Below are 288,358 nucleotides of genomic sequence, written 5' to 3' on the forward strand. Positions count from 1 at the left end.
TGGATTACAGTAAAGTCCTGCTGTTTGCAGGGGTTACGTTCCTGCAATATCTCGCAAATGGCGAAGTCGTGAAGGGGGAACATGTTTTTGAATGGGATTCAATTAGATCTGTTCCAGGCATGTGAGTGCAGTTCTGGACTCACCAGCAAAAATGTGGTGCAGTATCTGTATAGGACAGACGGGGGAGCCTCTGAGCATAGTATCATCGCTCTTGGCAGGAGATTATCAAAGCATGGATTCCTTGAATTCTTTCTGAAGGGTTAGTTAAGAATTATAGGGATGGGAATACTAGGGGATAGTTTTATAAAACAGATAGGCATAGAGTTATTTTAGATGCTGGTGAAGATTTGAAATTGAATAGAGCCGTTATTGTAGTTCTGGATGCTCTGTCATGGCTGCCGTGTCCCCGGGAAAAGAAGAGAGAGGGAGGAGAAATGGTGGATAAGTGAGCATTGCTCACGCGATGCTGTCTACAAAGTAAAAAGCGCGGGTAAGTGAATTTGCGAACCAGGAAGCCGCAAACAGCAGGAGTTCACTGTAGCTCACACTCCAGTTTTGCTTGCCTTCTGCCAGCAAGGAAAGTCAGCACCCCCGTCCCCACCACCTCCTCCCGTGGCCTGACTGACATCAGGAACCACCCGTGGTGAACAACAGATGTTAAGCCCCCATATCCTACTAACTCTAACTGAATGCCAACAATTTTTAAACTAAGAAACTGAGGTGAAGCTTTGAGGCCCAAAGTGCAGGATACCAGCAAAGCTGCACACAGTGAAAACGGGACAAGGGAAGGCGGGAAACAGGAAGCAAGGATTAGGTGAAGACAAGCTTAGGTCAAAAGCCTGACAATGATGGAAGGAACAAAGAACTGGGGAGTGAAGAAATTCCATAGTTTTGAGGTTCCAGGAAAGAATCAGTTGGAGAAAAATCCCATGAGTGTGAGATGCCTGTACTGTAATATTTTTGCACTTCTCTGTGTAACATAATGCAGCATAAAAGACAGAATCATTTAGTCTGAGAGGAGGTGGTTTGCACAAGCCATGGGAATTTAAAGTAAATACGAATAAACTTGAAGGGTTTTTTGTTCTCTCTCACCTCCATGGCAAGGAAAAAGCAACTTCATAAGAACCACTGGAAAAAATGCATGAAATATTTATGGAAAGAAAATGGACTTCCCCCCGATGCATGTTTCTCGTTGTACCTGCAGTATCTCAGAGTTACCACTGGGTGTCAAAATTTGTTTTACTTTAGACTTGGTTCTGTTATCAATTCGACAGAGGAGGATTCAGCTTGCTGTATAAGACATATTCAACCTATGTTGGACTATCATAATGGTCTCTTTATATTTGATTGTTCTTTTAAAGTTGTAAATCCACCCGACACATTTTTGGTTATTTTATTTCCTCAAATGATTTGTTAAAGAAGGAGACTGCTGTTATCCTGGAAAATACTGGGGCCAGATTTTCATCGTGGAGGCAGAAATCAGGGGTTGAAAATTTCCACACGCCGTGATTCTGTTTCCTTGCCGACGGTGTCAGCTGACAGAATTTATCTTCAGGGGTGGGAGGCAGGGACAGGCCGGAGTTGGGCCTGTCACCTCCCGCGCCAGGATTGAGGCGCAAATGGCAGCACAAATGGAGGCGTAAGCGGAGGCGGGTCTAACCTGTCTCGGATCTGATAAAAGAGCTGCCTCTGTCACCATCTTTGCTCTGAAAGAAATACAAGAAGTACTGAAGTTTTCTTTAGCACTGGAAATGCTGGCTGACTTTGAACTGTAGTATTGTCATTGGTGATGCCCCTGTGAAATTTGGCCCAGCATGAAAGAACCCGCAGTAAGTTCCCAACGTCTTGCATGTTCCCTTGACCTCTTGCTTTGCTGCTTGAGAACGCCAGGGTTTGAGGATCTGATGTCCCAGTCTGCCTCTGCACTCCACTGCAGGAGCTGCACACTCTCGACTGAACATGCAGCAGGTCACAGCACAGGGCTACAACAAGTATGCACAGCAGCCCAGCTCAGGGACTGCTCCCCAAACTCAATCCTCAACTATACTTCCCCCTACACCACTCCTATCCCTGCAACCTCAACAAAGGAGACCAACCACTGAGCACTTCCAGATACTCTTAGTCTCATTTCATCCCTAGGCATGTGTGCCGCTGAATGAGCCGTGGCCACATAGTCCATTGCTGCACAGTATCAGCACACACTTTCATTCGCATAGCCACATGAGGCCACCATGCTTCAAAGCAGCTAACCCTTCACTAGTAACTGGACCACAAATCGCCAGCCCCTCTCCATAATGTAAGGATGCCGAGCTAATGATGCACCACATATATGGAAAACACAAATACTGACTCATGTTCTTAACCTACTCCAATTCCAGAATGTCACAGATTTCCAGCAGCCAAGAGAGCCAGGACTTAACAGCTCCAAGATTCACCGACCATGCCCTGGATCTACTAGTGCAGGCGGTCCATAAAGGGAGAGACATCCTCTACCCAGCAGGCTAAAAAATGTCCCTGATCCTCACCAAGACTGCCTGGGTGCAAAGGGTGGAGGAGGTCAGTGCCTTAGGGGAGCACCAGCACACATGGGTGCAATGTCACAACAGCCTCTCTGCTTCTTCCTTGAACAGAGGCCCGAATGATCCACATCCATCACCAGTCTCCTCTGCCTGGCTGAACTTGTTCTCTCACTGAACAATTTCTCCTTTAACTTGTCTCTCTTTCTCCAAATAAAAGATGTGGCTATGGGTACCTGGACAGGCCCCAGTTATGCCTGTCTTTTGTGGAGTATGTGGAAAATTTTTTGTTGCAGTTCTACTCTGGCCCCCTCCCACAACTCTGGTGGGCAGCCAACTAGAGATCCCACAGAGGTCAGCCGCAGAGCCAAGAAATGAACCTGAGGTGAAGAAGTTGATTGACATGGTCACATTCAGTGTTACCTGCAGGGCAGGATGGATGGTTCTAGGGGAAAAATCATCAATAAGGAGGGAACAGATGTTGGTCACTGTCTCCCTGGACAGTCAACCTGCACCTCCACCTGCACTGTACATCTCCAGGTAGGTGAGCCTGTTGTGGTAGACCCGATGTTCATGGTATTAACAAGTCCTTCTCCTCCTTGTCCTTGATTTCCTAAGGTTTGGCCTCTTGTTGCCTGGGGACCCTCCCTTATGGCACACAATGATGCCTTACAGGGGTGAGAGAGCTGCACCCAATTTCAGTGGCACAATTCCTTTTTCCAGGTGGAGTTTCTGGGAGCCTGGCTGAATGGCCCTATGCCCCGTCGATGACAGATTTTGAGCATGAGACAAAACCTGCCCCCTCCCTTGTGCAACTCCAGCAACTCTGCTTGGCTTTTCCAGCTCACTTTACAGCAAAGGGCTGCGATGGTGTAGTGGTACTGTCGCTGGACTAGTCATCCAGATACCCAGGGTAATGCTCTGGAGACCCAGGTTTGAATCCTGCAGATGGTGGAACTCGAATTCAATAAAAATCAGGAATTAGTAAGTCTAATAATGACCATGGAAACAGTCTCGATTTCTCAGTAATGTCCTTTAGGGAAGGAAATCTGTCATCCTTACCTGGTCTGGCCTACATGTGACTCCAGATCCACAGCAATGTGGTTGACTTTTAAATGGCCTAGTAAGCTACTCAATTGTAACAAATCTCTGCAAAGATACAAAAAAGGAATGAAACCGGACGACCTTGGCACCGGAAATGACAATGGCAATCTCAGCCCTGTTGACCCTGCAAAGTCCTCCTTACTAACAGCTGAGGGCTAGTGCTAAAATTGGGAGAGCTGCCTCACAGACTAGTCAAGCAAAGCCTGACAGAGTCATCCTCAAAGAATCATATCTTACAGATAATGTCCCAGACACCACCATCCCCATCCTGTCCCACTGGCAGGACAGGCCCAGCAGCAGAGGTGGGGGCACGGTGCTATACATTCAGCAAGACGTTGTCTTAGGAGTCCTCAACATCGACTCTGGACCCCATGAAGTCTCATGGCATCAGGTCAAACATGGGCAAGGAAACATCCTGATGATTACCACATACTGCCCTCCCTCAGCTGATGAATCTGTGCTCTTCCATTTTGAACACTACCTGGAGGATGCACTGAGGGTGGCAAGGATGCAGAATGTACTCTGGGGGGAGGGGAACTTCAACGTCCATCACCAAGAGAAGCTTGGTAGCACCACTACTGACTGAGCAGGCCAAGTCCTAAATGACATAACTGCTAGACTGGGTCTGTGGCAGGTGGTGAGGAAACCAACAAGAGGGAAAAACATACTTGACCTCATCCCCACCAACCTGCCTGCCGCAGATGCATCTGTCCAAGACAGTATTGGTAGGAGTGACCACCACACAGTCCTTGTGGAGACAAAGTTCCGCCTTCACATTGAGGATACCCTCCGTCGTGTTGTGTGGCACTACCACCGTGCTAAATGGGATAGATTTCAAACAAATCCAGCAACTCAAGACTGGACATCCATGAGGCGCTGTGGGCCATCAGCAACAGCAGAATTGTACTCGAACACAATCTGAAACCTCATGGCCAGGCATATCCCCCATTCTACCATTACCATCCAACCAGGGGATCAATCCTGGTTCATTGAAGAGTGCAGGAGGGCATGCCAGGAGCAGCACCTTAAAATAAGGTGTCAACGTGGGGAAACTATAACACAGGACTACTTGCGTGCCAAACAGCAAAAGCAGCAAGTGATAGACAGGGCTAAGCAACCCCACAACCAATGGATCAGATCTGAGCTCTGCAGTCCTGCCACATCCAGTTGTGAATGGTGGTGAACAATTAAACAACTCACTGGAGGTGGGGACTCCAGAACTATCCCCATCCTCAATGATGGAGGAGCCCAGCACATCAGTGCAAAAGATAAGGCTGAAGCATTTGCTACAATTTTCAGCCAGAAGTGCCGAGTGAATGATACATCTCGGCCTCCTCTAGCGGTCCGCTGCATCACAGATGCCAGTCTTCAGCCAATTCGATTCTCTCCAAGCCATTAAAGATGCACGATCACCCTCTAATGTGACAGAGCTGAAGTCATTCCTAGGGACGAAAAATTATTCCAGCCATTTCTTACCTAATCTGCCCACTGTGCTTGCACACTCCACCTGTGGCTGAAGAAGAACAACCGCTGGTCATGGGCTTCACAGCAAGAAAAAGCCTTTACAGCAGTGAAGAAACGACTTCATCCATCATGCTTGGTGGTACATTATGACCCAGATAAAGAGCTAGTGCTGATGTGTGTTGCTTCTCCCTATGGCATAGGAGCCGTACTGTCACATCAAATGGAGGATGGGTTAGAAAGGCCCATCGGCTACATTTCAAGAACACTCTCACAGGCTGAGAAGGGTTACTCCCAGCTGGAGAAAGAAGGGCTGTCGGTTGTGTTTGGTGTCAAGAAGTTTCACCAATAGCTGCACGGGTGACATTTTGCAATTTTCTGACTATAAGGCACTAACAGGCTTGTTCAGCGAAGACAAAGCTATTCTGCCTATAGCTTCATCAAGAATCCAGAATTGGCCCTGGCGCTATCAGTTAGTATATAGAATGTATGAGTATACATTCATGTATTGCCCTGGCTCGCATATAGCCAATGCAGATGCACTTAGTCATCTTCTGTTATCGGGCAGCCCTGCTAACATAACTCTTCCACCAGAGTTAGTGTTGTTGTTAAATTTCTTGGATTCATCACCTGTATGTGCTAAACAGATCACGAATTGGACAAGCAGAGATCCAGAACTGTCAAAAGTTAAAGACTTCATTTTATAAGGCTGGCCAAGTATCCAAGTGTGTCTGATGACCTGTGTCCCTTTTACTCCAGAAGCACTGAACTGAGTTGTCAGGACAGAATTTTGCTGTGGGGTTCCAGAGTCATGGTCCCTTCCCAGGGCAGAGAGTCACTCTTGGTAGAGCGCCATAGTGCACACCCAGGCACGTCAAGGATAATGATGTTGGCATGTAGTTATGTCTGGTGGCCAGGAATAGATAGTGACATTGAGAACATGGTTAAACATTGTTCCCTTTGCCAGCAACACCAGAAGCTACCTGTTTCAGCTCCTCTTCACCCATGGGAATGGCCTGGCTGTCCTTGGCTCAGACTGCATATTGACTATGTGGGATTGTTTCTGGGCCCTATGCTCCTGTTATTCATCAATGCACATTCAAAGTGGCTTGATGTCTACGAGGTAAGGATGCCAACTTCCGCTGCAACTATTGAGAAGCTGTGTCAGTCCTTTAGTATACAGGGTTTGCCTGAAATTATTATCTCGGACAATGGAACAACTTTCACCAGCATAGAATTTCAGAAGTTCACAGACTTGAATGGCATCTGGTGCATCAAGACTGCTCACTGGTATCCTTCGTCAAATTGCCTCGCTGGAAGAGCTGTCCAGACCTTTAAAACCAGGGTGAAGAAGTTGTCTGGAGGTACTTTGGAGTCTCATCTTTCTATATTCCTCCTGAGTTACTGCACAACACCACAAACTACTACAGGCTCCATGCCATCAGAGCTGCTGATGAAGTACCACTTACGCACGTCTGGATTTGGTGTTTGGGAAGGTGAGATGGAAACAAACCGCCCAGAAACTGAACCACAACCTACACAGCAGTGCTCGTACATTCAAAGTAGATGACCTGTGTACGTGCGTAACTTTGGAAGTTCACCATACTGGACTCCAGGAGCCATCATTTCAGTAGCTGGTCCATTGTCATTCTGAATTCAAGTTGAAAATAGAGTAGTGTGCAAACATGTGGATCACATTTGAGCAAGAGAAACATCTCAACGAATGCAAGATCAACCTGTGATTGATGTTTCACTGCCAACCTCTGAAGTGTGTGGTCGCCCTACAGTTGCTATTCCTGACATATCCAATGAGCTGTTGAAGTTAACAAGGGAAGTTAAAGACAAGAGATATTACAAATGTTTTGTTAGTTTTCAGACATTTTGTTGGAACTTAAGGGGGAGGAAATGTAGTAATTAGATGAGTTGTCCCTCCCTCCTGTCAATCAACCATAGGTCAACGCTAAGGGAGGTGCTTTCGATAGAGAGATGGTGATAAGCATGTAAGCATCGTAACATGTCCTCAATAAAAGTTACGTTTATCTGCACTAAACCCCCTCCTCCCTCAAGCTATTACAAGCCCCATGTTGGGACACAAAATCGGGCCCCAGATCTCTGTCTTCAGAATACAAAGCAATGTTAGGTGACAGACAAAGCTACTAATTAGAGTTAAGATATAGATCAGCCATGATCTACCTGAAAGACAGAACAAGAGCGAGAAGCTGAATGGCCTTGTCCTGTTCTGATGATCCTATCCATTTATGCAAATTCTCTCTTTGGCAGTGCCTCAAACAAAGCAACATAAATTTAATTAATCTCTGACACTTGCCATAATTCTCTAATTTAAAATAAACAGTCACACCCTTGTTTTTTAATCTTTAGACAATTCACAATGAGAGACAGAATAAATCTGAAGTGGCAAAGGATTATTTCTGTCCTGCTTAGAAATAGATTTTTAAGGGTTTGTTATAGCCAGTTAGTTGAGACTGGACTGCAAAATATAACTTGACTTTAAAATTTACATTGTAAATCTATTATAGATGTATAATGTTCCAAGACATAAAAATATATTTCTTGCAAGCAGACCTTCATGCAGTAGTGTTGACTGTACCAATTGGGTCTAATAATGTAGCAAGCTTATATATTTTTGGTATTTGTAGAATTCAGGAGGCAGGACATGATCTGATTCCTGAGCAGAACTAAGTCATGAGTTCTGAGATCGCCACCAATATTTAGCCTCATACTTGGATGTCACCAGTGGATGAATAAGTCATGTTTGATGCAAAGTCAGAGCTTAAAACTACCAGACATTCCAACAGATCCCTTGAGAGCTTACACTGATGTGGAAAACTTGCTTATTGGGAGCAAAGATCCACAAATGTATGAAAGGATGCACAGTTCCTTTGTCAAAGATCTTAATGCAAGGTGCAGACAGCAGTATAACTTGGGTCAGCTGACTATTTCCCACTGCAAGAATCTGTTGCAAAGCTACCCTTAGTAGCAATTTTGTATAAACTTAGCTTAGACTGTAGATGCATATTTGCTGTGCTCTCCTCAGGACACTCCTCATGACACTGCACTGTTGGAAGAAATTAGAGGGTGGGTACATGACTCACCATTTTAATGAGGTTGTGTAATGAAAGGAGAATAATCAATTAGATTTTTATCATTTAATCGTATTGCATGGCAACTTGAAAAGGAACTCAAACGTCAATACTTTGCTGATCTTTTCCAACCTGGCTACACCCAGAACATTTTGCAACTTGTGCAACTTTCTCTAGCTTCTTTCCCATTTCTCAACATGCCCTCTCCGTGCTCATGTTTCCCAAGAGTTCTCCCTCTCTTGAACCTGATTCAACCACACTGCTGGGCCGCCTGTTAGATGATATTGTTAATGGTTCGCTCTTCACTGCTACTGCCTCCCCCTTTCAAATCTGTCATCATCACCTCCCTCCTCAAAAAATGCACCCTTGACCCTCTGTTCTTTCAAACTACCACCCCATCTCCAACCTCTCTTTCCTCCCCAAACTCCGTGAATGTGTTGCCCCTTCGCAACATTTGACCATATCATCCCCCTCTGATGTATCTCCTCCACTGTCCAGCTGAATGGAATTTGCATGTCAAATTCCATTCTTATCCAACAAAAAAATGCTCAAATCACTCAGAAAGTCAGGTGGCAGCTGTGGAGAGAGAAACAGAGTTAACTTTCGGTCGATGGCCTTTCATCAGAAATGGGAAAATTACAATTGAAGACAGGTGAGATTAATTGACAAAAGAGTTAGCATTGCAAAGCCAAAGGGAGTGGTAATGGGACAAGTTCACCATTCTGCTGTTCACACCTCCTCTAGATACTCCTTTTGTTTCTTTACTTGTCATACTTGAATATCGCGACTCCAAAAAAAAATGCAGGATCTGCTCCGGCTGCAGTCGATGGGGGTCGATGTCAAGGAGGATCTCCAAGAGGTGAAGCGCCAGCAAGCCTCGCACTTTGCCTCGGAGGCCTCCAAGATCAACTTCCGTTCCAGAGTCCGCTCCGTGGAGCAGGATGAGACATGCTCACGTTTCTTCTTCCAAAAGGTTCACAGAGAGAGCTCTGTGATCAGCAGCCTGAAGGAAGAAGACGGCTCAGTAAAGTCATCGCAGTCCGACATTTTGAGGATCAGCAAATCCTTTTATGCCGGATTGTATGACGTGAAGCCCACGGACAGCACGGCCTCCCAGTCCTTCCTGTCCTCTATCACGGAGGTCTTAGACAACAGTACACGGGAGAGCCTGGACAAACCGCTAACTCCTGACGAACTGACTAAGGCCCTTGAGTCCTTCGAGAAGAGTAAAACTCCCGGAAGCGACGGCTTGCCGGTGGAGTTGTATTCGGCTCTGTGGGACTTGATCGGCCCAGACCTGCTAGAAGTGTACAAGAGTATGCTCCTGGCCGGCAGTATGTCAGAATCCATGAGGAAAGGCATCATCACCCTCATCTACAAGCACAAGGGGGGAAGGGAGGAAATTAGAAATTGGCGACCCATTTCACTGTTGAATGTGGACTATAAGATTCTGTCCAAGGTCATCGCCAACCGGGTCAAATCCGCTCTGGAATTGGTGATTCACCCTGACCAGACCTGCACTGTGCCAGGCAGGAAGATCTCTGACAGCCTCGCGCTGCTCAGGGATACGATTGCCTATGTACAGGACAGGGGTGTGGATACCTGCCTCATCAGCTTGGATCAGGAGAAGGCCTTTGACAGAATATCGCACACCTACATGGTGGATGTGCTCTCCAAAATGGGGTTTGGGGAGGGAATTCGAAATTGGATCCAACTGCTCTACACTAACATCAGTAGCGCAGTCTCAATCAATGGGTGTGAAACAGATAGCTTTCCGATTAAATCTGGAGTCAGGCAGGGCTGTCCTCTCTCGCCTGTTCTTTTCGTGTGTTGCATAGAACCCTTTGCCGAGTCCATCAGGAAGGATCCGGGCATAAGAGGAGTGACGATCCCAGGCAGTGGAGGCACCCAGGTAAAAGCCTCCCTGTACATGGATGATGTCGCCGTCTTCTGCTCGGATCCGCTGTCGGTCCGCAGACTGATCCACATCTGCGACCAGTTCGAACTGGCCTCGGGAGCCAAGGTAAATCGTGGGAAGAGCGAGGCCATGTTCTTTGGGAACTGGGCTGACCGATCCTTTGTCCCCTTCACTGTCAGGGCTGACGGCCTGAAGGTGCTGGGGATATGGTTCGGAGGGACCAGGGCATGCGTTAGGAACTGGAAGGAGCGAGTGTCTATGGTGAAAAGGAAACTGGGCATGTGGGAGCGACGCTCCCTCTCCATTGCGGGCAAGAACCTGGTCATCAGGTGTGAGGCACTCTCACTGTTGCTGTACGTGGCGCAGGTCTGGCCCATTCCACACTCCTGCGTGGTGGCGATCACTCGAGCCATCTTCCGCTTTATCTGGAGGTCAAAAATGGATCGTGTCCGCAGGGACGCGATGTACAAGGCTCTAGATAAAGGGGGAAAAAACGTGCCCAACATCGCCCTCATACTGATGGCCACCTTTGTGTGTGGCTGCATCAAGCGGTGCGTAGACCCTCAGTACGCAAACACCAAGTGGCACTACGTGCTGAGGTTCTACCTGTCCCCGGTGTTGCGAAGGATGGGTCTGGCCACGCTGCCGCGGAACGCTCCAAGTAGTTGGACCGTGCCTTACCACCTGTCCCTCGTGGAAAAATTTATGCAGAAAAACACCTTTGACCACAAGTCCATCAGGCAGTGGTCAGCACGTAACGTCTTAGAGGCCCTGGGGGAAAAGGAGAGGGTGGACCCTGTGGGATGGTTCCCCGAGCAGACTGTCACAGTCATTTGGCAGAATGCCTCATCGCCAGAACTTTCCAACAAGCACCAAGACGTGGCTTGGCTGGTGGTGAGAAAGACCCTCCCCGTCAGATCCTTCCTACACGTCAGGAGTCTCACCCCCTCTGCACGTTGCCCTCGAGGTGGCTGTGGTGGGGAAGAGACCGTTGTTCACCTCCTTGTGGATTGTGCCTTTGCAAAGAAGGTCTGGAGAGAGATGCAGTGGTTGCTGTCGAGGTTCATCCCGAGCAGTTCTGTGACACAGGACTCTGTGCTCTACGGGCTGTTCCCAGGGACACACACCGAGACAAACATCAACTGCAGCTGGAGGATCATCAACTCGGTGAAAGACGCGCTTTGGTCTGCCCGAAACTTGTTGGTCTTCCAGCACAAAGAGTTGTCCCCGACCGAGTGTTGCGGACTGGCACAATCCAAAGTCCAGGACTACGTGCTGAGCGATGTACTAAAGCTTGGGGCAGCTGCCGCAAAGGCGCAATGGGGAAGGGTCGCTGTCTAAGACCTTTCTGCCACAGTGCACCGAGGGGCTGGGAACTGTTTAAAACCCCCTCGGGCTGTACAGCTCAAAATGAAAGGCTGTAAATGATTGTAATATTGTTTGTACTGATGCACCTGGTGATACATTTTGTAAAAGTTGAACCGGATTGTACCCTTGTAATGGTGTTTTTGAAATGGTTTGGAATGTGGTTGAAGATATTTTATGAATAAAGTATATTTTTGCAAAAAAAAAAGAAAAAGTTGTTCTCCCAGGCTTGGGGCAGCCACCACAAAGGCACAATGGGGAAGTGTCGCTGCCTAAGACCTTTCTGCCACAGTGCACCGAGGGACTGGGAACTGTTTAAATCCCCTCGGGCTGTACAGCTCAAAATGAATGTAATATTTATTGTATGTATGAATGGATTTCGTGATACGTGTTGTAAAAGTTTGAACCTGTTTGTATTTTTGCGTTGGTGATTTTGAAATGTTTTGGAATGTTGTTTGAAGATATTTTGTGAATAAAGTATATTTTTGCAAAAAAAAAGGTCGTCGATCTGAAGTGCATAACTCAGTTTCTTTGTTCACAGATGCTGCCTGACCTGATGAGTATTTCCAGCATTTTCTGTTTTTCTTTTAGATATTCAGCATCTCACAGTATTTCGCTTTTGTTTTCCAGTTGTAACCAGACAATTTGCTGTCATAGTTTTTCTTCCTACACCCACACTGTTACCTCTGGAGACCCTCAAAGATTTATTCTTGACCCCTTCTACTTCGCATCTACATGCTGACCCTCGCTGACAGCATCCAAAAGCACAACACCAGATATCACATATATGCTGACAACACCAGCTGTACCTCACCACCAACTCTCCAACACCTCCAATTTTTTTATGCTCCTTGTCCAAAATCCACAGTGGGATGAGCAGTAATTTCCTCCAACTGAATATTGAGAAGATCAAAGTCATTGTCTTCGGTCCCTACCACAAACTCTGTTCCCTAGCCACTGTTTCCATCCCTTGCCCTGGCCACTGTCTGAGGTTGAACCAGACTATTCACAACCCTGATATTTTATTGGCGTCCATGATCTGAGCTCCTGACGCCATATTGTCTCCATCACCATTGACTATTTGAATGCTGCCTTGTTCAGCCTCCCACCTTCCACACTCGTAAATTTAAGATCCAAAGCTCTGTTGTGTCTATCCTGACTTGCACCAAGTCCTGTAGCTTGCTGAACTACATTGGTTCCCAGTCCAGCAATGTGTTGATTTAAAAGATGCTATTCTTGTTTACAAATTCCTTCATGGCCTTACCCCTCCCTATCTCAATACAGCCTTACAACTGTCAAAGAATTTTGCATTTCTCCAGTTCTGGTCTCCTTTGTATCTCCAATTTCCTTCGCTTTTCCGTTATTACCTTGACACAAGCTGCCTAGGCCCTAAGCTCTGGAGTTACCTCCCTAAACCTCTCTTCCTCCTTGAAGATACCCCTTAAAATCTACCTCTTTGACAAAGCTGTTTTAATATCTGTTATATAGCTTGGTGTTAAATTATGTCTGTTAACACTTCTGTGGAGCACCTTGAGGTGATTTGCTTCATTAAAGTCACTATATAAATGTAAGTTGTTGTTGTGCTGGGAAGTATAACTTGCAATGTGACAGTCATCGCTATAGCACTTACATCTTATTCCACATGAACAGAGCAAAGCTGCCTGTGAATGGTTGCTTGCTATCATGGGTGGTCTGGTAGAGCTGCCTTTGAGGCTGAAAGAGAAGCAGCAGCAGTAATGAAGAGCAAAGGGCAAGAGTAGCTGCAACTAGAGGGAGGAGAAGAAGGAGCACTGTACAGGAAGTCAAACCCATTTCTCCTTCATGTACCTTTACATGAACCTTTAGGACGAGCAATGCATGGGACACCTTCATTTCACCGAGGAGTTTGTTATTCAGCTGTGTCACCACATCTGGGCATGGGCTTCCCTCACATCACCCATATGATTAAACCCACCACGCAGGGGAGTAACACACAGCTCCCTCAATGGTCAAGAAGCTTGACACCGTCCAGGACAAAGCAGCCCGCTTGATTGGCATCACATCCACAAACATTCACTCCCTTCACCACTGAAGCACAGTAGCAGCAGTGTGTACCATCTACAAGACGCACCGCAGGAATTCACCATGGTTCCTTTGACAGCACCTTCCAAACCCACAACCAGTACCATCTAGAATGACAAGGGCAGCAGATAGATGGGAACACCACCGCCTGGAAGTTCCCCTCCAAGTCACTGACCATCCTGACTTGGAAATATATCGCCGTTCCTTCACTGTCAATAGGTCAAAATCCTGGAACTCCCTAGTAGCACTGTGGGTGTACCTACACCACATGCAGCGGCTCAAGAAGTCAGCTCACCACCACCTTCTCAAGGGCAATTAGGGATGGGCAATAAATGCTGGCCCAGCCAGCGAAGCCCACATCCTATGAATGAATAAAAAAAACAGTTGAGGATCTATGGCAGGAAGATTGGCAGGAGAAAACATCCACCAGAAATCACTCTCTCATCGTAAACACCATCTTTAAACCATTTCAGGACTGGCCAAGACTCCTGTGCAGCCACCCAACATCATCCAATTTATGGAGATACGAGTGCAAATCCCACCACATGGAGAATTTAATTAATCAAATGCATCTGGAATAAAATGCTAGTCTTAATAATGGCGACCATGAAATTACCTGATTGTGTAAAAACCCATTTTGGTTCACTAATGTTGCTACAATTATGAGTTTATAACGTTGATATACTTTGGGACCATGTCTTTAATTTAAGGTTAGAAAAAATGAAGGGGGTCATATGATCTGTTCTGAAGTCCACTGGAAGAATGCTGGAGTGGTTTGATTGTTTGAAATTAAAGGGGGCCCAGATTGTTTTACTGGGATGAAGGTGAAAGATGTTTACACTTGGAGATGCAGCAGCCCATGTGCTAACAGTGGATAGACTGTGAGTCTCCTAAGTCCCAGAAAAATGTTAGAAATGTCAAGTAGTAAAAGGATATATTTTATACTAATTTAATTACAGGATGGGATAGAATCGGGATCTAAGCAGCACCTGCATCTGGAAATAAGGCCCATTTGACTCACATTGCCATGGTGATGGGCTTTGCAATGGGAAGGGTACAGAGGATATCGGGTTACAGGCTTTCCTAAAATATCACTGAATATCACAGACAGGATAGTCTGCCAGGGTCAAGGAGGGAGGAAGCAGCTAGAGGCTGGAAGTCACTATGGTTCACCGTGCTGGAATGCAAGTGGAAATAACTCGCCCTCAAAATGAAAAAGGCCAAATTCGTGAGGAGTTAAAATGCAGCTGGAAGATTCGCCTAACTTGCACTCTCACCATGAAGGACAGTTCTGGGATTGGAAGTGTTACCCTTTCAGCTATTAACTGGAAGTTCAATTTTTTTTTTAAGTTATTGGTCTCTATGGAGATCATAACAATGCCCTTTGGGGAAGAGAATCTGCTGTTCTTACCTGGTCTGGCCTACGTGTGACTCCAGGTTGACTCTTAACTGCCCTCTGAAATGGCCTAGCAAAGCATTCAGTTGTATCAAACTGCTACAGAAAAGTCAAATAAGATACACTGTGGGTGTAACTACACCACAAAGACTGCAGTAGTTCAAGAATGTGACTCATCACCACCTTCTCAAGGGCAATTAAGGATGGGCAATAAATGCAAGCAACACCCAGATTCAATGTGTGAGTAAAAACAAAAGATGGATTTGCAGCCAAGCTGTTTGTGCATGGTTTGTTTGTCTCCTGCACAGTACATTCCAAATTGCTACGCACTGTCTAGTATGCAGTTTAGAAGGAATGTTGCTCCTGATCAACCTGACATCTCTATCAGTCAATAGGAATTCCCTCAACATATAGCCATTTTGTAACTATATAGGCAACTCACCCTGCACGCTTTTGCCCATTATCCCAGGAGTAGTCACGACTCATTTGTCTAGCATCAATCCTCTGTGTCGCCTTTATTACAGCTGGGCCACAAAGTTTACCCACTGGCTAGTGAATGCTAGACATGTCTCGTAACCCCTGTCAGGAACTGGGGCTCAGCTGCAGAGCTGGCCTCGAGTCAGAGCCATGCAACCAGCAAAAACATTTTCTAATAAACATTTAGCATGCTCCAACAATGTTATCACTGCCTGGACCATTCCAGAGGAGGTTTGCAGTATACTCCTGAGCAGCTTTTCAGATTTGTGGTCATCTGCTGCATGCTCCATGACTTTGCCCTCATGAGGGCTTGGTCCTTACCACCACCTGAACAGCAGCAAGAAGTGCAGCAGAAGGAGGAGGAGAGGCATCCACCACCACTGCCCCTAAAAGCCAGAGTTCTGACTGAGCAGCTCATCGAACCATCCTTACCATTCCCAATACACCCAGTCCTACTACCGCCATCCAATTGCCTTGTTTCAGTCTAGCCTTTACTTCACTTCACTACAAATATAAATAACAACACCAAATTCAGAACAAGATACAAATTTATCCAACAAATCAATTCCACCTGTACCTAATAGTTAATAGAAATAATTATGAAATACCCTTCTGCAAACTCTAGTATCTATTTTCTATGCTAATTTACCTTGTCCCATAAAGTATTTTCCCAGCGGTTACAACTTAGGAGATGAAAGGCTGCTAAGCTTCCATTGAGGACACTTCAGTTACCAACATCTTGACATGGGCTGCAGCGGTCTAGCAGAGTAGGCAGGAGATAGGTGTGCTGTCATCCCGACAGAGGACACCAGGGGCAGAATCTTGTTGAAGTGTCGGGGGTCTCGCCTGCCAGCTGGACAGCTGGCAAGAGACCCACGCTGCCTTTTTTCAAGAAGGCCCGCCAAACCACAAGCCAATCAGGTAGTGGCAAGGCCAGTCGTGGACCTTCCCCTGGAATCAAGACCTGGGGGGAAGGAAGTCTCGTCTACCAAAAGCTGCCCGCCAATCAGTGGTTGGCACCTCATGCTCAGCAGCACCATTGGGGAGGCCGTGGCTGTTGCCAGAAGGACAATCACCAGAGTCCCAGCATTGCGGGTTGGGGGGAGGTGGGGGGGGAGGGACGGGGGGGGGGAGGGTGGGCGGAGGGGAGGGTGGGGCGGGGGGTGGGCGGAGGGGAGGGTGGGGCGGGTGGTGGGGTTCTGGGGTGGGGTCCACAGTAAAGGCAGGAAGGTGGCTGTGACCTTTCAGATGTATAGTCCCTCAATCAGGCGCTGAGTGCCTTCGATCAAGGGATTCCCCCCCAACCCTCCCCCCACCGCCACCCAGGAGGCAAGCAGCTAGCCACACAGTTTTAGCTGCATGGCGACAGGCCTGCCTAAAACTGGGTTAATATCAGTGGCGGTGGATTGAGGCCCTTAAGTAGTCATTATCTGGCCACTTGAACAATGGGGAGAGAAGGTGGACCATGAGCCTTCCGGCCCAGAACTTAATTCTGATGGAGACAGGAAGGCAGTGGGGTTCAGGTATGCCACCATCCCACCTAATTAAACACCCTTTCCACCTAGCTCACCACCAGAGAGAGCAGTAGATTCAGCCCGTGGTACCTCTCCCTTGAAGCCAAGGCCACTGTCCTCGGACTGTGTCTCAGCACTCCTGCAGCTCTGTGCAAGCACCAAGTGCAGGAATAATGTTATGTTAGTGTTTACAGTGGCCCACAAAGACAAACAAGAAACTACCTGAGTTTCCAAAGCAGCTGTGAGAGTGAGGGTTTAGTAGCTAAAAAGCACTAAATGGAATTCAATGTCTGTGACATGAGGTGATGCATTTTGTTTAAAAAAAACAGCAGTAATTATACTATGAAGAGGTATGGAATATAAAAACCAGAAGTAATGATGAGCTTAAATAAAACCTCAGCAGTACAGAGTCCAGTCTTGAACTCTACGTGAGAGGGTGTTTACTAAGAAGAATTCTAGGTTTTATGATGAGGTGTATAATATATAAGCCAAGGGTTGATGATGAGTCTATATAAAATCTTAATAATACTTCTGTTTTGGAGGTTTAGGTTGAGACATGAATGTTACCCAGCCCACAAAAATGTATGAGCATCAGCAGTGTTTTCTGCATCTGGCCTTGCTTCCCATACTCAACAGAATATTTTAAACTGTTATATTCTCTAAACTAAACATTATTTGGGCAAAGTGATGCAAACATATTTTTCAGGGAGATTTGGAAAAAGGCTGAAGGGAGGCAGTAGCTTATTTCTAAATTTGGGTTTGGACCCGTTCATCAGTTTTAAACTGTTGTCAATTAACGGAATGTATTACACGACATGAGACATAGCTCATGCATTTGTTTTAATGAGATAGGATCAACTACACAACAGCCAAAGAAAGCATCAGACCATTTCACAAGCAAACACCAATGTTTAATGTTAGTATTGTATTTTGCAAATAGAGAGACAATTCACTTGAAAACAAAAACAAAAATACCTGGAAAAACTCAGCAGGTCTGGCAGCATCTGTGGAGAGGAGCACAGTTAACGTTTCGAGTCCGCATGACTCTTCAACAGAACTAAGGAAAAATAGAAAAGGAGTGAAATATAAGCTGGTTTAAGGGGGGGGGGTTGGGACAAGAAGAGCTGGATAGAGGGCCAGTGATAGGTGGAGATAACCAAAAGATGTCACAGACAAAAGGACAAAGAGGTGTTGAAGGTGGTGATATTATCTAAAGGAATGTGCTAATTAAGGGTAGAAAACAGGACAAGCAAGGTACAGATAGCCCTAGTGAGTGTGGGGTGGGGTGAAGGAATCGAAAAAGGCTAAAAGGTAGAGATAAAACAATGGATGGAAATACATTTAAAAATAATGGAAATAGGTGGGAAAAGAAAAATCTATATAAATTATTGGAAAAAACAAAAAGGAGGGGGGAAAAATCAGAAAGGGGGTGGGGATGGAGGAGAGAGTTCATGATCTAAAATTGTTGAACTCAATATTCAGTCCAGAAGGCTGTAAAGTGCCTAGTCGGAAGATGAGGTGCTGTTCCTCCAGTTTGCGTTGAGCTTCACTGGAACAATGCAGCAAGCCAAGGACGGACATGTGGGCATGAGAGCAGGGTCGTGTGTTGAAATGGCAAGTGACAAGGAGGTCTGGGTAATGCTTGCGGACAGAACGAAGGTGTTCTGCAAAGCGGTCACCCAATCTGCATTTGGTCTTTCCAATGTAGAGGAAACCGCATTGGGAGCAATGAATGCAGTAGAATAAGTTGAGGGAAGTGTAAGTGAAATGCTGCTTCACTTGAAAGGAGTGCTTGGGCCCTTGGACGGTGAGGAGAGGGGAAGTAAAGGGGCAGGTGTTGCATCTTCTGTGGTTGCATGGGAAGGTGCCGTGGGAGGGGGTTGAGGTGAAGGGGGTGATGGAGGAGTGGACCAGGGTGTCCCGGAGGGAACGATCCCTGTGGAATGCCGCTGGGGGGGTGAAGGGAAGATGTATTTGGTGGTGGCATCATGCTGGATTCCCCTTGTCCAGTCCCTTTCCACCTACATCCGTGATTCCTCTGACACCCTACATCATATCAAAAATTTCCAGTTCCCTGGCCCCGACCGCTTCCTCTTCATCATGGACGTCCAATCTCTCTACACCTCCATCCCCCACCGGGATGGTCTGATGGCTCTCCGCTTCTTCCTCGAACAGAGGTCCGAACAATCCCCATCCACCACTACTCTCCTCCGTCTGGCTGAACTTGTTCTCACACTGAACAATTTCTCCTTAAACTCCTTTCACTTCCTCCAAATAAAAGGTGTGGCTATGGGTACCTGCATGGGCCCCAGTTATGCCTGTCTCTTTATGGGGTATGTGGAACATTCCTTGTTCCAGACCTACTCTGGCCTCCTCCCACAACTCTTTCTCCGGTACATCGATGATTGCTTTGGTGCTGCTTCATGCTCTCGTCTTGATCTGGAAAAATTTATTAATTTTGCTTCCAATTTCCACCCCTCCATCATTTTCACATGGTCCATCTCTAACACTTCCCATCCCTTCCTTGACCTCTCTGTCTCAATTTCTGGTGATAGACTGTCCACCAATATCCATTACAAGCCTACCGACTCCCACAGCTACCTCGACTACATCTCCTCACACCCCGCTTCCTGTAAGGACTCCATCCCATTCTCTCAGTTCCTTCGCCTCCGTCGCATCTGTTCTGATGATGCCACTTTCAAAAACAGTTCCTCTGACATGTCGTCCTTCTTCCTTAACCGAGGTTTTCCACCCACGGTGGTTGACAGGGCCCTCAACCGTGTCCAGCCCATCTACCGCGCATCCGCCCTCACACCTTCCTCTCCCTCCCAGAAACATGATAAGTCCCACTTGTCCTCACTTATCACCCCACCAACCTCTGCATTCAAAGGATCATCCTCCGCCATTTCCGCCAACTCCAGCATGATGCCACCACCAAACACGTCTTCCCCTCACCCCCCCGGCAGCATTCCGCAGGGATCGTTCCCTCCAGGACACCCTGGTCCACTCCTCCATCACCCCCTTCACCTCAACCCCCTCCCACGGCACCTTCCCATGCAACCACAGAAGATGCAACACCTGCCCCTTTACTTCCCCTCTCCTCACCGTCCAAGGGCCCAAACACTCCTTTCAAGTGAAGCAGCATTTCACTTGCACTTCCCTCAACTTAGTCTACTGCATTCGTTGCTCCCAATGTGGTTTCCTCTACATTGGAGAGACCAAACGCAGACTGGGTGACTGCTTTGCAGAACACCTTCGTTCTGTCCGCAAGCATTACCTAGACCTCCCTGTCGCTTGCCATTTCAACACTCCACCCTGCTCTCATGCCCACATGTCCGTCCTTGGCTTGCTGCAATGTTCCAGTGAAGCTCAGTGCAAACTGGAGGAACAGCACCTCATCTTCCGACTAGGCACTTTACAGCCTTCTGGACTGAATATTGAGTTCAACAATTTTAGATCATGAACTCTCTCCTCCATCCCCAACCCCTTTCTGATTTTTTCCCCCTCCTTTTTGTTTTTTCCAATAATTTATACAGATTTTTCTTTTCCCACCTATTTCCATTATTTTTAAATGTATTTCCATCCATTGTTTTATCTCTACCTTTTAGCCTTTTTCGGTTCCTTCACCCCATCCCACCCCCACTAGGGCTATCTGTACCCTGCTTGTCCTACTTTCTACCCTTAATTAGCACATTCCTTTAGATAATATCACTACCTTCAACACCTCTTTGTCCTTTTTTCTGTGACATCTTTTGGTTATCTCCACCTATCACTGGCCCTCTATCCAGCTCTTCTTGTCCCAACCTCCCCCAGTAAACCAGCTTATATTTCACCCCTTTTCTATTTTTCATTAGTTCTGTTGAAGAGTCATGCGGACTCGAAACGTTAACTGTGCTCCTCTCCGCAGATGCTGCCAGACCTGCTGAGTTTTTCCAGGTATTTTTGTTTTTGTTTTCGATTTCCAGCATCCACAGTTTTTTGCTTTTACCTTAGACAATTCACTTGTCTGTATATACATAGAGAGATAAGTGAACAACATTTTACAATTAGTGCAAAACAAGTGATTATTGGAGCTCAAATTGTCAAAATAGCAAAGAATGGCATCAATTATGTAAGAGTGAAAAATAAACTTGGTGTTATTTTAAAGCCTTTTGGCACATTTTTCCTACATCCTTGATTATGCTCCATTGCTGTCGGTTGTAGTTTCAAGGTTAATGAAATGAAAACATCTAAATCATGAAAACAATTCTGTATCCAAATGCTATGCTCAAACATGTTTACTTTATGTAGCCTAGAAGTTGTGAGTTCAAATCCCATAATGGCAAGTTGTGAAAATGAGTTTAGTAAATTTAGTAATTTGTGAATTAGCAGCAGAATAATGACCATGAAAGGCACTGGAATGTTGCAACAATCCGACTGGTTCATCAGTGTCCTTCAGGGAAGGTAATCTCCCACCGCTATCTGGTCTGGCCAATACATAACTCCAGTCCCACCCTATGGTTTTTCCGGGCCTCTGAAGTTGTGAACAGGGGCAGGTGGGGGATAGAGGTGCCCGAAAATACTGGCAGTGCACAGCAGGTCAATTTCAAGGTGCTGTTTCTGATGCTGGCAAGGATAACCATTATGGGGAGGTAAGAACAGAAATTCCAATCTCCTCCCAAGGCCAATTAAAACAGTTCAAAAGCTCGTTAGGATCTTCACTCCAACCTCTAAAGTGCCTGGATGGACTGGATGTATCCTGTGAAGAAGAGATGACCATGGGAGCCCCAAACAGAGACATGGGGCTGAATTTTATGGCTAACGCGCGGGTGGTGGAGCCTACACATCAGCGCTTAAAATGTTGCGTGAGCGTCCCGGCATCAGCGCGCAGCATCGCAATATTTAGGTGGACAGACGCGCTATGAAGGGCAACGCGTGCCTGCCATTAATTAAAGGCCTTGTTAAGGTCCTTAACTTGGCAACTGAAGCTGATTTTGAGGAGCCCATGCGAACTTCGGCTCGGCGTGTGGGCCCAACGGGCAGGCGGGTAGGTGATTTTTTAACAAACCTCATCCATGGACGGGATATGTGGGCTCAGAGGGGTTGTTCATGTTTTTTCTGAAGTATTTAATGCAGAAAGTGTTTTAAACTTGCTTGTCTGATTGTTAGCAGTTCAGATCAATTTCCAATAGCTTTCTCTCTACTTTGAAGCTTCAGCTCAGCAGTTTGCAGACAGTAATCTTTCTCGGGCCTGCAGCTTTCTGGAGGCCTCCATTTAACCTGGGTATGGGTTCTGACATCTCCACTGGAGGCAGCTCCTCTGAAGAGGAAGGGAGGGATAGAATAAGAAGGAGGAGGCCAGGAGTGGACAATCAGCCTCCAGGGGAGCCACCTTTGGGAGGCCAGGCACAGGCACAAGGGGCGCAGGGCCAAGAGGTTGTCCAAGGTGGAAGGGGCTGCAGAAGATGCCACTATCCTGCTGCCAGGGTTAACAGGCGACGAAGCAGCTACCTCAATATGACTGAGGTGCAGTGCCGAAGGAGGCTCCATCTGTCAAGGGAGACAGTCAACTATATCTGTCATATGATTGGCCCCGAGGTCCCCCCTAATTGTGTGGGTGAAAACTCCATGTCAGCGGCTCTGAAGGTCACAGTTGCCCTCCACTTCTATGCACCTGGCTCCTTCCAGGGCTCGGTGGCTAATCTTTGCGGTGTCTCCCAATCAGCTGTCCACACTTGTGTCAAGCAGGTTACAGACGCTCTGTTCAGATGGGCATTGACCTTCATCCACTTCCGCTGCGACCAGGCAAGTCAGATACAGCGAGCCAGAGGCTTCGCGGCCATTGCTGGCTTCCCCATATCCAGGGTGCAATAGACTGCGCACACGTGGCCATCAAGGCGCCAGCAGGTGAGCCCGGTGCCTTCGTCAACAGGAAGGGCTTTCACTCCATGAACGTGCAGATAGTGTGTGACCACAAGATGCTGATTCTGCAAGTTTGTGCAAGGTACCCAGGCAGCTTCCACGACGCCTACATCCTCAGACACTCCCAGGTGCTGGCGCTCTTCAGTGCTCCGGCTCGGCTGGATGGTTGGCTGGTGGGTGACAAGGGCTATCCCCTCATGACGCCTCTCCGCCATCCAAGAACAGAAGCTGAGGAGCGGTACAATAGGACCAACGGCACCACAAGGGCTGTGGTAGAGAGAGCCATCGGTCTTCTCAAGATGCGCTTCCGTTGCCTGGACCGCTCAGGGGGGCACTCTAGTTCCCCCCAGATCGCGTCCCTGTGATAGCGGAGGCATGCTGCACTCTGCACAATCTTGCGCTGGAAAGGGGGGGATGCAGTTGATGATGAAGACCTTGATGCAGTGGATGAGACTGCACATGATGAATCCAGCAGTGGCTCAGAGGATGAGGAAGCACAGGGCGATAATGAGGGGCAGCACGCCAACCCGCTACTGCACCAAGGAGGCAGGGACATCCGAGACACTTTAATCCAATGAACCTTCAGCTAGCTCCACACACATCGATCAGCAGGACCAGCATTGCCTGGCGCTTCCACACGCAGCACTTAGGTCCTACATCTTCCACCTCATCAGCTGCAACTAAGGGCTTAGTACAGAAACATCAATGTCCACTCAAACACTCATGAGATGTCTGTGAAACATACAAATGCAGCACAAAGGAAACACCCTCAGCCATGGTCAGAAAAGTGGACTTTATTCCGTCCAAAATAAAACACAAACATCGCTCATACGTATATAAGTATTTTTTCCCTAATCTAGGGCCAACACAAAATCACCAGTGACATACCCATGGAGTGCCTAACGTGCCTTATGCTTTTGTTTGCGGGTGCTACATCTAGGTGCCGCCCCATCGCTCGGAGTGGCTTGTGAGACAGCCTGCTGACTCTGCTGTCCTATTGGCGTTGATGACCTTGGCGGGCGTCCTGTGGCCCGTGGAGCCTGTGATGGCCCCGCCTGGGAGGGGGTGGCCAGTTCCAGAACTGGTACCTCCCCAGTTGTCGCAGCCTCAATGGATGCAACGGTCACTGGCAGAGGGGTGGAGGAGCTGCTGCCCTCATCCGGAGCGCCCTGAGAGGAGCTCGCGGTGACGACAGGCAGCTGCTGCACCGACGTGAGGTCACATTGGACCTCCCTGCTCACCGCAGATGGATGGGTACCGAGCGGCGACACTTGGTGCCCAGAACATCTCCCACATTGGGAATGACCACCTGTGGCCATTAGTGCTGTGAGGTCTTGCAGGTCAGAGCGTAACCCCATCGGAAGATTCTCAATCCGATTGAAGCCCCTCTCCATGAGAGTCACCAATCTCTCAGTGGAGGAAGCCTGAAGCTCTGTCCTGAGGTTCATGCCATCACTGACACTCTGCCTGGACTCCTCCACCGCAGAGACCAAGTGAAGCACACCCTCATGCAACCCTGCCAGATGCTCCCACGCATCCTGCCACTTGTCCTGCAGCTGCTGCGTTGCTGACATCTCCAGAGGCACGTCATCAGTGCCGGACTCAGCATGTGCCTGGTCCCCTGCAGTCCTCCGGCTGCCGGCGCCATCAGCACTCTCTGTCCGTGCCATCTCCCATCCAGCAATTGTGAAGTGCCCTCTCCACTGTGCCCCGGGATACTAGCCGCCGTTATATTCCCCACCGAGGTGTTTGTTGCTGCACTGGTGCCTGGCTGGCTGAAATGATGTGACGCAAGTTGCAGGTCTTGCCCCTCAGGTGTGGAGGGGGTGCTCCGGACATGTTGGGGGTGGCTGTGTGGTGGTGATGCTGAAATTAGCAACAAGGACAGTGCATCAGTTAGTGTTTAGTCAGTAATACCTTTCATCCCTTCCCCCCCAGCCTCATAAGTCGCTCACCCTTCAAGAACCTAAGGAGACGAACATTGGTGGGGTGGTAAATAGCCAAGAGGAGGCCCAAACATTACATGCGCATACAGACAGGCTGGTCAGATGGCCTAAGGAATGCCACATGGAATGTTATGTGGATAAGTGTTTGGTTAAGCACTTGGGCAAGACAAGCAAGGTACGGGAATACATGGGTAATGGTAGGACCGTGGGAAGTCACGACGATTACAGGGACCTTGCTGGGCAGACCCGTTAACAGGAACATAAGGCGTTTAACAAGGCCGAAGCCAGACTTGCCTTCATTAGCCGAGGAATAGAATGTAGGAAAAGGGTGGTCATGTTGCAAGTGCAGAAAACGCTGTCGAGGCCACATCTACACTTCTGCATTCAGTTGTGACCTGTGCTTCATGGGAGGGATGACATTGGAGTGGGGAGAGTGCAGAGGTTCCTAAACTGGATGCATGCTGGCCTGGAGAGTTACGGTGCTGAGGAAACATCGCAAACACTTGCGACATTTGCCGTGGAGCACAGGAGATTGACTGGACACATTATTGAACTTCATACCGTTATGAGGGGCATAGAACGTGTGGACACAAGGCTACATTTCCCCTTGGCACCGAGATGACTAAAATGGTGGCATTTATTTAAGTGCCATGAGGTTGACAGGTGAGGTGCTGAGGATCTTTTGGAAAGAGTAATGTGGGACGCACTGGCTGAAATGGTGGTGGAGGCACAAACTCTCCTAAGATGCAATAAGCCTTTGGAAGTACAGTAGCGATGCCATGGCATGTTAGGCAATGGGGATAGTAGTCACAAATGGGATAAGACGACTTTGGAAGGTGCTAGAGACATGCATTCTCAAAGGGCCGAGGGACCTTTGTGTATGACCCACATGTCTGACTGTATCAGTCTGTGAATGAGCAGTGTTGCTGCATTAACGATTGCAGCAACCATCAGTGCTTTGGATGGTGGGCAGACAGAGTGGATGGGACTGTGGCCCTCAAATACCTGGCAGCTGCACCCCAGCCTCGCCGACACCTGCCAACCTGGCCGCTTGCCTCCTCCCCAGCTCCATGGCCTGCTCCTCATAGATGGTGAGGCGATGCAGCATGGTGTGCCCACCACCAGTCTGCTGCCGCTCCCTCATATTGTTCTCTGTTTTTGCCAGCAGAACAGAGAAGAGCATTTATTGGGGCTGATCACTCATGTACTCTGCACGCGCACGCCGCACCCCAACCACAGTGACCCATCTGAGGCCTCCAGCGGCTCCTGTCCACACTACTGGTGATCAGTCCCCAGAAGATAGTACGGCTGCTCCCAACCCCCTCCCCCAAGGACACCTTGGACACATTTGGCGTCCATCACTTTGAATAACACACGGGTATTAGCACCCATGGCAAGGAGGTGCAACTAGGTGCAGCACTGAGGCCAGCAGATAGCTCTTGACCATGACACCTTGAGGCTCCCCTTCCACCATCTCATCGCCGTCAATACGACATGTGTTGGAGTTCTGAGTATGTGTCTAGCTGCCTCCCCCGCAGGTTGCCCCCAGACTACTCAAATGTGACAAACACCAACATATGCTGCAGGGGGAACCCATCTTCTCCTGAACCACTGAGGCTAATGTAAGCATGGTCACTATCTGTTTGCCCACCCTGCGTGCGCCAAATGCCCAATGCAGTAACGACACTAAGACGTGGGGTGGGGGGGCCTCAAAGGCTAAGGCTACCTGCTGGGTAAAATGGCCAAGGCTGACATGGTACTCACCCTTCCAGAGCGCAACAAATCATTGAAGCGCTTGCGGCACTGTGTCCCGGTGCACCGCACATCGTCATGGGCGCTTACAGCCACCGCCACCTCCTGCCACGCCTGCCTGGTGATATGGGGGGCCCTCCTCCTCCCATCCTCTGGAAACAAAATATCCCGATGGTTGGACATCTCTTGGAGGAGGACAGCAAGGCAGGCATCTGAGAACCGAGGGGCACAGTGCCCCCCCCCCGCTGGCCTATCCTGCAGCCTGCCCCCCTCCCCCTCCTCTGCCCTCAAATCATGTCCTTCCCTATGAGTGGCCATGGTGAACAGCCTAAAGGAGGCTGCCTGGCCGCTCTTTATACAGACTGCCGGTTCCCCATTGGAACCAGCGGTCTGAACACGCCTGCTGCTGATTGGATTTTCCCGATGTACACAGGAGTTGCAAACCCTCTGGGTGGACCTTAATTGGAAAATTGGCAAAATTGGCCAAAATGGCAGCGTGGCCCGTTTCGGCAGTGGCAATCGGCTGCCCACCTGTCGGCGAGTTGGTCAAGCCCGCCCACCCGCCCATCAAGGGCAAAATTCAACCCATAGAGTGGATATGACCAATGCCTCCAACTCAGTAGATCAACCATCAAGCAGGCCATCAGGCTTCTAAAGATGCAATTCCATTGCCTGGACCAATCGGATGTTGCCCTTCAATAGCCTCCTGTAAGTTTCTTGGTCATTGCGTTGATCTGCTATGCTCTCCTTTACATAGCCCTCCAGAGAGGTGTGCACATTGAGGATGGTGAGGCCTGGAAGGTGATAGCTCATTGGAAGAGGAGTAAGAGCTGAAGGTGAGGGAGGAGGAGGAAGAGGAGTTGGCGGGAGATGATGCTGAACAGAGAGATGTCCCTTTGCCCAATTAGGTGGCTTCCTCCTACCACTCTCTAGGAAGAGGTACTCCCTCTCTCCCTCACATTTTGCAGCATTAGTCCCAGATCAGCATCAATGCTCCAGATACCAGGAGTCTGGCTGGCCTGTGACATTGCCTGTAGTATAAGAGTCTGGTATATATAGGGTTAATGCGTGACTGAGTACAGTACTGCCAAAACAGTGATGTAAAAGAGCAAATGACCCACACCCAGGGTCAATTTAGTGTTGGACAGAGTTGTGTGTACCAGCAAGCATGGAGACAGCTCCTAGCTTGTACCCTTCATTGTATATTTGTAAATAGTTCTGAGTCAATAAAGACTTATAGTGTGTATGACTACGAAGATGACTTCTGACCTACCGAACTGTACCGAACACCTTACAACATGGTGGCAGCTTGTGGCGAAACCCAAGACCACACAGAGAATGCAGACAAAATCTAAACTGCTGGGAAGCTGCAAAAATACTCAGCAAAGCAGTCTGGCCTGAAAAGAAGCTCCAGAAGCAGAGGCGCAGAGGAAAAATTATAAGGAAAAGGCTCCAAAAAAAGCCTTGGGAGCTAGAGACAGAAGTTTAAAATTCCTTACTGTAGCAGAAGACTCCATTGAATCTCCTTTGGAAGTTCACCTTCAAATCCCAGAGACCCAGCAGGCATGAGCTAAATCTTTTAAAAATTCAGGCTACAACAAGTACTAATAAATCTTTAAATAATTCAGTCAGAAATGTAGTTTTAAAAAACCCATTGCTAAAACCCAATCCCTGAGTTGGTGCCTGAACATGGTGTCTGAGCTTGCTTCGAAATGGAAAAAATAATTAATCAAAAACTCCAGGAGAATTGCGACTTCTAAACCTAGCTGACAGCAAGCAAAAACCAGGATTTGACGAATTCGTGACTTTAAAATAAAACACTGAGCAAGAGAACTCTTCAGGCAGCTGATCCAGGCAGCCATTGTTGAAATTTTTTTCAAACTGAGCGCGGCATCATTGTAGCAGAGTATGCCAAAACTGGCAGGGGTGGGAAATCCCTTTGGCTCCAATTGAAAGGTGACACCATCTTGAAATTTGGAAAGCTTTTAAAGTAGAACCTACGCTTTAAAAAATTTTACCATGGATCAGAATTCCACACTTGTAAATCAATTTGGACTAATCCAAGGTCCAGATCAATCACATAACCAGGGACTTTGTAGGAAAAGATTTCTAAGATACAGCATCACTTTGGATGTAGACAAAATGTCAGAAATGGAGCAGGTTAACACACTGCTGTACTCAGTAGGGCTGGCTGCAGACAACATTATTGCAAGACAGGGAATCAATGATTTATCTGCTACTTTTGAAGAAGTACTAAAATCATTCAACATTTATTTCAATCTAAGAAGCAATAAAATACTCTAAAGAGCTAAATTTAACAAGTGAGTCCAGGAGCCAGGAGAACCTGTCCATTCATTTAACAATGATCTGTACAGGATGGCAGAAGGTTGCGAAGGTGGAGACTTAAAATTCAAACTCATCAAAGACAGAACACTGGTAGGAGTAGCGACGGTATACTCTCTGACCTCATGAAAGCAAAGGAAGATCTAACCTTGGAAATATAGTTAGGCTGCCAGAACTCAGTGAGCAGCAGAGAACCACATTAAAGGGAGAAAATAAACCATGGTGCAAAGGTCAACCCACTTTTAGCTAGTTAAGCAATAAAGACAAAGGGACACTTCAGCTCAGGGAAAGCAATACCCGAACCAGCCAGCAAAGTGACAATGCCAGCGCTGTGGAGCAAAGTGCCCCCACAGGCGCTATCAATGTCCTGCAATTTCAGCCCAATGCTTTCAGTGCAAGGGGATTGGACAGTACAGCAAACTCTGCAAGACAAAAACTCCAAAATGCATAGAAGGCCCAAAGATCATCCACGAGGTCGGGATTGCAAGCCCAGAAGACACACAGCCATGCCTCTTGGGTGAGGTCAAAGATATTGGTTTCTCATTTTGGAATGCGGACACTTCAGTCAATGGCCATTTAAATAATTTGAAATTAGATACAGGAGCCAGCCTGTCAATCCTGTCGGACAAAGAATCGTGCCTGGTGACCCAGCAGCTGACGCCACCCAGGACACCCCTTTTCAGGGCAAGAGGCTTAAAGCTCACAGTGAAAGGCACTCTGCAGAAGACACTGAGACACAAGAATAAAACAATCCATGAGACCCTCTTTGTGATCCACAGCCAGGACTGTTCATTACTAAGTCGCAAAGCCTGTGTTGAACTTAACCTGTTACAGAAGATTGATGAGGTCAGCCAGCAAAGGCCTGGCTCCAAGTACAAGCATGAGTTCCGAAAACTCTTCACAGGACTGGGTGACTGAAAAACACATGCAGGATCACACTGAGAGAGGATGTAAGTCCATGTGCCTATTCACACCATGTAAGATCCCCCACCCACTCATGAAGCAGGTGCAGCAGCACCTGGATGAGGTGACAAACATGGGAGTCACCTCCCCGGTTACACAGCCAACTGCATGGTGTTCTGGTATGGTCCCAGTCCCAAAACTGAATGGATTCATCTGTATCTGAGTCAACCTGACACAGCTCAATAAAACCATAGCCAGGGAAGTATATCGTATGTCCTCAATGAACGAAAGCCTGACTAAGCTCTGGAAGAACACGGTATTTTCAAAACTGGACACAAACAGCGGCTTTTGGAAACTCCCTCTTGATGAAGAGTCCAGGCTGCTGACAACATTTATGACCCCTTTCGGCAGATTCTACTTCAGCTGCCTGGAATCACATCGGCACCAGAAATATTCCAGCCTACGATGTCAGCTATTTTGGAGGGCCTTCAGGGGGTTATTTGTCACATGGACAATGTATTGGTTCATTGTGCAACAGTGGATGAACATGACAAGACACTCACAGCACCCTTAGAGTGCCTGCGGGAAGCAGAGCTGACTCTGAATAACAAATGTAAATTTTCCAAAACACCAATTCAATTCCTGGGCCACATCGTCAACAGTAAAGGCATCATGGCTGACCCACAAAAACCCATGACTATCAGCAAGTTTCCAACCCCATCCTCAATTCCAGACGTCCAGCTATTCTTGAGGATGGTGAACCAGCTGGCAAATTTTTTACCAAATTTGGCACAGATCACAGAACCCTTGAGGCATCTACTTAAGAAATATCAGGCATGGTTCTGGGACTCACATCAAGAACAAGCATTCACTCACATCAAGGTGATGCTGCTCTCCACTGACATTCTGTCCCACTACGACCCAGCCCTGCCCATCGCCATAGCAGCAGATGCTTCATCCACAGACCTGGGAGTGGTCTTGTCCCAGGAGCAACTGAATGGCAGTCGCTGAACTGTGTACTACACATCCAGAGGGCTGTCGGACATGAAGCCAAGATAAGCCGCCATAGAAAAGGAAGCCCTTACAGTCACGTGGTATGCGAGAAGTTTTCAGATTATATCATTGGCCTCAAGGTTACAACCTAAATGGACCACAAGCTATTAGGTCTCCTTATAGGACAAGAAGGAGCTAGCTAAGATGCCTCCTGGAATCCAGAGGTTTCGCCTGAACGTCATGAGGTTCGTCTACGAGACGATTTACGTCCGAGGTAAAAACCAGATAAAAGGAGACACACTTTCAAGGGCCACAGTGGGCCTCCTGACAAAACAGGATATCAGTCTCATCAAACAACTGGAAGCATGCTCCCAAATGACAAGGAGTCACCTGCCAGCGACCACAAGTAAACTCCAACAGATCCACCAGGAACATATGCACAATCAGGAGTGTGCCCACATCTGCAGATACTGCCAACAAGGGTGGCCTCAGCAGAGACCAAATGGAGGGACCATGAAAACCTGGTTGGAACAACAAAAACACCTTAAGATTGTAGATGACCTTCTGGTCTACAATGAGCAGCTGGTCATCCCAGTCTCCCTGTAGCCAGAGAACATTCAAAAAATACGCCAGGGCCAGCGGGGCATCACCAAGTGCAGAGCATGGGCTCGATCCACTGTCTGGTGGCCAGGCCTTTCCAAGGTGACTAAAGACAACATTGCAAATTGCTAGGTGTGTGTGTTGCACAGGCAGGACCAAAGACAGTCCCTTGTCCCCACACAGTTCCTTACCAGATCATGGGAGAGGCTGGGCATTGACCCATTCATCTTCAACAGCAAATCATTCCTTATTGTGGTGGAGTGTTTCTCCAGGCTACCACAGTGGCAGTAATTAAGGCACTAAAAGAGATGTTCACAGGCCACAGCATCCTGGACAAGACAGTGTCCGAAAGCAGCCCACAATTTTCAAGTGAGTACTTCGTGCACTTCATCACCACATCTGGCTTCCACCACTGCACCGCCTCCCTGTGATACCCACAGACAAATGGGGAGGCTGAAAGAGGGGTCTGTACAGTAAAAGCCCTCTTAAAAAAGAACAAGGACTTGCCCACAGCACTGCTCACATACAAGACCACCCCTTTACAGTGTGGCCTGGCCCCATCCAAACTCCTGATTGGCAGGAAACTCTGCACACAACTTCCATTCCTGCTTAAAAATATTTGTACCAAGGTTGGCAACCAAGCATTACCAGGACATCCAAGCAAGAGAGCAGTCTTACAAGCAGAAGCAAGCATCCACCTACAAGAGAAGGTACCACACCAGACACTTGCCACAATTAAAGAAGGGTGACAAGGTCTGGATTAAAGACCTGGAGAGAGAGAAGGTACCATCACTAGAAAGAACAAGGACCAGCCTCGCTCCTACCTGATTGGCATCACAGAGGGCACATTCAGGAGAAACAGCAGGAAACTCCTACTCATCCCTTGACCGCCCGTCCCATTGTGCAATGGAGAGATATCGAGGAACATTCCCAGATGCTAGAACAACCTCCGAACCTACAGAAAGAACCAGCAGTGACAGAGCCACTCCTCTGGCAGTTGTGCGGACAAGATATGGAAGGGTTATAAGGCCTCCAGGCCACTTAAACCTATGAATTCAAGGGCCAGGATTTTACGACCCTGCCGTGGCATGTCTCCCTCCCGTTTAAATCTCCATTCAGTTTGGTGGGACTGTAATATCCCGCCGGGTGCTGTAAAAGCCTAGCCAAGGGCTTGAAGTAGGGAGATGGGGTAGTGTTAATGCATGATAGTAATAACAATGAAAGACATAAGGTAAGCCATAATTACTTAAAATACATTGGATAAAGACTTGGGGGGAGGTCTAGTATAAGAGTCTGGCACATATAGGGTTAATGTGGAACAAAAACAAAAATTGCTGGAAAAACTCAGCAGGTCTAACAGCATCTGTGAAGAGGAAGACAGAGTTAACGTTTCAAGTCCGTATGACTCTTCATCAGGGTTAATGTGGGACTGAGTGCAGTACCGCAAAAACAATGTAAGAGAGCACATGACCTCCACCTAGGGTCAGTCTAGTGGACAGAGCTATGTGTACCAGCAAGCACGGAGACAGCTCCTAGCTTGTACCCTTCACTCTATATTTGTGAATAGTTCTAAGAGTCACAGTAAATCTACATATGACTACGAAGACTTCTTCAGGCCTACTTTTTTTTATTTGTTCATGGGATGTAGGTGTCACTGACTAGGCCAGCATTTTTTTCCCATCCCTAATTGCCCTTTCTCAGAGGCATTTTGAGAGTCAACCACATTGCTGTGGGTCTGGAGTCATATGTAGGCCAGGCCAGACCAGACCAGGTAAGGACAGCAGATTTCCCTCCCTAAAGGGATTAGTGAACCAGGTGGGTTTTTACGACAATCAACAATGGTTTCATGGTCATCATTAGACTTTTAATTCCAGATTTTTATTGAATCCGAATTTCGCCATCTGCAGTGGTGGGATTTGAACCCAGGTCCCCAAAGCATTACCCTGAGTCTCTGGAATACTGGTCCAGTGACAATACCATCGCCTCCAAACACCAACACCCTACAACACCGCCCTTCCCTCTGGCACAGTGGCACAAATCTCTCGTTCAGAATCTCTCTCTCAGGACAACTAACAGCCTCAGTAGTGGCTGCCAAGGATGTTTAAATCAGTCCCACACTTCATCTAACCCACCTCTATTCCTACCCCCACTGGCTCTAAGTAGACGGGAAACCTGTCTCCATATCAGTTAAGGGCTCACTCCTGTGAAAATCAGATCTTTAATCAGTTTTCCACTCCTGACCCAAAAACAAACCCTATTCCTACCTCCTTAGTGAAAACATGGCCCAATATGGTTAATAACACTGTCAGGGTAACTAGAGATAGGTACTGAATACTGCCTGGCAAGGGCATTTAGTGATGGAGGGCGCTGGAACTCAAGCATGTTATGTCATGTCATAAAGTTTTAGAACTCAGGTGCAAGGCCTCAAATTCCACCACCCCCCTCACCCTCCACCAGTGCTGAATTCCCAATCTCATGTGAGAGAAGGCCAGAAGAGGCACAGTAATTTGCATTATCTCAAGCTGCCATATTGCCCTTCTACATGGCACAGAGCAGATGCACATTGATTGCTGCCCTCTCAGCCAAGGATTGTATGGACCCAGGGAAACACAAAAAAAGGGCACAAAGGCATTTTTAGAGAAAGCTAGTCCTCCACAAAACCACCCCACTGAATCTGACCCCCCCCACTCCCCAATGTCCAATCCCTCCACCACCCCCATGTCCAACACCCCTCATCCCCATCCAACATCCAATCCCCTCTCACCCCTCAAATCCTATCTACTTACCTTAGGCACTTACCTTTTCACTGGCCTGTCAATTTCAATGGCACCTTTAAACTTAACTGCTTTATAGCAGCTAAGTAAAGCCTGAGTCAGAAGGTCGGGCGAGACAGGATCAGAATAAATTTGGTGTAGGTAAGTGGGCACAGAGTGGCAACCCGACGCTAATTGCTACTCCAGGGAAGTTATGGCCCTATGATCACTGTTCCCTAAATTTTCCCTGACTGACACTTGATCCACTTGACTCTGTGTAATATTGAACCCTTCAAACAGTTCCACAAAATAGCAAACTGTACCATCCATTGTCAGATGCATTGCTTTGCAAGTGAAATCATAGGATCATAGAATGGTTAAGGCACAGAAGGAAGCCATTTGGCGTGTTGTCTCTGAAAGAGCAACTCAGCTAATCCCACTCCCCCACCTTTTCAGTTAAATGTAAGTAAATTTCTTTGGTCTGTAATAGTTTGATTTTTCATACCTACCTAGTCACGTTGGATATTTTAGATGGGCTTAAGTTAGCATTGCCTCCTTAAGTAGCGGCAGATTTTATATCTTGCTGCTGCATCAGTTTTCTGCCTTTTTACCAATTAGTTTTCTTCCTCTCCGCTTCCTCTATGTGTTTTCTGGACATTCCCACTTTTAACTGTTCATGATCCATCTAAGGCCATAGCTCATACCACAACCGGAAAAGGCAGAAGAACCACTCCTGCTCACCAGCTTGTTGGGCTCTGACAGTTGTGTATGGATCTTGCAATAGCTGTCAGAGATTGAGGAAGAAAGTAAAATATTTTTGTGTTTAATAATAGGCACTCAGGGCGGATGACAGCATTGAAGAATTCAGCTGCCTCGAGCTGCAGAGGAATGCTCTCTTACAAATGGCAAGACAAATATTTGATGAGCATTGCGACGTTAAGAAAAAGCAAGACAGCTGAGGGTCACACACTTTACTCGCAATCACATTCTAGTAATGCCACTGGAGAAGTCTGGTGCTGAAGTGAAAAGCTTAGCAGCTACCTGCCATTCTGGGGAGTCTCGGGTTTTTCCTTAATGACATAAACTAGCAGAGAGGTAAACATTTAGGTGTGGGAATATCCTCACACAAGGTCAACAAAGATAAAAGAGACCCAAAACCAGAGCTCACAAAGACTGTCCTAACATCTCCTCATCCACATTCCCAAAGCTTGCAGGAGGGAGATCTTAGCCAAATGTCAGACGAGACAGATTCATGAGGAGGCTGTGCAAGTGTATTGAGAAGAACTTTCCAATATCTATTAGCAAAACATTTGCAGCAGGCCATCTATCATACTAACATGTTACAAATTCCTCCTCTGTATCACAGTAGAATATCGCCATTCAAATCGCCACAAACTCAGACGAAGGTCACTTTGTCTACTGGTGCTTAACATGCCATTCTATCATTAGCAAGGATTCCTCCTCCCAAAGTTCCTCAGACAGTTAGTCCATAACTTATAAATAAGAAACTACATAAAGAATTTTGGCGATTCTACCAAACCACACCCTGTCCCGCACCCCCTCATCTCCTTGTCATCAATGATCAGCTAAAAGATTATTGGCCATATATTTCCTCACGTCTCACTCTAGACTCACACCATAACAAGTTCCCATTGGTTTCAAGATTTTACAGTCTGTCTTGCAGATGAACATCTCCCTCCTGTTTACAAGGCCCTGACTTCAAGGATATCTAGTTCAGCAGTGTGACATAGAGTCATCAATTTGTAATTAACACTAAGGGCAAAATCGCCCCAGATGTGCACTAAGTGCGGTAGTGGGTGGGAAAGCGACATTTTACCCATTGGCCATAATGGCGGCTTCTCACGCCGTATCGTTCTAATCGCGCCGCATTAATTATGCTTTCCTGGGAAACAAGCCGTTTCCATGATGGGTGGGCTTTCATTCGCCCACTACACCATCACCTCGCCACCCCATCACACCAGGCGTCACGTTTAAAGTGCAGCTGTGTGCAGACCTCTCAGTGTTTCCAGCCCAGGACTGCTGCATGGAAGACATGGCCCTGAAAGGCAAGAAGACTGCAGCCCCCTGGTTTAATGACGCATTCCTCGAGCACCTTTTGGAGACCATGAAGGCCCACCGTGATGTCTTCTACCCCACTCTGGCTGCAGGATGGGCAGCAACATCACCAATCCAGCTTGAGAGGCTGTGGCAGCAGTGGTCAGTGCCAATGCCCTGCTAAAGAGGATGGCCACCCGGTGCCGAGAAAGGATGAAGGATCTCCTCCTTTCCATCAGGGTAAGTCACTCTTGTCATCACTCTCAATTCACACACTCACAAATCTATCACACACCCACAGGGCCCTCACTCACTGCCAGTTCAAGAACATCACCATCCACTCTCTCATACAAATCTTCATTGTCCTCATCCCATCTGTGGCACCACTCATCACCCACACATGCCAGGCAAATTTATCATCTGGCCTGGCATCCTGTTTACTCTCTCCATCTCTATTCATGCAGGGCAACCTGGCACAGAACAAGAGGGAGAGGTCGCAGACCGGTGGAGGAGTGCCTGAAATCAACGTCCTCACGGACTTTGAAAACAGCCATCCAGCTGGCCGGCGATGATCTGGACTGTTCCTGTGCTGACGGTGAGGTCAGCGCTGCTCTACCAAGTGAGGATCCAGCAGTGCAACATCCATCAGACAACCATGCTGTGAGTGATGTGTCCTCTTTGACAGGCCACTGCCATGCATTCATTACCTCTCCTTGCTTTCACAGGCACATCTGCCAAACAGCCGACAGAGTCCATGACCCAGGGCCTCCAATCAAGCCCTGAAGAAACCTCTGAAGAGGAATCTGAAGGCAACCTCATTGAAAACCCATCAAACTGCTCACCCTCCACCAGCGCAGAGACACAACATCAATGGAATCTAGGTTTAGAATAGCCTCGGGGCCACAATCCAGCGAGCACATCGCACTGTCTGATCCACAGCAGGCAGTGGCAGGGGCTTCCCAGGTCTCTGGCACGTGGAGGACTGTTGGAGGCCAGAAATTTGCTGAGTCTGAGTCAGATGACAAGGCTCTTGGACTCAGTCATACCTCAGTTACTGGAGCTGCAAAGGCAAGCTCAGGAACATCAGGAAGGGATGTCTGCTGCACTCCTCAGATTGCAAGGCACGATAGAGGAGTCCATCTGCCGTCAGGCTGAGATGATAGCACCGGCATGCCAATGCACCGAGGTCAACACTGGTAGGATGGCAGCTTCCATGGACACCTTGGTCCAGGATGTCGCTGCTACACTGCTGTGCGGGCTGAACTCCATCGCTGATGTCATAGTTGGCCTGCAATGGTGTGTACGCGAGAGAGATGCAGGGCAGCTCAATCTCACTCCAGCTTAGCCTTCTCCTCGAGGAGCCAGCCAGGGGACCCTGGGCATCTATAGGTAAAAGGACCAGCAGGTCCCAGGGCCATCCATCCAGGAGACTCCAGGAGAGGCCAGCCCATCCATTTCCCCTCTCCCTGTGACCCCAGCAGCTCCAACTCCACAGGGCGAGGAGGGTGCCACTCCCACACAGCAGGAACCTGAAAACATGCTGGGACCCTCCAGGTCTCGGCCATCCAGAGGATGCCTGCCAAGATCATCACAGACAGGGCATCGCAGTTAGCAGGCTGCCTCCACCTCCGCTGCAGATGCCAGGAGAGCACCAAGAAGTAGCGGCAGGGTTAGGAAGGTTAAGAAGATATAGTTGCACAGCTTGGGCACAGATGTTAATCAATTGTACATAATGCTTACTCTTGTAAATAAACTCTTAAGAATGTCTTCCTGCCTGTGTCTCCTTCTTATGATGAGCAGTGTTTGTGTCACTCTTATGTGAAATCTTGGTTTCTGCACAAGATACAGGCAGGTGTCTCAGTCCAGGGCCTATTCCTTGTGCTTTGTGTAGCCTTCAGACCAAAGTGATGGTCCAGTCTCACACTCACTGGACTCATTACTGATGCCTGCACCTCGATGGTTCTTGTCATTGCTGCCAGGATGTTGTGGGCAGGTGTCACAGAGTTCTGTCATTCTCTCTGTGTGCTCTCAGCACCTTTAAAGTGGGGCTGGCCCCCCATCTCGTCAGCACCTGTGACCAGTGATGCTGTGTTCCTGAAGGGGTCAGGTGCTAAAGGCAGATAAAGGATCAGGGGCTTTTCATGGCTGTGTCTCCATGATATGACCCTGACTACAGAGCGTAAGCGAGCTGCCCTCAGCCAGACAGGTGTCAGATATTCTAAGAGGTTATGTGAAGATCAATGCATGTCATCATCATCCTCCTGGAATCGAGCTACTATTAGGGCCTCCGCTGCATCTCCATGACAAGAGTCTTATTACAGAGTGTATGTGCATGGCCATAAATCAGACTGGAGTCAGATGTTCGCAGATCCAATGTGATGATCTATGGTGTCTCCTCACTGCATGCTGTCATCATCCTCCACAAATCTAGTAGCTATGAGGGCCTTCCAAGTGCACCTGCCTCGCCTGGCCAGTGCGAGGACCTCAATGCCATCATCGTCACCTCCGAGGATCTCCTCAGCCTCATCTCCATCGGCGTCCTCCTCATTGGAGGAGATCTCCAGCTCCTCCATCTCCTCCTCTGCCAGATCCCCTCCACGTTACAGTGCCAGGTTGTAAAGGGTGCAGCAGACGACGACGATGCGTGACACCCTCTGTGGACTATATTGCAGGGTTTCACCAGAGAGGTCCAGGCACTGGAACCTCATTTTCAGCATCCCGATGGTTTGCTCCACCAAGTTGCGAGTTGCAGCATGAGCCTCATTATACCTTCACTCTGCTACACCCTGAGGACGCCGCACGGATGTCATCTGCCATGGCCTCTACGGGTAGCCCTTGTCTCCAAGGAGCCACCCCTACAGCCTCTGTGGAGCCTGGAAGACGTCAGGGATCTGTGCCCGACTGACAATGTAGGAGTCATGCACACTCCCTGGAAACCGTGCGCAGACCTGCAGGATACCTTTGTGGTGGTCACACACCAGTTGTACATTCAGTGAATGGAAGTCTTTGCGGTTGACATAATTGACCATTTGTTGCCGTGGAGATCTGAGCACCATGTGAGCGCAGTCAGTGGCACCCTGCACCTGTGAGAAACCCGAGACCTGGGCAAATCCAATCGCTCTTGCATCCTGGCTTTCCTGGTCCTGGGTGAAATGCATAAAGTTGTGCGCCCTCGCAAAGATGGCGTTCGTGACCTCATGGATGCATTTGTAGGTGTGATATCCTACAGATCACCTGTGGATCCCTGAAAGGATCCACTGGTGTAGAAATTGAGCACTACTGTCACTTTCACAGCCATGGGCACTGGATGCCCTCCATATCCCGGTGGCGCCAAATCCTGCACTAGCTGGCAGATGTGATTGACAGTGGTTCTTGGTCATCTTCAGGAATGAAAGGCGTCATCTATAGATCCTGGGTCTTGCTAAGCGCTGACCAGTGACAGTTCGTGGTTCTTCAGCGGCATGTGTGGGAGCCCCAGCTGCCCCTTCTTCCTGAGGGTGCTGCTCCTCCCTGTGTGCAGCCAGGCGCCTCCGTCACTCTCTTCTTCATCTTCACTTTCTACACCATGAGGCATACAGCTAGTTTGCCAGGCTCCATGCTCCTGATATACTCCTCCTGCAGGATGAAAGAGAGGGATGCGTGGGTTAGCTTGGGTGTCCTAAGAACTCTCTTGGTTAGGTCTGAAGGCCCCTTAATGAATCCCGGAGAGTGCTGGCCACCACTTGCATGGCCAGAGATTAATGCACTGCATGGCTGCCTGAAACCCCACCCACCTCCGCCCCACTCCACCTAACCGATTGGCGGCAGCTTTGCCCGCTGGACTGCATGCTGTGCTCTCAGCTCAGGTGCTGGCATTCTCCTAACCCGTGCTGCAAAACTGCACGTTAGCTTGAACCATGGGAGAGACTGGTCCAAACCAGGATGATGACATTGCAAGGGACTGTGAACGCCTCCACCAGTGACTGCTCCATGGCCAACTTTAGCAAGGAGATTGTACAACGTGTGCAGTCGTCCAACTGTTGTACAGTCCACTAAAACAATCATTATTTTGCAGTCTGCTCCCGTGGGGTGAAAAGCTCTGGAACATTTGGTGCCACTTCCATGCCTCTGCGTTGCTTGAGCGGGCATATAAGCTACAGGCCTGACTCCAAGCATGTCAATGTGGCTGCATCTGAACTGTCTCAGCTGCAGAGGAATAGTCACTTTATACAAGGTGTCTCTAATGCATGGCCATTTCCCTCCCCTCTACCCCGCACGTGCTTGTGCACTACCTTGAGCCACAGGGCAGCGCTTTCCCCCCGCCCCCCCCAAGTCATCTCAAACACAGGACAGCCCTTGTTCCCCCCACCCTAACGTGCCCCAACCTCAAAGTCCAACAGGTGATCCTCGCGAGTGCTGCACAACCTTACTGTGCACTAAACTCCGAGTTCCCCTCAAACTGCAGCCCGCCATGTGCCTGCCTTATATATACTGTTGTGAAACACACCGGCATGTAATCATGCCGACATGCTCGGATGATCCAGCGTGGGGGGATGATTTCAGCTTATAATGATATCCGATGTATTACAAAGACGTTTCTGACGTCTGATGGTGGGAAACACAGCCCACTACTGACGGGCTAAGTGGATGATCGCAAACTGGTTTCACAATGTTGTGAAGCCAATTTTTGGCCTTTTCCACTCACACCACTAAACACACTTGATACTAGGGGGCACGGAATTGTCACCCTAAAGGTGAGGAGACAGGCTAGGATAAATTTCTCCAGATGAGTTGCTGGTGGATGAATGGATTACTAGAGATAATGATCGAGGTAGAGACCATTGCATCTTTTTAAGGGAATAGAAGTTTGAGAAAGGAAGACTTGCATTCATATGCCATCCTTCACAACCTCAGGATATGCCAAATTGCTTTACGTAATGAAAAGAAGTGTAATCACGATTCTAACTTTTCTTTTTATTTGTTCCTTGGACATGTGCGTCGCTGATAAGGTCTGTTTTTATTGCCCATCCCTAATTGCCCTTGCAAAGTTGGTGATGAGCCTAATATAGGAAATGCAGCAGCCAGTTTGTGCATGACAAGCTTCCACAAACAGCAATGCAATAATGATCAGATCACTTTTTAGTGATGATTGTAGTATAAAGGGTTAACGGACAGAATATTCTAATATAAAAGCAAAAAATCTGCGGATGCTGGAAATTCGAAACAAAAACAAAAATACCTGGAAAAACTCAGCAGGTCTGACAGCATCTGCGGAGAGGAACACAGTTAACGTTTCGAGTGTATGACTCTTCACCAGAACTAAGGAAAAATAGAAAAGCGGTGAAATATAAGCTGGTTTAAGGGGGGTGGGACAGGTAGAGCTGGATAGAGGGCCAGTGATAGGTGGAGATGGCCAAAAGATGTCATAGACAAAAGGACAAAGAGGTGTTGACGGTGGTGATATTATCTAAGAAATGTGCTAATGGTGACATCAAGGGTAGAAAGCAGGACGAGCAAGGTACAGATAGCCCTAGTGGGGGTGGGATGGGGGGAAGGGATCAAAATAGGCTAAAAGGTAGAGATAAAACAATGGATGGAAATACAGTTAAAAATAATAGAAATAGGTGGGAAAAGAAAAATATATATAAATTATTGGAAAAAGGGGGATTGGAAAGGGGGTGGGGATGGAGGAGAGAGTTCATGATCTAAAGTTGTTGAACTCAATATTCAATCCGGAAGGCTGTAAAGTGCCTAGTCGGAAGATGAGGTACTGTTCCTCCAGTTTGCGCTGAGCTTCACTGGAACATTGCAGCAGGCCAAAGACGGACATGTGGGCATAAGAGCATTTCCATCCATTGTTTTATCTCTACCTTTTAGCCTATTTCGATCCCTTCCCCCCACCCTACCCCTACTAGGGCTATCTGTACTTTGCTCATCCTGCTTTCTACCCGTAATGTCATCATTAGCACATTTCTTTGCTAATACCACCACCGTCAACACCTCTTTGTCCTTCTGTCAATGACATCTTTTGGCAGTCTCCATCTATCACTGGCCCTCTATCCAGCTCTACCTGTCCCACCCCCCCCTTAAACCAGCTTATATTTCACCTCTTTTCTATTTTTCCTTAGTTCTGGTGAAGAGTCATACGGACTCGAAACGTTAACTGTGTTCCTCTCCGCAGATGTTGTCAGACCTGCTGAGTTTTTCCAGAATATTCTAATATATGGCATAGATGACGATGTGCTATTGACATTAGTTAGTCATGTGCTAGGCTCTTGAGAAAGAAAGAGAGTTTGGACCACCATGCCTAGTAGCAACATGCCTACTCTGTAACCTGTTTAGAAGTAATACTAATAAACAAGTGTTAAGCAGATACCAGAGTATGACTACAGTCTGTCTACTAACCAAGTACATGCCCAGAGGACCATCGCAGGATATGGTGGCAGCAGTGAAGGCAGTCATGTAAGAAATACGGTGTTGTTATCAAAGGAATCACAGAGTGAAGAACATCGACGGAAGAAGGAGGCACACTGGAGTGAGGTAACGATGACCGTACCCCGTCCATTTGACTGCTTTGAAGGCCCACAGAGAGGCCAGCAGTGGGAGTTATGGAGATGCCATTTTCTCCGATATCAAGCAGCATCAGATGTTCACTCTAAAGAGCAGAAGCAGCAACTCAGTTTCTTTCTTTATGATAGAGGTCCTGTAGCAGATGACATTCTCCTAAGGCAGGGAGTGGAGGAGTCCACCATGGACTTTGAGGTTGTACTCAAAACTTTTGACACCTCTTTTAGCCCGAAGCGAAACTTAGCAATTAAATGAGTACGTTTTAACCAGAGGCCACAATAGCCTGGGGAATTGATTGAGTTATTTCTAACTGGCCTATGTTGCCTAGCTAGTTCCTGCGGATATGGGGTGCTAAAGGACAAGCTAATCCGTGATCGCATATTCATGGGCGTCTGGGATAAAAAACTCTCTGACTTTCTGCAAAGATGACATTACTTTGGATCAAGTGGTCCAGTACACGAGGCAGGCTAGGTTTAGAGAATTTAATCGGGCTAGAATTCAGGGCAACTCTGAGGCTTCACATGACTCCGTTGATTGGGTAGGCCCACAGGCAGCAGCACCACTCACAAGAAAGCCTGCCAAACTGGGCAAAAGGGCAGGAAACTCCACATCGGCAGCCATTTTGAGATGCTTGCATAGTGGATCAAAAACCCAGCATAGACTCCAGGGCTGCCCAGCAGGGGGCATGGACTGCTTTGCAGTACAGTAAACTTGGACATTTCAAGCGTTTCTGCAAATCCAACAATTTTAATCAAGTTAGAAGACAAGAGAATATTTATGAAACACATTCCATCCAAGAAATAGAAAATCAAGATAAAGACAAAATTACAGAGTTCCTTGGGGAAGTTGATAGCCTTAGTCCAGTCTATTGGTCAAGGCTTTGATACCACCTTTAAGGTTGCTGCTGTTAATATGCTGGCAGAGGATCTCAACTAGCTTTAGACAATGACCCTTTATTCATCCGACATCAAATTACAAGGTCCAGGCAGCATAGGCCTTCCAATTAAAGGCAGGATTATTGCTTCTCCTCGCTGCAAGGGGTGACATATCATTGATTCTCTCTAAGTTCTCTACAATCAACGCATATCCTTATTGAGCAACGATGTTGGCATACTTCTAGGAGTCCTGGAAAAGCAGATCATGCTGACCATTTGAATGACTCACTATCTTTCATGCAACAATCTTCAACCTTTTATTTGGAACCAGTGGAATTTCAGCCTTCAGAAGCTGAGCAAGTTTATAGAATCAGCAGTAAGTTCCTTTCTTTCACAGAGACACCATCCACCAGACCCTGGGCAGAGATTGAAGTTATGAGTCTCTCAGTTCTTCATGAAGTAAGGTGAGAGGTAATAGATACAGAAGGCACTGCAGCTAATGGTGACCATCCCCGTGAAGACCTGCTGGACTTGAATTGGCTTTTCCTGGAAGAAGCCCTTGCAGCACCGAGTAAACTGTTGGAGGTTGAGGTCCTAGAGGATGATTCGTCTTTATAGTTAATAGATGCATCATATGAAGCCTCTGTTGTTTTAGAATCAGCTATGTTTCTAATGCCTGAGCAGCATTTAGATCGTTGTTCCACTGAACCTACCAAAGTTTTGCCTAGCCTATCTCCTGTTGTCCATGAAAAGTCTTCCACAGAGAATGCCTTACCTGATTCCATGTTAGAGTCAATAGAGGATCACGCTGCCAAAGAACTGGTAGCTTCCTGGGGTGAAAGTCAATTGCTACCAATACTTCAGTCCCGCTGAAAGTGAGTCCCTCCCTGAAGAAGTCATACGGACTTGAAATGTTAACTCTGTATTTCTCTCCACAGATGTTGTCAGACTTGCTGGGTTTTTCCAGCATTTTTTGTTTTTGCCACTGAAAGTCTTCTTCCTTCCAGAGCTGCACGTCAGCAAAAAAGCTGTGGCAGAATCCTTAGCACTTCTGAAGTTGCAGAATCCTGTACAGCAATCTTACGCCCGAGTTAATTGTCTACAGGAAATTTGTCTCATTACAGAAGATGGTGCTGCCTTGTCTCCATGACCTCGGCAATTCTTCCCATTGCCCATAGTTGAACACTTCACATAGAGAGAAGTGTGGCACTCTTACCACTGCCTACAGAAAGTAGACAGTCCTCCTGAAATCTCATTTTGAAATCATCTCTTCATCTTTTCCTGAAAGGCTTACAAAAATTTGGTCAATTTTCCTTCGTTATCTAAATTCATTGAAATTTCAAATCTTCAACAACTTTTCAGTCTCCGATGCTGCAGAGAATGATGCAGCTGTGACAGTCTTCCTTGGAGTTTTTTTATTCATTCGTTCATGAGATGTGGGCATCGCTGACTAGGCCAGCATTTATTGCCCATCCCTAATTGCTCTCGGTCAGAGGGCTTTTTTAAAAAATAGTCAACCACATTGCTGTGGGTCTGGAGTCACATGTAGGCCAAACCAGGTAAGGACAGCAGATTCCCTTCCCTAAAGGATATTAGTGAACCAGAAGGGTTTTTACAACAATTGGCAATGGTTTCATGGTCATCATTAGAATTTTTAATTCCAGGTTTTTATTGAATTCAAATTTCACCATCTGCCATGGTGGGATTTGAACCTGGGTTGCCAGAGCATTGTCCAGTGACAATACCACTATGCCACCACCTCCCCCATTGAAGATCATTCCTCTTTTGAAAATCTTCCCAAGTGTGCTTCGAGGGAGGAATGGGTTCCTCAGTGAGTTCTGAGTTCTTCTCTTCTAGTTCCAGAGTGTCCAAAGGCCAATGCTCTTCAGTCTTCTCTATTGGTCAGCCTTTCATTGAAAAGTCCTCATTTTCCTTGCAGTTCAGTCATCCAGAACCCTGCACTCTGCTCACCAGAAATGTTGCTTAAGTGCTGTCCTATCTGCAGATGATGATGTCCTACCGGATGCAGAAGAAAACACTCATAGGACCAAGATGTCTTCTCTAAGGGCCGAGAATATTGTGCAAGATTGAATCCCTCAGGGCTGCGACTTGGGGAGGGGAAGAGTAGGAGTTGGAGTTGAGTAGAACCTGTAGTTGCAAAAAAGGGAGTTCCAGAAATGCAATGTAGGTTGTTAAGGATATAGTTTCATGTTGAAGTTGAAAATGGAATAATATACTTGGGGTGAGGTATAGTATAAAGAATTAACAAATGGGATATGCTACTGTGTGATGTAGATGATGATGTAATACTGACATCAGTCAGTCATGTGTTAGACTCTCTCTCTCCTCTCTCCCTCTCTCTCTCTTTCTCTCTCTCTCTCTCTCTCAAGAGAGGTTAGAACACCATGCCTCAGAGCAATATGCCCACTCTAACCTGTTCAGAAGTAGTACTAATAAACAAATGTGAAGCAGATACCAGTGTATGACTACAGCCTCTTTACTAACCAAGTACCACACCTAGAGTCCAAGATAGAAGGACTACCTGAAAACAATGATGGCTGAGGGTTAAATGTTGATCAAGGCAGAAATACCCAGCACTTCTTCAAAATAGTGCCACGGGATCTTTTACATTCACCAGCAGATATGGCTTTGGTTTAATGTCTCATCTGAAAGCTGACACCTCCAACAGTGCAGCACTCCCTCAGTACTACAGTAAATTGTCAGTCTAAATTATGTGCTCAAGTCTCTGGAATGGCACCCATGACTTTCTGAGGTGAGGGTGCTACCAACTGAGGCATAGCTGGCATACATAATATTTGAAGCAAAGGAAGGTAATGCCTACGGGGCCGCGAGATTAGTTTTGGTTACTCTCACAAAGAGTCAACAGAGACATTGGACTGTATGGCCTCTTTTTATGCTTTCCACTACTCTGGCTCTAAGTGGGGAACAGTGAGTGTGGCTGTGACTGGTATCAGTGCCTCATCAAAGAAGAATGAGTGGAGATGAGAAGCTGTGAGTGAAGATAAAGAAATTAGGAAAGTCAAGAAAACTACATGAGTAAAACCAAACTGACAATTTTTATTAAGTTCAGGATATTTTAGTATGCAATTATCACACCAAACCCCTTGATCTCATGCTGCATCTGAAAGGGTCTCCAAGATAAGAGCTTCTTACTTTACAGAATAACCATTGTTTAAAGTATGTTATGATCCTAGGTCAGACCCCCAAGTTTTTTGATAAGATCCATTTAGGGACCAATAATGTTTTATTTAAAGTCAACAAAGTTAGAGATTCCAGACACTTGTCCAGTGAATAATGCCACAAAATTCCATGGGTTCTGAACAAACAAAAATAAACTTTACTATATAATGTCAGAAAGATAAAACAATTTATCATTTACAATTTAACAATTCAGATTATAATCTAACATTCAGGGTAAGTATGAGGCACATGTGAATTAACAAGCCAACTGGTCGAACATATTACACTACACAATAAATGGCAGATGCAACCAAGACAGAGTTCATGGATTTCTCAACAACCTACCAAGACACCAGTAACACCGTGAGTCACCCAATCTCACTGACACTCTGTCTCTCTCAAACTTCACCTTTGAAGATCTAACTTTGGAATTCTCTCCGAAAGTCACTCCAACTCAGACGGCATCAATGATGGCCCACCTTGCAGGGTTTCAATCTCATCTCCCGAGATCCTGTTCTGGATTCCTGAATATGCATTCAAACACCAGCTCAGAAACACAACTTCAGCTATATAGCTGTGCTGAGCTGAACATCACTGTTCCAAAGGGATACCTTTGCCCCAACGGCCCACAGCATGGAGTCACCGACCTTCAGCTGTCTTCTTGGATTTTCAGTGCTTCTCCTGAGCCCTTTTAAGTTACCAGACTTGGGCGGCATCAATGACGGTCCACCTCCCAGGGTTTCAATCTCGTCTGCCAAGATTCCGCTCCCCTGGATTCCAGAGTATGCACCAAAGCACCAACTCATAAGCACAACTCAAGATCTTCAGCCGTGCCGAGCAGAATCTTTGGCCCATGCAGCATGAGTCACCAACCTTTCTTCACTTAACGTCTGCTCCCCACAGCCCTTTCCCTACTTGAAGCCTGTTTCTCTGCTTCTCTCTTTTTTAACTGAAATGGGACTTTTCCCTGTCCCGGTCACCTCTCTGGAACTCTTCTTTTAGGACTTCTCTGGTCCCCTCCCCTTTTGGGACCTGACCCTGTCCCATCTCCCTGTTCCCTTCTTGGGACACTAGTCTTCCATAGTGCTCTGCTCCTGGTCACCAGACCCAGGTCTTCATGCCATTTTTCTTCTGGCACAGGTGTGCTGGGCCCAAAGAATATAAAAATGCAGATCTGCGCATGTGCAGCCTGTTCCTGGTCTGCACACGCACAAAAGCTCGGAGACCCATAAGGAGTTGAAGTTCTCGATCTGTGCTCTCAATATTAAGGTAACTGACTTTCATAACACTGTTCCCCTTCGAAGAAAGAAAGCTTGACTACAGTGTAGGTTTCTTTATGATGGCTGTACAATTTCTTCACAAGAAGTATTTACCATCATAAACTTCTAACAAATAACTTGTTACATACTGCACATTTTGTTCCACTATTACTGTATAATAAAGTTACAAAGAGTTAACCAAAGCAAACGCCAGTACATTTGACAAATAGGGTTAGCAGAATTTATACATCATAGAGTTATAACTCAGAATCTCCCTTTTATTTCCTATCCCCATTCCTTAATTTGGCAAAGAATATTTCATTTAGGTCCACAGTCCAATTGTTGTCCTTTTTGTTAGTTGTAGGCATAATTCCACCTTTAAGCTAATTTTCCAAGCTCAAACCTGGTAATTTCTCATCTCGAGATAATCAGGTTAAAATGGCATCTTTGTGCGCCAACAATTTGCTTCTCCTCTGATTGAAATCCCTTTTAGCCATTCCAAGGATGCTACTGAGATGCTTGGTTTGAACTTTGAACATTTCAAGATCTTGCAGTTGCACCTGATCCCATTCCTAATGGGTCTGACGTAATTATTTCCAAGCAACGTCAACCACTCCCTCATTCTGGACTTTTATTTTTCTTTCCAATGCCTTAAGTCTCCCATACAATTCATGAACCATGCCATTCCAATCCTCTCAGGGTTTTAAATGGTCTTTTTTCAAACTGTCCACTTGGCTGGATTACGGCTGCTGTACTCTTGTGTCTCAGCACTGGCAAGCATTTGTAATTCGATGTTAGCTGTCGCTTTACAGTCTCAATCCCTTCCATTGAAAACTTTTTATTTTGCAATTCTGCAGGCACTTCTGTTGCTTCTGTAAAGTTCATTGATGAGCTGGATACATCAGTGTTGTTAAATGGTTCAGTTCTTTGCTCAACTGGATCCCAGTTGGGCAAGGAGTTTTTATTCTCTGGAACAACTTCAGAACTGTGACACCCCATCCCAGGTTGTGGAAAAACCCTCCTGCCCACTATATTATGGCTCAATATAAAGTCTACATTTGTAATAGGTAATTTTTTAACAACTCTAACCACACAAGGCTCCATCATCAGAGCACAATTTAAATTTACTTTATGCAATGGGTAAGGCACACCCTTCCTGTCAACACCCTGTACTAATACATTCTGATTCAGCAAACTTTCTGAAGAAAGGTCCAAATCCTTTGCTAATAATAAGTTTTAGCTGAACCAGTGTTGCTCAAAATATTTTTTCTAGGCTCTGTCTTGGACAAAAGTGGAGTGACTTCCTCTTTTAATATAAACTCCTTGCATTCCTTTTTAGTACAATCTATTCCTACTGTAAAATTGTTAGTAACATTGGGTTTCCCTTTAAGCAATAGATGAAGACTCTTGTTTATATCAGAGCTCAGAGCTGGACTCAATTCCTCAGCTGAACTATTAAACTCTCTTTCACCTCATAACCCAAGCTTTTCTCTAGCCAGTTCATGATGTCTGATTTATTTCTATCTTTGAAACTCTCCTTATCTCTTTCCTCCCTTGCTAACCTCTCTCTCTGGATTTCAAGTTTTTGCATTTCCATTTCTTTCACTCTCTTTTTTTCTCTCTTTTTCCAATTTAAGTTTTTAAAAACTTTTTTCCATTTCAAGCTGCTTCATCTGCAACTGAATTCTAGCTAACTCAACTAAATTGCTATCTGGATTAACTTGTTCTTCTTCCAAGCCCAAATGCTGTGCTATCACTTCAGTCATTTCTGCTTTTGTATCCCCTTCACTTAATTCTTACCCTAACTCTTCTGTTAATGTAACTAACATAGCTCGGTTAACTGTTGCAAATTACAAATGAGCGTGGCATCAAGGAGCCCTAGCAAAACTGGACTCAATAGGAATCAGGGGGAAAATCTCCACTGGTTGGAGTCATACCTAGGACAAAGGTAGATAATTGTGGTTGTTTGAGGACAATCATTTCAGTCCCAGGACATCACTGCAGGAATTCCTCAGGGTAATGTCCTAGGCCCCACCATCTCTGTTGCTTCACCAATGACCTTCCCTACATCATAAGGTCAGAAGTGGGGATGTTCACTGATGATTGGACAATGTTCAGCACCATTCATGGCTCATCAGAAACTGATGCAGTCTGTGACAATTTGCAGCAATATCTGGACAACGTTCAGGCTTGGGCTGATAAGTTGCAAGTAACATTCACGCCGCACAAATGCCACGCAATGGCAATCTCCAGTAAGAGAGAATCCAACCATCTCCCCATGGCATTCAAAGTCATTACCATTGCTGAATCCCCACTATCAACATCTTGGGGGTTACCATTGACCAGAAGCTGAACTGGGCCAGCCATAGAAATACTGTGGCTACAACAGCAGATCAGAGGTTGGGAATTCTGCTGTGAGTAACTCAGCTCCCATCTCCCAAAGCCTGTCCACCGTCTACAAGGACAAGTCAGGAGTTTGATGGAATACTTTCCACTTGCCCGGATGAGTGCAGCTCCAACAAAACTCAAGAAGCTCAACACCATCCAGGACAAAGCAGTCTGCTTGATTGGCATCCCATCCACCACCTTCAACATTCACTCCCTCCACCACTGACACACAGTGGCAGTGGTGTGTACCATCTACACTGCAGCAACTCACCAAGGCTCCTTCAGCAGCACCTTCCAAACCCGTGAGCTCTACTACCTAGAAGGACAAGGACAGATGATACATGGGAACACCACCACCTGCAAGTTCCCCTCCAAGCCACACACCATCCTGACTTGGAACTATATCACCATTCCTTCACTGTCACTGGGTCAAAATCCTGGAACTCCCTCCCTAACAGCACTGTGGGTCTACCTACACCACTTGGACTGCAGCGGCTCAAGAAGCCAGCTCACCACCACCTTCTCAAGGGCAATTTGGGATGGGCAATAAAAATGCTAGCCTTGCCAGGTTCGCCCACATCCCATGAAAAAATTTTTAAAAACCAGGAGATAAATCTTCCCTGTCCAGAAAAGAGGTAGCAATTGGCAAAGCTATTCTACTTTTCAATCAGTATAGTAAAATTCACCATGGGAGTCTTATCAACCTTAACCTCAGTAAGTACCGGCGCTCATAATTGTCTGTGTATCGAAATCTCGCAAGAGCCTCAATTTATGTTAGATCTTAGATCAGACCCCCAGATTGTTTGGTAAGATCCAGTTAGGGACCAATAGAATTTTGTTTAAAGAAGACAAAGTTTGGTTTGCCCAGTGAGTAAAGCCACAAGATTCCATGGGTTTTGAGAAAAAAAAACCAAACTGGACAGGGTCAGAAAGATAAAGCACTTTACAATATCTACCTTATACTCTAACATTCAGGGTAAGTATGAGATACACGTGAATTAAAAATCCAACTGTGGTCAAACACTCCACACTACACAATAAATGGCAGATGCAACCAACTGTGAATTTCTCAACAACTCTTCCAGACATCAGTAACACTGAGTCAACCAATCTCACTGAAACTGTGACCCTCTCACGAGGGATTCTTGTCTTTGAAGATCTTGCCTTTGAATTTTCTCCAAAAGGCACTCCAACGGGATCAACAATGGACCACATTATAATGTTTCAATCTAATATTCGGAGATTCCATTGCCCTGGATTCCCAAATATGCACTCAAGCAACAGCTCAGAAACACAACTTCAGCTCTCCAGCCTCACCGAGCAGAACGCCACTGCTCCAAAGAGACAGCCTGCAGCATGGAGTCATCAACCTTCGGTTGTCTTCTTGGATATTCAGGGCTTCTCCTGAATCTTCTTCAATTACCAGACATGGACGGCATCAACGATGGCCCACCTCTCATGGTTTCAATCTCATTTCCCGAGTTTCCTTCCTCTGGATTCCCGAATATGCACCCGAGCACCAACTCACAAGCATAACTTAAGATCGTCGGCCATGCTGAGCAAAATGCTACTTCTCCAAAGGGGTACCTTTGCCCCAGTGGCCCGCAGCGCGGAGTCAGCAACTTTCAGCTGCCTCCTTCACTTAAGGTCTGCTCCCTGCAGCCCTTTTCCTGTTTGGAGCTGTTTCTCTGCTCCTCTCTTTTTTAACTGAACCTTTTCCTGTCCCTGTCACTTCTCTGGGACTCTTCTTTTGGGACCCTTCCCCATCCCTTCTCCTTTCAGACCCTTTCCTGTCCCCTCTCCCTTCGAGACCCTTCCCTGTTCCCTCTCCTAGTCTCCTGCTTCGGACACTAGTCTGCCATGGCATTCCACTCTTGGTCACTTGATCCGAGTTTCCACAATGTTTATCTTCTGGCATAAGTGCACTGGGCCCAAAGGATGTAAAAATGCCATTCTGTGTATGTGTAACCTGCTCCCAGCCTGCACATGTGCAAAAGCCCTGAGGCCTGTCAGAAGGTGAAGTTCCCGACCTCCACTCTCAACATTAAGATTAGTTTGACTTTCGTAACAAGTATCAAAGATGGCTACCGTAGAGTCTGACTGTAAATGTGAAACTAAAATCGACGAATCCAAAGAAATGGAGTATGCAATACTTAATAATGGTTTATTTTTGTTTATTAGCAACATTTATAAGTAGTGAATAAGCAGTTAACATCTATAAGTGGATAATCTACGTAATCTTGAAAGCTTGCTTACACAATTGATTTCTACGCAAGGGCGACCAAAACGACAAAGCACAGTACAAGAGTCAAAGTAGGTACAAAATCAACTGTAGGGCTGGATTTTCATCCTGAAGGAGGTAGCAGAGGGCATGAAAGGGCTTAAGGGGATGGTGGGGTTGCATACCTTGACATGGGGTGCATGAGGTGGCATGGATAGGGTGTGGTGTGTGTGTGGATCTGAGGGGGTGTGAGGGGTGAACCACAATTCTTTGAAAAGCTAGCCCCACTCCATGAAAATTGAAGAGGATTAGGACATGCCTATCCTCCTAACAGAGCCTACCAGGTCGGGAGTGCAGAGTGCGTGCTCACGATCTGAACTAGCCCACAACCTTAAAAGGCACTCCTGAAGATCGGAAACCCCAGGAATTGGGTACAGAATACCAAAATTGGGACCTGCTTGCCATTTTTAAAGGACTCCCAAGTCATCCCGACTCGGTGAAAATCCGGTCCTAATCCTTAATATTTCCCATTTTTTTTTTGTAAAAATATACTTTATTCATAAAAAATCTTCAATCACATTCAAAACCATTTCAAAAACAACATTACAAGGGTACAATCCAGGTTAAACTTTTACAAATGTATCACCAGGTGCATCAGTACAAACAATATTACAATCATTTACAGCCTTTCATTTTGATCTGTACAGCCCGAGGGGCTCTAAACAGTTCTCAGTCTCTCGGTGCGCTGTGGTAGAAAGGTCTTAGACAGCGACCCTTCCCCATTGCGCCTTTGCGGCAGCTGCCCCAAGCTTTAGTGCGTCCCTCAGCACGTAGTCCTGGACTTTGGATTGTGCCAGTCCGCAACAATCGGTCGGGGACAACTCTTTGTGCTGGAAGACCAACAAGTTTCGGGCAGACCAAAGCGCCTCTTTCACCGAGTTGATGATCCTCCAGCTGCAGTCGATGTTTGTCTCGGTGTGTGTCCCTGGGAACAGCCCGTAGAGCACAGAGTCCTGTGTCACAGAACTGCTCGGGATGAACCTCGACAGCAACCACTGCATCTCTCTCCAGACTTTCTTTGCAAAGGCACAATCCACAAGGAGGTGAACAACGGTCTCTTCCCCGCCACAGCCACCTCGAGGGCAACGTGCAGAGGGGGTGAGACTCCTGGCGTGTAGGAAGGATCTGACGGGGAGGGCCTTTCTCACCACCAGCCAAGCTACGTCTTGGTGCTTGTTGGAAAGTTCTGGCGATGAGGCATTCTGCCAAATGACTTTGACAGTCTGCTCGGGGAACCATCCCACAGGGTCCACCCTCTCCTTTTCCCTCAGGGCCTCTAGGATGTTACGTGCTGACCACTGCCTGATGGACTTGTGGTCAAAGGTGTTTTTCTGCATAAATTTTTCCACCAGGGACAGGTGGTACGGCACGGTCCAACTACTTGGAGCGTTCCGCGGCAGCGTGGCCAGACCCATCCTTCGCAACACCGGGGACAGGTAGAACCTCAGCACGTAGTGACACTTGGTGTTTGCGTACTGAGGGTCTACGCACCGCTTGATGCAGCCACACACAAAGGTGGCCATCAGTATGAGGGCGATGTTGGGCACGTTTTTTCCCCCTTTATCTAGAGGCTTGTACATCGCGTCCCTGCAGACACGATCCATTTTCGACCTCCAGATAAAGCGGAAGATGGCTCGAGTGATCGCCATCGCGCAGGAGTGTGGAATGGGCCAGACCTGCGCCACGTACAGCAACAGCGAGAGTACCTCACACCTGATGACCAGGTTCTTACCCGCAATGGAGAGGGAGCGTCGCTCCCACATGCCCAGTTTCCTTTTCACCATAGCCACTCGCTCCTTCCAGTTTCTAACGCATGCCCCGGTCCCTCCGAACCATATCCCCAGCACCTTCAGGCCGTCAGCCCTGACAGTGAAGGGGACAAAGGATCGGTCAGCCCAGTTCCCATTTGCTAGATCAATGGTGCTGTCATTGTGTAATTATACGTCCAATCTTGTGTTTAAACTTTGTAAGACTCAGCAGTGACTGCACATTTACAGGCAGCTGATTGTATAATCCTGTCACTATCAACATGAGAAGAGTTTTAGAGTTTATTTTTGCTTCAGGCCCGTTGTTACATCAGGCCTGATTTAGACTGAAATGATTGCTTCCTGTCGTTAACAAACAGAAATGTAAATTTAAAAATGGAAACTATAACTTGCTGCTCAGTATGCAGAAGCTAACCCCCAACAGGCCAATCCCACGTGGGGCAGAAGCCTGGGACCTGAAATTCAGCATGGATAGCTCTCACTGACTCAGAAAGTGAAAATCACTCTCAGCTTTTATGCCACAAACTCATTCTAGGCGATTCTAGTCAGACAAACCAATTTGCTGGGCACTTCTCTAAATTGAAAGCTTCATGTGTATAATTTGCAATGCTCCCACATAGATAATTGAGAGGGCCATCACATTTTTCAGAAATTTGGGACTCCCCAAGGTTTTCAGGATTCTTGAAGCACACATTGTGTGGCCTAAATGTTAACCTCCATGATTATGTGAATCCCAAAGGCTTCCATTTCCTATGGCACCATGAGCCATGGGGAGTAGCAGATATCCCTTTTCATCTGGCAGTTCTTTTGAGATGACAGATGAATTCACAACATGCAATATGCCCCCAGCATTGTCTCACAAATTGTGGTACCATATTTTGTGCTTCACAACTTTCCAATCAGGAAAGGACAGATGTTAAATGTCTCCAAGATTGTTAGAGGGCCTGATGATGACAGTTCCATGCTGTAGACACAGTTTGTGAAGAATAGGAAGTAGCTGTGGCAGCAAAGCCTGACAGACATGTTCGGCACATCTTCAAAGATTAATAGACACTGTTATTAGGTAGTCCTGCCTCCTCTCATCAATGGTCTAAATAAAATCATTCCTAATCATAGCTAGAAAGAATGTGCATTTATCTAGGGCCTTTCATAACCTTAGAACATTGCGAAGTGCTTGATTAAATTAAGTAGTTTGAATTCTAGTCAATATTGTAGCGAAGAACATTGGACATCACTTATGTCTCAATCATTTCATGCAGCCCTTGGTGGTCATGGATCTCCGTGTGTTTCTAATGCTCTGTTAACATCCTTTCCTTCACTGCAATTGTTCATGAGGCCATCGTCCATTTACTCAGCAGCCAGGGTATGAAATGTTTTTTGCCTTCACTCAACTATATCAGACACCACCTCTTACTTCTGTATCCTCTGGTTTCCTTGTGCTCTCCTCACGTCTCATCATGTGCCAATTCGCCATTATGCTATCTATAATTTCCTGAGTGGGTATCTCTGAGCTGCTGAGTACAAGGGAGAGGGTTGATAACAAGATGAGTGTGTGATCACCATTGTTTCCAGACTCAGGAGGGGACTACAAGATTTTACTCTTAAGCAATATCCTCTTGTGTTCACTGGCTTGCAACCTATGGAGGGAAGAACTTTGGTCAGGTTTCTTGGAAGGAAAGTGGCAGCTAGTGAAAAGATTGAGGATCAGTTTGATGTTGCCTTGTCATATGATCCATTCAAAAGTTACAGGGTTTTTTTGGATCTTGCAAGGAGTATAATATTAAGAGTCAGAAAGGGCAGTGGAATATATTGTGACCTGTCAATAGATGACGAGAAACATATAACCCGTACCATAGTTGTCCTAGCACTGGCAAGAAAAAATTGAGTAATTCGATTTCCCCTCAACTGAGCATATTTTTTATTAATTTTATTTTGGGAATGTGACATTACAATCAACAATAGAAAATAAAAAGATTACCTTAGAAGTACATCCCACCATCTGGACATCAAAATCATACAAATGTAAATGGTTTCCGACAGGAAGCTCGAGAGAGTAGCGATAATGAAGGACATTAATAATCCTGATAGAGATTGGGATAGTGATAGTCTGAAAAACAATGGTTCACCACTACTTTATTTCCTGTTTCACTCAGGCAACTTTATATTCATGCTGCCACTATCCCTTTTATTCCATGGGTTTCAAACTTTGCTGGCAAGCTTATTATATGGCACTTTATCAAATGCCTTTTGGAAGTCCATGTACACCACATCAACCACATTACCCTCATCAGCCCTGTTTTCTCATCCAAAAACCCCACAAAGTTAGTTAAATATGAATACGAAAACAAAATACTGTGAATGCCGGATCCACTTGACTTCATTCCACAGAACCAGATTAAGCAATGCCTTCTTCCTTGTTGGACTGGAAACATACTGATGAGGATGAGGGTGAGATAAGACAGGCCATAAAGCAGGAACATGCCGTCTTCCTGACTGTTCTCAGTGGCAATGGATGTAACCAAATACCATGGTGACAATCAGAGCCATGATGCAGAGTGCAGTCTCTTCCTGAGGACTCAGGTGATGCAAGCATGTCTGCCCCCACAAGCTCTGTTCTATGGTTATTGGCCACCTTGTTCTGTAAGCGAGCAGAGAGAATGTCTGTATGTGCTGCAATGTGCCTGGGTAACTTGCCTGCCATAGCTGAACATCTGGAGGTATGTGGAAGCAAGAGGTGGGTGTGAGGCTGGTAGTACTGGTACATGTACAAGGGGGAGATGGAATATCTGAATGAGCCCTGATTGCTGGAAATTGCTGATAAGTCAGTGATGGGAACGTGGTACATTGAGCAGTATGAGAGGTTGGTGGTGCAGTTGGTGGTAGATGTCATGTCAAAATGAATTCATTTCCATTAGGGGTCATTGAACGTCTTGTCACACTGCTGCCAGCACCTTGAAATCAGAGTCTGAGAAATAATGTCCCTTGCCAACTGGTCCCTTCCCTTCTGAGGGTGTACCTTGAGGGCCTCCTAGCCCCCTGTGGAAAAAAATTGTCCCTCCTTCTTTCCAATTCCTAGACTAATGCCTTCGGCACTGCATCAGAAAACCTAGGGGCCCTTTCTCTTACCTGCTGCTCCATTTTCTGTGCTTCCCCTTCTATCCAAGTCTTCTTGGATAGAAGGGGAAGCTTCTGAATGTAAACTTCTGAATGCAGCTATCCTTTCAGAGGGACAGACTCCCTTTAAGGGCCACAGCAGGCTAGCTGGAACAAATGCTTGCCATGCACACTGCTGGGACTCCCACTGAGTATGCAGCCAGTCAGCAGTGTGGGTCACAGTGGACAGTGAGCTGAAATCATTGGGGCGAAGAGGTAGCACGAAGTTTGCCTCCACAGGACCAGATGGGGGTGATCATTGTGATCCCTGCACGCAAGTACGGGTCTTGACAAATGTTTACCCCAAGCTCTTTCTTCTTTCTGTTTCTGAATATAGCACAGCAGTGATCAGATAGAAAGTACTGAACATGTCAAAGTCTAGTTCTGTCTCACTTTAGTGCACAGGGAAAATAATCTGATCCCTTAAACCGCACATAAATCCCAGTGAAAGGAATTTACACAGTGCAGGTGTTACCATAAGGACACAGCAAGCCTTGTTCTAGCTGTGGTGTGGGCCCATGCAAAATATGAAACACTCTTCCTGAACAGGGAGTTCGTTTCTTGTGGTACTTGACACTAGTATAACAGTTTATGTCACTGTAACCATGGAGTATGATATTTGTTTATTAATCTGGTGGACTGAGTACAGGGTTAAGAATTTTAGTTTCCAGTCCCAGCTAAAATGTGAACTGATATATTTTAAAATTCGTTTTTACATGCCAACTGAGCTGCTGTGTATTTATTTCCAGTCATTTTATTTAGGATTTTTACATGTGCTTGTGAAATTGGTGGGTTTAACTAAAGAATTGTTTAAGCAATTTTATTGTTAAGTATTTTTATGTAAACATGCTGAAGTCCTGATTTTAATTTTTTTGTTGGTTACTGCTGTAATCTGTCATAAGCGTCTCTCCATTCCACCAGGTCGATGTACTTTCCACAATATTATGCAAAACAACAATGGTTTAAAAAATGTATTAAAATCCTATCTTAACCTATATGTAATTTTGTTTAGTGGTGAGATTAACTAATCCCTTCGGCATTATTTTATTTGTTCTCAGGATGGGCCAAATTTTAAAGAGCTTTACAATCATAGAATATGGCGGGGCTGGTGGTGTTGGCGGTGGTGCTGCGGCGGCAGAGGCAGCGAGGCAGTGATGTAGTGGTATTGTCACTGGGCTAGTAATGCAGAAGCCCAAGATAACGCTCTGGGGCACTGGTTTGAATCCCACCAAGGCAGCTGCTGGGGATAATAGTGACCATGAAAGCATTGTCGATTGTTGTAAAAACACGTCTGGTTCACTAATGCCCTTTCGGGAAGGAAATCTGCTGTCCTTGCCTGTCCTGGCCTATATTTGGCTCCAGACCCACAACTATGTGGTTGACGCTTAAATGCCCTATGAAATGGTGGAGCAAGCCACTCAGTTGTAACAAACTGCTACACAGTCTACAAAAAGGAATGAAAGGATCACCCAGCATCGACCTAATCACCAGAAATGACAATGGTACACCAAGACCTGTCGGCCCTGAAAAGTCTTCCTTATTAACTTCTGGGGGCTTGTGCCAAAATTGGTAGAGTTGTCCCACAGACTATTCGAGCAACAACCTGACGTAGTCTTACTCACAGATTCATACCTTACAGATCACGTACCAGGCACCACCTTCACCATCCTTGGGTATATTTTATCAGGTCTGTCCAGCAGGACAGACCCACCAGGGGTGGCAGCACAATGGCATACAGTTGGGAGGGACTTGACCTGGTAGTCCTCAATATTGACCCTGGACCCCATGAAGTCTTGTGACATCAGGTCAAACATGGGCAAGGAAACATCCAGCTGATTAGCACTGACTTCATCCTCAGCTGATGAATAAGTACTCTTCCATGGTTGTACACCATTTGGAAGAAGCACTGAGGGTGGTAAGAGCACAGAATGAACTCTGAGTGGGGGACTTTAATGTCTAACACCAAAACTCGGTAGCACCACAACTGACTGAGCTGGTCAAGTCCTAAAGGACATAGCTGCTAGACTAGGTATGCAGAAGGTTGTAAGAGAACAACAAGAGGCAAAAATCTACTTGACCTCATCCTCACCAATCTACCTGTCACAGATGCATCTGTCCATGACTATTGGTAGGAGTGACAACCGTGTAGTCCTTGTGGAGATGAAGTCCCATTGAGGACATCCTCCATTGTGCTGTGTGCCACTACCATTGTGCTAAATGAGATAGATTTTGAACAGACCTAGCAACTCAAGATTAGGCAGACTGCCATCAGCAGCAGCAAAATTGCATACAACCACAACCTGTAACCTCATGACCCAGCATATCCCCCACTCTACCATTACCGTCAAGCCAGGGATCAACCCTGGTTCAATGAAGAGTGCAGGAGGGCATGTCAGGAGCAGCACCAAGCATACCTAAAAATGAGGTGTAAACCTGGTGAAGCTACAACACAGGACTACTTGAATGCCAAACAGCAAAAGCAGCATGCAATAGACAGAGCTAAGTGATTCCACAACCAAAAGATCAGATCTAAGCTCTGCAGTCCTGCCACTTCATGTCATGAATGGTGATGGACAATTAAACAACTAACTGGAGGAGGAGGCTCCGCAGATATCCCCATCCTCAATGAGGGGGAGCCCAGCACATCAGTGCAAAAGATAAGTCTGAAGCATTGGCAGCTATCTTCAGCCAGAACTGACAATTAAATGATCCATCTCAGCCTCCTCCTATTGACCCCAGCATGACAGATGCCTGTCTTCAGCTAATTTGAGTCAATCCATGTGATATCAAGAAAAGGCTGAAGGGACTGGATACTGCAAAGGTTTCGGCCCTGACAACGTTCCAGCAATGGTACTGAAGATTTGTGCTCCAGAACTAGCTGCATCCTTAGCCAACAAACTGACATCTACCTGGCAATGCGGAAAACTGCCCAAGTATGTTCTGTCCACAAAAATCAGGACAAATCAGACCCAGACAATTACTACCCCATCAGTCTGCTCTTGATCAACAGCAAAGTGATGGAAGGTGTCGTCGCCAATGCTATCAAGCAGTACTTACTCGGCAATAACTTTCTCACTGATGCTCAGTTTGGGTTCCACCAGGGCCACTCAACAACTATCCTCATTACAACCTTAGTCCAAACATGGAGAAAAGGCTGAACTCCAGAGTGAGGTGAGAGTGACTGACCTTGACATCAAGGCAGCATTTGACAGAGTGTGGTATCAAGGAACCCTAACAAAACTGGAGTCAATGGGAATCAGGGGGAAAACTCTCCGCTGGTGGGAGTCACACCTAACACAAAGGAAGACAGCTGTGGGTGTTGGAGGTCAATCATCTCAGTCTGAGAACATTACTGTTCCACAGTGTCTGAGGCCCAACCATCTTCAGCTGCTTCATCAATGACCTTCCTTCCGTCATAAGGTCAGAAGTGGGGATGTTCACAGAAGATTGTGCAATGTTCAGCGCCATTTTCAACCCCTCAGAAACTGAAGCAGTTGGCTCCCATATGCAGCAAGGCCTGGACAACATTCAGGCTTGGGCTTATAAGTGGTAAATAACATAAGTGCCAGACAATGACCATCTCCAACAAGAGAGAATCCAACTGTCTCCCCTTGACATTCAATGTCATTATCATTGCTAAATCCCCCACTATCAACATCCTGGGAGTTTCCATTGGCCAGAAACTGATTTGACTAGCCATATAAATACTGTGGCTACAAGAGCAGGTCAAAGGCAAGGAATCCTGTGGCAAGAAACTCAGCTCCTGACTCCACAAAGGTTGCCCACCACCTAAAAGGCACAAGTCAGGAGTGTGATGGAATAATCTCCACTTGCCTGGGAGAGTACAGGTCCAACAACATTCAAGAAGCTCGACACCATCCAGGACAAAGCAGCCCATTTGATTAGCACCCGATCCACCATCTTCAACATCCACTATTATTACCACCAACGCACAGTGGCAGCAGTGTGTACAAACTACAAGATGCACTACAGCAACTCACCTTAGCACCTTCCAAACCCACAAACTCTACCATCTAGAAGAATAAGGGCATCTGATGCATGGGAACACCACCACTTGCAAATTCCCCTCCGAGCCACACACCATCCTGACGTGGAACTATATTGCCGTTCCTTAACTTTCCCTTGGTCAAAAGCCTGGAACTCCCTCTCCAACAGCACTATGGGTGTACCTACACCGCATGGACTGCACATGGACTGCAACACCTCACTACCACCTTCTCAAGGGCAATTAGGGATGGGCAATAAAAAGTGCTGGCCTAGCCAATGAGGGCCATGTCCAATGAAAGAATAAAAAATACATATGAAAGCCATTCAGCCCAATGAGTTTGCAGCACCATTTTGAAGAACAATTCAGTTCATCCTCCACTCGCCTGCTCTTTCCCCATATCCCACATTTTTTTCTCTTTCAAGTATTTATCCAATCCTCTTTTGAAAGCAACCATTGAATATATTTCCACCATCCTATTAGGCAGTGCGTGCCAAATCCTGAACATTCATTGCATAAAATAGGATTTCTTCATGTCATCTGTTTCTTTTGCCAGTCACCTTAAATTGACTCTGGTTGCCAACCCTTCAGCTATTGAAGACACTGGTGATGTTTGGCCTTTTATTTTTAACTGCTACTGCAGTAGCAATTGTATGGACAACCATGAGGCAGAGCACGGCTAATATGTTGCCTTTTCTAAAAGGCAGTGAATAATTTTTATCAATAGCTCATTTTAAATTTAATGTTACAACTTATTATGGTGAATTTAAACTCACGAGCTTCCCCTTCTCCTCAAGGAGTCAGCCAGGGGCCATCAGGCACCCATAGGGAGGAGGACCAGCATCTCGACTTCCCGGGGCCATCCGCGCAGGTGACTCTGGGAATGTCCAGCCAATCCGAATCCCCTCTTCCTGTGACCCCATCATCTCCAGCTCCACAGGCTAAGGAGGGTGCATCTGGCCCACAGCAGGGCACCCAAAGCAGGCCGGGGCCCTCCAGGTCTCAGCCCTCCAGATGACACCCGCCAAAGTCATCACAGACAGGGCGTAGCAGTCAGCAGGCTGCTTCCAGCTCTGCTGTGGATGTTGGGGGAGCACCAAGACATAGAGGCAGGGTAAGGAAGGTTAAGAAGTTGCACCACATGGGCACAGATGTTAATCACTTGTTCACTATTGTAAATAAACTCCCAAGAATGTCTCTTTGCCTATGGCTCCTAGTTATGGTGAGCAATGTTTGTGTCACTCAGATGTGAAACCTTTCTGCGCAAGATAAAGGTAGGTGTCTCAGTCCAGGGCCTCTTCCCTGTGCTGTGAGTAATCTTCAGAGTAAAGTGATGGTCCGGCTTCACACTCACTGGACACATCAGAGATGCCTGCATCTTGATGGTCCTTGTCATTGCTGCCAGAGTGCCATGGGCAGGCGTCATATAGTTCCGTCATTCTCTCTGGGTGCTCTCAGCACCTTTAAAGTGGTCTTCAGCATCTGTGTCCGGTGATGGTGTGGCCCTGAAGGGGACAGGAGATGATGGCTAACAAAGGATCAGGTGCTCTTAAGGTTTCACGGCTGTATCTCCGTGATATGACCTTGATCACAGAGCACAAGTGAGCTGCCCTCAACCAGACAGCAGTCAGATATTCTCAGAGGCTATGTGAAGACCTATGGAGTGTCCTCAATGCATGTCATCATCATCCTCCTGGAACCTAGTGACTATTAGGGCTTCCACTGTGTCTCCATGACAGGAGCAGTCTCATAGAGGATATGTGTGCTGCTATCAGGCAGACTGGAGGAAAACGTTCACAGGTGCAAGGTGAGGATGTCAGGACTGTCCTCACCGAATCTTGTCATCATCCTCCACAAATCTTGCAGCTATTAGGTCCTCATGAACGCACCTGCCTCGTCTGGCCAGTGTGATGGCCTCATCACCAGCATCCTTGTCTTTGAGGGGCTCATCACCCTCATCGCCTTTCATGTCCTCCTCATCGGAGGAGATGTGCAGCTCTTGCATCCCCTCCTCAGCCAGGTCCTCCCTTCATTGCAGTGCCAGGTTGTAAAGGACGCAGCAAGGTACGATGATGCGCAGCAGACTCTGGGGACTATTTTGCAGTGCCCCGCCCGACCTGTCGAGGCACCGGAACCTCATTTTCCAAATGCCTGTCGTTTGCTCCAGCAAAATCTGGGTGGCAGCATGAACCCTGTTATACCACCTCTCTGCTGCAGCCTGAGGCCGCCGCATGGGCGTCATCAGCAATGTCCTCTGTGGATAGCCCTTGTCCCCGAGGAGCCAACCTCTGTGGACCCTGGAAGATGTCAGGGATCTGTGACATGCTGAGGATGTAGGAGTCATGGACGCTCCCTGGGAATCGTGCGCAGACCTGTAGGATGCATTTGTGGTTGTCGCAGACCAGCTGAACTTACAGCAAGTAGAAGCCCTTATGGTTGACCTAGTGGACTGCTTCTTGCCATGGAGATCTAAGTGCCACATGAGTGCAGTTGATGGCCAGCTGCACCTATGGCAAACCTGAGATCTGCACAAATCTCAGCGCTCTTGCTTCCTGTCTTGCCTGATCCCGGTCAAAAGACACAAGTTCTGTACCTTCGCAAAGATGGTGTCCATGACCTCCTGGGTAGACTTGTGGGAGGAGGCTTGTGAGATCCCACACAGGTCACCTGTGGAGCTCTGGAAGGAACCACTGACGTAAAAACTGAGCACCATGGTCACTTTCATGGCCACTGGCAGTGGATGCCCTCTATGTACCCGTGGTTGCAACAGCTGGGATATGTGACCAACCAGTTGCCTATTCATGTGAAGTCTTTGGCGATACTGGTTCTCAGTCATCTGCAGGAATGACAAGCACTGTCTAAAGGCCCTGGGTCTAGCGAGGCACCTCGCTGTGGGTCTACAGTTGTGTGTGCAGGAGGTCCTGCCGCACCTTCATCTTGAGGGTGGTGCTCCTCCCATCGGCAAGCCTCTGTTGCCCTCTCCTCCTTTTTCTCTGCTCCTTGCAAACCATTAGGCAGATTGCTAGATCACCAGGCTCCATTATCCTCATGTTCTCCTCCTGCAGGATCAAAGAGAGAGATATGTGGGTTAGCATATGTGTCCTAAGAACCTGTCTTGGTCAAGTCACAAGGCCCCTTCACACATGCCAGAGAGTGCTGGCCACCACTTGGATGGCCAGTGTGTGGTGCACTTCATAGCTGTCCAAAACCCTGCCCGCTTGACCGATTAGCAACAGCTTCGGCCACTGGACTGCATGCTGTGCTCTCAGCTCAGGCGCAGGGATTCTCCTAACCCACACTGCATGGCTGCACTGTTAGTTTGAACCATGAGGGATACTGGTCAATAAAGACATTGCAAGAGTTTCTGAGTGCTTCCACCAGTGACTGCGCCCTGGTCATCTTTCACAGGGAGATTGTACAACTTGCCCAGTCATCCAATTGCTCTGCTGCCCCATAAAACACACATCAATTTGCAGTCTGTGACTAAGGGGGTGAAAAGTTCTGGAGCATTTGGTGGCACTTTCATGCTTATGTGTTGCTCGAGTGTTCAGGAAAGCTTCAGAGGCCCGACTCCAAGCATCTCAATGGAGCTGCTGCTGAATGGTCTCAGCTGCGGAAGAATGTTCACTTTTGACAAGCTTTTCCAAATGCGTGGCCTCCCCCACCCTGGCGTGTGCTTGTGTACGTCCTTCAGTTTGTGCTGTCTTGCACCATCACCTCCTGCCCCACCTGCACTGGAGTCCTTGCCCCAGCACCACACTGAAAGCCAGCCGGGAAAAAGCGGCTTGCCTGTGCACCCCCACCCACACCCCCCTCTCCACCCCACCGAATGCGCGTTGCCACTTCCTTGATGTCCTACGGGCAATCCTCGTGAGCGCTGTGCAAGATTGTGTGCTCTCACCTTCGAGATCCCCTTGAAGTTCAGCTCGCCAGGCGATTGAAAATCATGCTGTCCTGAAGTCACAGCAACGTGGGAGGTAAATTTGACGTGGGGGAATGATACCAGTATGCAGGCACAATGATAAGATGCAAATGCATTAAAATTAAGTCCCTGACGTTAGATGGCGGGAAATGTAGCCTGCCATTGACAGGCAGAGCAGATGATCGAAAACTGGTTTCATGACGGTGTAAAACTGATTTTTGGCCTTCTTGCTCACTCTGCCAAACACGCCCACCACGTGGGAGTGTAAATTTCTGCTCAGAGTCTTTTTAACCAGAACTATTTATTTAATGCATTTTTTTTCTATTCAGACCTCGCCACAAGTTTGGAGCTATTGCTCTCTTCAAGGTCTCTCTCAGTCATGTGATCTGGCATCATTATTACATCAGCATCATGTATGCTTCTGATATTAACAGTTACGATCCCAGCTGACGTTACTACTGGGCACGCCCAATTCCAGTTTGGAACATGGCTGGATAAATCCTGTCTTTTATTTTTTGTTTAGGTACATGGAGAGAAGCTACTGAACAGTCACAAGAGTTAGCTGATGAACTTTTAACAAAAGACTAAAACATTTATTAAACAAGAAAAGATGAACTATATTACAATACTTCTTCACCCACAACTATACCTTTACAGATATATACAGATTTGCAAGGATAACACCAGTTACAAAAGATATCTTATACTCTAATGTTCACAATAAGGACATAGTCCATGCAAACCAATAGGTGACCTGTGGTCAGACACCACACTCTGAAATCAAGTGACAGATGCCACTCCAAACAGATGCTATGGATCACTCATCAACTCCCACAGGCACTTGTCACACTCTGAGCCAACTGGACTCCATCTTTCACACAGGGGTTTCCAATCTCCACTCTCTAAGAACTTGCTTTGGAATCTTCTCCCAAACCAATACTTTCTCTCAGATGCCTTCTTCAAGGGTCCATCTCCAGGGTTTTGAACTCTCCTTCCGATGTTCCTCTCCCCTGGGTAACCACATGCATTCAAGCTTCCTTCCACGCATTCTCCCTCACCAACTCAGCTGTCAACAGTACACCACTGCTTCACTTGCCCATAGCAAAGAGTTACAGACCTTCACCTGTCTCTTTGGACCTTCTGACTTCTCACAAGCCTTTATATTGCTTTGAATCTGCTTCCTGCAGCTTTCTCCCTTTAAGCTTGAAGTTTGGAGCCTTCCTCTGCTCCTAACTCTTAACTTCACTTAACATGACCTTTTCCAGGTTCCTGTCCTTCCTTTGACTAGGTCTGCTTGGGACTTTCTCCTGTTTCTGTCTCACTCCTTGGCTTTGGAACCTGTCCGTTCTTCTGGGAAATCTGCTCTCACCCTGCAGCTCCCTCTCCCTGTGTCCAGTCTCTCTGGAGTCCGGGCTTCAACTTCACCGGGTACTAAATGAAAGCTCCCTGAAGGCAGAGAGCTGCCACAGGATGCTGAAGACATCAAAACAATTCAATAAAGATGTTAAAATCTGGAAAATAATGTCCACACATCAGAATCAGTCACCTGAACATATACATGATGAAAACTCTGCCCATAAATTTTTATTTTTTATATTTAATAACGGAAACCTCATCCCGCCCTTCGATGAGGTTTCATCAAAAATGCAAAGTCCGCCTGGCAGATTTGCCCGTCTGCCAACCATAAGGTTGGAAGGACCATGAAATATCAGCAAAAATTGGAAGCTTAACAACTTTAATTGTCTTCTTAATCGTCAGCGACGAGCGTGAGTGTAAGGAAGTGCACCTATTGACCGAAATATCACACGAGCGCGGGATGATGTCGGGACGCTCGCCCAACGTCACCACACGCAATTTCGCACCCAATCGGGTCGGGCGCGCGCCCACACACCGATCTAAAAATTCTGCCCCAAGTTTCTATTAACTTTCTTTACAAGGATAATAAGGCATTGTAGTTTCTCCTTATGATACACTGGCCTGTCTCAATCCCGTATGATCTTGGTTGTGAAATTTTTTCAATGATTATACCTTTCCTCTGTTGATCTCAGACCCCTGGGCTTCAGCACTGGTAATTGCTATGCTCTGTGTCTGTGATTAAAGTTCAAGCCTGGTTGTGTCTTTGTTCTTCCTCATGCTGTTTTAACCTCTTATGGTTGTTGTGGTAATGGTGGGTTTGAATTTTTGCGTCAGGGATGGAAGCTGTTTTCTCAATTTCCCACCTATTAATAACTCTGGTGATGAGAAAACATTTTGTAATGGTGAGGATCGATAACTCAGAAGAGCTAGATTAAGGTTTACATTTTTCTTTAATAACATCTTAACGGTTTGTACCCCTCTCTCCTTCACTCCATTTACTTGAGGATAACGAGGTAAACTGGTTACATGAATTAAGCCATATTTGTTTGCGAAATTTTGGTAAGTGATTGGTTGGTAAATATTTTGAACCTTTACCTTTCAAAACTTGTGCAATTTATTAGTAACTGTCAGGTTTTGTTGGTAGTATTAAGGTTTACTAGCAGTAGAAAAGCTTATTGGGAGGGCAGGTGATGTGTTGTGACTGCAAAGTGTGGAAGCTCCTGGACACCAGTGTGATCCAGGTCAAACACGTCAACTGTAAGTGTCTGCAGCTTGAGGAGCTTTGGTTCAGAGTCATTGAACTGGAGGCCAAGCTGTGGACACTGCATCAAGGAGGGGGAAAGTTACCTGGTCACTTTATTCCAGGAGGTGGTCACACCCCTCAGGCTAGGCAAAACTTTAGAGTTGGCCAATGGTCAGAGGCAGGAGGGTGTGACTGTGAGTCAGGCAGATAGGGGCAACCAGCATGTTGTGATGGAGGAGCCTCAGCCCATGGCTTTGTCGAAAAGGTACAAGGTGCTTGCTACCTGTGTGGACCAGGAGAAGGACTGCAAGGTGGATGAACAGACTGACCATGGCACCATGGTGAAGGTTGCCTTTCAAGTGGGTGGAGCGAAGAGGAATGTGGTAGTGATAGGAGACAGTATAGCCAGGGGGATAGATACTGTTCACTGCAGCCGTGACAGGGAGCGCTGAAGGTTGTATTGCCTGCCTGGTGGCAGGGCTAAGGACATCTATGTGGCTGATCAGGAACTTGGAGAGGGAGGGGGAGAATCCAATTGTTGTGGTCCATGTGGAAACCAACAACATAGGTAGAACCAGAATGATGCTATGAAGACAGAATTTGAGGATTTAGGGTCCAAATTAAATGCAGAACTTCAAAGATAATCATCTCTAGATTGTCACCTGAGCCAAGTGATGATTGACATAGGGTCAAACAGATTAGAGAATTAAATGTGTGGCTCAAAGAGTGATGTGGGAAGAAGGGATTTTGATTCATGAGGCACTGGCATCATTACACAGAGGAGCGTGAACTATTCCATTGGGAAGGGCTCCACTTGAACCCGGCTCAGACCAGTATCCTGGCCAATCATATAACTAGGTCTGTGGATAGGGCTTTAAACTAACGGAGAGGTGAGAGGGTTCAGATGAAGGGAGATTTAGAAATCCAAAGAAAAAGGTCGAGGTATCAAAACAGTATAGTGATGAGGGTAAAGACAAGCAGAGTGGGACAGGAAGGGACAGAGATTTGAGTATTGCTGAGAAAAGAGACTTGTCGAAGCTTTTCATCTTGCACTTATTGGGACACTTTGCAAAAATACCAATTTAAGGGGAAAACAACAACTTATACTGCATGAGAAGAGAGTGCTGCTTGGTTGCCAAGTGGACTCTGATTGGTAGAGAAGTTTCCATGAAGAATGCACCAATTAATGGTGACTGACACTTAACTTCCAAACATTGTTTGAAATTTAAACCAGGCAGCTTGACCCTGATTAGTCAAGGCATTGCCTTGCAGCAAATAGTTGACACTTATTTTCACTAGTTGGAACAGGTGCAATGTGTGTATGTGTTCATTCTGTCTGCAAATAACAGGGTCCCGTGTATTAATATATGTAGTTTCCAGTACACGCAAATGTGCCACACTGCGAACCCAACTGACAACCTTAAATTGGCAGTCAGTGTAATTTGTAGCACATTGACGATTATTTAGCAAATATTGTCCAATTGCGGAATCATCTCTAATGTTGGACATTGTTTTGAGTTTTGCAAGCACAGGCTCATTGGATATGGTCTGTATCTTGCCCGTTGCGAACAGTGGCTGGGACATGCTGCTTGATACAATCTGCCAGTCCTTAGGATGTATGGCCTACATACTCAGCATCATACTGGCACTGAAAGCCGTATGCCACATTACTCATTGTATGATAGGCAGAATGTCTTTTTGGTTTGACAATAGCATCCTGTTAATGGTTAATACCACTCATGTTGCTACTGCATAGTAGCAGCGTGAAACGGCTAGCTTCACCTGTTGCCCAAATTTTTGAGATACCTTTCCCTTCCAGGGTAATCTGAGGTAGGCTGGACACTTTTCAGGGCCGAAAGTGATGGCCTTAGGCCCATTCATGAGTTTATGTGATATACAGCGTAAGTTGATCTGATCAATGTAGCCATTATCCCACAGGATGCATTTGATACACCCTATTTCAGCATCAAGCTTGCATGGTGGGCAAATAGCTCAGGCCACATTTAAAAGGTTGCCGATAAGGCCAATCTTATAGCGTGTGAAGCTGTAAGAATCCCACAAAATAAGTGGCAACCATTTACTGACTCATTTCCCAAGGCAATACCTTGACCAATCAGGGTCAAGCTGCCTGGTTTAAATTAGCAGTTACCTGTCAGTCACCATCAAATGATCTGTTTGAATGGTGGAGCAGGCTCGATGGGCTGAATGGCCTACTCCTGCTCCTATTTCCAATATCTATGTCCTATACAATGGGAAATAGTGATCATAATACCATTAAATTTCATGTTAAGTTTGAAAGTTTCATATTCCAATCGCAAACAAGAATTTTACCTAAAAACTAAAGACAAATGTATGAGGTGAGAACTGGCTGAGGTTAACTGGGTAAATAGACTGAAAGGTATATGGAGGTAAATGAACACTGGGAAACATTTAAAGAAACAATTCAAAATGTTCAACAAAAGTACATTCCATTGAAAAAAAATCTCAGCAAGAAGGACCCATCCATGGCCTGCCCAGGAAGTTAAGGGTGGCATTAGGTTAAAATAAGTTTACAAAGCTGCAAAAAATGGTAGCAAGCCTGAGAATTAGGAATGTTTTAGAAGCCAGCAAAGGGCCACTAAAAAGTTGGTAAAAAAATGAAAAAAATACAATGAGAGTAAACTAGCCAGAAATATAAAAGCAGATTGTAAGAGCTTTTATCAGTATATAAAAAGGAAGAGAGTAACTAATGTAAACATTGGTCCCTTAGAAGCAGAAACAGAAGAAATTATCATGGAGAATGAGGAAATTATAAAGGCATTGAACAAATATATTTTGTCTGTCTTCACTAAATGGCTAAAAAGAATGAGGAAATTATGGAAATTAACATCAGCAGAGATAAAGTATTGAAAAAACTTAAGGGACTAAAACCTGACCACTCCCTGGGGTCTGATGGCCTAAACCCCAGGGTTCTTATTGCAGAAATAGTGTGTGTGCTAGCTATGATTTTCCAAAATTCCTTAGATTAGGGAACAGTACCAACAGATTGGAAGTTGACAAATGTTATACCGCTTTTCAAGAAAGGAGGGAGAAAGAAAACTGTGAACTACAGGCTGGTTAGCCTAACATCAGTTGTTGGGAAAATGCTGGAATCAATTACTAAGGAAGTCTTAACAGTGCACTTTGAAAATCATAGTATGACTGGAACAAGTCAACACGGTTTTACAAAAGGGAAATCCTGTTTGGCAAATTTATTAGAGTTTTTTGATGTAACTAGCAGGGTAATAAAGGGGAACCAGTGGATGTAGTATGCCTGGATTTCCAAAAGGCATTTGATAAGGTGCAACACAAGAGGATAAAAGGCAAGATAAAGGCTCATGGAGATGGGGTAATATATTAGCATGGATATAAGATTGGTTAACGGATAGAAAACAGAGAGTGGACATAAACAGGGATTTTTCATGTTGGCAGGCAGTGAATAGTGGCATGCCCGAGGATCAGTGCTGGGGCATCAGCTATTTACAATATATATTAATGACTTAGAGGAAGAGATAGAGAGTAATAGATCTAAGTTTTCTGAATGTACAAGGTTAGGTGGAAAGGTAAGCTGTTGGGAGGACACAGAGAGGCTACAAAGAGATGTAGGCAGGTTAAGTGAATGGGCAACAAGATTGTAGGTGGAGTATAATATAGGGAAGTGTGAAGTTATTCACTTTGGTTGGAAGAAATAAAAAGCAGAATATATTTTAAAAGGTATGAAACTTGTAAGTGTAGACGCTCAAAGAGACTTGGGTGTGCTTCTACACGGAACACAGAAAGTTAGCACCCAGGTGCAGCAAGCAATTGGGAAGGCAATGGCATGCTGGCCTTTATTGTAAGGGGATTGGAGTACAGGAATAAAGAAGTCTTGCTACAGTTGTACAGGATTTTGGTGAGACTGCATTTGAAGTACTTTGTGTAGTTTTAGTCTCCACATTTAAGAAAAGATATACTTGCATTGGAAACATTCTGGGGAGGGAAGGTAAGCAGCCAGTGGTCGTGGTACACATTGGTACCAATGACATAGGTAAACTAAGGGATGAGGACCTGCAAGCTCAGTACAGGAAGTTAGGTGATAAATTAAAATGCAGGACCTCAAATGTAGTAATCTCAGGATTACTCCCAGTTCCACGTGCTAGCGAGAGCGAGAATAAGATGATAGACCAAATGAACACGTGGCTGGAGAGATGGTGTAGCCGGGAGGGATTCAGATTCTTGAGGCACAGGAGGAGGCCATTCAGCCCATCTTGTCCATGCCAGCCCGAGGACACCCAGGTGCCCTTTCTAATCCCACCTTCCTGCACCCGGCCCATAGCCCTGCAGTTTACAGCACTTAAGGTGCAGATCCAGGTACTTTTTAAATGAGTTTAGAGTTTCTGCCTCTACCACCAACTTGGGCAGTGAATTCCAGATACCCACTATCCTCTGTGTAAAAAAGTTCTTCCTCATGTCCCCCTCCTAAGCGAAGGCCGGAAAGACTTCAGGTGGAGAATGGAGCGGGTAAACACATGAGATCTTGCACAGTTCAGCTCATTAATTATAAAGCCACGAGGAGCATGTCAAACCTTGTGGTGGGGCAGGCAGGAAGTGGCCCACCGCACCGTCACCTCATAGGCTCCATTGTCCGGGCGCCATATTTGAACGGCACCCAGACAATCATTCACTCTTCCACTCTGCTCCTTGGCTCACTGCCCCCAGTCCTGGCTCAGCTGCACTCCTCCCCTGTGCCCAGCCTTGGCGCAGTGTGTGTAGCAGACAGCTGATATCTCTCAGTGATGGTGTGAAAGGAAGGTTAAAGCAGCAACTACTGACCTGAAAGTCCAGGAAGAAGTCTCCTTTGCTAGATGCACATCACTTATGTACAGTCGTGAAACAGCATGTTCTAAATTCCCACTGCGGGGCACGAACTTTGGAGGGGGGGACATGATTCCAGTTCGTTGGGCTTTTAATGAGCATTTGTGAGATGCAAATGGGGTTGCTGACATAGATCAGTGGGACACTCAGCCTGCCTTTAACCCGCCATGAAACAAGATTCCAAACTCATTTCCCAAATCTTGCCCCCCCATCTACCATGGTTCCCACTGTTCGAAGGAGTAGAAAATTCCACCCTATCTCTCAAAAGCTATCTCAAGGACTTATTGACATCTGCTAAATTTGGTAGGAACTTGCCTACTTGGTTCACCATCCCTAGGAATCCTTGAAGCTCTGTTATGTTCCTGGGTTGCGGAAATTCTCTTGTAACTTTTGTTTTTTGCAGATCAACTGTGATTCCAGTGACTTTCACTATGTGACCTAGAAACTTAATCATGGGTTTGGCAAACTCACGTTTTTCATTCAGTATTAGGCCTGTATCCTTTGCTTAGCTGAGTTAAATCCACGCAGATTCTTATAGAGCTGTTTGGCTTTGGGTGCCTAAACATACCTGAACACTGCTTTGTTGGCATGGTGACCAGTGAGATAACTCCTTGCTGTTGCACCTTTTCTATTTTCATCTTGACTTTGTCCAAAACTGGGTGAGGGACTTTCCTCAGGGTAAAGAAGCAAATTGGTTTAGCATCAGCTCATAGGATGATGCGGTACTTGGTCTTTAATTTTCCCGTCCCTCTAAACAATTTTGGGAATTTGTTTCGGAATGTTGCGCTGTAATTCTCATCAGCAACTTCATCCACCTTACAGATTAATTTCAGTTTTAGGCATGCCTTTCTGCTTATTAGCGAGCATTCTTGGTTTGAATTACATAGAGATGTTCGAGGATTTCTTGATCTTTATATTTCAGCTTCACCACGAGCTGGCCTTTCACATTTGGTGTAGTTCCCCCAGGACCTCATTGAGTTCTTAATGAGAATTCATGAAATGCAAGTGGGACACTTAACCCTTTAACCCGCGATGAACCAAAACAGTGGAACGTGAGATCCACCCGATGGCCTCAGTGGCTGACAGCCAAGCAAAACTAGCCAGTAGCACTTTATTTACCAAATTGGATGCAAACAGTGGATTTTGGCAGTTGCCCCTGGACAAAGAATTCTGAATGCCGACCACATTTATAACACCCTTCGGTTATTATTGTTTCAATAGGTTGCCCTTTGGAATTGCTTCCGCTCCAGAAATTTTCCACAGAATGATATCCAACACTTTAGAAGGCTTGGAAGAAGTAATATGCCATATGGACGATATACTCATACATAGATCCATTGGGGAAGAGCATGATAACAAAAGTATTAGAATATCATTAAGATTGTAACAATTAGGTTAATGCACAAGACTTATAACAATGTAAGACTTAGAAGTAAACTAAAGTACCTCTATATCCATGGGATAAAGACTTGGGGGAAGGTGTAGTAGTAGGGTCTGGTACGTAAAGTGTTAATGTGGGATTGAGTACAGTACTGCCCACACAGTGATGTAAGAAGGCACAGGACCCAGAGCCAGGGTCAATCCAAAGCTGGGTAAAGACCTAAGCTGGAATCAGCTCCATATCTTTACCCTTGACTGTAAATATGTACATAGTTATGAGTTGTGAATAGAGACTTGGTATTAATATACTCTAAACTACAGAGCTTACTTCATGGCGTCTAAAGCAGGATTCTTCAAAGGGGGTGCAATGTAGATTTACCAGAATGATATCAGGGCTGAAAGGGTTGAATTATGAGAACAGGTTGCAGAGACAAGGCTTGATTTCCCTTTTTTTTTGTTCATTGATAGGATGCGGGGGTCGCTGGCTGGGCCACTATTTATTGCCCATCCCTAGTTGCTCTTGAGAAGGTGGTGGTGAGCTGCCTTCTTGAACCGTAGTCCGTGTGGTGTTAGGAAGGGAGTTCCAGGACTTTGACCCAGCGACAGTGAAGGAATGGTGATATATTTCCAAGTCAGGATGTTGAGTGGCTTGGAGGAACTTTCAGGTGGTGGTGTTCCCATCTATCTATGGTCCTTGTCTTTCTAGATGGTAGCGGTCGTGGGTTTGGAAGGTGCTACCTAAGGCGCCTTGGTGAGTTTCTGCAGTGCATCTTATAGATGGCACACACTGCTGCTACTGTTCGTCGATGGTGGAAGGAGTGAGTGTTTGTGGTATTGGTGCCAATCAAGCGGGCTGATTTGTCTTGGATGGTGTCAAGCTTCTGGAATATCGTTGGAGTTGCACTTATCCAGGTAAGTGGAGAATATTCCATCACACTCCTGACTTGTGCCTTGTAGATGGTGGACAGGCTTTGGGAAGTCAGGAGGTGAGTTACTCACTGCAGGGGTCTTAGCCTCTGACCTGCTCTTGTAGCCACAGTATTTATATGGCTAGTCCAGTTCACTTTCTGGTCAATGGTAACCCCCAGGATGTTGATGGTGGGGGATTCAGCAATGGTAATGCCAGTGAATGTCAAGGGGCGATGATTGGATTCTCTCTTGTTGGAGATGGTCATTGCCTGAATGGTGCTGAACATTGTGCAATCATCAGCGAACATCCCCACATCTGACCTTATGAAGGAAGGAAGGTCATTGATGAAGCAGCTGAAGATGTTTGGGCCTAGGACACTACCCTGAGGAACTCCTGCAGTGATGTCCTGAAACTGAGATGATTGGCCTCCAACAACCACAACCATCTTCCATTATGCTCGGGTACGACTGCAACCACTGAAGATCTTTGCCCTGATTCCTATTGACTCCAATTTTGCTAGGGCTCCTTGATGCCATACTCTGTCAAATGCTGCCTTGATGTCAAGGGCAGTCACTCTCACCTCACCTCTAGAGTTCAGCACTTTTGTCCATTTTTAAACCAAGGCTGTAATGAGGTCAAAAGCTGAATGACTCTGGCAGAACCCAAACTGGGCATCAGTGAGCAGTTTATTGCTAGGCAAGTGTCGCTTGATAGCACTGTTGATGACCCCTTCCATTACTTTACTGATGATCGAGAGTAGACTGATGGGACGGTAATTGGCCAGATTGGATTCGTTCTGCTTTTTGTGTACAGTACATGCCTGGACAATTTTCCACATAGCCGGGTAGATGTCAGCCTTGTAGCTTTACTGGAACAGCTTGGCTAGGGCCGCAGCAAGTTCTGGAGCACAAGTCTTCAGTACTATTGCCGGAATATTGTCAGGGCCCATAGTCTTTGCAGTATCCACTGCCTTCAGCCCATTCTTGTTATCACATGGAGTGAATCGAATTGTCTGAAGACTGGGGACTTCTGGAGGAGGTCGAGATAGATATTCCACTGGATGTGGCCAGACTGCAGAGCTTAGCTCTGATCCGATGGTTGTGAGATCCCTTAGCTCTGTCTATCACTTGCTGCTTATGCTGTTTGGCACACAGGTAGTCCTGTGTTGTAGCTTCGCCAGGTTGACATCTCATTTTTAGGTATGCCTAGTGCAGCTCCTGGCATGCTTTCCTGCACTATTCATTGAACCAGGGTTGATCGACTGGCTTTGTGGTAATGGTAGAGTGGCGGCTATGCCAGGCCATGAGGTTACAGATTGTGTTTGAGTACAATTCTGCTGCTGTTGTTGGCCCACAGCTCCTCATGGATGCCCAGTCTTGAGTTGCTAGATCTGTTCGAAATCTATCCCATGCGATAGTGCCAAACAACACGATGGAGGGTATCCTCAATGTGAAAGCAGGACTTCGTCTCCACCAGCACTGTGAGATGGTCACTCCTACCAATACTGTCATGGACAGATGCATCTGCGGCAGGCAGGTTGGTGAGGATGAAGTCCAGTATGTTTTTCCCTCTTTGGTTCCCTCACCACCTGCCGCAGACCCAGTCTAGCAGTTATGCCATTTAGGACTCAGCCAATTCGGTCTGTAGCTGTGCTCCCAAGCCAATCTTGGTGGTGGAGGTGATCTAATTGAGGTGTTTATGATGATTGGATTTGATAGGCTAGTTAGAAGTTATTTTCTCTAATGGGGTGTCAAGAACAAAGGGCTTTAGTGTTAGCTTATAAAAAGGTGATATCAGCACTATTGAATGCAAAGGAAAGAAATCTGGAACACCCTCCCACAAAAGAAGTAGGGGCTAGGTCAATTGAATACTTCAAAACAGTAATTGATAGAATTTTGTTAGGCAAGGGGATTACAACTGCACTGATTTCAAATTGAATGACAGGACAAATTATGTAATTGGCGATGATCACTGGATTACATTGATTCTTAACAGGCACCTTAAATTTTAGGGGAGGTGGTGTTGTAGTGGTATTGTCACTGGACTGGTAATCCAGAGACCCAGGATAATGCTCTGGCAACCTGGTTTTAAATCGCAACATGGCAGATATTTGGAATTAAAATTCTAATGAGGACCATTAAATCATTGTTCACTCATCACCCTGAGGGAAATAAATCTGCTGTCCTCGTCTGGTCTGGTTTACATGTGACTCTAGATCCATAGCAATGTGGTTGACTGAAATGGCCTCACACGCCACTCATTTTTCAAGGGCAATTAGGGATGAGCAATAAATGTTGGCCTAGCCAGTGATGCTCATGTCCTGTGAATGAATTTCTAAAAAGTTAAAATTCTCATCCTCATGCTTAAATCCTATCAGGAGCTCATCTCTCTTTATCTCTGTAATCCCCTGCAGCCCTACAACTTAAACTCTCAGTTTCTCTGACCCTGGTTTCAAATACATTTTCCCCCTCCTTTGCCTCACCACTGGTGGCCATGCCTTCAGCTGTCTAGGGCCCATACTGATTTAGAATCCACTTTTACCAAGTAAATCAGAACAGTTATTATTTGGTGTTGCATATAATTTGTTAACTTTCAGCTAGTAATTGGCCATGAAATTCCTTGCAGCAAGTCCTGCTTCCTTGCCCTAATTTCACCAAAAGTAAGGCAGAAACCTTATTTTACCAGAAAAGTTATGACAATGGAAAAAGACCAGCTAGGAAGCATTTCCTGGCCAGTTGTATCAACTCATTTTTTTATACTGAGAATTTGTTAGCAAATGTACCATCTTGTGCCATGAGATAGTTAACTTCACAAAAACAAGTGATAATCATAAGTATGTAGATAGTATGGAATTGGAATAGGACATTTGGCATACTATTGACCCCTGCACAGACTATGTTCATGAATTCGTTCATGAATTCCATCCAAATTATTCAATCTCTTTACAAGGAAGATCTTTAACTTACTCTGTGATCCTGAAAGCTGGTCAAGCAAAACTCTACAGCCTCAGCACTCTATCATTCAAGAGCAGCCAGTCGCATTCCACAAATCGCATTCTAACAGTCTCAGCAAAGCAGGAAGCATGGCACTCGTGGAGTGTTTGATCATCTCTATTCATACTTATTCATAAAACTTGCAATATGATCCAAAACCAGATGTTTATTCAGTCTTTGTGAAGGAATGAGTCAGCACACCATTAGCTGCCATCCCTGAGACTCTTTTCCACATATTCAATGGGGGACAAGTTCTAATTTATTGCTTTGATGGAGGCTTATTTATCTTAGGTATTTATCTTAAGTATTCCTCTCGATTTCAGCACTCACCGTTCAAGTTTACACCCGCATTATCCATAATTACAGCCTTTTAAAAACCTGAATTGCAGCCCTTTTCAATTGTCTTTTCTCCAATATCAACCCCAGAACTGTGAGACTTTCTTCATAACTCTGAGCCTGCAATCATTCATATCACTCTTCTTTGAAACCTCACCATACAACAGGGTCCTTGTTGAAGGTAGAATAGTCAATATTATTCCAGATGTAGGAGCACCAATGATCTATCCAAAGTCAAGGGAGATTGTTTCAACTTGAGCTACATGAGAGGAATCTAAATGTAAGGCAAGGAAATAAAGGCCTAGAAATTGCCCGAGTGGGCAGCTCATGGCTAGCAACATGAATTTGATTTCTTTTTCCCCTCACACGTCAGGTTATATTATTTTTGCAAAGCAAATTTCTGCAACTGTGAGCTCATAATGGCTCAGTAAGAGCAACGAGTCATCTTGGACTTCATGAACATCAGGTCAAATAGTTTTATCTCCTTAACCAATGAGATGTATTGATAGAGAAAGAAACAGACAAACAACAGAGAAGAAAATAGGATGAATTGGAGTCAAATTAGACACAGAGGGAAAAATAAAGAGAGGGAATAAAAGATTAGATTAAGAGAGAGAGAAAAAGGCAGAACAAATTACATTTTAAATTTTTAACCTCTGGAAACAATTTACTGTCTGCAGGAGTGAAACTCCAAATTTTCAACTCTTCCCTTTTTGGGACTCTTGACTGAGTCTCATAAGTCACATCATTAACAGCACTGAATTCCTGTGGCGAGATTAATTCCTATTTATGGCATAAGTCCAACAATTATTTGACACTCACAGGGAGGTAATGGTGAAATCCTGCCTTTGCAAGGCTAACAGTGGAGTGGTGTGAATCATCCAACAATTTGTGGTAATTCACAACCCACATCCAGGGACAGGAGAGTGAGACTGCGAGTTGGGCAAGTAAGGGGACCCAGAGGGCAGGAGCTACCTCCTCTGCAATTGTCCAATAGGTTTGGGGTTCTCTCAGATTGTTTGGATGAGTGTGGGGGCTGCAGGGTGGATGAGCAAACTGACCATGGCACCACGGTACATGAAACTATTCAAGTGGGTTGGGCAAAAAGGAATGTAGTGGTAGTAGGCGGCAACAGGGAAGTGATGGTGTAGTGGTATTGTCGATGGATTAGTCATCCAGAGACCCAGGTAATACTGTGGGGACGTGGGGTCAAATCCCGCCACAGCAGATTGTGGATTGTCACTAAAAATCTGGAATTAAAAGTCTAATCTAACCCATCTAGTTCACTAATGTCCTAAGGAAATCTGCCATTCTGGCCTACATGTGACTCCAGACCCACAGCAATGTGGTTGACTCTTAACTGCCCTCTGAAAGCAGACCACTCAGTTGTATCAAGCCGCTACAAAGTCTCAAAAAAGGAATGAAACTGGGCTGACCAACCAGCATAGATTTAGGCAGGGGAAACTCAGCCCTGTTGACCCTCCAAAGTCCTCCTTATGAACAGCTGGGGGCTAGTGCCAACATTGGGAGAGCTATCCCATAGACTACAGTCAAACAACAGCCTGACTGTCTTCCTCACGGAATCATATCTTACAGATAATGTCCCAGACACCACCATCACCAGCCCTGGGTATGCCTTGTCCTACAGGTAGAGGTGGCAGCACAGTGGTATACAATCAGGAGGGAGTTGCCCTGGGAATCCTCAACATTGACTCTGGACCCCATGAAGTCTCATGGCATTAGGTCAAACATGGGCAAGGAAACCCCCTGCTGATTACCACGTACTGCCTTCCCTCAGCTGATGAATCAGTGCTCCTCCATGTTGAACACCACTTGGAGGAAGCACTGAGGGTGGCAAAGCATAGAATGTACTCTGGGTGGGGGGACTTCAACGTCCATTACCAAGAGTGGCTCGATAGCACCACTATAGACCAAGCTGGCACAGTCCTAAATGACATAGGGTTAGACTGGGTCTGCAGCAGATGCTGAGGGGATCAACAAGAGGGAAAAACATACTTGACCTCATCCTCACTAACCTGCCTGCCACAGGTACATCTGTGTGCGACAGTATCAGTAGGAGTGACCACCGCACAGTCACTGTGGAGACGAAGTCCTGCATTCACATTGAGGACATCCTCCATCGTGTAGTGTGGCACTATCACCATGCTAAATGGGATAGATTTCAAACAGATCTGGCAACCATGATGCACTGTGGGCCATCAGCAGCAGCAGAATTGTACTCGAACATAATCTGTAACCTCATGGCCCGACATATCCCCCACTCTACCTTACCATCAAGCCAGGGGATCAACTCTGGTTTGATGAAGAGTGCAGGAGGGCATGCTAGGAGCAGCACCAAGCATACCTAAAAATGAGGTGTCAACCTGGTGAAGCTATAAAACAAGACTACTTGCAAGCCAAACAGCAAAGGCAGCAAGTGATAGACAGACCTAAGCAATCCCACAGCCAATGGATCAGATCTAAGTTCTGAAGTCCTGCCACATCCAGTTGTGAATGGTGGTAGACAATTAAACAACTCACTGGAGGAGGATGCTCCCCAAATATCCCCATCCTCAATGATGGGGGGAGCCCAGTGCACCAGTGCAAAAGATAAGGCTGAAGCATTTGCTACAGTCTTCAGCCAGAACTGCCGAATGGATGATCCATCTCAGCCTCCTCTGGAGGTCCCCAGCATTACAGATGCCAGTCTTCAGCTAATCTGATTCATTCAACGTGATGTCAAGAAATGGCTGAAGGCACAGGATACTGCAAAGGCTATGGGCCCTCACAATATTCAGACAATAGTACTGAAGACTTGTGCTCAAGAACTTGCCACGCCCCTAGCCAAGCTGGTCTAGTACAGCGACAACACTGGCATCTACCCGGCTATGTGGAAAATTGCCTAGGTATGTACTGTACACAAAAAGCAGGACAAATCCAACCCGGCCAATTACCGCCCCATCAGTCTACTCTTGATCATCAGTAAATTAATAGAAGGTGTCATCAACAGTGCTTTCATGCGGCACTTGCTTAGCAATAACTTGCTCACTGACGCCTAGCTTGGGTTCCGCCAGGTGCCACTTAACTCCTGACCTCATTACAGCCTTGGTTCAAACATGGACAAGAGCTGAACTCCCAAGGTGAGATGAGAGTGACTGCCCTTGACATCAAGGCAGCATTTGACCGAGTGTGGCATCAAGGAGCCCTCACAAAGCTGGAGTCAATGGGAATCATGGGGAAAACTCTCCACTGGTTGGAGTGATACCTAGCACAAGAGAATTTGGTTGTGGCTGTTGGAAGTCCTCGGCTCAGCCATCTTCAGCGACTTCATCAATGACCTTTCTTCCATCATAAGGTCAGAAGTGGGGATGTTTGCTGATGATTGCACAATGTTCAGCACCATTTGCGATTCCTCAGATACTGAAGCAGTCTATGTCTAAATGCAGCAAGACCTGGACAATATCCAGGTTTGGGCTGATAAGTGGCAAGTAACATTTGCTCCACACAAGTGCCAGGCAGTGACCATCTCCAACAAGAGGGAACCTAACCATCACCCCTTGACATTCAATGGCATTACCATCACCGAATCCCCAATATCAAGACCCTGGGGGTTACCATTGATCAGAAACTGAACTGGACTAGCCATATAAATACTGTGGCTACAAGAACGGAACAGACGCTAGGAATCCTGCGACGAGTAACTCACTTCATGATTCCCCAAGCCTGTCCACCATCTACAAGGCACAAGTCAGGAGTGTGATGGAATACTCCCCACTTGCCTGGATGAGTGCAGCTCCCACAACACTCAAGAAGCTTGACACTGTCCAGGACAAAGCAGCCCTCTTGATTGGCACCACATCCACAAACATTCATTCCCTCCACCACTGAAGCACAGTAGCAGGACTGTGCACCATCCACAAGATGCACTGCAGGAATTCACCAAGGCTCCTTTGACAGCACCTTCCAAACCTACCACCACTACCATCTAGAAGGACAAGGGCAGCAGATAGATGGGAACACGATCTCCTGGAAATTCCCCTCCAGGTCAGTCACCATCCTGACTTGGAAATATATTGCCGTTCCTTCACTGTTGCTGGGTCAAAATCCTGGATCTCCCTTCCTAATAGCACTGTGGGTGTACCTACACCACATGAACTGCAACGGTTCAAGAAGGCAGCTCACAACCACCTTCTCAAGAACAACTAGGGATGGGCAATAAATGCTGGCCCAGCCAGTGAAGCCCACATCCTGTGAATAAATAAAATACAAAGTATAGTAAGGAGGATTGACACTGTTCTCTGTAGCAAAGAGCGAGAGTCCAGATGGTTTTGTTGCCTGCCCGGTGCCAGGGTTCGGGACATCTGCTTAGGGCTGGAGAGGAACTCGCAGTGGAGGAGGAATATCCAGTGATCGTGGTCCATGTAGGTACTAACGACATAGGCAGGATGAGGAAGGAATCTCTGCAAAGTCAGTATGACAAGCTAGGCACCAAATTAAGAAGCAGAACCTCAAAGATAATAATTTTTGGATTATTACCTGAGCCATGTGCAAATTGACATTGAAGAAAAAAGATTAGAGAAATGAATGTGAGGCTCAAAGGCTGGTGTGGGAGAAGTGGGTACCGGTTTGTGAGGCACTGGCACCAGTATTGGGGAAAGTGGGATCTGTACCGTTGGGATGGTCTACACCTGAACCGTGCTGGGGCTGGTGTCCTTAAGAGCCACATAACTAAGGAAATAATGGGTTTTAAACTGAATAGTGGGAACAAGGGATCAAATTTGGGAAGATGTGATAAACCAAATAGTAGAGACAAGGCAAGAGAGAAAGGTATTAATATGGGAAATGATAAACAGACTGTGACAGGAAGGGACAGAGAGTACAATTCTAAGAGTAAATCAGCAGATAAAGCTAGACACTACAAAAATGATAAAAGGACAAAACTAAAGGCTCTGTATCTAAACACACGTAGTGTTCGAAACAAAACAGATGAGCTGATAGCGCAAATAGAAATAAATAAGTACAATTTGATAGTCATACAGAGACATGGCTACAGGATGACATAGATTGGGGCCTGAATATTGAAGAGTACGCGACATTTAGGAAGGGCAGGAAGTTAGGAAAAGGTGGAGGGGTGGCTCTGTTAATTAATGATGGTATTAGCACCTTAGAGAGGGATGACCTGAGTTCAAGAAACCAGGATGTAGAAGCGGTTTGGGTTGAGATGGGGAATGATAAAGTCGAGAAATCACTTGTAGGAGTGGGTATACAGGCCTCCTAATAACTATACAGTAGGACAGAGTATAAAAGAAGAGATAATGGGAACTTGCCAGAAAGGTACAGCAATAATCGTGGGGGATTTTAATCTACATATAGACTGGAAAAATCAAATGGGCAAAGGTAGTGTAGATGAGTTCATAGAATGTTTTTGGGTTAGTTTTTTAGAACAGCACGTCCTGGAGCCAATCAGCGATCAGGCTATACTAGGCCTGATATTGAGCAATGAGATAGGTTTAATTGATAACCTCATAGTGAAGGCACCCCTAGGTAGCAGCGATCATAATATGATTGAATTTTACATTCATTTTGAGGAGGAAACGAGTACAAGATTGATATTTTAAACTTAAATAAGGGCAATTACGAGGGCATGAAAGCAGAGCTAGCTAAAGTGAATTGGCAAACGAGGTTAAGGGATATGTCAATAGAAGTTCAGTGGCAGACATTTAAAGGGATATTTCAGATACACAGCATAGATACATTCCAATGAGAAAGAAAAATTCCAAGGGGAGGGCCCACCATCTGTGGTTAACTAAAAAAGTTAAAGACCGTATCAAACCTAAAGAAAAAGCATATAATTACACAAAGATGGGTGGCAGGTCAGAAGATTGCAAAGATTGAAGAACAGCAAAGAATGACAAAAAGATTAATAAAGTGGGAAAAATTAGAGTATGAGAGAAAGCTATCTAGTAATATAAAGATGGATAGTAAGAGTTTCTATAGATATTTAAATAAGAAAAGAGTTAACAAAGTTAGCATTGGTCCTATTGGCAGTGCATTGGGGAAATTGATAATGGAAAGTAGGGAGATGGCAGATGAATTAAACAGGTATTTCACTTCGATCTTCATTATAGAGGACACAAGTAACATCTTGGAAATTGCTGTAAATCAGGAAATAGAAGGGAGGGAGGAACTCGGGAAAATTACAATCACCAGGGAAGTGGTATTGAGCAAATTGTTGGGGTTGCGGGCTGACAAATCCCCAGGTCCGGATGGACTTCGCCCTAAGGTCTTGAAAGAAGTGGCTAGTGAGGTACTTAATGCATTGGTTTTAATTCCCCAATGTTCCCTAGATTCAGGGAACGTTCCATTAGATTGGAAAATAGCAAATATAACTCCTTTATTCAAAAAGGGAGGGAGGCAGAAAGCAGGAAACTATAGGCCAGTTAGCCTAACATCTGCCATAGGGAAAGTTTTAGAATATGTTATTACAGATGTTACAGCAGGGCAATTGGAAAAATTCAAGGCAATCAGGCAGATTCAACATGGTTTTGTAAAAGGGAAATCATGTTTAACCAATTTAGTGGAGCTCTTTGAAGGAGTCACATGTGCTGTGGATAAAGGGGAACCGATGGATGTACTATACTTATATTTCCAGAAGGCATTTGATAAAGTGCCACATCAAAGGCTATTGCAGAAAATAAAAGCTAATGGTGTAGGGGCTAACATACTGGCATCGATAGAAGATTGGTTTGTTCACAGAAAGCAGAGAGTTGGCATAAATGGGTCTTTTATGTGACAAGTGATGTGCCACAAAGATCAGTGCTAGGGCCTCAAACTTTTACAGTTTATATAAATGACTTGGATGAAGGGACTGAAGGAATGGTGGCTAAATTTGCGGATGACACAAGATAGGTAGGAAAGTAAATTGTGAAGAGGATGTAAGGAGGCTACAAAGTGACATAGATAGGTCAACTGAGTGGGCAAAGATCTGGCTAATGGAGCATAATGTGAGCAGATGTGAAATCATTCATTTTGGCAGGAAGAATAAAAAGGAAGCTTATTATCTACATGTTGAGAGATTGCAGAGCTCTGAGATTCAGAGGGATCTGGGTGCCCTAGTTCATAAATCACAAAAGGTTAATACGCAGGTACAGCAGGTAATTAGGAAAGCTAATAAAATGTTATAATTTATTGTGAGGGGAATTGATTGCAAAAGTAGAGAGGTTATGCTTCAGTTATACAGGGCAATGGTGAGACCACATCTGGATTGTTGTATACAGTACTGGTCTCCTTATACAAAGATGTAAAGGTGTTAGAAGCAGTTCAGAGAAAGTTTACTAGACTAAAACCAGGAATGGGTGCGTTGTCTTATGAGGAATGGCTGGACAGCTTAGGCTTGTATTCACTGGAATTTAGAAGAGTAAGAGGCTACTCAATTGAAACCTTTAAGATCCTGAGGGGTCTTGACAGAGTGGATGTGGAGAGGATGTTTCCTCTTGTGGCAGAGTTTAGAACTAGGGGTCACTGTTGAAAATAAGGGTTCGCTCATGTAAGACGAGACAAGGCAAAATTTTTTCTCTCAGAGGGTTGTGAGTCTTTGGAACTCTCTTCCTCAAAAGGTGGTGGAAGCAGAATCTTTGAATATTTTTAAGGCAGAGCTAGAAAGATTGTTGATTAACAAGGAGGTGAAAGGTTATCGGGGGTAGGCAGGAATGTGGGGTTGAGATTACATTCAGGTCAGCCATGATCTTATTGAAAGGCGGAGCAGGCTTGAGGGGCCGAGTGGCCTACTCCTGCTCCTAATTCATATGTATGATCGTATGCTTGTATGTTCTTCCGCGCCAGAATTTTGGGCCTTCTATATGTTAGCACTGGAGGGTGCTGCAAACTCACCATTGATTTTCCAGCAATTTCTGGGCCAATATCTCCAAGGATACGATGCAAAAGGAATAAGATGTATTCTTGTGTCTCACTAATCATCCATTAATAGGGCTGAGTGATTCAACCGTGGAACAGAATCAGGTCAGAGTTCCTAGGTTTGGACGTAGCCTAGAGCACTTCTAGTCAAAAAGTCCATTTTACCCCATTAATGGCAGGTGGAGGGAATGACAGTCGACCCCACTTTGTTTTAAAGCAAAAGACCTAAGCATAACTCAATCACAAAATTATTTCTTTAAAAAAAGGAATGATCAGAAGTCTCAAAAAATGGCAATGGCAGTTACATCTGCTGTCAATTTGGACGATGGAAGCATCAGTACCATTAGATCATTTGGTATAGGCCAAGTTACCATTTAGATTTATTTGCAAATAGAACCAAAAGCACAAGTATGATACTTCTCAGCACAATCAGTGATTTATATGACATATAAAATGTGTTTGAAGGAATCCTTGATCTTTCCACCTTTTCTTAGCAAACTCTTTGACAAGACACCATCTCTGTTATGTAGGTATTGTTTGCAGAGTTCAAAGCACTTGCCCAATAGTTGTACGACTGATAGAAATCGAAGAATATTAGAAGCTTTCTTAACTATAAAGACATTTTTCTTTTGAGGCTTATAGTATTTCTTTTAAACAAACAAACAATCAAATGGGTTGTGCATTCCGCCTTCCTTGTTTTGTGGCCATCTTCATTTAATGCCTGAGAATATTATTCATTACATTGTCATTGACTTTATCACACCATGACTGATGCCAATTCTAGAGCCCATAGATCAAGAGAGTTCTTGGCTGTGAGTCAAACAGATGACTCTGAGCAGCCATTTCAGATGTTCAATAGATTGTCTAGAGCCCATCGTAAGGCATCACAACTTTGAAATGATGTGTATGCATGATCAAAATATCTCATAGGATACAAATTCTATTTTTGTCACATCAGCATTGCCAACTTGCTATTCACAAAAGGATTTGATATATTAAATTAGTAAGCTTTGCGACAGCACTAAAGAGAGGCTAAAGGAGCCATCCCTTCAATATTATGCTGAGGCTTTCACCTGGAACTTGGGATTTCACTGGGGACTCGCTTTGAGAATCATAAATGTTGGTAGTGCCGTAGAACATAAAAGATGCATGCGTTGTCTTTAGAGATATCCATAAACATCATCCACGAGGCAATTTCAAAAATATTGCTCAATTGTAAAAATTATATTCAGAGATTAATTAAATTTAGCAACTCAAAGCAGGGCAACTGATATATCTCTGCATGGTTTTGAAATCTTTATTTTTTTTCATACATTTTCCTTGCATTTTTGTGGGTACAGAGGAAAGATCCAGGACTAGAACCAAAAAAGGTTGGCAGATGGCACAGTCTATAGTATGATTTGTACAATTTGATAATCTCAGCATTTTTATGAGAGCTTGCCATTCCTGTCACATTGCCAATCTGTTGCTATGCAATTAATGCAATGAAAAATGAATAATTGATTATGCATCAAAATGCAAGAATTCCTGTACAATTCTGAGAGAAAATCAAAGTTGACTTAATGGGACAGAAAAATCTCCCTCCATTTCCCCTTTCTTCTCAAATATCTTGAAGCACTGACAAAGATAACAAACAACTCCAACCATTTATTTTCGGTAATATTCATCAACCAGCTCCTGTTAGTGGCTCTTTGATATAATCATGAACAGCATCGTCATATATTTATGAAGGTGTCAGATTTGACTCTGGACTTTCCTGTTATTTGATCTCACCTTGGGTGGCATTCAGGGCATCTATACCCCTCTATTAAGGAGGCAAAACTATCTTCTATTTATTTGCTATACACTGAAGTCAGCTGGAGGCAGCTATGTGGCCCTCTATGGTTTAAAAATGTCCACCAACCATCACTGTCAAGGATTGAATATCAATAATGCATCATCTCTTGATGATTTCACTACTGAAACCCTTCAAACTTGCCATCATTGTATTCTGATTCAATTTCTCCAGTGTTCTCTATGCTCACTTCCCATCCTCCATAAACTCCAGCTTGTGTAAAATGACTTTGCACACATCCTGACACTCACTGAGTCCCATGTAACCATAAGCCTCATCCTCACTCACTTACATTGGCTCCATGTCCCCAACATATTAAATGTAAAATCTTCAACCTCATCTTTAAATCCTTTCATGGTTTGTTTTCTGCAATCTCCCCAGGTTTATGGGCACCACACCTGAACATTTCTCTGAGTTTGGCCTGATGTGAGTCAGCTTCCCTTTGCCTCACCATTGGTGAAAGAGCTTCTTTTTGTCTGGATACCTGTCAAACTCTCTCCACCTTCCCTTCTTCCTTTAAAGCCATCTCAAAGCCAATTTTATTGGCCAAGTCTTGGGTTATCCCACATAACCTCTCCCTTCTAGGTGCGCTTTCTTTGTGTTTACTTGTGAAAGGTTAAAGCATGTTCTTTGTATCAATAGCGCTCCATCCATCAATGCCAGTAGTTGCTGTAATGAACATAAATTGAGTGGTAAAACCTGGATTGCATTGATAAGCAAGGGTAATGTGAATCATGCGGCTTCAGTTCTTCTGTGTTACATTTGGACAGTGTGGACACAGAGGCGAAGTATGGTCGGATTCCTTATTTCATTTTCATCTTCCAAATCTTGAAGGTAGAAATATATGCAAATATATTTTGCAATTGTTAATATTGCTTGGTACAGTTCTTTGCATTTTAAAGGTAAAGGCATTAAGAACAAATCTATTTGCATCTTATGAATCAAATCATTAGGGCTGTATCTACTTTGCTGTCTTTTTCCCAGGGCAGCATCTGTGCATAAATGTAATGACACCTGGATCAAGTTGAAGACCATCCTTGAGGGGAATGGCAGTGTTTGATTTCTTATAAGGTACAGAGACAAGATAGGTGAAAGAATGTATGAGGAGGAATATGCAACAGATCATGTTTGAAGTATTCCTTCATTTTATTAAACGTGTTGATTATATTAATGTGTTAAACTATTGGCCTGCTGAAAGCCTATTAAAAATGCACTGTTTTTGTTTTCTGTTCTTTGCTTCTGTATGGGTGGAAATTTCCACTCCTGCCAGTGGCAGGAATCGTAGCAGGTGGGGGGCGTACTAAATTTGGCATGATGGGAAAATGTCAGTTTCCTGTCGGTAGGAAATTAGTTTGGAATTTTGTTCTCCGGGCTTTGATGGCGGGTTAAATGTGGCTCAAGGTTCCCGTTGATGTATATCGGGAACCACATATATATTCATTTGCATCTCACGAAAGCTCATTAAAAAGCCAGCTTGCCAGAATTACATTCCCCTTCCAAAATAAGTGCCCCACCAGTGGATTTTAGAATGGCCTGTTTCCCAACTGCACATAAGTGGCGTGCATCTGGCGAGCTTCACTTGATCAACAACTTCAAGGGATGTAGATGCTGCTTTTGCCTACCTATTTCAGGTGCACCAAGGATGGACAGGGGAGGCAGGCTCATGGGGGAAGGGTGGGGAGAGCATCCGGGGAGGGAGGGATTTGTCTGGGGAAGTGGGGTAACCGGGGAAGGGGAGCTGGGCGTCTGGGGAAGGAGGAGAGCGTCTTAGAGGGTGGGGTCCATGGTGTCGATGGCAGGGTCAAGTGGGGAGAACTCAGGGTACTGGCGGTAGGAGGAAACAGTCGCAGTCAGGGAGGGAAGTGGGATGCGGTAGGGTGACAGGTTCGAGGTGAGTGCCTGGTAGGTGAAGGCCTCATTAAGTGGGTCAAGGAGGGGGACAGGACAGGTGGTTTGGATAACGAGAGGCAACTGGATGTCAAAGATGCTCAGTTGTGTTCTCCCCTCTATGCTGAAGGCCGCATTGTAGCAGGTTTGTTCCTGACTCTTGGGTCTCATAACATCAAGATCCCAGCAAGGTGTGGGGCTGCTGTTCATTCTGTGCCATCTGCTATCGGCTGCAGTCAGAGGCAGAGAGGGAGGGAGGTGGAGCCTCCAAGGGGCACAGCTGGTGGATGGCAGCGAACTCCCGACTCCAAACCTCCATTCTCCCGGGTGAATGGCCATGGCTGACAAGGGATCGTGCAGTTGATCTTTGCTGCCAAGGTAATGGTCTCTCTCTATAGAGTCTCGAGGATGGTGGACACAAGCAGAAAGTGTCAGGAGAGGCTTCTTGCGCATGACTCTTATCACCCTGGTCAAAGACCAATGTCTCCATACGCATATAATTTAAATGAGAGGGGTGGGGTGGGGAAGCCATGTCTAGACAGGGGCTGGGTGAACAGCTTAGTACTTACCTGCTGGCTTTCAGGTGGAGGGACACCTACAAAGGGCATGCTCACTAAATGTATCACTTTAATTTGTTCACACATCCACTGAGGCATTGATGATGCACGCTGCAGGCAACCCTGCCTTGGTAATGGCTCTTATCCAGATGAGGGGGTGGAGGGCCTGTTGCAGTTTGGCACAGGGCCAGGAGGAGCAAGGGCCTGAGAAGCAAGAGGCAGCGGGGCCTCGAAAGGTCAAGAGGCTGGCGAACATGGAACATTGCAACAGCGAGCATTGGCCTGACCATAGGTGTATCGTTGGCTGTGCTCGTGTCTAGAGATGAGCAAAAGGCAATGCTGGAGGCACCAGGATGTGGTTGCTCACATCTGTGAGCATCTCCAGTACAAGCTGTGGCCGCAAAGACTCCAGAGGAGTAATGTGGATATCCTGGTCTGCGATGGGTGAACGTCTGTCCAGGTGCTGTTTTAATATAGCACCAGGACCTTCAAACCCATGAGGTAACAGTGAAATGGGCGACTTCCTGCCCACCCCTCCATGAAATTTACTGAGCTCCTCACTGATGCATAATTAAGGAGCTGAAAACGGAAGATTGTGCATGTTCAACCACACCGCTGCCCGGGGGGAATTAAGCACAATTTCCAGCCCGTTGCGCACATTGTCTCCAGAACAGAACATTTTGCCCTATGTTTCTTCTGCTTTGTGCTCCTCATGTCTTGGGGCTGAAACTGTTGTACCTTTCCTTTGTTCAGAAGAAGACATAATTGGATGAAGTTCATTGTGCTCAGAGGTCTAGCCTCACCTAGTGAGGAATCCATTTCAGGAGAGCAGTCTTACCTCAATCAAGACTTATGAACTTCTTTGTTAAGCCAGGCCACCTGACTAAATTATTAAAATTGTCATGGATAGTTCCTCTGATTGAGTTTAACTGGTGAAGGTAACAAATTTGATTTCCAGTCTGTACAGAGTTAACTAATCTCATTGGGGCACAACAGGGGTATGATTACGTCAACATTTCTGGAGGATAAAATTCAGCTAGTATTTCTACTTCTGAGTGTTATTCAATAACCCTTGGCTGACATTGTGCATGTGTGGGCGCTGGGTGAATGCAGGACCAGGCCCAATTGTGTTGTGACTCACTATTGAGTAGCCTGCTGACACTTACTACCTAGAGCCAATCATGAGTGAGCTACCAGATGCAAGCCAGTCAGTGCCTGTAACACAGCAAGGGGTTCATGCTTCCACGTAGCAAGAAGAAAGAATTTGCTTTTATACAGAGCCTTTCATGATCTCAAGACTTCCTGAAATACTTAACAACCAATGAAGCACTCTAGATCTCTAGTAACTGTTGTGTTATAGGAAATACAGCAGCCAAGTTTCTCAATAAGGTCCCACAAAACAGCAATGTGAAAATGAACAGGGTGAAGGCTTTTGAATGAGGAGTAAATATTGGTCAGGATACTGGGGTTAACTCCCCTGCTCTTCTTTACCAGTAAAATGGGATTTTCGTGTTCACCTGAGAGGATAGATGGGGCCTTGGTTTAATATCACATCTGAAAGACAGCACCTTTGACAATGCATCCTACACTAGAGTGTTAGTTCAAGTCCCCACAGGGCTTGAACCTTTGACTTTCTAACTCACAGGCAAGTGCTACAAACTGAGCCAGAGTGGACACTATGGAGTATAAATTATACCTCACCCATTCAACAGTGGCTTGATCAGTTGGAGCTGTGAAGCTGAAGCAGCAGCTGCCAGTTTCTTTTGACTGAGTTATCATAGGCCCCAAGCCCTTATATCACTGGGTGCAAAGAAACAGTAGAAAAACAAGTTTATGAGGACAAATATCTTATTATGAGAAACTCAGTAACAGGGAAATGAATGGGAAGAAATCCATGTAAGGATTAACCTTGCTGTTCCTAAACTTGGCAGAGTGATGGAATGAACTGTTTTCATCCCACACACTGACCTGATTAGTTCCATTCGATTTTTGTTTTCCTGGTGACATTTCTTGTCTTCCCTGTTGCTTCATATTATATGTTACAGACTGTGAGTTCATCAGGAAACCACAAGAATGACGAGTCCACAGTTGTACAATTTTTACGCCACTACTGCCAAGCAATGAGGTTGCAATGCCTTGTTTCACAAATAAATTTGTGATTCACAAATAAAAACTCAACATGTACTGTTTTCATTTAGCACTCAGAGGACTTGTGCCAGGGTTACTATCCTGACTGAAACACTTAAGCTGTGAGTGACTTGCATCCAATGCATGCTTCTGGCACCAACACAATGAGGGCAGTGAGAGTTCTGATGCTGTTTCAAGAACAACATTTTAATAGTTTCCCAGTGTAAATTTTCTTTAAAAGGACTTATTGACTAAATGTGGCTGGCTAAATGTTTTTGTTTAAAGGAAGAATTATGAGGAAGGCAGAAGTCAGTAGTGAGCATGTGCCACCCTTAGGAATCCTTGACATTTTTGAGTAGGCCTGGACCAGAACTGATGCAGTTTATCTCAGGGTAAATGGTTGGTATTGTTGCTCAATGTGTAGCTTATTTGCACACAGGTATTCCTATTCCCGACAGCTTCCTTCTATCAAAGGATTTTTAACATTTTTTTGTTTTAATGTTGGCTTAAACACAGTGATGGATTACTGCTGTGACCTCTGCTACTGCTGCGATTCCACAATTCAGCATTATTTTACATTTTGCACCAACCCTTCTGCATACTTTCCCTTTTGCCACCACTGCACAAATATTGCACCAGAATGGTTATACTTTTGAAGCAAAAAAAGGTTTTGCTTCCAAAAACATTCTGGTGCGCATGAATGACTCCATTGTGGTTTGCTCTCACTGTCAACACCAGAAAGGATAATCTGTTACTGATCCCTGGGCAGCACATTATCCTAAATATGGAGTATATGCCCACTAGATTGTTCTGATTTTAATTTTTTTTATTCGATTGGCAAATTGGCTTCTTTGCATGAATCTTTTAAAAATGTTGTGGGTGATAGAATTGTGTGGGTTGGTGTTTAACGTTGGTTATACAAATGGTGATCCTGATTGCAGAATAGTGGTACAATGGCTCATGCAGTGGTAAGGCATAGATTCTTTCCTGTAATTCACCACACAGTAAGTTCCAGGTCTCAGCAGGACTGACTGGGTAGGTGCTGAGTGTGGGTGAATGGGTAGGTTGTCTTATGAAGAAAGGTTGGACAGGCTAGGCTTGTATCCACTGGAGTTTAGAAGCGCAAGAGATGACTTGATTGAAATATATGAGATCCTGAGGGGTCTTGACAGGGTGGATGTAGAGAGGATGTTTCCTCTTGTGGGAGAATCTAGAACTGGGGGTCACTATTTAAAAATAGTTACTCATTTAAGACAGGGATGAAGAGAAAATTTTTATCTCTCAGAGGTTCATGTGTCTTTGGAACTCTCTTCCGCAAAAGGCGGTGGAAGCCTTTGAATATTTTTAAGTCAGAGCTAGGTAGGTTCTTGATAAGTAAGGGGAGGGTGAAAGGTTATCGGGGTTAGGCAGGAATGTGGAGTTGAGGTTACAATCTGATCAGCCATGATCTTATTGAATGGCAGAGCAGGCTCAAGGGGCCAAGTGGCCTACTCCTGCTCCTAATTCGTATGTCCATATGCATTTTGCCTTAAGCAGCCTACACCACACTTGTGTGTCTTCTAATGGTTAGCTCAAGAGTGATTCAGGTGGGTTAGGCTTTCAGACAATGGGTGAAATCGCCCCAACAATATGGCGAGAAGGCCAAAAACTGGTTTCACGATTTCGTGAAACTAGTTTTCGATCGTCCGCTCCATCCATTAATGTGTTTCCCACTGCTGCTCATTGGGAACCTAATTTCAATACTTTAGCATCTCATTATAAGGCCTGCTCACCGGAATCACCCCCCACCCCACATCAAATTTACTGCCCACATTGGAGTGACTTCAGAACGATGTGCTTCAAAACTGCATGCACCTGGCGACCAGAACTTTGAGGGAAACTTGGAGGTGAGTGCACACAACTTTGTGCAGCACTCACGAGCATTGCCCGTAGGACCTTAAAGAAGAGGTGCTGTGCATTTGGGGGGGGCATAGGTAAGTCACTTTTTCCCAGTTGGATTTCAGTGCGTTGGCGGGGCAAAGGCTCCAGTTCAGGTCAGGCCAGGAGTGTGGGGGAAAGGCAGCATAGACTGAAGGAAGCACACAAGCACATGTTGGGGGGTGAAGGAAGTGGCCACGCACTTGAAAAGCTTGTCAAAAGTGAGCATCATCACACTGTTCAGCTGGATCTCCATTGACATGCTCAGAGTCAGACCTCTGAAGATTTTCCACCCACTCAAGCAATGCAAAAGCATGAAAGTGCCACCAAATGCTCCAGAACATTTCGCCCTATGGTGCAGGCTGCAAATTAATGCACGTTTTAGGGAGCAGCAGAACAATTGGACAACTGGCCAAGTTGTAGAATCCCCCTTGTGAAAGGTGGCCATGGCACAGTCACGGTTGGAGGTGTTCACTGCCTCTTGCAAAGTCTTTATTAAGGTTTGGACCAGTATCCCTCATAGTTCAAGCCTTGCAGTGTGGGTTAGAAGAATGCCTGCGCCTGAGCTGAGAACACAGCATGCAGTCCAACGGCCAAAGCTGCCGCCAATCGGTCGAGTGGCATGTGGCGTAGGTGGGTGGGGTTTCGGACAGCCAATGAGCGCGCTGCATGGTGGCCATCCAAGTGGTGGCCTGCACTCTCCTGCATGTGTGAAGGGGCCTTGTGACTTAACCAGACAAGATTCTTAGGACACATACACTAATCGACGTTTCTCTCTCTTTGATCCTGCAGGAGAACATCAGGATTATGGAGCCTGGTGATTTAGCAGTATGCCTCATGGTTTACAGAGAGCAGAGAAGAGGAAGAGTGCAGCGGAGGCGCCTGGCTCAGCAAAGGGAGGAGCAGCTCCCTCAAGATGAAGGGGCGGCAGGGCCTGCAGTGCACGCAGCTGAAGATCCACAGAGAGCTGTCATTTGTAGGCGCCTCACAAAATCCAGTGTCTATAGACAGTGCTTGTCATTCCCGCAGATGACTGAGAACCAGTGTCGCCGAAGACTGCACATGTTGAGAGATCTGGTCAGTCACATCTGCCACCTGCTGCAGGATTTGGTGCCACGGGTACATGAAGGGCATCCATTGCCAATGGCCGTGAAAGTGACCGCAGTGCTCAATTTTTACGCCAGTGTCTCCCTTCAGGGCTCCATTGGTGACCTGTGTGGGATCTTATAAGCCTCCATGCACTAGTGTATCCAGGAGGTAACGGACGCCATCTTTGCAAAGGCACAGAACTTTGTGCATTTCGCCTGGGATCAGGAAGGCCAGGAAGCAAGAGCAGTGGGATTTTCACAGATCTCTGGTTTTCTGTTCGGGGTGCCATTGACTGCACTGAAATGGCACTTAGATATCCGTGGCAACAAGCAGTCAACTATGTCAACCGCAAGGGCTTCCACTCGCTGAATGTTCAGCTGGTGTGCGACTACCACAAACACATCCTGCAGGTCTGCACACAATTCCAAGGGAGCGTCCATGGCTCCAAAATCCTTAGCAGTTCTCCGATCCCTGACATCTTCCAGGGTCCATAGAGGTTGCAGTGGTTGGCTCTTTGGGGACAAGGACTACCCACAGAGGACGTGGCTGATAATGCTCATCCGGCGGCCTCAGATTGCAGCAGAGCAACGGTATGGCAAGGCTCATGCCGGCCTGGTCTTTGGTGGAACAAACAATGGGCATCTTGAAAATTAGGTTCCTGTGCTTTGACAGGTTTGGTGCTTGCTGCGCGCTCCACAACCTAGTGCTGCAACAGGGCGAGGAGCTGGCTGAGGAGGAGATGGAAGAGTTGCACATCTCCTCTGATGAGGAGAACATTCAATGGGATGAGGGTGAGGAGGTCCTTGAAGGTGAGGACAATGGCGATGAGGCGATGAGGCCATCGCATTGGCCGGATGAGGCAGGCATACTCAGGAGGCCCTCATAGCCGAGAACTTAGAATATATTTGCAATTTTTCCTTAATGATTTGTTTTATAGCTGTACATAGGCAAAGTCCCAAGGTAAGTGGCGTAGCACAGGGATCTAAAAAATGCATAAATGATATAGTTTGCTGTTCCATTTTATTTATCACCAATTACAATTTGTAGGTTCTGTACAGAGCAATAACATTGAATTTCTACATTCAGTACAATCTTATATTTTTACATATAAACTTAAATTTGTGTTACTTTTGACTTTTTTTGTAATTAGCAACATGTTATTTTTTGAAAAATAGGTTCAAATATAATTAGGTTAAAAAGAAATCCCATCTGTGCACAGGTCCCTGCAGCAAGGAACTGCATGTACAGCTGTGACGACTTTTGACCCTGAAGCAGTACAGTAAGGAAAATTTGTAATTCCCTTAAAATGTCTGTGGAATCTGTAGTTGTTTCTAAGAATGTTTGAAAATGACTTTTACAACTTTGCATCAATTGCAAAAGGCTTAATGGTATTTTTGGATAAAATGAAACCTTTGACCTGGAAGTGGTACCAACAGGAAGGAATTGAGACAAGAAGCCATATGGCTGGCAGACACAAAGGAGTGCTGCAGACACAAAGGGGAGCTAGAAACACAAAGGAGAGCACAAGCAGGAGAGCTGATGGTTGAAGATGATCAGCACACAGATACAGATACAAAAACCGGGATTTTCCATGCCCACTGGCGTCAGGTGCGTTCGGTGGTTTGACCAGACAATATGGTGCAATCAGTTTCACAACAGCATGAAACCAGTTTGCGATCATCAGCTCAGCCTGTCGATGGCGGGCCACATTCTCTACCATCAGAAGTTGGGAACCTCATTGTAATACATCTGCATATCATTATTAGGCCAGCCTGTCGGAATCACCCCCCCGCCCACTGGATCGTCCATCCACATCAGCAAGAAAGCACGTTAACATGTTTTACAACAGCACATAAGAGGCGTGCACTTGGTGGGCTGCATTGAGGGGAACTCAGAGGTGAGTACACAGCAATGATGTGGAGTGCGCGCCAGGGTCACCTGTTGGACATCAAGCTTGAGGAGCGTTCGGGGGTGTGTCAAGGGCAGCCCTGCAGTTGAGGGGACTTGTTGCGGGGGGTGGGGGAGGGGGGTGGTGCAAGGGCAGCCCTGGCGTTGAGGCAACTTATGGGGGAGTGCAAGGGCTGCCTTGCAGTTCAGGTGACTTGTACAGGGGAGCAAGGGCAGCCCTGCTGTTGAGGCAACTTGGGGGGCTGGCTGGGGCAGAAAACACTGCCTTGCAGTTGCAATTGCTTTGTAATATATTGCCATTCCTTCACTCCCTCCCTAACAGCACTGTGAGTGTACCTATTTTTTCTATTCATTCATGGGATGTGGGCTTCACTGGCTGGGCCAGCATTTATTGCCCATCCTTAGTTGCCCTTGAGAAGGTGGTGGTGAGCTGCCTTCTTGAACCGCTGCAGTCCGTGTGGTGTAGGTACACCCACAGTGTTTTAGGGAGGGAGTTCCAGGATTTTGACCCAGCGACAGTGAAGGAACAGTGATATATTTCCAAGTCAGGATGGTGAAAGTGACTTGGAGGGGAACTTCCAGGTGGTGTTGTTCCCATGTATCTGCTGCTCTTGTCCTTCTAGATGGTAGTGGTCGTTGGTTTGGAAGGTGCTGTCGAAGGAGCCTTTGCGAATTCCTGCAGTGCATCTTGTAGATGGTCCACACTGCTGCTACTGTGCGTTGGTGTTGGAGGGAGTGAATGTTTGTGGATGTGGTGCCAATCAAGTGGGCTGCTTTGTCCTGGATGGTGTCAAGATTTTTGAGTGTTGTTGGAGCTGCACTCATCCAGGCAAATGGAGAGTATTCCATCACATTCCTGACTTGTGCCTTGTAGGTGGTGGACAGCTTTGGAGAGTCAGGAGATGAGTTTCTTGTTGTCAGATTCCTTGCCTCTGACCTGCTGTTGTAGCCACAGTGTTTATATGGCTAGTCTAGTTCAGTTTCTGGTCAATGGTACCCCCCAGGATGTCGATAGTATGGGATTCAGTGATGGTAATGTCATTGAATGTCAAGGGGCAATGATTAGATTCTCTCTTGTTGGAGATGGTCATTGCCTGGCACTTGTGTGGCATGAATATTACTTGCCACTTTCAGCCCAACCCTGGATATTGTTCAGGTCCTGCTGCATTTGGACAAGGACTCTTCAGTGTCTGAGGAGTCGCGAATGGTGCCGCACATTGTGTAAGCATCAGCGAACATCCCCACTTCTGACCTTATGATGGAAGGAAGGTCCTTGATGAAGCAGCTGAAGATTGTTGGGCCTTGGCCACTACCCTGATGAACTCCTGCAGTGATGCCCTGGAGCTAAGACGACTGACCTACAACAACCACAACCATCTTCCTTTGTGCTAGGTATGACTCCAACCAGTGGAGAGTTTTCCCCCTGATTCCCATTGACTCCAGTTTTGTTAGGGCTCCTTGATGCCACACTCTGTCAAATGCTGCCTTGATGTCAAGGGCACCTCACCTCACCTCACCTAACCTCGGGAGTTTAGCTCTTTTGTCCATGTTTAAACCAAGGCTGCAATGAGGTCAGGAGCTGAGTGGCCCTCTTGGAAGCCAAACTGGGCATCAGTGAACAGCTTATTGTAAGCAAGTGCTGCTTGATAACACTGTTGATGACCCCTTCTATTACTTTACTGATGATGGAGAGTAGACTGATGGGGCGGTAATTGACCATGCTGGATTCGTCCTGCTTTTTGTGTACAGGACATACCTGGGCAATTTTCCACATAGCTGGGGAGATGCCAGTGTTGTAGCTGTATTGGAACAGATTGGCTAGGGGTGCAGCAAGCTCTGGAGCACAAGTCTTCAGTACTATTGCCAGAATATTGTCGGTGCCCATAGCCTTTGCAGTATCCAGTGCTTTCAGTCGTTTCTTGATATCACGTGGAATGAGTTGAGTTAGCTGAAGATTGGCATCTGTGTTACATGGGACTTCTGGAGGAGGCTGAGATGGATCATCCACTCGGCACTTCTGGCTGAAGATTGTAGCAAATGTAGCACTGATGTGCGGTGCTCCCCCAATTGAGGATGGGGATATTTGTAGAGCCTCCTCCTCTAGTGAGTTGTTTAATTGTCCACCACCATTCATGACTGGATGTGGCAGGACTGCAGAGCTTAGATCTGATCCGTTGGCTGTGGGATCACTTAGCTCTGTTTATCACTTGCTGTCATGCTGTTTGGCAGCCAAGTAGTCCTGTGTTGTATCCTCACTAGGTTGACACCTCATTTTTCGGTATGTCTGGTGCTGCTCCTGGCATGCCCTCCTGAACTCTTCAGTGAACCAGGATTGATCCCCTGGCTTGATGTTAATGGCAGAGTGCGGGATATGCTGGGCCTTGAGGTTACAGATTGTGTTCAAGTACAATTCTGCTGCTTTGCCGGCACTGTCGAGGCCTTCCATGCACAGTGGGCACCACGGGAACTGGGGTGCTTTATTGACCCCTTTAATCACATTTTGGTTCAATGTTTGTAAGTTTCCTTTAAATTTTACCTTTTGTTTTATGCAGTTTCCCTTTAAGGGGCTGCCTGTTAATTTGTCCCTTGGTTTGTTAATTTAGTTTATTTGATTGTGACCCGAAAGATTTACAGTTCTGCTGCTGCTCTTGGCCCATAGCACCTCATGGATGCCCAGTTTTGAGTTGCTAGATCTGTTTGAAATCTATCCCATTTAGCACGGTGGTAGTGTCACACAACACGATGGAGGGTATCCTCAATGTGACGATGGGACTTCATCTGCACAATGACTCTGCGGTGGTCACGCCTACCAACACTGTCATGGACAGAAGCATCTGCGGCAGGCAGGTTGGTGAAGATAAGGTCAAGTATGTTTTCCCCTCTTGTTGGTTCCCTCGCCACCTGCCGCTGACCCAATCTAGCACCTATATCCTTTAGAACTCTGTCAGCTCGGTTTGTAGTGGGTCCTACCGAGCCACTCTTGGTGATGGACATTGAAGCCCCCCACCCAGAGTACATTCTGTGCCCTTGCCATCCTCATTGCTTCTCCCAAGTGGTGTTCAACATGGAGGAGCACTGATTCATCAGCTGAGGGAGGGTGGCATGTGGTAATCAGCAGGATGTTTCTTTTCCCATGTTTGACCTGATCCCATGAGACTTCAGATTTGATGTTGAGGATTCCCAAGGCAACTCCCTCCCGACAGTATACCACTGTGCTGCTACCTCTGCTGGGTCCATCCTGGCGGTGGGACAGGACATACCCACGATGGTGATGGTGATATCTGGGGCATTATCTGTAAGATATGATTGCATGAGGATGATTATGTCAGGCTGTGGCTTGACTAGTTGTATGCCTGAAGGCCTACAGAGAATGAAGACAACAGAGGAGAGAGTGACTGAGGTCTTGGCAGTGCAGAGGCAGGAGCAGCAACCTCAGGAAGAAGGGACGGCAGACGAGACTGCGCATGTCTAGGGTACTGGTCAGTCACATCTGCCTGCTACTGCAGGATTCTGCACCATGGGGACATGGGGGAGGCATTCACTGCCAGTGGCTGTGAAAGAGACTCAATTTCAGGGCTTTACAGATGACCTCTGTGGGATCTCACAAGCCTCCACCCACAAATGCATCCATGAGGTTACAGGTGCAATCTTTCTGAGGGCACACAACTTTGAGCATTTTGCCAAGACAGCCAGGATTCAAGATTGATTGGATTTGCACAGATCTCGGGTTCCCCACAGGTGCAGGGTGTGATCGACTGCACTCAGATGGCACTCAGATCTCCATTTCAACATGCGGTGAACTACACCAATCACAAAGGGTTCCACTCATTGAATGTGCAGCTGGTGTGCAACCACTGTTATGATGCAGCAGATGATGTTTGCCTGGTGAATCAAATCCATGAGGTAAACTTGAACATGCTATCGCAACAGTTTTGCAATTTGTATTTATTTCGAGAAGCATACACTGAATTCAGAAGTAATAAGACTGCCAAGACTTTTAGAGATTTTCTAAAAATCTAAATTAAAATATTTATTAGCAAAAGAGAAGTTTTCAAGCACATACATAGAACTACAAATTACTACTATAATAACTGCTAAAATCCCTAATTAACTTGATTCCCAGTTACACCCCGTTTAAAGCAACAGTCCAAAAATAGATTTTTAGATTTGAAACAGATTCAGAAAATTAACACAATACCCTGGACAGTGGAATTCCAAATAATTTTCTCCTCCAGCAACAGTATTGGCAGACAGCAGGCTTATGCACAAATACTTGAATTTGATTGAATTTTTTGAGGGCACGCCTAACAAATTTGATTGAATTTTTTGAGGATGTGACTAGGTGTGTAGATGTGGGTAGTGCAGTTGATGTAGTTTATATGGATTTCAGCAAAGCCTTTGACAAGGTCCCACATGGGAGCCTTATAAAGAAGGCAAATGCACATGGGATACAGGGTAATTTGATAAGTTGGATTCAAAATTGGCTTAGTTGTAGGAGGCAGAGGGTGATGACAGAAGGATGCTTTAGTGACTGGAAGCCAGTGTCCAGTGGCGTACCACAGGGATCTGTTCTCGCTCCTCTATTATTTGCCATTTATATAAATGACACAGATGACTATGTGAGGGGTAGGATTAGTAAGTTTGCGGATGACACAAAAATTGGCCGTGTGGTTAACAGTGAGGTTGAGTGTCTTGGACTACAGGAAGATATAGACGGGATGGTCAAATGGGCAGATAAGTGGCAGATGGAATTTAACCCTGAAAAGTGTGAGGTGATACACTTTGGAAGGAGTAATTTGACAAGGAAGTATTCAGTGAACGGCATGACACTAGGAAGTTCTAAGGAACAAAGGGACCTTGGTGTGCGTGTCAATAGATCTCTCAAGGCAGAGGGACACGTTAGTGGGGTGGTGAAAAAGGCATATGGGACACTTGCCTTTATCAATCGAGACATAGATTACAAAAGTAGGGAGGTCATGTTGGAGCTGTATAGAACCTTGGTGAGGCCACAGCTGGAGTACTGTGTGCAGTTCTGGTCACCACATTATAGGAAGGATGTGATTGCACTGGAGGGGGTGCAGAGGAGATTCACCAGGATGTTGTCTGGGATGAAGCATTTAAGTTATGAAGAGAGGTTGGATAGACTTGGGTTGTTTTCGTTGGAGCAGAGAAGACTGAGGGGGCGACCTGATCGAGGTGTATAAGATTATGAGGGGCATGGACAGGGTGGATAGGGAGCAGCTGTTCCCCTTAGTTGAAGGGTCAGTCACAAGGGGACATAAGTTCAAGGTGAGGGGCAGGAGGTTTAGGGGGGATGTGAAGGAAAACTTTTTTACTCAGAGGGTGGTGACAGTCTGGAATGCACTGCCTGGGAGGGTGGTGGAGGCGGGTTGCCTCACATCCTTTAAAAAGTACCTGGATGAGCACTTGGCACGTCATAACGTTCAAGGCTATGGGCCAATTGCTGGGAAATGGGATTAGGTAGGTAGGTCAGGTGTTTCTCACATGTCGGTGCAGACTGGATGGGCTGAAGGGCCTCTTCTGCACTGTGATTCTGTGATTCTATGTGATTCTGTGATACTTGAGGCTCCATTAAGGCTATTTCATACACTTCGGTTTGACCTTACAATGCCTTCTGCAGACACATAGCCTCATTCTCCTTTGTATATATTTCTCCCTTTTTAATATGTATATTCCATTGTTTTCATTTGTCTTTGTAACTTTACCTTTCTCATTATATAAATGTTTTCATGTTGCAAATATTCTCATTAACCTTTTTGAAATTCGAATCTCACTTCATCTATCTGAAAATGAAATTTCCTGTCACACTTTACATGTTAAGACCCCAACCATGTTTACCTAATTAGCATTTCAAAGACACTTCCACACCTTGCATCTTTTGATAACTTCAACTTACAGTCTGCTTGGCTACAAAATGTAATTAACTCACACACACAGACAGAAAAACACAAACCCCCATAAACCTACTTTACAATAAGCCAAAAAAAATTATGAAAATCAGTATACTTTCATGACAATCACCAGAAATGCATCCTGCAGGTGTGCGCACTGTTTCCAGGGAGTGTGCATGACTCCTACATCCTCAGTCTTCCAGGATCCTCAGAAACTACACCTTGGTGCTCCCTGGGCATCCACAGCAGAGGTGGAGGCAGCCTGCTGACTGCTACGCCCTATCTGTAATGACTTTGGCGGGCATCCTCTGGAGGGCTGAGACTGGAGCACGCCTACATGCTTTCAGGGTCCTGCTGTGTGGCAGTAGCACCCTCCTCAGTCTGAGGAGCTGGAGCTGCTGAGGTCACAGGAAGAGCGGATTCGGATGGGCCGGATACTCCTGGAGTCACCTGGATGGATGGCCTCGGGTTGTGCACCTGCTGATCCTCCTCCGAGGGCCCCAGGCTGACTCCTTGAATAGAAGGGGTAGCTGGAGTGAGATCAAGCTGCTCGGCACCCTTCTTGCGTACACACTGTTGGAGGCCAACTATGTCATCAGCGATGGAGTTCAGCCCGCCCAGTAGTACGGGACCAATGTCCTGGACCAAGGTCCCCATGGCAGCCACCAGCCTACCAGTGTTGACCTCGGTGTGTTAGCATGCCGGCGCTATCACCTCAAAGTGAAGGCCGATGGACTCCTCCATCGTGCCTTGCAATCTGAGGAGTGCAGCAGACATCCCTTCCTGATGTTCCCGAGCTTGCCTTTGCAGCTCCAGCAACTGTGACATGACAGAGTCTAGAGGCTCATTATCTGACTCAGACTCAGCAAATTTCTGGCCTCCAGCAGTCCTCCGAGTGCTTGATGCCAGGGATGTCCCTGCCACCTCTAATTGGAGAGACCAAACGTAAACTGGGCGACCGCTTTGCAGAACACCTGCGGTCTGTCCGCAAGAAAGACCCAAACATCCCTGTCGCTTGCCATTTTAACACTCCACCCTGCTCTCTTGCCCACATGTCTGTCCTTGGCTTGCTGCATTGTTCCAGTGAAGCCTAACGCAAACTGGAGGAACAGCACCTCATCTTCTGGCTAGGCACTTTACAGCCTTCTGGACTGAATATTGAATTCAACAACTTTAGATCTTGAACTCCCTCGTCCATCCCCACCCCCTTTCCGTTTCTTCCCCCTCCCTTTTGTTTTTTCCAATAATTTATATAGATTTTTCTTTTCCCACCTTTTTCCATTAGTTTTAAATCTATACCTTTAATGCCCTGCCAGTCTTTCCACCCCACCCCCACTAGAGCTGTACCTTGAGTGTCCTGCCATCCATTCTTAATTAGCACATTCGTTTAGATAATATCACCACCTTCAGCACCTCTTTGTTCCTTTGTCTGTGACATCTTTTGATTATCTGCTCCTATCACTGCTTGCTTGTCCCTACAATCACACCCCACCCCCCAACTTCTCCCCCCGCCCCTCCCCCCACCACCTTAAACCAGCTTATATTTCACCCCTCTCCTAATATTACTCAGTTCTGTTGAAGGGTCGTGAGGACTCGAAATGTCAACTCTTTTCTTCTCTGCGGATGCTGCCAGACCTGCTGAGTTTTTCCAGGTAATTCTGTTTTTGTTTTGGATTTCCAGCATCCGCAGTAGTTTTTTGTTTTTATGTCCCTGCCACCACCTGCTGTGGATCAGAATGTGTGATGTGCACATCAGTTTGTGATCCTGAGGCTATTCTAATGCTAGGTCCCACTGAATTTCTTTCTCTGCACTGGTGGAGTGTGTGGGTGAGCGCTGTCACAGGACTTAAAGGATGGTGCCTCCAGATTCCTCTTCAGAGGTTTCTTCAGGGCTTGATTGGAGGCCCTGGGTCATGGACTCCCCAGCTGTTTCCCAGATGTGGCTGCGGAAGCACGGGGAGATAAGTAGTACATGGCAGTGGCTTGTGAAACAGGACACACCACTCACAGCATGGTTATCTGATGGATGTTGCACTGCTGGATCCTCACTTGGTGGAACACCACTGACCTCACCATCAGCACAGGAATGGTCCAGATTCTCACTGCCAGCTGGATAGCTCTGTTTTCAAAGCCTGTGAGAACCTTGGTTTCAGGCATTCCTTCACCAGTCTGCGACCTCTCCTTGTTGTTGGGTGCCAGCTTGTCCTGCATGAATAGAGATGGAGAGAGTGTAAACAGGACACCTGCCAGGCCAGGTGATAAGTATGCCTGGCATGTGTGGGTGGTGAGTGGTCCCATGGACAGGATGAGGTCAATGACGATGAGTGTGAGAGTGTGAATGGTGATGTCCCTTGAGCTGGCAGTAAGTGAGGGTACCTGTGGATGTGTGATGGGCTTTTAAGTGTGTGAATTGAGAGTGATGAGAAGAGTAACTTACCCTTTCGGAAGGAGGAGATCATTCATCCTCTTGAAGCACTGGGTGGCTTCCCTCTTTTGATAGGCATTGGCACTGACCACTGCTGCCACTGCCTCTCAAGCCTGGTTGGTCACAGTGCTGCCCATCCTGCAGCCAGAGTGGGGGTAGAGGACAATCGCGGCAGGCCTCCACGGCATCCAAAAAGCGTTCCAGTGACGCGTCACTAAACCTGGGGATTGCAGTCTTTTTGTCTTTCGTGGACATCTTCCCTGCAGCAGCTGTGGGCTGGAAGCACTGAGATGTGTGCATGTGGCTAGACTTTAAATATTGCGCCTGCCGTGATGAAGCGGCGAGGTGGTGGCACGTGGGCGAATGATAGCCCTCCCGCCATGGAAACTGCCTGTTCCCCAGGAATGCTTAAATAGTGTGGCGGGTTTGGGATGATATGGTGTGAAAACCCGCCATTGGGGCCGACGGCTAAAACAATGTTTTACACACCTGCTAATGCACTTGGTGCAAATCTGGGACGATTCCATCCGAAGAGAAAGCAAACAGAGACAAAAAGAGGAAAACACCAAATTCTTGTGAGGAGAAAAAGCAAATCTCTCTCAAGAAGAGATCAGTTTTTGTTTGGCAGAAAAGGAGACAGGAGCTCTTGGAGGCAATGTGCAAGCTGGCTAAAAAGGTCTAAAACCTAGAAAGATGTGTGAATATCTGGAGAGCTTGGTATTTTTCCAGAATTGGCCAAACCATGTATTGGAGTGTTATTAGTTGTTCAGTTTGAAAGCAACTCTGGAGAGCTAGACCATCAAGACGGTCATGACCCAAGGGAGACTCATGACTCTTATAGAAGCATGCCTTGCTGTTGATAATCATACCTGTGAAACTGGAAGGTGAAACCTGTTGTCGAATAGGACTCCTGACCTACCCTGCATGAATAAAGAACAGCGAACTGTGGAACTGTGTAGCTACGTAGTGCCATATTTATGTGGGAAGTTATGTGGGTGCATGTGGTCCTGTAGACGTATCTTTGTTTTATCAATTATCTAAAATTAAATCTACCTTTTTATTTGAAGTATTATTTACATTAATTCTGATTCAAAGTTAAAGGAAAAGTTACAGAAAGTGAAATCTTGTTGGTAAGTTCTTCTTTGGGAGGCATTTGTTTAATTTGATTATTTTGATATACGGTTCCCCCGCAACGATCATAACAAGGCACAAGTATTGCATAAATGCTATTTTTTTAAAAAGGAGAAAACAAGTCAGTAATCCGTGATTCCTGTCTGAAAAGTGCCGCAGAATTACAATTTCAAGTAAGATCACCATTATTTGGTTCATGACTATAGGACTCAAGGGCACAAATTTGTATTTTTTTCCCAATTTTGTTTTGTGTCCTTGATGACACTAACTCATGCTGGATGTGGTTCTATGCATATAACTACAGGGGACTCGACTTATATAAGGTAAGTGAAATAACATTTGCAAACTGTGGACAATTGACGCGTGATCAATTGTCACATGATCATTCATTACGTGATTGAACCTCCAGGAATTCAAGGGGAGATGGTGGCGTAGTGATAATGTTACTGCACTAGTGAGTCAGAGGCCCAGGATAATGCTCTGGCGACATGAGTTAAAATCTGACCGCTACAGCTGGTGGAATTTAAATTCAATTAGTAAATCTGGAACTAGAATAAAAGCTAGTCTCAGTAATGATGACCATGAAACCATTGTAGTTTGTCATAAAAATCCATCTGGTTCACTAATGTTCTTTAGGGAAGGAAATCTGCTGTCCTTACCTGGTCTAGCCTACATGTGACTCTACAGCTATGTGGTTGACTCTTAAATGCTTTCGGAATGGCCTAGCAAGCCAATGCAGAAAATTCAGAAAGGAATGAAACTGGATGGACTACTTGGCATTGACCTAGACACTGGAAATGACAATGGTACACCCAGCCCTGTTGACGCTGCAAAGTCCTCCTTAGTAACACCTGTGGGCTTGTGCCAAAATTGGGAGAGCTGTCCCACAGACTAGTCAGGTAACAGCCTGACATAGTCATAATCACTGACTTATACCTTACAGACAATGGGCAGAATCGTTCGATCCCGTTGGCAGTGGGCGTCATGGCGGGCTAGGGGAGGGACAATCTGGTGGGAGGAGCAGAAATCGTTTTCATGCTGGTGTGAAAGCACAGCGGGATCATCCGATGGTGTCCGCCAAGGTGCAGCGTGAATCCCACTGGAGGTCGGCATGAATCCGATTTGCATCCTGGGAATGGTCTGCAAACTAAGGCCCAACCGGAATCCCGCCCGATTTACCGTTATACTGGCAGGAAAACACGCCAACCCAGAACACGTATGGACTAGTGCGATGTGCAGAAGTCGGGACTTACCTTTAGGGCCTTTTTCAGATCGTGGACATCCGAGGAGTGGAAGATGCTGGAGCACTACACCTAACCGACCCTGGAGGAACATGTGCATTGCATGTTGGGTGGATTCTCATGGACGTGGCTCTGCTGCAAAGCAGCTCTTGGAAGGTGGGATATCTTCATTGATGTTTTGGGTCTGCTTTGGAAAATCACAGTCTTGGCCATGGGCTGTTGCGGGTGATCGGCGAGGTTGGGGAGAGGAAGGTCTGGCTGTGAGTGGGAGTGGAAGGTGCACTAGGGGGTTGAGAGAGGAAAGTTTAGGTTTAACTGAGAGAGGAAGATGTACTTTGTGTGGTGGGGGGGGACAGTGGGGTGAGGTTGGGAAAGGAGGGACGAAGGTGTTGGGGGGTGAGGTTGGGAAAGGGGAAAAAGGTGTTTGGGGGCTGAGGTTGGGAGGGGGCAGGAGGGAATACCGGGGCAGAGGGTGTAACGGGGGACAATGCAGCAAGTGGGGAGGTTGGTGTAAGGGGATAGGAAGGTGCAAGGCAGGGAGGTCAGAGGGGCAAAGGAGTTTGGAGGGGGGAAAGTGTCTGGGGGGAAAGGAAGGTAGCTGGAGGGAGGAAGGAGTTCGGAGGGGGGATGGTGTCTGGGGTGAGGAGGGAGTAAAGGTGGAGGAGGGTGCAAGGGTGGAGGAGGAAGTAAGGGGGATGGCCAGATGAATGTACAAGGGAGGGGTCTGTGATTCAATGACTGCCTCTTCGGGAGTGAACAGAGGGTGGGCGTGGTAGGAGGGAATGGTGAATATGAGAGGGGGCAGAGGGAGCTAGCAGGGTGGGAGGGTGGGAGTGCATTGGTAGCGGTAGAATTGATGACGAGGGTGGTTGGTGGGGACTCGGAGGGAGATACGGACCCTGGGGGTGGGAGGGAGGAGGTTGCAGAGGTCAATATGGATAAGGGTGGGATTCTCAGGAAGGTAGGATAGGTGCACATTCACCTGGACATCCCGGAAAGAAAGGGGTTTGGGTTAGTAGGTGATGGTGTGGAGGTGAAAGGTGATGCCAGGGGGTTGACATTGATGGGGGAAAGGACATGGGTGACTAGGGGAGGAGAAAGGATGGGGGAGCTAACAATATGCTTCACTACTGCTATGGTTGTCAAAATTGAAAGTGAGTGGAGCCTCGTGTTGGACGGGCTCAGGTTCTGAATGGGAGGGCAAACATTGGGTGGGCGGAGATGCAGATCAGCTCAGATGGACAACTGAAAGGGAACCCCAGCAGGCAGGACTGAAAATGCTCAGGACAGTGCGATGAGTGTGATGGATGAAGGCTCCGCGTGCCTTGGATGTAGGTTCCACCGAGGTGTGTGTCTCTGCCCTGGTGGAGGGTGTGGGTAAGCACTGTGACGGGTCTTCCAGGCTGCTTATTTCCAGCTCTTCAATGGAGGAGGCGTCCTCTTGGCTGGAGGTGAGGACCTGGATGGAGCTGAGGGACTGGCTGGCTGAGGGTGTCGGTTGTTTGGCAGAGCTCCCTGTGAACCAAAATAGAGATAATTAGTGCATGGTGGCAGAGTCAAAAGCAGGAGAGAGAGCCTCACAGTTGCACTGGGAGAAGGATAATGGGGTCCATGACCCTTATGTGGGTGTTTGCCACTGATCTCACAGTTGCCGCAGGTTCTGCCCACGTCCTCACCAGTCAGAATGATGGCACGCTCCTCAAAGTAAGTGAGGGGACTAAGGTAGGCCACTCCACCCCCAGCCTGGGACCTCTCCCTGCTGCTGTGAGCCAGCTTCTCCTACATGGAAACGGATGGAGAGAGTGTGAGCAGGACGCATGGCACTGTGTGGAATGTTTGTGCGGTGAGCGGAGCCATGGACAGGATGAAGATGCGAGCTCAAGAGGATATGAGCCTGATGGAGATGTGAGGGTGTGTGTGTGGGAGTTAGTGATGTTGTCCCTTAAGGTGTGAGATCCCTGTGGATGTGTGATAGGTTTGTGAGTGTGTGAGGAGAGTGATGAGGTGGTTGACTGACCCTGGCGGAACAGATGAGGCCATTCATCCGCTTCTTGCGCTGGATGGCTGACCTTCCCTGTGCTCCAGTGGCACTGACCGTCACTGCCACCACCTCCCAGGCTGGAATTGGTGACTCTGGTGGACCTCATGTGGCCAGAGCGGGGGTAGAAATCATCTCCGCGGCCTTCCACTGCGCCCAGAGACGTGTCACTAAATTTGGGGGCTGCCGTCTTCCTTGCTTGCAGGGCCATCTGTCGCCTGGAGCAGTCCTGGTCTGTAGACATGAAGTAGGCTGCGCTCTGGTGCGCTTTAAATATGGCGCCCAGAGCGAGGAAGTCATAGCGCGGGTGGACAAATCCAAGCCCACCTGACAGCGATCCGGAGTGTTTCATGTGAATGCATTATCAACGAGGAAGGGGATGATACAGCGCGAAAACCCGTCATTGTGGCTAGTGGGTAAAAATGACTTTTTTCACGCCCGCTACCGCACTTCGTGCAAATGTGGGATAATTCCACACAATGTCCCAGGCACCACCATTACCATCCCTGGGTAAATCCTATCCCACCAGCAGGACAGTCCCACTAGAGGTGGCGGCACAATGCTATAGAATCGGGAGGGAGTTGCCCTGGGAATCCTCAGCATCGACTCCAGACCCCATGAAGTCTCATGGCAACAAGTCAAACCTGGGCAAGGAATCTGCTGCCTGATTATTAGCTACTGCTCTCTCTCAGCTGATGAATCAACACTCCTCCAGGTTGGACACTGGTTGGAGGAAGCACCGGGGTCTTCAGTGTCAACAAAGGTGACTTGGTAGCACCATTACTGACTGAGCTGGCTGAGCCTAAAGGACATAGATGCCAGACTTGGTCTGCGGCAGTTTGTGAGGGAAGCAACAAGTGGGAAAAAACCGACTCGACCTTGTCTTCACCAATCTACCTGTCGTAGCCTCGTCTGCCCATAACAGTATTCCTGGTGTAACTATCTGGACGCCCATTAGTCCTGAAGCCTTACAGAGATTAAGTCCTGTCTTCATATTGAGCATACTGTTCATTGCGTTGTGTGGCACTACCACTGCTCTAAATGGGGTAGATTTCAAACAGACCTAGCAACTCAAAACAGGGCATACATGAAGCGCTGTGGGCCTTCAGCAGCAGCAGAAGTATATTCAACCACAATCTGTAACCTCAACACCTAGCGTATCTCTCACTCTACCATTACCATCAAGCTGGGGAATCAGCCCTGGTTCACTGAAGATTCCAGGAGGGCATGCCAGGAGCAGCACCAGGCATACCTAAAAATGAGGTGTCAACCTGGTGAAGCTGCAACACAGGACTACTTACATGCCAAACAGCATAAGCAGCAAGCAATAGATGGAGCTAAGTGATTCCACAACCAACGGATCAGATCTAAGCTCAGCAGTCCTGCCACATCCAGTTGTGAACAGTGGTGGACAATTAAACAACTCACTGGAGGAGGAGACTCCACAAATATCCCTATCCTCAATGATGGGGGAGCCCAGCACCTCAGTGCAAAAGACAAGGTTGAAGCATTTACAACCACCTTCAGCCAAAAGTGCTGAGTAATCCATCTCGGCCTCCTCTGGAGGGCCCCAGCATCACAGATGCCAATCTTCAGCCAATTCAATTCACTCCATGTGATATCAATATTGCCTGACAATATTCCAGCAATAATACTGAAGACTTGTGGTCCAGAACTTGCCAAGTTGTTCCAGTACAGCTACAACACTGGCATCTACCCAGCTATGTGTAAAATTGCCTAGGCATGTCCTGTACACAAAAAGCAGAACAAATCCAACCCAGCCAATTACTGCCCCATCAGTCTATTCTCGATCATCAGCAAAGTGATGGAAGGTGTCGTCAACGATGCAATCAAGTGCCACTTGCCTCGAAATAACCTGCTGTCTGACGCTGAGTTTGGGTTCCGCCAAGGCCACTCAGTTCCTGACCTCATTACAACCTTGGCTCAAACATGGACAAAAAAAGCTGTACTCAAGGGATAAGATGAGAGTGACACACCTTGATGTCAAGGCAGCATTTGACTGAGTTTTTCTTTTATTCTTTAACAGGATGTGGGCATTGCTAGCTAGGCCAGTATTTATTGCCCATCCCTAATTGCTCTTGAGGAGGTGGTGGTGAGCTGCCTTCTTGAACCACTACAGTCCATGCGGTGTAGGTACACCCAAGATGCTGTTAGGGAGGGAGTTCCAGGATTTTGACACAGTGACAGTGAAGGAACGGCAATTTGGCATCAAGGGTGTAGAATCAAGAGCCCTAGCAAAGCTTAAGGTTAATCAGGGGAAAACTCTCCACTGGTTGGAGTCATACCTAGCACAAAGGAAGATGGTTGTGGTTGTTGGAGGTCAATCATCTCAGTCTTAGGATACCACTGTAGGAGTTCCTCAGGGTTATGGCCTAGGACCAACTATCTTCAGTTGCTTCATTAATGACCTTCCCTCCATCAGTGGGGGTGTTCGCTGATAATTACACAATGTTCAGCACCATTTACAACTCCTCAGATACTGAAGCAGTCTGTATCCAGATGCAACAAGGCCTGGACAACAATGAGGCTTGGGCTGAAAAGTGGCAAGTAACATTCGCGCCACACAAGTGCTAAGCAATGATCGTCTCCAACAAGAGAGTATCTAACCGTCTCCCCTTGACATTCAATGGCATTATCATCACTGAATCCCCACACCATCAACATCCCAGGGGTTACCATTGAGCAGAAACTGAACTGCATCAGCCATATAAATACGGTGGCTACAAGAGCAGGCCAGAAGCTGAGAATTCTGCAGTGCATAACTCACCTCCTGACTCCCCAAAGCCTGTCCGCCATCTACAAGGCACAAGTTAGGAGTGTGATGGCATACTCTCCACTTCCCTGGATGAGTGCAGCTCCAACTGTACTCAAGAAGTGCGACATCATCCAGGACAAAGTGGCCCACTTGACTGGCACCCTATCCACCGCCTTCAATATGCAGTCCCTCCATCACCAATGCACAGTGGCGGTAGTGTGTGCCATCTACTAGATGCACTACAGCAACTCACTAAGGCTCCTTAGACAGCACCTTCCAAACCCACGACACTCTACCACCTTGGAGGACAAGGCAGCAGATGCATGGGAACACCATCACCTGCAAATTCCCCTCCAAACTGCACACCATCCTGCCTTGGAACTATATTGCCATTCCTTCATTGTCCTGGAGCTCCCTTCCTAACAGCACTGTGGTGTACTTACACCACATGGACTGAGCTGGTTCAAGAAGATGCCTCACCACCACCTTCTCAAGGGCAATTAGGGATGGGCAATAAATTCTGGCCTAGCCAGCAATGCCCGCATCCCATGAATGAATGCATTTTAAAAAAATACATCCAAGCAAAGCTGGCAACCCCATCATGAACAGATAAAACTTGGTTTTCAACGTCTTGTTAAAAGGACATTATGTTCCAGCTTGTATTTGCCATGAATGTGACTTCCCACATTTCATTGTTGGATTAGCAATAGCAAAGTACCTGAAGGTGAAGCTTATTTGACTAGGGTACTAGAGCAGTCAAGCATAACCTGCAATACAATATCATTTTGTTGAATGTTATTCCCTGGCTGTTTCTATGGAAAGCTGAAGTTGTTTTCTAAAGAAGTCTTTTTTGGATTTTGTGTGCTCTGTTCACAGATCATTTCATTTTGAAAGTTACTTTATTGTTTCACTCTGTTATTTTGATTTATTTCTATAAACCATGATAGCAGATCTGCAGAAAGAATTATTAATACCTCATAATACCTTTTCTGTAATGATTCTTTTTAAGACATGCTTATGGTACCTTTGCCAATGTAAATGTTTTTTGGTATTGCTGCTTGTTTTCCTACAGGGGTGGGAGAAGACGATTCGGAAAAATTCTTAGTCATGGAAAGCTATGCTGTTTCTCCGAAGTCAAATAAGTCCATGGTAGTTCCTGTGAGCAGCTCTGACAGACCACAGTTCAGCTCATAACTTGCAGGCTCTAGACGACCAATCTTTCAACACAAACTGCTGCATAGCAACAGGAGCAACAAAGGAGCTTCTCTTCTGCACCCTGCCTGTTACTTTGCTGCATCCCATATCCTCTCATCTTCCCCCTTATGTCTAACATCTGTAGTCATCAAGGATGTGACCTAAATCCAACAAGTGTTTCCTGCAAAATATATATAATTTTGGAGCATCTGTCTGGAATAATGCACAGGGAAGGTTAAATTTAGGGAAGAAGTTCAAATCATTTTTGAAATCAAGAGGTAATATAGCTGAGAGGTAGAATATAATGATTGATAATTAGAAGATGACATCATTGTCCAAACAAAGAGATAATGGCTTATCCCTATACCAGACATAATTACGATGGAGGTTTCACTATGCAATGGAAGCTGCACCAGCAGACACCACTATGGTATTTGAATGCCTGATTAACCATAATGCTGGGTATTCACCAGAAGGGTGTCAATCACGAGTATCATGTTTTTTATGGTACAGCATGAATGAATGAATGCCAAGATGATCAAGAGCCAATGTTGACAGCATTTGCCAAGGTGCCACCAACCATTTCTGGATGCCCTGGTAATCCTGACAATGATTATGTGGGCCTGTTTTCTTAGTGTCTGGGTTAGCTGAAGAGTAGATGCCAAGCAGTTCGACATACTGTAAGAAACTTTATGGCTACCATGCACATGCAGAGACAGTAATGGTCAGCCAGGGCGTGAAACTTGGTAGCACCTCATGTAGTATTTGGTGCTGACCAACGGAGATGGTACTATGCAGTGGCACAGAAGCAAATCATACTCACAACTACCTCATACTGTACCACTTTAGTGCCAATTACTATCAGACAAGGGATCAGGAGCTGGTTTGTCTTATCAATTGTCCATAGGTCTATATTTGCACCTTTAATTGCTCTCACCCCTTAAATTTTACTTACGTGCACTTTTTCTCTCCCACTGCTAGTATATCCCTTACAACAATTTGCATTTATATAGTGCCTTTAACATACAAAAATGCCTAATGCATTTCACAGAAATTTAGTCAATGAAAAATAAGACAAGGCCAATAATTAGGACAGATTAAAAGCTTGGTCAGGGAGATGGGTTTTAAGGAATGTGTCAAGCGAGAGAGCTAGAAAGATGAAGAGTTTGAAGGAAGGGAATTTCTAAGTTTAGGGGCCAAATGGCTACCAATGGAAGGGAAAAGGGAATAGGGGAAGGACAGCAGGCCAGAACTGGGTGAACACAGGGATCTCAGAGAGTTGAAAGACTGGACACGGTTGCAGATATAGGAAGGGGTGAGGCCATAGAAGGATTTGAACACAAGGATGCGAATTTTAAATTTGGGGAGTTGGTGGATTGGAAGCCAATTTGGAATGACAGAGGTAATGGATGAGTGGGACTTGGTGTGGGGTAAGATACAGGCAGCAAAGTTTTGGATGAACTGGAGATCGCGGAGGTTGGAAGATGAGAGTCCAGCCATTGGAAAAATCAAGCCTTGAGATAACAAAAGCAGGGAAATTGCTGAAGGGGACTTGGAGGGAAGTAAAGTGGATACAAAGCAACTACAGCTCTCCTGACATGTGCTGGATAACAAACAGACTGCATTATGTTCCAAATGTTGCCTATTTCATACTTCTATTCCTGGGTAACATGTTGATAATTCTGTGTGCAAAGGTGATCAGATGTAGATGAAGTAATAAGAACATAAGAAATAGCAACAGGAATAAGCCATATGCCCCCATGAGTTTGCTCCACCATTCAATAAATTCATGGCTGACCCTCTATGTCAACTCCATTTTCCTGCCCAATCCCCATATCCCTTGATTACCCTGGAATCCAAAAATCTCAATATACTCAATCCGAATATACTCAACATCTGAACATCCACAATCCACTGGAGTAGAGATTTCATAGATTCACAACCCTCTGAATGAAGAAATTACGCCTCATCTAAGTGCAAAATGGCCATCCCCTTGCCCTGAGACAATGCCTTCTAGTTCCAGACTCTCCAGCCAGGGAAAACAACCTCTTAGCATCATAAAATGAGTGCTTTTATCATTCTGGGCCTGAGCAAAATCTACAGTATAGTTTTGTTTTCACACAGGCCATTCACTGTACCTACAATGTACTCATTCAGCGTCCTCAATGCTCTTCAAGACTTTTTCATATTCCTATGTATGTTAACAGGATCATCCAATACCACAGTCAGGAAGACGTCAAAAGACATGCGAAAGCCGCACCGCTGATGAAACCAACTGAAGTGTCTGCCCATGTACTTTGGAGGCCTAATAGTAAATTTAAATCCTTGTTTCCCTAGTGCAGAGCATCGCACATTTGGGGCACATTTAGAGAGATTCTTGATGTTCCCTGCTGCATCCCATTCAGACCTGCCCCCTCACGCTGACATTACTCTGCTGCTTCTAAGGCCGGAATTTTCCCTGAATTGCACTAAGTGCAGTGGTGGGCGTGAAAAAAGACGTTTTTCCCACCAGCCGCAAGGGCAGGTTTTTGCGCTGTAGCGTCTGCTTTCTGCCTCGTATATTATGCAGCCACAGGAAACGCGCTGTATCGCTGGCAGGCAGCCTCTGAATCACCTGTCATTTTGTTTCCTCACTGTGGGTGCTATTTCTAAACTGTAGCCGCGCACACAGTTCTCAATGTTTGCAGCCCTGGACTGCTCCAATGAAGAAATGGTCCCAAAAGCCAAGAAGAGTTTAATGACCCATCACTAGTATGCCTTTTGGAGAGCCACTGTGATGTCCTCTACTCCCCATCTGGTCGCAGGAAGCCCAGCAATCTCACCACTCTGTCTTGGGAGCCAGTAGCAGTGGTGGTCAATGCCAATGCTGTACAGAATAGGTTGGCCATCCAGTGCAGAAAGAGGATGAATGAATTATGTCATCATGATGAATGCTCTCATCACTGTAAACTCACACACTCACAAGCCCATCACACATTCACAGGCATCTCACTCACTGCCAGCTCAAGAGATATCACCACTCATTCTCTCACACGCACCCTCACACCTGCATCTGGCCTCATCTCCTCTGGAGACTAGCTCCTCAGCCCTCACCATTTTGATGCCACTTACACAGATCAACATGTGCCCACATACATACCCTGCCCCAGTACAGCCTCACCCTGCAGCCGCTTCCCTTGCCTGGGGCCACCTCTCCCCCTTCCCCAAGCATGCCATAGCCCTGCAGCCATTGAAAAGCCACCTCCGCCTTACGGCTGGTCTGGTAGGTAGAGACTTGCCCGTGATACCCCCTAAGAGCAATATGATGCTGCCTGCGAAGCCTAGTGCTGATGACCACAAGTGCTGCCCAAAGCAAGGTGGGCAAACAAATCTCAAAGTCCTGATTGAAGTGCAGGTTGCCAGGTGCACGTAGCTTATGTACTGTTGTAAAACACGCCAGTGTGCAATCACGCCAATGTGAGCTCATCATCCAGCGTGTGGGGATGATATCAGTGAGCAAGACTTACAATAAGATTCTAACATATTGAAATTAGCTTCCCGACGTGTGGGGGCAGGAAACGCAGCTCGCCATTGAGGGATGGAGCAGACGGTCACAAACTGGTTTTACAGCGACGTGAAACCCATTTTTTTGATCTCCCGATATTTTCCACTCCCAGCTGCTATGAAGCTGGCCGCAAATGGGAGGGGAAAATCCCGGCTTAACTCTACAGGCAATGTCTATCCATTCTCAGGTTTTAGCTTTGAATCCCCAATACTGCAAGTAGCAGCCTTTCACGTTGAACTTTGTCAGAGGTGTTCTGGGATTCTAAATGCACCACAACATCATTGGGCTATTCATTCTTCCACAAGTTGGATCAAGTAGGATCTTCACGGTCTGAATCCCTTCATACTGGCACTGGTCTAAACCAGATTCTGGAAAACTGATGCCCAATAAGCATTCCCCTTAATTGATTTGGCTCAATTAGCCCAGCAACAGATTACAGACTCATGAAATTCTTGGTTATGGCATCCAGATTCAATTATGCAAACATCAGGGGCAGGGTTTTGCCCTTGGCGGGGGTGCTCGGCGGGGGCGGTTGCGAAGCAGAGCTCTGCAATTTTATGCGGGCGGGCCAATGAAGGCCCGTCCAGTGTAAGACGCGGCTGCGGAATGAGCGCGAAGGGGTGGGCAGGGGGGCTGGTGGGCACTGGTCGCCCGGCCCAATGTGACTCGGCGGCCGATTCAAATGCGGCCTCAGCAGCTCTCGGAAGGCTGCCACCGAAGGATGCGGACGTCAGGATGGACAGTATTGTGGGTGGACATGGCAGCAGGAGGGCAAGTCGGCGGGGCAGTCAGCCTCGCATTTCTCAGATGAGCGCCTCACAGCCCTTCTGGAGGAGGTTGCTGCGAGGAGAGAAACCCTTGTCCCCAGGGACGGGAGGAGGAGGCCCTCCTACCTCACCAAAAAGGCCTGGGAGGAGGTGGCATCCAGGGTCAGCAGCAATGACGTGGTGAGGCACACATGGGTCCAGTGCCGGGAGCGCTTCAACGATCTCCTGCGATCGGGAAGGGTGAGTACCGTGTTGGCATGGGTCACTTTGCAGAACAGTTAAGAGCTGCCCACCACACCCCACCCACCCCCCCTCCCCACGCACTCACCATGGACCTCAGAGGTGTTAGAGTGTGAGTGCCAAATGTCAATGAGGCAGGAGCTGGCCAAGGGGGTGAGCCCTGGCTTCTAGGACTAAGTGCCTTGCGGCTCCAGGGTCACGAATCAGCTGAGCCCTGCGAGGTGTCCCTCAGGTGGGATTGGCCAGGCTGCAGTGACGCTGCGGGTAGTGAGTGGGCTAATCAGTGCTCCTCTGCCCTTTCAGGAGAAAACAGCCCATAACAATGCTGAGAGGTCGTGGGCTGATGGGAGACCCTCACACCTACTAATCCTCACTCGTTATGAGCAGGAGGCCCGGAACTGGAGGGGCGCCATGTGCCTAGGTCAGGCGGCTGCGGAGATGTTGGGGTGCCACAGGGAGGTCAGAGTGCAGAGCACTGAGGTCAGAATGTCTGTCATTGCAACCATTCCACTGTTGAAAGTATATTGACGTGAGCCTCGAAACTGGAATACCCATTGATAATGGAAAGACCAGGGCACCCTGATACACCCTGGTCTCTGTCTCATGAGGCTGCCAGGCATGCTCAGTAACAGTATGATGACTTCAACTAATGACATGTCCTTGTTATTCCTTTTAGGCTCACCGACAGCCCATCGGAATGAGGAGCCTGAAGGCACATCCCTGACCCCTGAGGGCTACACTGATCAGAACACACCTGCGTCACACCCTCTCTCTCAAGCAGGCACCAGCGCAGATATCAGCACCTCAGTGGGCATTAGCTCACCGGCTACTATCTCGGCGCACATTGGTGAGGGCACTTCACACTCGCTTGAGGTGCAGGCGGAGGCAACGAGTGCCCAGGGTGCCGGCTGTTGGAGGATGGTTGGGGACCAGGAAAACTCTCAGTCGATGGCTGATGATGTGCTTCTGCAGTCATCCATGAGGCAGCAGATGCTGGAAGTCCAGCAGGGTGAGCGGGAGGATCTGGTGGATATACATGAGGGAATGCATGCCATGGTCTCCGTTGTGGGGGAGTTCTTGCAGAGTGTGAGCAATGCAATGACCCTCATGGCCGAGTGCACTGCCTCCTCCATGGAGAGAGCGGCGACTCTCATGGAGAGGCTCCTCCAGGAGCTGAATCAGGGGTTCCTGGGAATGCGCTCAGACCTGCAAGCCCTCACACCGGCGATGACCTCAGCTGGTCAGTGTCAGTGTGAGAGATGGATTGGGCACCCAGTATCCCAGCCAGGTGCCCGGCCATCAGTGGTGAGCAGGGAGGTCCAGAGTGACCTCATGAGCTGCCTGTCCTCTCTGCGGGCTCCTCTCAGGGCGCTCCGGATGAAGGCAGAAGCTTTTCCGCCCCTCTGCCAATGACCATGGCATCTGATGAGGCTGCGGAGACTAGGGAGATGCCAGCCATGGCTCTGGCTGCTCCCTCCCAGGCAGGGCCAGCACAGGCTCCACAGCCAGAGAACACCCGCCAAAGCCATCAAAGCCAGCAGGACAGCAGAGTGAGCAGGCTGTCTCCAATGCCGGTGCCAGCGAGGGGTGAGCACCTAGACATAGCACCAGCAAACGAAAACGTAAAGCACCTTAAGCACAACACGGGCTCATCATGGGTGATATTTGTTTCCCCCATTTTTCCATTCAGTGTTTATTGGTGTGATGGAATACACCTGTCAATGTTAATTTGTAGAATATTTGCCAGGCACCAGTTAATTAAATGTGTTTTTGTGCAACTGGCCTCTGGATGCTTCATTTGTTCTGTGGGTGCAGGGTAAGCCATGATATTATAATGGGCAAGTTTCTCCTTACACTATGTGCCATTTCAATAAAGTTTATGTTGTTGACCAAGGAACTGGTCCTGTCAGGGATCGAGTATGGAGCCTGCAGCCCTGACATGTGGTGGTGGCTCTTATTTGGTGGGTTAGCTGAAGAAGCGTTGGATCAAAGCCTCCCAGGGGTCCCTGCCTCCCTGGAGGTGGCCCAGGTCAGCGTCTCTGCCCTTAGCGTTCTCCTCACCATGCTTATCTTTGGACTCACGACTGGACTCATTGTCTGTTCCCTGAGCAGTTGTGTCAAGATCTTCTTCCTCTTCCACTGCATCCCCCCTTTCCAGTGCCAGATTGTGGAGAGCGCAGCATGCAATCACTATCGGTGATACATGCTCTGGGGGGTATTGCAGTGCACCCCCTGAATGGTCCAGGCATTGGAAGTGCATCTTGAGGGTTCTCTGTACCTCTGCACTTGTGGAGGCCTAGCTCCTGTTGTACTGCTGCTCGGCCTTTGTTCTTGGGTGGCGGAGAGACGTTGTGAGCCACCTTTTGTGGGGATAGCCCATGTCACCCAGCAGCCATTCATCCAGCCAGGCTGGAGCACTGAAGAGCCTCAACACCTGGAAGTGTCTCAGGATGTAAGCATCGTGGGAGCTGCCAGGGTACCTTGCACAGACTTACGGAATCTGCATCCTGTGGTCACACACTATCTGTACATTCATGGAGTTGATGAAGGCACCGGGCTCACCCGCTGGTGCCTTGATGGCCACATGTATGAGTCGATGGCACCCTGGACACAGGGGAACTCAGCAATCGCTGCAAAGCCTCTGGCTTGCTCAGCCTGGCTGGCATCGTCCTTTCGGTAGTGAATGAAAGTCAATGCACACCTGAACAGAGCGTCTGTCACCAGCTTAACACAACTGTGGACAGCTGATTGGAACACTCCACACAGATCCTTCACTGACCCCTGGAAGGAGCCAGAGGCATAGAATTTGAGTGCCACTGTGACCTTCAGTGCCACTGGGATGCAGTGTCCACCCACACAGTCGGAGCTGATCTCAGGGCCAATCCTCTGACAAATGGAGGTCACTATCTCCCTTGAGAGTTGGTGCCTCCTTCGGCGTTGTGCCTCAGACATATTGAGGTATCTGCATTGCCACCTGTAAACCATGGCAGCAGGATAGCGGCGTCTTCTATGGCCCCTTTTGCTTTAGACTTCCTCTTGGCCCTGCGCCCCTTGTGCATGCACCTGTCCTCCCACAGGTCACTCCCCTGAGGTCACCTGGCCTCTTCCCCCTTCTGGCCCTCTCTCTCTCCTCAGAAGAGGTTTACCACAATCCCCATTACCAGGGTAAGGGAAGGCTGTCTGATACCTGGAAGGCCCCAAGTGATATGAATCCTCGGGGGTTTGGAAAACGACACTGAGTCATGAACAGAAGCCTCTTATTTCTGTCAATGCAGCTCTGAAGCGAAATGAAGATGTTCTGTTCACACAAGCAAGCAGCAGCAAGTTATATCCTAAACTACAAGTTGCTCACATTTACAAGCCCACTGACCCTTCTTATCCCGCCTGTGGATGAGGTTTTTGAAATTGTGGCCTGCCTGTTTAGCTTGTGCGATGGCATGAAAATCGCACGTGCTACATAAATTCTGAGAGAATTGGTGTCTCAAGGGCCTTAACTGGCCACTTAATTAATGGCGGGCGCATCTCCATCTTTATCACGCACCCGCCTAGTGAAATATCGCGAGAGTGCATATTGATATTGGCACGTCGGCTGACGCTAACGTGCTTTATTTCACGCTTGGGCGTGTCGGGCGTGTGCCTGCACGCCAAGCGTAATTTTCTACCCCAGAATCCAGCTCACACTTTCCTTGAATCTGACTTTCATAGTTTTCATAAAGAGAGATTTGCATTTGTACAGTGCCTTTCATGACCTTAGAGTGTCCCAAAATGCTTCCCAGTCAATGAAGTACTTTTGAAGTGTGGTCTCTAATGTGTAATGCAGCAGCTAATTTGTACACAGCCAGCCCCCAAAAACAGCAATGAGATAATTAGTATTTTAGTGGCATTTCTGGAGGAATAAATATTGACCAGGACCCCAAGAAGAACTCCTCTCCCCTTCTTCAAATGATGCCATGGGATTTTTCAAATTCACCTGGCAGAGACAGGGAGAGGGCAGACAGGGTTTTGGTTCAATATCTCACCGGGAACACGGCGTCACCAGCAGTCCCGTGCTCCAAGTAGAGTTGCTGCATAGATTCTAAAGTTGTAATGTTGATGACTGATGTATCAGTTTGATACATGCTTGGGGACCACATTGGCTGATACCGCAGACGGTCCTTATGCTAATCTCAAAGGAAGCGCAGACTGAAAGTAGTGGTGTGCCTGACTGCCATCAGCTGTGCCGTGCATATGATGTATTCTGCTACAGATGCTCTTGCAGCAAATGATCAGCAGAGTATGTGAAGGCTGTTTCCCTTGGTCATTGTCAGTTAGAATTTCAGATGTGTTTGGCCCTACAGTGTTGGTCTGTGATGTTCAATCTTTAATAAAAAGAACAGTATCAGAGGGGAGGTGGATCCAGAGGGGGTGCAAGCAAGATGTACAATGTTATGGTGGATAAAAAGATGATAGAAAAACATTCTTAAGTTAAAGGAAGACAAAATACTATGACCTGAGAGGAGGTAGCCTAACATCCTGACGGAGATGGACAAGGAAATTGCCACGGCCATGGAAATGATTAATTCAGGCTTCTATTCAGTGTGGATGTGTGCTGGAGAATTAGCAAGTGATTAATGTAGTATCCATTTTTAACAAAAAGACAGAACTAATCTTGCTGATTACAGACCAGGGGAAATTTTAATGTATCTAATTAAGAATGAAATGACCACGTATCTGGAAAAGAGACAAGAATTAGAAATGACCAGCAGGGATTTCAAAAGGGGCAATTGTGATTACACAGCTCACAGAATTATTTATTGAGATAACAGACATGCTAGTTGGGAGAAATACAGTGGATCTGGACAATAGTAAATCTTATATCAAGGTACCACAGGCGATTACCAGAGAAGATTAATGAGTAGAGAATTAGGAGGAACTGGATTAAAAACTGGTTAATGAGCAACTACAGTTAAGTGCAGTTTTTCAGGTTGGTTGGAAGTGAATTGTTTTGAGGCTGGTGCTGAACATAGCAATGATTTGGAAATTGGCTTGGAGGGTTGGTATCGAAATTTTCAGATGGTAGTGAAACAAGAGATGCAGTTAATTAATTATAAGATCAAAAGAAGCAGCAAATGGAGGAATTACAGTTCCAAGTCAGGATGATGTGTGCCTTGGAGGGGAACTTGCAAGCGGACCATGCATCTGCTGTCCTTGTCCTTCTAGGTGGTAGAGGTCGCAGGCTTGTAAAGTGCTGTCTGGCCTTATGATGGAGGAAATGGTGTGAAATCCTTGTGCTGAGGGACAGGAGGGGGAGGCTTCCCCCCCCCACCCCCCCTGACATGATGAAACGTGCCTGGGAGGAGGTGGCAGAAAGGGTCAGCGACACGATGTTGTGCGATGCACCTGGGTTCAGTGCCACAAGTGCTTCAACAACCTGTTGCGATCAGGAAGGGTGAGTACCGTGTTGGCATGGGTCACTTAGCACAGCAGTTAGGTTGGCCCTCCCAGGCCCCCTCACAACTCTGAGTGTAGTTACTGCATTGAATCATTCACGGCATGTGGCCTTCGCTGGGTGGGCCAGTATTTATTGTCCATGCCTAGCTGACCCTGAGAGGGTGGTGCTGAGCTGTCTTCTGTATCCGCTGCATGTGGTGCACTTACACCCTCAGGACTGTTTTGGGGGCGACCTCAAGGTCCTGTCCCTAGGCGCAGTGCTGGAACGCCAAAACATTTAAGTCAGGATGCTGAGTGACTGGGAGGGAAACTTCCAGGTGGTGGGTCACCCATCTATCTGCTGCTCTTGGCGTTCTACGTGGTAGTGCTTCCTTGCTTTGGAAGGTGATACAGTGTGGGTGGCAAATGTGATGGAGGCAGCATCTGGGCAAGCTGGTCAGCCCTTGGAGTGAGTGTATGGCGGCTCCAGGGTCACGATTCACGTGAGCCCTGCGATGTTTCACTCAGGCGGGGGCGGCAGGGATACAATGGTAATCCAGGTACAGGGTGGACTAATCAATGCTCCTCTCTCCTTTCAGGAGAAGTCTGCACACAATAACTCTGAGTGGATGCAGACTGGCAGAGGGCAGGCACACCTGCTCATACTCACCAGATACGAGCAGGAGGCTCTCGAGCTGGAGAGGCGCCATGCGCCCAGGTCAAGCGGTAGCGATAAGGTTTGGGTGCCAGGGGGAGGTAAGAATGCCGTGCACTGAGGTCACAATGTCTGTCCTTGCAACCATTCCATTGTTGACTGTTTAGTGAATTCAGCATCCAACACGGGTTTCCCGGTGATTATGGAAGGAGGAGTGCACCCTGATCTGGGGGCCAGGCATGCATCATGCTGAACATAGCAATGATTTGGAAATTGGCTTGGAGGGTTGGTATCGAAATTTTCAGATGGTAGTGAAACAAGAGATGCAGTTAATTAATTATAAGATCAAAAGAAGCAGCAAATGGAAGAATTACAATTACAAGTCAGGATGATGTGTGCCTTGGAGGGGAACTTGCAAGCGGACCATGCATCTGCTGCCCTTGTCCTTCTAGGTGGTAGAGGTCGCAGGCTTGGAAAGTGCTGTCTGGCCTTATGATGGAGGAAATGTCTCACGCTGATAAAGAGTCCAGGCCTCACTGCCGTCTAGGAGTCTGGTGACGACAACCACTCTGTACAATCGGACTTTTGATGACTTGCAGAGATCTTTGTTGTCAAACACTCACTGCCATAGTTTGTCGAAGGCTGACCTGGTGCAGTTGATCCAGTGTTGCATCTCCTCATCACCGGTGGCCTTTTGAGAGAGGCCACTGCTAAGGTTTGGGAAGTGCTCAACACATTCCAGAGCCTCTCCTTCAACGTATGTGGGAGGTGGAATATTTGGATGGCCAGGTGGGGGTTGATGTATGGCCTGGGCTCTCTACCAGCGACACAAAGGAGCACTAGAGGAATTCTAACAGCCATGCTTCCAGCGCATCCTCCCGATTCAATGGGAGGATCATCGAACAAAGGCTAGCGTCCCTCTCGAGGACTACACCACATGCATTCAGGTGAGCAACAGAGGCCATGTTGCCTTGGTTTAAATTTTCATCTCAAGGATATTATGTGTATTGTTTAATACTGCACTGGCTTGTCAGCCTAGATTTTGTTCTTAAGTCTCTGAAGTGGGACTTGAATCCACAACTTTTTGACTCTGAGCTGAATCATGTCCGACTGTTTCACATTTTATGCAACTGTTTGCTGAAACTCCAATCAGCACTAATGCCCTTTCAAAAGCCCGAAAGATTTGTGCATCAGCTACATGCATTTAAACACTGACCTTCCATGTTTTCAGCCAAGTCCTGCATCCATAGTGCTGTAGACTGGGAAAGACTTTTTTTCTCAAAGAAACAACGCCTTATTTTGCTCATTGCAAGTGGAATTCTTCCAGTAGCCTGTGGGCTAATTATAAGCCATCCATCCTTGTACGCCACTTACTCAGGCGTTCTGCCCACCCGCACCAGTAAAAGAGTCATTTCTCCTTTAAAGGCCCTGCTTTTATTTTCTCTTAAAAGACACGCACCCCACCCACCATTCCAAACAAATTACAATCACCTTCTTTTCTTTTCAGTCTTTATTTACATTCGGAGGTGTGGTTGATCAAAAATTAAGGTTATTATTAGAGTCTCCAACTCAGGCTGGATGCCTTCCAGGAAGTTTCACCACATGACGTTTTGTCACCAAATCAGCCCCGCTCGGTTAAACAACATTTCTTTCCAAACTGCAATGATTTCACTTAACTCAAAAACCAGAGCGTTCAACGAAAATGGAAACTCAAGGATAACCCTGGAGGTTTGGCAACACTGGTTATTAACGGTGAAACTCTGTCATATCTTAGGGCCTGATAACAGACAATTGTCTGCAAGCAGAGGCACTTTTGTCTCTTTTATTCATGCCTAAATAGGAAAATTAGCTTCATTAAAAGAGGGCAAATGGGAACAAGTTACTCACTGAATCACATCATCGAACTATAGAATCATAATATCCATTAGTGATCAAACAGCAGCCAAGCTGCCATCAGCCTGACAGCATCAGCCTCACATCATCAGCCTGACACCAACAGCCTCACATCATCAGCCTGACACCAACAGCCTCACGCCATCAGTCTGACACCAACAGCCTCACACCATCAGCCTGACAGCATCAGCCTCACATCATCAGTCTGACACCAACAGCCTCACACCATCAGTCTGACACCAACAGCCTCACACCATCAGTCTGACACCAACAGCCTTACACCATCAGCCTGACAGCATCAGTCTGACACCATCAGCCTGACAGCATCAGCCTCACATCATCAGTCTGACACCAACAGCCTCACACCATCAGCCTGACAGCATCAGCCTCACATCATCAGTCTGACACCAACAGCCTTACACCATCAGCCTGACACCAACAGCCTCACACCAACAGCCTTACACCATCAGCCTTACACCATCAGTCTGACACCAACAGCCTTACACCATCAGTCTGACACCAACAGCCTCACACCATCAGCCTGACAGCATCAGCCTCACACCATCAGTCTGACACCAATAGCCTCACACCATTAGTCTGACACCATCAGCCTCACACCATCAGTCTGACACCAACAGCCTTACACCATCAGTCTGACACCATCAGCCTGACACCATCAGCCTCACACCATCAGTCTGACACCAACAGCCTTACACCATCAGTCTGACACCAACAGCCTTACACCATCAGTCTGACACCAACAGCCTCACACCATCAGCCTGACAGCATCAGCCTCACATCATCAGCCTGACACCAACAGCCTCACACCAACAGCCTTACACCATCAGCCTTACACCATCAGTCTGACACCAACAGCCTTACACCATCAGTCTGACACCAACAGCCTCACACCATCAGCCTGACAGCATCAGCCTCACACCATCAGTCTGACACCAACAGCCTTACACCATCAGTCTGACACCAACAGCGTCACACCATCAGCCTGACAGCATCAGCCTCACATCATCAGTCTGACACCAACAGCCTCACACCATCAGTCTGACACCAACAACCTTACACCATCAGCCTGACAGCATCAGTCTGACACCATCAGCCTGACAGCATCAGCCTCACATCATCAGTCTGACACCAACAGCCTTACACCATCAGCCTGACACCAACAGCCTCACACCAACAGCCTTACACCATCAGCCTTACACCATCAGTCTGACACCAACAGCCTTACACCATCAGTCTGACACCAACAGCCTCACACCATCAGCCTGACAGCATCAGCCTCACATCATCAGTCTGACACCAACAGCCTTACACCATCAGCCTGACACCAACAGCCTCACACCAACAGCCTTACACCATCAGCCTTACACCATCAGTCTGACACCAACAGCCTTACACCATCAGTCTGACACCAACAGCCTTACACCATCAGTCTGACACCAACAGCCTCACACCATCAGCCTGACAGCATCAGCCTCACACCATCAGTCTGACACCAACAGCCTTACACCATCAGTCTGACACCATCAGCCTGACACCATCAGCCTCACACCAACAGCCTTACACCATCAGCCTTACACCATCAGTCTGACACCAACAGCCTTACACCATCAGTCTGACACCAACAGCCTCACACCATCAGCCTGACAGCATCAGCCTCACACCATCAGTCTGACACCATCAGCCTGACACCATCAGCCTCACACCATCAGTCTGACACCAACAGCCTTACACCATCAGTCTGACACCATCAGCCTGACACCATCAGCCTCACACCATCAGTCTGACACCAACAGCCTCACACCATCAGCCTGACAGCATCAGCCTCACATCATCAGTCTGACACCAACAGCCTTACACCATCAGCCTGACACCAACAGCCTTACACCATCAGCCTCACGCCATCAGTCTAACACCATCAGTCTAACACCATCAGCCTGAAACCATCAAGGGGTGGTGGTGGCGGTAGTGACATTGTCACTGACTAGTATTCCTGAGACCCAGGGTAATACTCCGGGGACCTGGGTTTGAATCCCGCCATGGCAGGTGGTGAAATTTAAATTCAATAAATATCTGGAATTATAAGTCTGATGATGACCATGAAACCATTGTCGGTGGTTGTAAAAACCCATCTGGTTCACTAATCTGCTGTCCTTACCTGGTCTGGTCTGGCCTACATATGACTCCAGACCCACAGCAATGTGGTTGACTCTTAAAATGCTCTCTGAAGGGCAATTGGGGATGGGCAATAAACGCTAGCTTAGCCAGCGATGCCCACATCCCATGAATAAATTTAAAAAAATACAGGGCTATGGGCCAAGTCTTGGAAAATGGGGGGCCAGGCATGCACATTAACAGTGTGTCACAACTTCAACTAATCCGATGTCCTTGTTCTTCCTTTCAGCCTCACCGAAGCAGGCCCAAAACGAGGAGGCAGGGGGCCCGCTACTAACACCTGAGGTTCCTGACGACTTACACGTACCAGTGTCACACCATCTCAGCCAGGCAGGCACCAGCATAGATACTAGCACCTCGGTGGGGATAAGATCATCAGCTGGTGTCCTGGGGAACAGCGGTGAGGGCACTTCACACTTGCTTGAGGTGCAGGCGGCGACAGAGAGTGCCCAGGGTGCCGGCAGTTGGAAGACTGCTGGGGACCAGGAATATGCTCAGTCAATGGCTGATGATGAGCTTCTGGAGTTGTCCCTGAGGCAGTAGATGCTGGAAGTCCAGCAGGATGTGTGGGAGGATCTGGCGGAGATACATGAGGGAATGAGTGCCATGGTCTCCGTGGTGGAGGAGTCCATGCATTAGCACTGCATTGACACTCATGGCCGAGCGCACTGCTTCCTCCATGGAGAGAGTGGCGACTCTAATGAGACGCTCCTCCAGGAGAACAATCAGGGTTTCCTGGGGATGCTTTCAGACCTGCAAGCCTTCACAGTGGCATTGACCTCAGATGGTCAGTGTGGGAGATAGATTGGGCACACAGTATCCCAGCTAGGCACCCATCCATCAATGGTGAGCAGGGAGGTCTGAAGCGACCTCATGTTGGCGCACAAGCTGCCTGTCATCTCTGCAGCTCCTCTCAGGGCGTTCTGGATGCGGCCAGTAGCTCTTCTGCCCCTCTGCCAGTGACCATGGGATTCGATGAGGCTGCGGCGACTGGGGAGATGCCAGCCATGCTGATGAGGCTGCTCCCTCCCAGGCGGGGCCATCACAGGCTCCATGGGCCAGAGGACACCCGCCAAGGTCATCAAAGCCAACAGGACAGCAGAGTGAGTAGGCTGTTTCAAATGCCAGTGCCAGCGAGGGGGGGGCACCTAGACATAGCACCCAAAAACCTAAATGTAAGGCCCCTTAGGCACACCACGGGCTTCTCACTGTGGTTTTCTGTTGCCCCGGTATTAGTTGATTATTATTCGGTGTGCAGATCACCACCTGTGAATGAAGTTTCTTTTTTGTTCTGTTTTGTGAAAATATTAAATGCTTTCATTGTGAACAAGGCTCAGGGTGTTTCCTTACTTCTGCAGGTGTACGGGGACCCATGATGTTATGAGTGACTTGTTTGTCCTTGAGCTTTATTGACAAGGCACATAGTTAATGTTCCTAACCAGGCAGATGTTGCTCTCAGGTTTCGAGTATGGAGCCTGCAGCCCTGGCACATGTTGGAGGTCAATCTGTGGTGGGCTAGCTGAAGGTTCATTGGATTAAAGCCTCCCGGGCGTCCCTGCCTCCATGGAGGTTGCCCGGGTCAGTATCTACCCCCTCAGCGTTGTCCTGAGCGTGCTCGTCCTCGGACTCACTACTGGACCCATCGTGTGCAACCAGTGCATCTGCGTCTACATCTTCTTCCTCCACTGCATCCCCCCTTTCCAGCGCCAGATTGTGGAGAGTGCAGCATGCAACCACTATCAGTGACACACGATCTGGGGGTTATTGCAGTGCGCCCCCTGAAAGGTCCAGGCATCGGAAGCGCATCTTGAGAAGATCGATGCATCTCTCTACCACTGCCCTTGTGGAAGTATGGCTCCTATTAGACCATAAGACCATAAGACATAGGTGCAGAAATTAGGCCAATTGGCCCATCGAGTCTGCTCCGCCATTCAATCATGGCTGATAAGTTTCTCAACCCCATTCTCCCGCCTTATCCCCGTAACCTTTGATCCCCTTACCAATCAAGAACCTATCTATTTCGGTCTTAAATGCACTCAATGACCTGGCCTCCACAGCCTTCTGTGGCAATGAATTCCATAGATTCACCACTCTGGCTAAAGAAGTTTCTCCTCATCTCTGTTCTAAAAGGTCTTCCCTTTACTCTGAGGCTGTGTCCTCGGGTCCTTGTCTCTCCTACTAATGGAAACATCTTCCCCACGTCCAGTCTATCCAGGCCTTTCAGTATTCTGTAAGTTTCAATCAGATCCCCCCTCATCCTTCTAAACTCCATCGAGTATAGACCCAGAGTCCTCAAACGTTCCTCATATGTTAAGCCTTTCATTCCTGGGATCGTTCTCGTGAACCTCCTCTGGACCCTCTCCAGGGCCAGCACATCCTTCCTGAGATACAGGGCCCAAAATTACTCACAATATTCTAAATGTGGTCTGACCAGAGCCTTATAAAGCCTCAGCAGCACATCCCTGCTTTTATATTCTAGTCCTCTCAAAATAAATGCCAACATTGCATTTGCCTTCCTAACTACCGACTCAACCTGCAAGTTAACCTTAAGAGAATCCTGGACCAGGACTCCCAAGTCCCTTTGCACTCCAGATTTCTGAATTCTCTCCCCATTTAGAAAATAGTCTATGCCTCTATTCTTCCGACCAAAGTGCATGACCTCACACTTCCCCACATTGTATTCCATCTGCCACTTCTTTGCCCATTCCCTTAAACTGTCCAAATCCTTCTGCAGCCTCCCCGCCTCCTCAATACTACCTGTCCCTCCACCTACCTTTGTATCATCTGCAAACTTAGCCAGGATGCCCTCAGTTCCTTCATCTAGATCATTAATGTATAAAGTGAAAAGTTGTGGTCCCAACACTGACCCCTGTGGAACTCCACTAGTCACCGGCCGCCATCTTGAGAAGGACCCCCTTATCCCCACTCTCTGCCTCCTGCCAGACAGCCAATCTTCTATCCATGCTAGTACCTTGCCTCTAACACCATGGGCTCTTATCTTACTGAGCAGCCTCCTGTGTGGCACCTTGTCAAAGGCCTTCTGGAAGTCCAAGTAGATAACATCCATTGGCTCTCCTTTGTCTAACCTACTCGTTACCTCCTCAAAGAATTCTAACAGATTTGTCAGGCATGACCTCCCCTTGATGAAACCATGCTGACTTTGCCCTATTTTACCATGCACTTCCAAGTATTCTGAAATCTCATCCTTAATAATGGACTCTAAAATCTTACCAACGACCGAGGTCAGGCTAATCGGCCTGTAATTTCCCGTCTTTTGCCTCACTCCCTTCTTAAACAGGGGGGTTACATTAGTGATTTTCCAGTCCTCTGGGACCCTCCCTGACTCCAGTGATTCCTGAAAGATCACCACTAATGCCTCCACTATCTCTTCAGCTATCTCCTTCAGAACTCTGGGGTGTAATCCATCTGGTCCAGGGGATTTATCCACCTTCAGACCTTTCAGTTTTCCTAGCACCTTCTCCTTGGTAATGGCCACCATACTCACCTCTGCCCCCCGACTCTCTTGAACTTTGGGGATGTCACTCATGTCTTCCACTGTGAAGACTGACGCAAAGTACCTATTCAGCTCCTCTGCCATTTCTTTGTTCCCCACTACTACTTCTCCAGCGTAATTTTCCAGCGGCCCAATGTCCACTTTTGCCTCTCTCTTACCTGTTATATATCTAAAAAAAACTCTTGCAATCTTCTTTTATATTACTGGCTAGTTTACCCTCATATTTAATCTTCTCCCTCCTTATTTCTTTTTTAGTTGTCCTCTGTTGGTCTTTGTAGGCTTCCCAATCCCCTGGTTTCCCACTGCTCTTCGCCGCTACTCAGCTCCCCAATGCTATTGTACCGCTGCTCAGCTTCTGTTGTTGGATGGTGGAGAGGTGTCATGAGCCACCATTTGAGGGGATAGGCCTTGTCACCCAGTAGCCAACCATCCAGCCGGGCTGGAGCACTGAAGAGCCTCGGCAGCTGGGAGTGTCTGAGTATGTAAGCGTCATGGGACCTGCCTGGGTACCTTGCACAGGCTTGCAGAATCTGCATCCTATGTTCACACACTATCCGCACGTTCATGGAGTGGAAGCCCTTCCTGTTGATAAAGGCACCGGGCTCACCTGCTGGCACCTTGATGGCCACATGTGTACAGTCTATAGCACCCTGGATGTGGAGGAACCCAGCAATGGCTGCAAAGCCTCTGGCTCACTCTGCCTGGCTGGCCTCGTCTCAGCGGTAGTGAATGAAAGTCAATGCACACCTGAACAGAGCGTCTGTCACCTGCTTAACACAAGTATGGACAGTTGACTGGGAGACTCCGTAAAGATCACCCACCGAGCCCTGGAAAGAGCCGGAGGCATTGAAGTTGAGGGCAGCCGTGACCTTCAACGCCACTGGCATGGGGTGTCCACCCACACAATTGGCACAGATCTCAGGGCTTATCATCTGACAGATGGAGGCCACTGTCTCCCTTGAGAGACGGAGTCTCCTTCAGCATTGCACCTCAGACATATTGAGGTAGCTGCTTCGCCGCCTGTAAACCCTGGCAGCAGGATAGTTGTGTGTTCTGCGGCCCCTTCCACCTTGGACTTCCTGTTGGCCCTGCGCCCCTTCCATCTGCACCTGGCCTCCCAAAGGTGGCTCCTCTGGAGGCTGAATATGGACTTCCGGCCTCCTCCCCCTTCTGGCCCTCCCTTCCTCCTCAGAGGAGGTGCCCCCAGTGGAGAGCACAACTCCCATTCCCAGGGTAAGGGTGGGCTGCCTGAAACCAGCAAGGCTCCAAGAACGATGTTTACTCCAGAGTCCTGACCTGAAGCCTGCAATTCCTGTCCAAGCAGCTGTGAAGAGATGTGAAGTTCTCCTGTTCACACAAGCAAGTAGCAGTAACTTTAAAAAGTAAATGTCTAACAAATACCACTCGCGAGCCCACTCATCTCTCTTATCCCGCCTGTGGATGAGGTTTTTAAAAATGTGGCCTACCCGCCTGCCCTTTGTGCCCGTGCAACGCCCTGAAAATCACACGTGCTCCGAAAAATCTCAGTCTATTAATGCCTCAATGGCCTTAAGTAGCCCATTAAGTAATGGCGGACGTGATGCGGAGCTCATAGCACGCCCGGCCACTGAAATACCGCGATGGCGCACCCGACATCACCATGCGTCATTTTACTCACCGGCATGTCGGGCCCGCCCCCGCACACCAACGTCAAAATTCCGGCCATAATAGTGAAGTGGTAATATTTTAAACATGAAAGACTTAGGCCGGAATTTTCCTTGCCTGTTGGCGTCAGGCGTCATGGTGAGCGTGAGTGGGCAATATGGCGGGAAGGCCAAAATCAGTTTCAGGCTGTTGTGAAACCAGTTTGCGATCACCTGCTCCGCCCATCATTGGCAGGCGCACGTCAGGAACATCATTTTAATACATTGGCATTTAATTATAAACCCTGCTCACCGGAATCATCCCACCGTGCCAAATTTACTACCCATGTCGACGGGAAAACACGTCAGCCCAGAACAAGTGTTGACAAGTATGACGTGTAGAAGTAGGGATTTACAGTTAGGGCCTTGCTCACATTGTGGACATCCGAGGAGCAGAAGATGCTGCAGCCCTAGAGGTACCGGACCCTGGAGGAACATGTGCATCACATGCTGGGTGGATTCTCATGGGCATGGCTCTGCCACGAAGCTGCTCACGGAAGGTGGAAGGTCACCATTGAGGATCTGCTTCGGGGCGTCAGTGTCTTGGCCATGGTCTGTTATGTATGATCATCGAGGGGTTGGAGAGGACGGTCTAGGTTTGACTGGGAGAGGAAGGTGTACTGGAGGAGATGGTGTGAGGTTTGGGGGGGAAGCGATGGTCTCGAGGCTATGAGATTGGGAAGGGGGAGGGAGTACAGGGGGAGGAGGGTATAGCAGGGGAGAATGCAGCAACTGAGGAGGTAGGTGTCAGGGGGAGGTAGGTGTAGGGGAAGGAGTTTGGACGGGGAAGGACTTCGGGGGAAGGAAGGAGATTGGAAGGGACAGGAGTCCAGGGGGAGGAAGGAGTCCAGGGGGAGGACAGAGTTTGGAGGGGTGAAGGAGTCCGGGTGTAGGAGGTCAGAGGAGGGTAGGAGTCTGGGAGTGGAAGGAGTCCAGGGGAAGGAAGGAGTTCGGGGGGGAGGAAGGAGTCTGGGGGAAGGAAGGAATAAGAGTGGAGGAAGGAGCAAGGGTGGAGGACAGAGTAAGGGTGGAGGAAGGAATAAGGTGGGTGGCAATGTCCAAGTGAACGTGCAAGGGGTCTGTGGCGTTGATGACTGCCTTGTGGGGAGTGAGCTGAGGGTGGGTGTAGTAGGAGAGGATGGTAAGTATGAGAGAGGGCAGAATGATCCAGTAGGGTGGGAGGGGGAGGGTGCAACGGTAATGGTAGAAAGGATGTCGGGGGTGGCTGGTGGGGACTCGGAGGCAGGCATGGACCCGGGGGCTGGGAAGGAGGAGGTCAGGGAGGTCAGTGTGGTTGGGGGTGGGATTCTTGGGAAGGTAGGGAGCGAGCATGTTGACCTGGACATCCTGGAAAGAAAAGAGCTCTGGTTGGTAGGTGATGGAGGGGGGAAAGTGGAAGGTGATGCCAGGGTGTTCGACAGTTATGGGGAAAGGACATGGGTGACTGGGGGAGGGGAAGGGACGGGACAGCTGAAGAAATACTTAGCCACAATGCTTCTAAAAGTAAAAGTGAGCGGAGCCTCGTGTTGGGTGGACATGGGTGCTGCATGGGAGTGTGATCAGTGGGTGGGCGGAGATGCAGGTCAGCTCAGATGGACAACTGAAAGTGAACCCCAGCAGGCAGCATTGAAAATGTTCGGGACATTGAGATGAGTGTGATGGAGGAAGGCTCAGTGGGAGAGAGCTTGCATGAGACTCCGAAAGGCCCTGCCACACACACACCTCTCCCTCCAGAATCACTCGTGATCTGGCTGTGTGCAGCTAAACTGCTTGTGGGGGAGGGGGTGGGGATGCAGGGGGAGGACTCATGAAGCCTGTTAATGAAGCTGAAAGACACCATTGCACATTATTCAGTGAAAGTGAATATATTTTCAGATTACAAAGTGACAAAACGTGTTCACCAGGGAACTACTTCTGATCAGAAATTCTTAATATTTCTAGGCCTACCACTTTTTTTAGGTGTTGTTCTGCCATCGGAAGCAGGGGTGGAGATATTAAACTGTGCAATGGTTGGCGCTGTTGCCTCTGATGACTTTGACATGGGTTCCCTGGAGAGCCAAGTCCTTGAGGGCCCTGGCTTGCTTTGGCTGTCCCCCTGTGGGCCAGCTGCACCCTCTGCGATGACAGAGGACAAGGTTGAGGGGGTCGCAGGCAACGGGTACCCGGAGGGAGAGGATAGCCTCTGAGATTCCTGAGTGGACGACCCAGGGGTGTCCGGAAGCTGCTCCTCCCCCCCTCGGGAGCCCGAGGGCCCCGACCTGACTCCTTGAGGGGAAGGAGCACCTGGAGGGATGTCGAGGTGCCCTGTTTCCCTCTCGCGTTGCCATTGCAGGAATTCACCATGGCTGCCGCAAAGGAGTGTAGGTCTTCGCACATCTCCGCGTTCTACTGAACCAGGGTCTCCATGGCGTCTGCCATCCTTCCCATGGAGACCACCATATGCGAACATGTGGTTACCACTTCATCAGGGAGCAGGCAGACGCACTCCTCCGACTCGTGTGCCACTCTGTTGAGGGCTTCCAACAGCTCTGCGTGATGTTCCCCCATCTTCTGCTGACTCTCCAGGATGAATTGGAAGGCCGAATCCAGAGTCTCGTCATCTGACTTGGACCTCACAGACCCCTCTTCCCCAGCAGTCCTCTGAGTGCCGGGGAGCTTGGCTGCTGCGGATACGTGTCCGTGCGGTGACCACCCGAGCCTGCTCTAGATTTAAGTCCCACCGAGGTGTGTGTCTCTGCCCTGGTGGAGGGTGTGGGTAAGCACTGTGACGGGTCTTCCAGGCTGCTTATTTCCAGCACTTCAATGGAGGAGGTGTCCTCTTGTCTGGAGGTGAGAACATGGATGGAGCTGAGGAACTGGCTGGCTGAGGGTGTTGGTCACTTGGCAGAGCTCCCTGTGAACCAAAGTAGAGATGATCTGTGTATGGCAGCAGAGTCAAAAGCAGAGAGAGAGCACTCACATTTGCATTGAGAGAGGGATAATGTGGTGCAGGATCCTCACGAGGGTGTTCACTGCTGACCTCACCATCAATGCAGGCCCACGCCCTCACCAGTCAGTGTGATGGCTCGCTCCTCAAAGTTAGTGACGGGTCTAATGTGGGCCACTCCACCCCCAGTCTGGGACCTCTTCCTGCTGTTGTGAGCCAGCTTCCCCTGCATGAAAACAGATGGAGAGAGTGTGAGCAGGACACATGGCTCTGTGTGGAACGTTTGTGTGGTGAGCGGAGCCATGGATGGGATGAGGACACGAGCTCCAGAGGTTATGAGCAGATGGAGATGTGAGGTTGTGTGTGAGAGTTAGTGGTGTTGTCCCTTGAGGTGCGAGATCCCTATGGATGTGTGATGAGTTTGTGAGTGTGAGAGTTGAAAGTGATGAGGTGCTTGACTTACCCTGGGGGAACGGATGAGACCATTCATCCTCTTCCTGCACTGGGTGGCTGTTCTCTTGTGCAGGGCGTTGGCGCTAACCACCACTGCTACCGCTTCCCATGCTGGATTAGTGACCTTGCTTGCTGGCCTTCACCCAGAGCAGGGGTAGAGGACATCGCTGCATCCAGTAGGCACTCAAGGGAGGCGTTGCTAACTCTGCAGGCAGCATGTTTCCTCCTTTTGGCAGCCATCAGTTCACAGCAGCTTCCTATCCCTTGAAGAGTGCTAGTGATTTGCAAGGGCGGCCTTTAAATATGGCGCCTGGTTTATTAAGGCCTGAAGTCATTTGGAGAGCTGGCGCAGACACGATGGGCCGAATGGCCTCTTTCTGTGCCATTAAAATTCTGTGATTCTGTGACAGCGGGGCGGGTGAATCAGAGGTTGACCTGTCGGTGACCCAGCATGTTTCCCTGGTAAGCATAATTAATGAGGCAGGATTGGGATGATATGGCGTGAAAAGCACCATTGCGGGCGGTGGGTAAAATGTCCTGTTTCCCCCTCGCTACTGCACTTAGTGTAAATCTGGGACAATTCCACTCTTACATTTATTTAGCATCTTTCATGGCCTCAAGACAAACCAAGCTCTTTACAGCCAATGAAATACTTTTAAAGTGTAGTCACTGTTGTAATGTGGGAACATGCTGCACCATAGGAAAGAACACGTTTGTCCAAGCAGACCATTATTCTTTATTTAAAGTAACTAGCTAATCCAGCCCAAAACTAATGAAACCAAATGAAAAGCAAAGATTTACAAAGTAACAGAAATGGCCAATTTGAATCATTTGTGAGTCAAAAATTCCACACGGCTCTCAAGGTCAGACAGCATAAACAGCCTTAAAGCATTTGCCTTCTAAAATGCAGCTATTGGGAAGATTAGACCAATGGACTCATGGCCTGATGAACATGCCTGAGAGGCTTAATTTGAAAAGGTAGCAGGGGGTAGTCATGTGCAACTTTAATTTATCGTTGCTACAAGATCTAACTGTGTGATGAATCCTGGCCAATTAGGAGTTTCCAGAGGGACTCCTGCCAAAGGACATTAGGTGATTGACAATAACTACTCCCCCAATTACTCCTTCAAGTGTTTACTCACTTGACCAGTCCATAGATAAGTCAAGCAAGTTAAATTAGCAAACAAAATGCAACTATCTTCCTTTTGACCAGGGTAAAAATGCATGAGTGCAGAGACTGTTTTTTAAAAATATGTGATCAGCACAGAGGTTTCTAAACAACACTTAATACGTGAGCATGAGTAAGCGTGAGCTACCCTTTCTACTCCTCCAGTGAAAGGAACCATTTGTTCTGTCTGTACCAGTAGGGCCAGTGCTTGAAATGAAACATCTGTCATGGAATCTTTTGTGAGCTTATTTTATATAGCATGTAGCCATTGAAGAGACAGCTGAACATGAGGCTTGGACACTTCAACCAATAAGGTCAGTAAGTGTTTGCTTACTCACAGGCATTACCTTGCAATATGGCAGCATTTGTTGATGCAATTTATTTATTTAGCGCATTACTGCAATAGTTGTGCGGTAGTTGTTATTTTGTTGTGTCAACTAAGTTCTTCAAAACAAGAACGAGGTAAATATTTAACTCACCAAGGATCCTTCAACAGTACCTTCCAAATCAGCTACTTCCACCACATACAAGGACAAAGGCAGCAGACACATGGGAACACCACCACCTGGAAGTTCCCCTCCAAGCCACACACCATCCTGACTTGGAAATATATCATCACTCCTTCACTGTCACTGGGTCAAAATCCTGGAACTCCCTTCCTAACAGCACTGTGGGTGTACCTACACCACATGGACTACAGTGGTTCAAGAAAGCGACTCACCACGGGGCAATTAGGGATGGGCAATAAATGCTGGCCTACCCAGTGATGCTCACACCCCATGAAAGAATGAAAAAAACATAGAATTGGACAGAAGAACACAAGAATTAGGGACAGGAATAGTCCATTTGGCCCCTCGAGCCTGCTCCAACATTCGATGAGAACATGGCTGATCTGATTGTGGTCTTAACTCCACTTTCCTGTCTGCCCCCCATAATCCTTGACTCCCTTGTCGATCAGAAATCTAACTCAGCCTTGAATATATTCAATGACCCAGCCTCCACTGATCTCTGGGGAAGAGAATTCCACAGACTATGACTCTCTGACAGAAGAAATTTCTTCTCATCTCCATCTTAAATGGGTGACCCCTAATTTTTAAACTGTGACCCTTAGTTATAGACTTCACAAGGGGAAACATCATCAAGAATGCAAGAATTAATTAATTAAATTTAAATTCCTCTGGCTGTAGTGGAATTTGAGCCCATGTCCCGCGAGTATTAGCCTCAGCGTTACTTGTCCAGTGACAGACATTACCACTATGTCACCAATTCCCCCTACAGAGATTTCCTTCAGTTAAACATAGGAAGGCCAAAAATTGTTAGCAAAACTGAAACCTGTAGAACTAAAGCAGCAGTAATAGCAGTGTTACAAAATTGACTAAGTAATAATAAGCAGAGAGTAGTGGTGAACAGTTGCCATCCTTGCCTGGTCTGGCCTAAATGTGGAATGAAGCCAGACAGACCACCCAACATTGACATTAGGCACTGGAAACGACAACAGCAATCTCAGCCCTGTCGACCCTGCAAAGCCCTCCATACTAACATCTGAGGGTTAGTTCGTAAATTGGGAGAGCTGTCTCACAGACTAGTCAAGCAACAGCCTGACATAGTCATCCTCACAGAATCATACCTTACAGATAATGTCCCAGGCACCACCATCCCCATCCTGCCCCACCGGCAGGACAGACCGAGCAAAGGTGGTGGCACATTGGTATACAGTTGGGAGGGAGTCCTCAACATAGACTCTGGACCCCACGAAGTCTCATGGCATCAGGCCAAACATGGGCAAGGAAACCTCCTGCTGATTACCACCTACTGCCCTCCCTCAGGTGATGAATCTGTGCTCAGCACCAGGCATACCTAAAAATGAGGTGTCAACCTGGTGAAGCTATAACAGAAGAGTACTTGCATGCCAAACAGCATAAGCAGGAAGTGGTAGACAGGGTTAAGCGATCCCACAACCAATGGATCAGATCTAAGCTCTGCAGTCCTTCCACATCCAGTCATGAATGGTGGTGGACAATTAAACAACTCACTGGAGGAGGAGGTTCCACAGATATCCCCATTCCCAATGATGGAGGAGCGCAGCACATCAGTGCAAAAGCTAAGGCAGAAGTGCTGAGTGGATGATCCATCTCGGCCTCCTCTGGAAAGTCCCCAGCATCATAGATGCCAGTCTTCAGCCAATTCAATTCATTTCACGTGATAGCAAGTCACAGCTGAAGGCACTGGATACTGCAAAGGCTATGGGCCCTGACAATATTCCAGCAATAGTACTGAAGACTTGTGCTCCAGAACGTGCCGTGCCCCTAGCCAAGTTGTTCCAGTACAGCTACAACATTGGCATCTACCCGACTATGTGGAAAATTGCTCAGATATGCCCTGCACACAAAAGCAGGACAAATCCAACCCAGCCAATTACCACCCCATCAGTCTACTCTCTGTATTGAGTAAAGTAATGGAAGGGTCATCAACAGTGCTATCAAGCAGCACTTTCTCAGCAATAACCTGCTTCCTGATGCCCAGTTTGGGTTCCGCCAGGGCCACTCAGCTCTCGACCTCATTACAGCCTTGGTCCAAACATGGACAAAAGAGCTGAACTCCCGAGGTGAGGTGAGAGTGACTGCCCTTGACATCAAGGCTGCATTTCACAGATTGTGGCATCAAGGAGCCCCAGCAAAACGTGAGTCAAGGGGAAAACTCTCCACTGGTTAGGGTCATACCTAGTACAAGGGAAGATGGTTGTGGTTGTTGGAGGTCAGTTTTCTCAGCTCCAGGACATCACCGCAGGATGTCCTCAGCCCAACCATCTTCAGCTGCTTCATCAATGACCTTCCTTCCATTATAAGGTCAGAAATGGGGATGTTTGCATGATGTTCAGCACCATTTGCAAATTCTCAGATACTGAAGCAGTCCATGTCCAAATGCAGCAAGACCTGGACAATATACAGGCTTGGGCTGACAAGTGGCAAATAATATTCACGCCACACAAGTGTCAGGCAATGACCATCTCCAACAAGAGAGAATCCAACCATCACCCCTTGACGTTCAATGACATTACCATCACTGAATCCCACATTATCAAGATCCTGGGGGTTACCATTGACCAAAAACTGAACTGGACTAACCATATAAGTACTGTGGCTACAAGAGCAGGTCAGAAGCTAGCAATCATGCAACGAATAACCCACCTCCTGACTCCCCAAAGTGTGTCCATCATCTACAAGGCATAGGTCAGGCGTGTGATGGAATACTCTCCACTTGCCTGGATGAGTGCAGCTCCAACAACGCTCAAGAAGCTTAACACCATCCAGGACAAAGCACCCACTTGATTGGCACCACACCCACAAACATTCACTCCCTCCACCACCGATGCATAGTAGTAGCAGTGTGTACCATCTACAAGATGCATTGCAGGAATTCACCAAGGCTCCTTAGACAGTGCCTTCCAAACCCACGACCACTACCACCACAAGGACAAGGGCAGAAGATAGATGGGAACACCGCCACCTGGAAGTTCCCCTTCAAGTCACTCACTATTCTGACTTGGAAATATATCGCCGTTCCTTCGCTGCCTCTGGGGCAAAATCCTGGAACTCCCTTCCTAACAGCACTGTGGGTGTACCTACACCACATGGACTGCAGCAGTTCAAGAAGGCAGCTCACCACCACCTTCTCAAGGGCAATTAGGGATGGGCAATAAATGCTGGCCCAGCCAGCGAAGCCCACATCCCATGAATGAATTAAAAAAAGACCCACAGCAATGTGGTTGTCTCTTACATGCCCTCTGAACAAGGGCAATTAGGGATGGGCAATAAATGCTGGCCTAGCCAGCAACACCCACATCCCATGAACAAATAAAAAAAGGGCTGAATTGCCCCAGATTTGCACTAACGGCAGTAACGGGAGCTATCTGCCGGTCGCAATGGCGCCTTTTCATGCTGTATCATCCCAAACCCACCGCATTAATTATGCATTCCCAGGAAACATGCCGTTTCCATGGTGGGCGGCCTCTGATTCGCCTGCCACGCCGTCACCTCACCACTTCATCACACCAGGCACCATATTTAAAGTACAGCCACACTCGGTGCTTCCAGCCCAGAGCTGCAGCAAAGAAGACATGGCTCCGAAAGGCAAGAAGACTGCAGCCCTCGAGCACCTTTTGGACACCATGGAGGCCCCGCTGTGATGTCCTCTACCCCCGCTCTGGCTGCAGGAGGGGCAGCTACATTACCACTCCAGCTTGGTAGGTGATGGCAGTGGTGATCAGTGCCAATGTGCACAGAAGATGTTGGTTATCCAATGCAGATAGAGGATGAATGATCTCATCCGTGCAGCCAGGGTATGGCAACCATCTCATCACTCTAAACTCACACACTCAAGCCCATCACACATTCACTGGCATCTCACTCACTGCCAGCTCAAGGGACATCACCACTCACTCTCTCACACACACCCTCACATGTCCGTCTGGCCAAATCTCCTCTGGAGACTGCCTCCTCAGGCATCACCATCTTGAGGACACTTGCACAGATCAACATGTGCCCCCACACATACCCTAAGATACCCTCCTTCCCCAGTACAGTTGTCATCCTGCAGCCTCTTCCCTTGCCTGAGGCCATTTCTCCCCCTTCCCCAAGAAAGCCCTAGCCCTGCAGCTGTTGAAAAGCCACCCACATATGGCTGATCTGGTAGGTAGAGACCTACCCATTAGTTCCCCTAAAAGTGATGTGGTGCTGTCTGTGAAGCCTGGCGCTAATGACTACAAGTGCTGACCGAAACAAGGTAGACAAACAAACATTGAAGTCCAGAGCAAAGCGCAGCTCGCCAAGTGCACGCCTCATATATGCTGTTGCGAAACTGATCCAGCGAGGGGGTGAGTCCGGCGGGCTGGCCTTATAAAGATAGGCTGATGTATTACAATGAGGTTCCCGATGTCCAATGGCGAGGAATGTGGCCTGCCATCGGCGGGTGGAGCGGACAGTCGCAAACTGGTTTCACAACGTCGCAAAACCGATTTTTGGCATTCTCGCCATATTGTCCATTCACAGCACCGAACACGCCCGACGCTGACAGCCACAGAAAATCCCGGCCAATATTGGTGGAGTGGGATGGAATTGGTGGCAAGGGTTCTGAGTTTGTGGCAGGGACAGAAGTCACTGGGAATCATTTTAGACGATAGCGTAAATTGTGCCATATGATCTGGTCACCGTTAGACACTTCTCCCGATTTTAGTTCCCATTGACTACAAAATTTTTCAGCCTCAACACTGGCGGGCGTCATCACCGGAAAGATGGGAAAATTTGGAGATCTGTTAAAGTCAGCAGCTCTCCAAATTTTCCCATCCCACCTGCGATGATGCCTGTCACTGACAGGACCAGAAAATCTCAGCCTAAATGTAAGAACGGAAGGCAAAGGGAGTTGTGAAGATGTGAAATTCACTATCGGGATTACTGGTTCAGGCAAAAACTATGCTAACATTCAAGATTAAATTGGATAGTTGATTGAAGGTAAAGCAAATGAAGGGATACGAAGGCAGGGATTTGGATGATTTACTCATGTGGAGAGTAGACCTCAATCTGGACTAGTTGGCCTGAATGGCCTGCTTGTGTGTTGAAACTTCTACATATTTTGAAGTTTATTGAGGACAGGGCTTTAGTTTCCTTTAGGTTTTCTGCTCCAGTTTCCCAGGTTGTACACTCTTTACTACTAAGATCATGCAGTTAACTTTCACCTTCACTGTTTGGGTAGTAAACTGGTCTAGTGAATCACCTGTCCCTTACATAACCAATAAAACCAATGGAAGTGAAAATAAGGATGATTCTAGAACGAACAAGTGGTCTGCTCTCCAGATTACTGCCCAAAGTGATAATGGTGAAACACTGCCCCCTCAAATACCTGAACTCTAAATTCAAAGATTGCTTATTTTTTGAAGGTGTCCTTTTTATAAAATAGATCCTTACACTGTTTTATGAAAGCCCATACAAAGGAGGAGAATTATATAATAACTCTTCTAGACACTTTCCTTGTCCTCTTTGGTGTAGGGATAGATTGGAATGTCAAGCATTTCTCATGACATTACATTAGTGTGATGGACACACATTCATTCATGGGTTTCCTCACGTCCTCCATTAGGCTCAGTGCATCTGCTTCCTATTTGACTTTGTTTTCTCAGTAACAGAGTGAGCGGGGAGACCCACATTGTGCTCAATTCTTCATAGTTTAACTTGACCGCAAATACCTCTGGAATCAGAATACACCACCATAAATTGTTGAGTTTAATGACAGCCATATGTTATAGTTCTGTGAGTCAGACCTCACCTACACCCAGATAATCATTTAGGAATGGGCTGCTCAGAAGAAAGAAACTGGTTGCTTAATGCTGTAATTTGCATCGTCTGTTTATTATTCCTTTGTTAAAGTGTCCCTAAGTTTTGTGTAAAATTGCATTAAATTATACTTTTGCCAGTTTTGATTCCTGCAACAGTTGCTTAATCTTGAATGTTGCTTTTTTTTAACCCTCTGTCCTGTTACATCTTTTTATTGATCTCACAGCTTCCTAAGCCGGTCACATACAACAATTTTTTTAAGTAGTCACTTAAATGGCATCTTACCATACCATGGAAACATCTCAAAGTGCTTCGCATAATTATCTTTGAAGCACAGTTGATATGTGGGCAAATGTGGCAACCATTGTGTCATTAACCACCCACACATGACTGTGAGATAAATTTTTAGTGGTGTTGGTTGAAGGAGGAATGTTTGCCAGGATGGTGTGAGAATTACCTACTCTCCTTTAAATAGTTCCATGGGATCTTTGATTAGACAAAGGCAATAGGTGCATGGGAACATCAGTTCCAAGTTCCTGTCCAGGTTACTAACCCTCCCTGATAATCAAAATACTGCAGATGCTGGAAATCTGAAATAAAAACAGAATGTGCTGTAAATACTCAGCAGGCTAGGCAGTATCTATGAAGAGAAAAACAAAGTTAACGTTTCAAGCCATTGACCCTTCAACAGAACTCTATTAACTCTGTTCCTCACCACAGATGCTGCCTAACCTGCTGAGTATTTGCAGCATTTTCTGTCCATATTACACACCATTCATATTGGCGCTCCTTCACCGTCGCTGGGTCAAATCCTGGAACTCCCTACTATGAGGTATCATACCGCACTGACTGCAGTGTTTCAAGACTTCAAGTTCTCCAACTTCTGCAAAGGTTCATCACCAACTTCTCGAAGGTAACCAGGGGTGAGTTATTAATGTCAGCCTTGCCATTGACACTCACAACCCAAGAATAAATTTATAATTTAAAATTTCATCTCAACAGACAGATCGGGCCTCAGCTTAACATGTTATCTGAAGGATGATAATTCTGACAATGCAGAACTCCATCAGCATGGCACTGGAGTGTCTAGTCTAAGCCAATCTGACACACTATCAATTGATTAGGAATTTATGAAATTTGACTAAATATTGTGACTTTAATAATCATAGTTGGGATGATGCAGGTGTTCAACTCCATTTTAACATCCAGGTTGTGTTCATGAACCCTAATAATGTGCAAACTTGGTATCCTGTTGAACCCTGAGCTAGGCTTCAAACTCCACACCCTATATATCACCAAGATATATTTGCCTTCAATCTCCATTACACATACCTTGACCCCAGTTCACCTCCAAAATTGATTTTTTAAAATTCACTTATAGGATGTAGGCTTCGCTGGCTGGGCCAGCATTTATTGCCCATCCCTAATTGCCCTTGAGAGGGTGGTGGTGAGCTGCCTTCTTGAACCACTGCAGTTCCTTTGATGTAGGTACACCCACAGTGCTGTTAGGGAAGGAGTTCCAGGATTTTGATCCAGAGACAGTGAAGGAACGGCAATATATTTCCAAGTCAGGATGGTGTGTGGGTTGGAGGAGAACTTACAGGTGGTGGTGTTCCCACATATCTACTGCCCTTGACCTTCTAGATGGTGTTGGTTGTGGATTTGGAAGGCGCTGTCTAAGGAGCCTTGGTGAGTTTCTGCAGTACATCTTGTAGATGGTACACACTGCTGCAACTGTGCGTCGGTGGTGGAGGGAGTGAATGTTTGTGGAAGGGGCGCTAATTAAGTGGGCTATTTTATCCTGGATGGTGTGAAGCTTCTTGAGTGTTGTTAGAATTGCACTCATCAAGGCAAGTGAAATGTGTTTTACCTTGACTCTTCCATTATCTGCACATGCAACTTTTTTATTTGCTAATAGTGTAAAGTTCTACATTACAGTCTACTTTTCTCAATTTTGCTTTAAGAATTGCTTCTTAAAATATCGAGAAGCTAGTAGAAACCGAATATTAGTAAAATAAGAATATTCTTCCTTCAAACCTTTACCTTTTCAAACATATATATTAATTATGGAATCAAATATGCCCAGCAGCACAGAATTTTATTTGAGAAAACAGTGGGATATATTTCTAAGACTGAGAGTGCAGCAAGATTTAAAAATTTTATTCAGCCAACTTCATTCTTGCTCTGATCAATAATCAAGGCCCCTTCCAGAATTTCCTATTCCTGTCACAACACCAATTATATGACTTTTTATTTGACAGTATTGCTTTATCTTTTTAATAAGATATAAGGTCACTCATGTTTTGACGCTGTCATAAAAATGCGTTTGCTCCTGAGGTCCTTATAATATAGCACAATTCTTTTATCTCTGTATAGAAGGTAATGTCTTAAATTTCCTTTATTATTGTGGTGAGCAGAAGCTAATAATAAGAAGCCCAATGATTTATTTTTGCAGGTCATGGAGCTTGGTTGGGGATAGGTGATTAGAGAAAGAGTCAAAGTTAATTTGCTTTAAGCTTGTCATTTCTGAAACTCCTGTGACAATAACTCAAAATCTTTCTGTTTGTTAACTAATGCCAGACCTGAGGTAACATGCTCACTTTTTTCCATTTGACTCTACACTACTTTTAGAAGGTTGTCCTCCTCAGATTGGGGCTAAGCAAGGGTGAATAGTCTAGTTTTTGATTAACATTAAAACAACAACTTGCATTTATATAAAATAGAAACACTTGCATTTATATAGCGCCTTTCATGACCACAAGGCATATCAGTGCTTTTCACAGCCACTGAAGTCCTTTTGAAGCAGTCACTGTTGGAATGTAAGAAACATGGCAGCCAATTTTGCACACAGCAAGCTCCCACAAACAGCAATACGATAATAACCAGATAATCTGTTTTTGCAATGTTGATTGAGGGATAAATATTGGCCAGGACACTGGACTTAACTCTCCTGCTCTTCTTCAAAATAGTGCAATGGGATCTTTTATCGGAAGGCAGACAGAACCTTGGTTTAACATCCCATCCTAAAGATACACACCCAACAATGCATCACTCCCTCGGTACTGCATTAGAGTATCGGCCTAGCTTTTTGTGCTCAAGTCTTAAAGCAGGGCTTCAGCTTGCTTGATTGGCACTACATCCACAAACATTCACACCCTCTACCACCGACGCACAGTAGCAGCAGTGTGTACCATCTACAAAATGCACTGCAGGAATTTACCAATGCTCCTTCGAGAGCACCTTCCAAACCCACGACCACTACCATCTAGAAGGACAAGCGCAGCAGATGCATGGGAACACCACCACCTGGAAGTTCTCCTCCAAGTCACTCACCATCTTGACTTGGAAATGTATCGCCATTCCTTCACTGTCACTGGGTCAAAAGCCTGGAACTCCCCTCCTAACAGCACTGTGGGTGTACCTACACTACAAGGACTGCAGCGGTTCAAGAAGGCAGCTCACCACCACCTTCTCAAGGGCAACTGGTGATGGGCAATAAATGCTGGGCCAGCCAGCGAAGCCCACATCCCATAAATGAATTTTAAAAAAATCTTCTGACTCAGAGGTAAGAGTATGACCAGCTGAGCCATCACTGACACATTTAACACAGGAAAGTCACCCACTACACAACCGTAAGATAAAAATTGACGCTGAACCGAAGAAGGAGATGTTAAGTCAGGTGGCTAAAAACAGTAAATGTAGTAAGTTTTAAGGGTCTCAAAGATGGAGAGGCAATGAGGTTTAGGAAGGAATTTAGAGTTTACGACCGAAATGGCTAAAAGTGGGGCCTCCAATGGTGGAGCAAGGAAAGTGGACAATGTGGTATAAAGAGCTAATAGCCTCTGTTAACCAATCCTGGGACTGTTTCTGTTTATGTTTCATGGTGGCAGCGGTAAACTAACCAAATCACGAGGAGCCCTGACAAAACTGGCGGGAAAGTGAAAGCCATTGAGAATATAGCAGTGAGGAAATGACTGTGCCAAAGAATCAGAAGGAGAAGCATCAACTAAGTCCCAAGACGGTCGATTAAAGTAACAGACAATCATGGAAAAAGTTCCTCCTCTCCCCGGCTTCTTTGGCCATGTGGGACAGACTCGGGGAACGGGCAGTGTCTTACTTGGAGGTGAAGTTGCAGAACCAACTTTTGGAGTGCGGATAGCAGAGGCCAGAATTTTCCGGTCCGGCCTTTGGCGGGAATTGGTGAGGGCAGGACCAGAAAATTTGGAGACCTGCCAAAATTCTGTTGACTTTGGGTAGGAATTTCCAGTCTGGCAATCTTGCCCATAGCCAATGACCAGAGAACTAATTTCAAGTTGGACATGGGGGTAGCAGTGTCCATTCTTCCTGATACAATATAGTGGCTGAAGCCGAAATTTCTCAAACCATCTATGACTCGACTTCGTGGTCTGGGGGCACCCCACTCAAGCTGCAAGGGCAGGGACTGCCACAATTTGATGTAATGGAAGAGAACTTACCTACGCTCTCTGCTTAATTCATAATCAAGATTGCTCTTTATTAAGCAGAGAAGCTTGTACAGCTTTGCAGCTTCTTTAGTCACCAGTAGCAGTGGAAACCCAAGTTGACCCAGAAGGGTTTGACCTAGCATCACACCTGCAGCCACAAGAGGACCATTCCGGAACTTGTGTCTTTGAGGAGCAGGTGGATGAAGAAGGAGGCCAGGCCACCATTGACGACAGTTCCCAGCCAGAGGAGGAAATTCTGGACCTCACGCTACCTTTTGAAGAGAGAGTGGACGAGGATGATAACCAAGCAACCGTTTGGTAGTGTGACTAGGCTGCCAATCCACCTGACCAATCTGGCAAAGACACCGACGACATTGAACAACCTGATGCAGACACTGACTTTCACAAAGAGAAACCAGGAACAGAAGCTCCGACAATGTCCAGTGAGACAATTGTAGAACACAATGCTGACTCTCCAGATCCTGATTAACAGCACAACTCTCTGCAATTTTTTGTGGCCCATCCAACCTTATGGTTGGCAGACGGGTGAATCGACCATGCGGCCTTTACACTTTTCGTCACACCTCATCCAATGGTGGGATGAAATTTCCATTTGGAAATAAAATAAAAAGAAATATCTGGGGAGAGCATTTTTATGCGGTATGCTTTCAGGTGCTTGATTGTGATGCATGGACATTTTTGGCAGCTTTTTAAAGCTTTATTTTGTTATTTGCAGGTCTGCAGCTCCCTGAGGCACCTGTTGGCCGTTAATTGGCCAGCCAGCGTGAAATCGTGGCTGGGGGCCGATCGCGGTCGGGGGCCTGTTTCCCGGCCGCTCCTAGGCCCACCAATCACGTGCACCCGACGACCGAAAGGTTCAGGCCCTGATGTCAAGGCTGAAGAGGAATGACTGAAACGGCTGATACACTAGCTACTGATCTCACAAAAACTTCAGATGCACAAGGAAGTGTAACTTCTCTGAATCTAGTAGAGGCAGCAGAACAACAATCTAACCCAGTAAAATACAGTATAGCTAGAACCCAAGGTGACATTCAGCTCTATTTCCTTGACTTCTGAAGTTCTTGAAATGCCAGTACCTGGTGAACAGCAAACTCACACTGACATGAAAGCAGAGTGTGCACAGGCCAAACAATCACAAGCAGGAAGACAAAATCCCACAGTACTGACAAGAGTAGCATCAGCTCCACTTGAGAATGATCTTCATTCTTCTTTTTGTTCATTGGATTCGTTCTTGAATGTGACATTGGGATTACACAACACCTCACTCCTGGCACAGGAATCACTGAATGTACTTGAGCAACGGATACTTTTGCCAGGCAATGAAATTGCTGCATCAGAAGATTACAGACCCATTACAACTCTACTAACCTTAACAGAAACTGACAAAGTCTGATTCCCTTGATAAAGGGCAGCCCGCAGCACAACCCATAAAGAGAATGGCCGTTCATCACTTTTATGCTATACACCAGAAGCAGGAATCTCTATCTACTGATTCAAGTACATTCCAGGGAGACTATGAAGAACATATGTCCTACATGTCCTCGAAGAGAGCGAAGAAAAGAGATTGACACCACTGGCGCAAGTGGCTGTGAAGCAGGGGGATGTGTAAATAGTTAATGAGTAGTTTAATGAGCAGAATGAAAGACTTGGGGGATGGGGGAAGATGTTGTATAAGTGTTAATAGCTATTATGCTAATAGCTAATATACATCATCAGTGAAGTCAGAACATGTGCCACTAGAACTCAGAGAGAGGTGCCTCTGGAAAGAGCCTCATGCTTATCTATCCCTGTACATAGTTATATATAGTTAATAACTGGAAGTTCCTGGATGCCTTGTTTCCAGTAGTCTCTGTTAACGACACCCTTGGACCATTCCTGATGATGCTTCAGGAGACACACGAGTCCAATTTTGGAACAATGCAGAGTTCTCGGAGTATTGCAGGGCTAGAGGAGGTTACAAACCCGTATCCGCCCTCTGCAACCTCCCTACCTCCCCGCAGCATCGGGGTGCTTTCTTCAGGGTTTGACACATAGCACTGCACGTGAATTTAAGATATTTCTAGAATTATCTAATCTAAAAATATGTTCAGATCCCCTTGCCTACACAGTAATGGGATTCACTTCCTTTCACAGACGTACGTATGAAAGTTACAGTCTTCTTGGTCAGTAACATATTGCTGGACAAACTGACTGAGCGTTCAGAAGAGCTTCATTCACCTGTGAGCAAATAGATTGTATCACTGGCCTTTCCAATAGTGATGTAAATATATTTGCATAAACAACATACAGTACTCAAGGTGGGGTTTACAAGAAGCAGCAGTGTCTAGTGGGGGAGGGGTTCCACAATCATACAAAAAACTTCACGGTCGGTGAGATAATCACTAATGATAAGTACAACAACAGCTTCTTGTATTATATAGCGCCTATAGCATAGTAAAACCTCCCAAGCTGCTTCACAGGTTTGTGTCAGAAACACCTGCTTTCCACTGTCTGGATACTGGGGGCAGGATTTTCTGGTCCCACCAGCAGCAGGCATCATTGCGGACTGGCGGGACTGGAAAATCTTGGCCAAAGCTCTGGAATTCCCCTCTTAGACCTCTCTGCCTTTACCTCGCTTTCCTCTTTTTAAGACACTCATTCAAACCTTCCCCTTTGACCAAGCTTTCTGGTCACCTTTCCTAATATGTGGCTTGATGTCAAATTTTGCCTGATCAAATTTTCCTTCTGTGAAGAACCTTTGGAGGTTTCACTACATCCAAGGCGCTATATAAACACTAGTTGTTGCTGTGCAGGTGAGCTAAGAGCTCAGCACAGGAGAAACTGATGCTGTCACTGCCTGGAGCTGTTCACAGCTGCCATCTGAGTTGCTTTGCCTCCAGAGGTACCAAGGAGGCTGCTAGGGGGCTATGCCACAATAGATGTCATTAATTTAAGGAGGGGAGGGGTGTAAACTGTAAACAAACAGCTGAAGCCGTTTCATCACAGTGTTTCCTGCTAAGACTGACTGTTGCCAGGTTGCCAGTGCACATAAAAGCCCCAGAGAGCATACTTTCCACAAACAGGAAACATTCAGTGAGGTTTAGGCCCTCGATCACATCAACCACAGGTCTAACAGACCATGAGCACAGCATAACAAGCATTGACTTCTCAACTAGTATCAGTGCCACCAATTGGGTGAAATAGTGCTGCATTGTGTGGTTGACTCTTAACGCCCTATGAAGTGTGGCTGAGTTGCACAAACAAGCTGATTTTGAAGAAGACCTGCCAACACCCTCACGGGGCAACAAGGGATGGGCAATATGTCGCAGACTTGCCAGCGATACTCACATCCTGAAAACAAATAAAAATAGAAAATGCTCCGGGCTATATTAACAATGAATAGTCTTAAGAAATTCCTTAGTCTGTTATTTTAACAAAAATATTGTTCTATCACTAATATCGTGCTGCACAGATTCACCACATCGGTGGCCACATTCAGGAATGCCAGCTGACCAGTGAATGATAGTGTTTGATCAATCTGACCATATTTGGCTGTGTTCACTGTACCAGGTGGCCTGTAGCTGAGTATACCAATAAAAGAGTCATATAACTGTTATTCCATGTGTTTAATCCCACTAGCTCCTCAGCACCAACTCTAGCCCTCCTCAGTGAGCAGGCTGGAATGTTAAACATTCCTTGTGTGACACTTTGTATTAGTGTGATAGATGAGCGTTCAGTCTTTTATCCCTTCCCTTTTCTATGCAGCAGTATGGGGAGCAGATCCCAATCATCTTTAATTGATCCTGGTTTCTTGAAACAAACATGTGTCAGGCAACGAAATATGAACCATTCTCACACTGGAGCCTCTCTGACACGTGCTACATTCCCCTGAAAATCAATGCTCAGCAAGTTTTTATTACTACCCCGCCCCACCAACTGCCCCCCCCCCCCCCCCCCCCCCCCCCCACCTCCCCCCCTCACTCCATTCCATCTATTTTCTTCCCTCATCTCCTTGGGGCACCAATGCTTGTTGGGATACATCCCTTTTTGTGCTGTCAAGCACCCCCAATACTTCACCAAAGTTGCTATGCGTCATGACTGAGATGAGACAGGGTTTGTAGGCAAGGCTATCTGACTGTATCTTGTAATTGTGGATGTGAGTGAGAGAGTAATGGTGGAAAGACTTGAAAGCTGACTTAAATATAGTCCTCACTGAATATCTCTTAAATGCCTACATCCCATCAGGATCACTGAACAGTGCAGTAAATGTTTGTACCTGCATCCCCTTTTCTAGACTTGGTTATTCTTATCCACCCTACATTAACTTCAGCTTATCCAAAAAATCTATTACAATATCATAATTCACACCCAGTCCCTGTCACTCATCATCTCTGTGTTAGCTTCCAGCCCGGCAATGCCTTTAAATCCTCATCCTCGTTTTCAGATCCCTCCATGGCCTCACCCATCCCTATCTCTGCAGCATTCCCTAGCCCTACACTCTCTGAAATCTCTGCACTCCTCTAAATCTGGCTTCTTGCATATCCCTGATTTTAAGCAGTCCACATTAGGCTTCAGCTGCCTAGACCCTAAACTCTATAATTCTCTCCCTATACCTCTCTGCCTCACTACCTCTGTCTCCTTATTTAAGACACTCCTAAAGACTACCCCTTTGTCCACTAGAATTGTTGATTCAAGTCAGTGACTTGGACTCGAGTCTGACCCACGTCAACCTTTCTTTAACATATGAATTGACTTGAACAAAAGTGACTTGTGACTTGACTTAGACAAAATTGATTAGGTGACATTCCTCAGTTTAAAATATGTTTTAATCCCGGCATGATACAGTCGATCAACAATTCAGCATGAACCATGATGTATGTAATCCAAAACAGGTTTTGTTCTCCCTCTGCCTGATCCCACCCATTCCCACTGCGGATTAGCTGCTTTGGAAATTGTGCTGCCAGATCCACAGCAGTGAGTGGTTGTGCAGTTTGTCAATCGGACAGCTTGGGTTCCCCATTCTCCCCTTTCTCACTGACCTCGTATGAGGAGAGCTTTGTTTGTTGGCGTCAGTAGAAACACCCAGAGCTGGAATGCGCAACTCCAACTCATGATGGCATGTATTGCCCTCCCCAAACACAAAAGCTTTCCATGGTCGCCCCTGACCTCACCTTTTCATAGCTGCTTCCTACTCTTCCCTGGCTCCCCAACCCTTCCATGCCCACCCTGATGCTTCCATAGTCATCCTGATTCTTCCATTGCTGCCCCTGATCCTCCCATGGTCCCCACAACCCTTCCATAGCTGCCCCTGACTCTTCCATGGCTGCCCCTGATCCAACCCTTCCATGGCCAATTCCACGGCTACCCCGTTGCTCCCATGGCCGCCCCTTACCAGACCCTTCCTTGGCCCCCCTCCTGATCTTTCCATGGCCGTCCCTTCTCTTCCCTGGCCGCCCCTGACCTTTACATCGCTGTCTCCAACCCAACCCTTATGAAAGTTTGGTCACAAAGAGAGCTGTAAATTATGTGGAACAAAGGTGGTTGATGTCCCCGCAACAACATCAAATTTCATTCACCACCTGAAAAGCCAACCTGAAAATAAGCTTAAACATTATTTTTTCACAAATTAGATGCATATTTTACACGTGCTTACATTTGAATAAACATTGCTGTTTTCCAAATATATAGTTCTGAATGACTTCAGATATATTAGTTATGATATTGTAATTGAAATCTTTCATCATGAATGACTGTAAGAAGATCCATGTAACATTCAGGCTACTATTAAATTTACAATCGATTATTCTGTCACTAATGTCAGATAACTTAAGGCCGGAAGTTCATATAACAGTAATAGGCTTACAACCTAGGATTATTACTGCTCAGTCAATAAATGGAATAATGTAAAGGCTTCTTCAACTTCCATGGTTGCATTTTAATCCTGATCACATTTACAGAATATGGTGATGTAAAGCAAAAAGAGCAAGACAATATGCTACCGACTTTGACTTGGTAAAAATGGTTTCTGGTTTGACTTGGGAGAAAAATTATTTGGTTACAACCCTATTGACCATGCTTTTGGCCACCTACCCTTGTGTGGCTCAGTGTCATATTTTGTTTGATGACGCTCCTGTGAAGTGCCTTGGGGCATTTTACTATGTTAAAGGTGCCATATAAATGCAATATGCTCATGTTGTTAAAATTGTATCATTTTGTTTATATTTCCTCCTCTCATGCTTCTTCCTGAAATTAATCACTTCACCCTTCCTTCATTAAATTTCATCTGCCATGTGTCTGCCTATTTCACCAATCTATGTCCTCCTGAAGTCTGTTACCATCCTCCTCACTGTTTGCTACACTCATGAATATCATGTCATCTGCAAACTTTGAAATTATGCCCTGTATCATTCAATTCCGGGTTTTTTTATTTATTATTCATTCACGGGATTTGGGATTCCCTGACTGGGCCAACATTTATTGCCCATCCCTAGTTGCCCTTGAGAAGGTCGTGGTGAGATGCCTTCTTGAACCGCTGCAGTCGATGTGGTGTAGGTACACCCACAGTGCTGTTAGGATGGTGAGTGACTTGCAGGGGAACTTCCAGGTGGCGGCGTTCCTATTTAACTGCCCTTGTCCTTCTAGATGGCAATGGTTGTGGGTTTGGAAGGTGCTGTCTAAGGAGCCTTGGTGAATTCCTGCAGTGCATCTTGTAGATGGTACACACTGCTGCTACTGTGCGTCAGTGTTGGAGGGAGGGAATGTTTGTGGGTGTGGCACCAATCAAGCGGGCTGCTTTTTCTGGACAGTATCAAGTTTCTTGAGTGTTGTGGAAGCTGCACTCATCCAGGTAAGTGGGGAGTATTCACACTTCTGACCAATGCCTTGTAGATGGTGGACATGCTTTGGGGAGTCAGGGGGTGAGTTACTCATCACACGATTCCTAGCCTCTGACCTGCTCTTGTAGCCACAGTATTTATCTGGCTAGCCCAGTTCAGTTTCTGGTCAATGATAACCCACATGATGTTGATAGTGGGGGATTCAGTGATGGTAACGCCATTGAACATCAAGGGGTGATGGTTGGATTCTTTCTTGTTGGAGATGGTCATTGCTTGACACTTGTGTGGCGCGAACATTACTTGCCACTTGTCAGCCCAAGCCTGGATATTGTCCAGGTCTTGCTACATTTGGAGATGGACTGCTTCAGTATCTGAGGAGTTGTGAATGGTGCTGAACATTGTGCAATCATCAGCAAACATCCCTACTTCTGACCTTATGATGGAAGAAAGGTTATTGATGAAATAGCTCAACATGGTTGGGCCGAGGACTCTATGCTGAGGTCTTTAATATATATCAAAAGAGCAGTGGTCCCAACACTGACTCCAAAGGTACACCACTACATATTTACTTCCAGTCCAAAAACAAATGTTCACCATGTTGACAGGACCCAAGCTAGTTGGTGAAGCAGAAACCAAGACACAGAGCTTTTCTTCACTGAGAGAGTTTATTGACTTGTTCAGTCTCATAGCTCTCCTCCTACACGACCAGTGTCCCAGCTATCCCCTATTTATATGTACGCAAAGTACTTAATTAAACAATGCCCTTCACCTGTGTATCCTAACAATATAATTAACATACCATTAACAACCGCTCCTCTTTGCTTTCTGTCCCTTTTGGCAATTTCCTATCCACTGGCCATTTAATTCCCTTTAATTTAATTGGTTTTCAATTTTGCTAACCATCTTCATGATCTGGTGAGCTCAGCTGAGTCAGCACACAGACCAGGATTTGATTGTGGAACCTTCTGGTCTATATGCCTCATTGTAGCAGGTGACACATTTATCACATGAGCCTTTAGGATGGATGCCTTTAGAAAAATAAACATCCCAACATACTTGGTAATAGAGGTGGAGAGATGAATAGATGCTGACCCAAAGATTAGCTTCATCAAGAATGTGGCGTATGTGTAGCCTTTTCAAGATAGGAGGGAGAAGTGGAGAGGCATAGAAGTTTAGAGAGAGAATCCCAGAAACTAGGACTAAGCAGCTGATGGTTACGCGACCAATGGTAGGAAAAAGGGGTGGGGTGAGTTGGGGTGATGTGCTCAAGGCCAGAGTCGGAAGCATTTATTTGGCATTTTGTTTATTAGATTATTGAACTTTTCAATGGGTAACTCATGTGGACTCAGTATTTAGTTTGATCTCATTTTCACAGTGCTGATGGATCTATCTGGTGATGCTGATTAAATTAATCAATCTACAGGAGGCACATTGTCAATAAAGTAAGACCTTAAACAATGTAATCATTCTGAAGGATACATAGCACTGCACAGTACTGGTGCTAATTTCAAATGAGCTGTTATGGCCATTTGTTGAAGTTCTGAGAGTAGCTGTTCTGTTGCCAATAAGCAAAGGCTGCAACTGACAGTTTCACCACTCACAGGAGGTTATAAACCTCATTGGACTACCAGAGTGATGGATCTGTGAAATAAAGTTCACTACTGAACGATTTCAGCTATATTAGGTTATTGTTGTTTAAACAGAAGCCCAGTTACTGTGCTTTGATTTGTGAAGTAAATTGACGGAACACTGTACCATGGGACATGTCCAAGGTTTGATTGTCCAAAGTATTCAGGCTGAAAGCAAGTTGATTCTGGTGGTTGAGGTAGACCATTGACACTATATGAATTGAACAGGAATTCTCCTGTTGGCCTGGCCAGCAGTCCTCTCTTAACCAATGCCTCGTCTCATTGTTTCTTTGTGCATGCGATGTTGCTGGCACAAAATTGCTGCTGTTTTCCCATGTAAAAGCAGTCAGTGCCCTTCAGAAAGTAGTTATCGTGTGTGAAGTGCTTTGAGACTTCTTGATATCAAGTGTATGTGCTAGTCATAAACGGAAACCCTCGACAGAACAACAGAAGTGTCAAGTCAAAAACTTCGCTCTGGCCAGAGTTATGTCCCATTGTCTCATTTCAGATTTTTGGGGGGCCAGAAAGAATATTTGGCAAAGGAGTTACTTCTAGTGTTGTGATTCAAACTGCAACAGCTTGCATTTATATAGCACCTTTAACACAACAAAAGGTCCCAAGGCACTTCACCAGAGCACTTTCAAACAAAATTTGACACCGAGCCATATAAGGAGATATTAGGTGGCCAAGAGCATAGCCAAAAGAGGTAGATTTTAAGGAACAGAACCTTCTGCTCTGATACAGGTAAGCATCAACTTGGTAACACTCTTAGTTTGTAGGCAGAAGGCTATGGTTTGGAGCATTACACTGAGACTTCGGTGCATTGCAACGGGCATGTGTTCCCTAAGGATTGCCTGGATTTCTTCCTAAGTTTCTTAAATTCCATATGTTTTGGTAAACTACACCAGATCGATTCTATAGTTTTAATTTTTAAAAACCCCAAGATAACTCTTCTAATTTATGATTGTGAGTACACTTCAAGGGGTAGATTCAGTGTTCCTGCATTCCATCTGAGAGTTGCACACAAATGGAGTGCAGGTCGGAAAATCAGGATTACATTCTGGAAAGCTTATCGCTGACCTGTGTTCCCTTTGAATATGGCTTCCATCTGGGAGTGCAGGATTATTGCAAGTTTCTTTATACTACAGGCACACATGTCATAACCCAGCTAACAGGCTGGGCAGGTATCTGGGTTGTAGCCAGTTGCCAGGAGGTATATGAGAGTACCATAGGCTGTGCACTGTAATAGTAAAATACTAAAGGCTGTGGGATGGGAGGGGGATGCAGGCAGTATGGGGAGATGGGGTGCTGTGGTGGGGGCTGGTCATGATTGTTTTACTAAAAGAAAAATTGACACTGGCTATGATGGTGAGCAGAAGCCAAGTTTTGCCATGCCAAGCTGCAGTATGGTTGGTATTGAACCATCCTGCATCACTTGGTTATGACACGTTTGAGTATTACTTTTCATTATCTTCTCATACACATGCAGGTATGTGATCTATGCACAGTAGCAACCTCTAAGTCTAGGGGGACAGGAACTGAAATGCATTAATATGTTAACAGAGATTCATTATAGAAGCAAATATTTTGATGTGTTACTCTCAAGATAATTTTTAAAACTTATTTAATGCTGGAATATCTGCTGTCATCTGCGCTTGATTCGAGGATGATGTCTACTCAGAGTCACGAGTTTCTGCCATGGGTCTTCATGTGGCTGAACAGGGGGATTCTCAACCCACAGATCTTTGGGCAGATGGGGCAGGACGTCCCACAAGGTAGTGGGATCTGGAGTGCAGGCTTTGCTTTCTTTTCTTTCCTTCCCTGCTGCCTTTCTGCCTCATCATTAAGAGGTTGTGACTCAAAGCGTGATGCAGTTTGATGGACAAGTTGTCGCCATTTTGAACGATTAGTAGCAAGCTCCTCCCAGTCATTAATGTCAATGCTGCCATGGTTCACAGAGAGTTTCAGAGTGTCTTTGAAGCACTCACTTTGTCCTCCCTGGAACATTGGCCATTTCAATGGATAACCTCAAGGGTGACCGTGCAGAAAGAAGAACTGCAATCGTATATCTTGAGCTACCAAGACTCCAAATTGACATTAAGATAAAAGCAAAAAACTGCAGATGCTGGAAATCCAAAACAAAAATAAAAATAAAAATACCTGGAAAAACTCAGCAGGTCTGACAGCATCTGTGGAGAGGAACACAGTTAACGTTTTGAGTCCGTATGACTCTTCAACAGAACTAAGGAAAAATAGAAGAGAGGTGAAATATAAGCTGGTTTAAGGGGGGGTGGGACAAGTAGAGCTGGATAGAGGGCCAGTGATAGGTGGAGATGGCCAAAAGATGTCATAGGCAAAAGGACAAAGAGGTGTTGACGGTGGTGATATTAGCTAAGAAATGTGCTAATAGGTGACATTAAGGGTAGAAAGCAGGATGAGCAAGGTACAGATAGCCCTAGTGGGGGTGGGGTGGGGGGAAGGGATCGAAATAGGCTAAAAGGTAGAGATAAAACAGTGGATGGAAATACATTTAAAAATAATGGAAATAGGTAAGAAAAGAAAAATCTATATAAATTATTGGAAAAAAGGGTGATCGGAAAGGGGGTGGGGATAGAGGAGAGAGTTCATGATCTAAAATTGTTGAACACAATATTCAGTCCGGAAGGCTGTAAAGTGCCTAGTCGGAAGATGAGGTGCTGTTCCTCCAGTTTGCGTTGAGCTTCACTGGAACATTGCAGCAGGCCAAGGACGGACATGTGGGCATGAGAGCAGGGTGGAGTGTTGAAACGGCAAGCAACAGGGTGGTCTGGGTCATGCTTGCGGACAGACCAAAGGTGCTCCGCAAAGCAGTCACCCAGTCTGCGTTTGGTCTCTCCAGTGTAGAGGAAGCCGCATTGGGAGCAGTGAATGCAGTAGACTAAATTGAGGGAAGTGCAAGTGAAATGCTGCTTCACTTGATAGGAGTGTTTGGGCTCTTGGATGGTCCGGACTGAATATTGAGTTCAACAATTTTAGATCATGAACCCTCTCCTCCATCCCCACCCCCTTTCCGATCCCCCTTTTTTCCAATAATTTATATAGGTTTTTCTTTTCCCACCTATTTCCATTATTTTTAAATGTATTTCCATCCATTGTTTTATCTCTACCTTTTAGCCTATTTTGATCCCTTCCCCGCACCCCACTCCCACTAGGGCTATCTGTACCTTGCTCATCCTGCTTTCTACCCTTAATGTCACCTATTAGCACATTCCTTAGCTAATATCACCACCGTCAACACCTCTTTACCTTTTGTCTATGACATCTTTTGGCAATCTCCACCTATCACTGGCCCTCTATCCAGCTCTACTTGTCCCACCCCCCTTTAACCAGCTTATATTTCACCTCTCTTCTATTTTTCCTTAGTTCTGTTGAAGAGCCATGCAGACTCGAAACATTAACTGTGTTCCTCTCCGCAGATGCTGTCAGATCTGCTGAGTTTTTCCAGGAATTTTTATTTTTGTTTTTGTTCCAAATTGGCATTGCCACTCTCAGTGAGACCAGGGAAGATGGTTTTTAGCCATCTAGGCACAATATCCAGTCCATCAATGTTGATTTTGCATGAGTTTTGCCTGAATGCTTTTGGAGCGGGATTCAAGAAGGACACTAGCATTTGCTTGACAGCCCACCCATTGAATTCGGAGGATGTGGCAGAGGCATTACTAGTATAATTTCTCTAGCACTCTTACATGTAGCTGATACACAGTTCCAGTCTCACTGCAATACAGGAATGTGGCAACAACATCTGCTCTGCATACTAGGACTTCTGTTGACTTGCAGAGGTCTTTGTTGTCAAGCACCCACTGCCGTAGATTGTAGAAGGCTGAGCTGGCGCAGCTGATCTGGATTTGGATCTCCTCGTCAATGGTGGCCTTTTGAGAGAGGTGGATGCTAAGGTATGGGAAGTGCTCAACACATTCAGTGCCTCTCCTTCAGCATATATGGGAGGTGGAATATTTGAATGACCAGGCCTGGGTTGACATATGAGTTTTGTTTTGGCAACGTTCAAGGACAGGCTACCTTTTTTGTTCCTTCAGCTGCCCCTCACCAGGAAGGTGGGTCTCACTGGGAGTGGCCATATCAATTTGGAATCTTGAAAGCTCAAGATTTTTGATTGTAGTTCTCCTTTTTGGACAATCACTCTTGAGATTATCCATGAATGTTAAAATTCCAAGTTGCAAAATTTAGAGCTATCTTTCTTTGACCACAAAGATGGTGATCTGCAGGGTATGGTTCCCCAGCCAGGAGAAAGTGGGACAGCTTATTTTTAGGGCAACTTTTTTAGCCCCCTCCCCATTTGGAGTGAGTAGAGGGTATCCTGAAGAGGACTGCTCAGTTACAGATGCTGCTGCCCAAAGACACCTCTGTCCCAACCATCTTCATGCATCTGTTGCCTGCGTGCAGATTCTTGACTAGGGACTCCCAGGTTTATAGCCGTGTCGCCGTCGCCAACTCTCTGTCACCACAGGACTTAGTAAATGGACCCTGGTAGAAGCCTGCACGTGACTTTGTTTAATGTGGGGACTTTGAGGCACCATCATGGTTCACACAATCTTGACGTGTTGGTCGCCTGATTTCAGTAATGTGTCAAACCACAATGACCAGGACCACCTTGCCGCTGAAGCCTGCTTCCACCTTCGCAGCCAATGAGACGCACAGTCTTCCTTTGCCTGTTCTACCGTTAGGGACGTTTTGAACTGCACTTTGTCTGGCATCTCCCCCGATCTTGTTGCCATGTATGGCCCTACTCAGAGCAAGGAGCTCCCGAGAACATCACTCAAGGGAATCGTCGGAACACACAAGCGTCTTCACCACATCAAGGTGGCAATCCACAGAGAGTTGGAATATCCACACCAAGGTCTGTGGGCCAAATGTAGCTCACAGCTGCAATACGGCTCACAAAAGCCAAGAAACTCAAGTCACTGCTTTGTTCTGTTTCAATCTGGTGGGCCAGGAGTTTTGAAAAGGGCTATTCTTAACGTTATTACCTCATAGATGGTAAAACCCTAAATCCAAAAACTGTGATCTGTCAGTAACATCAGCATTAGATATATGCAAATTTAAATTTTGCATCTCGTCCACAGTGATCCATGCTTTGCAAAAGGCAAAATACTACAGATGCTGTTAAAAATAGAAAATGCTGCAAATACTGAAGAGTCTGTTCCATGCTTGGGTCGAATTTAATGCCCCCCTTTGTGGTGAGTTTGGTGGCAGGGGGGGCATTTAATCAGATGAGAGGGTGCCAGGTGGAGACCACCCTGCCTTCCCACTTCTGTCCCAATTAAGTCCCTGGCGATAAGACGTGGTCTGATGGTCTTCCTATTCCGCCATCAATTGAGGCCCTTAAGTGGGCAATTAATGGCAGGGATCTTGTCATACGGGGAGTCCAAAAAACAAACCCTGTTGAGATTGATTAGGCTGCAGGGGAGGGGCAGAGGTGGTGGGGGTACCTTATTCAAAAGCACTCAGTGCCTGATCGAGGGAGCCGGCATTGGAAAGGGGGCAGCTGCTGAGAGCCAGCCCACTGCCCAACCTCCTTCTCCCTCCCTGGCAACTCCACCTCACAATCCCCCCTTCTGCCATCGCCACCCATGGACTGGGTCCCTTGGCGATCCTGGGCCTTGGATGGGTGCATTTCTGGCAGGTGGAGCTGCTGAGTAATGAGAGGCCGGCAGCTCTTGTTGTGTTCATATTGCTGTTCATTGGATTTGGCTGTGCACAATTAGGCTGGCACATTTCCCAACATTACAACAGTGACTACACTTCAAAAGTATTTCATTGACTGTGGAGCATTTTGGAACCTCTTTTAGTCATGGAAGTCACTATATAAATGTAAGTTCTTTCTTAGAATTTATTAGATAAGGGTGACAAAGGATATGGAACTAAAGCAGGTAATTGCAGTTGAGACACAGACCTGCCATGGTCTAACTGAATGGTGGAACAGTCTTGAAAGGCCCACTCCTGTTCCTTTGTTCAAAGTAGTAAAAAGTAAATTCAGGATTGATGTTAGGAAGTCCTTCATGTAAACAAAGTGATCAACATGAGCTTTCAAAAAACACTTTATGAAGACAACTGAATAATGTGTAGGATAACTAAGGATTCAACACAAGAGTCTAGCACTAGAACATAGTCTAAAAGTTAGAGCCAGATCTTTCAGAAGTGGAATTTATCACATAAAGGGTGGTAGAATTTTGGAACTCTTTTCTGCAAACTGCAATGGATCCTCGATCAACTGTAAATTTTAACTCTGAGATTGATAGATTTTTATTATAAACCTAAAACCTATTAACCAAAGGTATTAAGTGATATGGGGCAAAGGAATGTATATGGGGTTAGGTCACAAATCAGCCACAGTCTCATTGGCAGCTGAACAGGCTTGCGGGACTAAATGGCCTGCTTCTTTCCTATGTTTCTATAGGCTGAATGAAGGAGTTCCTATCTCAGCCTATAGCCCATCTCATCTCTACATCCCAAGATATTTTGGGCCTAACAAAGGCAGATGATTTGGGACAAGGATTTCAGTGACAGCTGAGAGCAGCAGATGAGACATGGGCTGTTGGGTGTATGGGCAGGGGTCATGACAAAGTTAGGCCATAAACCAATGGGTCAACAGGTAGAACGCAAGGATGCTGAGAAAAATACTGTGATCCAACTCTAATTAGGATCAGTTGGTCTTTTATCACTCAGCACAGCCCATTTAGAACCAGAACTTTCTAAAGCCAGAAGTGTTACATATATATCTAACTCCCAGCCCATGTGGAAGTTACAAAAGTTGTCAGTGAATTTTCATAATGTAAGAATTAAAGAAAAAGACAAGGATGAGAAAGGGTTATTAGAGCTAACAAACTCATCCCTCCAGTAGACTAATTCTCTCTGCTTAGCATCCACTTTCATTCTGAATGAGCCATAAAGTCTGCATTTCTATGAATCTGCCTGTCAGGCAGTTATTATCCTTTCTGTGAAGAGGTCTAATCATATCATTCTGATTTAAACTTAGTTATTATTATTAAAAGGCAATGCCTTGCTAAACAGTCTTGTTTTGATGTACTAATCCGGATTCATCTTCTGTCATTTATATGCACTCACTTCTAAACATTTTTCATATATGGTATTTGTGGAAAATGAGCCCGACAAAGTGCCTAAGCATCTCTAAAAATCCATAACCATATCTAACTGTCTTTTGGATGAGATGTTAAACCGAAGCCACATCTGCCTTCTCAGATGGATGTAAAAGATCCCCAGCACTATTTCAGAGAACAGCAGGGCAGTTATCTCCGGTGTCTTGGCCAATATTCATCTTTCAACCAATATCACTAAAACAGATTATCTGGTCATTATCACATTGCTGTTTCTGGGAGCTTGCTATGCGCAAATCGACTGCCGAGCTTCCTACATTATAGCAATGACTGCACTTCAAACATACTTCGTGTGGAATGCACTTTGAGACATCCTGGCATCATGAAGGTGCTACATAAATGCAAGTTTTTCTTTTGAATCTCAATTATAGCTGAGCTTTCTCATTGCAAAGTGCCTTGGGGCTTTGTTAAAGGCACTATATAAATGCAATATGTTGTCAGGTACAATATATAAAGATTAATTTAAATGCATCATGCATGTTTTTTACAATCCTTCCATTCTCAGAAGAGCCACCCTTTTCTTAAGATAAAAGCAAAATACTGCAGATGCTGGAAATCTGAAACAAAAACAAAAATTGCTGGAAAAACTCAGCAGGTCTGATAGCATCTGTGGAGAGAAAGACAGAGTTAACGTTTCGAGTCCGTATGACTCTTCCCTTTCCTTTCTGGGAGCAGGTAGCTGGGGTTTGGCAGGATAAGTTAAATCTAACTGTCTTCACCTCCACACCTTTGGTCAATGTGACCTTTTTAAAAGCTTTCTTGGAGACTCTGTGCTATTCCAGCTAACGTGAATTTATCTGTCTGTGTCTCTACCAAACAGTTACTCTTCTACCATTAGCCCAGCTCATCACCACAGTACAAATATATTCTTGGCTATATAAACACTAGAGAGGAGTTGGGCTCTCAAATCGTTTGGAAAACTCGGACTGGATTATTAACTGACAAGTATCATACTGTTTTCAGATGACTTGATTATATCATTATATTCACGCTGAGTTTATTCTGATTAAACGCACTTTTTAGTTTCAAAGAATCTTTGAGCTGGTCCAGGTAATGGACTCGGTTTCGAGTCGTTTAAGACCTAAGACGGTGATTGTTAACTGCTCCAGCTCCTTGATCCAGAACTCCAAGATTTCAGTAGTGCTCCCCACTTCCCTAGCTCATCCACCCATCCCACTCTATGGCAGAGCCTGTGATGTGTCTTGCTTCATGACTAAGGGGGCATGACTGCTCATTGCACCAGCTTCTTTTTCTATATTTATATATTTAACGGGCTCCCTTCGTGCTGCAGAAGTTGAAGTCAAAAGGTACCTGCAGCTCTCCCCTCAAATGTTATTCCTCCCCTATTGTCAGCCACTTGGCAGGCACATGAGCCCAGAAGGACTCATCCTCAACCTACCTCCTTCTCCTCCCAGCTGCTCGGCACTAGGGAGGGACGGATAGCAGCGGGAAGACTGTTCCCAACCGATGTGGATGTGACAGACAAGCACAGGTGGACACTGCTTGTCAGGAGTCAAGCGTGGCTCCAACATCTGGCCAGCTGCCACTGAAATTGCCTCTTCAGCACTGCGCACACACACACACCCTGAGCACACCACTAACTTCACACGCTGCCAGAGGCTGCTCCGGGTTTGGATTTTCGACTACTTGCACACCCACCAAAGGGAGAATCTCTCTCTCTCTCTCTCTCTCCCCCTCACTAATGGACGAATCGGCAGGATAATGGGAGAGATTTAACATCATTCCACCAAGGCTCTGGGGAAAATCTGTAAGTCTCTTTTTTATTTATCTTCCTTCCCTTCTCCCTTTTTGAATATGATGTCCAGCTCGTTTCTTTCGGGTTAGATAGAGACCTGCGTGAGTTAAAACAGGATGTAAAACAGGCTCCTAATCTATCAGCTGAACGCTACCCAAAAACCATATCACCCACCCTTTGGGCTAATATTTATGGAAATTTGAAAAGTGTCAGTAACTGAGCCAATGTTTTACCCTGGGACAGTTGGGATTAAAGAGATGGCAGTAATATTGCGAAGTACAGAAAACAAAAGTTAAAACTGTTTGAAGCATCGGCAGAATGTTGTCGTTTTTGTGCGATTTTAAATGTGTTTCAGCTACTGCGCAGGGACAGACTGAGAGAAATGACTCAATTAGGTTAACCCTTTAATCACGCTGGTCCAAAAAGGGGCTGTGCAATCCCTGTAAAGGGTTGAAGATGGACTCTGTGTCTGTGAAACAAAATACTGCGGGTGCTGGAAATCTGAAAGAAAAATAGAAAATGCTGGAAACCACTCAGGCAACATCTGTTTCTGTCTCTCCACCGAGACTACCTGGACCGCCAGCTCATTTTGTGAAGCTAGCCTCTTTTACATAATGCTGAAAGGCAAATGTAAGATGCTCAAATGCATCTGCTGTTATTTATAACCAGAGTAACACATCTGTGTGACTGTACTTGTTTATGCGGAGTTATTTTTTTAGTTACGTTGAACGGCAAACCTTCTGCTTGTATCAATGGCCTCTCCACGTTCCTGACCCATCCTCGGGACAATTGGTCCGCACCAAATGCGGATTAACTGACGGGTTTGCAGCAAAAGTGGAAACACATTACTGGACTTGGTCAATCAAAAGGGTGTCAGTTATTGCCGCTCCGGATTTGACAGAGTGAATGGTCTGCTTTTGATGTTGTATGATTCTGTGATGTAAATTGGGTCCCTGTTATGTTTTCTGGTTCCCATACATTAGAAATCATCACACTTTAACTCAAAATGCTGGAGCTGCATTTGACTGTATTTCTTTCAGTTCTGCATGTGGCCAGTGGGCTGATAGCCTGATACATTTTGTTACTGGGCATATGACTGCAGTGCAACAGTGAATGTGACACCCCAGGATATATATTCACATAACAATTAGTTCCTAGCTCTTTACGAACAATGTAACAGTGCCCTTATTTGTTTAATAGTAAATTTAAAATACTTATCAGGCTTCTTCATACAAATGTCTAACTATTTGCTTGGTATAGTAGCAGAGACTTGAGGGGGATTTAAAATGCAATTGGGAATGTTAGGGTGCCAGTGGGACAGGATTTGATGGGCTGAATAGCTGTTTCTCGCCTGAGTCTTCTGTTCTTATATTCAACTTTCACAGGATGCTAAATTCTGGAGTTGTGCAGCCAGCAGGAAGAGAAAGGTGAACTAGAGATTCAAAAGAAAATCCTTGTATATTATACTATCCCACATCAGATGTAGTTGACCTACGCCCCCTTCTCACCAGTGAGCTTATCCATTATGACTAAACAACTGTACATTGCATCACAATCTTATCAAATTTCCTTCCTTCTCCTCAAACACCTGGTGTTGCTGGTCTGATACTCTGTACCTCAGACTTCACCCAGGACCAAAATCTTTGTGGGACTTGATCAACAGAGGTTGGAAATTGTGGCACAAAGCCTCTTTCTATTGGCCCTTCAATGGAAATCTGATAGTGCAAAGGACCAGTTAAAAAAGGGGCACTTAAGAGGTCTTGAGCTTCTGCTTGAGCACTGCCCACCTTCAAGGAGTGGAAATATACAAGGACTACCAGCCCTTCCTTCCTCTTCCAGTTCCTCTTCTCTTTCTCTTCTGTGCCAGGTGGCATATGAGGCAACCCATTTCCCCCACTGCTTTCACTTGCCGCAGATGTTGTATGCTGTTTTCATAGCAAAGACCCTTTCTCAATTGCCACGTAGAAAGCCTGACTTACAACCCTTTGCCAGGAAAACTGGCCAGATGTGCTGGGAGGTTTGTCATTCCACTCCTATCAAATATTCCTGGATATCAACTTAGTCTTCAGAGAATGGAACTCTTATCTCTGTAAGTACTTAGATGGGCCAATATCTGAACTATTGAGTTGGAATAACCTTAGGTATACCTCTAGACAGTAGTTCTCAAAACTGGAGACTGAGTGTGGGAGCAGAAGGTGGCTGTCACATGTGCAGCACAGAGTGTGTTGGCTATCTCACCTGGGGGAGTACACAAGGATAGACAGACTCTGCAGTGAGAAGCAGGCACACCTATCTCATTGATACCTGAAAGTAAATACCAGTTTTTGTAAAAGCATTATTAAAACACACTTTATATGCAGTAAATGCAGCACTTCTATATTATGATTACGATATGGTATTACAATTTAGATGGGAATTCCATGATTACTAATCCATTTGAAAAGTGATCCTTCAATCAAAAACATTTGAGAACTAACACTCGAGAGAATCAGGTATGTAAACGTGACAGGAATAGATTGAACACACTCAAAGCAAAGTCATGGATATGGGAAGAGAATAGAGCCATGGAATTAGTTGATCTAGCAAACAGCTCACATAGACAATGGTCTCTGCCTATGCTGTAAGTTTCAATGGTTCAAAGATTGCCAGGGCTTAGGCACGTCACGCGCTATAGGAAAGTCAGATACACAAATAGCCAAGCATCTATTTATCACAAGGCTACAAGTCAGATGCATAATCATGACAAGTCCACCAGGATTCAGACACATACCCCGAAGTAGTTCCCCAAGGATTACAAACAAACTCACCACTAGACTGCCAGACACAACCAGCCATCGTCATTTGGTCAGGCTGTCATGAAGATGTGATTTATGGAAAATAATGATTTTTAACCCACTGAACTATTAAAAACAGGTTTTTTTTAAAACACAGACCCAAGTGACTTAAGCTCACAGCCAAGATGGCTACACCATTTGCATTCCACATTCCAACCCCATTGAGATGGAGACGGCGTGTCTGCAAAGACCCATCAAAGACAATTGCCGCAAAGAAATGTAAATGAACCATATTTCATATTCCACTAGCACCATGTTCAGGCACTCACCTGGGCGGGGACCAACAATCAAACCTAATCACTTCAGCAATGGGACCCTGGCTAAGAGGAGGAATTCCCAGACTTGATCTAACTAAGTCACAATCAGAATACGTGATCATGTTTGAATTACTGGCCAGTTGGAGAGGGTGGTCAGATGACAAGCTAACCCTTTGTATGTTTTAAGCACATGTTTTCTCAGCAAAGTGCTGGGTTCATTTCTAGAGAACAAAAATACAAAATCAAAAAAGTAATGTTGAATTTATAGTTACCTTAGTTAGACCACGTCTGGAATACTCTGATCACCATATGACAAAAAGAATATTGAAGCCCTAGAGAAAAAATCTACAAGGATGTTAATGGAAGTGAGGGAACGCAAATATCAGGAAAGATTCTGAAGGATAAATATGAACTTATGGGTGAGATCAGAACAAGTGGCCATATTTCCTGATGACCACCAATAGATCAAATACAGAAAATAGGAGTAATTCAGGTGATTTCGCGTGGATATTTTAAAGAGTCTCCAAAGTGGTTAAGGCGGAAACATCAGCTTAGCACGTTTAAGCGCAAGGCTCTACCTTGGTAAAGAAGTTGAAGCTTGCACTAGGAAAGGCTTCTTGAAGGATTGGTAGGCAGCTGTTTGCCACTTAAATTTCCTGCTAGTGCTCATTAATGAGGCTGCATGGCATTTTAGAGGCTAGCGCTTGACATAACAACAACCATCTGATTGGGAGTAAACTTGCCATTGCAGAGGAAACACCTTTTACGGTTCAGTTTTGCTGAAGGTTCGAAGAGGACTTTTGAAACATTTCTGAAAACTTTCTGAGACATTTGGTCGAGATATCACCAATACTCTTGACAACATTTATTCTGGAAGTTCTCTCAGGTTTCATTTAAGTGAGTGAGTGCTGTACTTCTGCACCTTATTGGACATTTACAGTAGCCACATAGGCATTAAAATTACATCTAACTAGTGCTTGAGTGCTAAACCTATAGGTTCAAATTATGGTAATCAGCAATTAGGCCTAAAATGGCATGCTAAATCTGGACTTTCAAACAGATGTGTCTTCCAAGACAGCATCTATTTAGTGCATGTTTTTATTTCACCAAAATTAACCCTGGTTTCTTTACACAGAGTGGTGAGAATGTGAAACTTGCTGCCTTTATTCTTTCATGGGATATGAGTGTCCTTGGCAAGCATTTGTTGCCCATCCCTAATTGCCCGAGAACTGAAAGGCTTGCTAGGCCATTTCAGATGCATTTAAGAGTCATCCACATTGCTGTGGGCCTGTAGACACATTTGGCCAGGCTGAATAAGGATGGAAGATTTCCTTCCCTAAAGAACATCGGTGAACCAGATGGGTTTTTACATGATCGTTGTTATGGCTATCATTACTGAGACTAGCTTTTTAATCCCAGATTTTAGTTTTATATCCCAGATTTATCAATTGAATTTAAATTCCACCAACTGTTGTGGTAGGATTTGAACCCATGTCCCCAGAGCATTAGCCTGGGCCGCTGGACGCTTAGTCCAGTGACATTACCACTACATCGCTGTCTCCTACCTAAATGTGGGGCAGTGTGGTAATTAGAGTGGAAGGACAGCATTTTTACCATGTATATGTCCAGGTGACTGATCGTGATGCTTGGACATTTTTTCCTGATTTTAAAAACTTTATTTAATTGTTTTCAAGTGTTCAGCTCTGCGGGGCAGCTCTCTGCCTTCAGGGAGCTTTCATTCAGCATTCGCCCGTGCCCGCGCTTACATTAGCGCCCGCCCTCCTCCCCACCCCCACCCTGGCAGTGCTGAGCATTTCAATGCACGCTTCACTCTGGCTGACTGTTAATTGGCCGGCCAGCATGAAATCACAGTCGGAGGCCAATTGCGGTTGGCGGCCTGTTCCCTGACCGATCCCAGACCCGCCAATCGCTCTCGCCTGCCGACCTAAATAATCTGCCCTTGGGTGTCTGTGTTGAAATCTTTCCAACCTTTTTGTTGTCTAGTGTAATATAGTCAATGTTCCTTGTTTAATAAATGTTTTATCTTTTTGTGAATCAGTTTCATGTAAGCACACTCCACGGTTTAAAAAGAAATTACGGTCTATCAAGGCAGGTTCCATTCTGGGATCTGACTTGTCCAGTAATGACATCAGCTGGGATCATAACACAAGTGCCACTCCTCACAGGAAGCACTGCAGCCCAGGAAACTTGACTACAGCTTCACTCCTCACTTCCGACAGATTTACTAACTCGGGCATCTGAGTAATACAGGGAGCTTTCCTTTTGGGCCATGGTGTGTGTTGGCTGTGGTTAACCCTGACATCAGGTATCAAGTGTAGAAAAAATAATGAGCACAGGAGATTAACTGGCCAGTTATCTCAATTCTGTTGGTGGGCCTTAGTTCTGCTTTTGCTGTTGTATTCTATAAAACAACAGTGTTTATACTGCAGAAGTAATTCACTGGGTGCGAAGCACTTTGGTTTGCCCTGAGGATGTGAAAGCTGCTATGGAAATCTAAGTTATGCCTTTCTCTTGAACCCTAGAATTTTGCTAATTAGGAAAAATAAGAAAAATCATATGAACATATTTTTATTTTCCTCAATTTCTTGCTCCATCTGATTGATTTTCCCTTTCTTACGTTTCTGCCTTTGACTTCTCCTTTCTCAACTTGTTTCTTGTTAGCTTCTTCTACACATCAAACTGCTTCTCATCCATCTTCTCAAGTTACCGATTCCCTTGCGGCTTCCTTTATGCTTCTTATGGATCTTGTCCATCCCTTCATGCTTCTTAAACTACATCCTTTTCTGATTCCAAATCCATATCTTATAACCCTGTATGTATCTCTGTAGCAATATTCATCCATCCCATTAGGCATCCGTGTCCATTATATTATTTTGTGTCTTATTAAATGTTCCTGCGTGACGGTGAAAATGTAAGTGATACTATTGCAGGGGAGCAATGTTTAACATTATCTCATTCTCCCTTGCAACTGAAACTAGTATTGCAACAGTGAATACGTCAGTTTGTAAGTCCATGAGGGGCTGAATTTGTTACAAATTCTCATTCTCTCTCTCTCTTGCTACTTCTGTCACACTCCAGTATTAGTCACTAGGTAGCAATCACAAACAGGAACCATGTCTGAGTGTTTATTTTAAAATCCCTCTGCAAAGCCTGGGCTCACTGAGTGCAATTGTAGTGCCCCATGACTACCCTAGCCTGGATCAGCTAACAGCTCAGACCAGGGATTCTCGCTTTGGTTATACTGCTTCAGCTATCATGTCAGTCAACTTGAAGCTTTTTATGATGATATTATGGCTCCCTTTCAAACTGCACGGAAAGGCTGCAGCTGTGCTTACAGCTTCAACAATTTTGTGCTGACTGAGGTGAATTGTGCCGTAAATCATCACTACCTGCTGTTGTGGTGAGTCATTCAGACACATTGTCCCCTTAACAATGCAGCGGCCCAGCAGCACAGCCCATCCGGGAACGAGGTTTTAAAAACTGAACTCAAACAATAACCGAGCAAGTGAACAGGTTTTAGCAACCTTTAGTGAGTGAATATTGTTCTCCTTAGAGTAGAGCAGGTTAAGGGGAGATTCAATGGAGATGCTCAAAATCATGGAGGATTTTGATAGGGCGAATATGGAGAAACCGTTTCCACCAGTAGGAGGTCGATAACCAAAGGATACAGATTTAAGGTAATTGACAAAAGAACCAGAGGCGTGGTGAAAAAAAACTTTTTCACGCAGCAATTTAGAACGCACTGCCTGAAAGGTTAGAGGAAGCAGATTTAATCGTAGCATCGAAAGGGGATTAGAAAAATATTTAAAAGGTAAACATTTACAGGCCTGGGTAGTAGCACTAATTTCAAGGAGGTGGCATAAGCATGGTAGGCTGAATGGCCTCCCTTTGTCCTGTACCATTCTATGAATAATGCTCAACCACCATGATGCATTTAATGTACAGCACAGTAGTTTCATGATCATTAATGAGTCTAGGATTTTATTCCAGACTTATTAATTAATTGAGTTTAAACTCCTGTAGCTGCCATAGTGGGATTTGAATGCATGGCTTCAGAATATTAGTCTGGGCCTTGTGATTACTAGTCTAGTGATATTACCACTATGCTACTTTTCCCCTGTTGAGTGAATGTTGATCCACAAGCTAGAATGGTCAGTTGCATTGCAGATCATTCTCTATATATGCTGATAGTCTGTTTGATTTCCTTACACAGATCACCTCGTGTTTCTCAGAGGAGCCAGCCTTTCCAGGTTTTGAATCACTTGACTGATAAGGACATCATGTTGTTTAGAGCTGCCCATGATTGTGTTTGTCTCCCTTCTCCTTCGCTGTAAAAGAAAAAGACTCTTGTTTGAAGCTGAAAGGGTTTCACAAGTTGGCAATGTGATTGGCTTCTCTTCAAAATAATTTACGACAAAGAAACAGGAGAGAAGGAACTTGAAGCCTTTTCACTTGGAGGATTTTTATTCATACCTGCTGGGAAAATTGGATGTTTTTGGACATTTTTCTGACACTGCCTAAGGGATGCCGGCCAAGACACCGATTTACCTGAAAACAACCAGCAGCAAGAAAGGCAAGAAATTTAAACTGAGGGACATTTTATCCCCTGACATGATTAGCCCTCCACTTGGAGACTTCCGACATACCATTCACATTGGCAATGGAGGGGAGCATGATGTATTCGGGGACATTTCATTTCTCCAAGGGAAGTATGATCTCTTGCCTGGAAATCAAGGCACGGCAAAACTTGGCCAGTATGGAGGGCACAGTGAGTTTTTACGGGCAAACAGCACGCCAAACCCTACTTTCTCCGAGACACCCTCACCGGTGCTGAAGAATGCCATATCACTTCCTAGCATTGGCGGATCTCAAGCCCTCAACCTCCCTCTACTGACTGCCATGACCTTTGTCTCAAAGCGGGATTTCTCAGCCCCTCCTAAACCTCCTCGGCTCCACCCAGCCACTGAGCAACACATGCCAGACAAAGATGAGCAAAGGGGGAATGGGCACATTAGTACAGAAGGAAGAGAGGTGAAAAAGTGCCCAAAGGTATTACAGAACGGTGAACCAAACATCAATCACTCACATAGCTTTATTGGGCAATCTAAAGCACGTAAAAACGTGGAGGAAGATTCCACTCGCTGCAGCGCACAGTGTGGAGTGACAAGAACAACCAGTTCATCAGAGGATTCCCTCCTCAACCTCACCGGCTCTCTTCTTTCCCTTCAGCTAGATCTAGGGCCTTCTATTTTAGATGATGTCCTCAACGTTATGGATAGGAAACACCAGCTGGAGGTCAAATAACAGGCACATTCTCAGCAAAGTCGACAAGAGAGAGCTTGGACCTCTCTCACAGTATGCTTGAACCATGGAACCTGTACGTCTGCATGTTGAGCTTGAAGGAGATACATCAACGTTGCCATCTGCACCTTGGAAACGTTGATTGCAGCATCATCTGTAATTCTCTTTTGACGTTATTGGTGTTTGATGCTCTTTTCAACTATTGCTGTGATGAACACGAAGGACTGCTGTTTGGCTGTGACACGATTTCCACTGCTGCACCTATGGCAAAGGACATCTTTCAATTTTTTTTCCCAGTCGTTTAACAGATGGACAGTCAGTTCATGTTTGTGTGGTCTAGCTGGGTCCAGCTGAACATTGTCAATGGCCAGGTCAAAATTCTGGTACTATAGAGCACTCTTGTGCAATTGGACTTATGCCTAGTGGGTCAATGGTATCCTCCCGTCATTCAGGCAATTATATAAAACACTTAATTCCTTCACAATTATAGTGATAGTTTGCAACAATCTCTTTGTTTTTGGTTAACTATCGCTTAAGTACTTTCCAAAGCAAAATTGTTTTTGTGAAACATATCGCTTAGATGTACACATGTTGCTTGAAATGAGTGCAACATCTGAGACAGAATAAAGAGATAAGTATGGGATATCATGCAGTGTTGGTGCGTCACAGGAATTGTTATTTTCTAATTGTCCCTTGACATTGTTATTCCCTAAACCAGCAGGGCCACTGACTGCATGAAGCATTCTTTTTCCCATTCATTGAATGTGGGCATCACTGGCTAGGCCAGTATTTATTGCCCATTCCTAATTGCCATTGTTTAGAGGGCATTTAAGAGTCAACCACATCACGGTGGGTCTGGAGTCACATGTAGGCCAGACTAGGAAAGAACAGTAGATATCCTTTCCTATAGGACATTAGTGAACCAAATGGGTTTTTACAACAATCTGCAATGGTTTCATGGTCATCAGACTTTTAATTCCAGATTTTTATTGATTTCAAATGTTGCCTTCTTCCATGGGGGGACTTGAACCTGGGAATTACCCTGGGTCTTCTGGAATACTGGTCCAATGACAATACCACTGTGCCACCCCAGGATTGTTGGTTTAACTCCAGGTCAAAATGTGCAACTTATGATCTTCCAGAATGTCTATCATTATGTTTCTCTGTCAGTGCTATGCTAATGAATGTAGAAACTGAAGTAGGCCATTCAGTCAGTCCCTCAATCCTGTTTCACCATTCAATCAGATCATGTCTGATTCAAATCTTAACTCCGTTTACCTGCCATACGGTTTAATAGCCTTGCCCAACAAACGTCTGTCGATCTTTGTCTTGAAAATTTCGATCAACACAGAGTCCACAACCATTTTTGGGGAACAAATTCCGGATTGCCATTACCCCAACAGAGGAAACAGTTCCTCTGAATTTTTTTTTTTTAAACAGAAATCTCCCCATGGCTTCATCCACCTTTTGAAAAGGCATTCAGGGTAGTGGGGAGTCAGAGAAGCCCCAACCTGAAGAATAATGGTGTCAGGGTTCAAGCAGTGGAGTCTCTTCTCTGTTGTTGCTCCATCCTTCCCAACTTAAGCAGCTTTGCAGCACTGAAGGAGGCCATTCGGCCTAATGTGCCTGTGCCAGCTCTCTTAAAGAGTTCTCCACTTAATCTAAGTCCTCCGCCCTTGCCCTTAAATTGCATTTGATAAGATTGGTGGGAGCTTTGCCCTCCTGCTATATAACGGAGTCACCACCTTATCACCTATGAATAGAGTGGGCTGAGTGATCTTTCCTTGTGTACTTCCTTGCTCACTTCTGGTAGCTTTTAGCAGCAAGTTTAGAATGACATGACGATTGTTTCATCATTGAAAAAAATATAACCCTTGAGTCACAAGTGTCACATTTGTAATGTACAATGTCTTATAATGAGTAGCAGAAACTGGTGTGATATTCTGCTTAATACAGGCTGTCATTCTAAAAGTACAGCATGAGATAGAACAACTGCCAGTTCGGTTATACTGCTACTGGAGTTCATTCCACTATCAGTGACACACGCACGTCTTTACTGTACAATGGAGAATAGGTAAATGCCAAAGGTAACACAAAATTCAGAGCAAATCACAAAGAAGCTTTATGAAAACAACTAAGTTATGTTGTCCTTGATGAACTATATTAAAGATTGGCAGAAAATGCGTTAAGAGTCTGGCCTTTTAGCACCAATTATTGTAAATGTGACCCAAATGTGAAATTCCAGATATTTTCTGCTTTATCTCTGAAGAGATTACTAATTTTCCTTGCCAGTTTTATTCCCTTGTCTACTGAAGGCATTGACATGGCATGTGTCAGGGTACGGATTCCACATGTGTCGGGGTACCTGCTTCACACATGTTGGGGTATGGCCTCCACATGTTTTGGGGTAAGAGCTCCACACATGATGGGATGCCTGCACCACACATGTAAGTTAACAGCTGTTGGTGTATGTGCTGCACCCGTGTCAGGATACACCTCCAAACATGTCAGGATGCGGCTTCATGACTGTTGGGGTATGGTTACAAGTGTGTTGGAGTAGAATTCCACACATGTTTGGGGTGTGCTAGGTTTAACCCATCACTAAAACACAGTGACCAGAAGAAACCTCCCCACTACATTTAGACCATTGCCAACATACAGCAACCAGAGGAAACCTTTCCGATGTGTTTAGCCCATCACAAACACACAATGACCAAAGGAAACCTTTCTGCTGTGTATAGCCCATCACTAATACTGACCTTCCTGGCATCACACTACAACTGGTAGCCAGCCTTCATCTGAAAACATGCAATGTGTTTAACTGCTTAACTTTCAACCCTTCCGTGTGTCAGCTGTTCTCAGTTGGTGACACTTCTGGCGGTAGGTTGTGGGTTTAAGCCTCACCTCAGGACTGTTAAACATGCTCCAGGCTGACTGCAGCACAGTGCTGAGGGAGTGCTGTACTGTCAGAGGTGCCATTCTTAAGATGAAGCATTTCAGTGGCTTCTCTGCAGTCGGCTCAGGTGAACACAAAGATTCCATGGCCCTATTCTCTGAGTATCGTCACTTGCGTTCCCAACAAAAAAACTGGTCAGGTTTGCTGTTTGTGAGACAAAAAACAACACTTACAATAAAAATGATAAGTTAAATGCAAAGTGCTTTGGGATCTCCTGAGAAATTTGACCAGCTGTTCTGTAAATGTAGCTAATTTCTATTTGCACCTAAGTACCCACTTCAGAAGAAACAGAATCACTCAGGGCATCAACATCATCTCCTTTGTTTATGCAAATTGCATAAGAGGCCTGCTGGTATTCTGAACGGAAAGGGGAAGAGATAAAATTCAGTCTGTTAAAGGTCATCAATTAGAGTTCTGGGCCATATGACACTGGTAATCATCCCTTTTAACATTCCTAGCATTCTTGTCAGTAACCACTTCAACTGTAAGACTTCTTGCACAGGCCACATAAAGTTCATTTTATACGCAAAGATTTTCTGAAAATATTAAGTCTTTTTTTTTAAAAAAAACCTGTTCTTTCGGAGCCGGAACCTCATTCACCAGTCGTTTATTTGCACTAGTGACAGTACAGCCAGTTAATGCTGGCAAACCCCTTCTTTAAATAAACTTTCATCCAAAGCTGTATGACTAATGAAGTTAGATGAGATTAGTTCCTCTGGAACAAGCATTTTGAATGGCAAATTCCAATTAGGCTGCATCACACTCAGAATTCAGTGACTCAGAAGCTGAATCCCCGCTTGATCCACTCTGCCTGTTCAGTAATTGTGATCAATGGCTGCTTTCTCGGCAAGTCAAACATCAGCAAACACTGGCTGCTCTCTGCACTGACTGCATTTTGCAAGACCCAGTAAAACACCCATGGCTAAATTTTCAATTTAGAATTTTCACTAGCGGACGTAATGAATGATATGATGAGAGAAGTTTAAAAGGGTTGGGGCAGAGTAGTTGAAAAAAGGCTGTTTCCAGGAATTGAGGGATTGACAATAAAGAGATCTTAGATAGAAAGAAAGACTTGCATTTATACAGCATTTTTCATGACCATTAGACATTTCCAAGGGCTTTAAGCCAATGAAATACTTTTGAAGTGTAGTCGCTGTTATAATCTTGGAAATGCTGCAGCCAATTTGCACACAGTAAGCTCTCACAAACAAAATGTGACATTGACCAGATTGTCTGTTTCTGTCATGTTGTTGAGGGTCAGGGCATGGGAGTTAATGTCTCAAAGGGTCTCAATGTGCCAAGGGATCTTCTACATCCACCCAAGAGAACAAATAGGGTTTTAAGGGTTAATGTCTAAACCAAAAATGGTATGTCCAGCAAAGCAGCATTCCCTCTGTACTTCACTGGACTGTTTAGTCTAGATTTTGAGAGTGGAAACTTTCTGACTCAGAGGCAAGTCTGCTACCAATTGAGCCACAGTTGACACTAAAGAGCAAATGTAAAACACTTAAGACAGAGAGGAAGGGACACATATTTTGTAAGGATGTGGAGCATTCTGCCAAAAAGGGAATAAAGGGGTGTTGGAGGCAAGGCAGGTATGTGGGATTAGAATTTATATACAAACATCAAACAAGGAGCAGGAGTAGGCCATTCAGCCTCTCAAACCTGCTCCATCATTTAATAAGATCATGGCTGATCTGACAGTAACCTGAAATCTGCATCCTACCTACCCGCGATAACCTATCACCCCCTTGCTTACCAAGAATTTATCCACCTCTGCCTTAGAAATATTCAAAAACTCTGCTTCCACCACCTTTTCCTTTTCTACACTTGAGGAGGATTAACATGATTGGGCCAAATGGCCTGTTTCCGAAGTTGCAATTCCTGCATAACTCTATAATACCCATTGCTGGGCGAAGAATAAAATCTCAATGGGTAGGAGTGGCTCATGGCTTTGTACAACCGCATGAGATGAGCAATAGCTCCATTTCACAGCCTCCCAAATTTGACTTCCATTCAAGGCAACAGGAAGAGGAATCAGAAGAGATGTAAAGTTGGCTGTCAACATGCTCCCACTCATTTTACACTGCTGCATAAATTCAAGACCTGCCCATTAATGTCAACACTGCGCTGATGGTAGCATTAAAATGTTTGCCTTTTAGCACAGGATGTTATTCTGTGGGCTGTTGCACCATTTCAAGCTTGTGGTGCTGGCACACGAAACACGTTTGCAGATAAGTGACTGCATGATCTTGCAGGCACTGAGTAGCAGGCAAGGAATGGCACTCCACGGCTCTCAGCTGACGGCTATTTCCCCTCTGCTGTGAACGTAAACCTCAGTGGAAGAGGCCATTAAGAAACATCCCATTAAAGGCAGCTGGTAGCAAGAGGTCTTCTTTTAATGAACAAACAGAGAACTCATTATTTTTTGAGATTGAGAAGGAGCTGGCAGAACCACGTTTTCAGAACGAGTTCAAATTGAAGCTCTGTTCTTGTGAGATCAACGTAGTCACTGATGAGAGACCAGAACAAGCACTCTCCTCTCTGTTATAGTTAAAGGATGTAGGGAAAACCCCAGATCCCTCTCATAACATGAGGGTTGAAATCACACTGTGTGATATTAGTAACAAACAGGTTAAACTAACAGATGTTAATAGATTTTGCGATAGGAATAATGGCGAGGTTATCTTGAATCAGACTGCGACTTCCAGTGCGCGTGTGTGCACACTTAAGCGTGAAAATGCAAAAGTTGCTGTTAGAGATACACTGTTCCTCCACTGGATGCACTGTAACAGTCTTCACTGGTAGACTCAGCACTGAAATAAATGCAATGACAAGAACTTGAATTACTTGCCCACTAGTTCCCCACTAAAAATGCCAGAAAAATATAGGGTGAGTGTATTCAGGAGTAAGTGGATTTTTAACTACATGATAAGCAATACTGCCATGAAACTTCTCTTGCCCTGAGAATTTGCTTTGGCAAGTATGGAGTCTCATTCCTTCTGAAGTTAATTAGTGTGGGAGATTTAAAAATGTTAAATCGTTATTTTAACATTATTTTTCTGTCTCTTTTATCTCTTTTGCTTTATGGATTAAATCTAATTTACATTTCTTACTTTAAAGCTCCTAATTTAAACTCTGTGGGCTCAATGGTCCTGTTTGAATCACAAGCATAATGTCAGGCTGATTTCTGGATGAGTGTATGGCAGGATAATGGGCGTGGTCTTCCCAGAGGAGGCTAATTAAGGTGCCCCCTGCTGGACCGCTGTTCAGTTAGGGACAGCAGGCGGCCTGAGGATATGGGAGGGCCAATCAAAGCACCCATAGTGAAGAGTTCTGGCAGGTCCACTGTGAATGCTGCTGATGTGAATGGAGGAGGGGGTGACACAAGATGGAGATGCCGTGCTGCTGATGGGACTGGCAGCCAGTTCGTCACACCCAGCACTGCCCAATAGATCCATGTGCAGGTGACAAGCAAACAATTGCAAGGATTTGCTTGTGGATGTCCTGAGGGATTGCCAATTTGGTCCTTTGAAATGACAACTGCTTATCTCATGGCACTCTGTTCTCCCGTGTGTAGATGAGCTGCAGAAATAGCAGAGGTCCGATGTGCCCCTGACAAGATTGAATAACCTTCCAAAAATGCCTGCTAATTGTCTACATAACTATTTTAGCTGGCTTCCCACCACTGGTGGGCAGGTTCTTTATATTTATTCTTTCATAGGTTGTGGGAATCACTGGCAAGGCCAGTATTTGTTGCCCATCCCTAATTGCCCTGCTTGCTGGGCCATTTCAAAGGGGCAGGTAAGAGTCAACCACATTGCTATAGGGCTGGAGTCACATGTAGGCCAGACCAGGAAGTAAACTAGGTGTCTTTTATTTAAATGACAATCAATGATAGCTTCATGGCACCATTACTAAGGATAGCTCTTAATTCCAGATTTGCTAATTGAATTCAAATTCCACCAATTGCCCATGGTGGGATCTGAACCCATGTCCCCAAGATCCTTAGTCTGGGCACCTGGAGTCCAGTGACATTACCACTATGCCACCGTCTCCCCTGCTGCTGTCACTGCCCTGATGATACCAGCAGTAAAAGTGCAAGGGGGTGGGAACATGTCAGGGAGCGAGCCCAATTTATTTATTTTTTTGCCATTTTCCCAGAATTCCCCCACCCATCACTCCCCCCCTACCCTCCCCCCCACTCCCCCCCCCTCTCCCCCCTCCCCCCCACTCCCACCCCCACCCCCACCCCCACCCACTCCCAACGCCCACCCACTCCCCTGCTTCCAAACTCGCCTCCAAGGTTTGGGCAAATCCCTTGTTATGGATCTGAGCGAAGGTTCTTTAAGCTGATTGGCTGAAGAGCTTTGCCATTCCTTGTCCTGCTCAGAAAAACCCCAGACACTCAGCAATGAGCCCTGGCTGATTGGGTAGATGGATTGTTTTGAGGTTTGTCCCTCCGATGATGCCTTGACTTTGGCTCTCTGCACGTTCCCAACGGAGTCTCTCGATATGTTCTGTGCCTTTCCAGGTAAGCCTTTTCCATCCTGGTCCGCCACAAGCCAGGGACTCCCATGAGTCAGCGGGAATGTGGAGGCATCACTAGAGCGTTCCCAAGGTCCTGCTGGGAATCTCCTGTCACAACCGAGTTCCAAACGAGTGACATGTCCCTCCCAGTGGAGCTCATTTTGAGTGATTAGCACCTTGATGCTGAACAAGTTGGCTTGGGAGACACAGGGCGGAATTCTCCGGATCCTCCCGCCGGCACGATTTTCCGGTTCCATCGAAGCCAAAGGGCCTTTGGACGGCTCGCTGCATTTTATGGCCCAGCCCCCACCGCGTCGGGGCTGTAAAATTCCACCAACAGAGCTATACCATGGAAATGCTCAGCAGACTGGACACCAACTGCGGAGAGAGAATCAGTTAACACTTCAGGTTGATGACCTGCCATCAGAACTCAGTGTTTTTGTAGATTCAGATTTCCAGAGTATTTTGTTATTGTTTATTAGATTGGATTCTGGGATTGCTTCGGGGAACGTATTCCAAAAATCCATTGATTTCCTCATGAAAATAGGAAAATCAGTGGCCTTACTGGGCAAACATCCCTAAAAGACGGAAGCTGGAGAAACAGCACCTCCTTTTTGGATTAGGTAATTTACTGCCTTCTGCTCTCAACATTGAGTTCACCAACTTTAGATCAGACATCAGAAGGTGTCAAGGGTGGTGTAGTAACCATACATACCTGGACAAGTGTTATTTCTTTACTTGCCCCATTGTCACTCCCTTTTGCCCTGAACCATCATCCCTTTTGTCTTTTAATCATCCTGGCCTTCCACCCTATCACAGACCTTCCCTTTTGTCTTAATCCCCCTCTCCCCTCACCCTTTCCTTTCCCTGGCTCTGTACTCACAAACTGTTACATCTTGAACCTTTTTCCTGTTCCTGACTAGAGATAGCTGATCTGAAACGTTGGCCGGGATTTTCCAGTCCGGCCAGCAGCAGGCTTTTGTTGCAGGCGGGACGGGTAAATTTGGAGAGCGGCCAAAAGTCAATTGGCGATGCCTGCCACTGGCGGGAGCGAAAAATCCCACCCACTAACTGTCTCTCTCTCCACTGTCGCAACCTGACCGACTGTGTGTTTACAGCATTTGCTGTTTTTATTCAATCATGCAGTCTTTCATATGAACAGAGGGTAACATCGAGGGAATTGGCACACACAGGGAAAACTCACTCTGTGCAGCGCCTGAGTAATGTAATAAACAGGGAGCCATTAGCAGCACCACTCAACCTTTCACAGTCTCATTGTAACATGGGTAATACGCCTGCCTGTGATTTTCTGGCTCTCCCACCCTTTTTAAATCGCGCAATAATTAGTTATCTTGGTGAACAGAGACTGTACAACTGTTTAGTCTGTCATTCTCTGTGGATCCACACTAATCCATACTGGAGAAGTTCCAGACCCTTACCCGAGAGCTTCACTGTTCATGAACCATGTACATTTATGGAATTTCGAACAGGGCTCTGATATTTCCACATACCTGAAATAACAATGGTCCTGTCCACACAGATTCTGAAGGAAGCTTTACCTGTGGGATTTGAAAGAGACACAGATCCATGAACTCAACAACCCCCAAAACTGAGAACTAATTTGTCTTCAAAACGCAATTTAATTTTCCCTGAAACCAGGTCTCCCTGAATACAATTATTAATTATTATTAGTTACAAAGGTTTATGAGCATAATGCAGCCCTGGGACTTTGTTGTGACCTGCCTTTCCTTCTTAAAGCATGGCCTTCTGTAGATTTTTTACTCCTGAGTCCCTCTATTCAAAGCCTCTCCACGGATAAGATGTCAACCAGCTGGGTACAATGCTCTACCTTCTGTTGTCAGCTGTGGCTCCATTGGTAGAACACAATGTTTCATATGAGAAATTTGGGTGGTCTAGCTCCTCCCAGAGACTTGTGCACAAAAGCTAGGCTGACAGTCCTGTACATACTCAGGGAATGCTGCGCTGCTTAGACGTGAAATCTTTTGGCTGTGACATTAAACTAAGTTCCCGCTGACCCTCTCTGCAAGTGGGTGCATAAATTCCACGGGCGCCATTTCTCAACAGCTCCAAGGAGGTCTCCCCAGCGCCCTGGCCAATATTTATCCCTCAACCAATGTCAGTAAAACAGATGAACTGGTAATTATCACATTGCTCTTTACCTGTGTTTTTCTCACTGTGAGCAAATTGACTGCTGTGGTTCTACATTACAGCAGCGACTACACTTCCAAAAAGGTACTTCATCAGCTGTAAATTGCTCTGGGGCATCCTGAGGTTATGCATGGTGTTGAGTAAATGCAAGACATTTTTCTCTATTATTGTTCTGCAGCAAAAGAAAGGAAGGAACACCATCGGCAGACAGCGTGAGCCCAGCTTTCACATTGCAATTGCCTCAGCACAAGAGCTATTTCATAAAAGTAATGGCCCTGTCAGTTTTCTTTTCTCTCACTGTGGTCTCCACTTGGCAACTGACTGCAGATCGAGGCAGGGTTGAAATCAGAACCTCGCTTTGTGGGGAATCCCATCACCCAAGATACCGTGTTCCTGGGAGCAGCTCTTGAGCAAGACGTTGGCTGGGATTGTAGCCCATTACCAAACCGTTGGTGAGTAATGTGTCTGTGGCACATCAGTAAACAAGCTGCAGGCAGGCTGACAACTGTGGAGGTTAGATATTTTACTGCCTGCACTCACTGAGCAACTGGATTGTCTGAACCGGCTGGGGCTCTTCTCTCCAGGAGAGAGAAGGCTGAGGGGTGGCCTGATAGCTGTGTTGAAGATGATGCAGGGGTTTGACAGGCTAGCTGCTTCCAATTATGGCTGGGAGCAAATCCAGCAGCCATAAATATAAGGTAGTCACTAATAACTCCAGAGGGGAATTCAAGGGAGATTCCTTTACCCAAAGAGCGGTAAGAATTTGGAATTTTCTACCAGCAGCTATTGTTGAAGTCAGCACAGATGCATTTAGATAAACACGTAAAGGAGAAAGGATAAGGTTAGATGAAGCATGGAGGAGGAGGCTTGGGGGGGTGTGGGGAGCAGTGGTGGACAGGTCGGGGGTGGGGGGGGTTGGTAGCGGGGAGCATAAAATTGGGTGCAATGCCATGGGTTCCGTTCCCGGTGCCTATCCACTCACCCCCGCTGCAATTTTATCCATAGCAGAGCAGGTGACTGGCAGCCTGCCCATCCATGAGCCAACTGAGACCCAAGGTAGCCAATTAATGACCGCTTTTCACGCCTACACTGCATTTTTCCCACGGTTGGTGCAGGTCGGTGCCAAGTGTGAATCCCGGCAGCTTTCACTGCTCGAATTGGTGGTAGGCAAGGTGGGGTTACCTACTTTACAGGCCCCTTGGGCCCACCAGAGGTGACATCATCTGAAAACACCTCAGGTGTCACATGCACACAAATGATATCCAACTCTTATCTCACCATCACATCAGCTGTCTCTGCTTTGTCACACTGCATGTCTGACATCCAGTATTAGATGAGCAGAAATTTTCAATAACTAATATTGGAAAGATGTAAGCCATTGTCTTCACTTCACGCCAAAAGAACAATTCACTAGCTCCTAACCTCTCTCTGGTTGCTGTCTGATGCTAAAACAGACGGTTCACAACCTTGGAGTCCCGTGAACTTCCAACAACATGCCTGCTAAAACTCTTACTTTCACCTCCGGAACAACGTCTCCCTCCACCCTGCCTGAGCTCTTCTGCCTTTGTTGCCTCTAGACTTGACTATTCCAAGGTGGTTCTGTCCGGTCTCCACCATCTTCCACTGTTCAGAGTCTTGAACTCATCCAAAATGCGGCTGCTCATGTTCAGATCGCAACAAGAGCTTTTCACGTCACTCCCGTGCTCGCTGATGCGCACAGGCCCCTGGCCTGGCAACACCATGATTTTTAAATTCTCATCTTTTTTCAAATCTCTCCATGGCCCTGCCGCTTCCTATCGCTGTAATCCCCTCCAACCCCACAACCCTCTGAGATATCTGCGCTCCTCTAATTCTGGCCTCTTGAGCATCCCTGATTTTAATTTCTCTGCCATGGGCGGCCATGCTTTCAGCTGCCTGAGCCCTCCCTAAATCCATCCTCCTCTCTTTCCTTCTTTAAGGTCCCCCTTCAAACGTAACTGTTTGACCAAGCTTCAATTCACCCCTCCTAATATTTGCTTCTTTACTTGGTGTCCATTTTAGTCTGATTATGCTTCTGTGAAGCACCCCTGGAGTGATTTACTATGCCAATAGCTCCATTTAAATACAAGTTGTTGCTGTGGGTTTTTTTTTAAGCTGCTGACTGGATTTCTGTATATTTGCAGAATTTTCTCTGTTCTGGCAATTGCCACAAATGGACAAATCTGCACAGTGACTGTAAACAACCACTGGACTTCAAAGTAATTCATTATATATAAGATGCTTTGAGAGAGCTGATAAGATACTGGATAAATGAGTCTTTCCTTTTGTTTAAACTTCTCTTGGAAGGCTTTGATCATCTGCGAATCCGCATCAAAGAGAATGCCTCCTCTTGCATGTCTTTTAGAGAACAATGATGAGGGCAGTTGATTATTTACTGACATAGAAAATCAGAATAAGCAATTCATACTTAAACTCTTCTTCTTATCGTGTCCACGGACAGTCTATATACATGGCCCAGCCAAAACTGGACACATTTTTGCGCCTTGTTGTTGAATTCGGCAAGATCTGCAACAGTGCAGGGTTCCTCTAGCGATAGACATTGCAGGAGATGTTGCATAGTCTGTGGCTCAGTTCCACATTCACAAGTTGTCGGGCTGGTTCTATGTACCCATTTGCTTAGTGACACCTTTGAACGACCTACACCGGTCCTAAATCTGTTAAGGCACTTCCAGGTTGCCCAGTTGTAATTAGCTCCTGGGGGAAGGCTTTCATCTGGTAGAATTTCCATCGCTGGGAGTTGTTCGAGACTGGCGAGCCGGTCTTTCCACAAGGCGATGTGGGCTTCAGATGGGGTTGATTGTAATGGAACAACACTGTTCATGAAGCTCTTCCTTGACTTTAGACGGCTGGGTGTAGGTGTATGACGATGTAGAGGGTGCCTCTCATCTGATGTTTGACGGAGTCGCTCTTTCTTGCTGGCTACCGTTCTTCTTATATCCGGGGGAGCGATACCCGCCAAGGTAGAAGCGTTTACGTCGTGGCCCTGTTTCAACCAATTCTACCACCACCACGCACAGCAAGTAGTATATATTTAAACTGTGCTGTAGCAATTTAAGTTCTGGAATTCCCTCATTAAACCTCGCTGCCTAGCCACCTCTCCCTCCTCCTTTAAGAGGATAGCAGCCTTGTGTTTCATAAGATGGTGGCTTGCATTGTGTTCAGCACTGCCTGGTGTGGCTCAGGAGCCCCATGGCACTCACAGCCGTATTTGCTGCAGAGGGAGACAGTGGGCTGAGAAGATATACGATTCACTGACCTCTGTTTTCTCTGGGCCCTCTTATTAGCCAGCTGAGCTTTTCGTTTCTGCTTACCTCTTCCAATGGCCCTTCAAACAGTCGATCTCAAGAGGTTATGGCCATCGGTGACTGTCTCCCAGTTGCTAGTGTCAATATCCACCATCTTCATATCTCACTTGCCTGCAAAGCAACATTTTGGAAAAGTAAGTGAATTATGCTTAAATCCTTTCTACACTTAAAGGCCCTGATACTTCTGGAGTTAAGGAAGGGCATGCAAGGGTGGGTGGGTGTTGAATCATGGGTTGGATTCTGGCTCTGCAGGGATTCCAGCCCATTGAAATTCATGGACCAAACTCGTATCTGCCCCTCAAACATCGAGGATTGAGGGGGATGCGGGAATCACTCTCTGAGCTTTTGTGGGAAATCCTTCCCTTTACATCCTGGCCTAAGGTGAGGTGAAAGTTCCCCTGAGGCTCAGTGGGAATCCAATGTGACTAATTGCATTTCTGTTTGGTAATTAATAATGAGTAATCAACACAGCCATAGGCCATCTGCCAATGCTCACAAGATATTTGCGTGTGAACCTTTGGCTTTTCTATTGGTAAATTGGTTTGATAAAAAGCCGAGTGTGCGAGTGTTTGCTAATCATGCTGAGTGCTTCGTTCCCTTGGTGACTGAAAGGGGTAGATGTTTGTTAAGTAAATATGCACAAATTAAGCCCAGTCACTTCTCTTGCTTAAGCCTATTTTCCATAGCTCAGTCGTTGCCTCGGAATCTGAAGCGGTTCAAGTCTGGCTTCAGAGACTTGAGCACAAAATCTAGGCTGACAGTCCAGTGCAGTACTGAAGGGGTGCTGCGCTGCCAGATGTTCATCTGATAGGATGCTAACCCAGGCCCTGTCTGCCCTCTATAACGATCTCGAAAACAGGTTATCTGACATTTTCGCAGTGCAGCTGGCTGTGCACAGATTGGTTGTGCCATCTCCAGCACGAGAACACCGGCTCCACTCCCATAGTGTTTCATTGGCTGTGAAGTGCTTTGGAATGTGGATGGAGGGCATTCCTAACCCTGTCCTGAAGGCCCAAAATATTTCCTGGAGTAAGATGATCCATCGCCGAGGGAATTGATTACATTCCTGTGTCAGCCTGACACTGTAGGAGCCGAAGAGCTTTAATTAAAATAAACTTCCTCGGCCCATTTGGTTGCCTGGTTTAGATCAACTAGTCCAGTGAGCGCTCTGCAGAAACTGCCTGCCCCCAGCTGTGCAAACTGCCCCATCCCCATTATTTGGGACAAGGCTTCTGGCCTTGCGGGGTGTGGGGGTGGGGGGGGGGGCAGGGTGGGTGGGTGGGGGAAGGTGGGGTTGGGGGCGACACTAGGTGTGGAGGCACTCTGCCATGCCTATGCCAACAAGGTCAGATCCCAGGATTATCTAGGCCAATGTGCTCCGAGTGGCCCTTAGCTCGCGCTCTGTTATCGTAATGTGACAGGAAAGATGGTGGAAACTCTGTTTCCTTCTGGTAAAGTTATGCTGATTCCAAAAATCCTTGCTCATAATTGAATGGATCTACCAGATGAGACGGTACATTCTCCAAATGGACATTGGGTCAACATCCTTTTCATCTCCCAGCCACTTCCTGGCTACATCCCAGGTGCATCAGCTGAGTTCAGGGTCTATTTGACCCACATTTCAAGCTTCACATTCTATTCATCACCATGGCAACTTACTTCCAAACACACTGAGCCACCTAATTCTGCCCCTACTTCTGTCCCTACTGCACGTATCAGCATCACCCCCAGAATGTTCAATGGACCCCTAACTGACCACCTAAGCTTCACCTACAAAAACTTCAACTCACCCAAAGTTCTGTTGCCCACACCCTGCCCCTCACACTGTGTCCCACTCACTCAGCATCACTGAATTTAGAATCCTTGTTTACAAACCCCTCATAGCCTCCCCGATCATGGCTCTGATTTATGTGACCAGGCTGTTGGCCTGGCTTACAGTCCTCTAACAGGAGAACCAACTAGAGACAATGTAAACAGGGGGGCAGCAGAGTCACCACTCCAGTCCTACTGGATGTTATATCCTGGTGGATGTCAACCCAGTGTATAGAGATCAGAACCCTACCTCTATCTCCATTCATTGGGAATTAATGTATGTGTGTAGGTGTAGATGTGTGTGTGCACATGTGTGTGTAGGTGTAGGTGTGTGTGTACGTGTGTAAGTGTGTATACGTAGGTGTAGGTGTGTAAGTGTGTGTGTGTATAGGTGTAGGTGTATAAGCGTGTGTGTCAGTGTGTACGCATAGGTGTGTGTAGGTGCATCTGTCAGTGTAGGTGTATATGTGTAAGACTAAGTGTGTGTGTGTGTGTGTGTGTGTGTGTAGGTGTGTGTGCATATGTGTAGGTGTATAAGTGTGTGTGTGTGTGTATGTGTATGTGTAGGTGTAGGTGTAGGTGTGTGTAAGTGTATATGTAAGGGTAGGTGTATAAGTGAATGTGTGCAAGTGTTTTTTTAAAATTCATTCATGGCAAGTGGGCTTCGCTGGCTGGGCCAGAATTTATTTCCCATCCCTAGTTGCCCTTGAGAAGGTGGTGGTGAGCTTCCTTCTTGAACCACTGCAGTCCACGTGGTGTAGGTACACCCACAGTGCTGTTAGGGAGGGAGTTCCAGGATTTTGACCCAGCGACAGTGAAGGAACGGCGATATGTTTCTAAGCCAGGATGGTGAGTGACTTTGAGGGGAACTTCCAGGTGGTGGTGGTGTGTGTGTGTGTGTGTGTGTGGGGGTGTAGGTGTATAAGTGCATGTGTAGGTGTAGGAGTATAAGTGTGTGTGTGTAGGTGTATAAGTGTGTGTGTGTAGATGTAGGTGTACATGGAGAGACAATATAAAATAATGGGTTCAATTCTAAAGGGGGCGATCAGGAGCAGAGGGACCTGGGTGAATATATGCATAATTAATTGAAGGTGACAGGCAAAGTGGACAAAGCAGTCAATAATGCTTACAGGACCCTGGACTTTATAAATAGAGGCAGAGGGGGCAAAAGCAAGGAAGTTATGGTGAATCTTTAGAAAACTCTGGTTTGGCTTCAACTGGAGTATTGTGCCCAATTCTGGGCACCACATTTTAGGAAGGGGAAGACTTTGGGGAGGGTACAGAAAAAAAATTTACATGAATTGTTCCAGAGACAAGAAACTTCAGTTATGTGGGTGGACTGGAGAAGCCGGGACAGTTCTCCTTAGAGAAGAGAATTTTGGGTCTGGACAGAGTAAATGGAGAGAAATTGTTTGCTCTTGCAGTAGGATCCAGAATGAGGGGACACTGATTTAAAGTGATTAGCAAAAGAAGCGATGGTGACATGAGGAGAAACCTTTATCCACAATGGGTGGTTAGGATCTGGAATGCACTGAGAGAGTGGAAGAGGCAGATTCATTTGAGGCTTTCAAAAGGGAATTGGATAAGTACCTGAAGGGAAAATATTTGCAGAGTTATGGGGCTAAAGTAGGGGAGTTGGACGAGGTAATTTGCCCTTGTAGAGACCCAGCACAGACACATAGGCCGAATGGCCTCCTTCTGTGCTATAACCATCTATTATTCTATGTGTATGGACAGTCATTGAGGACACCCTCAGATATGGCTTCAAAGCTGCAACACCAGAGGACATCAGATAGTACCTCAGGAAAGAGGGCCGGATGAAATGAAAAGGTGGAAAAGATGTCTTGAACAAAGCAAACGTGTCAGGCCTTGACTCATTTGGAGAAATGACCACTCACTTTAGTTTGAAAAATTGTAAACAACTTGCATGGATCTTCCTTTGCCGTACAGATCCTGAACCAGGTTTGTTTTTTATCTCACTCTCGTTGACCATAAATCCTGCTCCTGCCAGTGCTGACAGCTCTGATTAAACCTCATGAATGCACGATTATTTCATCGTTATGTGTTCATCAAATGACCTGCACCATGATTAAAGGAGTAAAGCTCCATAGTCCAAACAAATCTTCCGATCAGCCAGTTTGTTTCAGTCCGTTAAGTACCCTTTGATGTGGTGCAATGGTACATAGATCACACCAGGAAGATGTAACAATGCTGGGCAGTTTAAACATTACTGAATAAGTGACTCATACTTCTAGTCTCATGTGATGAACTCTCAGCGTTCACAGAGAAACAAATCCAGGCCCCCCCCCCAATATTATTTAATATTTTAGACTTCAAACTGTGCCGTGACAAATCCAATCCAGATCATGAATCGAACTGTTCTCTTTACAGGTGCTATTGAGACTGAAGTATATTTCCAGCATTTTATTTTAGATCTCCAATTTCCCAACTCTCCAATATCAGTTCTCAATCTGTGAAATGTGATGCTTAAAAAGAATACCTTATGTGGTTGGGAAATATGATTGTATTATTGGGGGTAAGCGAGATTGTGAAAAGATTATCGAACCATAGAAACTTGTAGTACAGGAGAAGGCCAGTCAGCCCATCTTGTCTGTTCTGGCCCTTTGTGAGGGCAACGTGTAAATGATCAAATATCCCATTCAAAGCAATGGTTGGTGTACTGAGGGAAGGGAATCTGCCACCCCTGCCTCTCTGCCGAGGCTGACTCCAACCCAAAACAGCATGGGTGACTCTTTGTAAACCAGGCCCAGTAAAACTGGAGGAACAGCACCTCATCTTCCGACTAGGCACTTCACAGCCTTCCGGACTTAATATTGAGTTCAACAACTTCAGATCATGAACTCTCTCCTCCATCCCCACCCCCTTTCCTATCCCCCTTTTTCCAATAATTTATAATTTAAAAAAATATATATTTTTCTTTTCCCAGCAATTTTTAAATTTATTTTGATCTATTGTTTTATCTCCACCTTTTAGCCCATTTCAGTCCCTTCCCCCCATCCCACCCCCACTAGGGCCATCTGCCACTTGCTTGTCCTGCTTGCTACCCTTAATGTCCCCATTAGCATATTCCTTAGATAATATCACCACCGTCAACACCCTTTGTCCTTTTGTCTATGACATCTTTGGCAATCTCTTCTTTGTCTCCACCTATCACTGGCCCTCTATCCAGCTCTACCTGTCCCACCCCCCTCTACCAGCTTATACTTCACCTCTTTTCTCTATTTCCTTAGTTCTGATGAAGAGTCATACGGACTCGTAACGTCAACTGTATTCCTCTCCGCAGATGCTGTCAGGCCTGCTGAGTTTTTCCAGCTATTTTTGTTTTTGTTCCAGTAAACCACTCATTTGTACAAACAACCGGACCTCAAGAAGAAGGCTCAGTACCACCTCTGTAAGGGTGAAATATAGGACCTTGCCAACATTATTCAAGTTTGGAGAACTAATTAAATAAAAGGGCAATTTTAAAGTTGAAAAGGCAGGTGAATGTTTTGGTTACAAACCCGGCAGCAGAATCGACTATTGTTCTGAATCTTCTCCTTTCAGACCTTGATGGGTCTGTTGTGCATTTTCCAGTATCTCCTATATTTTCAATACTGTTCTTAACTGGTGCAAGCATGCAGAGAGTGACATGCAAAACCGGAAGCAATAAAAGTGTTGTAGCTGTATTAAAACTATATATGTGCTACGAATGTTTAAGATGGCCTTAAACATTCACTCCCCCCCCACCACCGTTGCACAGTGGCAAGCAGTGTGCATCATCTACAAGATGCACTGCAGCAACTCACCAAGGCTGTTTGGACAGCAGCTCCCAAACCCGCGGTCTCTACCACCTAGAAGGACAAGGGCAGCAGACACACAGGAACACCACCAACTCCAAGTTCCCCTCCAAGCCACTCACCACCCTAACTTGGAACTATATCACCATTCCTTCACTGTCGCTGGGTCAAAATCTTGGAACTCCCTCCCTAACAGCACTGTGGGTGTATCTACACCACATGGGCTGCAGCAGTTCAAGAAGGCAGCTCGCCACCACCTTCTCAAGGGCAATTAGGGATGGGCAATAAATGCTGAATGTGCCACCCACATCCCATGAACGAATATCTATTTGAATTTCTGTGCCAGTGTGATGCTAGGTCGTACATCCCAAAATCTAGCAGATCGCATCAAGCATCATGTCCCAGCCATTGTTTGCTAAGGGCACGGTATGGACCGTCCCCAACCAACCTGTGCTTGCAAAACTCAAAACACAGTGTCCAACATCAGATGTGATTCCGCGATTGGACAACACTTGCTAAATAATCCTCAGTGTGCTAAGCATTACGCTGATAACCAATTTGTCACTCAGGCTCACAATGTGTGTTCTGGAAGCTACACATATTAATACACAGGGCCCTGATCTTTGCAGACAGAAAGAACATGTACACTGTTACGACCGGTCCCCAGGTGAGGTCCCACAATTTGTTAACTTCCCGAATGGGACCCCCATTTTGTTATTTTCCTGGTTGAGGAGGAATGAGCTGGCCCCCCCCTTCCTTATTCAACAGTCATATCCACCCCCAACCCTTCCCAGTTGGTTGCAACAAGGTTAATTTAAAAAGGATTCCTTCCCCCGTGGATAGCTTTTTCCAGTCCAAATATATTTATATTTTAGAAGGTCAAAAAAGAGTAAGTTTATTAGTTACTAAAAACCCAAGAACAATAATATTTCTGCAACACGCATACACACAGATCAGAAATGAGAAGTTAAAAGTCGAAATAAAAATTTTAAAAGATATACGAGCCAGTCTTTGGCTTGTCAGTGATGCATAGATGGCAAAACATTGCTGCGTTAAGTTGGGTGATTCCGGTATAGCTGACTTTGGCAGTTTTGCCTTTGGTTTGGAGACACTTGGTTCTGCAGGATAGGTGAAGAGGCTGTCCTATTTCCTTTTTGAATGTGGCTTTGCTGACTTGCCTCCAGCAACAGAGAAAACGAGAGAGAGGGAGAAAGACGTCACCTGTAACTGCAGGGGTGACTAGTTGGTCTTCTGATGCTGTCACTTTCACAGCACTCTAGCATGCTAGCACTGCTCTACAGCTAGCTTTTAAACCCATTTTTCCCTGTGTATTCCTGTAACAAAACCATGTCTTGGTGCCCCCAGAGTCTGTTTTCTTTGATCTCCAACCGTTTCGCACATTCTGAGATATGAGTCAACAGGAAATGGACTTCAGATGACTGCTGAAATGTGGTAATCAGTCTTTTGTCTTTGCAACCATGGGAGATTAAAATTCAGTCTTTTGCAACTTTCCTATCTGACTTTCCAGTGTCTCTGCTTGAAGAAGGCCATGACACCTTTACAGGTACGACATTCCATATTCTCTCAGGACAGGTCTGTCAGTATAATCTACATAGGAATTTTCCAGAAAGTGGCCACTTTACATTATCAGCCATCTTTTTCTCAGTGTTCTTGCTTGTATTTCATTAAAAACACACAAGTCTTCCTAAAAACGTTCAATATGCCCATAAGTAATTCATGACTGTAATCGGCTTTTATGACAACACACATTGCGCCTGTTTCAGCTAAACAAAATAAGTGACAGCCATTCGCTGACTCATTCCTCAGGGCAATGCCTTGACCAATCAAGGTCAAGCTGCTTGGCTTAAATTTCAAACAATGCTTGGCAGTTAACTGTTAGTCACATTACTGGTGCATTCTCCATGACAACGCCTCTACCAATCAGAGTCCACTTGCCAACCAGTCAGCGCTCTCTTCTCATACAGCATAAATTGTTGTTTTCCCCTTATATTAATAGTCTAGTGAAGAGTCCTGGTGAGTGCAAGACAAAAAGTTTTGACATGTCTTTTTTTTCAGCAATACTCAAACAAAATTTAGCAAGCTCACCTAAAATTACAAATAGTCACAGGAACATGCGTACTGTGCAGTGATATAGAGAACCTTGATTTTATTAAGACATCCAATATTGTAACCAACTCTCTAATCTCTCTGCTGACTTGCGTATGAACGCCAGGATTGATACCCTGACAAGAATATTCGTCAGGGGCACCAGTCCAGATGCATCCTTAACCCCTTCATCTTAATTCCTTGTCAAGGAGCTGTCTAAGGTTTACTACCCAGTCTTTGCCTGGAAGTTAGCAATGCCTAAATGTGTCTGGACGACTGTTGTAGATCAACCAGTTTGGATTACATTTACTTCATCAAATTTCCACCAGGATCCGCACAGACTACTGAATGAACAAGTTAACCCTTTCTTGCTAACAGAGAATGAAGCCAGACAACAAAGTCATGAACTAACAATTGTTTCTTAGGGCGGAATCGTTGCAGATTTGTACTAAACGTGGCGGTGGGCGGAAAAAAGGACATTTTACCCGCTGGCCGCAATTAAGGGTTTTCGAGCCGGATTGTCCCAATCCCGCCTCTTTAATCATGCATTCCCAGGAAACAGGCCATTTCACTGGCGGGCAGCCTCGGATTCTCCCACCACACCATCATCTTGCCACTTCCTCACGCCGACGCCATATTTAAGGTGCAGCCACACACACACCTCCCAGTGCTTCCAGCCCAGGGGGGGCACCGGTGAAGACATGGCCCCAAAAGCGAAGAAGAGTGCAGCTGCCCAATTCAGTGACTCATCCCTGGGATGCCTTCTGGACTCTGTTGGAGCCCACCACGATGTCCCCTATCTCTGCTCTGGCCGTAGAAATCCCATCTGTGTCACCATTCTGGTTTGGGAAGCGGTGGCAGTGGTGGTCAGTGCCAACGCAGCACAGGAGAGGTTCGCCATCCAGAAAGAGGATGAATGATCTTATCTGCGCCACCAGGGTAAGGCAACCACCTCATCACTCTAAACTCACACACTCACAAGCCCATCACACATTCACTGGCATCTCACTCACTGCCAGCTCAAGGGACATTGTCACTCACTCTCTCACACACACCCTCACATCTCCACTTGGACTCATCTCCTCTGGAGACTGCCTTCTCAGCCTTCACCCTCTTGAGGCCACTTGCACAGATCAACATGTGCCCCCGCACACACCCCGGGTTACCCTCCCTCCCTGTTGCAGCTCTCATCCTGCAACATCTTCCCTTGCCCGAGGCCACTTCGCCCCCCTTCCCTTGCCCTGCAGCTGTTGAAAAGCCATCCCTGCCTTACATCTGGCCTCATAAGTAAGACCTGCCCGTAAGCCCCCCTAAAAGTGATGTGGTGCTGGCTGCGAAGCCTGGCGCTGATGACTGCGAGTGCTGCCTGAGGCAAGGTGGGCAAACAAACCTCAAAGTCCCGAGTGAAGTGCAGCTCGCCAGGTGCACATCACTTATTTTCAGTTATGAAACATGTCAGCGTGTTTGGATGACCCAGCGTAGAGGGATGATTCCAGCGAGCTGGGCTTATAATGAGATGCAGGTGTATTACAATGAAGTTCCTGATGTGCAGTAGCAGGAAACGCAGCCCGCTATCGACAGGCTGAGTGGACAATTGCAAACTGGCCTCATGACATCGTGCAACCGATTTTTGGCCTTCCCGCCACATTGTCCGCTTACGCCCACCAAACACGCCCGTTGCCAACTTGACCAGACAATTCCACCTTTAAATCATCATTAGCAAAATATAAATTTAAACATTGAGGGTGACAGTAATTAAGAAATAGGATTAATTGGCAAAGTATATAACAGAGGTTACAAATGTCACAGTGAGTCAGCATTAACCGCTCGATGCTTAAACATTTATTGTTGCACTCAGTGGCCGAGATTGAGAGAAGTTGATTAAAATAATTTCAACTTTATTCCTTAGATCAATAACAAGTCAACAGTGTTACATAGTCAGACTACTGAATAGATTAAATTCCTCATGCTTGTAGCAAGCAATGTTTCCAGAATGAATACAATCTTATCCCTGCTGGTTGCCTTGCCTATCCCTGGGTGAATGGTGTTGGTTCCTGAGATGTCAAAGTGTTGGTCCATTGTATGGAGCACCGCTGCCCAAGATTGAGATAGACTCATAGAACCATAAAAGCTTACAGTACAGAAGAAGGCCAGTCAACCCATCATGCCTGTGCTGGCCCTATGTGAGAGCAACATGTAAACCATCAAATTTATCATTAGATGCATTGGCTGGTCTATCAGTGGAAGGGAACCTACTGTGACTCCAATCGTAAATAGAGGTTCACTTTACGTGAGCCCACTCCACTGTTTACTAGCCAATCGTGGTTGGCTTCATTTGGTGGCCAACTAGCAGCGTTGTCATGGAGACCAACCTCTGGCTGATGCCAAGCCTTTCCTCGAGCGTGACAGATCTCTGGGTTGGGTGCCAGGCACTACATCATGACCGCAGAGTGGAGCCGACTTCTGTGGGAAAGAAAGCCCGGTTTTGGCTCGTTCCCTGTGTCAGGATGGCCTCGTGTCCCTTTGGAAGCCGCAATGTAGATGAAAAGGAGGAGACACCCACTGGGAGGGTTGGGCCTCCGGCACAATCTGTTTTTGATTTTTAGGAACACGCCCTGGGAGCAATTTGCAACACATTAGCTCCATCATCTGCAAAGGCTTCGCTGAGAGAGAGCTGTTCCAATGTGCACATTGAGAAAAGGCTGCACAATCAAATCAGACACTGATGGCTAACTTCCTAAACCATGGCTCATTGCCAACCCTCAACAGCCGCTCATTAGACCTACTGCTTCCCACAGAATCTCCTCAAACAACATAAAGGGCTGAAAAGAATCCAATTGAATGCTCATAGATTAGAGAAAAACTAATCCATAGAATCTGAGAGCACAGAAGGAGACTATTCAGCCCCTCGACCCTAAACCAGCTCTTTGAAAGAGTTAAGTCCCCCTCCCTTGCTCTGTTTCACATAGCCTTGTAAATTTGTCTTTTGAAAATTGTTATTGAATCTGCTTCCATTCTTACATACATGCAAACATACGAATTCGGAGCAGAAGTAGGTCACTCGGCCCCTCGAGCCTGCTCTGCCACTCAATAAGATCATGGATCACCTGAATGTAACCTCAACCCCACATTCCTGCCTACCCCCAATAACCTTTCACCCCCCCTTGTTAATCAAGAATCTTTCTAGCTCTGCCTTAAAAATATTCAAAGACTCTGCTTCCGCCGCCTTTTGAGGAAGAGAGTTCCAAAGACTCACAAGCCTCATCCCTGTCTTAAATGAGTGACCCCTTATTTTTAAACAGTGACCCCCCAAGTTCGAGACAGTGCATTTCAGACCTTAACAAATCGCTGTATTAAGAAAAAAAATCCTCATCCCTGCCCCTCTGAAATTTTTTTTGCCATTTATTTTAACTCTGTTTTCTCTGGCTTCTGACCCTCCTGCCACTAGGAAAAGGTTTCCCCCATTTACTCAATTAAAACAATTCATAGTTCTGAACACCTCTGTTAAACCTCAGTTAAATTCATTGTGATGCTGCTGACCACCCACCCTGGTGGCAGACCGAAAATCGGCTGAAATCTTGTGAAACTGAAGGCGTAAAATGAAATAAAAAACCTGAAGAACTGTGGGGAACCTTAAAAAAGAAAGGTGGAAAATGTTGAGAATATGCACAGCAGGTTAGTCAATACCTTAAGCTCTGGGACCCTGGTCTTATCTCTGTATACTACCGCCGTGTTTTAACTAGAATATCCTTTCATCCCCTCTCCCCTCTCTCCACCCCCACTGCCAGACAACCCCTTGAGACACCAATTTGAACCCAGCCAGAGGATGCTGGTGAGCCATCAGGATTAATCCAGTTCTGCTTTCTAATTTATTATTCCAGTCCCTATCCTATCTACAATGCACTTGCTGTTGCTGCTCTATGACTCCATGAGCCTTCAGCTACCTCAAAAGCTTTGCTAAAATCTTTGCTTATAATCCCTCCAGGGCCTCTTCCCTCCCTGTCTCTGTAACCTCCTCCATCCAGACAATCCACTGAGGACTATGTGTTCACACAACTCTGGCCTCGACTCCCCTCACTCCAGCGTGGGCAGCTGTGCCTTCAGCCACCTGGTCCCTAAGCTTCAAACTTCCACCCCTAAGACTCTCCACTTCTCCACCTCTCCACCTCTCTCTGTTCCTGTATGACCTTCCTTAAAACCTACCTCTGTGACAAAGCTTTAGATCCTAATAAAATTCTCCTGCCTTCCCCCTGTAACCTTGCAGGTTGTTTCTTTTCAAATAATCATCTAATTCCCTCTTAAATGCCTCAGTTTTACCAGCCTCCGCCACACTCTCAGGCAGTGCATTCCAGACCTTAACCACTCTGCATGAAAATTTTTATCTCATATCGCTTTTGCTTCTTTTGCCAATTATTTTAAATGTGTGCCCTCTCTTTCTCAATCTTTCATGAATGGGAACAGTTTCTCCCCTGTCTACTCTGTCCAGGCCTCTCGCAAATTTGAATACCTCAAACAAATCTCCTCAGACTTCTTTTCTCCAAGGAAAAGAGTCTCAATTTCTCCAATCTCTCTTCATAACTGAAGTTTCTCATCCCTGGAACCATTCTCATAAACCTCTTTTGCACTCTCTCCAGTGCCTTCACATCCTTCTTAAAATGCGGCACCCAGAACTGTAAACAATGCTCCAGCTGATGTCTAACTAGTGTCTTATACAAGTTCAACATAACCTCCTTGCTCTTGTACTCTATGCCACTATTAATAAAGCCTAGGATACTTATGCTTTACTAACTGCTCTCTCAACCTGTCCTGCCAACTTTTTGGTGGCCCTCTGCCAAGAAGGGTTTCTAAAACACTCCTAATCCTCAGACTTGCTGCTGTTTTTTTTGCAACATTTTAAGAAGATATACACTGAGCAGCAGAGGAGGAGGAAGAGAAAGGGAAGAGGCAACCAACACATCCCCATTCTGACCGGGCTGCCCATGATTGGCTCAGTTGACTGTGTTACCCATCAATTCACAATTCACCAACTGTCCCACACCTTACCTTAGCTCTTGTTACTGACCACCACAGCGTGCTATTGGCTATAATGCTGAAATAAAACAAACACAAAACAAAGATTCCAATCCAACTTTATCAAACCATCTAATATTTCATATAAAAGTCAACTAATTATCCCTGTGAATTCTCTTAGTGCCTGTCTTACATGTGTCTTTGTCTGTCCTCGTGCTCCTATGCAGTGCTATCCAAGTGGTTGCAGCATGGCTGGTGGAAGACTATTGACTTTCAGTGGAGGAGACAATAGCTGACATTGAAGGATGTCCTTGAACTGTTCTGGCCCTAGAAAACCAAGCTACAGACTGCACCATCTCAGCACCTGTAGTGGCAATCTAGGCTGGATAACGGTAAAGCAACAACAAGGGTACTGGTGGAGTGGATGTGTTGGGAGGACAGGTACTGACGGAGGACAGCAGGTTGATCTCCAAAGAGTCACTTCCAATTCCCTTAGGAAAGAACTTCCCTAGCAGTCTGTCAGAGGACAGATTGCTGGACTGCTGCATAAGCCCCTTTGAACAGTGCTGTCCACAGCCATGATGGCAGCAGTCTGAGCTTGGATGGCCACAACTGAGTTTGCATGACTTCAGTCAGAGCTTCCACTGCAGCACCCAGACACTGAGTGGCTTCCTAAGCTGCAATGGAAGTTGAAAAATCTGCTGTCAGATGCTGCATCATGGTTGAATCCACAAGTGTAATGGAGTTGACCATCATTTCCACTCAGGAAAGGAGGGTCTCCAAGCTCTGCACAAAGCTCAGAGCAAAGTTTTTGCCGGGCTCCTCCATGCTCCCTGACAGTAACTGCAGGCTTTCTGGTAGGCCTGCTAATACACCTATTTCATTTTGCATACTCCTAAGTTTTTTTCTGTACGCCACCCCATCAAAGTCCTCATCTGATTCCTCTGCATCAGAACTCATGTACGACCTTGTCCTCCAGCAAGCTGGCACCTGTGCTACCCTTTCCCTCTGTGTTGGCTGCATTCCACTCATCCCTAGTGTCTCACATGCTGATTTCACCTCTGAGCTACCCTCTATAGTAGGTTCAGTGTCAATAGCTGAGCTGGTGGTTGAGAAGTGTGAGATCCACTAAAGGTATTTCTCACTAATGGTTTATTCTCATTCAAGTAGTATCTCCAAATACAGCAGGTTGTTACACAGGCAGTTATACAGGGCATTGGTGAGACCGCGCCTTGAATACTGTGTGCAGTTTTGGTCTCCTTATTTATGAAAGGATATAAATGCAGTGGAGGTGATTCAGAGGAGGTTTACTAGATTGACACCTGGAATGAGTGGGTTGTCTTATGACGGAAGGTTGGACAGACTGGGCTTGTTTCCACTGGAGTTTAGAAGAGTGAGGGGTGACTTGATTGCAGCATAAAAGATCCTGAACGGCCTTGACAAGATGGACATCGAAAGGATGTTTCCTCTTGTGGGTGAGTCCAGAACTAGGGGGCACTGTTTTAAAATTAGGGGTCACCATTTTAGGACAGAGATGAGGAGAAATTTTTTCTCTCAGAGGGTTGTGCGACTTTGGAACTCTCTGCCTCAGAAGGTGGTGGAGGCGGGGTCATTGAATATTTTTAAGGAAGAGGTAGACTGAATCTTATTCAGCAAGGGAATCAAAGGTTATCGGGGTTAGATGGGAATGTGGAAATCGAAACACAAAATCAGCCATGATCTTATCGAATGGCGGATCAGGCTCGAGGGGCCGAATGGTCTACTCCTGTTCCTATTTCTTATTTTCTTATGCATTCCTATATCACTTCTCTGGCCCAGATAAATGTATCAACCACCATTACCTTAAGGGGGAAAAAAAAGTGGAAGACAAACAAGAGGGAAAGATTAAAATGCAGAGTTAGGGTGTGGTACAGGAAAGGCACAGTCAAAGAGAAGTGTTTTGAAAAACTTTTGAAGGTAAAAAGAAAAAGAACTAGAGCACAAAATTGGATAGTTCCTGAAAATGGACATGAGGATTGCGATGCGTCATTTACCTGTACCCCTTCCTTCCAATGCAGGCAGCAAGCAGACCTTGTGTTTCATGCTCATTAGCATAATTATAGCATTAAACTGATGCAAAATGTGTTGTTGAGTGGCTGCACACCTCAGCAGGGAGCCCAAGCTCATGGGAGGCTAGCACCACAAAGCCAGCCTTAAAGGTGAGGTGCATTGTGGCTGTAACAGATACTGGGAGTGGTTGGAAATTGTGTCCAGGCAAGAAGAACAGTAATGGAGCAACAGGGCATAGAGTGTGCTGTGAAGTTCTCTCATGCAACACTGGGGGCCCTGGTGCAAGAGGTGTAGAGGAAGAGGGAAGTCCTTTATCTGCAGGGAACTAGGAGGCCATCATGGCAGACACTGCAAGGTAATGGGAGCAGACAGTTGTCGAAGTCAGTACAGCAGTATCACAAGAAGTTTAGAGACTCGGCAGGTTGCACTCCCTGAGTTGCTGAAAGGAGCTAGTATAGGGTAGTGCTGAGAGAAGGGGAGGGAAACAAAGGTGTGTATGCTGAGACCATTTGCATCTTGTAAATCAAAAGAGATTGTGGGATAAAGGGGAATGTGATGTGAGAAGGAGGTTGGAGCATACCATCATCTTCCATGGTTTAATCACTGCTACTAACCATAACTCCAGTCATGGCTGCTCCAACGATGGCAAGCACAGCCTTCTCCCTGGGGTGAGAACATGCATCTGTGTCTGTCCCCTACCAGTCAGATGCTGCTGACTGAGGCTGTTCACCCAGTTGTGCTGAATGGTCCGTTTCTACACATGGACATACGATCATACGAATTATGAGCAGGAGTAGGACACCCAGCCCCTGGAGCCTGCTCCGTCATTCAATAAGATCATGGCTGATCTGATTGTGGCCTCAACCCCACATTCTGCCTACCCCTGATAACCTTTGGCTCCCTTATTAGTCAAGAATCTATCTACCAGGCAGGTTGTGCAGGAGACCCCTGAGACGGTGTCGCTCACTAATCAGTTTTCTGTGGAAATAGCTCCTCAGAGGAGTGTAATCAGAGCCAAATCCATTGCACCATGGGTGGCCCAGCTGTACAAGTGGGGAGGAAGAAGAGTGGAAGAGCAGTGGTGATAGGGGATTTATTAGTTAGGGTAACAGACAGGCGTTTCTGCGGCCGTAGATGTGACTCCAGGATGGTGTTTTTCCTCCCTGGTGCCAGGGTCAAGGATGTTACAGAGCGGCTGCAGGACATTCTTCTAGGGGAGGGTGAACAGCCAGATGTCGTGATCCACATTGGTACCAATGACATAGCTAGGAAAGGGGATGAGGTCCTGAAAGCAGATTTCAGGGAGCTAGGAAGGAGATTAAAAAGCAGGACCTCAAAAGCAGTCATCTCAGGATTACTCCCAGTCCCACGTGCCAGTAAGTGTGGGGATAGGAGAATTGAACGATTCGACACGTGGCTGGCGAACTGATGTCAGAGGAAGGGCATCGGATTTCTGGGGCGGTTGGGGTCAGTTCTGGGGCTGTTGGGACCGGAACAAGATGGACATGTTGCATCCTAGCAGGACCGGGACTAATATCCTGACAGGAAGATTTGCTACTGTTATTGGGGAGGGTTTAAACTAGATTGGTAGGGTGATGGGAAGCTGAGATGGAGGTCATAGTGGAGTGAAGCAAAACAGGTAACTGGAAGTCGAAAAGTAGTAAGAGAAATTAGAAGGCAGGCGAAGCAAAGGTTAGCACCAAATAGGGTCAGAATGCAGGATAATGTTAAAAAGGCAGAATTAAAGACACTCTATTGAATGCACGCAACACTCACAACAAGGTTCCTGATTTGAAGGCACAAATTGAGGTAAATGGGTATGATTTAGTTGCCATTACAAAGATGTGACTATAACGTGACCAGGACTGGGAACTGAATATTCAGGGATATTCGTCATTTAGGAAGGATGGGCAAAAAAGGAAAAGAAGGTGGGGTATCTCTCTTAATTAGGATGAGGTCAGTACAATAGTTCAAGAGGATCTCAGATCGAAGGATCAAGGTGTCAAGTCATTTTGGCTGGAGCTAAGAAACAGCAAGGGGCAGCAAACATTGCTGGCAATTGTTTCTCAGCCACCCAACAGTAGGGCAGGGGAAATGCAAGGTACCCTCCAAGCCACACAAGTCTTCCTGACTTGGAAATATGTTGCCGTTCCTTCACTGTCGCTGGGTCAAAATCCTGGGACTCCCTCCCTAACAGCACTGTGGGTGTACCTATGCCACATGGACTGCAGCGGTTCAAGAAGGCAGCTCACCACCACCTTCTCAAGGGCAGTTAGGGATGGACAATAAATGCTGGCCTAGCCAGCAATGCCCACATTCCATGAACAAATATTTTAAAAATTAGGAAGCTAGAGTAGCATGTAAAATGATAAATACAGTAATAATCAGTGACTTCATTTAAAATATTGGCTGGGAAACCTAATTAGCACTAATGCTGTGGAGGATGAATTCATGGGATGTGTACAAGATGGGTTTCTGGAGCAGTACCAACTGGTGATAGGGCTATTTTAGATTTAGTAATGAGAATGTAATGAGAAAGGGCTAATTAATAACCTTGCTGTAAAGGAGCATTTAGGAAATAGTGACCATAATATGATAGAACTTCACATTGGCTAGGATTTTCCCATCGGCAAGCGGGGGGCGGCGGGCGCTTGCCGAAGTGTAAAATGACGCATGGTGACGTTGGGCGGAACTCCCGACGTCACCGCGCCCCATTTAAATTTTCAGGTAGACGGGGGCTCAGCAAAATCAGTTGTGCGCCTGCCGACCTGTCAATGGCCAATTGAGGCCATTGACAGAGTCATTTAAGTCATTAAGGCCAGAAGCCCTGGCGGGCATTAGAAAAAGCATGAAACCTCATCCACGGGCGGGATGAGGTTTGATGTAGGATTTTTAAAATTTAATTAAAGTGTTTTTAAAAGTTATGGACCTGTCCCAACTCATGTGACAGTGTCACATGAGGGGGCATGTCAGGGAAATTTTTTTTCTATTTTTAATATTTTTCAATGCGCAGCCAATCTCCCTGAGGCAGCACTTAGCCTCAGAGAGATGAGTGCACTCTTTCGTGCTCTTGCGCGAAAGAGCACACTCTCGGGTTTAGGGATTCCCACCCCACCGCCTGCACAGGGAGTGCATAGCGCTTCCTTAACTGGCCCGCCCACTTAAAATGGTGGCGCGCCCCCGATCAGGAGCACCAATTGGAGGCGCGCCTGCACGCGCCTACTCTTCAACTTCCGCCCCGACGGGGGGAAAATTCTGCCCGTTAAGTTTGAATGTGTTATGGTTCATTTTAAAACTAGGGTGTTATATCTGACTAAAGGAAACTATGAAGACAAGAGGGACAAATTGGTTATGGTGGATTGGGAAAATACACTAAAAGATTTGATAGGAGACAGGCAATGGATAGTATCTAAAGAAATATTACACAGTTTACAACAAATACACACTCCTCTAAGGCACAAACACTCAATGGGAAAGATAAATCAACCATGGCTAACAAAAGAAGTTAAAAAATGCATTAGATCAAAGGAAGTGGTTAATAAGATTGCCAGAAAAAGCAGTAAGATTGGGAGCAATTTAGAACCCAGCAAAGCAGGACAAAGAAACTGATAAAGGGAAAAGAGAATATGAATGCAAGCTAGCAGGAAACATAAAGGCAGACTGTAAAAGCTTCTCCAGGTATGTGAGAAGTTAAGATTAGCAAGGACAAATGTGGTTCCATTACATTTGGAGACAGAAGAATTTATAATGGAGAATGGGGAAATGGCAGAGAAACTAAACAATTACTTTGTGTCCGTCTTCAAAGAAGAAAATATAGTAAATAGCCCAGAAATACCAGGCAACCCAAGGGACTTGTGAAACTGAGAATCTGAAAGAAATTAGTATTAGTAAAGAGGTGGTACTTGAAAAGTTAATTGGATTGCAGGTTGATAAATCCCCTGGACCAGATGAGCTACATCCCAGAGCATTGAAGGAGGCGGCTGGAGAAATAGTGGATGCACTGGCGGTTATTGTTAAAAATTCTATAGATTCTGGAAAGGTTCCTGTGGACTGGAAAGTAGCAAATGTAACCCCACCAATTAAGAAGGGAGGGAGAGAAAAACAATGGATTACAGACCTGTTAGTTTGACGTCAATAGTAGGGAATATGTTAGAATCTATTATAAGTGTTGTGATAACTGGACACTTAGAAAATAAAGGTTAAATTGGGCAGAGTCAACATGGATTTATGAACGGGAAATCATATTTGACAAACCTGCTGGAGTTTTTTGAGGATGTTACTTGGAACATAGATAAAAGAGAACCAGTGGATGTGGCGTATTTGGATTTTCAGAAGACTTTTGATAAGGTCCCACACAGGAAATTAGTAAGCAAAATTAGAGCACATGGAATTGGGGGTTATATACTAGTATGAATTGAGAATTGGTTAACAGACAGAAAACAAAGAGTAGGACTAAACAGGTCAATCTTAGGATGGCAGGCTGTTACTAGTGGGTACCACAAGGATCAGTGCTAACGCCACAGTTGTTCAGAATCTATATAAATGATTTGGATATGGGGACCAATTGTAATATTTCCAAGTTTGCTGATGACACAAAGCTAAGTGGGAATGTAAGTTGTGAGGAGGATGCAGGGAGGCTTCAAGTGGACTTGGACAGGCTAAGTGAATGGGCTAGAACATGGCAGATGGAATATAATGTGAATAAAATGTGAAGTTATCCACTTTAGTAGAAAAAACAGAAAGACAGAATATTTCTTAAATGGTGAGAGGTTGGGAAGAGTTGATGTCCAAGGTGTCCTTGTTCATGAGTCACTAAAAGCCAGCATGCAGGTGCAGCAATCAATAAGGAAGGTAAATGGCATGTTGGCCTTCATCACAAGGGGATTTGAGTAAACGAGTAAAGATATCTTGTTGCAGATGTATAGGGCCTTGGTGATACCACATCTGGAGTGTTGTGCACAGTTTTGGTCTCCCTACGTAAGGAGGGATATACTTACCATAGAATGAGTGCAATGAAGGTTCACCAGACTAAACCCTGAGATGGTAGGACTGTCTTGTGAGGAGGAGATTGAGTGAACTGGGCCTGTATTCTCTAGAATTTCAAAGAATGAGAGGTGATCTCATTGAAACTTACAAAATTCTTACAGGGTGTGACAGGGTCGATGTGGACAGGATGCTTCCCCTGGCTGGTGAGTCTAGAACCATGGGACACAGTCTCAGAATAAGGGGTAGGCCTTTTAAGACTGAGATGAGGAGAAATTTCTTCACTCAGAGACTGGTGAATTTTTGGAATTCTCTACCCCAGAGCGCTGCGGAAGCTCGGTCATTTAGCAGGTTCAAGACAGAAATTGATAGATTTCTGGAGGCTAATGACATCAAGGGAAACGTTGGTAGAGCAAGAAAGGGGCATTGAGTTAGACGACCTGCCATTATCTAATTGAATGGTGGAGTAGGCTTGACGGCCTGAATGGCCTACTCCTGTTCCTATGTATCTTCCTACCACTGCCTTAAATATATTCAATGACCCAGACTCCACCATCCTCTGGGGAAGAGAATTCCAAAGACTCACGACCTTCTGAGACCTTCTATGTCAAAGAATTTCTGTAATAGCTCCTTCTTTAGCTTGGTGTCAAATGTTGTCTGTGAATGCTGTGTGAAGTGCCTTGGGTCATTTTGCTATGTTCAAGGCACTATGCGAACGCAAGTTGTTGTTGTTGCTGCTGTTGAAGCTGTGGTGCATTCCTTACTCAAAGATGTGAATGAGCACCAGGGATGGTATGTGAAAGCTCAGCACTGACCCAGACTGTCTATACATGACAGAGCACTGCAGGACTCCAGATAACAGCGCCTGACAGATTAATGCAAATACTGAAGTGAAACCCTCGGCCGTTTATATAACTGAGGACTTTTATAACTCAGCTTTCACGCAAAAATGCAGACGGATTTAGTTTGCCATCAGACTAATTTGAGTAATGGTCCCCATCCGCCCTTTCCTGTGATGATCTCCACCAGTGTGTTGGAGGGAAGTTTTCTGTACGGCTAAAGCAAACTCTCCATTTAGGGAAGTGTATGCAGACAGTTAAGGAGCAAAAGTAAACTGTGCCTTGTGGTTCTGCAAGCGAGGAATTATGAGGAGTAAATCAAACGGTTATTTCAGTTCATCAGCATCACGTCAACTTCCACTCGAGTGAATCTTTAACGAAAAACTGCTCCTTTCATTTATTATTTTAAGGGTAACATGGGGTTGGGATATAATGCAGGGACGAGGGATTTCTTTACAGAGAAACCGTGAATACGGTTCAATTGTGTTCAACGTGATGTTAACCAGCTGAGTGCCAGCACAGTGCATCTTTTTAAATTACTGTCCTGTGAATGTTAAGCGCTCAGATATTTTACCTAATGGTCACCACGTAGGCCCAAATTGTTTTTATTTTAGATATGTCGCAGTTTAAGGGAAGGTTCCGGCATGTGGCCCACCTTTGAGTTCTCTGGGAGTCTTTCTTGACAAGGTTTGGATGGAGCAGCAGCGACAGCTGTTGCATACAGGGAAAAGTAAGCTAAATGACTTTCAATGTGCGCACTAGAAATAATAACATAACCGACCTTTGAGGCATACCATGCCAGATGTAATGATACAGGGCCTGAGACCTGTTCCATCAGGCTGCATTCTGACGAATACGGTTTAAGAGTTGACAAGTGATGCCTCCTTCCTTATTAAGCAACTATGAACCCCGACACTGCTGAAACCCTTTCCATCACCTTATTTAGACTCATTTACACACGGTGACGACGACTTATCTGGCAGATCTGTGGAAAGTTCAGTTTCCGTGGATGAACCATTACAAAAAAAAAAGTTAACACGACTCAACACTGAAACAAATGCTTATGTTACCCATCTATTCAGATATTCAGGTGCTAGAAGGAGTTTAGCTAGTGTAATGCTAGCATTGCATTACATACTTAACCACTTAAACAGCAACTCCAAATTAAACAATTTACATCCTCAATTCCAAAGTGGTTCCATTCCCTTTTCCCCGTCTTCCTTTACGGCTTCCTCTGTTTCACAGAGTGGGATATATGGTGCTGGGCTTTGGAGGCGGGGTGGGGATTTAATTAGGCGGGAATCCCGCCGCCTTCCTGCCTCCACGAGAGTTGTTACGGCCGGGAAGGCCCACGGTCGACCATCCTGCCCTGCCGCCAATTGGTGACCTTAACTGGACAACCAGTGCCCGTTTAATTGCCTTATTCCGCTGCCGCTGGTATCAATGCAGCTGCAGGCGGGGGCATGTTGCCACGTGGCACGCCTGACCGCTTTAACTGTGCGGCCAGCTTGTCAGCTCCTGGGAGGGGTGAGGGGGCAGTGGGAGTGGCAGCTCCATCAGTCAGAGGCACTCAGCAACTGGTCGCAGGACTCGGCGTCAGGTACTGGGGTCCCCGCCAAGGGCCGGCCCCCTGCCCTTGCTGCTGGCCTGCTGCACCCTTTCCCCGAGAACACCCGCGACACATTCCTTCCCTGTTGCCTGGGTCGCTCCGCGATCCTGCAACCACCCCCACCCCATGCCTGTCCTTTGGGCAGTAGCCACAGCCTCCCCAGTGGCGCTACCAAGCACAAAGAGCTGCCGCCCTCTGATTGGATGGCAGCTCTCGGTAGGTGAGAATTCCATCCCCGGGCTCTTGATGCCGCTGGTTGCTCGCCTCACCGCCGTCTGCTTGGTTCGTGGTCCAGTGGGCTTAACCGAAAGGAGGCAGCGTGGGAGTCTGGCCAACACTCCAGCTGGCAGCCGAGATCTCTTTAGCCTCGACAAGAGCCTGCCCATAGAGTGATAAAGCACAGAAGGAAGCCCTTCAGCCCATTGTATGTGTGCCGCCTCCTAGAAAGAGCTGTCTCATTAGTCTGACTCCCCTGCTCTCTCTCCCCTTGGCCTTGCAATTTTCAAGTATTTATCCAATTCCCTTATCAAAGCTATCATTGAATCTGCTTCCACCACCCTTTTAGGTAGTGCATAACAATTCACTGTCTAAAATAAAAACTCTTCATTCTCTGGTTGTTTTGCAAATTATCGCAAACCTCTGGCTACCAACCTCCTGCCCGTGGAAGAAATTTCTCTCAAAATCCCATTTTATATTGAATAACTCCATTAACACTCCACCCCTTAACCTTCTCTGTTCTAAGGAGAACAATCCCAGCTCTCTAGTCTCTGCAGAAACCTGAAGTCCCTCATTTCTGATATTATTCTGATAAGTTTCCACCTGTACGTCTGAGCCTCCAAGGCCTTAACATCCTTCTTAAAGTGTGGTTCCCCGAATTGAATACACTGGGCATAATCGCCCGTGCCCGCTGGCGTCGGGCATGTTCGGTGGCGCGAGCGGGCAATATGGCGGGAAGACCAAAAATCAGTTTCGCAATGTCCTGAGACCAGTTTGCGATCGTCCGCTCGTCCTGTCGATGGCGTCCCACATTCCCCGCCATCAGACGTTGGGAACCTCATTGTAATACATCAGCAATGTCATTACAAGGCCAGCCCACCGGACTCAGCCCACCTGCTGGATCGTCACCCACATCGCTGGGAAAGCACACCAGTGCGGAGCACACCTTGGCAAGTGTGACAGGCAGAAGTCGGGACTTACCGCCAGGGCCTTGCTCACACCGCGGATATCCGAGGAGCGGAAGATACTGAGCCCGACAGCAACAGTGCACTGGAGGAACATCCGAGGCTTGCTGGGTGGATTCTCATGGGCACGGATCTGCTGCAAAGCAGCTCACGGAAGTTGGAAGGTCACCGTTGATGCTCATAACGGATGATGGTCGAGGGGGTGGGAGAGGAAGGTCTAGAATCGACTGGGAGAGGAAGAGCTGTCGGGGGTGGGGGGCGAGATTGGGAGAGGGGGAGTGAAGGTATCGAGGGGAGGTTGGGAGGGAGGGAGTGTGGGGGGAGGAGGGGGTAATGGGGAAGAAGATGTCAACTGGGGAGGTAGGTGTAAAGGGAGCGGAAAGTGTAAGGGAAGGAGTTCGGAGGGGGGAAGGAGTGCGGGGAGGGGAGGGATTCTGGGGGGAGGAAGCGGTGCGGTGAGGGGAGGGATTCTCGGGGGAGGAAGGAGTGCGGAGAGGGGAGGGAGTCCGCAGGGAGGAAGGAGTACAGGGAAAGGAGGGAGTAAGGGTGGTGGAAGAAGTAAGGGTAGAGGAAGGAATCGGGAAGGGGGAAGGAGTAAAGCTGGAGGAAGAAGTAAGGGTGCCTGAGGGATTCAGGAAGGGGGAGGATCTAAGCAGTGGTGTGCCAGTGTGTGTGGAGGGGGAGGACTAAGGTGGGGGGAGGGGTTCCATTGGGGGAGAGGTGCGGAGGAGGGGAAGGGGTTTCGGGGTGGAAGGGGTCCTGAGGGGGGAGATGTCCGGGTGAATGTGCAAGGGAGGGCTTTGATGGGTCCATGAGACCATCCTGGGGAGTGAGCTGAGGGTGGGCAAGGTGTGAGGGAATGGTGAGAATGACCGAGGGCAGAGTGAGGCAGTAGGGTGGGAGGATGAGGATTTGATGGCGGTGGTAGAAGGGACGGTGAAGGTGATTGGTGGGGACTCGGAGGCAGACACGGACCCTGGGGGTGAGGAAGAGGTGGTCAGGGAGGTGAATGTGGATGGAGGTGGGATTTTCTGGAAGGAAGGGAACATGCATGTTCACCAGGACATCTCCAAAGGAAAAGGGTTGTGGCTGGTAGGTCACGGAGGGGAGGTGGAAGGTGGTGCCAAGGGGGTCGGCGTGATGGGGGAAAGGAAATGTGTGACTGGAGGAGGGTACAGGCCAGAGGAGTGTAAGCAAAATCGAATTAGCATCAAACTGCCCAAATTGAAAATGAAATGAGACTTGTAGTGGGCGAGATCAGGTGCAGCATGGGAGTGTGATCAGTGGGTGGGCGGAGATGCAGGTCAGCTCAGATGGACAACTGAAAGTGAACCCCATCAGGCAGCATTGAAAATGCTCAGGACATTGAGCTGAGTGTTATACAGGAAGGATCTGTATGTGTGGGGGAATGTTTGCATGAGGCTCTGAAAGGACCTGCCGCACACACACTTCTCCCTCCAGAATCACTTGTGGGCCAGCTGCTCCCTCTACGGTGACAGAGGACGAGGTCGAGGGGCTCACAGGCAAAGGGGTTTGGAGGGAGAGAACAACCTCTGAGTTTCCTGCATGGATCAGCCAGGGGTGTCCAGCTGCTGCTCCTCCCACTTCGGGTGCCCAAGGGCCCCGGTCTGACTCCTTGAAGAGAAGGGACACCTGGAGGGAAGTCGAGATATCCCATTTCCCTCTCTCATTACCACTACAGGAACTCACCCATGGCTCCCACGATGGAGTGCAGGTCTGCGCAGATCCCCGCATTCTGCTGGACCAGGGTCTCCATGGTGTCCTCCATCCTCCCCATGGAGATCTCCATACGCACACATGTGGGCATCACTTCATCCGAGAGCAGGCAGGCGCACTCCTCCAACTCGCGTGCCACTCTGCTGAGGGCTTCCAACAGCTCTGCGTGATGTTGCTCTACCTTCTGCTGACTCTCCAGGATGAGTTGGAAGGCCCAGTCCAGAGGTTCGCCATCTGACTCGGACCTCATGGATGTCTCTTCCCTAGCAGTCCTCTGAATGCCGAGGAGCTCGGCTGAACCTGCCTCCTCCTGCTGCGGACGCGTGTCTGTGCAGTGACCACCAGACTGTAAACCCAAGCCTGCTCTAGATCTAGGTCCCACTGAGGTGTGTGCCTCTGCGCTGGAGGGTGTGGGTAAGCACTGTGACTTATCTTCCAGGCTGCTTATTTCCAGCTCTTCAATGGAGGAGGTGTCCTCTTGGCTGGGGGTGAGGACCTGGATGGAGCTGAGGAACTGGCTGGCTGAGTGTGTCGGTCGCTTGGCAGAGCTCCCTGTGAACCGAAGTAGAGATAATCAGTGCATGGCAGCAGAGTCAAAAAAGCAGGAGAGAGAGCCTCACATTTGCATTGAGAGAGGGATGATGTGGTGCAGGATCCTCTCGAGGGTGTTCACTGTCAACCTCACCATCAACAGGCATGGTCTATGCCCTCACCAGTCAGCACGATGGCACAATCCTCAAAGTGAGTGAGGGGCCTAATGTGGGCCACTCCACCCCCTGGTCTGGGACCTCTCCCTGCTGATGTGAGCCAGCTTCTCCTGCATGAGAACAGTTGGAGAGAGTGTGAGCAGGACACATGGCACTCTGTGGAATGTTTGTGTGGTGAGCGGAGCCATGGGCAGGATGAGGACGTGAGCTCCAGGGGATATAAGCCTGATGGAGATGTGAGGGTGTGTGTGAGAGTTAGTGGTGTTGTCCCTTGAGGTGCGAGATCCCTGTGGCTGTGTGATGGGTTTGTGAGTGTGTGAGTTGCGAGTGATGAGAAGAGTGAATTACCCTGGGGGAACGGATGAGACCATTCACCCTGTAGCAGCAGTGGGTGGCTGTCCTCTTTTGCAGGGCTTTGGCACTGACCACCGCCTGTCATGCTGGATTGGTAATGCTGCCTAATCTGCAGCCAGGGCAGGGATGGAGGACATCACGGAGGGCCTCCACGGCACCCAAAAGACGCTCAAGGGATGCGTCACTAAACCTGGGGGCTGCAGTCTTTTTGCCTTTCAGGGCCATGTTTCCTTTGCAGCAGTCATGGGCTGGAAGCACTGAGAGGTGTGCACGTGGCTGGACTTTAAATATGGCGCCCGGATTGATGAAGTGGCGAGGTGATGGCACGGCAGGCGAATGAGAGCCTGTGCGCCAACAAAATGGCGTGTTTCCCGGGATTGCATAGTTAATACGGTGGGTTTGGAACGATAGCTGCCACTGAGGCCAGTGGGTAAAAGGTCGTTTTACCTGCCCGCTACCACACTTAGTGCAAATCTGCAACGATTCTGCCCAATATTCCTGCTCAGGCCTCACTAGTGATTTGTAAACCACCTTGTTTTTGCAATCGATTCCTCTATTAATAAACCCAAGGATCCCATATGCTTTGAAACAGCCTTCACAACCTGTCCTGCTACCTCCAAAGATTTGTGTACATGCAGCCCCTGGTACCTCTGCTCCTGCACTTTAAAATCGTACCATTCTGATTTTATTGCCACTCCTCATTCTTCCTCTGGAAACGCGTCCCTTCACACTTTTCTACATTAAATTTCATCTGCCATGTGTCGGCCCATGTCACTGATCGGTCTAGGAGGCCCTCCTGAATTCTGTTACTATCATTCACTTTGTTTCCTACATTTCTGAATTTTTGGGTCACCTGCCTTGTATACCCAAGTCCAGGTCATTAATATATATCAAAAATAGCAGTGTTCTTACTATCAACCCCTGGGTGTTACCCTATGGTCTGAAAATGGCCATTCTCCGCTGCTCTTTCCTTTCTAGCCCTTTATGTAGCCCTTAAATCCACAAGCTTCAATTTTGCTGACAAATTATTTGACAGTGTATGTGTTACATGATGTCTATCCAATGTACACAATTCCACTTGTTCTTAAACTCTGTTTCCTTCAACCCTTTACTTACTCTTTGTTCTGAGTTCCTGGGACCCCTCTGTCCATCTTAGAGGTGGGAGCAGCACTGGAAAAAAAAACAGCCAATTACTGACTGAAAACCAGGTCTGAAGACGATCTTTTACTTTCCATAACAACACCGAGCTCTCTGAAGACTGACATAATTTTGTCCTAAAGGGAAATGGACCAAAGTTTGACTTGATTTTCTCCGCTCCAAGTTGAGACCTATTATCATGCCACGGGTTAGCTCAGCAGCAGCACCACTCATTCTTCGAGAAATACAGCGCCCACGTTAATCCAAGTAAACTTTCCAAAGCGTGACTTCAAACAGTTTGCTCCATGAAATGTAACTTTTTCTGAAACTCTGCAATCTCGGACTGTCTGGGGCTGAAAATAAATGTTGAATCATGTGGAAGTATTTGGAGCCGCTGGCTGGTGAGTATGCAGGCCTAAGATATACCTCTGTGTTGGCACGTCTGAAGCCTCCATCTTGGATGGAAAAGGTAAGAAGACTTTCCGAGGCAAACAATGGAAGCAACTATTACAACAATAACTTATTGTATTTCAAAATAGGAGATATAAAAAAAAACAGCCACTGCTTTCTACTTTGCTTCAAACATTTTTTCTGTCTGTACAGTCTATTTTCTATTTCCCCATACCAGTCATCTGGTCAAGTAGCTCAGTTGTGCTCTCAGGCCACACAGCTCTGCACTGGCCTCTCTACTTAGTCAGAGGAACATAGAATCATACAAAACAAAAACAGAATTACCTGGAAAAACTCAGCAGGTCTGGCAGCATCGGCGGAGAACAAAAGAGTTGACGTTTCGAGTCCTCATGACCCTTCAACAGAACTAAGTAAAAATAGGAGAGGGGTGAAATATATGCTGGTTTAAGGTGGGGGGGTGGAGAGAAGTTGGGGGGGTAGTTGTAGGGACAAGCAAGCAGTGATAGGAGCAGATAATCAAAAGATGTCACAGATAAAGGAACAAAGAGGTGTTGAAGGTGGTGATATTATCTAAGAGAATGTGCTAATTAAGGATGGATGGCAGGACACTCAAGGTACAGCCCTAGTCGGGGTGGGATGGAAAGACTGACCGGGCATTACAGGTATAGATTTAAAAATAATGGAAAAAGGTGGGAAAAGAAAAATCTATATAAATTATTGGAAAAAACAAAAGGGAGGGGGAAGAAACGGAAAGGGGGTGGGGATGGACGAGGGAGGTCAAGATCTAAAGTTGTTGAATTCAATATTCAGTCCGGAAGGTTGTAAAGTGCCTAGTCGGAAGATGAGGTGCTGTTCCTCCAGTTTGCATTGGGCTTCACTGGAACAATGCAGCAAGCCAAAGACAGACATGTGGGCAAGAGAGCAGGGTGGAGTGTTAAAATGGCAAGTGACAGGGAGGTTTGGGTCTTTATTGCGGACAGACCGCAGGTGTTCTGCAAAGCGGTCGCCCAGTTTACGTTTGGTCTCTCCAATGTAGAGGAGACCGCATTGGGAGCAATGAATGCAGTAGACTAATTTAGGGGAAATGCAAATGAAATGCTGCTTCACTTGAAAGGAGTGTTTGGGCCCTTGGACGGTGAGGAGAGAGGAAGTGAAGGGGCAGGTGTTGCATCTTCTGCGTGGGCATGGGGAGATGCCATAGGTGGGGGTTGAGGAGTAGGGGGTGATGGAGGAGTGGACCAGGGTGTACTGGAGGGAACGATCCCTACGAAATGCTGCCAGGGGGGATGAAGGTAAGATGTGTTTGGTGGTGGCATCATGCTGGAGTTTTCGGAAATGGCGGAGGATGATCCTTTGAATGCAGAGGCTGGTGGGGTGATAAGTGAGGACAAGGGGGACCCTATCATGTTTCTGGGAGGGAGGAGAAGGCGTGAGGGTGGATGCGCGGGAGATGGGCCGGACACGGTTGAGGGCCCTGTCAATGACCGTGGGTGGAAAACCTCGGTTAAGGAAGAAGGAGGACATGTCAGAGGAACTGTTCTTGAAGGTAGCATCATCAGAACAGATGCGACGGAGGCGAAGGAACTGAGAGAATGGGATGGAGTCCTTACAGGAAGCGGGGCGTGAGGAGCTGTAGTCGAGGTAGCTGTGAGAGTCGGTAGGCTTGTAATGGATATTGGTGGACAGTCTATCACCAGAAATTGAGACAGAGAGGTCAAGGAAGGGAAGGGAAGTGTCAGAGATGGACCATGTGAAAATGATGGAGGGGTGGAGATTGGAAGCAAAATTAATACATTTTTCCAGGTCCCGACAAGAGCATGAAGCAGCACCGAAGTAATCATCGATGTACCAGAGAAAGAGTTGTGGGAGGGGGCCGGAGTAGGACTGGAACAAGGAATGTTCCACATTCCCCATAAAGAAACAGGCATAGCTGGTGCCCATGCGGGTACCCATAGCCGCACCTTTTATTTGGAGGAAGTGAGAGGAGTTAAAGGAGAAATTGTTCAGTGTGAGAACAAGTTCAGCCAGACGGAGGAGAGTAGTGGTGGATGGGGATTGTTGGGGCCTCTGTTCAAGGAAGAAGCTAAGGGCCCTCAGACCATCCTGGTGGGGGATGGAGGTGTAGAGGGATTGGACGTCCATGGTGAAGAGGAAGCGGTTGGGGCCAGGGAACTGGAAATTGTTGATGTGACGTAAGGTGTCAGAGGAATCACGGATGTAGATGGGAAGGGACTGGACAAGGGGAGAGAGAAGGGAGTCAAGATAACGAGAAATGAGTTCCGTGGGGCAGGAACAGGCTGACACGATCGGTCTGCCAGGACAGTTCTGTTTGTGGATTTTGGGTAGGATGTAGAAGTGGGCCGTCCGAGGTTGGGCGACTATCAGGTTGGAAGCTGTGGGAGGAAGATCTCCAGAGGAGATGAGGTCAGTGACAGTTCTGGAAACAATGGCTTGATGTTCAGTGGTGGGGTCATGGTCCAGGGAGAGGTAGGAGGAAGTGTCTGCGACAGATTAATGCCATTTGGCCCATTATTCCTATGCCAACTCTTTGAAAGGGCTATCGCATTAATGCCACTCCCCAGCTCTGAAAAATTTTCACCTTTGAGTGTTTGGCCCAATTTCCTTTTCAAAATTCTTACTGAATCTGCTTTCGCCACCCTTTCAGGCAGTGCATTCCAGGTCATAACAACTCGCTGTGTAAAACCAGTTCTCCTCATTGTGTCTCTGATTCATTCAGAAACAGGAATCGATGGTCTTCATGAATCACTCAAGTTCTGCTCTTGTGATTTAGCAGAGTACTTGAACACCCTTGACTGGACTAATGCCATAATATTCAGTTTGAGGCATTGGGCAACTGCTAGCTAATAAGTGTTATAACTATTTTCATGAGTACCTTTTGCTTCAATCACACCGTAAATAAGTGGAAATGATAAATATTTTAACAGCAAAGCCAAAAAAGACCATAAAAGGTGATTTTCCTTAGTGTGGCTGAGCAAAGCAGCCTGTTAGGGGCTCACTGTGTGGCCCGAAGAATGGATAAGCAAATGCATTTGTATGAAATTCCTTTGTCAAGGCTCTTAGTGAAAGTGGTAATCCCTTCATTTTAAAACAGTGGGGAGAGGAACCATTAACAAGTTCACTACCAATCACAGATAGAGCACACATGCTGTGCATTTGTCAGTTTTCATGGGATTCTATTGGCACACAGCAGAGATTAATGGATTTATGTAAGCATTAATTTACAGTTCCAAACATCTTATATCGCCTGCTAGGTCACTGAACAGAATTGCATGCATTGTGTACAAACATACGAATTAATAGGCCATTCGGCCCCTCGAGCCTGCTCCGCCATTCAATAAGATAATGGCTCATCTGATTGTGGCCTCGGCTCCATTTCCTTCCTATCCCACCCCCCCCCCACCCCCACCACCCCATGCCCTTTGACTCCCTTGTCAATCAAGAACACCTAAACCAGCCTTAAAAATATTCAATGACCCAGACTCCACCGCTCTCTGGGGAAGAGAATTCCACAGACTCACGATGCTCTGAAAGAAAAAAATTCTCCTCACCTCCAGCTTAAATGGGAGACCCCTTATTTTTAAATTGGGTATCCTAGTTCTAGTCTCGCCCACAAGGGAAAGCATCCTTTCAGCATCCACCCTGTCAAGGTCCCTCAGGATCTTATATGTTTCAATAAGATCGCCTCTCATTCTTCTAAACTCCACTGGATACAGGCCCACCCTGCCCAGCCTTTCCTCATAAGATAACCCCCTCGTTCCAGGAATCTGTCAAGTCAACCTTCTCTGAACCGCTTCTAATGTGTTTATGTCTTTTCTTAAAAAAGGAGACCAAAGCTGTACACAGTACTCTATATGTAGTCTCACCAAGCAATTCCCTATACAACTGTAGCAAAACATGCCTACTTTAATATTCCATTCCCCTTGCAATAAATGACAACGTTCCACTAGCCTTCCTAATCACTTGCTGTACCTGCATACTGACTTTTTGTGACTCACGTACCAGGTCAGCATCTTGAGAGGGTGTTGGGCTCCAGCCAGCATTAATATCTGCCTATACACAAGCTAAGGTGTCTTCTTGCCTTATGTGTCTAATTGTCCAAATGCCTCTTCTTTTATGCTCCAAGGGCTGGTCAGAGGACCTAATGAGACCAATCAATCTTGTTCATATTTTATAAAGGTATTCCCTAACATTTTGTAAAGGCATCTTGCTTTTTTGCCTGCCCATCTCTGGACTGAACTAAGAGTACCAACATCTTGTACAAACAATGCCAATTGCAGATGTGCTTCATAAGTTTCCGTTATCAACCACCAGTACTTCCCTTAAGCCCCCATCCTGTTTTGACAGGAGGCTCTGTTCAAACATGCAGCTTACATTTTAGAACCACAGCAAACAACTGCATTACTAAAACTATTTGAATTGGGCACCTTTAAAATTCACTCAGGCAACTGCATTATCAAAGACAAAAATCATATCTTTGCAACATATAATCTTCAAAGGGATTGGTAGAACAATTATTGGTAAATCAGTCCTTGAAAATCTCGCTGAACACTTTAAGGGAACACACCATTCTTGTCGCATCACATGTTATCCATTTTACCAGCTTATAACAGGAAATATTTGTTCCTCAGCTCTGCATTCTTTGCCTGCTTTCGCACTTCAGTTTAAATTTGACACCTCCCCTTCCACCTTGTGAGACAATTCGCAAACCACGTTGATAAATAGTTTACTAAAAGTAATAGGGAAGAGAAAGCTAATTCCCTCCCCTTACACATTGAACTGCGCCATATTTCTGACTCAAATTAACAAAAGTAGGAATTCCCCACCCCTCCCTCATAGATCCATCATGGATCCATCCATTGAAACTCAGATCCACATTTTCATCTGCCAGCCTGATGTGCAGAGGCGGGAGAATTCCCAGCTCCGTGAACCCGGCTTCTAAAAATGGCTGCCCAGAGGTCCGCTTTTCGTTCCGGTGGAGGGGGACTGGCCACATTAAAGGTCAGGGCGGGTGACACCGGAAGAGCCGAGGAGGATGCTGGGGTGCGGAGGCAGGCTGGACGGAAGGCCTGCCTCGGGCCCCTGATACTGTGTCCAAAATTTATGAAAGAATAAAACATGAAACACCCCATCCAGGCCTCATCCCCCACACCCTTCCCTTGCCCTAACCATGCTAACCCATGCCAACTCATGCCCTGTACCCACCCCAATGGCCCCTCATACCCTCGATGCTAACCTATTCCCCTCTACCCATCCCCCCACGGCCCTTTATAGCCCCTATGCCAACTTAGTGCCAACTCATGCCAACCCATGCCTGCCCCACCCACCACTCTTTACCCTTATACCTACCATGCCAGGACCCATTATCCACCATGGGCAGAACTCAGGACACACACAGAGATGAGATAAAATAAAGTTCTGTAAAATAAGGTGCTAAGTGTCTATTACAGACTTCACTATATTGAAAAAAAGCACTCAGTCATAAAGCCCCCCTTAAACCAACTTATATTTCACCCCTTTCCTATTTTTGCTTAGTTCTGTTTAAGGGTCATGAGAACTCGAAACGTCAACTGTGCTCTTCTCTGCCAGATGCTGCCAGACCTGCTGAGTTTTTCCAGGTATTTCTGTTTCTGTTTTTGACTCAGTCATAAAAACTGATTTACTACATTTACATTCTTTCAACTACATAAAGCCTTATAAGAACAAACATTTCATTCAAGTACACAATCTATTATAACAACAAGCATTGGAATTCATGGTCCCACTTCAAAGAGTCTATTGCCCCTTGTAGCTATGAATCAAACTGTGAAATGGCAGGCACCCTATGGTGATAATGGCTGATTCTGAAATCAGTCATGCAGCAGTAATCCAGTAATGGAAACCCTCAGGCTCATGTCAATAGTCAGGGTGAAATAGCAAGCAATATTTTTTTTAGCATTCCAGATATTTTGCAAAGATTTAAGGGGCAGGCTTTTAAATGCCTTGGCAGCTTGACAGGTCCTTTTGACAGGGGATTTTGACAGTACCTCTTGACACTTTTGACAGGTCCTTTTGACAGGTCTGTTGACAGTTCCAATGAACTTGACAGTAATGAACCCATGCATTTTTTATGCACTTTCAAGCCCACTTTTAACAATTCCAGAGGGCACCTGACCTTTCCCAGAGGGCACCTGACCTACCCCAGAGGGCACCTGACCGCCATCAAAGAGAAGCTGACCTACCCCAAAGTTGCCCCATGACCATATCCAAAGGGGCACCTTATCTCTTCAAAGGAGTACCTTGATTATCCAAATGAATCCACAAAGTTCTGAAGAAGGGGTTTTTTTTATTTATTCATTTACAAGATGTGGGCCTCGATGGCTGGGCCAGCATTTATTGCCCATTCCTAGTTGACCTTGACAAGATGGTGGTGAGCTGCCTTCTTGAACCGCTGCAGCCCATGTGGCGTAGGTACACCCACAGTGCTGTTAGGAAGGGAGTTCCAGGATTTTGACCCAGCGACAGTGAAGGAACGGCGATATATTTCCAAGTCAGGATGGTGAGTGACTTGGAGGGGAACTTCCAGGTGGTGGTGTTCCCATGTCATACAGACTCGAAACATTAACTCGGTTTCTCTCTCCACAGATGCTGCCAGACCTGCGCTGAGCTTTTCCAGAGTTTTTGCTTTTGTTTCCGATTTCCTGCATCCGCAGTATTTTGCTTTCACCCCAAAGTTCAAATCTGCTCTTAACAGGTCTAATTTGTACACTTTGGGGTTTCACATTCCGGGGCTACGAGAATCTGACATCACTAGAGGCAGCTGATGATGTAAATGGTCAGCCGCTTCCATAAATCGCGCATATGCGAAACATGACCTGCCTGCGTTTCACCCCCCACCCACCCACCCATCCCACCCCCACCCCAAAAATGGGAGGTGCTATGTTCTAGGGGCTTACAAATTTTGGGCACTTTTGCCATTTTCGCCATGATGGAGCCGGGCCTCAGCTTTATGAACAACAATTGATCTACCGTTGAGGGGTGAAGAATAACGCAACACGTTTCTGTGTTGGATGATCCCAGGGCTTCGAGCCGTTTACCAAAATAATGGGCTTGTAAACTATTATAAACTGTCGTTGCGTTCTGCGGATACATTTGGAAACTGGAAACAAAAGAGTGCAGATTGCTACCCAGATTGTAAAGGGCTGCTCCCGGCTGCTCGGTACTTGCCTGCCATTTTCTTGAAAGTGGATTTGATTTAGAACGTACATGTCCGAGAAGAAGATGAAGTATTTCTCTTCATGATTTTATTCAAGAAGAAAAGAGAAAGTCTTGCCTTCAGATGGCAGCTTTCCCAGGAAATCTCTAAACATTTTACAGCCAGTGAAGTATTATTTTGAATTGTATTCATTGTTGTAATGTAGGAAAATTAGCCTGATAGGTTCCCAAGCTTAATGCCCCATTGCTTCAGGACAGTATTGAAGGAGGTGGCGTCTTTCCAATGAGGCTTTTAGTCAAATCCCTGTTGAGTTGTTCAAGTGGATAGTATTTATTTGGTACTGGACAAGGGCGACTCCTGGTATGTTGGTTATCGTCTCTTCCTCAACCACCATCAGATTAATTGCTCATTCATTTCATTTGCTGATTGCGTGATTTTGATGTGTGCACAACAGTTGCTACATTTGCCTCCGTAGCATTAACTTCAACAAACAACATTCAAAAAATGAATGAAAAAGTACAGTCCAACTCAAGAAAAAAACAAAGGAAAAGACAAGCGGACAAGGCCACTGCACAGTCCATTTCACTGTGGGACCGAGGATAAGGAACTACACTCATTCTACCTGTTTCTCTCTTTTCTTGTCTTCTACAGTTCCTATCCCCACTTCCCTGAATACAAGATTGCAATCCTTTTCTTTGGCACTGTCCTGTAATGTGGCAAAATTGACTATCAATGCACCATGTATCTAATACACACACATATCAGTGACACAAAGATACCTCCAACAAAACTACCATTGTGCATGGAACTAAAGCCTTTGTTCTTTATCTTAACTAGGTCAGAAAAATAAATACCAGACATTTTTGTTTTAGTAACATTAAAACAAAGATAATGTAACATGGCCGTTATACGACACAATTGTGCACATCAATGGACTGACAGACAGGAAGATGGAAATCCTCATTAATTTAACCTGCAATATTGGGTAACACAAGAACACACAAGAAATAGGAGCAGGAGTGGACCATACAACTCGTTGATCCAGCTCCGCTATTCAATCCAATCATGGCTGATCTTGGGCTTCAACTCCACTTTCCCGCCTACTCCCCATATCCCTCAATTCCCCAAGAGACCAAAAATTTGTCTATCCTGGCCTTAAATATGTTCCGTGATGGAGCACCCATAATCCTCTAGAGTACAGAATACCAAAGATTCATCACCCTTTGAGTGAAGAAATTTCTCCTCATCTCAGTCCTAAATGATTCGCCCCCTTACCCTGAGACTATGGTCAGAATTTTCCGGCCCCATTGGCGTCGGGTGTCATGGCGGGTGGGGGAGGGACAATATGATGAGAAGGCCAAAAATCTACCAAATTCCAATACTTTAGCATCTCATTATAAGCCCTGCTCATGGGAATCACCCCCACCTTGCCGGATCATCCAGGAATGCCGGCATGTTTCACAACTGAACATAAGTGACGTTCACCTGGCAAGCTGTACTTCGCTTGGGACTTTGAAGTTTGTTTGCCTACCTTGCCTCAAGCAGCACTCGCGGTCATCAGTGCCAGGTTTCGCAGGCAGCACCACATCACTTTTAGGGGGACTCTGGGGCTGGCCTCTACCTACCAGACAGGGGTGGCTATTTAGCGGCCGCAGGGCTAGGGCTTGCTTGGGGAAGGGGGCGAAGGCCTCAGGCAAGGGAAGAGGCTGCAGGGTGAGGAAGTGGGGTTATCCCAGGGTGTGTGTGTGGGGGCGCATGTTGATCGATGCAAGTGGCCTGAAGACAGTGAGGGCCAAGGAGGCAGTCTCCAGAGGAGCTGAGGCCAAATGGAGATGTGAGGGTGTGTGAGAGAGAGTGAATGGTGAAGTCCTTTGAGCTGGCAGTGAGTGAGATGCCAGTGAATGTGTGAGTTTAGAGTGATACGATGGTTGTCTTGATGGTGACACGGATGAGATCATTCACCCATTTTCTGCACTGGATGGCCAACTAATAACACTCTAATGTATGGCGTTGGCACTGACAGCCTCTGCCACCACCTCCCAAGCTGTAGTGGTGAGACTGATGGGCCTCCTGCAGCCAGAGCTGGGTAAGAGAACATCGCGGAAGTCCCCCGCGGCATCCAGAAGGCATCCCAGGGATGCGTCACTGAAGCAAGGACCGGCATTCTTCTTGGTTTTTGGAGCCACGTCTTCACCGGAGCAGTCCTGGGCTGTAAGCGTTGAGAACTGTACGCGCAGCTGCAGTTTAAATATGGCGCCTTGCGTGAGGAAGCGGCGAGGTAACAGGGTGGCGGGCGAATCAGAGGCCGCCCACCAGCGAGACAGTGTCTTTCCTGTGGCTGTATAATTAATGAGGTGGGAATGGGTTGGTGCGGCGTGAAAACCCACCATTGCGGCCGGTGGGTAAAAGGTCTTGTTTCCCGCCCTCTACCGTACTTTATGCGAATCTGGGACAATTCCGCCCTCTGTCTCCATGTTTTAGATTTCCCGACCAGCAGGAACAACCTCTCAGTATCTGTCCTATCAAGCCCCTTCAGAATCTTGTACGTTTCATGTATGTATGTAGCATTATGGAAGCCACTTGTGCAGATGTTGTAAGGCTTAAGCAGATATTATCACTATAATTAAATTGCAAATACCTTGGGGCCATTTCCAATGGTGGTCAGCATTCCTGGTCAATCTCCTGCTTGCACCCTTTGTAAACCTGACCTCATTCAAAACACTGCTGTCCATGTCCTGCCAAGTCCCATTCACCCATTACTCCTGCACTTGCTGACTTACATTGGCTCCTGGCCTGACAAGGTCCCACTTTTAAAATTCTTATCCTTGTTTTCAAATCCTTTTATATCCTCAACCATTCCTTCTGGTTATTCTGTTCTGGCTGCATAAAGGGCCATTTCTTGGCGCTGTTATAAATCTGCCCAGAACTTGTGCCCTCTTGGCCCACTGCTGTGACTCTCCTAACCTCTCCCTCTAATGTATGGTCCCTTCCCACCCCACTTCCCAACACACCAATCCAAGCTTCTACTCTCTGCTGCAGCTCCTCTAATGCACTGGGTGCTGCGGGTATGAATTCCTTACTGCGAAGAACTCCAGCCCAGTGTGGTGATCCAACTGGAAAGGAGTGGGACCAAGAGCATGAGCTGGGAGGCTCACCAAGGCCAGGCAATGGTGCTGACTTTCATCCCCAGGAAGTGGGCAAGTAAACGTTGACCTGCAAACGTGAAACAGATTGACAGGAGTTCAGCAAGTGTGCAAGTTTAGGACAGACACTAATAGAAGTCAAAACAGAAAACACTGGAAGCTCTTAGCAACTCCAGGAGCATCTGTCAGCAAAGGAGAACACTGATGTTTCAGGCATTGCTCTTCATCACAACTGGAAAGTATCACAGCTGCCCAGAAGTATTTCTTTACACAGCTGGAAGGAGTCTTTAGAAAGCGTTGTCTCGGTCAGGACGAAGATAAAGCTGGGTGCAGTGTAACGGGCTTAAGTTCCTTCCTCATCCAAACCGACCTCGCGCTCTTATAAACGAGCGACTATTAATATTTTTCATTTTGCAATCACATTTACAGAATTACATTTCTGTACAGCACAGAAACAGGCCATTCTGCCCAACTGGTCAATGGTAGTGTTTATGCTCCGCATGAACCTCCTCACGCTTTTCTTCATCTAACCCCATCAATCACAGAATCACAGAATTGTTATGGTGCAGAAGGAGGCCATTTGGCCCATCGAGTCTGCACCATGTCCTTCAATTTGCTTCTCCCTCATGTGCTTATCTATTTCCCCCTTAAATGTATCAATTCACCTCCACTGCTCCTTGTAGTGAGTACCACATTCTACCCACTCTCTGGGTAAAGAGGTTTCTCCTGAATTGCCTACTGAATTTACCGATGGTACAGGGGGATCTGGGTGTCCTGGTACATGAATCACAAAGTTAGTGTGCAGCTACAGCAAGTGATTAGGAAGGCAAATGGATTGTTGGCATTTATTGCAAGAGGAATGGAAGGTAAAAGTAGGGAAATTTTACTGCAGCTGTATAGGGCCTTGTTGAGACCACATCTGGAGTACTGTGTGCAGTTTTGGTCTCCTTATTTGAGAAAAGGCATAAATGCTTTGGAAGCAGTTCAGAGAAGGCTTACTCGACTCACTCCTGGGCTGAAGGGCTCATCCTATGAAGAAAGGTTGGACAGGTTGGGCCTATACCCATTGGAATTTAGGAGAATGAGAGGTGATCTTATTGAAACATATAAGAAAGATCCTGAGTAGACTTGATAGATAGGGCGGATACCCGGAAGAGGTTTCCTCTCGGGTGGGAGGCTAGAACTAGGGGCATAGGTTAAGGATAAGAGGTCTACCATTTAGGACAGAGATAAGGAGAATTTTTTTCTGTCAGAGGGTCATTAGTCTGTGGAATTCTCTTCCCCAGAAAGCAGCGGAGGCTGAGTAATTGAATTTATTCAAGGCTGAGTTAGATAGATCTTTGATAGATAAGGGGATCAAGGGTTATGGAGGCAGGAAAGTGGGACTGGGACCTGATCAGCCATGATTATATTGAATGGCGAAGCGAGACCAAAGGGCCAAATGACCCACTCATGCTTCTACGTCCTATGTTTCTACTCTTCCTAGTTTTGGCTCCCTCATAAATGCAAATCTATTTTCTAAATCTACCCTATCAATTCATTTCATAGTCTTCAATATCACTTCAATGTGTCCACCGCTCAGCCTTCCCTCCTCTAGAGAAAAACAGCCCCAGCCTGTTCAGCCTTTTCTGATAGGTATAACCTCCCAGGCTAGCCGCAGCTCACAAAATGGCTTGTCTCATCACTTCAGTGACTATTGTTGCTTAATAAAAATCAAATTACATCATCAACGGTCCTGACCAGTAGCTGGTGCCAATAAATATGTCAACAATACCCTATACTGCACAGAAAAAGACCTCAGCAAACAAGCTGTAATCATACATAATTACAACCGGCACAGTAAATAGACGAGAGTTCAGACAATATTTACCTTACAGAGATATAGGATTAAAAGAGAAAAGCAGCGAGTTCTTTCATGCCAAGCTTTTATCATGACTGCACAAACAATGATTAATTAGAGCAAGCTGTGGCTTTGTAAGAGGTGTATTCTTTTATTAAAAGTCATGCACACTGGCGTGCACAGAAATAAATTCACATTTTACTGTTTGGAGCTCTTGAATGGATCAAATGGAAGCAGAAACAGTCAACAAATGAGCACCTTACTCACAGACAGAGTTAAATTGTGACTAACTTGAGTGTTTAGGTCTGGATAATGAAGTCTGCAGTAATATCACAGGCTGGCATCTGGATGTAGCAATCTAATTGGTATCTGAATATGGATTTCACCCGCGGTAATTTTCTGTCTGCATTTTGCAGTCTGCCACAATATGATAACTGGCTGGATTTGGATTCTGAATCCTACCTACAGAGTCCTGGATTTTTGATTGTTTTTAATATTCTTTTTAATGGGATAAGAGCATCGCTGGCTAGGCCAGGATTTTTACTGCCCATCCCTAATTGCCCTTGAGATGGTGGTGGTGAGCCACCTTCTTGGGTCAACTGTTACTTTACTGACTGAAGTGGCGCAGTAAAATAAATGAACGCTGAGGCAAAGAAAAGGAATATTAAGAAGGCTGACCTAAATCAGGGCCATAGGCGGGGAGTGGGCCCGACACGCATGCGCGTAACATGATGCGCGGTGATGTCGGGCATGCGTCCCGGCATCACCGCACGCCATCGCGATATTTTGGAAGGCGGGCGCACTATGGGTTCGGAGGCGCACCCGCCATTAATTAACGGGCCAGTTAAGGCCCTGGAGGCAGCAATTGATTTCCATTTTGTGCAGCCCGTGTGATTTTCAGGGAGTCGCATGGGCGCAACGGGCAGGCCGGTAGGAGACATTTTCAAAAGCCTCATCCACGGGCGGGATAAGAGGGGTGAGTGGGTTTGCTGATGCGAGTTGTTAGAACCTTAGTTTATTACTTACTGCTGCTTGCTTGTGTGAACAGGACAACTTCATTTTGCTTCAGAGCTGCTTTGACAGAAATAACAGGCTTCAGTTCAGGACTCTGGAGGAGTCATAATGCTTGGGGCCTTCCAGGTATCAGGCAGCCTTCCCTTACCCTGGGACCAGGGATTGTGGTCGCCGCTGGAGGCACCTCCTCTGAGGAGGAAGGGAGGGTCAGAAGGGGGAGGAGGCCAGGTGCCCCTATTCAGCTTCCAGAGGAGCCACCTGTGGGAGGACAGGCACAGGCACCAGGGCCCAGGGCCAACAGGAAGTCCAAGGTGGAAGGGGCTGCAGAAGATGCCACTATCCTGCTGCCAGGGTTTACAGGTGGCGATGCAGCTACCTCCACGCTGGATAATCTGAGCACGTCAGTGTGATTGCTTGCCGGTTTGTTTGCCCACCTTGCTTCAGGCAGCACCAGTCATCAGGGCCAGGCTTCGCAGACAGCATCACATCACTTTTACTGGGGCTCTGGGGCCAGTCTCTACCTATCAGACCAGCTATAAGGCGGGGGTGGCTTCTCAAGAGCTGCAGGGCTAGGGCTTGCTTGGGGAAGGGGTTATCCCAGGGTGTGTTATGGGGGCATAAGTCGGTCTGTGCAAGTGGCCTCAAGATGGTGAGGGCTGAGGAGGCAGGCTCAGGTGGAGATGTGATGCTGTGTGTGAGAATGGGTGGTGATGTCCCTTGAGCTGCTAGTGAGTGAGATGCCAGTGAATGTGTGATGGGCTTGTGAGTGTGTGAGTTTAGAGTGATGAGATGGTTGCTGCCCCTCCTGCGGCCAGAGTGAGGGGCAGAGGACGTTATAGCGGACCTCCATGGCGCCCAAAAGGGATGCGTCGCTAAACCAGGGGGATGCAGTCTTCTTGCCTTTTGGGGCTATGTTTTCTTTGCAGCTGTCCTGGGCTGGAAGCACTGAGAGGTGTGCGCGTAGCTACACTTTAAATGTGGCGCCCGGTGTGCTGAAGAGGCGAGGTGACAGCATGGCGGGCGATTCAGAGCCTGGCCGTCAGTAAAATGGCATGTTTCCTGGGAATGCATGATTAATGAAGGATGATACGGCATGAAAAGCCGCCATTGTGGCCAGCGGGAAAACGTCATTTTTCCCGCCCGCTGCTGCACTTATTGCAAATCAGGGTTGATTCTGCCCATAGAAACAGAGAAAATAGGGCCAGGAGTAGGTCATTCGGCCCTTCGAGCCTGCTCCGTCATTCAAAATGATTATGGCTGATCCTCTATCTCAACTCCATTCTCCCACACTCTCCCCATACCCCTTGACACCTTTCGAGTCTAGAAATCTATTTCTTCTAAATATATTCAGTGACTTGGCCTCCACAGCCTTCTGTGGTAGAGAATTCCACAAGGTCACCACCCTCTGAGTGAAGCGGTTTCTCCTCATCTCAGTCCTAAATGGTCTACCCCGTATCCTGAGACTGTGACCCTTTGTTCCAGACCCCCCATCATCCCTCCATCCAGTCTGGGGCCCTGTCAGAATTTTTTATGTTTCAATGAGATTTCCTCTCATTCTCCTAAACTCCAGTGAATACAGGCCTAGTTAACCCAATCTCTCCTCATACGACCATCCTGCCATCCCAAGAACCAGCCTGGTGAACCTTCGCTGTGCTCCCACTATAGCAAGTATATCCTTTCTTAGGTAAGGAGGCCAAAACTGCACACAATAATCCAGGTGTCATCTCACCAAGGCCCTGTACAGCTGCAGTAAGACATCCTTGCTCCTATACTCAAGTCCTCTCATAATGAAGGCCAACATACCATTTGCCTTCTTAAATGCTTGTTGCACCTGCATGCTTGCTTTCAAATTTTTTTTTCATTCATGGGATGTGGGCTTCGCTAGCTGGGCCAGCATTTATTGCCCATCCCTAGTTGACCTTGAGAAGGTGGTGGTGAGCTGCCTTCTTGAACCACTGCAGTCCATGTGGCGTAGGTGCACCCACAGTGCTGTTAGGAAGGGAGTTCCAGGATTTTGACCCAGTGAAAGTGAAGATATATTTCCAAGTCAAGATGGTGAGTGGCTTGAAGGGTGTTGTAGGGTGGCCGAGTTGTACTATTAGTGATAGAGTTGACCTGCAGACACTTATTGGGTGGAAACTTTAAGTTTATTTACAATATACTCAACAGCAACTACATGTGTGCTTTCAACTCCAACTCTATCTCAACACTGACTGCTGAAGTAGCCCATGCTGCTCTCCTATTGGTTACTACAGATCATGTGATCTTGCCTGACAAGTATTATTCTTAAAGGTACATTGCACACTAAATAAAACCATAATTACTACATTCCTCCCCCTTTAACTCGGCTATACATATTATATTTACAAGCACATATTTTTCAAGACACAATATTTACACTGGGTAAGCAATTTACAAGCTCAGTCTTTCAGGTGGTTTCCTGGTACATGTGGAGCATCACAGCTTCACAACTTCAGGTTCTCTGTCAGGAATCTCCTTTTCTGGAGTTGCCTGAACATCAGGTGCTTCGGTGGGCACTTGCAGTTCTGTATCCTCAACTCTTACAGGAACATCAAATATGTCAGTCCTGGGTTGAGTATCCTCAACAGGAAGCGCAGACCTGGTCTTGGTCACCAGTGAAACCATACATTGATGATTTGTCTCTCTGTTCCTTAAATGGTCCACATGTTTATGGATGATCCGGCCTTCCACCTCCAGGTGGTAAGGTAGAGGTCCAGTCACCACTTATTTCATCCGGTAACCACTTTGGTTCTTCCCTGAAGTTTTTCACATATACCGGCTCTCCCATGGTAAATTTCCTCTCACGACTATGAAGTCATGTCAAGTTTTCTGGCTTCCTTGACTCCTTTTCACCTTCCCCTCTAAATTCGGCATTATTCAGCTCAGTTTCCTCCTGAGACGCTGTTTCAACAATAACTCCACAGGAGTGACACCTGTTGTTGTGTGAGGGATAGTCCTGTAATGAAAAAGAAAGCGTGTTAGCTTGGTTGCCAAGGAATTGCCATGGGAAAGTTAGCTTTCTCATGCCTGCCTTGAATGTTTGAACCACCCTTTTGGCCAGTCCGTTTGAGGAAGGGTGGTACGGTGCAGTTTTTACATGAGTGATACCATTGAGACTGATAAACTGTTGAAACTCAGCACTCGTAATGCTGTGCCGTTATCGGAAATGACCACTTGTGGTAGTCTGTGAATGGCAAAACTCTGACATAGTTTCTCAATTGTAGCAGCCGACTTTGGTGAATTCACCTCATATACATCCAACCATTTTGAATGGGCATTGACAATGAGCAGAAACATTGCTACCAGTAAAGGTCCAATGTAGTCAATGTGTAACTGCACCCATGGTCTACCTGACCACTCCCATGGGTGTAATGGAGCTGTTGCTGGCAACTCTTGCAGTTGCCGACATTGCACACAGTGCAATACTAAACTCTCTAATTCGCTTTCCATCCCAGGCCCCCATAGGTAGCTGCACGGTGCTATGGTCTTCATTCAGGAAATTCCTGGATGAGCACTGTGGAGTTCAATTAAAAGTGACTCCCTTCCCTTTGGAGGAACTATCACTTATGCTCTCCATAATAAGATGTCACCCTGGCTGGTTATTTAATGTCTTCTGTTTCATTTAGTCAGATATGGGTTCCTGTGACCAACCATGTAGCACTTGTCCTCGTACTTAAGATAGGGCTGGATCCTGACTTGTCCAGCCTCTGATCTGTCGAGCACATACTGGCGAGGAATTTAAGAAATTTAACAGTAAAACAAGTTCCTGTGGAACTGGGATGTGTTCATCATTTTCTTGTAAAGGCAAACGACAAAGGGCATCGGCGTTTGCGATTTGATTGTCAGCCCTATGTATGAAAGTGCATTCGTATGCTGCCAGAGTTAAGGCCGATCGTCATATTCTTTCTGAGGCTATGGGTGGTATAGCCTTGTCCTCATGAAACAATCCTAGCAATGGTTTGTGACCTGAAACAATTGTAAAATGATGGCTGTGTATGTACTGGTGAAATTTCTTGACGCCAAAGATGATGAACAGGCCTTCTTTTTCTATCTATGAGTGTCCCTTTTCTGCTATGTGAGCGTTCTTGATATGTAACTTATTGGCCGTTCCATGCCGTTGTCCATCCAATGAGAGAGCAGTGCTCCCACTCCGTAGGGAGATGTCACATGTCAGCACCAATTCTTTCATTTGGTCATAATGCACTAACAGATTGGACGAGTGCAACAATTGTTTCACCTTTATGAAAGCTTTTTTCTGGGGCACCTCCCAAGGCCAACGTTGGTTCTTTTTGAGTAGAGAATGCAGGGGAGCCAGGAGCCTAGAAGAATTGGGTTAGAACCACCCATAATAGTAGATCATTCCTAGGAATGATTTGAGCTCTGGGGCGTTCTTTTGCACAGGTGCCTCTCTTATGGCTCTCACTTTCTCCTCAACTGGGTGGAGGCCCTGTGAATCTACCCTGTGACCCAAATAGATTACCTCCCTCACTTGGAACGTGCACTTTTCTTTTTTTAAACGCACTCCAGCTTGCAAGAAATATTTTAAGAGTTCTTCTGAGTTTGCCAAATGCTCTTTTTCAGTGAATCCTGTCACCAATACATCGTCTAAATAGACTACAACCTGCGGCAGTCCCTGCAGTTGGCCTTCCATTGTTCTCTGAAAGATGGCACAAGCGGAGGAGACACTGAAAGGCATTCATGTGTATTGTTAACAACCCTTTGTGGGTATTAATTGTGACAAGTTCCCAGGAGGCATTATCCAACACTCTAATTGCTGATCAGCATGACTCATGTCAAGCTTTGTGTACATTGTCCATCCTGCCAGCTTGGCATACAGGTCTTCGATTTTTGGAATGGGGTGCCTGACTAGCTTAGCTATTTAGTTACCAATCAGTTTGTAGTCTCCACAAATTCGGACGCTTTGGTCAGGTTTAAGGACGGGGACTATGGATGCTGCCCATTCTGAGAACTGAACAGGTTGTATAATGCCCAGTTTCTCCAGTCTGTTCTCGCAGGGCATATGGCACCAGTTCTGCCTTCATGAAATGAGGGTTTGTTTCCCGATCCACATGAATCTTGGCCTGCAGGCCCTGGATTTTCCCCAGTTTGTCCTTGAAGACAGTGGTGTGCTTTCTAAGTAGCTCTGGTAGCCCAGAGCTCCCAACTTGCTCTCAACTGGAAAATTTCAACCCATTCTAACTTAACCTCCTTAACTAATTTCACCCCAGGACACTTGGCCCTTCACCTGCTCCCACCATCAAGGGTAGCTTTGCCGATTGGCGTCCATAATGGGCAGTTACTCTGCTTATACCTTTTACCTGATTATCTTCACCCATATATGTTTTTAGCTTGGCAGCTGTTTCTTCCAAACTTAATTGATGGTCACCATTATTCAGATATCTGAAGGTATGTTCCCCAATTACTGTAGTGGAAGCTCCTGTGTCCATTTCCATTCTAACGGGTTTGCCATTTACTTTCACTGTGACAAATATTGGTTCTGTCTTTTCAACTTTCAGATTAAACAACGAGTAAATGTCTGAATTTGTTGTTTCAGGCTCTTCCTCATTGTAGCTTTCATTGGGCTTCTTCTTTTGTTTACAAGCCTGCTTGAATCTTTCCTGCATTGCCTCATCGTATGTCCATTTCTATGACAATAGTAGCATTTGATTTTTTAAAACTGCCAATCACTAAAAGGCTGATTGTTTCCACCTCTATTAAAATTACTCTTCAATTTCACTGCTAAGTTATTTTTCTTTATTCTTCGGCGAGTTGGGGCTGTTTCCTGCTTCTCGGCAGAGTCTCGCTTTTTCACACCACTTTTGGCTGAGGTTTCCCATCTGATGTGGAGGTGCCATTTTGTGCACCCTGTATTGCTTTTAAATCTCTTACTGCACTTTCCATGATCAGCGCTATCTCTAGCACCTTCTTGAAATCCGGATCCACTTCAGGCAATAATCTTTTCTGAATAGTGTCCTCTTTCACACCATACACTGATCGATCTCTGAGCATGTCATTCAGAGTCACACCGATCTCACAACGTTCAGTTAGCTGCTTCAAATTTGCCATGTAGCACGCAATTGTCTCACCCGGGGCTCTATTTCGTGAATTAAACCCGAACCTCTGCATCGTGACTGAGAGCTTGGGTTGAATGTGAACCTTCATGGCGCCCACCAATTCATCGAAGTTTTTCGAATCTGGGGCACTGGGTGCCATCAAACTTTAAAACAAACTTTCTCCATCAAGTACTTAAGAGGATCGCTTGCCTCTTCTCTTCCCCCCTAACCTTGTTCGCTTGTAAAAAGAGCATCAGGCATTCTATGTAATGAGACCAATCGTCTGTGACAGGTTCAAAATGCCAAATTGTGGCATTTTGAGAGATGGTAACTTCTTTAATTCTAACAGAGTTTGCTACTTACAATCACTGGGCAAGGTACAGTGCCGATTTCTTATTAACTTGATTTCTTCTGTTCAATCCTGTTTTATCCTCATTGCCAGCTTGTTGTAAGGTGACCAAATTGTACTATTAGTGATAGCATTGATCTGCAGGCACTTTTTGGGTGGAAACTTTAAGTTTATTTACAATATACTCAGCAGCAACTACACGTGTGTTTTCAACCCCAACTCTATCTCTACATTGAATGCTGAGGTAGCCCGCGCTACTCTCCAATTGGTTACTGCAGATCATGTGATCTTCCTTAACAAGTATTATTCTTAAAGGTACATTACACACTAAATAAAACCATAATTATTACAGAATGGAACTTACTGGTGGTGGTGGTGGCCCCATCTATCTGCTGCCCTTATCCTTCTATATGGTAGTGGTTATGGGTTTGGAAGCTGCTGTCTAAGAAGCCTTGGTGAGTTCCTGCAGTACTTCTTGTAGATGGTACACACTGCTGCTATTGTGCATCGGTGGTGGAGGGAGTGAATGTTTGTGGATGTAGTGCCAGTCAAGCAGGCTGCTTTGTCCTGGACAGTGTCAAGCTTGTTGAGCATTGTGGGAGCTGCACTCATCCAGGCAAATGGGGAGTATTCCATCACACTCCTGACTTGTGCCTTAAAGATGTTGGACTGGCTTTTGGGAGTCAGGAGCTGAGTTACTCATCACAGGATTCCTAGCCTCTGATCTCTCTTGCAGCCACATTATTGTTATGGCTAGTCCAGTTCAGTTTCCAGTCAATGGTAACCTCCAGGATGTTGATAGTGGGGGATTCAGCGATGGTAATGCTATTGAATGTCAAGGGCTGATGGTTAGATTCTCTCTTGTTGGAGTTGGCTATTTCCTGGCACTTTTGTGGCACCACTTGTCAGCCCAAGCCTGGATATTGTCCAGGTCCTGCTGCATTTGGACATGGGCTGCTTCAGGAGTCACGAATGGTGCTGGAACATTGTGCAAACATCAGTGAACATCCCCACTTCTGACCTTATGACGAGAGGAAGGTCATTGATGAAGCAGCTCAAGATGGTTGGGCCGAGGACTCTACCCTGAGGAACTTCCCCAGTGATGTCCTGGAGCTGAGATAACTGACCTCCAACAACCACAACCATCTTCCTTTGTGCTAGGTATGACTCCAACCAGTGGAGGGATTTCCCCCTGATTCCCATTGACTCCATTTTTGCTAGGGCCAAATGCTGCCTTGATGTCAAGGGCAGTCACTCTCAACTCACCTCGGGAGTTCAGCTCCTTTGCCCATGTTTGAACCAAGGCTGAAATGAGGTTAGGAGCTGAGTGGCCATGGCGGAACCCAAACTGGGCGTTGGTGAGCAGGTTATTGCTGAATAAGTGCTGCTTGATAGCACTGTTGATGATCCCTTCCATTGCTTTACTGATGATCGAGAGTAGACTGATGGGGCGGTAATTGGCCGGGTTGGATTCATCCTGTTTTTTGTGTACAGGGCATACCTGGGCAATTTTCCACATAGCTGGGTAGATGCTAGTGTTGTAGCTGTACTGGAACAGTTTGGCTAAGAATGCAGCATGTTCTGGAGCACAAGTCTTCAGTACTATTGTCGGAATATTGTGACGGCCCATAGCCTTTGCAGTATCCAGTGCCTTCAACCGTTTCTTCACCTGGAGGGAATCAAATTGGCTGAAGACTGGCATCTGTGGTGCTGGGGGCCTCTGGAGGAGGCCGAAATAGATCATCCACTCGGCACTTCTGGCTGAAGATTGTAAAATGCTTCAGCCTTATCTTTTGATTTGCTGGCTCCTCCATCATTGAGGTTGGGGATATTTGTGGAACCTCCCCCCCCAGTGAGTTGTTTCATTGTCCACCACCGTCCACAACTGGGTGTGGCAGGACTGCAGAGCTTAGATCTGATCCGTTGGTGGTGGGATCGCTTAGCTCTGTCTATCACTTGCTGCTGATGCTGTTTGGCACGCAAATAGTCCTGTGTTATAGTGAAGCTATACCTCATTTTTAGGTATGTCTGGTGCTGCTCCTGGCATGCCCTCCTGCACTCTTCATTGAACCAAAGTTGGTCCACTGGCTTGATGGTAATGGTAGAGTGGGGGATATGCTGGTCCATGGGATTATAGGCTGTATTCGAGTACAATTCTGCTGCTGCTCTTGGCCCACTGCCCCTCGTGGATGTCCAGTCTTGAGCTGCTGGATCTGTTTGAAATCTATCCCATTTAGCACGGTGGTAGTGGCACACAACACGATGGATAGTATCCTCAATGTGAAGGTGGGACTTTGTCTCCACAACGACAATGCAATGGTCATTCCTACCGATACTGTCATGGACAGATGCATCTGCGGCAGGCAGGTTGGTGAGGATGAGGTCAAATATGTTTTTCCCTCTTGTTGGTTCCTTCACCACCTGCCGCAGACCCAGTCTAGCAGGTATGTTCTTTAGGACACGGCAGCGCGGTCAGTAGTGGTGCTACCGAGCCACTCTTGGTGATGGTTCTTCCCGCCTGTATACCACTGTGCAGCCACCTCTGCTGGGTCTGTCCTGCCAGTGGGACAGGAAACACCCAGGGATGGTGATGGTGATGTCTGGGACATTATCTGTAACATATGATTATCTCCATCTCCATCCAGATTACATTCTGTGCCCTTGCCCCCATCAGTGCTTCCTCCAAGTGATGTTCAATAGGGAGGAGCACTGATTCACCAGATGAGTGCGAGCAGTACACATTAATCAGCAGGAGGTTCCCTTGGCCATGCTTGACCTGATGCCATGAGACTTCATGGGGTCCAGAGTCAATGCTGAGGACTCCCAGGGCAACTCCCTCCCAAATGTATACAATTGTGCCGTCACCTCTTCTGGGTCTGTCCTACCGGTGGGACAGAACATAGCCAGGGATGGTGCTGGTGATGGTGGAGTCTGCGGCATTGTCTGTAAGATATGATTTCGTGAGGATGACTATGTAAGGCTGTTGCTTGACTAGTCTGTGAGACAGCTCTCCCAATTTTGGCACCAGCCCCCAGATGTTAGTAAGGAGGACTTTGCAATGAATGGTGTACAATGACACCCCAGGTCCCTTTGTACATCAATATTTCCCAATCTATCACCATTTGAATAATATTCTGCCATTCTGTTTTTCCTACCGAAATGCATAATTTCACAATTATGCGTGTTATACTGCATCTGCCATATATTTTCCCATTCATTCAACTTGTCTAAATTGCCTTGAAGTCTCTCAACATCCTCCTCACCACTCAGATTCCCGGTAGTTTTGTGCCACTGTGAATAGCTGGGGCCCAAGCACTGATCCCTGCTGTACCCGATTAGTCACCATCTGCCACTCTGAAAAAGACCCACTTATTCTTTTATTTATTCATGGAGATGTGGGCATCACTGGCTAGGCCAGCATTTATTGCCCTCATTTAGAGGACATTTTTTTAAAAAGAGTCAACCACATTGCTGTGGGTCTGGAGTCACATGTAGGCTAGAACAAGTAAGAATGGCAGATTGCCTTCCTTAAAGGACATTAGTGAACCAACTGGGTTTTTACAACAATCGGCAACAGTGATCAGCAACTTCTAATCCAGATTTTTATTGGATTTAAATTTCACCATCTGCCATGGTGGGATTTGAATGTTGGTCCCCAGAGCATTACCCTGGGTCTCTGGAATGCTAGTCCAGCGACAGTACCACTATGCCACCTCCTCTCCACATTCTACTCTCTCTTTCCTGTCTGCTAACCAACTCTCAATCCATGCCAATATATTACATCCAATCCCATGTGCTTTAATTTTGCACATTAACCTCTTACATGGGACTTTATAAAAAAGCTTTATGAAAATCCAAATGCACCACATCCACTAGTTCTCCCTTATCTACTTTGCATGTTACGTCCTCAAAAAACCCGTTAGGGTTGTTGGGACATGGACATGGAATGTTCCCACCAGAAACTGTGGTAGGAATAGAATCCATCATACGTTTCAAATCTGAAATTTAAAAAAAAGAGTGTAGGGACTAGGACGATATGGATAGCTCTTTCTGAGAGTTGCACAGCTACTATGATGGGCCGAGTGGCTTCCTTCTGTGCTGTGAAATCCCACATGGGAATCAGATATCATCTCAGGAGTACTGCGACTGATTACACCCATTACTTAGCAATATGCTGAGTAAGGAAGAATTTCTTGCCAGTACCCACAGCTATCTTTCCCCTGCCATCCTATCTATTGAATAAACTAACACACCCTAATATCTGACTAATTATCATCGTTTCATAATACATGTAGCCTTTTCATTTTAGCTATTGTGGTTGTTCTTCAAATAGGATAATTGAAGTGATTGACAAAACTTCTGGGGCCTAAAGAAACCTCTACACTCCTGGAGAATTTGGCTTCATATGACCCGAGTCTTGATCCTTATAAAATATTTATCAGGTTGGGAAGCCTAAAGAGGTCACAGCCCTGGTTCTGAGATTCTATAATAAAAGCCATTTCCTGAGTGCCTCCTGCTTGTGATCACACGATGGAAGAAAGGATATTAACCTTAGAGCAGAACATATTGTTCTTTCTGGGAGAAGACAGGCTTCAAGTGGACTGACTTGGCCTTGCCTTGGTGCTAAGGTGAGGGCTTTACCTGCACAATGTGGTTCTCTCTCCCGGTGAGCCACATCCTACCGCGATAGCGGCTATCCCTTGAACACTTCCAGTAGCCAACTGCATCGCAATGTCATGTGACACCTCCATGGGTGGAGGCCACTGGTTAACTTCTGGAGGAGCGGGCCCAGGGCCCATTTCCTGGATACACACACACACACACACACACACTCTCTCGCTCACTCACACACACACACTCACACTCTCTCGCTCACTCACACACACACACTCACGCTCTCTCTCACTCCCACACACACACATACTTCCTCACTCCCACGTACACATTCTCTCTCACTGCACGCCCCCCCCCACCACCCCCCCAACCCCACACACACACACACATACACACTTTCTCTCTCACACATTTTCTCTCTCTTTCAATCCCACACTCCCACACACATAGGCCAGGATTTTCACGTCGACATGCGGGGTCGGGCCCAACCTGCCGAAACATAAAATGACGCGCGGTGACATCGGGCAAGCGTCCCAACGTCACCACGCACCATCGCGATATTTCGGTGGGCGGGTGCGCGATGATCTCCGATGTGCACCCACCATTAATTAACGGGCCACTTAAGGCCCTTGAGGCAGCAACAATTGACGCCAATTTTTCAGGGCCTGTGTGATCTTCAGAGCGTCGCACGGGCAGGCGGGTAGGCCACATTTTTATAAACCTCATCCACAGGTGGGATAAGAGGGGTGAATGGGGTCGCGAGTGGTATTTGTCAGACATTTAATGCTTAAACTTACTGCTACTTGTCTATGTGAGCAGGAATACTTCAAAACTTCACAGCTGCTTGGACACGAATTGCAGGCTTCAGGCCAGGACTCTGGAGTAAACATCATTCTTGGAGCCTTGCTGGTTTCAGGCAGCCCACCCTTACCCTGGTAATGGGGATTGTGGTCTCCACTGGAAGCACCTCCTCTGAGGAAGAAGGGAGGGCCAGAAGGGGGAGGAAGCCAGATGTCCCTATTCAGCTTCCAGGAGAGCCACCTTTGGGAGGACAGGCACAGGCACCAGGGCTCAGGGCTAACAGGAAGCCCAAGGCAGAAGGGGCCGCAGAAGATGCCACTATCCTGCTGCCAGGGTTTACAGGCGGCGAAGCAGATACCTCAATATGCCTGAGGTGCAATGCTGAAGGAGACTCCATCTGTCAAGGGAGACAGTGGCCTCCATTTGTCAGATGACAGGCCCTGAGATCAGCTCCAACTGTGTGGGTGGGAACCCCATGCCAGTGGCATTGAAGTTCACGGCTGCCCTCAACTTCTATGCCTCTGGCTCTTTCCAGGGCTCGGTGGGTGATCTTTGCGGAGTATCCCAATCAGCTGTCCATACGTGTCAAGCAGGTGACAGACACTCTGTTCAGGCGTGCATTGACTTTCATTCACTACCGCTGGGACAAGGCCAGCCAGGCAGAGTGAGCCAGAGGCTTCGCAGCCGTTGCTGGCTTCCCCCACGTCCAGGGTGCTATAGACTGTACACATGTGACCATCAAGGCGCCAGCAGGTCAGCCGGGTGCCTTTATCAACAGGAAGGGCTTCCACTCCATGAACGTGCAGATAGTGTGTGACTATAGGATGCAGATTGTGCAAGTCTGTGCAAGGTACCCAGGCAGCTCCCACGACGCCTACATCCTCAGACACTCCCAGGTGCCGAGGCTCTTCAGTGCTCCAGCCCGACTGAATGGATGGCTGCTGGGTGACGAGGGATATCCCCTCAAAAGATGGATCATGACACTTCTCTGCCACCCAAGAACAGAGGCCGAGCAGCAGTACAATAGGAGCAATGCCTCCACAAGGACGGTGGTAGAGAGAACCATCAATCTTCTCAAGATGCGCTCCCTATGCCTGGACCTTTCAGGGGGTGCCCTCCAATAACCCCTAGAGCGTGTGTCACTGATAGTGGTTGCATGCTGCACTCTCCACAATCTGGCACTGGAAAGGGGGGATGCAGTAGAGGAAGAAGATGTAGACGCAGATGCTATGGCTGCACATGATGGGTCCAGTAGTGAGTCCGAGGACAAGCACAGTCAGGAGAACGCTGAGGGGATAGACACTGACCCGGGCAATCTCCAGGGAGGCAGGGACGCCTGGGAGGCTTTAATCCAACGAACCTTCAGCTAGCCCACCACAGATGGACCTCCAACATGTGCCAGGGCTGCAGGCTCCATACTCGATACCTGAGAGCAACATCTGCCTGGTTAGGAACATTAACTATGTGCCTTGTCAATAAAGCTCAAGGACAAACAAGTCACTCATAACATCATGGGTCCCCGTACACCTGCAGAAGTAAGGAAACACCCTGAGCCTTGTTCACATATAAACATTTAACGAATTAACAAAACGAAGCAGAAAATAAACTGAATGCAAAGGTGTTCAGCATCACACCAACTTGTCATCAACTCATAGCAGGGCAACATAAAACCACCAGTTGAGAAGCCTGTGGTGTGCCTAAGGTGCCTTAAGTTTACGTTTCCGGGTGCTATGTCTAGGTGCTCCCCCCTCGCTGGCACTGGCACCTGAGACAGCCTACTCACTCTGCTTGGTGGTCGTCCTCTGGCCCATGGAGCCTTTGATGGCCCCGCCTGGTTATGGAGCAGCCATTTCCATGGCTGGTATCTCCCCAGTTGCCGCAGCCTCATCGGATCCCACGGTCACTGGCAGAGGGACGGAGGAGCTGCTACCCTCATCTGGAGCGCCCTGAGAGAAGCCCACAGAGACGACAGGCAGCTGCTGCGCCGACGTGAGGTCACTTCGGACCTCCCTGCTCACCGTGGATGGATGGGCACCAAGCTGGCCCTGATTGTTCTCCTGGAGAAGCCTCTCCACAATAGTCACCACTCTCTCCATGGAGGAAGCATGGCGCTCGGCCATGAGACTCATTGCATCGGTCATGCTCTGCGTGGACTCCTCCAGCATGGGGACCATACCATGCATTACCTCATGTATCTCCACCAGATCCTCCCGCACACCCTGCTGGACTTACAGCGTCTGCTGCCTCAGGGACGACTCCAGAGGCTCATCATCAGCCACCGACTGAGCATGTTCCTGGTCCCCAGCAGTCCTCCGACTGCTAGCACCATAGGCACGCTCTGTCTCTGCCCGCACCTCAAGTGACTGTGAATCTCCCACTGTGCCCCTGGACATTAGCTGATGATCTAATTCCCACTGAGGTGCTAATACATGCGTTGGTGCCTCCCTGACAGAGATGGTGTGACGCTGGTGATTCCATTGGTCCTGGGCCCTCAGGTGTGAGAGGTGGCCCCTCTGCCTCCTCCTCCAGGACCTGCTCCAGTGATGCTGAAAGGAAGAACAAGGACATTTGATTAGTTCAAGTGGAGACAATGTCAATGTGCCTGCCTGGCCCCCGGATCAGTATGCGCTCATCCTTCCATAATCAATGGTCCGACCTCATCCAGAGGGCCCTGAGAGAAGCCCATAGAGAAGCCCATGTTGGAAGCTTAAATCACTGAACATTCAACAGTGGCATGGCTGCTGGGACACACATGGTGACCTCAGTGCACGGCAATCTTACCTCCCCGTGGCACCCCAGCCTCACCGCCACCGGTGGACCTGGGCGTATGGCGCCCCTACAGCTCCATCGCCTCCTGCTCGTATCTGGTGATTATGGCCAACTGGGCCTGGCCTTCGCCAGTCCGCATCCACTCAGCGGCATTGTGTGTGGTCTTCTCCTGAAAAGGAGAGAGGAGCATTGATTAGTCCACCCTGTACCTGGATTCCCATTGCATCCCTGCCACCCCAACCAGAGTGGACATTGCAGGGCTCTAGTGAATCATCACCCCGCAGCTGCTGCACACTCACACCAAGCAGCCAGGGCTGACCCCCCTTGCCCACATGCTACCTCCACCACATTTGGCACCACAAGGTCTAACCTTGCAAATCAAGGATGCACAAGCATGTGAAACGCTAAGGGCAGCAGATCAATCGGTGCCCTGCCACCTGGAATGTCCCCTCCCAGCATGTCAGCAGCCTGACTTTGACATGCACCGCAGTTCCAGCACTGTGCCTAGGTGCAGACCCTTGAGGTTGCCACCAAAGTAGTACTCTGGGTGTCAGTCTAACACATGCTGCAGGTGCAGAACCCATCTCAGCACTACCCTCTCAGGGTGAACTAGGCATGGACAATATCTGCTGGCCCACCCAGTGAGGGACACATGCCGTGAATGATTCAATGCTGTAACTGCACTCAGCGTTCTGGGGCATGGTGGGAAAGCCTACCTGCTGTGTTAAGTGATCTCTGCCAACATGGTACTCACCCTTCCCGAGCGCAAGGGGTTGTTGAAACGCTTGAGGCACTGGACCCACGTGCGTCGCACCACGTCATGGGAGTTGACTATGTCTGCCAGCTCCTCCCAGGCACGTTTGGTCAGGTGGGGGAGCCTCCTCCTCCTCCCATCCCGAGGAACGAGGACCTCCTGCCGCGCTGCCCGCTCCTCCAGGTGGGCAGCTAGGCACCTGTCAGAAAAGCAAGGGGATCAATGCACCGCTGCCCTACCCTCCTGCCTGGCCTCCTTTCCCAGCAGCGCTCTGGGGAGCCCTTCTGTTTGCCATGATGCTCAGCCTTTGCAAGGCTGCCTCAGCGCTATTTGAACAGGCTGCCGGATCACCATTGGATCCGGTGGTCATTGCAGTCCCACCACTGCCCGCCCACTCCCGCTATCCTCGGGAGCCCACACAAACCGGTGGCACAGAGCTGACCGCGGGCGGCAATCGGCTCCACGCAATGCCCGTGCCTGCTCCTGAACAGGGAGAAAATTCTCCCCAAGCTCTCATTCCCACATATACATACACACACACAAGGTAGCCAGCCTCTTCCTCCCATGATCGCACCCCCCACACCCCCCCCCCCCCACACCCCCAACCTGGGCTCAGCTCCACAGCATCGCACACCTGGGCCTCGCAGCCAGCCTCTCCTCCCCGGGGCTCTGGGCCTCTATCCCCAGGCCCTGGTTGGAGGTGCCGGATCAGTAGGGTGATGGATTCTACTGCTGTTACCATGATGTATTCTGTTGTCGCTACATTTGAAGAATACTGCTTGGGCACCATGAAGCAGTTTTGTATAAGTTAATAGGAAGCCTTTATTAACAATACTTAACTATGTACATATTTACAGTAGGCATGGAGAGGAATCCATACTCGATCCTTACACATTGCTACTCCTCTTTAGACTGGCCCTTGCTCTCGGTCATATGCCTCCTTACATCACAGTGTGGGCGGTACTGAACTCAGTCTCATGTTAACCCTTTGGGTACCAGATCCTTCTACTACACCTCCCCCCAAGCCTTTATCCCCTGGATAGAGACTGATAATAGTTTACTTCCAACAAAAACAGAAAATGCTGGAAAAACTCAGCAGGTCTAACAGCATCTGTCAAGAATAAAACAGAGTTACTGTTTCGGGTCTGTATGACCCTTCTTCAGAGCTCTGCTTGAGGGTCATACAGACTCAAAACGTTAACTGTTTCTCTCTCCACAGAAGCTGCCAGACCTGTTGAGTTTTTCCAGCACTTTCTGTTTTTGTTATTGTTGTGTGTGACTTGGCAAGGGGACTTGAAGTTGGTGGTGTTCTCATGGGGCCTCCTGCTTTGCCCTTCTAGGTGGTAAAGGTAAAGCATTTTGAAACAATAAATGGTGTAACACAGGGTTAAGTCCACATTAATAACATGCACACATGACCTCTTTTTAAAATGCATTACGTCACTCTCCACACACAATGGGAAATGGACCATCAAAGGCACAGTTTATCTCCCTCTGCAAGGTCATTAGTATTGGCTGCAGTGAGTCACTACAGCCCTGCACACACTTTATAATCTCTTCCTGCACTTTGATCTCTGATCCCAAGGTCAAAGGAACCTACCGCAAAATGTAGATTGGAAACCACACATCGGTGTGGCTGTAAAATTTCTTATGCCTTTAACTCTAACAACGTAAAAAGATGTTTATAGGCACAGATTCCTCCCCAGATTTTGGGCATAATAAATAAACAGCCATTATCCTTATAAATGCGTATTCGCTAAAAGTTCCATTTGAACAGGAGTTTCGTAGGATTTCATGGTTTAACATCCCTTAATCAACATCATTAAAACAGAGGACCTGGTCATTGTCACATTGGGCAGAGTATTTCGCTCGTTGGGTGGGCGTGTGCTTGACCCGAAAGGGCGTAAAATGACGCGCGATGGCGTTGGGTGAGCATCCCGGCATCATTGTGCACTCACGCGATATTTCAGCCAGCAGGCGTGCGCAGGAGTCGACAGCACACCCACCGACAATTAAGCAACCTATTAAGGTCATTAAAGCCATAACCAAAAGAAATGTTTTGCTGCCCAACCAACCTTCCATTGGCGGGCAGGCCAATCAGCCTTTGGGTTTTTTGCGAGACCTCATCCACGGGCGGGATGAGATTTCGATCAGTGATTCTAAAAAAATAATTTTCAAACTAATCTGAAACACGCCCCTGCCCATCTGGCAGAATCACACGAGGGGCCATGTTTTTAACATTTTTAAATTCTTTATTTTTTTATTTTTTAAATCTTCAGCTCCCTGAAGCAGCTCTGTGCCTCAGGGAGGTTTTGCCGTGCTCACCTGCACGCATGTGTAAAACTTCCACACTCGCCCTCCTTCCCCCTCCCATCCCGGCAGTGCTGAGCGCTGCAATGCGGGCTGGCTGTTAACTGGCCAACCAGCGTGAAATCGCGGTTGGGGCCCAATCGCAGGCGGTGGTCCGTTTCACGGCTGCTCCCGTTCACCCCCACTAAGCCCACCTGATGACCGGAAAATCCTGGTCATATTGTTTTTGTAGGGCCTTGTTGAGCGTAAATTAGTTGCCCTCTCATTAAAACAGTGACCACACTTCAAAAAGTACTTCATTGGCTGTAAGGCATTTTGGGACACCCTGAGGTTGTGAAAGGTGCTATTTAAATTAGGTGGGGGGAAGGTGGCATAGTGGTAATGTTGCTGGACTAGTAATCCAGAGGCCCTGGCTAATGCTACCTGGATTACTAGTCCAGCTGGTGGAATTTAAATTCAGCTAATAAATCTGGAATATTATGCTAGCCTCAGCAATGGTCACCATGACAACTATCATCGATTGTTATAAAAACACATCTGGTTCACTAATGTCCTTTATCAGCCATCCCTACCTGGCCTGGCCTACATGTCACTCCAGAGCCACAACAATCACTCTGATTGGTAGAATCCACTTGCCAACCAGTCAGCACTCTCTTCTCATACAGTATAAATTGTTGCTCCTTTTACATCTTGTGAATTGTCCTGATGAGTGCAAGAAGAAAATGCTTTGGCAAAAAGTGTCTCTTTTTTTTCAGCAATACTCAAGTTCTGTACTACCAAACGGCGAAAAGCAAGAATGCCAAATTTCAAATGATCACAACAATTTATATGGCAGAAAAACACACCTGAGTGCAGGACGAAATGCTTTAGCAACATGTTTCTCATATCAGCCAAATTCGAGTTCTGTACTATCAAGCGACTGTAGGGGGAGCATTAGCCCTCGTCGAGCAGGCTCGGCGGGGTGGGCGGGGGCAGCTGGGAAGCCGACCGCCGCCAGCAATCGGGGCCGGACCGCGAGTTCACGCTGGTGGGCCAGTTAAGGCCTAGCGTGAAACGCGTGCTGCAGTGCTCAGCGCTGCCTGTGTGGGGGTGGGGAAGAGGGCGAGCACAAACTTCATGCATGCGCATGAATTGACTCTGTCACATGAGCAGGGACATGTTAGAAATTAGGGTGAAATTTTAAAAAATGTTTTTTGATGACGGATCGAAACCTCATCCCGCCAATGGATGAGGTTTCACAAAAAATGCAAAGGCCGCTTGGCCTTTTTGCCTGTCCGCCAACCATAAGGTTGGATGGGCAGTGAAAAATTTGAATCAATTGTATTGTTAAAAGGCCTTCATAGGCCTCTTAAGTGTTGGCGGGCGCGCTGCCAACTCCCGCACATGCCCGCCGACCGAAATATCGCGCAAGTACACGATGACGTCCGGACGCTCGCCGTCATTTTAAGCATGAGTGGTTCGGGCCGCGCCCGCCTAGGTTTTCTGGTATAGTCACTGCTATTTCATGTAGGAAACATGACACTCAGCAAGACCCTCCAAACAGCAGAGTGATTATAACCAGACAGTGTGTTTTAACCCGCTGACAAGGGTGGTACTGTTGTTGTCTGGCGCATTGACCTCTACCTCGCGGAGGCTCAGCGTCAACTCGCAGACGTTTCCTCCTACCTCTCCCTGGACCATGACCCCACCACAGAACATCAAGCCATTGTTTCCAGGACTGTCACTGACCTCATCTCCTCTGGAGATCTTCCTCCCACAGCTTCCAACTTGATAGTCGCCCAACCTCGGACGGCCCGCTTCTACCTCCTACCCAAAATCCACAAACAGAACTGTCCTGGCAGACCGATCGTGTCAGCCTGTTCCTGCCCCACGGAACTCATTTCTCGTTATCTTGACTCCCTTCTCTCTCCCCTTGTCCAGTCCCTTCCCATCTACATCCGTGATTCCTCTGACACCTTACGTCACATCAACAATTTCCAGTTCCCTGGCCCCAACCGCTTCCTCTTCACCATGGACGTCCAATCCCTCTACACCTCCATCCCCCACCAGGATGGTCTGAGGGCCCTTAGCTTCTTCCTTGAACAGAGGCCCCAACAATCCCCATCCACCACTACTCTCCTCCGTCTGGCTGAACTTGTTCTCACACTGAACAATTTCTCCTTTAACTCCTCTCACTTCCTCCAAATAAAAGGTGTGGCTATGGGTACCCGCATGGGCCCCAGCTATGCCTGTCTCTTTATGGGGTATGTGGAACATTCCTTGTTCCAGTCCTACTCCGGCCCCCTCCCACAACTCTTTCTCCGGTACATCGATGATTACTTCGGTGCTGCTTCATGCTCTCGTCGGGACCTGGAAAAATTTATTAATTTTGCTTCCAATCTCCACCCCTCCATCATCTTCACATGGTCCATCTCTGACACTTCTCTTCCCTTCCTTGACCTCTCTGTCTCAATTTCTGATGATAGACTGTCCACCAATATCCATTACAAGCCTACCGACTCCCACAGCTACCTCGACTACAGCTCCTCACACCCCGCTTCCTGTAAAGACTCCATCCCATTCTCTCAGTTCCTTCGCCTCCGTCGCATCTGTTCTGATGACGCTACCTTCAAAAACAGCTCCTCTGACATGTCCTCCTTCTTCCTTAACCGAGGTTTTCCATCCATGGTCGTTGACAGGGCCCTCAACTGTGTCCGGCCCATATCCCGCACATCCTCCCTCACGCCTTCTCCTCCTTCCCAGAAACATGATAGGGTCCCCCTTGTCCTCACTTATCACCCCACCAGCCTCCGCATTCAAAGGATCATCCTCCGCCATTTCCGCCAACTCCAGCATGATGCCACCACCAAACACATCTTCCCTTCACCCTCCTTGACGGCATTCCGTAGGGATCGTTCCCTCCGGGACACCCTGGTCCACTCCTCCATCACCCCCTACCCCTCAACCCCTACTTATGGCACCTCCCCATGCCCACGCAGAAGATGCAACACCTGCCCCTTCACTTCCTCTCTCCTCACCGTCCAAGGGCCCAAACACTCCTTTCAAGTGAAGCAGCATTTCACTTGCATTTCCCCTAACTTAGCCTACTGCATTCGTTGCTCCCAATGCGGTCTCCTCTACATTGGAGAGACCAAACGCAAACTGGGCGACCGTTTTGCGGAACACCTGCGGTCTGTCCGCAAGAAAGACCCAAACCTCCCTGTCGCTTGCCATTTTAACACTCCACCCTGTTCTCTTGCCAACATGTCTGTCCTTGGCTTGCTGCATTGTTCCAGTGAAGCCCAACGCAAACTGGAGGAACAGCACCTCATCTTCCGACTAGGCACTTTACAGCCCTCTGGGCTGAATATTGAATTCAACAACTTTAGATCTTAAACTCCCCCTCCCCCCATCCCCACCCCGTTTCTTTCCCCCCCCCACCCCCCCCGCTTTTTTTTCAATAATTTATATAGATTCTTCTTTCCCCACCTATTTCCATTATTTTTAAATCTAAAACTAAAACCTCTAGTCTTTCCACCCCACCCCCACTAGAGCTGTACTTTGAATATCCTGTCTTCCATTCTTAATTAGCACTTTTCTCAGACAAAGACCACCACCTTCAACACCTCTTTGACCCTTTTGTCTGTGACATCTTTTGATTATCTGCTCATCTCCACAATCATCACACCACACCCTCAATGTGTCTCTTCCCCCCCACCCCCCCCACCCACCTTAAACCAATTTATATTTCTCCTTTCTTCTAACTATGCTCCAGTTCTGCCGAAGGGCCATGAAGGCTCGAAACGTTAACTGATTTCTTCTCCGCCGATGCTGCCAGACTTGCTGAGTTTTTCCAGGTAATTCTGTTTTTGTTTTGGATTTCCAGCATCCACAGTAGCTTTTAGCTTTTTGTTTTTATATCAGTGTGTTTTTGTGCCACTTTCCAGCACACCAGGGCAACTCCCCTGCTCTTCTTTGCAATAGTGCAGCAGAGTACTTTGCCCCTATCTGAGGCTTCAAACTCTCATCTAAAAGGCAACACCTCAGACTGTTCTGCACTCCCTCAGTACTGACCTGTGCGTCAGCCTGGGTTATCTGCTAGGACTTGAATCCACAACATTCTGACATGGAATGTTGAACTCTTCTGCTCATGGTGAAAGTAGGACCTGACCCCGCTCTGGTGGGTAATGGGATCTTGGGACAGCATATTGCTAGTGCTGTTGGGGCCACCATTGAATTGAGGATGGTGGTCCACACCCAAGATTGCTGGCCCAATCAGAGGGCCATGATTGGGGGGAGGGGATCACGATTCACCGTGGGGCTAGGATTTTAGCCGGCGGTCTCTGCACATGGTGGCAGGGCCTTCTGACGTGGGTAAAATACCCACAGGCATGGAAAGTGGGTCTGAGTTGGCCACTTCAGCAGCTGCTGATGTTCCCATCGCTGGCAATATGCCATGGCAATGGAAGGCATTGGGCTCCCCTCCCTACACCTTCCCCTAACATATTGCCCACCCTCCCACCTCCCAGCCTGTCCTCAATAAGCTGGGTAAATTCAACCCTAGGGAAAAATTCATCCATCTGTTTCTTAAACAATTCCAAGTCTTGCATCTCTCCTACCCTACTTGGGGGCCAATTCCACAGGTTGATGCTGCGTCTGCAGTTTTTTCTTTACTGCCTTTTTTAACTTTTCCTGTCTTTGATGTGTTTGTTTTAAATCCTTCTTCTCTACTTTTTTCTTTTGCCTTGTTTGTTTTGGCTCAGTTGTAACCTTTAATTACTGATGAATTATGTGCTCAGCCTGGCCTGTGAAGAGATCTGTTGCACTGCACCTTGGCTGTCTCCAACAGACCCTGTATACATTTCACTGATACAGCATTGGATCCTCCTGTGATCAGATGGACTGTTTACTATCACACTTCCCTTCGGTTTATGCTCCTTGACTGGAGGCTGAATGGTAAAGCCATTCACGATGCCTACGTTTGTCATAGCTATCTGGACTGGCCTTTCAATACCCCTCCTGCAGTGATTAGCAGAATTTTTAAACCCATCCCCTGATCTCCTCATTACTGTCACCCACTCCAATCATGGAATGGTTACAGCAAAGAGGTTACAGCCACTCCCATACCTTCCCCTTAGATCTGCAATTTTTTTCTCTTCAGATAATGATCCAGTTCTCTTTTGATCCATGATTGAACCTGGCAGCACATTCCAGATCCTAACCACTCGCTGCATAAAGACATGTTTCCGTTGCTTCCTTTGCCAAACGCCTTAAATTGGCATCACTGGCTCATTTACAATTCTCCTCCTTACCCTTGTAACCTCCCACAACACTCTAAGCATTCCTTCCACTCTGACCTCTTATCCATTTCCACTTTCTTTACACTGCTATGCCTTCAACCCCCTAGGCACTCTTCCTCCTCCTCTTCCTTCAGGTACCATGCCCCAACTGGGCATTGGCAACCAGGGACTTCCATTGGGTTGGTCTATGATTATGCTTGGCAAAGTGCTGTAGTGGTTTACCTGCAGCATGGTTGATGAGGAAACTCTCCCACTCACCATCAGGCGCTGTAATTCTCTTCCTAATTCTTATCACCTCTCCTCCTTTAAAGCCTACCTCTTTCACTAAGCTTTTGGTCACCTCTCCTATTGCCTCCATTTTTAATCTCGGAGCCAATTTGTTGTCTGGTGGTGCCCACAAAGCAATGCGCCTGTGGTCGAGGGCACCCTGCCCCATGGGAAGCCTGCAACCCTCGAGAAGCCGTGTACTCGCTCCAACTGCTGCCCTCTGGCAAGAGGGAGTGAGTGTAAAAGCAAAATACTGCGAATGCTGGAAATCTGAAATAAAAGCAGAAAACGCTGGAGAAGCTCAGCAGGTCTGACAGCGTCTGTGGAGAGGGAAACAAGGTTAACATTTCGGGTCCGTTTGACTCGCGTCTGACTCGAAACATTAACTCTGTTTCTCTCTCCACAGGTGCTGTCAGGGAGTGAATGTAGTCAGCTCTCCTTGAATCTTGGGCCTCAATGAGCTCCCTTACACAGCAATGGATGGCAAACTGCTAGATATTGCAAATATCCCCAGCTCCAACCTGGAAGAAGCCAGCTGCATAAAGGTTCATGTCCACAGTCACCTTCACAGCCACTCACCTTGCTCTTGCCCTTGCCCATCCAGTCGTGGATTTGGAAGGCATTGTCAAAGGAGCCTCAGTGAGTTGCTGCAGTGCATCTTGTAGATGGTCCACACTGCTGCCACTGTGCATTGGTGGTGAAGGGAGTGAATGTTTGTGGATGGGGTACCAATCAAGCGGGTTACTTTGTCCTGGACGGTGTCAAGCTTCTTGAGTGTTGTGGGAGCTGCGCTCATCCAGGCAAATGGAGTGTATTCCATCACACTCCTGACTTGTGCCTTGTAGATGGTGGACAGGATTTGGGGAGTCAGGAGGTGAGTTACTCGCCGCAGGATTCTTAACCTCTGGCCTGATCTTGTAGCCATAGTATTTATATGGCTAATCCAGTTCAGTTTCTGGTCAATGTTAACGCCCAGGATGTTGATAGTGGGGGATTCAATAGTGGTGATGCCATTGAACATTAAGGAGTGATGATTAGATTCTCTCTTGTTGGAGATGGTCAATGCCTGGCACTTGTGTGGCACGAATGTTACTTGCCACTTGTCAGCCCAAGACTGAAGTAACTGTTGTAATGTTGGAAACACAAGTCTCCAGTGGCTGGCAGCCAGCAAATCTTGGGCATTTGAGAGCAAAAATGCAGAAGGGGAGGCTTGGGTGAGGGAAGGAGGAAAGGGTTGAAAGCAAAAGGTCCATGGTTACACCATCTTCAGCTTGCAGTTTGTGCCATATAGCAGGATGATGGTGAGGTGGGATTCGAGAAGGGGCATAAGGCAGGAACATGCCATCATCCTGAGTGTTCTTCATGATGCTGGATGCAGTGGGCTTTAGTCAAATGATATGTAAAGTCCTCTAGAGGACTCAAGAGGTGCAGGTGTGCCTGTGGCCCTGCCAGTTCTCTGTTGCTCCCTGCAGCTGTGCACAACCTTGTCCTGCGCAAGAGAGAAAGAGAAGAAATTCAGTCATTGTGTTGCAATGTGTTTGGGTGATGTGCCTGTTGAGCTGAAAAGCCCGAAGTATATGAAAGCTGTGAGAGTGTTTGTGAGGCTAGCAGCATTGCTAAGTGTGTGGGAGTGAGGTGGAGTTTCTGAATGTTCAACATGATCTCTGCTGGGTCAGTGATGGAGCTGTGGAGATATTGGTGGTGCTGTGGATAGATTTCATATATTGCTGACCTTGCCCACCAGTGTGAGGCCCATTGAGCTTCTTCCGGCACTGTTCCCAGGCCCTGGGGGCCAGACTCTGGAAATTGACTTCCCTGGTCACCTGCCCCCATTACCTTCTCAGGATGTGCTTGAGGGCCTTCTGCACCCTTGTGGCACCAGGATGTCTCTCCGCCTTTCCTCCACCAGCTTCAATGTATCTAGCACCACACCAGCAAACCTGGGCTCCCTCTTGACTGTTGCTCCATTTGCTCTGCTTTTCTTCCAGCCAAGCATCCCAAAGCTAGTTTCATCAGCTCCTGTTGCACACGTGCAACTCTCCTTTAAGTGGGGCAGGCTACCTTAAAGCCAGCTGAACACATGCTAGCCATACGCACTACTGGACCCCCTCCTGTTGAGCATGCAGCCAGTCAGCAATGCAGGTCATGCTTGGTTGCAAGCTGAATTCATTTAGATGAAGGGGCAGCGCAAGGTTTGCCTGGAGTGATTACACCTCATGAGCCTTGCATTTCAAAATGGGCCTTGCAAATTTTCATTTTTTTCCATTCCTTGCTGGGTTTCAGGCAGGAGAATTGCTTCATGAACACCCTACACCAAAACAGCCGCCTGCTGAGAGCACTTCTCCCCCTTTCTCTTACAGCAACTTGCTCTACTCGGTGTCACCTTTGCTCATTCTCCCAGTTATGCTGTAGTCTAAAGGGGATGCGCTCACCTGCTGCACTCATGTCTGGGAGCAAGTGCTTTGTGTAGAAGCCTTGAAGTCAGGATCGCATCCTTGAGCACTTGCCACACCACCTCCCTGTAGACTTCAACAACTTTAAACAACTCTGCAAACCACCAACAACCTCCACGACTGCAGCAACAGCCAGTAGAAATCAATCAACAACTAACTAGAAAATAGTTGACGATCCCTTTAAATAGTGCGGGTGGGGGGCCCCTACCTGCTACTGAGCACATGTTCAGCTGTACATGTTTAAAAAAGACTGTTAACTGGAGCCTTGATCTCCAAAATACTAGCGCTGGTGCCAAATCAATGCGACACACCGGCTGACATCCCATTTGCTTATCCTTCTGCCGAATGCTGCCTGTGCCCACGCTAATGTCCTCATCAAAATGGCGTCCACCACAACCTGCAATAGAAGTCTGTGTGTGCGCCGTCAATGCCATTATGAAGCCTGAACACCACCCGTAGAACTGCAAAATCAGACACTACACACTGAATTTTATGGCAAAAGGCTCCACAGTTGCCCGGGTTTCATATGGGTTAATGTCATCACTCTTTTTCTCTCTTAATTTAGTACAAACCAGTCATCTCCTGAAACATAACTCCAAGCCCTCTATAATTGAACATATTATAAATCCATTTGCAACCATCACTAACAAGTCCCAGGTGAGAATAACTCTTACATTCTTTATGCCAGTTTAAACGCACACACAGACACACACACAGACACAAACACACAATTGCGCGCGCACACACACACATACACACACACACAGACGGACACACACACACAGACACACAGACACACGCACACACAGACACACATGCATGCACACAAACGCACACATACACACACAAACACACACACACACACACACAGACACACATAGACATGCACACAGACAGACATACGCACACACACAGATACAAAGACACACACACATGCACACACACAGACACACAGACACAGGCACACAGACACACACACACATACTAACAGATATGCAGACACACACACACACACACATATAGACACACACAAACACACACATACGCATATAGACAGACACACCCATACACACACACACACACACACACTGTGGCTCTATCTGAAAACTGTGTAGATTCCACTTCATATTAAGCACATGCTTTATATTTCAGGGAGGAGGGAGAGTTACTCCAGGGACATATTTAAAATGTCATAACCTGACTTTTTCATCAGTTCCATGTGTTTTAATCAAGTTTCCTAGCCTTTATTTTTTTAACTGACAACAGGTTAAGGATTGCTTTGTCTGCTGAAACGGAGAATTTTACAACATGGCTCTCTCTGGTGAACAGGCCCTACTCCGTTCGGCCTGGGAGCCTGTTTGGAGCCTGAACATGTGCTCCAATTCCCTCAGTCTGCTGTCGGTGGGATGATGCTCATGATCAGCAGCCCCTTTTTGTAAACCTTCCCCTGCTACACAGCCACTGGGTGAATGTATTGGTGAAGATGTGCGGTGTGGGAAAGGCTTTCCGATTCTCCAGGGGCCCATTGCGAAAAGGAAACGTCCACAAATGCATTGATGACATAGCTGCAGATAACGATTGGAGAGATTATTACCATAATCAGCCCAGTCCCAGCCTCCAACATGCGCCTTAACTCATGGAGACAATATTCAGCAGAAGAATAGAAGCCCACGGAAACTAGGCTAGGTAACTAATTTGGTATTCCAACTGTGGCGACTTTGGACCCAGCTGTGGAGAATTGGGACCCAGGTGTGGAGACTTTGGACCCAACTGTGGAGATTTTGGGCCCAGCTGTGGAGACTTTGGACCCAACTGTGGAGACTTTGGACCCAGCTGTGGAGAGTTGGGACCCAGGTGTGGAGAGTTTGGACACAGCTATGGAGACTTTGATGGGTTTCCCTAGCCTGCCCTTTGGCAGACATTTGCACTAAAAAAACTTCCTCCCAAGCCCCACTCCAGAGAATTGACCACTTAATCTAGGCTGACACTGCAGTGCAGTACTGAGGGAATGCTGCATTCTTGGAGGTGCCATCCTTCGAAAACACAATAAACCAAGGCCCTGTCTGCTCTCTCAGGTGGATATAATTGATCCCATGGTGCTGTTTTACAGAAAAATATGATGCAGGCTAATATTTATCCATCAATCAACATCAATTAACCAGACAATCTGGTCAAGATCACATTGTTATTGCTGTAGAATCTTTTGTGTGTAGGGGCTTAGAATATTCTCAGACAATATGCAGCAGACGGTTGGTTCATTTTCCTACCTTAGAATAGTGGCTACACTCCAAAAATGCCTTATAGGCTGCACAGCACTTGGGGATTAGCCTGAGGCCATGAAAGCCTCTAAACAAATGCAAGGACAGGATGTCCCTGCCCTACCAGCCACTGGGATCATCCGGTCCCACTGAAAGTCAATGGGCTTTAGTCTGGCCCATCACATCCCCTGCAGCGGGTTCCACCACAGCCGGGCTGGCAAATCCCGGCCCAAGAGCTTCTTTCTATCTATTAGCGGATTTCACTCCCCACACTTGCATTCTCTGAGCCTAGAACCTACGCTTACCCCTGTCCCTGCCACACCCGTAACCCCCAATCTCTGATCCATGGTAATTCGCTGGAGGGCTATTCCTAAATCCATGCCCTGTGCTACCCTGAAAACCCACGGCATTATTAACTTTCTCTGTGACTACAGCCTTCACGGCCTGCTCCAGCTCTTCTCCAAATCCTTGCTCCGTCTCACATCCATGGAATACAGAAGGAAGCATCTGTACATAAGGTTAGTGTCATATGAGTGGAAATGAACACCAGCACGAGGGGGAAGGGGCCTTCCTATTTCATACACAGCCTGACCTTTAACTAAGTACTGCACAGTATTTACAGCACAGAATCAGAGCATCCAACCCATCAGCTTCATGTTGGATTTTAAGCTTCACATGAGCCCGCTCCCTTTTCATTCAGGTCAATGACTGGCGGAAGCTTGGGCTGAAAATATGGGCAATAATAACAAGTGTAGGAGGAACGGAACTGTATAATCAGGTAAATGGGGTATGAAGTGAGCAATTTTCATGTCTAATCCACACTTTAGCTACCAGCTACTCTATCTCCCGAGACAGGTGTTTTGTGTTAGTACTTGAATCTAAAGGCCAGATTGCCACAGACTTAATGATGGGGATTTTATTGAAAGGATGGATTACACGTTGCATACAGCAGACTCTGGAGTCAGTATGGCCCACAGGATAATGTTTCATCTGGTTGGACTTAGGTTCATTTTTAAAACCTGGCCATAAAATCTCAGTAATCACACATTGACGAGCCGCTGACATTCAAACACGCTCCTTTATGTCCACAGGGTGTGAATGAAGTTGGTAAGACTGTATTTATTGTTCACCGCAAGCTGACTTGTGGAATTGGCGGCTTTTCATCTTCTTGCTTCGTGCTTTATACCACCGAGCGGCTTCAGAAATCATTAACCGTGAACCATGCAGTGTGGGACCGGACTCACCTAGAGGGCAGGGGTTTGTTTAGGATTTCTCCAGCAACGAGCTAGCACAGATTCGATGGGCCAAGGAATCTCTTTCTGTGCTGTAAGCTTCCGTGGTTCCATAATAGAGACAAAATTAGGCTACTGGAGGAGAAAGAAAGCAGATGTCAGAAATGAATCCAACGCTTTACAATCTGTGAACAGCTTTATAGTTGTCACTTCCAAGAGAGAAAGACCTCCAACAGCTGTTGAGTCTGTAACCCTTCACCGGCTCCATCCAGGCTGCCTCCCGAACAAGGTCCACAGTTTGGCAAAGCTTTGGGCGGTCTCAAGCAACCACCCACTGACTGCCAGTTTGCTACACAGTGCAATCCCAATCCCGCACTGATCTACAGCAACAAGTGGACAGTCAGTCTGACAGGGAAGAATGGTGAAGTGGCGTCGATGACCAGGTGCCACGAATTCTCAGTGCGGGCATTCTGACTGGGAAATCGCAGCTGCATTAGGGGAAGCTAGATAAGTACATGAGGAAGAAAGGAATTGAAGATTATTGGGAGAGATGTAGCAGGGTGGGTGAAGGTTCATATGGGGTATAAACACTGACGATGCTTGTTGGGCTGAATGGCCTGTTTTTGTGCTGTACATTCTACGCAATGTAATCTTGGGATTCCCTCATGGTGCCACTGACCTGCTTTTCTTCCCACAAAATAGAAGGATGGCTGGGATTGGCTTAAATTGACAGCCCAACCAGCTGCCATAGCAGTTCATCATAAATTTAAACCAATTACATTAGAAAGGAAGTCTTCACATAAGGGAGCAGATCTTGGCTTTGTGTGGCAGTGCAAAGCGAGTTGGTGCCCCATTCTAATTCTCTTCCGATTTTCCTTTTCTTCCACTCTGGAAGAGACTGACTGGGTGAACTGTGTTGCGCTGTCAGGCTTTGCCTTGGGTGTTTCATGAAGGCTGTAGCTTCTGAACGTTATTATTCAAAAGAATTATATTTATGTTGCAATAGGGTCCCGCCCCATAAGTGAGGCAATAGAAAAGCCCACTGGGTTATTGGACCGGCTGCTGACTTACTAGAACCCACACAACAACAGCTTGAATTTATATAGCACCTTTAACATAATAAAGCATTCCAAGGTGCTTCATTGGAGTGTTATCAAACAAAATTTGACACTGAGCTGCATAATGAAATGTTAGGTCAGATGACCTAAAGATTGCTCAAGGACATAGGTTTTAAAATGCGAGGGGTCGGCCCTCATTGTACTGAATGGTGGAGCAGGTTCAAGTGCTCCGATTTCTCCCGTCTTTATGTCCCTATGATTCCCTGAATGGACTCCTTCCTTGAACATATTCAACAACTGGATATCCACGGGTCACTGGGGCAGAGAATTCCGAAGTTTCACAACCCTCTGAGTGAAGAAATTTCTCCTCATTTCCATCTGAAATAATCAACCCCTTATCCCAGCTTGGATAACGGGATAAGGCAGCATTAATTTGCAACAGGTGTCAGCGTTTGAGGATAGAAAAGCACAAAGGGCAGACGATTCAGGAGAAGCGAGTTTTCCCAGCTGTAAATGATTACTATTGCAGGGTTAATCCTTCAGCCAGCTGTGCAATCTGGTGCAAGTGATTTGTCAGTTTTAATGGCTAATTTTTCCTTGCAATGTAGCGTGCTGTGTTACTGATGAGGAGAGGTTGTCCTAGGACTCGATTGCCCCGCTGAAGGCAATGGCAGTGCGAGTGGCTGTGTGAACATCATCCTGCCCAGAGGAAGATGCATTCACTGCAGTCGCTGGGAGTTGGTGAGGAGGCTTGTTGTCATTAGAATGTATTCCGCCCTTCTCACAAGCCCTACTTTAAGTCTTATTTTCTGAAGCAAACAGCAATCATACCAAGCCGAATTATTCTCATAATTTTTGTTAAATTTTGGCATGGTGCTTCAGTGATGAGTGAACTCTGATTCAAGTCACAAGAGAGTGAGACGCAGTCAAGATCCCCACTGGCGATAGGTAATCTGTCTAATAGAGCTGAATGTTGTGTGACACTACTCCCTGTCATTATAAGAAAAGGCTGCATTTATATCACACCAAATATCTTGAAGCATTTCACTTATAATCAGTTATTTGCATGGAGTCATACGGTAAAGAAAAAAGCCATTTGGCCTACTATGGCTATACCAGAACTTAAAAAAAGTTACCCAATCAGTTCTGCTTCCCTGCAATCTTTCTGCACTGGCTGCAGCCCAGCCTGTTATACTTCACCCATTGTGTATTTCCAAGGGGTTTTAGATGGGTCTGTCTGCGGCAGCCCTCATGCTTTACACACAGCATGCATTTTTTTTTTCCTTTTGAGAGATACAATTTTTTTTAAGGAAGTTACTACTGAACCTTTTACCAGCAGTAAATTCTAGTAATGAACGCTTCAGCATGTTCTGTAGGATACTATTAGTGAACACATGATTGCATACTGGGTGATATAAATAATATGGTGTATGACACTAGTAATGAACACCTTAGTCATGGCCATTGGGACAATTATAGCTCCAGATGAAAGTTTGTTACTTAGGATTATATAGAATGTACTGCGCAGAAATAGGCCATTCAACCCAGTCAGTCCATACTGGCAATTGTGCTTCACTTGAGATGCCTCCTATTCTTCCTCATCTAACTCTATCAGCAAAACCCTCTATTCCTTTCTCTCTCATATGCTTATCTAACCTCCCCTTAAATGCATCCACAATATTTGCCTCAGCCACTCGTTATGTTAGCGAGTTCCACAATCTCACCACTCTCCGGGTAGAGAAGTTTCTTCTGAATTCCCTATTTGATCTGTTTATTGGTTGGTGTGTTGATATCTCCTGACCCCTTGAACAGAAATTAAAAATAATGACGCAGAATAATCCAAAGCAATAGTTGGGAGTCCCCGGGTAAATATATAATTCAGAAGACTCGAAGGGAGCTGATTTCATATCTAGTGTATGGATACCTTCATCGGTATATTTTCAAATAAATCCTCCAAAGACTCCTGCAGAGTAAAATCAACAAACTTCAGCAATTCTGAATGAAAAATGACGAGCAGCTTAGAATCCAATGACCCTTACGATTAAAGGTCACACTCCATGTCCAGATAATAAAACACATCATGGGAGCACCACAAAATCTCTCATCGCAGGATTGCTGGATTCACCTTGTCATTCCCACATTTTCTATTCGCAATGGAATGACAAGGGTGGAAAAATGAAATTTGCTAAAAAGACAGGTTTGGGGTTTTAAAAGAGCTGCTCAGTTCCATCAATGTGTCTGCGTATTTATACATATTTAAATGCAGATGGGTATTCTCATCCATGCAGTTGAACCAAAAGTTTTGTGTTCAGTGTGTTTCTGAAACATCTCTGTAAGCCTGCGATGGATTCCTTATTTCGAGGCCATCAAGGAAGAGCCAGTGACTGTGTGAATTCACATAAAGCAGGTCATTCTAATCCTTGCCATTAGTGATGGCAAGATCAAGCCAGTCTCTTAAGACTCTATTTACTAATGAGCTCTTCCATCAATCTTTCACCTTTCTCCACCTCATCTCTATTTACAGGCCCACTTCACTGGAGGATCCTTCAGTCCACCTCCAACCTCTCCCCACCCCACTCCTATTTATTGGTCCATTTACTGAGGGGAGGCCTTCTCCTAGTCTTTGATCTCTCCCTATCCCATCCCTGTCTACCAGCCCATTTACTGAGGAGGTCCTCTCCTAGTCTCTGGTCTCTCCCCATCCCACCCCTGTCTACTGGCCTAATTACTGAGGGGACCTTCTCCCAAACTCCAACCTCTCCTCATGGCAATATTGACTGCTGGTGTCTCCTAATATTGGTCACTGTTCTAGAAGTCATTGAGACAAGCATTAACTTTGTATCACATCGCTGATCCATTTTAACTAAATGAGGACAGGGCGAGGGAACCAAGGTGGCCTATGCACCAATACCATCTGGACACCAAATGTTGTCCCAAAGTTTATTTCTGCAAGACCCTTTCTCTATTAATGGTGTGATTTATGAGTGAACGGGAGGAGGGAAGTACCAATCACATCAAGCACCTGAAGCTATTTGACTAAAGTAACAAAGGATAATGGAGGGCAGCACACACATCATTACACTATTAGATTTATTGACTGTGAACTTAAAACACCATTTAACTTTTTATTTAACTTTTGGCAAGTATGAGAAAGTAGAAACTAATAGAGGTCCTCATGTTGAGCTGTTGTTAACTTTTAATTTGTTTGAAGTGTGTGAAGCATTGATGAGGCAGTATTTATTGCTCACACCTGGTTGCCCTAAGGATATTAAAATTCAAGCCCAGTATGGGTCTGGAGTCAAGTGTAGGTCAGACCAAATGTGGGAGTGGGGGGTAGGCAGAAACCTTCCCTGACCAGTAGAATTTTTACGATAATCCAGTAGCTTTCATGATCATTTTATCTGATGTCAGTCCACATTTACTGGATTCAGTTTCATAGCTCCCTGTGGTGGCATTATGAACTCACAACCACTTGGAATCCTAATCCAGTAGCATAACTATTAGGTTTTTGTAACACACAAGTGCAACACTTGTGTCTTTTCTATGCATGTTATAAGTTGTCACAGCTCTCTTGCCCAAGAAATAATATTCTGACTTATAGAGGAACTTATTGCTTTCAGGCAATTAAACTGACATTCCGGTGCAGTACTGAGGGACTGGTGCATTGTCAGATGTGCTGTTCCCTGGGTGAAGTATTTAATTAAGGTACATTAGCAAGCAACACAAAAAAAAAATGAATTTCAGCCAAGTCCACTTGTTTTTGGTGGCTTTCATTGAGGGAGATATATTGGCCTGCTTCCCCAACTACTTGCTTCATTCATTTCCCAATCCTCACTAGGCGAGGTGCCAGATCGATTGGAGGTCTGTGAATGTTGTACCATTATTTAAAAAGGGTGCGAGGGATAGGCCAGAAAATTATAGGCCAGTAGGTCTGACTTTGTTGGTGTGCAAATTATTGGAAACAATTCTGAGAGACAGGATAAACTGTCACTTAGAAAAGCACAGATTGATCAGGGATAGTCAGCATGGTTTTGTTAGGGAAAGATCATGTCTTACAAACTGAGTAGAATTTTTTGAGGAAGTAACAAGGAGGGTTGATGAGGGTAGTGCAGTGGATGTTGTCTACATGGATTTCAGTAAGGCATTTGACAAGGTCCCACTTGGCAGACTGGTCAGGAAAGTGAGATCTCATGGGATACATGGGAATGTGTCAGGTTAGATCCAAAATTGGTTCCGTGACAGGAAACAAAGGGTAATGGTCGATGAATAATCTTGCGAATGGAAAACGGTTGCCAGTGGTGTTCCACAGGGCTCAGTGTTTGCACCCTCATTGTTTGTTGTATATACTGAATGTGGGAGGCATGATTGGGAATTTGCAGATGACACAAAAATTGGCCGTGCAGTTGATAGTGAAGAGGATAGCTGTCGACCCCAGAATGATATCAATGGTTTGGTTGAAGTGGCAAATGGGATTCAATCTGGAAAAGTGTGAGGTAATGCATTTGGGGAGGACAAACAAAGCAAGGGAATACTCAATAAACTGCAATTATTGAGGGAAGTTGAGGAAGTGAGAGAACCTGGGATGCATGTCCACGGGTTCTTGAAGGTGGCAGGACAGGTGAATAAGGTGGTAAAGAAAGCACATGGAATGTTTTCCTTTATTGGGCGAGGTAATGAATACAAAAGCAGGGATGTAATGATAGAACTGTGTAAAACGCTGGTTAGGCCACAGCTGGAATTTTGTGTCCAGTTCTGGTCACCACATTACAGGAAGGACATAATTGCTCTGGAGAGAGTGCAGAAGAGATTTACAAGAATGTTGCCAGGGCTCAAAATTTTTTTAAAAATTCATTTACAGGATGTGGGCGTTGCTGGCTAGGCCCCCATTTATTGCCCATCCCTAATTGCCCTTGAGGTGGTGAGCTGCCTTCTTGAACCACTGCAGTCCCTGTGGCAATGTTCCCATCTATCTGCTGCCCATGTCCTTCTAGATGTTAGTGGTCGTGGAGCTGGGGCCTGCCAGCCAGCAGAGGATAGAAAACCAATTAGTAAAGGAAATGTCTTGGAAGATCACTCTGCCTGGAATCTGTTAGCCAGCAGATTGTCACAGTCTTCTCTGCCACATCATACCTTGCAATGGCCGCTGTATGTGTGACATCCTGGCCCTGGTCATCACCAAGCTCATCACCAGAGGAGACGTCTCTGTCCTCCATGTCTCCTTCAGCCAAGATATCCCACTTTGTAGCGCAAGGTTGTACTGGGTACAGCAGACAATGATGATCCAGGAAGCTCTTGGTGGTGAGTATTGGAGAGTACCGCTTGAGAGGTCCAAAGTCTGAACCTCATATTTGGGAGGCCTGTTACCTTCTCAGTCATGGACCTAGTTGAGGTGTGTGCGGCATTGTACCTCTCCTCAGCAGTGCTCTACAGATGGAGGACTGGCGTCATCAGCCAGGTCTTCTGGGGGTATCCTTTGTCCCCAAGGAGCCAGACCTGCAATCGCTGAGGTCCTTCAAAAACTCGTGGCACCTGGGAGTTATTCAGGATGTAGCCATCATGAGAACTCCCTGGGAACTGAGCACAACCAAGAGTCACACGGACTTGAAATGTTAACCCTGTTTCTGTCTCCACAGATGCTGCCAGACCTGCAGAGCGTTTCCAGCATTTTTTGTTTTTATTTACAACCATGCAGGATTTGTCTTCTGTGGTCATGTATCAGCTGCACTTTCCTATTGATGAATATGACTGGCTGTTGCCCGGGAGCTCTCAAGGCCACATACGTGCAGTCAATAGCCCTGTGCATTTGCGGGAAACCTCCGATTGCTACAAAACCTAATGTTCTTGCAGTTTGGGATCCAGGTAGAATGGACAAGTTGGTGCACTCTCCTGAACAGGGAATCTGCCACCTCCTGAATGCACTTGCATGTCATTGACTTTCAGATGCCCAGTAGAGCCCTGGAAGGAGGCACTGACAAAGAAGTTTAAGGCGGTGGTGACCTTTAATGCCACTGGCATGGGATTGCCTCCAAGTCCTTGCAGCTCTCATAGAGAAGGTGGCAGATGTGAACTACCACATTCTGGGACATCCTGAGATATACCCGCGATGGTCCAATGCTCGCCATCACACTGGCCCCTGGTCGCAGCGTCCTGACCTTCTTGAGACTCTGCTGCCTTGCTACACAGGCTGTTGCCCCTCCTAGTCCTGGGACAACCTACACCAGTCCCTCCTCCTCCTCATCTGGATGCGAGTCAAGGCAGCGTTGCCTGGAGCCTGCATCATCCAGGCCTCAGTGGACCTGTGATCAAATTGCAGTAATCAGGCATATTCTTTTCAGGTTTGCCTCCATCTCTAAGCCACAAAGCCAGTGCTAAGCCCTGTGCCTGTCTTCTGTCTAGATGTGGCACCCCCACCCTACCCCTTCCAGGTGAAGGCCATCCTGGAGGAACAGAGATGAATGTTCCTCTTGTTCATATGTGACTGTACTCTTTGACCAGGGTGATGACAGCCATGTGCAAGAACTCTCTCTCAGACATTACCCTCCATTACCTTTGAGACTCTAGAGAGAGTCCATTGCCTTGGCAGCATAGAAAGACTTACCATATGAGCCGTTGTCTGCCATGACCATTCCACCGGGAGGATGAAGATTTGGAGTCGGGCATTAGCTGCCGTCCAGCAGCCATGCCCCTCAGAGGCTCCACCTCCCTCCCTCCCTCCCTCCCTCTCTGCCTCTGACTGCAGCCGATAGCAAATGGCACAGAATGAACGGCAGCTCCACTCCTTGCTGGGATCTCAATGTTATGAGACCCATGAGTCAGGTACAATCCTGCTGCAACGCAGCCTTCACCATAGAGAGGAGAACACAACTGAGCATGGTTCCCTTCCAGTTTCCTCGTGATCATTAGGGTGTGCCTTTAGTCAGCCAATTGTGCTGATTTTGAGCTCTACCCATCTGAAAAGACCCTCCTCCCACTTCAAGGGGTTGTAGTTTCAGAGTAACAGCATTGTGTAGCAGAGAATACAACAATGGAGCACATCACATTCCAGACTCGCTCCACCAACTTCTACCTCCCCCTGTCACCCGCCAATTTCCCCCGCATCACCCTTGATCCACCCAATATAACCATTCCTCTACCCTCTGTCACCCTTGAACCTCCCCCTGTAGCCTTGCATCTGAACCCATCACCATCCATGTGCCTTCTCTGCCCAGTACCATCCCCATGCCTACCTTTATTTTGCTCCCTCCTGTTATCCGAGCCACCTTTCTGTATCCTTCCCCAATGGAACCATCACCTATCCGACAATTACCCTGAACCTGCCCCCTCTCACTCTGACTGTTCTCTCCACTGACCAGCCCCCTCAGGGCTCCAACCCCCAGGACTCCACTATAGATAGCACCGACACCGTCCCCTTAGACCATCTCTCTCCCACTATTCCCGGCCCTGCCTGGAAATCCCCTCCCTCTCCCCACCCACCCACCTACCCACCTAACAACAGGACCCCCAGACCCAATAAGCAAGGCCCTCCCCTCTACCCTGCATCCCCGCATTCCCTCGCTGCCTCCTTCCCTGCTCCAAACCGTTGGTCTTCCTTCCCCGGACAGCCTCCCACGCTTCTAACCTTAGCCTGCCCCCCATGTCCAGCCTCCACGCCACCCTTCCTGTTGGCCTTACCTCCTGCATCCAGCTTTCATGCAGCTTGGCCTATCGGCACCCGATCTCAATCAAAAGGCTGACATTCCTGAGCGATGACCAGGGAGACCAAAGCAGCAGCTTCCCACTTCAAAGTCATGGAAGAAGTCAACTCATCAGACTGCACGTCACTTATGTGCAGTCTTAAATGTGAACGTTCTAATTTCTGACTGGCAAGGAACTTAATTCTGGCGAGCTGGCCTTTTAATGAGCATGCATAAAATGCTGATGTATGCAGAAGGGCTTCCCGACATTGTTCGTCGGGAAGCTCGAACCATCTTTTAAGTCCCGAGAACTTAATTGCAAAAGTTCAAGCTGCAACCAGGAAGCTGATTCCTGGGCTCACACCAAATTAACCTCAAACCTCACTGGCCGCAATGGTGGATTTTCAGGCCGTATCATTCCAAACCCGCCTCATTAACCATGCGTTCCTGAGAAATATGCCGCTTTGATGGTGGGCGGCTTCCGATTCGCCCGTCACACCAACACCTCACCGCTTCCTCATGCCTGACGCCATATTTAAAGTGCAGCCATGTGCACACCTCTCAGTGCTTCCAACCCAGGACTGCTGCACAGAAGGCATGGCCCTGAAAGGCAAGAAGACTGCAGCCCCCTGATTCAGTGACGTATTCCTGGGACACCTTCTGGTCACCGTTGGAGCCCGCCCCAATGTCCTCTACCCCTACTCTGGCCACAGGATGCCCATCAGTGTTACCACTCTGGCTTGGAAGGCGGTGGTAGAGGTGGTCTGTGCCAACGCAGCACAGAAGATGTTGGCCATCCAGTGCACAAAGAGGATGAATGATCTCATCCGTGCCACCAGGGTAAGGCAACCATCTCATCACTCTAAACTCACACACTCACAAGCCCATCACACACTCACTGGCACCTCATCGCCGGCTCAAGGGACATCACCACTCACTCTGTCACACACACACTCACATCTCCATCTGGCCTCATCTTCTCTGGGTTCACTCTCTTGAGGCCACTTGTACAGATCAACTTGTACACACACATACACACATACACACACACACTCCCCCTTCCCCAATAATGCCCTAGCACTGCAGGTTCTTCCCTTGCCTGAGGCCACTTCTCCCCCTTCCTCAAGCAAGCCCTAGCCCTGCAGCCATCGAAAAGCCACCCCCCACCCCCCACCCCACCCCACCTTACGGCTGGTCTGGTAAGTAGAGATCTACCAGTGAGCCCCCCTAAAAGTGATGTGGTGCTGTCTGTGAAGCCTGGCGCTGACCATGAGCGCTACCCGAAGCAAGATGGGCAAACAAACCTCGAAGTCCCGAGCGAAGTGCAGCTCGCTGGTGCACGTCACTTATGTACAGTTGTGAAATACGTCGGTGTGAGTGCCCAGATGATCCAGCGTGGGGGGGATGATTCTGGTGAGGAGGGCCTATAATGATATGTAGATATATTACAATGAAGTTCCTGGCATGCGGCAGTGGGAAACACGGCCCACCATTAAAACCGTGAAACCGATTTTTGGCCTTCCCGCCATATTGTCTGCTCGCACCTGCCATGACGCCCGACACCAGCAGGTCTGCAAATTTCCATCCCTCGTACATGGCCAATCACAGCTACATAGTGAGCTCTAACTCTATTTGTCCATGGATTGCTAGTAAAGGGCACTGTAAATAACGTTAATACCTTTTCGGTGTGTTTTAGATCCCTAGAGATGTTTTAACAGAATAAATGATGCCAAGGATGGAGCATAAAAGCAAGAAATTCATGCCAAACCTTTATAAAGCATTATTAGGTCTAAGGCCTGTTCAATTCTGGGCACCACACTTTAGGAAGGATGTTAAGGCACTGGCAACAGTGCAGTAGAGATTTACAAGAATGGTCCCAGAGATGAGGAGAGACTGGAGAATCTGGGATTATTTCCTATGCTAGGCAGAGAAGCTTATAGGAAGATGTGGTATAGGCTTTTAAAATCGTGGGTGTTTTTGATAGAGTAAATATGAAAAACCTGCAACCAGTGTCAGGAGGGTCAATACAGACAACAGAGCTAAGGTGATTGGCAAAAGAACCAGGACAACATAAGGAATTTCTATCACAGTATCTTTACAGTGCAGAAGGAGGCCATTCGGCCCATCGAGTCTGAACTGGCTCTCTGAAAGTGTATTCCACCTAGTCCCACTCTCCTGCCTTATCCCTGTAACCTTGCACAATCCCTCTTTTCAGGTAGCAACCCAATTCCCTTTTGAATAGCTCAATCGAATCTTCAGGAAGTTTGTTCCAGACTCCAATCACCCTCTGGGTGAAAACATTTTTCCTCACATCACATTTACTCATTTTGCCAATTATTTTGTATCGGTGTCTTCTAGTTCTTGATGTTCTCTTGAGTGGGAACAGTACCCTCTCCATACCCCTCAGGATCTTGAATATCTCTATCAAGTCTCCTCTCAGCCTTCTTTTCTCCAAGGAAAACAGACCCAACCTCTCCAATCTATCCTCATCATCCCTGGAATCATTCTTGTGAATCTCCTCTGTACTGCCTCAAATGCCTTCACAGCCTTCCTCAAGTATGACACCCAGAACTGGACACAGTACTCCAGATGAGGCCTAACTAGTGTCTTATATAAGTTCAACATGACCTCCTTACTCTTGTACTCAATGCCCCTGTTAATAAAGTCTAAGATACCATATGCTTTATTAACTGCTCCCTCAACATGCCCTGCCATCTTCAATGACGTACGTACATATACACCGACGTCGCTCTGTTCCTGCACCTCCTTTAGAGTTTCTCCCTTTATTTTATACTGTCTCACCATACTTTTCCTGCCAAAATGAATCACCTCACACTTCGTTGCATTGAACTTCATCTGCCACTTGTCTGCCCAATCCACCAAATGTCTATGTCCTTCTGAAGTTCAAGACTATCCCCATCACAGCTGACAATATTTCCAAACTTCGTATCATCTGAAAATTTTGAAATCATGCCCTGCACACCACAGTCTAGGTCATTAATATATATCAGGAAGAGGAAGGGTCCGAACACTGACCCCTGGGGAACTCCACTACAAACTTTCCTCCAATCTGAAAAACAACCATCCATCACTGCTCTCTGTTTCCTGTCATTCAGCCAATTTCTTATCCAAGTGCCTACTTTTCCTTTTATTCCATGAGCTAGAATTATGCTCACAAATTTGTTGTATGGCACTGCATCAAATGCCTTTTGAAAATCCATATGCACCACATCAAAAGCATTGCCCTTATCAACCTTCTCTGTTACCCCCTCAAAAAACTCCAGCAAGTTAGTTAAACATGCTTTTCCCTTAATGAATCCATGCTGGCTTTCCTTAATTATCCTGCGTATGCCTAAGTGACTATTGATTTTATCCCATACAATAGTTTCCAGAAGTTTCCCTACCACTGACTGGTCTGTAGTTGCCAGCTTTATCCTTGCACCCCTTTTTGAACAAGGGTGTAACGTTTGCAATTCTCCAGTCCTCTGGCATCTCCCCATGTCTAAGGAAGACTGGAAGATTATCACTCTGCAATTTCCACTCTCACTTCTCTCAGTACCCTTGGATGCATTTCACCCAGCCCTGGCACCTTATCTATTTTAAGTAAAGATAGCTTTTCCAACACCTCCTTCCTCTCAATTGTAAGTTCTTCTAGTGTAGCAGTTACCTCCTCTCACACCTCGGCCTGGATAGCACCTTCTTCCTTTATAAAGGCAGATGCAAAGTATGTGTTCAATACCTCTGCTATTTCTCCAGCCTCCTCATGCAAGTCCTCTTTTATCACTAATCGGCCCTAATCTTTCTTTTACCACCCTTTTATTATATACATGCTTATAGAAGACCTTGGGATTCCCTTTTATGTTCGCTGCCAGCATCTTTTCATGCTCTCTCCTCACTTTTCTTATTAGTTTCTTCGCTTCCTCTCTGGTCCTTCCTGGTTCTCCATTGTATTTTCTTTCTTTTCATCTTTACCACTATCTCTCTCATCTTCTAGGGCGCTCTGGATTGATTTGTCCTGCCTTTCCCCTTCAAGGGGATATACATTGACACTGCCTGCAATACTTTTTCTTTGAAGGTGGCCCATGGTTCAGCCATCGTCCTTTCTGCCAACATTTGATTCCAACTCACTCGACTCAGATGCATTCTCATCCCATCAAAGTTGACTTTCCTCCAATTAATTATCCCTGCTCTGGATTGTTCTCTGTCCTTTTCCATGATTAGCCTAAATCTTATGACACAATGGTCATTGTTCCCTAGAGGCTCTCCCACTGATATTTGATCCACTTGGGCCAACACATTCCCCAGAACCAGGTCCAAAAATGCATGTCCTCTCATTGGCCTGGAAACATACTGCTGCAGAAAATTATCTTGAACACATTCCAGGAACTCTCGCCCTTCTTATCCCTTTGTACTATTTCTATCCCAGTCTATATTTGGATAATTTAACTCCTCGATTATGATTATTCTATAATTCTTGCATCTCTTTGTAATTTCTTTGCAAATTTGGAGTGGTCTATACACTACACCAATCAATGTTATTGCATCTTTTTCATTCCTTACCTCTAGCCAGAGAGATTCCATCCTTGACCCCTCTGGAACATCCTCTCTCTCCAGTACTGTAATGCCATCTTTAATTAATATTGCCACATCCCCCCCACACCACCCACCTTTTCTTCCTTTCCTGTCTCTACACCTTGTACCCAGGAATGTTTAATGTACAGTCTTGCACTTCTTTGAGTCAGGTCTCTGTTATAGCAATAATATCATAATCCAATTTGTGCCTGTGCCTGTAGTTCACCAATCTTATTAACCACACTCCATGCATTCACATACATGCACATTAATCCTGATTTAGGCTTTTTTACTTTCCCCCTTACTCTGACCCCATCTAATGACTTACTATTGCCTACTCTAATTCTATCAAACTCTCCATGTATTCTATTTATCTTGTTACTACTCTCTGACATATCCTCATTATCAGTTGTTACTTCACTACTTCCCACTGCCAGTTTTCCTCCTCTCCGCTTTGAATCTGCCCTCAGGTTCCTATCCCCCTGCCAATCTAGTTTAAACCTCCCCAGCAGCACCAGCAAACCTCCCAGTGAGGACACTAGTCCCAGCCCTGTTAAGGTGTAGACTGCCCTTCTTGCACAGGTCCCACCTGCCCCAGAACCGGTCCTAATGCCTCAGAAGTCTAAAGCCCTCCCTCCAACTCCTTTCCTCCAGCCACGTGTTGAACTGCTCAATCTTCCTATTCTTATGCTCACTAGTACATGTCACTGGGAGTAATCCTGAGATTACTGACCTCGAGGTCCTGCTTTTTAATTTATTTCCTGACTCACTAAAATCTGCTTTCAGGACCTCATCCCTTTTCTTACCTATGTCATTGGTCCCAATGTGGACAGTGGCCTCTGGCTGTTCCATGTGTGTTATGATCTGCAATGCACTGCCTGAAAGGACTGTGAAAGCAAATACAATTGCAGCTTTCAAAAGGGAATCAGATGAATACCTGAAAGGAAAAAAATTGCAGGACTGTGGAGTTGTAATATTTGGATAAACTGTCAATGATGGGTCATGATGGGTCAAATGGCCTCTTTCTGAGCTGTATCATTCTACGATCCTAACGTGTAATGAAGGGGCTGATAAACTTGTTGTGTATTTTGCAAGCTACTTAACCATAAACTGAACTGGACTAGCCATATAAATACTGTGGCTACAAGAGCAGGTCAGAGGCTGGGAATCCTGCGGTGAGTAACTCACCTCCTGACTCCCCAAAGCCTGTCCACCATCTACAAGGCACAAGTCTGGAATGTGATGGAATACTCTCCACTTGCCTGGATAAGTGCAGCTCCAACGCACTCAAGAAGCTTGACACCATCCAGGACAAAGCAGTTCCTTTGATTGGCACCCCATCCACCATCTTCAACATTCACTCCCTCCATCACCAATGCACATTGACAGTAGTGTATACCATCTACAAGATGCGCTGCAGCTACCCACTAAGGCTCCTTCGACAGCACCTTCCAAACCCGTGACCTGTACCATCTAGAAGGACAAGGGCAGCAGATGCATGGGAACACCATCACCAGCAATTTCCCCTCCAAGCCACTCACCATCCTGACTTGGAAATATATCACCGTTCCTTCACTGTCGCTGGGTCCCAGTGGAACTCCCTAACAGCACTGTGGGTGTACCTACACCACATGGACTGCAGCGGTTCAAGAAGGTGGCTCACCACCACTTTCTCAAGGGCAACTAGGAATGGGCAATAAATGCTGGTCTAGTCAGCAAGGCTCACATCCCATGAACGAATGAAAAAAAGGAAACTTTAATCCCCTAGTTTTGGATTGGCTTTGAAGCCACTAGGCCTCAAAGATGAAACACTAACACACTATACTGCTGTGTGAGTCAGTGGTTATAAGTCAGACACTGGATCCTTTCTTCAACCCCGGGAATTTATCATCTTGTAACAAGATCTTAAGCACAGCCTGCTTCCTATTTAAGTAAAGTTTCTGTCATTCTGTCAGAGCTCATTTATAATGTAAATCAGGAAGACATCCATCAACTGCAGGGTGCTGCAAGTTGACTCTACCGAATTGAAAGGGGGGAAGATCAGAATAGTTCCTGGTGATTACTGGAACTATTTCATACTTTGTTACCAAGTGCCAAACAAAGGAGCTGCCGATCTTGACCAACCGGTAGAACTTTGATGTGGGCCCTTTACTCGTCACGGTTATTATTTGAAATATAAAATCATAAGGTGCTGAAAATACACAGCAGGTCATTCAACAACAACAACTTGCATTCGCATAGCGCCTTCAACCTACGCAAACATCCCAGGGTACTGCACGGGAATGTTATCAGTCAAAAAATGACACTGAACCAGAAAGGGGGCATTAGCACAGGCGATGAAAAGTTTTAGTCAAGGAGGTTTACGGAACATCTTAAAGAAGAAGAGAGAATTTAAGAGCTTTAAGGAAGGAATTTCAGAGTATAGTGCCTAAAATGGCTGAAGATATGGCGAGGATGGGGGATTCACATGAGTCACTATTTGCTATTGACGTTTCAGAAGTGTGTCCTACATCAGGTTCTCATGCAGGGTACACAAGTTGAAACAGTAACCTCCCTTTGTCTTTAGAGTGGTTGACTGACCTGCTGCGTACTTCCAACCATCCCTGTGTCTGGATCAGATCTGCAGCCATCCTGATAGATAAAAGCGTAGAACAAGAATCAGACACTTGGGAAGCGTCAGAGAGGGGGGAAATCGAGGCAATTGATCTACACAACACAATTAAAGGTGGCTCGCCATGGCTCCAGGTTACAAGTGGAACACATGTGGAGTGAGTCGAACCTCAGTGACTTGTCATGGGAGATTTACACAATGGATCTGCATCAGGATACAGTCGGTTACTGAAAAGAAAGACATGAGTGTGATGGCTCATGAGTCCTTCAGGCATTGCTGAGGGGCAAAACCAATAACTAAACCTCTCTGATTCACTGCTTTCTGATATGTGTTCCATTTATTTTGAAGGGCCCCCAGTCATATTTCTGTGTTTCTAATTTCACTGTGAACGAGGTTAGCGGGAGATCTGAGGTACTGCCTATTAAATTCAGGACAGGTTGCATGGACTGACCTTGTCTTCCCTCAAGTGTAGTTGATTAAAGGGTGTTTAAGGTGAATAAAGGATTTTAACGGGTAATCAGGTGGAAAGCTCTCCACTGGCTGGAGCCACACCTAGCACAAAGGAAGATGGTTGTGGTTGCGGGAGGTCAGTCATCTCAGCTCCAGGGCATCACTGCAGGAGGTCCTTAGGGTAGTGTCCTAGGCCCAGCCATCTTCAGCTGCTTCATCACTGACCTTACTTCCATTATAAGGTCAGAAGTGGGGATGTTCGCTGATGATTGCACAATATTCAGCACCATTTGCGACTCCTCAGATACTGAAGCAGTCTGTGTCCAAATGCAGCAAGGCCTGGATAATATCCAGGCTTGGGCTGACAAGTGGCAAGTAACATTTGTGCCACACAATTGCCAGGCAATGATCATCTCCAACAAGAGAGAATCTAATCATCATCCCTTGACATTCAATGGCATTACCATCACTGAATTCCCCACCATCAACATCCTGGGGGTTGCCATTGACCAAAAACTGAACTGGACTAGCCATATAAATCTGTGGCTACAAGAGCAGGTCAGAGTCTAGGAATCCTGTGGTGAATAACTCACCTCCTGACCTTCCAAAGCCTGTCCACCATCTACAAGACACATATCAGGAATGTGCTGGAATACATTCCACTTGCCTGGATGAGTGCAGCTCCCACAACACTCAAGAAGCTTGACACAGTCCAGGACAAAGCAGCCCACTTGATTGGCACCACATCCACAAACATTCACTCCCTCCACCACCGACGCACAGTTACAGCAGTGTGGACCATCTACAAGGTGCACTGCAGGAATTCACCAAGCTTCCTTAGACAGCACCTTCCAAACCCACGACCACTACCTTCTAGAAGGACAAGGGCAGCAGATAGATGGGAACACCACCACCTGGAAGTTACCCTCCAAGTCACTCACCATCCTGAATTCACTGCCGCTGGGTCAAAATTCTGGAACTCCCTTCCTAACAGCACTGTGGGTGCACCTACACCACAGGGACTGCAGCGGTTCAAGAAGGCAGCTCACCACCACCTTCTCAAGGGCAACTAGGGATGGGCAATAAATGCTGGCCCAGCCAGCAAAGCCCCCATTCCCTGAATTAATATAAAAAAGAGAAAAACTATTTCTTCTAGCAAGAGAGTCCAGGTCAAAAGGAATTGTTGTATATTTTATAGCTCGGATCTATGCAGAGATGACACTAGTTCTCTGTGATGTCTGTTTACTTTCTCTCTGAGTTCACACCCAGGCTTAATCAATCAAGCACAGTGAGCATAGATCAGTTACCAGACTTACATAATCAAACACAGAACAGTTGAACACCACAGGCATAACCTTAAAATTAGAACTAGGCCATCCAGGAATAATTTCTTTACGGAAAACTCTGGACTTCTCTGTTCCCCCCGCCCACCCCCCCCAACAAAATTCCAACATTTCAAAACTAGAGATTGTTAGATTTTTGTTACAGTTGAATGGATGGGACAGGTTCGAGGGGCTGAATGGCTTATTCATGTTTCTAAGTTCCTACATCTGAGCCAAAGATGTCACGTAAGAGAGGGATGATAAAATTGAGATAACAGAGTCCAGATGTGTTTCCATCCTGAAACCCTGAGCACCTCCATCTGTGCTAACTCCAGTCTCTACCCCACCAGGTGTCGGCCCCCGATTTCTGGGACATCTCCAGAGAGGTTGGCAATTAACAGAGGCCAGGGCAGCCATTCAAATCAAGTGGAGGGGGACTATTAGGAAAAACCAGTAAAAACTGGGAATTTAGAATACTGGAAAGCCAAGCCAACCTGCCTCATTTCCCTATTCCCTTGCCAGCCAGTCACCAATTTGGAAGGGGCTCCCACGCCTCGAGACCTTGTGACCTGCCCTTGTCTAATGGGTGAAGGGCCAACTGTGTCAATGCTATGAGGCATTAAAGTGCTTTAAAGGCAAAATGGGCCAAAGATTAGACAGAGGTCTTCTGGCTGCTGTGCTTGGAATTCTGGGATTTCTGGTTTGGCCATGGCGGGTTAGCTTGGCTCCATTGACAGGACTGTTGCTGTCAGGTCAGAAGGTTATGGGCTTCAGTGATACTCCAGGGCGGTACTGAAGCCTTGTCAACATTTAATAAGAGTTTAGCACGCAACAGTGGCGTGGCTAGGTGAGTTACTTCATCAGCAATGCAAACATTCCATTCACATCTGGATGAGCAATTTGATCTCAGTGCTTCAGCAGTTAAATTATAATTTCAGAATTACAGAAATACTGCTCCTCCCAACCCCAAGGTCTAATTAATTCTTGAGGCATAGCCTTCCCGAAACTTCCCTCAAACCTACGTTAAATATAATGTGAAGAAATTGTTCATCACCTGCAGATTTGTTTCCAGTTGGGGTTTAACACTCAAGGTCAAAGAAATAAATAAAATACAGGCAGATGGCACCAAACAAACATAATTTTATTGGTTTAAATGCTTAGGTTTAGACGAGTGGGGCTGATCATTCATTACCTCAGATCTACTAACTCCTACTCCCCCGACCACCCCCCTCCACCTAACCCTGAACAAGTTCCTCTGGCTACTGAGCGTATGGTGTTTTTTTGGAAACCTGTATTTAAAAACAGAATCAGTTCCTCTCGGGTGACCTGCAAAGAGGAAAGCAATAAATAAGTTGCCCTCAGCAGCAGCAGCAGCTGACTTTGTAGATGTAGGCAAAGTCAATCGTCCAGCAAGGGCTGTGTGCTCCATATAAGGTCCCACTCTGAGCTGGTGACACCTTCCTTCACTAACCTCTCTGCCGACCTTTGAACCGAAGATCAGACAGAGCAGCTGCTACTGCGAAGGTCACCACAGGCGGGGCAGAGTGAGGAAATGAGGAGGGAGCTTCCAAAGTCGTTTCATCTTCAATCCCTTAATAACCAGTGAAGTAAAACAGTTGTTGGCCATATGGTAGGATTTTGACTGATACTCGCCCATTCGCCAATACAGTGGGTGGAATCGTCCCCGATTTGCACTAAGTGCGGTAGCACTAAGTCTGCCGCGATGCCGGGTTTTCACGCCGTATCGTCCCAAACCCACCTTGTTATTTATGCACTCCTGGGAAACACGCCGTTTCCATGGCAGGGGGGCTCTCATTCACCCACCCACCATCACCTCGCCGCTACAGCACGCCAGGCGCCACATTTAAATTCCAGCCACGTGCACACATCTCAGTGCGTCCAGCCCACGCCTGCTGCAGGGAAGATGTCCACGAAAGGCAAAAATACTGCAGCCCCCAGGATTAGCGACGCGTCACTGGAACAGATTTTGGATGCCGTGGAGGCCCGCCGAGATGTCCTCTACCCCCGCTCTGGCCACAGGATGGGCAGCACCATGACCAGCCAGACTTGGGAAGCAATGGCAGCAGTGGTCAGCGCCAACGCCCTTCAGAAGAGGACAGCCACCCAGTGCTGCAAGAGGATGAATGATCTCCTCTGTACCACCAGGGTAAGTCACTCTTCTCATCACTTTCAACTCACACACTCACAAACCCATCACACATCCACAGGGATCTCACTCACTGCTGGTTCAAGGGACATCACCATTCACTCTCTCACACTCACCGTCATTGTCCTCATCCCATCCATGGGACCACTCACCACCCACACATGCCAGGTATATTTATCATCTGGCCTGGCAGGTGTCCTGCTTACACTTCCTCCATCTCTATTCATGCAGGACATGCAGGCATGCAATGACAGGGTTGCAGACCAATGGAGGAATGCCTGAAACCAAGGTCCTCACAGACTTTGAAAATAAAGTCATCCAGCTGGCCGGCCACAATCTGGACCATTCCTGTACTGACGGTGAGGTCGGTGGAGCTCTATCAAGTGAAGACCCAGCAGCAACATCCATCAGACAACCATGCTGTGATTGATGTGTCCTGTTTCACAGGCCGCTGCCATGCACTAATTATCTCCCCTTGCTTCCGCAGGCACATCTGGGAAACAGCCGACAGAGTCCATGACCCAGGGCCTCCAATCAAGCCCTGAAGAAACCTCTGAAGAGGAATCTGAAGGCACCCTCCTTGAAGTCCTATCACAGTGCTCACCCACACCCTCCACCAGCGCAGAGATACACACCTCGGTGGAACCTAGCATTAGAGTAGCCTCGGGATCACAATCTGGTGAGCACATCACACTGTCTGATTCACAGCAGGCGGCAGCAGGGACTTCCCTAGTATCCGAGATTCGGAGGATTGTTGGAGGCCAGAAATTTGCTGAGTCCAAGTCAGATGAGGAGCCTCTGGACTCCGTCATGTCACAGTTGCTGGAACTGCAAAGGCAAACTCGGGAACATCAGGAAGGGATGTCCGCTGCTCTCCTCAGATTGCCAGGTACGATGGTGGAGCCCATTCGCCTTCATACTGAGGCAATAGCGCCGGCATTGCAACGCACCGAGGTCAACACTGGTAGGATGGCGGCGGCCATGGGAACCTTGGTCCAGGATGTCACTCCTGCACAGCTGCGCGGGCCCAACTCCATCGCTGATTCAATGTTGGCTCTTCAAGGAGTCAGCCTGGGGCCCCCGGGCACTCATAGGGTGCCAGGTTGTAAAGTGTGCTGCAGACAACAATGATGTGTGTCACCCCTGTGGGCTGTATTGCAGGGTTCCACCAGACCAGTCCAGGCACCAGAACCTCATTTTCAGCATCCCAATGGTCTGCTCCACCCAGTTGCGAGTTGCAGCAGGAGCCTCGTTATACCTGCTGCAGTCTGAGGCCGCCACACGGGTGTCATCAGCCACGACCTCTCCGGGTAGCCCTTACCCCCGAGGAGTCATCCCTACAGCTTCTGTGGACCCTGGAAGATGTCAGGGATCTGCGACCGACTGAGAATGTAGGAGTTGTGCCCAATCCCTTAAAACCGTGCACAGACCTGCAGGATGTGTTTCTGGTGATCACACACCAGCTGCACATTCAGTGAGTGGAAGCCCTTGCGGTTAATATAGTTCAACATGTGTTGTGATGGAGATCTGAGTGCCATGTGAGTGCAGTCGATGGCACCCTCCACCTATGGGATACCCGAGATCTGGGCGAATTCAATCGCTCTTGCATCCTGGCTGTCCCGGTCCCGGGTGAAATGCACAAAGTTGTGTGCCCTCGCAAAGATAGCATTCCTGACCTCATGGATGCATTTTTGGGTGGAGGTGTATGAGATCTCAAAGAGGTCACCTGTGGAGCCCTGAAAGGATCCACTGGTTTAGAAACTGAGCGCCACTGTCAATTTCACGACCACTGGCAGTGGATGCCCTCCATGTCCCCATGGAGCCAACTCCTGCAGTAGCTGGCAGACCGGTTCCCTAGACATGCGCAGTCTTCAGTGACACTGGTTCTCGGTCATCTGCAGGAGTGAAAGGCGACGTCTATAGACCCTGGGTGTCGTTAGGACCTGTCCTGGTTAAGTCTGAGGATGCCTTAATGATTCCCGGAGAGTGCTGGCCATCCCTTGCATGGCCAGAGTTTAGTGCGTCGCATGGCTGCCCGAAACCCCATCCACCTCCGCCCCACTCCACCTGACCAATTGGCAGCAGCTTTGCCCAGTGGACTGCATGCTGTGCTCTCAGCTCAGGCGCAGGCATTCTCCTAACCCACACTGCAAGGCTGCGCTGTTAGCTTGAACCATTCAAACCGGGATGATGACATTGTAAGGGGCTGAGCACCTCCACCCGTGACTGCTCTATGGCCAGCTTTCAGAAGCAGATTGTACAACGTGTGCAATCGTCCAACTGCTCTGCAGTTCACTAAAATGCTCATGACTTGCAGTCTGTGCTGGGGGGAGGGGTGAATAGCTCTGGAGCACTTGGTGGCACTTTGATACCCCTGCATTGCTTTAGTGGGCAGATAAGCTAGAGGCCCGACTCCACTCATATCAATGTGGCTGCACCTGTCTCAGCTGCAGAGGAATGGTCACTTTATACAGGTGCCTGGCCGCTTCCCTCACCCACCCAACATCCCACTTCGAATGCTTGTGCTCTATATTCAACAGCAAGGCGGCCTTTGCCCTCCCCCCACAAGCTGCCTCAAATGCAGGGCTACCCTTGACGCCGCCCCCCTCCCCCTCCTTCCCCCCCCTCCCACCGCGCTGCTCCTCAAGCTTGAAGTCCAACAGGCGACCCAGGCGAGTGCAGCACATCGTTTCTGTGCACTCACCTCTGAGTTCCCCTCAAAGTGCAGCCCGCCAAGTACACGCCTTTTATATGTTATTGTGAAACATGTCGGCGGGAAGACAGGCGATCCAGCAGGGTAGGGGGGCAACAATTCCGCTGGGCTGGCCTGATAATGATATGCTGATGTATTACAACGAGATTCCCAACGTCCGAGGGCAGGAAACACATCCCGTCATCAGCGGGCTGAGCGGATCATCATGAACTGGTTTCATGCCAGTTGCGCCATATTGTTCACTCACGCCACCAAACACGCCCGACACCGGCGAGCACGGCACATCCCAGCAACATGTCAGCAGACTGGAAATCATGGAGTCTAGAGGCTCCTTCCCCCTTTTTTTTCCTTATAAAGCATCAATTTAACTTTAGGTCCAAAGACATGTAGAGGCCTCTAACAAATCCAACGCATTCTGCAGGGTGCTGGGGGAGGGTGGCGAGGGAGAGAGAGGAACTCTCTGAGCTGCAGAGGGACCTGGGTGTCCTGGTACATTAATCACAAAAAGTGCTTAGGAAGGTAAATGCAATGTTGTTGTTTATCGCAAGGGCAATGAAATATAAAATTAATGATGTTTTGCTACAGTTGCTACAGAGAATTGGTGAGACCACATCTGGAGTACTGTGTACAGTTTTGGTCTCATTTAAGAAAGATGTAAATGTGTTAGAAGCAGTTCAAAGAAAGCTCACTCGACTGATACCTGGGATGGGGGGGTCATCTTATGAGGAAAGGTCGGACATGTTGGGCCTGTGTCCATTGGAGAGTTTAGAAGAATGAGAGGCGATCTTATTAAAACATATAAGATGCCGAGGGGACTTGACAGGGTGGATGCTGAAAGGAAGTTTCCCTCTGTGGAAGAGACTAGGGGACACAGTTTAAAAATAAGGGGTCTCCCATTTAAGACAGAGATGAGAATTTTTTTCTCCCAGAGGGTGGTTAGTTTTTGGAACTTTCTTCCCCAGAGAGCAGTGGAGGCAGGGTCACTGAATATTTTTAAGGCAGAGGTAGATGGATTCTTGACTAACAATGGAGTCAAAGGTTATCGGGGTTAGGCAGGAATGTGGAGTTGAGGCCACAATCAGATCGGCCATGATCTTATTGAATGGCAGAGCAGGCTCGAGGGGCTGAATGGCCTATATGTGCTCCTAATTCATATGTTCATCTCGAGAAAAGTAGAGTGACCCAAGCTGCAGGGTTATCCTGGATTCACAGGGGTTAAAGATCCATCTTCTGTTGGGTGCAAAAATCGGAGGAAAAAATCCCAGGGTTGGTAAAAAGGAATAATATTTTCAAAATTTTCTTTCAACATCTTTGTTAATTAGTTGTAAACATATTGTAAACGTGTGGCAAGGAGGGAAAAGCAAGTTTGACTCACGGTCAGGAATCATCCAATTGGATCCTGAAGAGTCTGTTCACTTTACAATTGGTGTGAGAGGGCAATCCACCATGAGGATGGACACGCTGGTCAACCAATGGCACGAATTTGTGGAGGAGGGAGGACGTGTGATGAAACCTCCAGAAATATATCCAACCAGAGAGGCGGAAATTGGTGAGGCAGATTTATGTTTAAAACGGGTGGTCTATTTCACAGCGTTCCATTTCTACCAAGTGAGATCTGTTCTCCAGCCTATCAATATAATGCCTATTCCCTGGGTGAACATTAATGGTTCCCCAAAGGCCTTCATCCCTTTGCCTTGTCCCTGGATTTCCAGGGTTTCCCCTGTGGGAGAGAGCAGGGTCTTTGCCTGTAATAGATGGACGCCTTGTCAATGGTGCGTGAGGAGACATTGTCAGCTCCAGTCTCAATTTCCCGTGGCTGCAATCAAGGGCACAAGGGGTATCCCTTAGGTCAGGAATCGAGGGGCCAACCTAAGTGGCCTTGCACCATGGGAAAGTGGTCAGAAGGTCAGGACGGCCGAATAATTGTCAGCCAGCACCGCAGGGATTTGACAAACAGCTGCTAATATGGCCTGACTGGGCTCGACAGCCATGCTCACGGCTTCAGGTCTCTCAGGCCTATACTCCTTGTTCCACTTATCTCTTGGTGCAAGGCCCTGCCAGGGAACAGGCCTATACCCGGGTGTGAAGGGGGTCAGGGAAATGGAGGAGGCGCAACTGGGCCCTGCTGTTATTGTCCAGCCCCACAGAGACTGAGCAGGGCCCAGCCCAGGCAGCTCACCTGTCCAACACCAGGGCAGCAGTGACCCAGGAAAACTGATCATTGCTGCCGTCTCAAAGCAAAGTTTTGTTTTCTGGCCACCTCATATGAAGGCAGTTCTTCCCCTGGGTGTGGCAGAACCGCCCGCTCACTGGTCGAGAATGAGGGTCGCTCCGGTTACCTGCCTCTCTTCTCCAGCCTGTGACTGTCAAGAAGGGATGGGTGTTCATTGGTTTGCCTGCGACTTTCCGTCAAAAATGGCAGAGAGCATCTTATCGATAACGCTAAGGTGGCTGTGATTTAAATTGGGAGTCTATCTTCATTTAATTAGATTTACAGCTAGTGGAGGTAATGTTTGGTGACACTGGGGCACCCCAGCACCACTCTTCCTTCTGTACTTAAAACAGGCAAAAGCAATGTTGGAGTCCCAGATCTAAGGTGTGATTTTAAAACCCAATGTGTTGGAAATAATGCATTATGATAGTAAAGAGGGATTGACTTTGATCCTCCCATAGCCACCATCATTTGGATTCCATGAGCCCAGTTCTCCCCCTACTGGTGAGTTCAGGGACAGCAGGGCTTCAGCATGATTAACACAAAGATGTGGGAGCTCACAGACTTGTGATTTTGAAAGCACAAATTCTCCTCTTTCGTCGCAAGTTAACGAGAGAAATAATAAGGCAGCTTTACCAACAGTTACCCTAACAGCACTGTGGATGTACCTACACAACATGGACTGCAGCGGTTCAAGAAGGCAGCTCACCACCACCTTCTCAAGGGCAACTAGGGATGGGCAATAAATGCTGGCCCAGCCAGCGACACCCACATCCTGTGAATGAATAAAAAATTGTTCAAATACAGCAGTGAGGACTGACACGTCCAAGTTTCCTTTTATTTGGTTGAAGAACCAAAAAATCTTTGACACTTCATTGCGGCCATGTCACATGACAATTACATTTCTCCGACGGTCCAGCCAGTTTGGGCGCTCAGGTTTGACCCCTGACCCGCAGTGAGTTGGCACACTTCCTGCCAGCCTTGGCCGGGTTTAGCTACTATTGGCCTCGATTGGCTCTGTTCTTTCATTCTTCCTGAGAATGAAGGTTTTAAAGTGGGACGAGTGGGAGGGGTGGTGTGAGGTGAGAGGGATTTTAAGGCCCTGTGCCAATGGAAACTGGAGATTAAGATCATTGTGGTGGACATACCACTATTCTACCCTGACCTTGATTTCATGGGCGGCCAACAGGCCCACATGAATTGGTGCAGGAGCCTCATAAATGCATTCAAATTGGGGTCCTATGAGGTAGATAGGTCCCCAAAGGTCTACTGGGAGGCGCACCAGCCTTATTACCCTGCACAGCGCAACCTGCCAGCCAAGAACCGGAGGTACTCACAGGTGGGTGACAAAATGACATTTTGGGGGCCAGGAGGTGTTGGAATGCTTGCTGGGCCTCACAGAAATGATCTAGACCTCTGCAGCCCCCGTCCCAATTTCTCAATTGGCGGGACGATTGACCTTGCACGGGGGAAGCCCAAAAATCAATGGATCTCGGGCGGGAAGTTGGTTAGGGGGTAGGGGAGGGGTGGGGGCGCCTCCATCAAAAGCCCCCTTCTGAGGTCATGGGCCCCAACCCCTTAAGGTCCGGTGGCCTCCAGAGCTCTGTCCCGCCCCTGGCCTCTCCTCCAAGACACTGACTGTCCCTTTCGCCACACTTCCCCCACCCCAGGCCTTCCTCACCCTCCCCGCCCTGGGATCCTTGGCACTTACCTGGGCCTCCAGTGCCCAGACTTCGGGTGGAATCGTCCCAGATTTGCACAAAGTGCAGTCGCGGGCAGGAGAAAAGGACCTTTACCCACTGGCCGCAATGGCGGGATTTCGCGCCATTTCGTCCCATTGCCTCATTCATAATACATTCCCGGGAAACACGCCGGATTGCAAGCGGGGCAGCCTTTGATTCTCCCGCCCCCGTTGTAACCTCAGGCCTTCAGTAATCAGGGCGCCATATGTAAAGGGTGTCGCTGTACAGAGCCAGCGCTCACTAGGGGATCGGAGGCTGTTGCAAAGTCATGGCTGCTAAAGCGAGGAAACATGCTGCCCCCAAATTTAGCGACGCCTCCCTCGGGCACCTACTGGACACAGTAGAGGTTCGCCGTGATACACAGCAGGAGGCAGCAGGGACTTCCCAGATTTCCAGCACTCAGAGAATGGCTGGACATCAGAAATCTGCTGTGTCCGAGTCAGATGATGAGCCTCTGTGCTCAGTCCTTTTACAGTTGCTGGAGCTGCAAAGGCAAGCTCGGGAACATCAGGAAGGGATGCCCGCTGCATTCCTCAGATTGCAAGGCACGATGGAGGATTCTGTCTGCCTTCACTCTGAGGCGATAGCGCTGGCATGTGAACACACCCAGGTCAACACTGGTAGGATGGCGGCCGCCATAGAGACTTGGTCCAGGATATCGGTCCTGTACTGCTGTGTGGGCTGAACTCCATCGCCGTTGCCATAGTTGGCCTACAACAATGTCAACGTGAGAGGGGTGCCGGGCAGCTCGATCTCGCTCTAGCTTCCCCTTCTCCTCAAGGAGTCAGCCAGGAGCCCTCGGGCACCCATAGGGAGGAGGATCAGCAGGTGCACACCCCGGGGCCATCCACCCAGATGACTCTGGGAGTGTCCCTCTGATCCGAATCCCCTTTTCCTGTGACCCCAGCAGCTCCGGCTCCACAGGCCGAGGAGGGTCCCACTGCCATACAACCAGACCCCGAAAGCAGGTCGGGCCCGCCAGGTCTCGGCCCTCCAGGGGACACACGCTAAGGTCATCACAAACAGGGCACCGCAGTCAGCAGGCTGCCTCCACCTCTGCTGTGGGTGTCAGGAGAGCATCAACACATAGCAGCAGGATTAGGACGGTTAAGAAGATGTAACTCTTTTTTTGTTACAAATAAACTAAGTTAACAAATCAAGGGACAAAGTAAAAGGTAGCCCCTTAAAGGGAAACTGCAAAAACAAAAGACGAAATGCAAAGGAAACTTACCAACATTAAATCAAAATGCGATTAAAGGGGGTCGATAAAACACCCCAGTCCCCGCGGTGCCCACCGAGCACGGAAGGCCTCGATGGTGCCGGCAGACACCATGTGCTCCCTCTCCAGGGACACCCGGCTGCGAACATAGCCGCAGAACAGGGGCAGACAGTGGCGTCGGATGACCTGCTTGATCGCCCGCTACCTGGACCTGTTAATGGCCAACTTGGCCAGGCCCAGGAGCAGGTTCACGAGGAGCTCCTCCTCCCTCCTGACCCCCCTCCGCACCGGGTGCCCACAGATCAGGAGCGTGGGGCTGAAGTGCAAAAAAAAACAACAATAAAAGGTCCTTTAAATAATTGAAAAGGGAGTGCAACCCACAACACCCTATATAGGTGTGGTCCACGGACTCCACAAGGCCGCAAAAGGTGCAGGGTATCTTGGGAGTCCGTGAACTGGCACAACGTACAGTTGTCTGGGACTGCTGCTGCTGGCAACACTCTCCACCCTAGGTCCCCGATGGAAAGTGGGAGGACACCCCAGTAACGCCCCCCCACTGGGGACCTCTGCCACCAGACGGCAACAAGGCACACCAGGGCGTGTCCAGGCGGCGGGCGAGGGCAAGGAAGTGAAGGGTGTGCAGCAGCAGCTCGTACAGGAAACCCCTCCGTGCTGTGCTAAAGGGAACGGAGGGCATTTCCGCGAGGTGACTCAGGTTGAGGGGCACCGGCTCCCGAGGGAGGGTTCAGGTCTTAGGGCCAATGTGGAATTCTGTCTGAACAGGAGTACGCTCAGACAGAAGACCACCGCGCACCTGCACCACCTTGGGTCCTAGTTTGACGTCAGGGCCAAGCACGACTGTCCTGAGGTCTTGAATAGCATTGGCTGTGAGCCGGACACCCACAGATGCGCGACGCGCCAACTCCTGTGAAAGCACCAAGCCCACTCCTCCGTCACCCAGCACGTCCCCGATCCTGGTCACCCCAGCAGCCACATCCCTCATCTCCGCCAGCCACTGAAAAGGGCGGATGTGCAGATTCCTGAGCAGTGGCTCACTGACGATAGCTGCTACTCCTGACGGCGGAGAGCTGCGTCGCGAGGCAACCATGTTCCAGACTTTGATCAGGTCCTGGTAAAAGACGGGCAATGCCTGCAAGGAGCCACGAAGGCCACTCTGGTGTACAAACAGGAGCTGCACGTCATAATTCAGGCCGTGCACCTGGTGGAAGAAAAACGTCGCCAGGGCACACCATCTCGGAGGGGGCTCGACGTAAAGGTATCGCTGCAGGGCCTGAAGACGGAAAGTTGCCACCTGGGTGCGAAGGCACACCAGCACCTGACCGCCCTCCCTAAGCGGGAGACTCAGAATCTCAGCAGTGACCCAGTGCAGCCTTTTGTCCCAGAAGAAGTCGATAATCATTCTCTGGATTTTTGTGACAAAGTCCGGGGGAGGGGTCAGAGTGACCAGCCGATACCACAACATGGCGGCGATCAGCTGGTTTATAACCAGAACTCGACCCCGGTAAGACAGCACTCGGAGCAGTCCTGTCCAGCGCCGCAGGCGAGCGGTGACTCTGGTCTCCAGCTCCTGCCAGTTCACCGGCCAGGATTCCTCAGCAGGGCAGAGGTGGACCCCCAGGTAGAGGAGGCTGGTCCTGCTCCAGGTGAAAGGCCTGAGCTCCTCAGGTAGGGGATCCGTCTGCCACTGACTGACTGGGAGTCTGGGTCACTTGCCCCAGTTGATCGTAGCAGAAGAAGCCGCAGAGTAGACCTCCTGGCACTCGTGCACCCTCCGCAGGTCAGCCGGGTCGGTGAACATGAGGAGCACATCATCGGCGTAAACCGAGAGGACCACCCCGATGCCCGGCCCACACAGAACCAATC

General features: G+C 46.8%; 1 protein-coding gene across 4 annotated transcripts; it reads left to right on the forward strand.

Moving 5' to 3' along the window:
- The first annotated feature begins 248 nt into the window (after positions 1-248).
- cdc42ep3 (CDC42 effector protein (Rho GTPase binding) 3) lies at positions 249-177,817 on the forward strand. Of its 4 annotated transcripts, none has more exons than XM_078542687.1 (3): positions 166,630-167,233; positions 167,648-167,851; positions 174,547-177,817. In XM_078542687.1, the coding sequence occupies exon 3, from the start codon at positions 174,858-174,860 to the stop codon at positions 175,635-175,637; it is 780 nt and encodes a 259-aa protein (XP_078398813.1). In that variant the 5' UTR covers positions 166,630-167,233; positions 167,648-167,851; positions 174,547-174,857; the 3' UTR covers positions 175,638-177,817. The 4 variants fall into 4 exon arrangements, with proteins under 4 accessions (XP_078398811.1, XP_078398813.1, XP_078398810.1 ...); XM_078542684.1 differs by lacking the exon at positions 167,648-167,851 and adding an exon at positions 169,631-169,713; XM_078542685.1 differs by lacking the exons at positions 166,630-167,233; positions 167,648-167,851 and adding an exon at positions 249-490.
- The last annotated feature ends 110,541 nt before the right edge of the window (positions 177,818-288,358 follow it).

The sequence above is a fragment of the Cetorhinus maximus genome, chromosome 5 (genome assembly GCF_964194155.1).
Source record: "Cetorhinus maximus chromosome 5, sCetMax3.hap1.1, whole genome shotgun sequence".
NCBI lineage: Eukaryota > Metazoa > Chordata > Chondrichthyes > Lamniformes > Cetorhinidae > Cetorhinus > Cetorhinus maximus.

Coding starts and splice junctions, on each gene's coding strand:
- cdc42ep3 (XM_078542685.1), top strand. CDS start 174,858: ATGCCGGCCAAGACACCGATTTACCTGAAAACAACCAGCAGCAAGAAA.